At 41.2% G+C, this 288358-nt stretch overlaps 2 protein-coding genes, 2 long non-coding RNA genes and 1 pseudogene across 4 annotated transcripts; 2 read left to right on the top strand and 3 right to left on the bottom strand.

Moving 5' to 3' along the window:
• The first annotated feature begins 8866 nt into the window (after positions 1–8866).
• FJX1 (four-jointed box kinase 1) lies at positions 8867–11383 on the top strand. Its single transcript, XM_032283558.1, has one exon. It carries the CDS (start codon positions 9151–9153, stop codon positions 10459–10461), a length of 1311 nt encoding a protein of 436 aa, XP_032139449.1. The 5' UTR covers positions 8867–9150; the 3' UTR covers positions 10462–11383.
• A 46242-nt stretch (positions 11384–57625) lies between these two features.
• On the top strand, positions 57626–186365 carry TRIM44 (tripartite motif containing 44). The gene is made up of 5 exons (XM_032283557.1): positions 57626–58712; positions 80961–81038; positions 116954–117193; positions 126299–126318; positions 181697–186365. The coding sequence occupies exons 1-5, from the start codon at positions 58044–58046 to the stop codon at positions 181722–181724; spliced, it is 1035 nt and encodes a 344-aa protein (XP_032139448.1). The 5' UTR covers positions 57626–58043; the 3' UTR covers positions 181725–186365.
• On the bottom strand, positions 136494–137219 carry LOC116555119. Its single transcript, XR_004270385.1, has 2 exons — positions 137044–137219; positions 136494–136727 (listed from the first exon to the last, which is right to left on the bottom strand). It is a non-coding gene; the product is annotated as an uncharacterized LOC116555119 (long non-coding RNA).
• Positions 186366–224403: 38038 nt separating the features above from the next.
• On the bottom strand, positions 224404–232246 carry LOC116555120. Its single transcript, XR_004270386.1, has 3 exons — positions 232046–232246; positions 226976–226980; positions 224404–225011 (listed from the first exon to the last, which is right to left on the bottom strand). It is a non-coding gene; the product is annotated as an uncharacterized LOC116555120 (long non-coding RNA).
• A 2760-nt stretch (positions 232247–235006) lies between these two features.
• Positions 235007–237969, bottom strand: LOC116555118 (annotated as a pseudogene).
• Positions 237970–288358: the final 50389 nt, after the last annotated feature.

The following is a 288358-nucleotide window of genomic DNA, read 5'->3' as shown; positions in this document are numbered from 1 at the left end:
TACTTAACTGCTGGCCATCATTTCAATGTAAATGGGTTTTAAAAAGCAGCAAAGGAATATATTTTCATTTGGAGTTAAAGCATCCATTTTTTATTTGAGTGTGAACCTGGTCTAGGGGAGATGGCAGAAGAATGGCTCCAAGGCTAATATGGTTAATGATTATGATGGAAATCCCAAGAGCAGCCGATATTTCACTTGCAGCCATCTCGATCCGGGCTTTGCTGCTTGCAGTACTTTTTTTCTTACTTCCATTAACACCCACCGCCTATGATGGAACCATTATGATAATATCTCTGCTTTCGGCAGCCTCGATTGGTCTTGACACATTATCACCCTAAGAGCTTAGCCACGTCGCACTGAGTCCTATTTATAATAACCCTTGGCAGGAGCCAGCAAAATAAAACCTGGTACTTATGAGCCACCTTTCATCTGAGGAAATCAGAAAGCTTTACAAGCTTAATTAAGCTTCAGCATCTATCTGACTGATGAGATATGTGGGGCCTTGGAAAGCTGAGGAGGCCCAGAATCACTAATTGTGCACTGGATAAAGCTCTGGGCAGCAATGAAGAACAGAAATCAACAAAGAAGAATGAGAGTCACCTCTTTTAGTGGGAGTGTTTGTTGAGTGAATTTTTTTCAGAGTGGGTTGAGACCAACAATCATAGGTTATTGATGAAGAGGCCATTGAGGGTCTCTAATGAGGTACCTCTCAATCTAGGGAAGGGGTCTGAGATTTACTTCTTTTGCCAAAAGAGGATTAAGTTAATTCAACACACTCAATTCTTTCTTCCTTCCTTCCTTTCTTTCTTTCCTTTTTTTTTTTTTTTTTTTTTTGAGATGGAGTCTTGCTCTGTTGCCCAGGCTGGAGTACAATGGCATGATCTCAGCTCACTGCAACCTCTGCCTCCTGGGTTCAAGCAACTTTCCTGCCTCAGCCTCCTAAGTAGCTGGGACTACAGGCATGTGCCATGCCTGGCTAATTTTTAGTACAGATGGGGTTTCACTGTGTTAACCAGGATGGTCTTGAACTCCTGACCTCATGATCCATCTGCCTTAGTCTCCCAAAGTGCTGGGATTATAGGTGTGACCACCGCACCTGGCCTTGGTGCTTTCAAGGATGAAGAAGTTGAGGAGCTCCTGAAAGATGTGGTAAGCTACCTGTGGGCACATGGCTGCTGAGTTCACATACCGTTCCCTCTACTTGGCTGAATGTCCCACCCCACCTGTAAACCTCCATTTGCCCAACCAGACTGATCTTGATGAAGCCTTCCTGGACTTCCCAGCAGAATCAGTAACTCCCTATTCTATGCTCCTACATGTGCTTTCTATTTCCATAATAGCTACAGCAATTGATATTTACTGAGTCCTTATTAAGTGCTTAAGATACATCTCATCCATACAATCATGAGGCAGGTACAGTTACCATCTTCATTTAACAGATGAGTTCAGTGGTCCAGAGAGGCTATGTAATTTTTCCAACACAGCACAGCTCACAGGGGCAATACTCAGCCTGGCTGCAGAGCACATGCTCCAAAAAATTAACCCACACTACTTTCCCAGTAGCCCAGTTGTGATGGAACAGATCTGTTTGTTTATAAGTCAGCCACCTTTAGTTCCTAAGCTCTGATGTGAAAGGGTATATCGTTCAGGAAATTTATGGCTGCAAACAACAAAAACCCCAACTCAGAGTAGCTTAAACCACAGGAAGTCTAGAGGAAGGACATTTTCAGAGCTGATTAACTTCCATCTTTCTACTCTGCCTTCCTGATTCTGTGAACTTAGTGCCCCTCATATTAACATGACTTCCCCAGTTCCAGGCCTCCCATTCAGCTTTGAACCATGCAGAAAAGGTGCCATACCTTTCTTGTGTCTCTGCAGGAGTACCGACATCTTTCCCAGAAACCTTCCACTGGGCGTCCCCGGAACGTTCACTAGCCAGAATGGTCTCACGTGCCTGTGTCTTAACCAGTCACTGCAAGGAACTGAAATCACCATGACTGGTTTCGCCCAATCAGGATTCAGCAGCCCTTTAAGGTCAAAGGCACAGAGGAGGAAGGTAGAGACCTGCCAAGAAAGAGGAAAAGACGGTGGAGGAGGAAAAGGAGACAACAGACGTTCCCTGATGCAGGTGTGAAGGAAGATCTGATGCCCAATCACTTATTACTCAGTCCTTTGGCCTTTACCATGTGGGCAATAAATGTCTGTCAAACTAAATTATAGTAGAGAAATTCACACCTCCAAATGCCCAGTCCAGAATTCTTACCATGATACTCTGTAACCAGGACTGAAATATGTGTTGGCAGCTGATCTAAAATTTACAACATTGATTCACCAGTGCTCCAACCTTTAGATTCAATCTTTAACACTAGCGTCTGCAGGAACCTTTTCAAAGCAGGTCCAAAACACAGCTAGTTGGAATAAAGAGAATCATAAAAATGTTAGTCTCATCATAATTTACAAGGTTCATGTCAACCTCGACTTTCTTTCCAGAAACACGATGTGTTCTTAAAAGTGGGACTTGTTCAAGCAGATAGGTTAATTGCATTCAAAGACTACCCTATTTCCTGACCTCCTTCTACATCTCCAGTAGGTTTATCTGGAACTAGGCAATATACCTGCCCTGACAGCCAGGGATGTGAGAATGAGATCAGTTAAGCAATTTTTGGAAGACCAGGATCATAGTGAAATAGAGATACCAAGTAAAGGAAACTGATCCCCAAGCAGTTTCATCTTGAGTTAAGGTACATCTCATCCACACAGTAAAGAGGCAGATACAGTTACCATCTTCATTTAACAGATGAGTTAAATGTACCCTGGGGTAGAAAAAATGGGAAGGAGGGAGTGTCTTAGTTCAAGCTACTATAACAGAGCACCATTGGCTGGGGTGGTTTAAACAGCTAACATTTGGCTGGCCGCAGAGACTCACACTTGTAATCCCAGTACCCTGCGAGGTCAAGGCGGCTGGATCACTTGAAGCCAGGAGTTTGAGACCAGCTTGTCCAACATGGAGAAACCCCATCTCTACCAAAAATACAAAGAAGAAAAAGCCAGATATAATGGTGGTGGCACATGCCTATAATCCCAGCTACTCAAGGGGCTGAGGTAAGAAAACTGGTCTAGCTCCACAAGGAAGAAATATTGCAAAACTATCAGGAAAGATACCATTTCAGGCTTAAAGCAGGTGCATTGATCTGGAACACCACCTGTGTTAGGTCTCTCAAGACCAAGTGAGGCTTGGTGGAGGACAGCAACAATAGAAGGAAGACATCCCCATCTGGGCAATGAAACAGTGAAATAGAAAGGAAAAAGAACAACAACAGCTATCATAGGTTGCAGTGAGCCAAGATTGCGCCACTGCACTCCAGCCTCGGAGTTAGAGTAAGACTCTTTCTCAAGTATATATATATATATATTTGAGGAGGTTGGGGGGGTCCATGATGAAGGTGTCAGAAGACAAGGTGTCTAGTGAGGATACTCTTCCTGGCTCATAGGCAGCAGTATTCTTGCTGTCCTCACATGACAAAAAAAAAGAGCTGGAGATCTTACAAGGGTCTCTTTTATAAGGGCACTAATCTCATTTATGAGGGCTCCACCCTCATGATTTAATCATTTCCCAAAGGCCCTACCCCCTAATGCCACCACATTGGAAGTTAGGATCTCAACATATGGATTTGTGGAGGGGAGAGGAACACAAACATTCAGTCCATAACAGAGACATAAACAATAAAACTCTAGCCCAGAGGTTTAGAAAACTCCCCAGGGTCAAACAGTAGTGGCCAATGTAGGAGTCGTACCAGTTTCAAGGAATATTACGCTCATCTCTGACATCTTTTTTCCTCTCTCTTCCTTTTTGTAGAAGCATGTGGAAGGGTACATTTGGAGGCTTCTGTCTTTTCCAGGGGCTTATAACTCAGGAGATCCAAAAGAGGTCAGGATTGAAGGAGGCAGCGTAGTAAGAGGAAGCCAGAAACTGTCTGCCCGAGGCTAGCTGGGAGGCTCTGGGCTTTTAACAAGCGTTACACTGGGAATCTCGGTAGAAGCCAGGTGGTCTAGCTCCACAGGGAAGAAATATTGCAAAACTATCAGAAAAGATACCATTTCAGGCTTAAAGCAGGTGCATTGATCTGGAACACCACCTGTGTTAGGTCTCTCAAGACCAAGTGAGGCTTGGTGGAGGACAGCAACAATAGAAGGAAGACATCCCCATCTGGGCAATGAAACAGTGAAATAGAAAGGAAAAAGAACAACAGCTATCATATAGTGAACACTTAGATGGTCTTTTAAGCACTTTAAATATAAGCACTAACTTAATTGTCCCAATCATCTATAAGATTTGTTTGGCCAGGCACGATGGCTCATGCCTGTAATCCCAGCACTCTGGGAGGCCGAGGCGGGCAGATCACAGGTCAGGAGATCAAGACCGTCCTGGCCAACATGGTGAAACCCCATCTCTACTAAAAATACAAAACATTAGCTGGGTGTGGTGGTGCACGCCTGTAGTCCCAGCTCTTAGCGAGGCTGAGGCAGGAGAATTTCTTGAACCCAGGAGTTGGAGATTGCAGTGAGCTGAGATCACGCCACTGCACTACAGCCTGAGCAACAGTGCAAGACTTGGTCTCAAAAAAAAGAAAAAGATCTGTTCCTACTCATTAATTATTAGTAATCATTAGACGTTGTACATTGTTATGATTTTTATTAGTAATACTAGTAATAGTATTCTTACTGCATTTTACACATATATACACTGAAGCACAGAGGGGTTAAGTAACTTAGCCAAGGTCACACACCAGGTAAGTGGCAGGACTCGGTTTTAAACCAGACAATCTGGCTTGACAGTTGACACTCTTAACCATTTCACTTGGCAGTAACCCCAGAGAACATATGAAACCAAAAGTTCATCTGAGTTGAATCTATTTTGATTTAACGTAATAATTTCTGCCCCTGACATTTCCCTAGCAGCTTATAATTTACCAAGGGTTTGGTCTCTATCATTTTGGAATCTCAGCCCTGCCACTTTCCTGCTGCACGACTTCATTCCAGTGACTGGCGAAGCTTCCGCTTCCCCATCTGTAAAGTGGGGATAATAACACTTGTTGGGACGGTTTCATGAGATAAAGCACATGCAGGGTTTAGAGCCCCACATCAAGCCCATAATAAGAGCTCAGTAAGTGTTTGCTGCCACTGTTGCTGTGGTTATTATTAATATTTCACTTGAGCTGTATGACAACTCTGTAAGTTAGGTAGGATTTATTAACTCATTTCTCAGGTTCTGAAACTGAAACCTATAGAAAAAGTAAATAACTAGCCCAAGGATCAAGCCAGAAAGTGCTAATGCCAGCTTGGAAAATACTCCAACTCCAAGCTTCCTCCCCTACTTCCAACCCTCAACTCCACCTCCTCTCTTTTCCCCAGGAGGCACAGTTACATGAACCAGATAATTCTTCAAACAGGACTGTGGGAAAGTTTGAGGATATTGGAAGTCCAGGCTCAGGGATAAATTCTAAGGGGTATTAAGAAAGCCATAAAGGTGCAAATAGATTTCTTATCCCCAAGCAACAGCCTGAGGGCAGAAGGGACTGAGGTGATTAACTATGGGGACATAAGCTATGGAGACATTAGCTATAGGGACATGGCGATTAGCTCTGCTACCCCATAGAGCCAAAGCGGTTTGGCCACAAGTGGCAGGAGAGTGACCTCAGACCAGGAAATAAAGGAGAATGGGAGTATTTTCATCTAATAGCTAAACAGAAGCATGTTTTTAAACCCTGTCTCAAATAATCAAATACCATTCAAAAATTGCATTCCACTTTGAGGAAGGGGAGTGTTTGGTTTTCCGTATTTCTGCATTTCACTTAATTTGTTAAAGTATCGATGAATGTATCCTGTTCTCGTACATGATGCATTTGGTCGTATGGGTATAGGAAAAGGGCTGTTCAATGATAAAGTTAGTTCATCTTATGAGGTATATGATCTTAGTCAATTTCTTTAAGCCTAGGTTTTTTCATCAGTAACAGTAATATAATGGGAGATTCCAGGATTTCTAGTCTTTGGGTTTGAAGCCAGCCCTCCCAGAATTAAAATCATGTACTTCCCCTCACATCTATTATGCAGAACTCTCGCCAGTATTTTTTCTTGTTGAAATTAATGTAAGTTATTATTTTGTGTCCTTTAATCAGCTGAACAATAACCCACAACCCTTGGACCAAATTATTTTGTATTCTTTAGTAGTAAAGTGTTTAATAAAAATAAAAATTAAAAAAAAAACTTGATATATGCTACTTGCAGAGCTTCATCTCATTAGCATTCTAACGATGTATTCAACATATTGTTGTTGAACACACACTAAGTGCCAGGCATTGTGCCCAGGCACCCATAAAACAATGGACAAGACAGACTTCCCAGGAAGTTTACAATGGTAATTACTTACAACTTTTGTTAGCAACCAGAAAGACAGAGACCCCAACTACTTTGGATTTCTCCATGCCCCCTAGGACATAGCTTGGGACATAGTAGACATTTAATAGTCTACAAATTTAACCTGAACAATTAATCATCCAGTTAAAAATGTATACTTTTCTCCAATTAGATGATATTCTACTTATGCCCACAAGGTGGCAATCTTGCTTATAGTTTGCCCTGGCTGAAAGAGGCTGCTTTTCAAATAAATATATACATATTCCAGTATAAGTTAAACCAAAAGAAAAAAAACTAAATTTATTGAGTGCTTATTTAGTGTAATAGTAAAGTTGGCCGGGCACGGTGGCTCACGCCTGTAATCCCGGCACTTTGGGAGGCTGAGGCAGGCGGATCACGAGGTCAAAAGATCAGGACCATCCTGGCCAACATGGTGAAGCCCCGTCTCTACTAAAAAAATACAAAAATTAGCTGGGCGTGGTGGCGCGCGTCTGTAGTCCCAGGTACTCGGGAGGCTGAGGCAGGAGAATTGCTTGAACCTGGCAGGCGGAGGTTGCGGTAAGCCGAGATCTCGCCACTGCACTCCAGCCTGGCGCCTGGCAACAGAGCAAGACTCTGTCTCAAAAAAAAAAAAAAAGAAAAGAAAAAGTTGATAAGACATAGTTCCTGCCTGCTAGGGAAAGACGGGAAGGAGCTCGCATAGAGCAGAAAGATAACACCTTTTAATGAATTAATATATTTTGATGTAACCATATGGGAGTCATAGTAATCTCATTATCAGATAAGAGTAATAAAATGGCATGATATGGCCACCATGTGGTTGGGAACAGATTCAACAAAGATCCCACAGTTCAGCCAATATGTACTTAACCACACCAGTGAAAACACTTGACCGTATCCTGGGTCAGTGCTGGAATACTCCAGATGTGGTTTTTTGATGCCTCTGCTCAGCCACAAACATTAGAGTGTCTGCTCTATAACCCTACAATGCTTTTTCTTTGGCGAATAAAACATAATCAGTGCCAGCTAATGAGGTAGTCCAGTTGAAAGCCCCGACGTGTACCTGATGGGAGATGAAAGGAGAGAACAGACACACCATGTAAGGAAATAGATTTCAAACTGTGGCCTTCGGGAGGTGGATTCCACCACGCCCAGATCTTGTGTCTACCCGGGGTATCTCAGTGTGGATCTGGGACTCACTCTGATGCAGAGAGGTAAGGGAGAGGGCCGACTAGCATCCAAGAGTTTTCCTAGTAAATTTAACCCAGAGGTGGCTGGAAGATGTGTTGGGGTGGAGAGATTTATTTTTTGTTTGCTCCTTCACCACCACCTCCTGGCCCCGCACCATTTCTTTTTCCCTTAAACCATAAAAGCAGTAAATCAAATGTAGTATGAGATTGAGGGTTTTTTTCCCCCTTTCATACGGAAAATCCTTTTAATTGAAAAATCATATTTGGGGAACAAAGTGATTGGTTAAATGACAGTGAAACTTGAGAATGCTGACTTGATTTTAAAAATATGGATCTTTCTTGATGGAGGAAGAATCAAGTGCATGCGCCTAGGAGACCTCAGTTTGACTTTTAGCTTCACCACTTGCTAACTGTGCAATCCTGAGCAACCCGCATCCCTTCTCCGTGCCTCACTTTCCTCATGGACAAAACAATATCATTTCTTTCTGAAAGTCGTCCCTGACTCCCCTCTCACCAAGAAGAGGTTGGATGGCTATAATCTCTCCTAGCAACCTGAGAGTCCCACTGGAATGTAAACTCCAGCAGCACTGGGACCCGGATCTGTGGATTTTGCTGCTCCTGAGCAGAACCAGAACCAAGGGCAGTCGCCGTGTTGAATGGATACACGAATGAATGGGAGCTGGCCTAGGTGTTCAAGGGGCACGTGCTCGGCGAGGTTTCAATCCCTGTGAGTCCCTTGGGAAAGGCAGAGCGGACAACAGTGATTGGTGCTAGTGTGCGTGCTCGGAAAAGGGGGTGTCGGTTCAAAGCTGTTAGCTACAGACGGTTCCTCTTTCCGCTGGAATCACATCCTCTGTGGCTCAGAGACGTTCCCAAGGATTTACATAAAGCAGCCTGAATCACCCGGGCAGAAACTAAGAAAGCAAAGGGACCCTCCCTGATCGTACCCTGGCGCAGCCCGGAGCGCAGTGGAAATCTGTCTGAAGTTTGCAGGTGGCCCGGTGCTGCCTAGGCGAAGGGACCCAGCAGCCACTACACCTCCGCGAGGGCCCAGGGTGCGTCCCTCCCGCCAGGCCCCAGACTCCAGCTCTCCGCCGCCCCCTCCTACTCCCTGGAGCGGGCGCCGCCAGTCCGGCTTCCTCCAGGCCCCTAAGTCCCGGACCAAGTGCTGGGCCGCCTCTCCCGCTCGGAAGGAGCCATCGCCGCTTTAAGGGAAAGAGGAGGGGAAGGGGGCGGAGGAGCGGGGGGCGGGGATCGGCGGCGGAGGAGGGGGAGGGGGGATCCCCCTCGCTCCCACGTGGTCCGGGCGCCTGTGAATCGCGCCCACCGGAGGGTCTCACAGCGAAATACAAAAGCAGCTGGGAAGCGGCGGCGACGCGAGTTCCCAGCGCCCGGCGGAGCGCGGGACACAGCCCCGCAGCCGCGATGGAGCCGAAGCGCCCGAAGCCCCGGGACCCCGGAGCTGCCGGGCCCGCCTCGCCGCCGGGCCCCGGGTGCCTGGGCTCGGCTTGAAGCGGCGGCGGCGCACCGGCACAGCCGCGAGAGCATGGGCAGGAGGATGCGGGGCGCCGCCGCCACCGCGGGGCTATGGCTGCTGGCGCTGGGCTCGCTGCTGGCGCTGTGGGGAGGGCTCCTGCCGCCGCGGACCAGGTTCGTCTCCAGTCCGCCTGAAGACCGACTGCCACGGCACCCCGGCCGGAGCAGCGGCTCCGCGCCCGCGCTTCGCTTCCCTCTGCCCCCGCCCCTGGCGTGGGACGCCCGCGGCGGCTCCCTGAAAACTTTCCGGGCGCTGCTCACCCTGGCGGCTGGCGCGGACAGCCCGCCCCGGCAGTCCCCGGGCGAGCGCAGGTGGCACGTGCCAGCCGGGCAGCCCCGGCCTGAGGAGAGCGCCGCGGTGCACGGGGGCGTCTTCTGGAGCCGCGGCCTGGAGGAGCAGGTGCCCCGGGGCTTTTCGGAAGCCCAGGCGGCGGAGTGGCTGGAGGTGGTCCGCGGCGCTCGGGTGGTGGCCCTGGAGCGCGGGGGTTGCGGGCGCAGCTCCAACCGACTGGCCCGCTTTGCCGACGGCACCCGCGCCTGCGTGCGCTACGGCATCAACCCGGAGCAGATTCAGGGCGAGGCCCTGTCCTACTACCTGGCGCGCCTGCTGGGCCTCCAGCGCCACGTGCCGCCGCTGGCACTGGCCCGGGTGGAGGCGCGGGGCGCGCAGTGGGCGCAGGTGCAGGAGGAGCTGCGTGCTGCTCACTGGACGGAGGGCAGCGTGGTGAGCCTGACGCGCTGGCTGCCCAACCTCACGGACGTGGTGGTGCCGGCGCCCTGGCGCTCGGAGGATGGCCGTCTGCGGCCCCTCCGCGACACTGGGGGCGAGCTGACCAACCTCAGCCTGGCGGAGCTGGTGGACCTAGTACAATGGACCGACTTAATCCTCTTCGACTACCTGACGGCCAACTTCGACCGGCTTGTAAGCAACCTCTTCAGCCTGCAGTGGGACCCGCGCGTCATGCAGCGTGCCACGAGCAACCTGCACCGCGGTCCCGGCGGGGCGCTGGTCTTTCTGGACAACGAGGCGGGCTTGGTGCACGGCTACCGGGTGGCAGGCATGTGGGACAAGTATAATGAGCCGCTGTTGCAGTCAGTGTGCGTGTTCCGCGAGCGGACCGCGCGGCGCGTCCTGGAACTGCACCGCGGACAGGACGCGGCGGCCCGGCTGCTGCGCCTCTACCGGCGCCACGAGCCTCGCTTCCCCGAGCTTGCCGCGCTGGCCGACCCCCACGCTCAGCTGCTACAGCGCCGCCTCGATTTCCTTGCCAAGCACATTTTGCACTGTAAGGCCAAGTACGGCAGCCGGTCTGAGACTTAGTGTCACCCGGAGGAAAAGAGAGAGACCTAGGACTCTGGTATGGATGATGGGGGGAAGGGCCGTCGCTTCTGCCACTGTGGGAGACCAGCCAGCCAACGCCCACCCGCAAAGGTGTCTAAAAACTTCAGCTCTTCACCCACCTGCCCCTTTCTTTCAATCCCACTCTGTTTCCTTTCAAAGTTCTGGGAGGACGAACTCACCGAGGCGAGAAGTCTAACATTCCCTCCACCCAGCTTATAAAATGATTCTTTCCCGTGCCAGCACGGAGATTGGATCCGCAGAAACTGGCTACTGGGATTTGGCCTCGGAGTGGCCGTCCCTGTGGGAGACGCACCCCATTCTTGGGGTCCCCCCATTCCCTTTCCGAAAAAGGAAAACTTCCGTTTGAGCCGTTGGGCTAATTCTGCAATTTTCTGCCAAACACAGTGCTGGTGGCCCCGGAGCAGGGCTGTGACATTGGCTGGTGGAGCCCCCTTCCTGTGTTCTCCCTTTGTTCCAGCGCCGCGATGGTGAGATCACTGTTCCAAGCAGGGGGACGGCTCCCGATTGGACAAAGAGCAGGACCTCCAGACTCTGGGGAGCCCTGGAGACCTTGACAATTTGCCTGACTCATTCCTGACCTCTTGTCATTTTGGCCTGAAGGCTGCGAATTCAGGGCCAGCTGTATGCACTAAGTCAAATAATGAATTTTTTCTTCCTCCCTCTCCCAGCCGACCAAAATTTTGACAATGATGATGTTCACCAGAAGGAAAAAAAAAATCAGTTTTATGCACTTTATTTTGTTTCTATTTTAATTTTTTATTAAGAAAAACTTTTTTATTTGACAGAGTTTGCCTTCTCTATATATGTGCATAAAGTGTGGTGTAAATATACTAAACAAACTTATATTTCAATAAAAGGGAGTTTAAAATTTAGAATTTAATTCCTGTGGTTTTAACTTGTTTGATGTTTCTGGTGCCCCATCTGCTTTCAGAATAAGATTTAGGTTTTCTTTCTTGTGGATGTGCTTTTAAAACAAAGGATGCATATCCAAGCCAGTTGTGACTACAGAACTTATAGAATTGAACAAAGACAAGAGCAGACTCCCTGTCTTCACTCAGATGAACCCTGGTGCTGGCAATTTGAGTTTAGCTTAGAATGTGGGGGGAGATGGAAAGACAGATGGGAGGAAAGTGTTCTATTTCCTGGTAAATAAAACTTTGATATGAAAGGATTTCACTGTAATATATTCCTATATTAATCATTTGGCAAATATGATAGAACCAGATGTGGGGACTAAAATATGACAAATGCCCCCTTTTAAAACTTAACTACAGTGATCACATGTGGCAAACTATTTTCAGCATCATAATTACCGTGCATCGCAATGTGTACAGATAATAAGCTGAGGCCACATTGGGAACAGGTAGAGAAAGTCATAAATTAATTCTTATCTTTAATCTCCTGGCATAAATTCCAATGGATTCAGGAGGTCATATTATCCAACATCTGGACTCATCTAGTTCTCTAAAGAGGTTGTACTGTTTTCCGGGTACTAACTGCATGGTCCCCTCAGAGCAGCCAGCGTGAGACCAAAAAAGCGTGCAGTTCTTTGACATTTGGACCCTTTTTAGGACTTCAAACAAAATACTTTTGGATTTTTGACTCAAGAGGAAGAGGTTGATTTTTATTTTACAGGCTTTTATGTTATATTTTGGCATTTTCTTTGGTATCTGGGCTCAAGTGATCTTGCCTGTTACTTTCTTTTTATTTAATGACCTTCAACTCAAATCGGCTTTTGGTTGCAATTTTAATAGTTTTTTATTTGACTTCCGTTTGTAAACCTAGGGTTTTATAGAGTCAGGAAGCTATTAAATCTATGTGGGCTCCCCCCTCTCACTCTACATTACAATGTAGTGTGTAATTTAACTATTTAATGTCATCCTTATGTTTTCAGTGCCTTTTGCTAAGCCAAATCTTAGCCTTAAAAAAAAAAAAATAGTCCATAAGCTATGTGTGGTGTAAGTAAAATGTATTCACAGTACAGCCATAGAATGTACTGATAATGGCAAATTTATCTTTTTTCGAGACATTGTTAATGTAATACCTCTCATAATTACACCTTTCAGAAAGAAACATTTTGCATTTCTGGGGATAATTTCACTATTAGATTTGCTGTTTAAGTTAATGGAGGCTGTTTGAAGAACAGGACAAGTATTTGGCAACCTGCATTTTTACCCAATGTATTCATGGAGGAAAAGAATAGCAGTAATAAGTTAGAAGTTTCACAGATTGCACAGGAAATACATCCTGGCCCCCATGAAGATTTAGCACTGGTGAGTTGTGGGCCAGCAGCATTCTCTACATTCTTTCTAAATTTCAGTTCCAAGCCCAGACTTGATCGTGGTTAACCCAGAGCAAAACACTGAGCATAATTTAAATGGCTCTTCTCAGATTCTTTAGTGAACCATATCTGCCTATTCGAGAAGTAAGTTTAATTACGTGGTGGAGTTGTTAATGGAACCAAGACTTAATTACAGAATGGGTTTTAACTGTTGCTCTTCCGCATAGATAATAAGTAGGCTACGGCATGGAAAGATCAATTAAAACCTCGCCATGGTCAGTGAATCCTGCTAGGGTGAAATCATTTCTTAAATGAACAACAACAACAAAACAACTTCAGACCACAGCATGATTCGGCAAGAGTAATGGGTTCTGCAGGCAGATAATATTCTGAATTCTGTTCCCTGCCTGCTTACCTTCAGCAAGTCATTTAACTTAGTTCCCTGATCTGTGAAATGGAGATTCAATCAGAATATTGTGGATTTAAATGTTAACATATAAAACATACAAGCACATACAGGTGCTTCCAAAAAACAAAAAAACTCACTTTTTATTCCTCTTTAAAAAAAAAAAAAACTCTTCCTTCTTACACTTCAGTAATTTTCATTATCAAAGCCAAATCTGGCTGTTTCCAAGGTCTATATCAGTTTTAAACATGTGGTAGTAAATTAATTCAACAAATTGCTTACTAAGGACCCTCTTCCAGCACTATGCAAGGTACTGGTTCATAAGGCCAAGGGCACAGGTTTGATCTCCACATGGGTTTGAGTGGGTGGTTTCAGGGCCCAAGCAGACTTCGGCATCAAGGCAGCTATACTACAAATATATGAGGGTGGCTTAGATTTAAAAAAAAAAAAAAAAAGCAGATGGCTTATTGCAAATCCATCACCACTTCTGGAAAGCTTCAAGAAGTGATGAATCTTTGCAAGAACAACCCTCTTCCCTATTCCTTCTGCCAAGAGAAAGCGAGCAATTGACCTTCTCTCCCTGGATTTGACTGTTGATTAATTCGCTTTGTCAATGACATAGTTCTAGACTCTATTAAGTGTACTCACCCTCCTGTCTACAAATCAGAAAGAAAAATTATTTTAACACATCTCAATGCTTCTCAACCTTCTGCCTACAACTGCAGCTAGGAGAGTTCTTTAAGACCTTAAGGTTGATTATGTGGATTAAATGAGTAAATATTTATAATATTGTCAGAATAATGCCAGGCACACAGCAAATGCAATATAAGTGTTTGTTAATTGGTGAGGTGGAACATTTCTCTTCTAACTCAAAGACAGAGGCACCTTAAGTTCCAGACATGATCCTCTTTCATAATCCTGTTGTATCTCTGCAGTTACGGAACACTACATGCTTCATTTTGAACCCAGGAAAACCAGCTAGAGTGCTTGAGTCTGGCAGGAATTACCCAGAACCCACAGCTGTCAGCTAGCTATCTTGTGTCTGAGGATGCCCTCCAAGTGAGTGGTCATATGTACTTTCCTCTTTTTCACAAGGAGGCTGTAATGCTATTCCTGATGTGGCTCATCAGCTCCAGGAAGCAGTGAGCTGTGGAACTCCAAATCTTCTGAGCTACCGTGAGCTATCCATGAGTCATGGATCATCCAAGCCTAAGCGCTGATATTTGCCCCTGTGCACACCAGCCCACATCACACAAAATCACTGATCCCAAGTGGTAGAAGGGCCGTGGGAGTGCTAGAGATGGAGAAAAGGGAATTCAGAGCATAGGAAATGTTCCAGAAGAGAATAGAATGTCAGCCGCCAAGGAGGTATGGAAATCAAAGGACAAGGGTTGACATCACCTTCAAACGTATTTTAGGCATGAAAGTCTAATGGAAAGATACTGGAAGACAGGAGACCTGGGCTACTTCTGACACACTGTGTGACTGGAGAAAGTCATTTTCCCTGTTTGGCTCCAGTTACCTTGCCTGCAATGGGAAGCTATTTGGTTAGGTTGATAATTTCCAATTTTTTGGACCAGAACTCTCAGTAAGACACGCATATTTTATATTGTGACCTCGGTTAGGCAGAGAGACACACACTCATACCACTGAAACAAAAATTTCACAAAGCAGTATGTATAATGTACTTTTCCTTTTTCATCCAATGCTGTTCTACTCCTTCTCCTCCTCTATTTCCTAACGCTAACTGTGACCCTCTAAATTGATTTCATAACTCACTGGTGGGGCACAGGCTGCACTATGCAAAACGCTGGATTAGATCATCAGTAAGCTCCCTTTCAGCTCTAAGATTCTAGGGAAATTCCATTTATAACCAGATTACTACCTACTACAATATTTCCCCAAAGGCAATACAAACAGACTTCAATTTTGAGCACTCTTTAAAAACAAAAGAATGTAGTGCTTTATTTCAGAATGTAATTGGGATAACTGTTCAAAATCTTACATAGGGTCTTTCTATAAATACTTGAAACATTCCCTAAATATGGGAAGTAACTTTCAGTCTGTTCCAACCATGTGTGAGCAAACAGTGCTTTGAAGCAAAAATAATAATAATAATCTTTTGCATCTCTGCTTCAACATGGCCCAAGGACGACTCACGAGGACAGTTCCTCTTCTGTGTATTCATAAAGATCAGATGTAGGAGTCATAATTTTTTAATGTGACTGTTTTACCAGTTTCTCTTTCTGTGTCCTGCTGTGGGGGAAACTGCATTAATAAACTATGTCTTAATGCTGCCTAGCTAGAATTTTTTTCTCTGCAGGACTCCACTAAATATAGCTAAAGGAATGCTCATTTTATTTATCTTTCCAACTTTCTTTCCATTTTGGATATGTCTTCTTGACACTTTGGAAATTTTTCTCCTAATGGCACCTTAGTTTAGTTTAGTTTCTTTTTTTTTCTTTTTTTTTTTTTTTTAGGAGAATAGAGAACTAATTGTTCATTGAGTAACAGCAACAAAAAAAGAACTTTTTTCTCCTTCATCTGTGCCATATGGTGTCTTTTACGGTTTTATCAGTTATTTTACACCCTATGCAGAAAAATTATGTAGAACTGGCATTTTTCCAGTACCAACTCACAGATTCTACTTTGCTGAGAAATTGTGGGTTAAAAAATAGAGAGGTGTCACTTTTAATTAGATACACCATGCATTTGTCTTTGCCACTTTACACGTTCCTCACAATGATTCTTTTTCCTTTCTAATGTTCACTAAAGACTTTGTCCTCACCTCACAACTGGCCTGGAGAGGCAAAGTGGTTGGGGAACGATTAGTAATGAACTCTTTTCTTCATTGTGGTAAAATAATGCATAACATAATATTTTTCTTTTTTGTTGTTTTGTTTTGAGATGGAGTCTCACTCTGTCATCAGGCTGGAGTACAGTGGCACAATCTCAGCTTACTCCAACCTCCCCCTCCCTGGTTCAAATGATCTTCCTGCCTCGGCCTCCTGAGTAGCCGGGATTACAGGTGTGCACCACCATGCCAGGCTAACTTTTGTAATTTTTTGTGGAGACTGAGTTTCACCATGTTGGCCAGGCTGGTCTCAAACTCTTGGCTTCAAGTGATCTGCCCACCTCGGCCTCCCAAAATGCTGGGATTACAGGTGTAAGCCACTGTGCCCAGCCCCATTTTGATCATTTTTAAGTGCACTGTTTAGTGTCATTACATATACTCACAACTTTGTGCAACAACACCATTGTCTATTTCTGAAACTTTTTCATCAATCCCCTGACCCCATGCCAAAACACCTCTGTAACCATTAAGCAGTAACTCCTCATTCCTCCCTTCCTCTAGCCTCCAATAGCCTCTAATCTACTTTCTGTGTCTATATTATATCATTGCCTATTCTAGATATTTCATATAAGTAGAATCATACACTATTTGTCCTTTTGTACCTGGCTTCCACACACAGCCAAGGTCATGGAGGTAACGTGATAAAAGTGAAGCAATATTGTTTGGGAACTGGCAGAATTGCATTTGAGCCTGATATTTACTATTTAGTAGCCCTGGACCGTAAGACAAATTGGTGAACTCCTTATTTTCCTCATCTGGAAAAGCAATAGAAAGACTACGTAGTCTCTGGAGTCCATTTCAACTCCAGAAAAATGCCATGTTTTTATGTACAACAACTATGCAAATGAATTTCATTCCTGACTTCCAGTTTCTTTTCCCTACCTGCAGATTTGAAAACTTTTTAGCTACCTCCTAAAAAGCCCCAGGCTGCATACTAGACATTGTGGATTCAATGGTGAGCAAGATAGGTAAGAACCTGCCTCCATGAAGCTTAGAGTCTACCAGCGAAAGACAGATAATTATCTAGCAGATGCTAAATATGAACAATGCAATCTATAGTAGGGAAAAGTGCCATGGGACCATATGACTGGACTCTGGATGCTCATCTGGAGGGAGGTCAAGGAAGGCTTACAAGTTGGCCTGTGTTTATCTCTAAATTTCGGGAAAGGTTTGAAGAAAAGGAGGGTACAAAGAGAAATTTTCATAATGGTTTTCTGAACAACCTAAAGATATTCTGCTGCCTGTGGTGAGGCACGACCTCTATAGCTTCCCTTGGAGGGTTCAGGGAGCCCGGTAGTAGTGGGTTAAACTTTTCCAGCAGGGGTGCTATGTACTTTCTGCAATAAGGCATCCATTTAAATAGTAATCACCCCAAGATTGGCTGCATAGGGAGAGTACAGTAGGAATTAATATCACAGGGAAATTAGTTCCGTCAATAACATCAATACCTACTTTTTACTGAATACATACTAACAAACCAGGCTTTGGGTTAGGCATTTTTCAAGATTATTAGGATAAGTAATGATATCTATACACCAAATATTTCTGTTACAGACACCGACGCTAAGGCTCAAAGGGATTAAGTAAACTGCCCACATGGCTGGAAGACTTGGTTGGGGCTCTGGCTTGAAGATAGATCTATCTAGTGCCAAAGAGTGAGCTGTACTTTTTCCTCCTCATCTTTTTCTTTTTTGTCCTCTTTCTAAATACATCTTTTCTAATTCTTTTAAAGTTTTTTGCTTTGTCTTTGGTGTCCTATAATTTCATTATAATGTATTTATATATGGTTGGGGATTTGTTTATTGTTTGTTTTGTAGAGAAAACATCTTGTTATGTTACCCAAGCTGGTCTTAAACTCCTGGGTTCAAGCGATCCTCCCGCCTCAACCTCCCAAAATGCTGAGATTACAAGAATGAGACACCATGCTGGGTCTTCACTGGGATTTTGTTAGTGTTGTTTTTCTGATAGAAACATGCTCTTTCTTAAATCTAAGAATTTCCTTTTATTTTCCGGTCTAGAAAAATTCTCACTCATCATCTCTTATTTTCTCTTTCTTATTCTTTCTCTTCCCTCCTTAGAGAACTGTTATTGGGCATATGTTATCTTTCTATCCTTCATGGCCCAATCTCTCTCACATATTTTTTATCTTTCTGTGTTGCTCTCTGCGTATTCAGATCTGTCTTTTATTTGATTAGCTTTCTCTCTGATAGTGTCTACATTGCTGCTTAACCATCCCTAAAGATTTGTTTTTTCTGTCTGTTTGAATTCAATGACTATTTTCTTATTCCCAAAAGTCCTATTTTGTTCTTTTTCAAGAATTGCCAAACATTTAAAAAATATTTTCTCTTCTTTTCTCGTGTATTCAAGACTTTCTTTAATGTATTCGATCATTTAAAAGTATACATCTGATTACTCTATCTGAAGTTCTGGGGTGCTCTAATCCTGTACCCCAGACTTTTGTGTGTCTCCTGACTTTTGCACGTTTAGGGCTGCCACATAAAATATGTGAAACCCAGTCAGCTTTAAATTTCATATATGCAGTGAACAATTTTTTTGTATATATGTATTGCAAGTAGTATTTGGAATATACTTATATTAAAAATTATGTATTATTTATTTGAAACTTGAAGTTAACTAGGTGTCCTGTTAAGTTTTGTTTTGTTTGCCCAAATCAGCAACTTGACACATGGAGGCTTTTTATTTTGTAATTTTAGATTGTAAACTCATGTTCCGGCAGGATTTTATCTGTGAGACTCTCATTTTGTTTGGTGAACGTATGTCTTTCCCAAGATGTTTTCATTTCCTTGTAGCAGACAACCCAGGGTTAAAGCCAGACTGGGTCACTTTTATGTTAATCATTTTAAAGTGTAAATTTAAATAACAAACATATGACAACAGGAGGAATCTTCCCAGAGACTTTCATTTTTTTCCCAACCAGAGTTCAAGCTAAGACAAGCAATCTCCTCTCACATCTTCCTTTGCTAGAAGGATAAAGTTTTCCTTTGACAGTCCTGGCTTTATGGAGGGTCTCTGAAAGATCCAACTTTCCCTCCCACTGGGGCACATTAAACCCAATCTGATTACAAAGACCAGACACACACATGCACAAAACCAGGGCAGCTCCAGTTTCAGCTCACACCTATCATTCTGCTTTTGGTTGTCTCTTTGTTTTAGGTCCCTGGGGATTTTCCTTACATTTTTATGAGCTCAGCTATGCATTTAAAAAGATGTTTGTTATATTTTACAAAACATGCATAGGTGTTTTACAGAGGGAAGGTTTTTAGGTCATGTAGTTTGCCTTATTGCTAGAAACAAAGTCCACCTGAGCTCCTTCTAAAGCCTGTTATCAAATCCTGCTTGCAATAAGCTGGCCCTTACTTGAGGATTAGATGCCCTATTTGGTTATTCAGAGAGATTTCTCCACAATGGAAACATTTACTTTAATAGGATTTGACCTGAAATGATCCATAAAACAAGTGACCCAAGAGTCAGTAACAAATTCTGTTCTGTTTGCCACCAGCAAGTTTGAGATATATGCCAGGAAAATGATTAAAAGGAAAGACGAAAGGAAAAGATTGGAAACAAGGGGAAAGGGGAAGGATTGTTAAAAAGAATCACATGTGGTAGAGTGGCAACGAAGCAGCCTTTGCCTCTGGTACAGATAGCCCTCACACTGACCTTCAATCAGCATCGGAGACAGCAAAATGATGCCACATTGCAGGAGAAAGAGCTAGTGCCTCTGCAGGTTACATTTAGGATTAAAATAAAGGTCAAGTTACTCCAGGGAAAATTACTTTTCATTTGCAGTCGGCGTCCTACCTCTGCCACAGCTCCCAACCATGTAAAGTCCAGCCATCACCACTTGATCTTTGGCCTCTCGACACTGAAGAGCACATTCTGCCAACCTTTCAAAAACGAAAGGCTTTGCCATCACACATGAATCTCAACCTTGCACTCCCAGAGGCAGCACATTCAATTTCATTATTTAGTGAGCCTATCTCTAGTGACCTATTAGCAAAATCAAAAATGCTAATGAAAAAAAAGGTTAAGCATCTTTGACTTATCAAGGCATTGAGCTAATAAAAGATGCCCAGAAAACATTGCTGTGTGGCTCCCTTCTCCTCCACCTGTTTATGGTTGGGACCCATCCAAAGCCTCCCTGCAATGTAACATTCATGACCCAACTCCACATAGTGTCTGTCTTTTCTGATACTACGATCCTGGATGCATGACTCATGTCATAAAAATTATTGTAATGACTCTAGACTTAGCAATTCAGAAGTTGGTGCTCCATGTGAAATCCCTCCTGGGCTGTTTTCAAGTGATTACTCATGGCCCAGGTATGTGCTGCATGTAACAGTATAGTTATGTTGGTTATTAGACTATTGAAATACTTCCAGCTCAATTGATAAATGTCTACTCTGAGGCCCCAGAGTGACTCTTCCATGTTTCTGAACAATACCCCCTCACTGTCCCATGGTCCCGCAACTAACAGGTTAACATCTGGAGTAGCAGAGAGTTTCCTGAACTAGTGATCCAGCACTAAGACCAACAGTAAGTTCTGATTGCCCCTTATGTAAGTTGAATAGCATTTCCTGGATATAAGATGTAAAGGTTCAAATCCATGGAACAACAGAGATGTCATCCTAAGCCCTATCTTTAGTTCCCCTGCTTTATTCAAAGCCTTCATTTTGAATAAAGCCTTCACTTGGCAAACAGGCATTAAGCACCTCTCATTGCATTAATGTTTCCTGGCTGCTAACTGACAGCCTGGCTTCCTCTGACACAGTGGGTCAGACGCTGTGTTAGGTGGTAGGACAGGTCAGTTAACTGGAGAGATATGGTTTCTGATCCTCTGTAGTGTAGAGTCTGGTAGAGGAGACAGACATTAAGCAAATTATTACTGTAATAAATGGGATGACAGGAAAATACATGGCCCTATGAGAGTGTTAATAGGGGACAACCTCACAATGGAGGTTGAAGGATGTGGCATTTAAACAGAGACCAGAGCAATGTGCAGAAGTCAGTCAGCATAGAGGGGGAAAGAAGGAATGGAGAGCATTTCAATCAGAAGGAATTGCATGTTTGAGAGCCTGAGAGAAGGAGCTTGCTGTACGGAAATGAAAGCCTGGTGTGATTGAAGAGTACAACCCTAGAAGGGGAATGCAAAATTTGAGGCTGTAGAGGTAAGTAGGCACCTACCTACTAAGTGCCAGGCACAGAGGGTAGGAGATGGATATCATAATCCTCACCCCTTAGGGAGGCCCTATGGCATAGTGGTAAGGGCCGAATTACAGAGGGAGACTCTATAGGTTTGAACCCTGGCTCTTCCATTTTCTGGCTCTGAGAGTTTAGGCAGTTTACTTATGCTCTCTGACCCTCAGTTTCCTCATCTGAATATAGGAAGAATAATATGACCAACCTATTTATGAATTAACACATGCAAAGTACTTACAGCAATGCCCAACACATAGCAAAGACTCAGTAAATATTAGACATTGACTACCGGGACACAAGAAAGAAGTGGAAACACAGATTAAATGGCTTATTTTCTACCAATTTCCACCCAGTTCAAAAGTGGTTATGTGGTGATATGGTTTGGCTCTTTGTCCCCACCCAAAACTCACGCTGAATTGTGATCCTGAGTGTTGGAGGTAGGGCCTGTTGGGAGATGATTGGGTCATGGGGTGGTTTCTAGTGAGTTAGCACCATCCCCCTAGTGCTGCCTGGTGACAGAGTTCTCATGAGATCTGGTGGTTTAAAAGTGTGCAGCACTTCGCCCTTCGTTCTCTCCTGCTTTTTCATGATAAGATATGCTTGCTTCCCCTTCGCCTTCTGCCATGATTGTAAGTTTCCTGGGGCTTCTCACAATGCTTCCTGTATAGCCTGTGGAACTGTGAGCCAATTAAACCCCTTTTCTTTATAAATTGCCCAGTCTCAGGCAGTTCTTTATAGCAGTATGAGTATGAACTAATATATGTAGTAAAACATTCTGTGCTTAATAATCCCACTTAAAGGCACCAACATTGTCTGTGCTATACAGTTCATGAGATGCTTATGTAATGACTCTCCCTCCCATGACCCATTCTATCAAAAGGAGTTTCCAGCCAGGCATGGTGGCTCACATCTGTAATCCTAGCACTTTGGAAGGCCGAGGTAGACAGATCACTTGAGCCCAGCAGTTTGAGACAAGCCTGGACAACACAGCAAAACCCTGTTTCTACTTAAAATAAAATACAAAAAAATTAGCTGGGGATGGTGGCACTCATCTGTAGTCCTAGCTACTCAGGAGGCTGAGCTAGGAGGACCACCTGAGCTTGGAAAGCTGAGGCTGCAGTGAACCAAGATCACACCACTGCACTTTAGCCTGGGTGAAGGGAGTGATATCCTGGCTTAAAAAAACAAAAAAGCCGTTGCCATATGACTACTGTAGGGATTCGCTACTGATTCTTTTCCAAATCATTTTCTTCACAGATTCCTCAAAAGCAAAGCCACAGAACCCTGCTGTGGCAGGGAGATCGTCAAGATAGTGCCGAAGAAACACAGCCATCATCAACAGAGTTGCTATAAACAACAAAAAAAGAAAAAAGAGGATAAACCACCTTTCTTAAATGTATCACAATACAGGACAGAAGGAAAAGGAAATCCAAATAAGAAAAGGCACAGTAAGGCCCCCACAATATTTCTGACAGGTTTACAGAAGACTTTCCTGGGTGCTTAGCTGGTACCTAAAGAAACGTATAGGAGCCTGGAAGCAAACAAATCACCCTATGATGTCATCCCAAGATTATAGATCCCTTGGGATTCTGCAGAGCTGTCATCAAAGCCATCATCACATTAATCACCCAGGGCAGGAATGGGAGAAACTGGAGGTGAAAAGGGCAGATTAAGTTCTTAAGTCGTTCCCCAGAGAATGCCACATGAAGATCACCCTGTGAAGTGCACTCTCGTGAACTCAGTAAACTTTGGGATTACTCAAGCTAAAGGCAGGCAGCTTTTCCTTTGAGGTCATTGTTTTCTGCAGTCCGATGGGCTTTGGGTTGTTGTTTCTTTTGTTTTTGTTTTCTGTTTGTTTTTTGTTTTCGTGGATCTATGCTGCCCTCACATTCTGTGAAAGACCGTGGACATGAGAGTTAGTTGCCATGACCATCTCCTTTGCAGAAATGGACTACAAAACATTTCCCACTGAGGGCACTAAGAAGGCAGAATGAACATTTGTTGTGGTTATGGTCACTCAGCATCTATTTCTTCAAGAACATCTGGTTTGCTTTGGAAACTTATCCAGTTGCGGTTACTGTTATTGAATCCTAAATCTAGTTCTCCCATACATGGTTCTCCCATACACACTCATCATGCCAAAGAGTGGGCATGTTATCTAAACTCAGTCAGTTGAATTCTCCCTTTTAAGAAGTTGCTTCTTGGTCAGCCATGGTGGCTCACACCTGTAATTCCAGTACTTTGGGAGCCCAAGGCAGGCAGATCACAAGGTCAGGAATTTGAGACCAGCCTGGCCAATACGGTGAAACCACATTTCTACTAAAAAATACAAAATTTAGCCAGAAGTGGTGGTGCATACCTATAGTCCCAGCTACTCAGGAGGCTGAGGCAGGAGAATCACTTGAATCCGGGAGGCGGAGTTTCCAGTGAGCCGAGATTGTGCCACTGCACTCCAGCCTGGGTGAGGGAATGAGACTCCGTCTCAAAAAAAAAAAATGAAGTTGCTTCTGAACTATTTTTTCCAGATGGGGAGACAGCTGGGGAGGTCCTGCAACCAGAAGTTCTGCGGCCGCCTGGGACCTGTCTATTCCAAGCTACGGACTTCAAACTTCCTTTCAAATCCTCATTTCTTGCCATTAAATTCCCATTTTGCTTATGTTTCCCAGATGTGTATTTCTGTTGCTTACAGTTAAAGACCCCTGATTAAAGAAAGCATTCAAAAAGTAGGAGGGGTGGAAATGATGTCTGGAATGATTGTCCCATGACAACAGATATTTCACCTACTGCATTGTACAGGGGTGAAGACTACATGGTCAGGAGAGGAGGGGTATCCACCTCTTTTCATCTGTTTAACTGGATAGTAGCCTTTTGACCTGGCCGGGACCCCTGTCTTCACCCTGCGTTGAAGCTGTGGAAAAGGAGGCTCAGTGGCGCAGTGTGTTCTCTTGCACTCAGCAGTGTCTTGGTGAATGTTTAACAATTGGCTTTGGGTAGGGGATGCGGACAGGGGTTGATCTGTAATGTTTGCCAATTTCTATGGTGTAAACATTCCCACTGTGGTCAGTTTCAAGCTACAGATGTGATGTCATTGAATGCAAAGTTGGAAAGAGAGCCACACATCAACTCCCCTGAGGCAGTATGAGTGACTCCAGCATGCCACTGCCTCTCTGCCTCTGACTGTGGCAGTTGCACAGGAAAGCTTCTGGGTAATAATAATGGCTAAGACTTATTTTACACTTTGCCTTGTGCTACATACCATTCTGGGCATTTTGCTACATGCTTTATCGCATGAATTTAATCATGACTTTGACAGATGCAATTCTTGCCTCTATTTTACAGATAAGAAACCTGAAGTACAAAGAAAATTAGGAATTGTTCCAAATCCTAAGACTTGGAAGTTGAGGTGCCATGATTTTCATCCCTGGTCATTGTTTCCAGGGGCATCTTGCTTAACCACAACATTGTGCTGAGAGAACAAATCAGATTATGAAAGACTTCTGCTTTCTATAATGCAAGGTGAGAATTGGCATCAGGCTCAAACAACCTGGCAGAAATAACAATGAAAATGTCCACGGAACACTCAACACAGATGTTTCCTATTCGAGTCTAAACCTTATTTTCTGTGTGTACATTCTAATTATTCATACCTCATCTACCACCAAAAGGGTAAAAGGTAGCTCGATATAGTAATATCTAACAATTATTGAGTACCTACTATGTAGTATTTACATATTACCTCATCTTCGCAACAATCCTTTAGAGGGAGGAATTGTTCTGCCCATTTTGCAGATAAAGAAACTAAAGCTGACTAAAAGTTGATCTACCTCAGCCCACATAGCTAATAAATGACCAAAGAAAGGCAGATTTTTAAAAATCCTCTTTAGTTCATTGATGGGGAAACAGGCACAGAGTGGTTAAGTAACTTGCCCCATGTGACATAGTTAATTAGTACTGATGCAAACCCTGGTCTATCTGCTGCTGAGGCCCATGATCGTCACACCATATCCAGTGACTTCTCCCTTTAAGCAGATCCCCTCATGAGGCAGCCAGAATTGCTTTTCCTACAAAGCCCCATCTGGGACACTCAGGAAAATGACTCTGCCAAGTGACCATTGAAGAACCAGCTGTAATTCCGTAGCTCAGAGGGCTGTCTCAGAACTTCCTGCCACTTACTCATCATCCACAAAGTCAAACACTTTTCTCTCTGAAAAGCTGACCTCTCTGCGAAGATCAGCAACAGGTTAGATGCAACATCAAAAGAATGAGTTTATTTTCCCAATAGTGGTTACCTGTGATCTTCTCTTGTGACATCCCTATGGAGACTGGGCTGGATGGGGGAGGTACTGCACCAGAGTGCATGATTCTTCTTGTGTGTGATGCTGAGTGGCTTTTGCCGGATGCATACACAACCCAAACTGACTGTCTTGACAGGTGGGATATGAATGAGATGCCCCCGTTATTGGTGATAATGAGACTTTTCAGTGTCTGTCAGTTACAGAACAATTAATGTCATCCAGTGAATGGCAGCTTCTCTTCTAACTTGAGACAGGGCTGCTGAAACATGGAACACTTTAAGGAAGTCATTGATGCTGGTTCTGGAAGGGTTAACACACCCCAATGTTCCTGCCTTCCCTCTTCCAGCAGAAAGAGGAGGGGGTGGACTGGGAGTGGGATGTGTCACATTCAGACACATATCCATAGCAAAACAGTAGAGAAACAGTTTTAAACCATAACGCTCCCTATTCTGGCTTGCATACTGATGTCTTTGGAATTACTTTTCCCTGCTCTGGCAATCTGTCACCTGTAACTGGGGAAGAAAGGTAGGCATCAGAGAGCCTAAGTGATTAAGTAATGTAGTCTTGTTTTTAAGGAGCTGCCTTGCAGGTCCTTGACCTCATTAGAGCACTGACGGTGGGACAGTCCTGCAGGAACACTTGAGAATCCCTGAAGGTACCTCTCAACACCCCTTCTGCTGCAAATAATATACACATAGGACATCCAGCCTCAAAAAATTAAACCTACAATTATCATAGGACCAGCAATCTCATTACTGGGTATACACTCAAAAGAATTGAAAGCAGGGAATTAAACAGATATTTGCACACCAGTGCTCATAGCAGCATTATTCACAATAGCCAAAAGGTGGAAATAACCAATTGTCCACCAATGGATGAATGGATAAACCAAATGTGGTATATACATACAACCTTAAAATAACTTAGCCTTGAAAACAAATGAGTTTCTGACATATGCTACAATGTGGGTGAATCTTGACGACCTTATGCTAAGTGAAATAAGCCAGACACAAAAAGACAGTTACGGTGTGATTCCACTTAGATGAGGTACATAGAATAGTCAAATTCATAAAGACACAAAGGAAGATGGTGGTTGCCAGGGGACCAGGGAAGAGAAGAATGGGGCGTAATTTTTTAATGGGTACAGAGTTTGGGATAATAAAACATATCTACAGATGGATGTTGGTGAGGGTTGTATAAAAGTGTGAATGCACTTAATGCCACTGAACAATACACTTAAAAATGGTTAACATGAGGCAGCGTGGTGGCTCACGCCTGTAATCCCATCACTTTGGGAGGCTGAGGCAGGAAGATCACCTGAGGTCGGAAGTTCAAGACCAGCCTAACCAACAGGTAATAATACAAAATCAGCTGGGCATGACGGCACATGCCTATAATCCCAGTTACTTAGGAGGCTGAGGCAGGAGAATTGCTTGAACGTGGGAGGTGGAGGTTACAGTGAGCCGAGATCATGCCATTGCACTCCAGCCTGGGCAACAAGAGCAAAACTCTGTCTAAAAAAAAAAAAGATTAACATGGTAAATTTTATGTTATGTACATTTTACTACAATTCAAAAAAAGATACCTAGCATAGTGCATGTAGTCAGAATACTTACAAATCACAAGCCAAATGAAAGAGAGCTGGGGTATTCATTGCCATAGTCTATAAAGTGTCCTACAAATGTTAGCTAAATGTGTACACTTGCCTTTAGCTTACTTATTCTTCAGGGAAGTATCATCAGCTTCTTTTGACAGAGGGGAAATAGAAGTCAGAGAAGTAAAGTAAGTTGCTCAGATTCCATGGCAGTGTTAGAGGGAAGACGTAAACCTTGATCTGTCTATCATCAAATGCAATGCAATTTACATATTGCAAAATGCCCAAAAGTATACCCCTTTTCAGGGTATTCACATGCCAGACAGTCAGATGAAGCCAAATTCTCCTGTTCTATGAAACATGGGAGACTTACCCTCATAAATACTTCAGAATTTGTCAATGTAGAAGAAGTCAACTTTTGATTTATAGAACTAAAGTGTATATCTGCTCTGATCATAGCTAAATAGAGAGAGACCTGGAGAATTTCCTTGATAAAGATGCAGCATCTATTATGTGTGGCTTTGGCTGGCTGTTTCTTTAGCAAGAAACAGAGTCAGAAAATTCAAAGCATTCCATTATAACCAAGAGCACCATGCCTCCACTGCACTGGTAATAACCACACCCCACTGGTAATCACCACACACCGCTGGTTATTTTTCTAACCCTAGTTGGAATAACTTACTTATCCCTGGTCGGATGTCTCTCTTAGTTTGAAAAAGGTAACGATGTGTTATTCTCACTCTATTTTTCTTAAAGGTTTGAAGATATTGGGGCTGTGTACTTTTCCCAGGTATTCGTCCCATTCTCAATGTTTATGTTAGCATATACATTTAGTCTAAGCCAGGCTTGGACAAGTTCAGCATAGTGGTTCTGACCATGGGCTCTAGGGTCTTACTGCCTGAACACAAATCCTGGCTCTACCACCTACTGGTTATATGACCCTGGGCAAGTTACTTCATTTTCCAGTGACTCAGTTTCTGCATCTGTGATATGAGGACAATAATAGCACATACTTCATTGGATTATTGTGAAATTTACCTGCTCTAATAAAACTACCCACCAGGGTGCCCGGTTTAAAATAAACATACAAAGTATATTAGCCATTATTATTAGTTTCTTTGAGCACATGGATGCATCTTACTTCCCAAATTCTAGTGATTCAGAAAAGATCTAAGATCACTTATTTTCAGAAGTGCACCCACTACTATTTGAGGAGAGGGAAAGAAAAGGTGGCTTTGAACCAAGTATAAGAATCACACATTCTCCTCTGGTACCAATTACTGTGATAAATTAAAGGTGACAAGTTATTTTATGACATAAATGCAAATCAGCATTCACTTCACTGTTATTTTCCAATGCCCTGGCACTTTAATGGTCCCCATAAGTTTGCTTCACTTGCAGCAAGTATCAGTATGTTCACAGTCAGCCAGAGAATTTATTTTTAGGTGGGGAGTGCAATGAACTGAGCCCACCAGCTGACTTAGAAAAATGATCACATTTCCGTCCACAAATTATTCGCAAAGCTAGTTAGCATTTGAGCCTGTGTTGGTGAAACAACGCAATAAACAGAGATGTGTCAGAAGGGCTCATTTCCACCTGCCAGACTTGACTCTCTAAATATTAGGCATTCATGCATGTGTGGGTGCATGTGTGTTTATTAGGAAAACAAAAACGTATCCCAAAAGGTAAAATTCCCTGCAATGGATAGGAGTAGAGGCCTTTTACTCCTCAGAAAACACTGTGGAGGGAAGAGCATGGCTTCCTGTCTGTTGAGTCAGTAAAACTGCTGTATACCTGAAACTAATGGCAGCGACTTCAACATGAGAGGAGACAAAAACAAGGAAAAAACCATTTGTTTGCTTTTCAGCACTGAACTTGACTTCTCGTTCTGCCAGTTCTACCAGCCTGTCATTCCTTCTTTATTGATGTTGATGAGGGGAGGAGGGGGGAGAAACCAAAAAATTAAAAAAAAAAACACAAACAAAACCAAAGAGACTGGCAGCAATTGTCACTGTAAACAGGCTCTAGCTCTCCACCTGTCATTGTACCATTAACAGACAGTGGAAGCTGTTAAATACACTACCCAATTAATTTAAAATACAACTTCAGACAGACAACCCCTAATTGTTAAAAGCTTTTTATTAGGACATAAAGATAATCACAGAATTAAGCCATTAAGAGTCATAATAGGGAAACTGGTGCTCAAAATGAAACCCCATCCCCAATGTCACCCTTCCTCCGTCAAGGAGTTAGTGGCTGCATTCATTCATTTACTTATTAACTAAATATTTAGTGAGTGCCTACCACTCAACCCTTGCCAGTGAGGCATCAAAAAGAAAGTCTTACATTCTTTTTTTTTTTTTTGTTAAAAAGACGGGGTTTCACCATGTCGGTCAGGCTGGTTTTGAACTCCTGACCTCAGGTGATCCGCCCGCCTTGGCCTCCAAAGTGCTTGGATTACAGGCGTGAGCCACCATGCCTGGCTGAAAGTCTTACATTCTAAAGACAGGTGGCATTTTCCCCTCCTTCAATTGCTGTTTGTGTGTGTGAGAGTGTGTGCGCATGTGTGTATGGTTTGCATTCTGAGATGCAATCCACATGCAAGAGCAGGGAAGGCCCAGGGAACCGGGCAGTGAGAAACACTTTTAAGCACACCACAGAATGAGGAGGCTTTCTATCAACACCTTTCCTTAGGTGCATTGCATTAAGCATTCCCTCTTACAAGTTGCCACTTAGAGACACAATCTTACCCCTTCCCCATCCTCCAACTTGAAACCTGACATTGCTTCACATCAAATGTTTAATTTCCCATTGTTTGAAATGAAATGGTATGTAAGGCATGCGTTGCCATGGATGCAAGATCCCACGACTCATATAGAGTTTTCTGAAGCCAGCAACTTTGGATCTGCCCAGGTAACCACGTGCTGAATAAGGCAAAGGGAGAACTGACCCTCCCAAAAGAACTTCCAGTGCAAATTTCCTCCATTGCAACCAAGCAATAGAAAATTTCTCAGTAACGAACTCTTTCTTCTGCCTTTAGAAAATGTGCCTGCTTCAGTTTTTCCTCATCTGCAGTCAAAGTCATTTTCTTGGCCAGGTACAGTGGCTCATGCCTGTAATCCCAGCACTTTAGGTGGCCAAGCCCAGTGGATCGCAAGGTCAGGAGTTCAAGACCAGCCTGGCCAACATGGTGAAACCTCATCTCTACTAAAAATACAAAAATTAGCCTGGCATGGTGGCATGCACCTCTAGTCCCAGCTACTCAGGAGGCTGAGGCAGGAGAATTGCTTGAACCCAGGAAATGGAGGTTGCAGTGAGCCGAGATCGCACCACTGCACTCCAGCCTGGGTGACAGAGCAAAAAAAAAAAAAAAAAAAGAAGTCATTTTCTTTTTCATGGAATGTTTCTAGGTTTAAGACCTTATCTGGAAGCTCCTCTGATGAAGAAGTCCCAGAATGACACTGCTGTGATCCCTGAGACATGAAGCTTCTTTTGTATACAACACTTAAGGTGAGGCAATAGCTACTGGCCACCGATACACATTCAATTCCACTCCGAGGTATGTACCCAATAGAAACGTGTTTGTATTTTCAAAAAAGACACATTAATTAGCATGTTTGCAAAAGCTCCGTTCTTAACAGCCCTAAACTGGAAGATGAAAATCCGCTTCTCTGTGCTGCCAGGCCAGATGGTCAGATGCTGCTGCTTTGACTTTTGCTCCTCTAGCTACCCTCCTCAACCCCAGTTGTTGTTGTTTTTGTTTTGTTTTGTTTGTTTGAGACAGGGTTTCACTCTGTTGCCCAGGTTGGAGTACAGTGGTGCATACACAGCTTATTACAGCCTCCTGGGCTCAAGCCATCCTTCCACCTCAGCCTCCCGTGTAGCTAGGACTACAGACATGTGCCACCACACCCGGCTATTTTTTAAATTCTTTTGTAGAATTTAAAGGGTCTTACCAAGTTGCCCAGGCTGGTGTCCAACTCCTGGGCTCAAGGGATCCTCCTGTCTTGGTCTCTTAAAGTGCTGGGATTATAGACATGAGCCACCATGCCCAGCAAACCCAGTTTTGTTAAATTCAAATTCCCTGTGTTGTAAGCCTTCAATCTTGTAACACACTGAGTGGCCTTTGTATTCCTGACGGAGCCCTGACAAAGCAGAATGAAAGAAAGGCACACACACAAAGAAGATCTACCATTCTGGGGCCTAATGCCTAGAATTTTAACAGAGCTGTGAGGCTGCTGCCAAGCCCTGAGCCTTACCTGAGGAGCTGGCTTCCAGAACAGCTGCAAGACCTCCATAATCCCACCTCTGGCTCTTTCTCTAACTGCACCTAATACCAATCATTCCTCACTCTCTCAGCACCAGCCAAACAAGCCATCTGTGCTTTGGGTGCTTTGACCTGCCTTATTCTACACTGACTCAGAGGCTTCACACCAGCACTTGCCTTTATTTGAGACCCTCCTTGTCCCTTCAGTCATCTAGCACACATCCTGAAGGCGTTAACTAACCAGTCACTTCCTTGGGAAGTCATTTTCGATACCCCAGAGCACATACTCCCATTACATTCTCTGTGGCTCCTTTCTTACTTATTGTTTTCAATGCCCAACTCCTACCAGTAAGTCTGTCAACGCTATGTGGGCAGAAACCAGACCCAAAGAACACACCACTGTATCTCTAGCATCTAGCATCCTCCTGGGACTTGGAGAGTGCACAATGAATATTTGTTGAATGATTGGTATTCAAAGCCTCCTCTTCATGGGCAAATAACGTATTTCTCTCAGAACAGATGGGACCCAGTTTTATAGCAGGTGGAATTGAGCAAAAGGAAGAATTAACATATATTGGGCACTTTCTTTACATTGTACATTGTGTCAAGCACTTTGCCTACATTATCATCATTTAATCCTTGCAAAGACTAAGAGGTAGGTGCTATTCATATCTCCACTTTACAAATGAAGGAACTGAGGCTTAGAGAGGTCAAGAAACTTGGCCAAGGTCATACAGTTGCCCCAAGCCTCAATTCCTCATCCCCTGTTTCATCGGTAATTGTTCATGATGTCATATGGCCTTCACACAGCTGGCAAAAATGTCTCAGAAATAGCAACAGTTAATTTCCATAATTATGTGAGGTTGTTTTGAATGTGTCCTGATATTCTATTTTGCCACTTTAGCAATGACAGGCTTGCATTTCTACATCGTTTAGCTACGGTGGCTTAGTCCTGACCTCTAACCTCCCCCAACTCTTTGAAATTGCTTCATTTCTCTCCCTTCAAAGGGAGCCAACACTGTTTCAGTTAAGGGGCTCCACAACAATTTCCTTCTAAATCCCCCGTTTCTCAGGATGGATTGAGGTTGGTGGTTCTCTGAGAGGCTCCCCCACCCCAACCCCACCCTTCACTAGTAGCCATGGTGCATGGCCTGCTGGCAAATGCAGGTGGGTGTTTAGCAGTATCATAGCCAAATGCGTGGGCTTTGGAGTCAAATTACCCACTCGAATCCTGGCTTCACTGTTTATAGCATGTTACACTCCCCACCTCAGTTTCCTCATCTGTAAAATGCAAATAATAATAATATCTCTTGCATGGGATCGTTCAGGGGAGTCAATGACATAGAAATGGACCATGCTTCTGGCAGCACCTGGTCCATTGTAAATGATTGACAAATGTGAGCGTTTGTCATTATCTGTGCTGTGTAAGCACTTGAGACAGAATGTAAGCAAGTGTTATCCTGCCTCGAAATTGCAACCAGGGCCCTGGTTTTTGCTTTGTTTTGTTTTCCTTCTCCAAATAGACTTGAAGCTAAGTATCCCTTGGCTGTTTGGCAGTGAATTCAAGAAAGCTTCGCTCCAAGGGCAAAGAAGAATAGACCCTAATGGGGTAAGCCACTGGCGTCCATGCTTTTGTTGTTGAGGAGTTTCCTCCCTTCAAGAGGGAGAAAAGAGAGAAAACTCTTCTCCTCTTCTCTCATCTCTCACCAGTGCTCTGTGGCAGAAAAATTTATTCCCGTTTCTAACTGAATCACAGCTTTAATAAAGCTATTGTATTTGACCACAGGCTTAGAAAACGGTAATATAACATGATAAGAGAAGATCATTAAAGTTCTATAAAGCGAGCATTCAGCTCCTTAATTTCCAGTGTCCCCAAGCCTTAGATAAGGGATAAACATTTTTTAATAAAAATCAAAATAACAGTAAATCTCACTTTTCGTTTTATTTCGACTATTTTTCCAGTTAAGTATGTGGTGTTTTCTAATTTCCTGTGTAGATCAGATGGGCTATAAAAGGTTTTTTTTTTTTTTTTTTTAATTTTAAGTTTTCAGGGCACTTTTCTGACTGCAATTCCAGCACATGTCTCTGGTTAGGTTGTCAGAGAAGTGAGCCAAGAATGATTAAAATTCTGGAAACTGATTTGTAAGGGAGTAACAACAGATAAGTACCGAGAGGTAAACAAACGTACTGTAGGTTAACTGGGAAAGTAGCTCAGAAAGACTGAGAAAGACAGAAGTAACTACAATATTCAAAAGGGTAGAGTTGCTGAGTCAGGAAAATTGTTTTAAAGGTAAACAGAAACTTTTTATCCCCCTGCTTTTGCTTGAAACAGCAAAGGCCACAAGCACTGAGGTCCCAGGCAGAGACTCAAGTCTTATTTATCTCTACCATTTGCTGGCTGGTTAGTCTTGGAAGTAACTAAACTTCTAAACCTTGATTGTATTGTCTGTAAATGGCACTAAGAAAAACCTAATTATGCACGAGAAGGCCAGGAGAAATCAAGAGGAATATTTAATGCAGTTAGCACAGTGTCCAACACGTAATCAGTTTCAAAATAACAACATTATTGATGTTTTGTGGTGATATTTCTGAACAGTATCATATTTTGAATAATTGTTCAAAGAAAACTTACTTAAGACTTTTTTTTTCCCAATATGGAGTCTCACTCTGTCGCCCAGGCTGGAGTGCAGCAGCGTGATCTCGGCTCACTGCAACCTCCACCTCCTGGGTTCAAGCGATTCTCCTGCCTCAGCCTCTTGAAAAGCTGGGACTACAGGCACACACAGTCACATCCAGCTAATTTGTGTATATTTTTAGTAGAGACCGGGCCATGTTGGCCAGGCTGTTCTCGAACTCCTGGCCTCAGGTAGTCCGCCCACCTTGGCCTCTCAAAGTGCTTGGCATTAAGACATTTTTAAATGATCTGGGCTGAGCCTGGCATGGTGGCTTATGCCTCAAATCTCAGCACTCTGGGAAGCCAAAGCAGGAGGATCCCTTGAGGCCAGAAGTCCATAGTGAGCCTGGGCAACATAGTGACCCATCCCTAAGGTGAGAAGATTGCTCAAGCCCATAAGTTGAAGGCTGCAGTAAGACTTTATCATGCCACTGCACTCCAGCCTGGGTGACAGCATGAAACCCTGTCTTAAAAAAAAAAAAAAAAAAAAAGTCTGGGCTGAAGTATAAGAAATCTAAATCATAGGTAAGCCTGGAAACAGACCAGCAAACTGGGATTTGACACTTCATCAACACCATCATTAAAAAAAATTTGTAACTTTATTTTATGGACTGTAAGATGCATATTTTTCCACATTTTCCAATCAGGAAGTCTTACGATCCCTAACTTTTTTTTTCTTAGTGCTATATGGAATGATAGTATATATTCCAATGAATGGCATCTAAGATTTGATGAAGTATAGGATTAAGCATTAAGCTTACTGGTGCACTGTTTTGAGTAAATCAGCCCAAACGATTTTGGCTCTTAAGGAATTTGTAACGTGAGGCAGACAATGTAAAAAGAACATTGAAACAACTAAGTCAATTCTGCATGGAGAGAGGGAAGATGTGGTTCTTTGTGGGCAAAAATTTTTTAAAGAAATTTAATTCTTTAATTAAAAATTCTATTTCACCATTTACTTATTGTGTAAACATGTTTAAGTTACTTAATTTCTACATGTGTTCATTTCATCCTCTATGAAAGGGGCCTAATAACATCTCTTAAAAGATTGTGGTGAGGATGGAAGGCATCACTATGTTAAAAGGAAAAGCCGATATTGGCCCTTAGCTTGTCACATGGGAGGCATGGCTTTCATACTACCAAAGCAGATGTCTCTTTCCTCCCTGAGCACTCCTCAGTATGGATGACGTTTAGTCCATCCAGCCTGCTATGACAAATTAGGCCAACCTCAGGACTCTCATTGTAGATGGTGGTTTAGTCTTTTGGGGCTGCTTTGCACAATTACCAAAGACTGAGTGGCTTAAATGACAAGAGATTAATTTCTCACAGCTTTGGAGGCTGTGAAGTCCAAGATCAAGTCACCACCAGACTGATGTCTGCTCAGGGTACTCTTGTGGTTTACAGGTGGCAGTCTTTTCACTGTGTCCACACATGCCAGAGAGTAGAGAGAGGCAGCAAGCTCTTGTACCTCTCTTTTTATAAGGGCATTAATCCTCTTCATGAGGACTCTACCTTCATGACCTAATTATCTCCCAAAGCTTCCACCTAATACCATCGCATTGAGAGTTAGGATTTTAATGTATGAATTTTGAAGAGACACAAACATTCAGTTTGCAGCAGGAGGAACTGCAAGTATCTACTGTCTCAGCTCTTGTTCCAATTTGCAACCCCTATTCCATTGATACTTTCCCTTTTAATGGGTTTCTGTCTTACATCTCTCCTGCGTAGCCATCATGATTTATATCTCCTGATTCTCCTTGGTAAAATCTATCCATTACCAAGTAGGTTATCATAAAGTCCTAGTTGCTACAGAATGCAAGCCTCATGAGCTACGTGAGGGTAGGGCCATGCCTGTCTCATTCACTGCAGGGTCGATGGTAGCAACGAGAGTGAAATGGGAAGGTGATCAGTAGCAGTTCTCACCAGACTAAAGTCAAGGTTTAGAGCTTGCATTCCTTTGTAGAGACTCTAGGAGAGAATTTGCTTTCTTGTATTTTCTGTCTTCTAGAGGCTGCCTACATTCCTTGGCTCGTGTCCCCTTTCCTCCATTTTCTTTTTTTTTTCCCATTTATTTATTTTATTGCATTTTAGGTTTTGGGGTACATGTGAAGAACATGCAAAATTGTTGCATAGGAACACACGTGGCAGTGTGATTTGCTGCCTTCCTCCCCATCACCTACATCTGGCATTTCTCCCCTTGCTATCTCTCCCCAGCTTCCCACCCACCGTCCCTCCCCTATTTCCCCCCAACTGACCCCAGTGTGTAGTGCTCCCCTCCCTGTGTCCATGTGTTCTCATTGTTTAACACCCGCCTATGAGTGAGAACATGCGGTGTTTGATCTTCTGCTCTTCTGTCAGTTTGCTGAGAATGATGGTTTCCAGGTTCATCCATGTCCCTACAAAGGACCCAAACTCATCGTTTTTGATGGCTGCATAATATTCCATGGTGTATATGTGCCACATTTTCCCTATCCAGTCTATCGTCGATGGGCATTTGGGTTGGTTCCAGGTCTTTGCTATTGTAAACAGTGCTGCAATGAACATTCGTGTACATGTGTCCTTATAGTAGAACGATTTGTAATCCTTTGGATATATACCCAGTAATGGGATTGCTGGGTCAAATGGAATTTCTATTTCTAGGTCCTTGAGGAATCGCCACACTGTCTTCCACAATGGTTGCACTAATTTACACTCCCACCAACAGTGCAAAAGTGTTCCTATTTCTCCACATCCTCTCCAGCATCTGTTGTCTCCAGATTTTTTAATGTTCGCCATTCTTACCGGCGTGAGATGGTATCTCAATGTAGTTTTGATTTGCATTTCTCTGATGACCAGTGATGATGAGCATTTTTTCATATGTTTGTTGGCCTCACGTATGTCTTCTTTTGTAAAGTGTCTGTTCATATCCTTTGCCCACTTTTAAATGGGCTTGTTAGTTTTTTTCTTGTAAATCTGCTTTAGTTCTTTGTAAATTCTGGATATCAGCCCTTTGTCAGATGGGTAAACTGCAAAAATTTTTTCCCAATCAGTTGGTTGCCGATTCACTCTAATGATTGTTTCTTTTGCTGTGCAGAAGCTGTGGAGTTTGGTCAGGTCCCATTTGTCTATTTTGGCTTTTGTCGTCTATGCTTTTGGTGTTTTGGTCATGAAGTCCTTGCCTACACCTACGTCCTGAATGGTTTTGCCTAGATTTTCTTCTAGGGTTTTTATGGTGTTAGGTCTTATATTTAAGTCTTTAATCCATCTGCAGTTAATTTTAGTGTAAGGTGTCAGGAAGGGGTCCAGGTTCTGCTTTCTGCACATGGCTAGCCAGCTTTCCCAACACCATTTATTGAACAGGGAATCCTTTCCCCATTGCTTGTTTTTGTCTGGTTTGTCAAAGATCAGATGGTTGTAGATATGTTGTGTTGCCTCCGAGACCTCTGTTCTATTCCATTGGTCTATATCTCTGTTTTGGTACCAGTACCATGCTGTTTTGATTACTGTAGCCTTGTAGTATAGTTTGAAGTCTGGTAGTGTGATGCCCCCCGCTTTGTTCTTTTTGCTTAGAATTGACTTGGCTATGCGGGCTCTCTTTTGGTTCCATATGAAGTTTAAGGTGGTTTTTTCCAGTTCTGCGAAGAAGGTCATTGGTAGCTTGATGGGGATAGCATTGAATGTGTAAATTACTTTGGGCAGTATGGCCATTTTCACGATATTGATTCTTCCTAACCATGAACATGGAATGTTTCTCCATCTGTTTGTGTCCTCTCTTATTTCGTTGAGCGGTGGCTTGTAGTTCTCCTTGAAGAGGTCCTTTACATTCCTTGTTAGTTGTATTCCTAGGTATTTTATTCTCTTTGTGGCAATTGTGAATGGAAGTTTGTTCTTGATTTGGCTCTCTTTAAGTCTGTTGTTGGTGTATAGGAATGCATGTGATTTTTGCACATTGATTTTGTATCCTGAGACTTTGCTGAACTTGCTTATCAGTTTCAGGAGATTTGGGGCTGAGACGATGGGGTCTTATAGATATACAATCATGTCGTCTCCAAATAGAGACAATTTGACTTCCTCCTTTCCTATTTGAATGCCCTTTATTTCTTTTTCTTGCCTGATTGCTCTGGCTATAACTTGTAATACTATATTGAATAGCAGTGGTGAGAGAGGGCATCCTTGCCTGGTGCCACATTTCAAGGGGAATGCTTCCAGTTTTTGCCCATTCAGTATGATATTGGCTGTTGGTTTGTCATAAATAGCTTTTATTATTTTGAGATATGTTCCATTGATACCTAGCTTATTGAGTGTTTTTAGCATAAAGGGCTGTTGAATTTTGTCAAAGGCCTTCTCTGCATCAATTGAGATAATCATGTGGTTTTTGTCTTTGGTTCTGTTTATGTGGTGAATTACGTTTATAGACTTGCGTATGTTGAACCAGCCTTGCATCCCCGGGATGAAGCCTACTTGATCATGGTGGATAAGCTTTTTGATGTGCTGTTGCAATCGGCTTGTCAGTATTTTATTGAAGATTTTTGCATCTATGTTCATCATGGATATTGGCCTATAGTTTTCTTTTCTTGTTGAGTCTCTGCCGGGTTTTGGAATCAGGATGACGTTGGTGTCATAAAATGATTTGGGAAGAATTCCCTCTTTTTGTATTGTTTGGAATAGTTTCAGAAGAAATGGTACCAGCTCCTCTTTGTATGTCTGGTAGAATTCAGCTGTGAACCCATCTGGACCTGGGCTTTTTTTGGGTGGTAAGCTCTTAATTGCTGCCTCAACTTCAGACCTTGTTATGGGTCTGTTCAGGGTTTCGGCTTCTTCCTGGTTTAGGCTTGGCAGGAGGCAAGTGTCCAGGAATTTATCCATTTCTTCCAGGTTTATTAGTTTGTGTGCATAGAGTTGTTTGTAATAATCTCTGATGATGGTTTGAATTTCTGTGGAATCTGTGGTGATATCCCCTTGATCATTTTTTATTGCATCAATTTGGTTATTCTCTCTTTTCTTTTTTATTAATCTGGCTAGTGGTCTGTCTATTTTGTTGATCTTTTCAAAAAACCAGCTCCTGGATTTATTGATTTTTTGAAGGGTTTTTTGTGTCTCTATCTCCTTCAGTTCGGCCCTGATCTTAGCTATTTCTTGTCTTCTGCTAGACTTTGAGTTTTTTTGATCTTGCTCCTCTAACTCTTTCAGTTTTGATGATAGGGTGTCAATTTTTGATCTCTCCTTGCTTCTCATGTGGGCACTTATTGCTATATATTTTCCTCTAGAGACTGCTTTAAATGTGTCCCAGAGATTCTGGTATGTTGTGTCTTCATTCTCGTTGGTTTCGAAGAACATCTTTATTTCTGCCTTCATTTCATTGTTTATCCAGTCAACATTCAAGAGCAAGTTGTTCAGTTTCCATGAAGCTGTGCGGTTCTGAGTTAGTTTTTGAATTCTGAGTTCTAACTTGATTGCACTGTGGTCTGAGAGACTGTTTGTTACGATTTCCGTTCTTTTGCATTTGCTAAGGAGTGATTTACTCCCAATTATGTGGTCAATTTTAGAGTAGGTGTGATGTGGTGCTGAGAAGAATGTATATTCTGTGGCTTTGGGGTGGAGAGTTCTGTAAATGTCTATTAGGTTTGCTTGGTCCAGGTCTGAGTTCAAGTCCTGGATATCCTTGTTAATTTTCTGTCTGGTTGATCTGTCTAATGTTGATAATGGGGTGTTAAAGTCTCCCACTATTATTGTGTGGGAGTCTATGTCTCTTTGTAAGTCATTAAGAACTTGCCTTATGTATCTGGGTGCTCCTGTATTGGGTGCATATATATTTAGGATCGTTAGCTCTTCTTGTTGCATTGATCCTTTTACCATTATGTAATGTCCCTCTTTGTCTCTTATGATCTTTGTTGCTTTAAAGTCTAATTTATCAGATATGAGAATTGCAACTCCTGCTTTTTTTTGCTCTCCATTTGCTTGGTAAATCTTCCTCCATCCCTTTATTTTGAGTCTTTGTGTATCCTTGCATGTGAGATGGGTTTCCTGGATACAGCACACCGATGGATTTTGGCTTTTTATCCAATTTGCCAGTCTGTGCCTTTTGATTGGGGCATTTAGTCCATTTACATTTAGGGTTAGTATTGTTATGTGTGAATTTGATACTGCCATTTTGGTGCTAGCTGGCTGTTTTGCCCTTTAGTTGAGCTGGTACTTGTTGTTCCTTTATATGTGTAGAGCCTCTTTCAGGAGCTCTTGTAGAGCTGGCCTGGTGGTGACGAAATCTCTGAGTACTTGCATGTTCCCAAAGAATTTTATTTTTCCTTCACTTATGAAGCTTAGTTTGGCTGGATAGGAGATTCTGGGTTGAAAGTTCTTTTCTTTAAGGATGTTGAATATTGGCCCCCATTCTCTTCTGGCTTGTAGGGTTTCTGCTGAGAGATCTGCTGTGAGTCTGATGGGCTTCCCTTTATGGGTAACCCGACCTTTCTCTCTGGCTGCCCTTAGTATTTTCTCCTTCATTTCAACCCTGGTGAATCTGACGATTATGTGCCTTGGGGTTGCTCTTCTTGATGAATATCTTTGTGGTGTTCTCTGTATTTCCTGGACTTGAATGTTTGCCTGCCTTGCTAGGTTGGGGAAGTTTTCCTGGATAATATCCTGAAGAGTATTTTCCAGCTTGGATTCATTCTCTTCGTTGCATTCGGGTACACCTATCAAACGTAGATTAGGTCTTTTCACATAGTCCCACATTTCTTGGAGACTTTGTTCATTCCTTTTTACCCTTTTTTCTCCAGTCTTGCCTTCCCGTTTTATTTCATTGAGTTGATCTTCAACCTCTGATATCCTTTCTTCTGCTTGGTCCATTCGGCTGTTGATACTTGTGCATGCTTCACGAAGTTCTCGTGTTGCGATTTTCAGCTCCATCAATTCACTTATATTCCTTTCTATTTTGTCCATTCTTGTTAGCATTTCGTCAAATCTTTTTTCAAGGTTCTTAGTTTCTTGGCATTTGGTTAGAACATGTTCTTTAAGTTCACAGAAGTTTCTTACTACCCACCTTCTGAAGTCTGATTCTGTCATTTCATCACATCGTTCTCCATCCAACCTTGTTCCCTTGCTGGTGAGGAGTTGTGATCCCTTTTAGGAGGAGAGGTGTTCTGGTTTCGGGTGTTTTCATCCTTTTTGCACTGGTTTCTTCCCATCTTTAAGGATTTATCCACCTGTCGACTTTGTAGTTGCTGGCTTTCAGATTGGGACTCAAATCTTTCAGATTGACGTTTTGTTTGTTGATGATGAGGTTATTTCTGTTTCTTGGTTTCCTTCTGACAGTCTGGCCCCTCTGCTGTAGGTCTGCTGAGGTTCACTCCAGGCCCTGCTTGCCTGGGGTTCACCTGCAGCAGCTGCTGAACAGCAAGGGTTGTTACCAGTTTTCTTCTTCTGCTATCTTTGTCCCAGACGGATACCCGCCTAGTGTCAATCTGATCTCTCTTTTATGAGGTGTCTTTTTGGATATATAGGGGTCAGGGAGCTGCTTGAGGAGACGGTCTCTTCTTTATAGGAGCTCAAATGGTGAGCTGCGAGCTCTGTTGTTGTTCATTCAGAGCTGCTAGGCAGGTACTTTTAGGTCTACTGCAGCAGAACTCATAAACTGCTTTTTGTTCCCAGGTGCTCTGTTCCAGGGATTTAGGGCTTTATTTATGAGTTTCCGTTATGCTGCCGCCTTCAAGGAGGCAGCCTAGTCACTGTTGCCCTATAGCAACTTTGCTGAGCTGCTGTGGGCTCCGCCCAGCTGCCGAGTGAACTTCCCTGCAGTCCTGTTTATATGGGTGTAGTTAGAACTGCTTTGGCGATGGTGGCCCGCCTCTGTTGGGGCGGAGTCTCTGCTGTGGCGGGTTGCCTTGGCAACGGCGGGCTGCCTCAGTAATGGCGGGTTGCCTTGGCAACGGCGGGCTCCCTGGTAATGGCGGACGCCCCTCCCCCACAGAGCTGGACCGTCCCGGGTTCACCTGTGCTTGCTGTGAAACTCTCAATCCAGAGTTTCTGGTTGCTGTTCTTTTGTGTGGGTGGGGCCAGCCGAGCCTGATCGTCTGGCTCCCTGCCTCAGAGCCTTTTTTAAGTTTGTGTTCCAGTCGCCTGTTGAAGAGGCGCCGGGGTCTGTTTGTTTTCCCCTGCGGCCACTCACTGCGCTGGCTTAAACAGCGGCACTGAGGTTTGTGGCGCCTTTTTTTCTTTTTTTTGCCCTGGAATCTACTGTCCTGGTTCTCTGCTCAGTCCCCTTTTTGAACCAGCGTATGGGCGACTTCCCGTGACTCCAATCGCCAGCCTAAAGGGCCCCCGGACCAGTGTATTTTGTACGGAGAACCGCGGCTCCGGGGCGCCGACAAAGCAGCCGCGCGGGGCAAAGCAGCGGCACTGGCCGGCGCCGGCCGGCACAGCCGCGCTGGCCGAAACAGCCGCGCTGGCGACCGTGGAGCACCTCTGCCCGGTAATTTACTAGTCTGTGGGCAATAAAAACGCGGCGTCCACTCACCCTCTGCGCTTTCACTGGGAGCTGCAATCCTGAGCTGTTCCTAAACGGCCATCTTGGATCGTCCACCTCCTCCATTTTCAAAGCTAGAAATAGCAGATTGAGTTCTTCTTATAATATTGCATCACTCTGCTTGCCTTCTCTTCCATTTTTAAGAACTCCTGTGATTACATTCGACCCACTGGATAATCCAGGATAATCTTTCTATTAAAAGGTCAGCTGGTTAGTAACCTTAATTTCATCTGCAATCATAAATCCCCTTTGCCATGTAACATGATATAGTCACAGGTTCTGAAGATTGGGACATAGATTTTTGTGGGTCCACTACTCTGTCTACCATACTAAGTTAGTTTTTATTAATAATAACAAACATTTGTGAGAGCTTAGTATGTGCCAGGTACTGTACTGGCTAAGCACTTTGTATGCATTCACTCATTTTATCTTCACAATAACCCTGTGAGACAGAAACAATTATAGCCCTAGTTTTAAACATGCTGTAGCTAAAGAACCCAGAGGTTTAAAAGACCTGTGCAAGGCCACAGATCTAATCAGTGCAGAGCCAGGATTTGAACCTAGGAGCAGGCCTAGTCACAAGGCATTAGCCTTAAGAGCTAGACCATTTAATTGCAGGTGGCAAGTATATCTATAGGAATGAATGAACTTGGACAAGGAACAAAGTTTCCAAATAAAAGTCCAAGGGAGTACTATAAAATTAAAGTGCCAGCTTGGTGAATGGCTTCAAAATGAATATCCACACTTCCTTAGCTGGGATTCCGTTCTTTGTAAGTGACAGAAAGTCTTACCAGGAAAGTCTATTCCCAAAAAGTGGTGGGTCAAGTAAACTGAAAAATACAGAATTTGGGCTTCAGACATGATTGGATTTAAGACTCAGTTATCTTATCAAAAATCAGTTTTCTGAATTTATAATTTTTTTTAAGTTTTTTTTTTTTTTTTTTTTAGAAAAAAGGAATTGGTGTTCTTTTTTTTCTTTTGTGTTTACCTTCCATGGAGTTGGCTCTTCAAGTCAGCAAGATGTAGGGAAATCCAGCACCTCCAGCCGCTATTCCTCTCTGCTTCTAGTTCCAGCAGGAAAAAAAAGAAAATAAATTTTCTCCTTCTCAGAAGGCCCAAGGAAAATCACACTGCCTCTCATTGGCTCTGCCAGAGTCCTGGCTCATCTTTGAAATAACCACTGTGATCAGGCGAATGCAGATACTAATTGCTTAGTTTTGGGTTGTGAGTGCCTTCCTAGAGTCACCCATGGAGTCAGCGTCTCTAGAACCAAAAAGATTCAGAGGAGTGGAAAAGGAATGCTTTTAACAGCAGATAACAGATTTGTTTGTTTATATGAGTGTATTATCTCATATAACAAGAAGTCCAGAGGTAAGCAGATCTGGGTTGGTGTCTTAGTTCATCTGTGTTGTTATAAAGAAATAACAGACTGGATAATTTACAAAGAGAAGGGATTTATTTGGCTCATGGTTCACAGGCTGTACAAGAAGCATGGTGCCAGCATCTGCATCTGGTGAAAGCCTCAAGCTGCTTCTCCTTATGGTGGAAGATGAAGGGGGCCCTGCCACAGAGCAAAAGTGGGGGGGGAGGGAGAGAGGGAGAGGGGGAGAGAGAGAGAGAGAGAGAGAGAGACAGAAGGAGAAAGTGAAGGAGGAGGAAGGAGAAGGTAACAGGCTCTTTTCCACAATCGGTTCTGGTGGTGCAGGGCAGGGGGTCGGGGGAGACAAAGTGAGAATTAACTTACTCCCTTTCGAATCCCATCAAGCCCTCCATGAGGGATCCATCCCTATAATCCAAACATCTCCCACCAGGCCCCGCCTCCAATACTGGGGATCAAATTTCAACATGAGACTTGGCAGGACCAAACAAACCATACCAAATCATAGCACTGGGTGACATAGCAGTTGGATAAATCCAAAACTTAATAATGTCATGGGTCTAGGTGTTTCTCTGTGGTCCCTTACCCTAATGATTATAAGAGGACTTCCACAGCTTGTTCATCACAAGATCCTAAAGCAGGAAGGAAGGGACAGGGCTTTCCTCTTGCAAGTCTCTTTCTTCTGTTTAGAAAAGGAAATCTTTTCCAGAAGCATCCCGATAAGACTTGCCTTGATGTCTCATTAGCCAGAGCTTGGTCACATGTACACCTCAAAACAAATTACTGTCAAAAGAGGTTGGGATTCTCATGCTTGGCTTAGCTCTATAATGGTTCATGCCCTGGGGCTGAGGATGTTAATATCTAAATATCTGGACAGATGAGGGTTCTGTGAGTAAGGAAGCTGGGCTGTAACCAGTTATGTGTACACCAGGTCCCTGGAGGGAAACTAGGGAGCTTGGTTACCAGAAGAAGGCTGAAGGGACACTAGGTAGAAAAAACAATGAATGTCTACTAGAGCTAAACTGAGAGCAAAATGGGTTCAAGATTTGGAACATACTAGGCACTCAGTAGGGAATTCACAGAGTTCAAAAACCAAATTGTGAAGAACGGGAATTGCCTCAGAGCTTTAGGTTTAAATATGGAGTGGCAGAGCCAACAAGGACCACACAGATTATGGTAATTGCTTTGAAAAATGCTCAGAACAATCCCTCCCACCCTACCTGCCCTTTCATAATGTAACTCTGAAAGTCTTCAGGAGCTGGAGCCTTTCTCCTTCTCCTAGAATCTTAGTTGGCCGCTGACTTGTTTTGACAAATATTTCACAGTGAAAGTAATACTGAATGACATCTGGAGTAGGCCTTAAGAAACTTTCAAGCTTCTGTTTTGAGCCTCTTGGAAGCCAGCTTCCATGTAAGGAAGTTCAGGTTATCCAGCTGGAGGGACTGTGTAGACAGAGAATGGCCCTAGAGGATAAGAGTTCCTCTTCCTAGGGAAGAATTGAGGCTGACAAACGCAGCTGCCAAACAAGTGGGTAACACTATGTTGGATGTTGCAGCTCCAGCTGAGCACCCCACTGAAAGCAGCTGCATGAGTGATCCCAGCCAATAAAGCAGAAGAACCACCCAGCTAAGCCAGACAATCCATACCATTCTGAGAAATAATGAATTATTATTGGTTTTTTTAGCATCTAAGCTTTGGAGTGGTGTGTGACATACCATTAGGTAACTGAAACAGGAATACTCTACTCCAGCTCACTCATTTCACAGAGGAGACTGAAAACCCAGTGAAGTTGAAGGACTTGCTCAGAGCCACATAGCTCATTAGTGGCAAAGGCATGGCAAGAACTTGGATTTCTGCGTTCTCAATCCACTGCTCTGATCATTAAACCTGACATAATGGTCAGGAACAGTGGCTCACACCTATAATCCCAGTACTTTGGGAGACCAGGGTGGGAGGATGGCTTGAGGCCAGGAGTTCAAGACCAGCCCCAGCAACATAGTGAGACCCTGGGTCTACAAAAATAATAATAATAATAATTTTAAAATTAGCCAGGTGTGGTGCCACATGCCTGTAGTCCTAGCTGCTCAAGGAGGCTGAGGCAGGGAATTGTTTGAGCCCCAAATTTTGAGGGTATAATGAGCTTGCACCATTGTAGTCCAGCCTGGCTAACAGAGCAAGACCCTGTCCAAAAAAAACAACCCCTGGTATAAATATTTGCATCTAAAAACAGGTATCCTTGTAACTTTTGCTAATGTGCATATAAAGCAATAGTTTGCCCTGAATGATTGTTTATTATTGCTTGGGCTGTTTAGTTATCTCATTTAAACCTCACAATGAAGTGGGTCTGATTTGACCACCCCCTCCCCATTTTACATGTATAATAATTGAAGTTAAAGAGGCTAAATAATGTGCTCAGAGTTGCCCAACTAAGTAGGTGGTAGAGCCAGGATTCAAATTCAGAATTGTCAGGTTCTGAAACGCTTACTCTTTAGCTGTCATGATACATAGCTTCCAATGACTCACGAGGGCATTTTTCACTGCAGATCAAGTTTTCCTTTCTTGCATGATGCAGCGATTCCTTTCAGTTCAACTCTGAATTTTGTCAGTTCTCAAATGTGCCTTAGGGTGTATATGGATTTCAGGATATAGACAGAGTAAACATGTTTGAATTATTCTAAGAGGTTTTCTTTGCTGAGCATTTTCTCTGAGTCACTAGGACTGTTTCTAAGGAAGGAAATTAAAAGATCTTGAGTTTTTAATCCCTCAGAAGAGCTGCATTCAAGACACTTCCCACCGTACCCCACCCACTGTACACTCTGCATTGAGCCTTATGGACTCCTATCATCCTGAAATTACCTGCGAAATAAGGATGAGAATTGTAGGGTTGTATTTTGGCAAGATTGGACAGTCTTGCTGAGCAAGAAGAAAGAAAAAAAGAAGGGAAGAGGAACAGGAAAGAAGGAAGGGACTTGGATCCATGAAAGAGAAACTATTGATCTAGGAGGATTATTGGGGGACTAGCAATCTAAGGCTGCCCCCCTTGGTTACCTTAGTAAGACAAGTGTTCATCACACTATTTATAGGACAGTCCTGGTCTCTTCCTAGTGTCCTGGCATGATTGTCAGTAGTGCTCCATTTCATTCTCAAGGTATCCCAGTTGGGACAATAAGTCATGTAGTGATCCTTTCAATCATGTTTCCCTCTCAACCCACCATTTCAAGTTTCAAGGGAGAAAACTAGGTACTAGATGCTATCCTGAGTGCTGAGCACACCAGAGTCAACAGATACAGCCCATTCCCTCACAGAATTCACTGCACCGTAGGAGAGACACATGGCTGCTTTATGATTTATGAAGCACAAGAACAGAGGCACTGCTGGGCACAGGGGTAGGCAGCGGTTGGGAGAGGAGAGGAGGTGGACATTACAGGAGAGGGAACAGCAAGTGCAAAGCCATGGAGGCATGGCAAAGCATGGCATGGCTTAGGGAACCATTGATACTAACCACTCCTAACTGCCAAATGCAATGCAAGATGCTGGCCCCAAATTATCTTTCAGAAAAGGGCCATCTTATACTTAATTTCTTCCAAAGTCTCTCATTTTATGAGGTGATTTCTGTGTTACTTTATTTTAAATAAAATAAATGACCATTTAGGGAAGTAGATGAAATTAGTTGAGAGTGTGTGTGTGTGTGTGTGTGTGTGCACGCGTGCATGTGCACTCATTCCTCAGGTTCCGAAGAACACTTCCCAGAATAGCTGGGACTAAAAGAAGGAGCTTGCTCACAACAGAGTCTCTCTCCATCCAGTGTTCTTTGCCCCTCTGCCCTGCACAGCCTGAGAGCAGGGTTTGCTAAAAGGGAGAGAGGCAAAGAGAGGAAAGCAGGCACACAGAGCCCAGAGCCCAAAGGACAGAGATAGAGAGAGAGAGAGAGAGAGAGAGATTTAAAGACAGTATTATCCCTTGCCTGGGGTATGTCCTCAAAATGCTTAGTGGTGCATGTCATTGTAAAGTAGCTTTTTAAAGTCCGCTATTAAAAAGCAACAACATAGCACATGGCTACATTGTGGAGAATATATATATTCTCACCTATAAGGGACTTTTTTTTTTTTTTTGAGACAGAGCTTCGTTTATTTGCCCAGGCTGGAGTGCAGTGGTGTGATCCGAGCTGATTGCAACCACCGTCTCCCAGGTTCAAGCGATTCTCTCGTCTCAACCTCCCGAGTAGCTGGGCTTACAAGCACCCACCATCATGCCTGGCTAATTTTTGTATTTTAGTTGAGACGGGGTTTTACCATGTTGGCCAGGCTGGTCTTCAACTCCTGACCTCAGGTGATCCACCCTTCCACCTCCGCCTCCCAAAGTGTTAGGATTACAGGCGTGCATGAGCCACCACGCCCAGCCTATGAGAGACTTTTTAAAAATGTCCTGTTGTTATATAAAGGCATATGCGTGACTTGTGATACAAATTCCAGTGGCCGCATCATTTCATTTCAAAAAGTCCTATGTTACGGTGTAGAAAGCTGTGAAGATGGAATGCTTTGAAACGCTGTGTTCTGTGACTCAATACATGGCTGTAGTGGTGATGAAGACAAACGTTGTCAGAACGGCCTATGAAGAGCTGGAATAAACTTATTCATGAAATTTGAGAGATGAAAAGAACCATCGTTTCTAAATTAATATTGTGTATGTTTATTTAAAATATATGTAACTAAATTAATACATGAAATATTACAAGGAAACACTGGAAATTTTCAGCTATATCCCCAAACATTTATGCATTCAAGTTGGCTATACAAGTTTTGTTATATGGTCGTTTCATAAGAAAATGGGGGAATTGCCTTATTTGGGGGTCACTAGATGTTTCGCATATATGAAATATCCTCCTTGGTCTATGGGGAACCAAGGTGTAGAGTAGCTGGGGGAGGAGCAAGAGATGAAGTTGGAGAGGTAAACAGGTGGTCAAATCAGGGAGGACCTTGCATACCATGCCGAGTTTGCAGTAGGCAATGGAAATCTAAAGAATATTCAGAAGATAAGTATATCTTAATTAAATTTGCATTCTGAAGGAATGATTCTGGTGGTAATGTGGAGAAATAGAACGATACATTAACATAGAAGAAATAGAAGAATGTTAACATATGCTAGAAGTATAAATGCGCTGGCAGCGCTCATGGCTTTGTTTTGCAGCTGCATCTTCAGAGCCTAGGAGAGGGACTGGCTGTGGAAAGTTACCAACACTTATTAAATGAATAAGTTAATGACTGAAGGAATGACCCACTCTGAAACAACCTGTTCTCACTTGCCATCCCTCCCCATCAGAAGAGGCTGCCTCAGCGTTTTCAGGATGGCTCTTCCTCATTTTGACTGTCAATGGGCCCTCTGCCTTATTTGCGTTACTTGAACCGAGGCCTCCTCCATTCTCAACTCCACTCCTCTAATGTCTTGTCATCATAGTCTAAATAACTACTATGGCTATATGTTATTTTAAAATTTTTTGAAAAGGTGCCACTTTTAGAGAGCATACATAGGGGAAATAAGTCACCTGTTAGCTGTCCCTCACTCTCTACTCTTATCTACATCATTATGGTACCTCCTACAATACAAATTTCTTTATTCACAGATAAGATTATAAATTGATCAAGATATTAAGAAAACTGCCTCACTCTATGAAAAAAAAAAAAAAACAGGTTAAGTTAGACCACTATCTCAAACCATATACTAAAGTAACTTCTAGATGGAACTTAATGTGAAAGGTAAAACCATAAAGATAAAGAAGATATTGTAGTGTATATGTCTAATCTTGGAGTACAGATAAACTTTTAAAACAGAATGGATTTGACTACATCAGAACATAAAATCTATATTCAAAATGGATACCATTAGACAATGTTGATGGACAGGTGACAGACTGGGAGAAGATATTTACAATGTCTAAAACTGACCAGGATTAATTACCCAGAAGAAACAAGAAAATTCTATGAAAACAATAATGAAATGTCAGAGAATTCAATCAAAAGTAAGCAAAAGCTATGAACACACTGCTCCTATAACAAGAATATAAAGAGCCATTCATCTTTGTAAGTAAACCAGGACATGCAAAAATAATACAAGTTATCCCTTTATACCCACTGACAAAAATTAAAAAGTCAGATAACACCAAATGTTATCAAGGAGTGGATATGCAAGAGTTTAACAATCTCAGCATTGTATTAAAAATAAAAGAAAGAAACAGAAAGCATTCCTTAGTGCCATATTTATGTAAGGACTAACACGTGCATAAACAAAATAATACAACATTTTTTAAAGATAGATATATATACATATACTCAAGTATATTTATCAAACACATTACAGTGAGTTTCTTTAGGAAGAAGTTGGGGGAATGAGAATGGGAGTTTGTAGATAAAAGAAAAATTAAAATTACATAAAATAAGGAAGATGACTTGTATAAACTAAAGACAGGTTATGATCTGAGTAGTATGATTAACTGGTGTATCTGCACCTGAGTTCCAAAATAATTAAATAAATGGAGAGAACAAGCCTTGGGGAGATTTTCCCTCATAATCCCTGATTTACAAGGGCAGTGCACCAACCACGGAAATACAAAGACTTTAATTACTTCCAGTCCAGAGGTGACTGCTTTTCCAACTGGAGTAATGGAAGGCAAATTTAGGGATTTTTCTCACTCCCAAAGAGGGCTGATGTCACAGATGATTAAGTGTCTGCTTCCATTCCCTGAAGCCCACTCAGGTAAAAGCGGAGACCACCCCTAAGAAAGCATTTTTCAAGAAGAGGAGTTTGGAAAACATCATTTTGCCAAAAAGAATTAGCACCACCCAGGGGTTAGGGAGCTGGTTTGGGGACCAGGAAGGAAGTCAGAGATTAACTCACAATGGACTGGATGTTCTTTTAAATCTCTCTCTTGGCCTTTTGTTCTCACACTGGTGAAATGAAGGCCTTCACTAGCAGAGACTATAAAAAGTGTCTGAAGAAAATTGAAACAACAATCAATGAAATCTTGTGAATTCTTACAGTGAATAAAATAATGAATATAAAAATAGGACATGTTAGTATTGCTATTATCAGGCCTCCAAGTCAAGTCTGGCTATTTTAGCCTTGGTGACCTGCACATATACCGCTGGCTGGTCCCAGAAGCCAGAAAGTCTGAAGCATCCACAAGTAACCAGGTGGCCATAGAAAGAAGTGAAACAACTTGTTCCTGCCTCAGCTAATTGCTCTCCTGCTGCAACCTGCAACCATTGTTCCTGCTCAGCCTTGTGAAAATTTCCCCCTGGACACTGGGTTTCTCAAAACCCCCACCCCTGTTACTATGTAACTTACTGCACCCTTCCCTCTGCTTGCAACCAATAGCCCCCCACCCTTATGATTATGCTTGTTGGTAATAGATAACCCCTACCTTTGTGACCGTGCATCCTGTGATGCCCTTCCCCTCCCTAAAATAGATTACCACCTTTAACTGACCACTTGCCCCAAACTATAAAACCAACTCCTATCCCACCGCCCTCCGCTGACTCTTTTCGGACTCAGTCTGCCTGCACCCGGGTGAATAAACAGCCATGTTGCTCACACAAAGCCTGCCTGGTGGTCTCTTTATGTGAGCGACACACGGAACACTTATAGTTACAGGAACTATTTAGCAAGTATCATACTAATTGCATGTAATGAAAATGTCTTGATCGGGGCTTCTCTAAAGTTATCTTTACAGCTGCTTATTTTTTAAGGGTTTGGGGTGTTTAGATCATTGTAATTTTTTTTTCTGTTTTGGGGTTTTTTTGTTGTTCTTTTTTTTGAGACAGAGTTTTGCTGTTGCTGCCCAGGCTGGAGTGCAATGCCACGATCTGGCCTCATTGCAACCTCAGCCTCTCGGGTTCAACTGATTCTCCCGCCTCAGCCTCCCGAGTAGCTGGGATTACAAGTATTCGCCACCGCACTTGGCTAATTTTGAATTTTTAGTAGAGACGAGGTTTCTACATGTTGGTCAGGCTGGTCTCGAACTCCTGACCTCAGGTGATCTGCCTGCCTCGGCCTCTGAAAGTGATGGGATTATGGGCATCAGCCACCTCGCCTGGCCAGAGCATTGTAATGTTACCAAGAAGTGAAGCACTTGCTTGTAAGCACTAGATGAAATGAAAATAGTTAGAAGGGAATTGGGCCTTGGAATTATTTTGTATATCTCTCACCAATAGGCTTCTGAGGAACAGTCAGGCTCAGCCATAAAGGCTTCATTCTTTATATTTTGTCAGGGCTGGGATGGGCTGGGAGATACTATATTTCACTGCACTGACTTTAATAGGATAAGATGTTAGCTAATATGATAACAGCATGAGATGAGATTTAGGTGATCTCAGGGGCTTGTTGGGGAAAATGAAATTAGTCACTGAAGTGGCAGTCTAATTACATAACAATGGGATCAGCTGAAGGGGTGCATTACTTTCCCTAAAGCAGTGGACTTTGAAATTCCACCCTGTTCTCTTTTCAATTTCTAAAGGTTTTTCTGAAATTAAATGTACTATGTAATGCATCTTACTAAACTCGATTCTTCTGTTTGGCATAGGTGAAGGCGATATAAATAGATTTCACAGCTCAAAGGAAAAGACAGGTAAAGTTACTTAGAATCAGGCAATTAGGGGGGATATTACCTACTATATCCACAGATGAACATGGTAATATCCAATTTAAGAGATCTGAATTTGAATCCCAACTCAGCTAGCTTCTGGCTGTGTAAACCTCAACAAGTTTCTTCACCTCTCTGAATCTAGGCTTTCTCATCTGTGCAGAGTTCAAATGTTAAAAGGCTTAAGGGCTATCAGCCATATAACAGCTGACACCTGTTTATTTAGGACTACACTATTTCTGGAGGTCTCACATGCACTCAGAAAACAGCTGCAGCTGCTAACTGCCCCGTTCTCCACATCTGCTGGCTCTAAGGATCTCGGAGCTGCCTTAGAGCGATTGCTAACTACAATGGGAAGACAACGGCAATGCCAAGTGTGATGACCAGCCCCCAAGATGACTCAAAGTTTTGGGGTAATTTGTTATTGTTGGGGCTTAGAAAATGATACCCCAAAATGAAGGTGTCTGAAGCATGTTTCTCTCTGACCTCCCACTTTCCTGTCTCTGGCCCCTCATTCTCCCCCAAGGCTCGCCATAGAAACTAGAATCCTTCTTTCTCAAGGTGGGTCATAGACACGAGAGCTTCTTTTCTCCAAAGCCAGTCATAAAACTTAAAAGTATTACTCTAACTTTCCCCCAGATTTCTGTGTAAAAACTGGCCAAAAAGAAATTATCTGACTTACCTTGCTTGACTGTAGGTCATAAGACCCCCATTCCAGAGAAAGTCCTGCCCTGTTCCTAGAAGAAAGGAACGTTGCACAGAAAGGCCAAGAAGAATCTAGAGAGGCAGGCCCTGCTGTCTCCCCGCTCAGTCTGTTAGTGTTATCAGAAAGAGAGGGCTCTTGGATCTCGCGATATTAAGAATTCAGGGCGAGTCCCTGAAGTGAAAGCAAGTTTATTAAGAAAGTAAAGGAAAAAAAGAATGGCTACTCCATAGACAGGGCAGCCCTGAGGGCTGTGGGTTGCCCATTTTTATGATTATTTCTTGATTATATGCTAAACAAGGGGTGGATTATTCATGGCTCCCCTTTTTCGATCATATAGGGTAATTTCCTGACGATGCCATAGCATTTCTTTTTTTTTTTTTTGAGAGAGAGAGTTTTGCTCTTGTTGCCTGGGCTGGAGTGCAAGTGCATGATCTTGGCTCGATTGACTGCAACTTCTGCCTCCCTGGTTCAAGCGATTCTCCTCCCTCAGCCTCCCGAGTAGCAGGGTTACAGACATGTGCCACCATGCTTGGCTAATTCTGTAGCCATGGCATTTATAAGCTGTCATGGTGCTGGTGGGAGTTTAGCAATGAGGACTACCAGAGGTCACTCTCATTGCCATCTTGGTTTTGGTGGGTTTTAGCTGGTTTCTTTACTGCAATCTGTTTTGCCAGTAAGATCTTTATGACCTGTATCTTGTGCTGACCTCCTATCTAATCCTGTGACTTAGAATGTCTAACATCTAGGAACGCAGCGCAGTAGGTCTCAGTCTTATTTTACCTGGCCCCTATTCAGGATGGAGTTGCTCTGGTTCAAACGCCTCTGAAATTAGCATTAGATCATAGGCTTTTTTCTTCAATCATATTTCTACATAGTTGTTCATACTTCATTGAACCTAAGTATAAAAATAGTCTCCGTTGTATCTTTGGGTCTTCATTTTGAAGACTCTGGGTAATGTAAAACTTGTATTAAATAAATTTATATGTCTTTTCTCCTATTAATCTGCCTTTGTTCAGGTGATTTTTCAGGAAACCTGCTGAGGGTGAAGTTTCCCCTCTGTTCCCACATTTTGTAGCAATAGATAATGAACACGAATTTTATTAAAAAGAATAAAGTTTTATCATAACAAAAACCTAAAATGTTGGAGTGGTTTTGGAACCGAGGAGTAGGTAGAAGCTGGAAAGACTTCGAGGACAATGTTAGTGAAAGACTAGAGTCTTTGACTAGAGTCTTTGTTGGGCATGGTGGCTCACGCCTATAATCCCACCACTTTGAGGGACAGAGGCAGGCAGATAGCCTGAAGACAGGACCAACATCTTATAAATTTCTTGAAAGACCCTAAGTCAGAACCACTTAGCAAAGTCACTCCCAGAGTCCTGGCTCACAGAAACTATGTGAGATAATAAATGCTTATTGTTTTAAGCTGGTACATTTTGAGGTCATTTTCTGTTTTTTTTTGGTTTTGGTTTTGGTTTTTTCTTGAGATGAAGTTTCACTCTTGTTGCCCAGGCTGGAGTGCAATGGCACAATCTTGGCTTACCGCAACCTCCACCTCCTGAGTTCAAGCGATTCTCCTGCCTCAGCCTCCCGAGTAGCTGCGATTACAGGCATGTGCTACTATGCCTGGCTAATTATGTATTTTTAGTAGAGACGGAGTTTCTCCATGTTGGTCAGGCTGGTCTTGAACTCCCAACATTGTGAGGTCATTTTCTATGTAGTGAAGATTAATATAATAAGGGAGCTATTTGTGGACACTGCCAAATATACGAATTCTTGGGGAATCAGATGGTTTGGATTTCTGTGCAGAGGGTTACAGAGATCTGCCTCATTGAGTTTGCCACACCTTGTCACCAGAAATTTTTGAAGTCCCTTTTTAATAGTTTAAACTGGCCAGGTGTTGTGGTTCACACCTGTAATCCCAGCACTTTGGGAGAATGAGGCAGGTGGATTGCTTGAGTCCAAGAGTTCGAGACCAGCCTGGGCACCATGGCAAAACCCCATCTCTACTAAAAATACAAAAATTAGCCAGGCATGGTGTCACACACCTGTAATCCCAGCTACTTGGGAGGCTGAGGCAGGAGAATTGCTTGAACCTGGGAGGTGGAGGTTGCACTGAGCCAGGATCGTGCATTCCAGCCTGGGCAAAAGAGCAAGAAAGAAGTTTAATCTCTCTGCCTTTAAGACCCTCTTTCCACAGAGTGCTCAAAGAAGGATTGTAAAGTGTCAGATACTGAACTTCACAGTGTTATATTTTAACTTTCTGTCAGGTAACATTAAGAAGGAACAGTAATAACGATAATGATAACATGACTCCCCTTGCCCCCACCAGAGACCCTGAATACAAAATGTCCTTTTAAGATATTAAAAAGGCCAGGCCATGGCTCACACCTATAATCCCAGCACTTTGGGAGCCTGAGGTGGGATTGCTTGAGTCCAGGAGTTCAAGACCAGCATGGGCAACATAGTGAGACCCATGTCTCTACAAAAAAACACCAAAAAATGTAGTGGAGCTTGGTGGCTCATGCCTGTGGTCCCAGCTACTTGGGAGAATTGCTTGAGCAGAGCAGGTAGAGGTTGCAGTAAGCTGTGATCACGCCACTGCACTCCTGCATGGGCAACAAAGAGAGACCCTGTCTCAAAAAAAAAAAAAAAAAAAAAAAGGGACATTAAAAAATATTTTCATTGAAAAAAGACTTTCTAAATGTGAGAACATTATGTTTGTAAAGGCAAAGTTGTTTCCTTTAAAGCCTGGGGGGGAGGTCGGGAGTGAAGTAACCAAGCTAGGCACACTTCTCACTAGATACATTAATGTTGATGTTTGAGTTGACATTCGTTGAATTTTTTTTTCAGAATAGTACATCAATTCATGTTACAAAAGCAGACACAGAAATAATTTCCAGAGAGATGGGCCAGGGGAATACAGAAATGTGTATGGTATTGGAACAAAATAAACCTGATTTTTTTTTCAACATTCTATAGAATTGTTCTGAGGTTAGAAAGAAAGGTTTCTAAAAAATAAATATCTAACAAAAGCTGCACAATGATTAGGTATACATTATCCATGAGGACATTAAAAACTATTTTAAATGCTTTTTACCCCACCTCATCCTCTAGTATGTTTGAGGAAAGCATCTGGAAATTCTAGCTCAAAGTCATCTAAGGGAATCAGTGTAAAACAGACACCATTCCAATCCTCTTCATTCTTCTTGACCACACCTCAGCCTCTCCCTTGGCTAGATAAAAACATTCTTTTCCCTCTCTCAAATACAGTGCAAAACAAACTCTTCTGTGAATGAAGAGACATGGATATGGGGTAGAGATGGGGTCTTGCCAGGTGAAAATGCCCTATGTGAGTAAAATATGTTCCTTCAAAGGTGCACTGTGAGCACTAAATATACTTTGTGCCAAAAATAATGAAAGCTTAGTGAATACAGTACAGGAATCTTTACATTTAATACACAAAAACTACCCCCTGAGGCAGATGTTTACCATTCTTTTAACTTTACATATTTTTTAAAAAGTGGAAAACAGAATGATGAATTAACTTGTCCATGGTCACAAAAACTGATAGGTAGTGGCACCAGGATTTGGGGACCATCGGGCAGTGGATCTTCCAAAACTGGCTTTTAAAGAGCCACAACAAGATGTAGCCGGGTTCTTGGCACTATAGTATTGCTTTATAATCTACAGTTCCCTTCCTTTCTCTTAGAGCCCAAGAGGATCTAGAGGGACATCTTACATAAAGGAAAATGACTGCAATCTGGACCTTTCACTTGACAAATGATGCCTCTCCCCACTTCACTTCACCTGACAGCTCTGCCCAACCCAAGGCAGGCTCTCAGAAAATCGTACAGAGGTTACCACCCCAGAAGTTCTGAGATCCTAGGAGGCAGGAATGCAAACAGACAAAGCACAGTATTGCTTTGGATCGAAAATGTTTGTTTGCTCATTCTGACTCCGATTCCCCGAGCCTAGAACAAACACAGCCCTTCCGCACTCAGGAAATCCCAAGAGGCCAGGTTCAGTCTGGTAAACAACACTGTCCTGGCACATTGCAGAACGCTGGGGACTGTGACGGGCGGCGACAAATTGTCACAAGAACGACTGAAATGCACAGGGACACCAGCCTAGTGGCCTTGAAAAAGCAGGCCGACGCCTCCAGGAAGGGAATGGGGGAGGCGGAGCCCGATTCTCGCCCCGGGAAAGAGCAAGAGACTTCCCCTATTCTCCCTCTCCCCCCACCCTCCTCCAAGGCACGGTGAGATTTGGAGCGGCGGAGCTGAGCCCCGCGTGAAAAGCGGAAAAGGGTCATTGCCACTTTAAATGACTCAGGAAGTGAAAGCAGGCCGCCTGACGGGGAAAGGGAAAGTGGAACCGGGGCGGCGCGGGGGCCGGCAGCGGCCGCGATCTCGCCCGGGTAGCGGGAGGCCGAGCGGGCGGCGCGACGCGGGGGCCGACGGGGGCGCTGGGCCGCCGCGCCGGAAGTGGCCGGCGCGGCTGAGGAAGCGCAGGGACCCTGCGGAGCAGGCAGAGCCGGTGGGAAGGCTCTTTGCTGCTTCGCCCGGGCAGGGGCTGCAGCGGCCCCAGGTCCCGCTCCGAGACGCGACGCGGTCCAGGCGGGCGGCAACTTCCGAGGAAAGGAGCAGGGGCGGGAGGAGGAAGTGAGGAGGCCGCGCGGAGGGAAGGCGGCGAGCCCCGAGGCCCTGAGGCCTTGGCAGCGTCACTGCACCCACATGGCCTCCGGAGTGGGCGCGGCCATCGAGGAGCTGCCTCACGACGGCACGTGTGACGAGTGCGAGCCCGACGAGGCTCCGGGGGCCGAGGAAGTGTGCCGAGAATGCGGCTTCTGCTACTGCCGCCGCCACGCCGAGGCGCACAGGCAGAAGTTCCTCAGTCACCACCTGGCCGAATACATCCACGGCGCCGAGGCCTGGACCCCGCGGGCTGACAGGGAGGGGGCGGGGAAGGAAGAGGCGGAGGTCAAGGTGGAGCAGGAGAGGGAGCTAGAAAGCGAAGCAGGGGAAGGGAGCGGGTCGGAGGAAGGGAGCGAGTCGGAGGAAGAGAGCGAGTCAGAGGAAGAGAGTGAGGATGAGAGCGAGGAGGAGAGTGAAGAAGACAGCGAGGAAGAAATGGAGGATGAGCAAGAAAGCGAGGCTGAAGAAGACAACCAGGAAGAAGGGGAATCTGAAGCAGAGGGAGAAACTGAGGCAGAAAGTGAATTTGACCCAGAAATAGAAATGGAAGCAGAGAGAGTGGCCAAGAGGAAGTGTCCGGACCATGGGCTCGATTTGAGCACCTATTGCCAGGCAGACAGGCAGCTCATCTGTGTCCTGTGTCCAGTCATTGGAGCTCACCAGGGCCACCAACTTTCCACCCTAGACGAAGCCTTTGAAGAACTAAGAGTAAGTATTGGGCCTTCAGAGCATAAGCGTAGGGGTCAGGACACCTGGGTTTCAATTCAGGTGGCCTGGCTGTGACCACATTCGTTTTCATTATGTCCCCAAGAAGCTAGTCTTTCCATCTTTTTGGGAGTAGTTTTATTCACCCTTTTTGGTTGAACCCCTTTGAGAATCTGATGAAAGTTCTGGACTCTGATCTGAGAAAAAACATGCACATACAAAATCTGGTATACAGTTTCTAGAAAATTGCAAGTTTCTGGTCTGTGGATCCCAGGTAAAACATTTCTTGGGAGTTTTGGCCCCACTTAGGCCAATTTCCATAGCACCGCTATTGTTGAAACTGGTGCTTTGTGCTACGGCTCTTGATAAGGCAATCTTTTTGCCTACTTGAAAACATGGGAAATTTGATTTTGCCACATGAATCCAATCAGGTGATACTTCTGCATTGAAAAGAGTAACAAAATAGTTTTAGTAGTAACAATATGTGCCTGAGTCATTTTAGATTCTTCATGTTTGAAACTTCATAGGAAAGGAGGGTAAAAAGAGGAAGTCCAAATTGGGGTGGGAGTGGAAGTTCCCATGTCCTTTGTCTGGGTCTTTATCTGTCTTGGACCTTACTAGTCCCTCCTAAATATTTGGACACTTAGGAAATATTTGTTGAATGAATTTGCAGACGATGCGCCTTTTATTTATATTGCGGGTGTTTACTATCAGTGAGAGAAACTACTGGTGTTAATCGGGGAGGGGGGGAATTTTGAGTGGAGTGATCAATTCATTAAGAAATCTGTATTAGTGAACATGGTCATATTATGATGATTTTTGCTTCCCTGAGCGACCTTACGTAGCTGGCATTGGGATAACAAATACTTCAACAATGAAGCTCCTCTGTGTTAAGTTTTCCTTTTTTTAGTACCTATTCATAGTTGTAAAATGCACATTCAGAAAGTATGTAAAAACTTATGCACAATCTAACAAATAATTATAAAACAAGTATTGAGGTAGTCTCCTTCCAGATTAAGAAATAGAACAATTGAATTGAAGCAATACTGAAGCCTTTCCCCCATACCTTTTCCAATTATAACCATCTCTCTTCTGCATAAGTAAGAATAATCTTGACTTTTGTGACCCTTTCCTTGCTTACCTTTATGCTTTTACCTCATATGTATGCATTCCTAAACTTATTTGAACTTTACATCGTAGGTATCGTATTTTTATCATGCATTTTTCTGGGTTTTGCTTCATTTTCTCAACATTGTGTTTGTGAGAGTCATCCAGTGAGTGGCTGTAGTTTGTTCATTTTCATTACTATATTGAATTCCATGTTATGAATATACCGCAAATTACCTATTCTGTCATAGATGGACATTTGGTTTGTTCCCAGGTTTGGAAGCATCAGGTTATTACAAACAATGTCGGTGTAAATATTCTTGGTCAAGTCTCTTGGTGTACATTTACATACATTTCAGTGGAATATAAATGCAGGAGTGAAATTGCTGTGTCAGAGGCTATGCATATGTTCAGTAGTACTACATGTTGCCCACTACTTTCCAGAGTGGTTGTACCAGTTTGAATCACTATGAAGAGTATATGAGAGTTCCTGTTGCTTGGTATCTTCAACGCATGCTGTTACAGTGTTTTTAATTGTTGTCAGTCTTGTGGATATGTAATGGTATTTTATTTTGGTTTTAATTTTAAGTTACTCTTGACTTTGAGGATCTTTTGTATTTCCTCTGAAGTACCTAGTCAGGTCTTTTGCTCATTTTTCTACTGAGTTGTCCTTTTCTTATTACTTTATGTGAGTGTGTGTATACACACACACACACAAACTCTGTCACCCAGGCTGGAGTGCAGTGGCATGATCTCAGCTCACTATAACATCTGCCTTCCAGATTCAAATGATTCTCCTGCCTCAGACTTCTGAGTAGCTGGGATGACATGCACTTGCCACCATGCCCAGCTAATTTTTTTTTTTTGTGTGTGTATGTGTGTATGTATGTGTGTGTGTGTATATATATATATATATATATATATATATATATTTTTTTTTTTTTAGTAGAGACAGGGTTTTGCCATGTTGACTAGGCTGCTCTTGAACTCTTGACCTCAGTAGTACTACATGTTGCCAATTATTTTCCAGAGTGGTTGTACCAGTTTGTACAGTGTGATCCACACACCTCAGCCTCCCAAAGTGTTGGGATTACAGGCATTAGCCACCACACTCGGCTATATATTTGTCTGTGGTTTTGTTGTTGTTGTTGTTCTTTTTATATGGGTTGCAGATATATTCTATGTGGTTTTTCTTTTTAAAAAAGTTCTGCCTTGAATAGAATTTTAATGTGGTAAAATTCATTAATACTTTTCCTTGTGGTTAGTGCTTTTTGTGTTTTGTTCTTCTTAGTATTGATTTTTGTGTAGTAGAAGTAGGGGCTCAATTTAATTTTTTCCGCATACAGATAGCCAATTGCTACTGCTGTATTTATTGAAAAGCCCTCCCCTTTGTGCACTGATCTGTTGTGCCACCTGTCATATATCAAGTGCCCATAATGTGTATGAATGTGTTTCTTGGCTTTTCTGTTCTCTACCGTTGATCTGTTAGTATACCCCTGTATGAACAGCATGTTTTCTGAGTTACCATCCCCTTATAACATGTCTTAATATCTGGTAAAGCAGGCCCTTCCATCTTGTCCTACAAGAGTGTGTTGGCCACTTTTGACCCTTTAGATTTCTTAGACTCATGCCATTAAAAAGCCTGAATGAGTCTTTTTGGATATTGTATTAAATTTATAAGCAATATAGGGAGAATTAATATTATTACAACATGAAGTCTTCTGATCCATTTATTTAGGTCTTTTTTATTGCTTTGCAGTAAAAGTTTAATCTTTTTTTCCTGAAAGATTTTGCAGATCATTGTAAAATTTATTCCTAGATACTTCATAATTTTATAGCATTGTAGAAAATATGAGCCAGGCACCATGGTTCACACCTGTCCGCTATATGTAAGGCTGAGGTGGGAGGATTGCTTGAGTCTAGGAGTTTGAGGCTGCAGTGAGTTAATGATTCTTCCACTTCACTCCAGCCTGGTTGACAGAGCAAGACCCTGTCTCTAAAATACAAATAAATGATTTTAAGTCTTGTTTTCTAATTGTACATAGGAATATGATTAACTTTTATATATTGACTTTTTTGTAATCTATCAGCTAAATTTTCTTATATATCCTAATACTTTATCTGTAGATTTCTTCTACATACATGATTGTATTATGTGTGAAGAGAGATAGTTTTTGTTTGTTTCTTTTCAATCCTTATACCTATTATTTGTTTTTTCTTGCCTTACTGCATTGGATAGTACCCTGAGTTTTATGTTGAATGGATGTGATTGATGGGTATTCTGGCCTTGTTCCTAATCTAGCAATAACTGATAACATTGCACACATAAGTGACATGTTCTATGGTTTTTGAAAATAGATGTGTTTTATCAGTTTAAGAAAATTCTAGCTGGGTGTGGTGGCTCACGCCTGTAATCCCAGCACTTTGAGAAGCCAAGGCGGGTGGAATATGAGGTCAGGAGATTGAGACCATCCTGGCCAACATGGTGAAACCTCGTCTCCACTAAACATACAAAAATTAGCCAGGTATTGTGGCGCATGCCTGTAATCCCAGCTACTCGAGAAGCTGAGGCAGGAGAATCATTTGAACCAGGGAGTGGGAGATTGCAGTGATAGCACCACTGTGCTCCAGCCTGGTGACAGAGGGAGAGTCCATCTCAAAAAAAAAAAAAAAAAAAAAAAAGAAAAGAAAATTCTAGGCCTGATTTGCTATGTTTTTCTGATTTTTGATTGGTTACTTAATATCCAATGCATTTTTTGCATCTTTTGGGATGATCATATGATTTTCTCTTTTATTGTGTTATGATGATGAATTATATTAGTTGATTTACTTTTTAAAGTTAAATTTAAAAATCAGCGATATGTTCACATATCTCAAAAGCCTTTGCCCTTTTCACCTGATTCTTCCACCAGCTGTTGGCAACTACTTGTTTTTTTCTTAGAAACAGGCTCTTACTCTGTTGCCCAGGCTGGGATGCAGTGGTAGGAGCATAGCTCACTCTAATCTCAAATTCCTGGTTTTATGCGATCCTCCCACCTGAGCCTCCTCAGTAGCTAGGACTGCAGGTATGCACCGCCATGGCTGGCTAACTTTTTTTATTTTTTATTTTGTAGAGATTGGTGTCTTGCTATGTTGCCCAGGTTGGTCTTGAACTCCTAGCTTCAAGCAGTCCCTCCACCCTTGCCTCCTAAAGCTGTGGGATTACAAGTGTGAGCCACTGCACCTGGCCAGTAACCACTTTTATTAGTTTTTTGGTTACCTTTCAAGTGTTCCTTTTTACAAATATAGGTGTGTGCATATATATGGTCTTATTTTTATATCTTCGTATTGTTGTATTTTATAATTAAAGCAGAAAGGAAAGTATTTCTGAGATATCCTTAACCCAACTTGGTCATAATGGAGTAGACATGTTTTTGGATTTGACTTATTAATAATTTATGTAGCATTTTTCCCCATTTATATTTATAGGCTTCATAGTCTGAGGCAGAGTGTAGTGTTTCTTATATATTCTTTCTCTCTTTTAATGCTCTGGAACTATTTGTGAAAGATTGAAGTATTTCTTCTTGGAGTGATTGGTAGAACTGACTATGGAAGCCATCTATTCCTGGAGAGGGTGAAGGGGGAAGGGAGAGTTGGTTTATTATTGGTGTTTTGTTTTGCATTTTTGCTTGTTTTTGTTTTACATTTTTTAATTGGTAACCAACATTTTATTATTTTTAGTTTCCAACTTGTAAATTCAGGGTTACATGTGCAGGATGTGCAGGTTTGTTACACAGATAAATGAGTACCGTGCTGGTTTGCTGCACAGATCATCCCATCATTTAGGAATTAAGCCCAGCATCCATTAGCAATTCTTTCTGAGGCTCCCCCTCCTCCCACTCACTATCCACTGACAGTCCCCAATGTATGTTTTCCCTACCACATGTCCATGTGTTCCCATCGTTCAGCTCCTACTTTTAAGTGAGAACATGCAGCATTTGGTTTTCTGTTCCTGCATTAGTTTGCTGAGGATAATGGCTTCCAGCTCCATCCATGTCCCTGCAAAGGACGTGATTTCAATTCCTTTTTGTGGCTGCATAGTATTCCATGGCAAATGTACCACATTTTCTTTATCCAGTCTATTATTGTTGGGCATTTAGGTTGATTCCATGTCTTTGCTATTGTGAATAGTGCCACCGTGAACATACATGTACATGTATCTTTATAATAGAATGATCTATATTCCTTTGGGTATATACCCAGTAATGGGATTGCTGGGTATTATTGTTTTATGTAGTGTTTTTGACTGTGGACTCAATTTCTTTAATGGTCATAGGTATGCTTAGGTTGTCTACTTTTTCTTAGGTCAGTTTTGATAAGTTACTTTTTCTTAGGTCAGTTTTGATAAGTTACATTTTCTCAGACATTTGTCCATTTTGTCTAAATTTTCAAATGTGCCAGTATAAATTTGTGAATCATATTCTTTTATTTTTTCATTCTATAGCTGTCTTATCTATTCCTTTAAGAACTGTAGGCATATTGATTGATAATCTTCTCTGATAATTCTAGTATGTGAAGACTTTGTGGACTTCTTTCTGCTGCTGTTTTTATTTTATTTTTTCATGTTTCATGTTTTTATTTCTTTTTGTGATTGTTTCTGTGTAACTGTGAGCTTCTCATTGCCTTTAAAAATGTTTATGGGACTTTCCCAAATCTTGCATGAAGCTGCATCCTTCAAGAGGGAAATTGAGTTTGATTCTGCTAAGGCCTGAGAGTACAACTTGTTTAGAATCCCCTAAATTAATTAAATTAATTTAATGATAATAACTAAATTAATTTCTTGAAGTTTCTTGGACCAAACTTTCAGGAGGACCTTGCGCAAATCTTAGAGATTTTCTTTCTTATTTTACCCCCGCTCTGTTTTGTTTACCTCTCTACTGTCCCCTTTGGATGTTTGGATAGAGGCAAGCTTAGTTTGCCTTTACTCTGTGATTTTACTCCTTAGCAGGATGGAAAGGTGAGAGTGTCTCCAGGTTATATGGAAAGCATCCCCTTTATTAATTTAGTTAATTAGTTAGAGACGAAGTTTCACTCTTGTCTCCCAAGCTGGAGTGCAATGGCTCGATCTCGGCTCACTGCAAACTCCACCTCCCAGATTCAAGAAATTCTCCTGCCTCAGCCTCCTGAGAAACTGGGACTACAGGTGCCCACCACAATTCCCAGCTAATTTTTTGTATATTTAATAGAGATGGGGTTTCACCATGTTGGTCAGATTGGTCCTGAACTCCTGACTTCAGGTGATCCACCCGCCTCGGCCTCCCAATGTGCTGAGATTACAGGCATGAGCCACTGTGCCTGGCTGTAAAGGATTTCCTTTAAATGTTTGTTTTTTGGGGGGGGTTGTTTTTGAGATTTAATTTTATTCTTTTCTCCAGGCTGGAGTGCAGTGGCGCAATCTCGGCTCACTGCAACCTCCGCCTCCTGAGTTTAAGCAATTCTCCTGCCTCAGCCTCCCAAGTAGCAGGGACTACTGGCATATGCCACCGCACCCAGCTCATTTTTTGTAGTTTTAGCAGAGATGGGGTTTCACCATGTTGGCCAGGCTGGTCTCCAACCCTGACCTCAGATGATCTGCCTGCCTTGGCCTCCCAAAGTGCTGGGATTACAGGTGTGAGCCACCACACTTGGCTGTCCTTTAAATGTTTTACTTTGAGCATGCCATAGGCTTTGCTTTCTGTTATCCCATACTCCCCTCACACCTCACTTTCTACTAACCAAATGCACAGCCTAGTTTCTTGGGCTCAGTATATGTTCTCAGATCAAGAGCTGCTTCATGTACTCTGCTTATCCTAATGTTAGACCATTACTAACTGAACTATAGACTTTACTGAATGTCAGTAGTTTTTCCTCTGATGACTTCTGTACCACGATTCTATCTAGGACCTCACATTACATTTCCTTGTTTTGGATGATCTTGATAGTGTTGATTAGTGCTAGTCAAGTATTTTGTAGAATGTTCCTCAATTTGGATTTGTCTGGTTTTTTTTCTCATGATGAAACTGAGTTTTAAAGTTTTTGGAGAATATGATATTATTTTATGCTTTGTTTTTTACACTTAGTATGTCCTGGAAATCACTCCATAGATTTGCTTCATTCTTCATGTATAGCAGCTGGAAATACTCCATTGTGTGTCATTAAATTCTTACTTTAAGATACTGTGTTTTTCAACTCCAGGATGTCAATTTGGTTATTTTTTTAGAGATCTGTTTCTCTGGATCTTTTTGGGAATCATCCTTGATTGTATATTATATCATTCTGATTGTTGTCATGCATCACAGTTTTTCATTTAATGCCAGATGTTGTGTTTGAAGGAATTGTAGAGTCTGGAGTAATATTTTCTTTATTCTCCTCAGAAAGAGCTTGACATTTGCTCTGTTAGGCAGCTAGGGTGAGAAGCTGTTCATTTTGATTCAATAAAGATGTGAGCTTGATGGCACCTCTAGTTTCAGTTTTCTGGTTTCAAATGTTTTGAGTGAAATGTACATTTACTTATTGGCAAGAGAATATCTTGGAATAACTTGGAACAGTAAGAGTGGCTCAGTGGGATGATGGGCAAAAGAAGAGAATTGCTGTACTGCATTCATTCATTCAGCAAGTTTTTATTGAGCATCAGCTGAGCATATAGCAGTGAACAAAATGAAAGTCTGTACTTCTGTAAGAGCTTACATTCTATTGGAGGGAAGTAGAAAAGGACAAGTAAGCAAATAAACATGTAATAAGTGTTATATATGAAAAATGAAACATACGGGATTAGAGAGGGACAGGAATATCCTAGCTTTACCACTTTTTGACCTTATGCAAGTTATATTATAGTTTGGCCTTGTTTCCGTATTTCTAAAATGGGCATAATGTTAAGAAATAAAATCGAGCTTTCGTGAGAATGAAATGACTTTGTGGGTGATTAAGAGACTTTAACACGGCTTGACACTTTGTTGGTGCTCAATAAATGTTAGCTGTTCTATTTATTTATTTACTTATTGAGATGGCCTCTCATCCTGCCACCCAGGCTTGAGTGTAGTGGTGCAATCTTGGCGCACTGCAACCTCCGCCTCCCAGGTTCAAGTGATTTTCCTGCGTCAGCCTCCCAAGTAGCTGGGACTAAAGGTATGTGCCATCATGCCCGGCTAATTTTTGTATTTTTAGTAGACACAGCATTTCATCATATTGGCCAGGCTGGTCTTGAACTCCCAACCTTGTGATCCACCCTCCTTGGCCTCCCAAAGTGCTGGGATTACAGTCATGAGCCACCACGCCTGGTCTCTTTTTATTATTACTATAAAGAGGCTAATTATACAAGTTTAGAATGAGAGGAATTTGTACAGTTTATATTTTGATACCTCAGTGTTTAACCAGGCTGTGAATGGCTGGTATTGGCAGTAGAAGGCCAAGTTGTTGCCATGTCTGCTGACATTTAGAGGAAAAGCAAACTTCAGAGTAGGCCAGAATGAGCAGAAAAGCAGGGTGATCCTAAAGCGAGAGGGGTTTAGGCGTGGAGACAACCTGCTAGACCAAATGGACTTCAAGATTAAGGGGCAAGATCAGCACTTAGTCACTTGAAGGACTGTTCTTTCTTTTCTCCTGGACATTGCTGTTCTACAGTTTTGGTCTGCAGCGTTTGGTCTCCAGGGGATTTTATGGGTCCAAGTTTGAATTGAGCCTAGTCTTTAGCTTTATCATAGAAAAATAGTTATGCAGCCCAATTTATGACCTCTTACCTGAGTCATGACTTCTCATCTCAGATATGTGGGATTCTCTTACTCTGACCATAATTTCTGGTTAGGAAAATGGGTTATTGGATCTGACAAAGGAGCTTAATCTGGCTTATGGATTTATTCATATGAAAATTCTTACACTGTCAAGGGAATTTGCATTCAGAGCGACATTTAATGAATTTTTATGTTGAACAGTAAAAGTGCTTTAGATATACTCAGTAGTCTAGTAATTTTTAAAATTATTTTGAACACAACCTACAGCAGAGGAAATATATTTTATACTGTGACCTCCATTATACACACAGCCACCTACTACACATACCCCTTTAACTCAAATGGAACACCATTTACCTTACTACATATATGTTCTATTTCTCTTCTATTCTGTTTTTTAAAAAAAATTCTGGAGGCTCCCGCTAAAGTGATTTCATGGCACTCTAATGTGTCATGCCCTGTGGTTTGAAAACCACTTGTCTAGTTTACCCCAAGATCACCTGAAGAAAAGGTAGAGTCTTACAAAGTGGCAAAGGGAGAAGTGGTTGGCAGAATTCAGTAAGTATATAGCATCTGTGGAGTTCTTAACATGGCTTTTTAAAGACAGATCCTAAGGTTTTGAAGCCACACCCTTTGCTTTTAAGATGGGTATTTGCGGAGAATGTTTGGTTAAGTGATAAGAGGAACAACTGCATGGGGAGTCACTGAAGATGCATAGGTATCTGGGTGGATGGAAGGGTGTAGGTATATGCTCAGAAGAGCTGTAATTCCCGAGGGACTGCAGGTACGCCATAGTGTATCCTGTAGTGATCAGTGAATCTGGCTTTTCATTCAGCTCATAGAAGAAGCTCTTGTAGGGAGACAGAAGGTTGAAGGCTTGCTGTAATGTATCTATTTATATTTTTATATTTTTTATTCTCGCTGAAGAAATATAGGTCACCTTCTAATTAGAGTTTGTAGCACTGACACACATAGTAGTTCAACCAGTGTCTTATTTATTTGTACAGAATAAAACAAAAGCTAAGACCAAGGTAAAGTGTATGGTATGCTGTCATTAGTTGGAACCACCCCCTACATAATTCTGTAGAAAGTTTGTGTGAGGCCTGCAGTTCTGGGATTTCCAATCAAAATATACTTCCTTAACCTGTAAAAAGTCTTGGAAGTATACAGTGAACTAGACAGATAGGGCCCTAGCTTTTTGTAGTTTACTCTCTACAGTGGGAGAGAAATAGTAGAGTAGTTTTGGGTGGTGTTATGTGCTATGAAAACAATAAAGAATGAGTTATTGTGGCAGGATAGGTTACTTTTTGATAAGATATATTATGGAAGGCATCTCTGAGCCTATGATATTGGGTGGAGACCTGAATCCTGCAAGGATCTAGAGAAACTCACCTATTGTGTTACTATTTGATATTACTGTATAGAGTCCAGTGATTTTATTCATAGCGTAGACAGTTGGTTTGGTTTATACGAACAACTCCTCACAGAAGGGTTAGTTGGCTCTGTAATTGAGAGAATGACGAATGTGTTGTTAGCACAGATGAAAATACTACTCTATGGAGGGGATATGAGATTATGGGAGTCCCTTTTATGTTAGTTAGATTTTTCAGGGGATTTGACATTGGCAGTGATGGAGCTTCATTAAAGAACTAGAGTGCTTAGCCAGGGGTCTGAACAATCCACTCTTGAGAGAAAAGGTCCAGGCTTTCTCTGTCCTTTCTCCTCAAAGTCTAGTGCCCTCCTTTTCTCTTTCCCAACCTTTCAATCAAGATGAGTTCATAGGCATTTTATGCTATTAGGCCATTGATTTTTGGGGTAAGGTTTCTGATGCAGTAGGCTTATTCTTAGGCTCCACTGGAGATAATGGACTCTTGAGCCTCCATCACCATTGTCTTGACCACAGCCCTCAACATGGAGGTTGCCCTGCCTGCCTGTTCTTGACATACCCACCTTTTCCCTCACCTTTCATCTAACCCAAGTCTGAGAAGCCAGAGATTTCATCTGGTATCAGTGCCTAGTATGTATTCTGCTTGAGCTTATAATTCAGTCTGGGATAACCAGCTCAGTTTCATGCTTATATTCTTGTTTTAATATTCACAACTGGGGCTAAACTTGTTAGGTGGAAGGAAGGAACACCAGTACTCATGGACCTTTCAGAATAGGAGACATATTATAGACAATGGATGGAACAAAAGCTCTAGTCTTGATAGGGAGAGTAGAGATGAGAATCAGGTAAGAAACGCAGAAGGCTGGCTCTGGAAGAGTTGAATCCTGTGTGTGTATGGTTGGAGAGAGAGAATTTGTGTGTGTGTGTGTGTGTGTGTGTGTGTGTGTGTGTGTGTATGCATGCATGCATGTGTGCATATGTATGTATATTACTATGATAGCATCAAGCCAACATTGCATCAGGTTAAAAATCAGTATTGGTGGCTGGGCACGATGGCTCACGCCTATAATCCCAGCATTTTGTGAGGCCAAGGCAAATGGATCACAAGGTCAGGAGTTCCAGACCAGACTGACCAATATGAGGAAACCCTGTCTCTACTAAAATTAAAAAAAAAAAAATTTAAAAAAAGAAGAAAGAAAATAAAAATCAGTTTTGATGCTCTTTTTAGATGTCAGAAAACTGATCAAGAATGAAAAAACAAATCCAACCAATGAAACAAAATCTCCCAAATATACCGAAGGCTCAATCCACAATTTACAGCAAATAACCATATGGGCATTGACTTTGATGTATACTATAATGTGCTTGATTATTTTTGTTGAACATTTATTTATGTATTAAACCCACTTCAGATGGGTTTAGCTAGTTTTCAGCAAGGCAATAATTGGTTTTTAACGTCAATAAGGAGATTAGCAAATATATTCATTATAATATGCCCAAACTATAACATATAGCTAGCTTTCATTTTAGAGGCTGATATTTTATTTTTTTAAACTAATTTTATTCATCTGAATAATTTTGGAGCACTTATTATGGGGAGCTGTATGGTGGATACTGAGAAGAATAAGGAAAGTTTCCAACTTCGGGAAGCTTACGTCCTAATAGGAAAGATAGTCTTTTCACATACTTATTTGTATGTATTAGAGAAAAGGTACAAACAGTATGCTATGAAAGTGGAGAGAAAAGAGAAATTGATATCACTGGAGGGCATGGAGCCATGAGTAGATTCTTAGAGGAAGGAGTCTTTGAGGTAGGTCTTGAAAGATGGGTAGGGTGTTAATAGGTAGTTACGGGCTTTGAGGTATCCTCTGTGTTTCCGTAATAACAGCCTGTGAACATTTATTATAGCACTAAATACTGTGTACTGTATCATGTTATTTCTTTCCATGTCTTTCCCTGGTGAAATAACATTATTTAGAAGAGGCTGGAACTATATGTGATTCATCTTTGTATTCCCAGCACCTAGCACAGTGCCTGCTGGATAGTAGATGAACATGAAATATGTGGTAAATATGTGATAGGAAGTATAATCTTGTCTAGTTCCAAGGCATTAATGAAGAACTGAGAGAATATTACATAATTGTTAAGTATTTACATTGGGATTAAATTTGACTGCATCTAAAATAATGAAATAATTTGGAAACATCCAAAATAACCCCTCCCACATGATGTTTATTTCTCTGTCACATGAAAGAACGTTAGGTGTAGGCAGTCGTTGGTGTGGAGGAACCATGAAGTTACCAGAAATCTAGGCTTTTTTCAGCTCCCTTCTGACGTCCTTACTGTGTCATGGACCAAGATGACTGCTGGAGGTCCAGGTAGTATTTCCTAGTTCCAGAATGACAGACAAAGAAAAATGAAGGGCACACCCCTCTATTTTAAGGGAACCCTCAAGAAGTTGTACACATTGCTGCTTAGGTTTCATTGGCCAGAACTCAATTCCTTGGCCTTATCTAGTTGCAAGGAAGGCTGGGAAACAGTCATTTCTCTGGGCTTCTCTTACTAAGGAAAAATGGGAGAAAAATATTGAAGGACCAAACAGTGTTTGACCCAGTTGGCTTTGCAATCTGTTTTTGAGTCTTAGCTCTTCCATTTACTAGCTGTATAATGTTGGGTAATTCATTCAGCCTCTCTGAGTCTTGGTTTCTTCTTCTATAACATAAGCTAAGTATTGTTTCTCCTTATTGAGTTATCATGAGGAACAAACAAGATCATAGATGTAAGGAGTTTAGCACAGTGCCTGGAATATAATAAGCCCTCAGCAATTGGTTGCTATTATTACTGTTATAAAGTCATCTAAGGTTCTATTCTGAGTTCCATTCCAGACAAGTTAGTCTGGCAGCAGTAGAAGTTCTGGACACCAAGTTTCTTGGGTGCAAACTGTTCATCCCCCTCTTCATCTGTTCCTTCTGCCTGCTCTAATCTGGTGGGTAGATAGGCTGGAGAAAAACTTGTCTTTAGAGAAGAGGCTTCTGTATATTTCAGTGTCCTGCTGGTGCCTTATGCACTAGCTAACCAAAACACAGCTGGTAGGTCTAATTTTAGGTTCACAAGTCTTGCTGGTTGTCCTCTTTATATTCTGTTTTACATTCTGAACTATGGGAAGTTTTTATAGAAGCAGAGGGGAGGTGGGGACGATATACTCTTTTCTTTCTGGTTAGAAAATAGCCTTCATTTTCTTTCTAGTAGGCAGTCATGGGGAGAGATGTAAGGTTAAGTTTATATAGGCACCCCTACTATTTTCCTCTCTGAATTTTTGAGTGTGTGCAAATCCTGGCAGGCTATAACCTGTGTTGATTGGTAGACTCTGACTTCATGTTTATAAATAATGAGAGTGCTAATCTTTGGCTGAGGTTATAAAACCAAGAGAGTCTAGAAGCTTTTGTCTGTTGAATTTTGAGACTGTTTCCTGAGATGAAAAAAATAACAAATAGCTATCATTTATTGAGTGGTTTGTGGCCAGGTGCTTTTCATGTATTGTTTCATTTGATCCTCAGTAAAATTCTACAATAAGCTGTGTTGTTATGTTTCCCATTTTATATATGAGGAAACTCAAAAGGAGTTTGGTTTTGCTGAAGGTTACTTAGCTAGCAAGTGTAAGGACTAGGATTTGAATCCAGGCCTGACAAAGTACATATTCTTTCCATCCTTCCATTTTTGCTTCTACCAATTTGATTACTTCCTCTCATATTTAAGCTAAGTTGTACTCACACATTATCCTTATGTTTATTTTCTGTATGATGGTATTTAATAGATGAATACTTTCCATATATCCTAAAACTATTTTTCCCTTCTCTTTGGCTTTCTTTCTATATATTGTATATAATTTTCATTAGTAACAGATTGTTTTTTATTTTGTTCAATTCAGCACTTCTCTAGATCAATACCTGATACTTAGTAGTCACTCAGTCTATTGTTATTTAATTAATAACAATACCAGAAATGATAACATTTATTGAGAACTTAGCTTGTACTGCTTTTTTACTATAAACTTTGTGCATATTTTTTAATATTTACCACAATTATTTGAGGTAAATAATTGTGGTATAGTATTTATTAAGATACGTTTATATGTTATTCAAAGTTAGTGGCATGATTTTTTTTCTTTTGGTCTATTTATTAATTCAATATATATTTATTGAGGCTTAAAATTTGCCAGTTGGAGTATTTTGGGCAGTAGGGAACCTAACAAGGAACAACTCTAAGTCATGGAATTTAGAATCTATGAGCAAAACAGACAGTAAGCAAGTTAAATAATAAGTAATATTTTAAATAATAAGTGCTATGAATAAACAAACTGGAGAAGCAGATAGGGAGTGACTGGGATGTGGGAATGAGAGGGAAGCTTTTTAAGGATCTGAGAAGGACTTTTTGAAATAGTAACCTGGGTGTAGTTAGAGCCAGTGATGAGAAGATCTAGGGGCATAGTGGTTCAGCTGGAGGGAATAGCAAGTGTAAAGGCTCTGAGATGGAACAAGTTTATTGAGGGGATTAAATGAATGGCTGGAGTGTAGTCAGTAGGGGTGAGGTGGGGGTTGAGAAGTAGATGAGGTCAGTTTACCAGGTAGCCTGTGCTAAAGATTTTGAGTTTTATTCTAAGTTGTCATAGACTGTTTAAGCAAGGGAGAAAATGATCTGATTTTTGTTCTTTTTTTTGAAATGGAGTCTTGTTCTGCCGCCCAGGTTGGAGTGCAGTGGTGCGACCTCCGCTCACTGCAACCTCCGCCTCCCGGGTTCAGGCGATTCTCCTGGTTCAGCCTCCTGAGTAGCTGGAACTACAGGCACACACCACCATCCTCAGCTAATTTTTGTAGTTTTAGTAGAGATGGGGTTTCACCTTATTGGCCAGGCTGGTCTCAAACTCCTGACCTCCTGATCTACCTGTCTTGGCCTCCCAAAGTGCCAGGGTTACAGGTGTGAGCCACTGTGCCTAGCCTGATTTATGTTTTTAAAACTTCTCTTTCATTTCTATGTGGAGAATGTGCTGTAGGGTAGCAAGAGTGGGAGCAGTATTGCTGCTTGTACTAGGTTGCGAATAGTGGACATGGTGAAGAATACATGCCAACTGGATATGGCATATATTTTAGAGTTAGGCCTAATAAGACTTGCTGATGGATTTTTTTTTCAGAGCCAAGAATGACTTTGTGTCTGAACAACTAAAAGGGATGGCTTAGCATAGGAGTGGGTTTGGAGTTAGAAAAAGAAGTAATGTTAAAGGAGATGGTAAAAATTTTCGTATGTGGGATGGTGATACTAAAATTTAATTTCATTTCTTTTTGACAAAACTTTGCTTTCTGATTTGATTGCTTAGGAGGACTTCTCTCCTCTCCTCTCTCCTCTCTTTTCCTCTCTCCTCTCCCCTCTCCCCTCTCCCTTAGACAGAGTCTTACTTGGTTGCTCAGGGTAGAGCAACCTCCTGGGTTCAGGTGATTCTCACGTCTCAGCCACCCAGGTAGCTGGGAATACAGGCATGCAGCACCACACCCAGCTTATTTTTGTATTTTTAGTAGAGATGGGGTTTCTCCATGTTGGCCAGGCTGGTCTTGAACTCCTGGCCTCAAATGATCTAACCGCTTTGGCCTCCCAAAGTTCTGGGATTACTGGTATGAGCCACCGTGCCTGGCCAAGGAGGACTTCTGTATTCCATCTTCTGATCCTTTTCCACTATTTCTCCCTGGCAAGACCTTCTGGTAAAAATGACCAAGTTGGTTTGATTTTTATTATTTTTTTTTAGAAGAATGATACCAACAAAAGCCAATGGAATGTGGGGGCAAACACCCCAAAACAGCCAGTATTCTTTCTGAATTTAGTGTCTTCTGATTGATTCTTTGTATTAATAAAATTCAATATTCAGGAGCCAGTGTAGGATATCTTTGTGGCTTATATTTACATTTTTGCTGGCATGTGACTTTTCTTTTGAGTGCCTAGCTGGTTATTGGCATTAGACTAGACTGATTTCCATGAAAGTACAGAGACCACTTGTCAAGGAATACTTCTTCCTATTCTTATGCCACTTTTACCTGCCGTATTCTACTTTTGCTTCTACCCTTTGCCCATTGTTAAGGCATGTGTACATTAGAGTGAAATGCTATTTCTATGTTTAGGGGTAAATGGATATGAATCTATCAGGTAATATGTGCTCCTTTGAAGAAAGGCACCCCGAAACACATGGGTTTTCATGGTGTTCAAACACAAGGAACCTTAGAGTTAGAAAACTTTTATTAGAGTTGCTTCCAGGGATAGCAACTTCAAATATCTACCAGAAAGGTGCTGTAAACAAGAGAAGCAAGCCAAGATAACTGGCAAACTTGAGAGAGCTTACTTTGCCTAAAGTGAGTAGTTGCTGTTCAGCTTCGGCCAATTTCTGCTGTGTGGGAATGGGAGCCCATTACAATCATACCCTTAGGATTTACAAAAGAAGCTAGAAATATTTATTGTTATGTTGTATCTCCTTATTTTTAAATGCTAGCAACTAACTTAAAATTCTTAGTAGATTGTGTGGGACAGCACTCTAAAAGCCAAAGAAAATAGTTCTGTAGGCTGCAGGCTGTGGATGTATAGCTTTTGATCTGGTCCATCTTTCTCATTTACAAATGGAAAAACAGAAACCTAGCGACATAAAATGACTTTCCCAAGCTCACACAGCAGTTACTGGCAGTACTAGTAGTAAAACCTGCGTTTCCTTTCTCTTCGTGCAATGCTCTTTGCGTTTGGAATGTTGTTTTTGAGGTTGTGAGAAAAGCTAATGTGATATACAGCCCAAATTTTAAATTGTTTTGAGGAGTTCAGAGCCCCTGAAATCCATACATGAATATTAAGTAAAGAATCTTCTCTTGGCCCTGCTGGTTCATATGTTTGCAGTGTCAAAGGAAAAGGCCCCAGTATTTACACTTAGGCAAACTCATGGGAAGAAGCGCTGGGAGCAGGAGACCTTGGCCCTCTTGGTTAACTTCTACTTCTCTCCTTCCCTGCCTGCCTTTTTTTTTTTTTTTTTTTTTTTTTGTATGCTAAATCTTAATTATGCAATTAATAGGAATGTATTTAACTCTAAAATTCTTCTATCCCAAGTATTAGTTTCTGACGTACATTAACAAATTTAATTTAAAAGCAATAATTGATTTTCTAATACTTTACATATTTTCTATATCACTCATAGAAAATAATCGTTTTTTAAAATGTATTTGTTACATGTACCATTTTGCAAGGTTTTTCTTTTTTAATTCAACATTATGTCATGCCTTGTAGCCAGGTACATACAGACTACCTTATTCTTTTTATTTGCTATGTCATATTCCACAGCATGTTAATTCCATGGCTTGCTTAGTAACCCACTATTGATGAATCCAAGGGGTGTTTACAGATTTTTTGTATTACAAACAATGCTACAATAAATACTTCTGTACGTATCCATGACTCAGATTTGAGTCTTTCTCAGAGGAAAGGAGAAGTAGATTGGTAGGCATGTGATTTCAGAGTGGCAGTAATTTTACATATCCAACAACATGTGGAAGTCTCCAATTTCCCCAGGGCCTAACACTTGCTGTTACGAGATTGACATTTTTTTCAGGCTGATGGGTAAGAAATGATCTTTTAATTATGAGTGAGTTTGAGCATCTTTTGCATGTCCTGATGTGTTTGCATTTCACATTTCTAGTATGTTTATTTGAGACAGGGTCTCGTTTATCTGTTCATGTTTTGGGGGGGATTTATTTCGGGTTTATTTGGCTTTTTCTTACTGATCCATAGAAATTCCTTATGTGTTTTTTGTATATTCTTGATACCAGTGTCTTCGATTATATATGTTATAAGTCTTTTTCATTTAGATCTTTCTGATCCTGGTTTTGTCATTGACCATCTCTCATTTTGGGGCCATTGTTTGTCTTCCACAGTGCCATTTTTGTCTATTGTGAAGTGAGAATACACTACCTTTCAGTTATTGTGTTATTGTGAAATGCCAGTGAAAGAGTATAAGCTCTCTGATTTTTTGATTCATTTGATTTTCACCAGCCATTTTTCTCAGCTGTAAAGTGAGAATACACTGCTTTTTAGGGTTATTGTGAAATGCCAATGAAAGAGCATAAGAAAGTGCTTTGGAGACTAAAGAATACCTTCACATGTACACCGTTGTGTCCTTTCTTTGGTTTTATTATGATTCATTCCTAGAAACTGGCTTTTGTGAAGCATCCTAGGCTTCTACAGATTAATCAAATTCTGAGTGGTGGGTGTCACAATGTAGCACTTGTCTCTTTTTATTCTACACCTTCTTAGGGGAGGAACAAGGTATGTAAACAAGATATGCTCCCATTGAACTCCTGTGTTCTTGGAATGCATTGGGTGGGATGGAGGTAGAGAAGTACGGATAGCAGGAGAATCCTGCTAATTTGCTAGTCATGGTGTGCGCCACAAGGATTGATAATCATTTTTACTATGGAACCGAATGTCTGTAAGGTTAGAATTGGCTGGCCTTTTGTTATTGTCCTGGTTCATTTCTCAATTAGAACTCAGAATTCAGAGGCAGCTCTTCTGTTCCACTAGCTGTTCTGTTCACTAGTTCCCTAACAAGGGAACATATGAGGGTATAATCTTTTGTCTGGCTATCTTTTGACTATTGGCTGTCCTCAACAACCAACCAAAACATGGTACTATTCTATGGTTTGGGGATACTCAGACTCAGATACCACCACCCTTAAACGCAAACAACCCCATGCACTAGACCTGTCTCCCATCCTTTTTTTTTTTTTTTTTTTGAGATGGAGTCTTGCTCTGTCACCCAGTCTGGAGGGCAGCAGCACGTTCTTGGCTCACTGCAGCCTCTGCCTCCTGGGCTCAAGTGATTCTCCTGCCTCAGTAATTGGGCTATGTCCCATGCTTTTGAAGACGCCTCCTGTAACCATGACTGTGCACGTCCATACCACTCTTCAAGTACCTAGCTACCTAAGAATTACCTGGTAAAATGGCCTGAGCTTGCTTGCAGGGCGGGCAGAGCCTCTTCCTGAGCCCATCTGCCTGAAGATGGACCAGCCTCTGACACGTGTATCCCTAGGTCCCACATATGTATCAGGGGTGACCAAGAGGGGTACTCTCAGCTTGGACATGCTAGCTTGAACACCTGTGCATAAGGCTCCATGGGGTGCAGGAAGGGACTGGAATGTGGGGAAAGTGGTGGGAGTGGATTGGGGCCAGAGTCCTTCATTTGGACTCTTGCCCCAGCTCCGCAGCTGTCAGGGTCAGGTCTGCCCAGAGGAGCCTCTTCCTTCTGACCAGCTGCTTATTTTATGGTTTTTAAAAAAGCCTTTGGGAAAGGTTTTCTTCACCACTCATTTAGAGACTGAGTATGGCAGGCTCACCGTAGAGCCCAGTTAATCTTTGTGAATAATTCACAGAGAGTGAGTTGGGGAGATGGAACAGGTGAGTTTCCTTAAGGGAGGCTCTTTTAGGGTTGCTCTCCTCTGTCTTTTCCCTGGTTAGGCGATGCTGCTGGTGCTTTGTAAAAAGGAGGAAGGAATCTGTTGACACACTGAATTTTTATGAAAGGAGACTAGGGTTCCCTTATGCGTTTACACGAGGCACATCTGCCTGCAGACAGGCTGTCTGCTGCTTAGGCATTCCTTCGTTGTCGTTTTATTCTTTTCTGAAGGTTTTAAGGCACAATTTGTGCATTCCTTTCTGTTCTCTAGAGCCGGGGTAAAGTCATAATATATCAGGGCTCTTGCCGAAGAGCTTAAAATGGGCGCTGGCAGCTGGGATGTGGGGAAAGAGAGCTTTCCAGGGACAAGTGACCTGCTTGTTCAGCCAATGAGAAGCAGGTTAGAGGAATGATATCACCAGACAGCCTTTATTGTCTGATCATCTTGTAAAAGCAGGATTGTGTCTGGCAACTTAACCCTTTTTTAGGCACTTCAGGTCTCATCCGCTCCGTGGTATGTGACTTCTAGGTTCCTTTCCTAAACTGTCTGCTGTGAGACTACAGAGATTAAAGACTAAAATTAGTGGAGGAATTAGGCAAGTTGTAAACCATCATTTTAAAAAATAGAACTTATTAAAATTTAGAACCACTGCTAAAATGGAAATGTGATCTAAGCTGTGTTTGGAGAGCACATTTAAAGTAGATATTGGTCATAGGCATGTTATGTCTGAGTTTTCTTTTAATATCTTATAATTTATATAATGGAATCTTATTTGGTATTTCCTATTTCGGAGGAATTGAAATTAGTTCTGTAAATTTGGAAGGTTATCACTGATCCAGAGGCCAATTTTGAGAAAGAGCTATTTGCAGTATCTGTTTATTCTTGTGCTTCTTTATTGTCCCTTCCCCTATACAAATGATAGTGATTTTACCTCTTCTTGCATCCTTTCCCTCATTGGTAACATGAATGGTCCTGCCTATCTCATAGAGTAGTTGAGATAAGAAAATAAATGAATTTCTGTGATTTTAGATTGTCCTATATACAGTGTAATGTATTATTATTAGGGCATTCATGTCTTAAGGTTATATGTTCATTCATTGATTTGTTCAGACTTTTTATAACTTCTAGATGCTGGGCATAAGAGATACAGAGATATAAAACATATGCTTCTTACCCTTAAGGAACTGAAAACATCATGAGGGAGGCAATAATAAAACTGTTTCATACTTCCTTTTGTATCTACCATGTTCTAGGCTTTGTTCTGAGCACCTTGGCATACCTTAACTAATTTAATTTTACTATAGTCCTGTGAAATAGATACTGTTATTAGTTCCATTTTACAGATAAAGAAATTGAGTCATCAAGAGGCTAAGTAATTTGCCTAAGGTCACACAGTTAGTGTGTGACTAATGACACTAGGGCCATTAGTACTCAGAACCGATACTGACCAATATAGTAGTCACTAGTCACATGTGGCTTTGGAGCACTTGTAATGTGGCTGGTTTAAGTTGATTGGGCTGTAATTGTGAAATATTAGATTCAGTGACCTAGCATGAAAAAAAAATCTCATGTTGAAATTACATGTTGTAATGATATTTTGAATATACTAAGTAAAATATGTCAAAATCAATTTTACTTTTTAATTGTGGCTACTATAAAATTATATACATATGCTTGCATTTGGGGCTCACATTAGTCTTTTACTTTACTGCACTACTCTAAATCATTATACTGTAAGAATAGTAATAGCATGTGAGATTTTTGAGCACTCACTGTGTGCCACATACTGTGCTAATACCTTTTATAACATTGTTTTAATTAGGCCCAAAATAGCCTAGTTTATTATCCCTATTTTATAGAAGGAAGAGAAGGTTTTGAGAAATTTAGTAATTTGCCTGAGATTAATTAACTAGTTAATGGCAAATCCAAAATTGGAACTATATATGTCTGACTCAAAAACCTGTCAGTTTTGTGGGATTTTGGTCTTGAACTCCTGGCCTCAAGCAGTGTTCCTGCCTCAACCTGCTGAGTAGCTGAAATTACAGGTGCAAGCTAGAATACCCAGTTAAAAAACCTGTGTTCTTAATTACTGCACTGCAGTTCCATTCATAATTAAATTTCAGTCTGTTTTTTTGTTTTAATTTTTATGAGTATATTTAATATTGCATACGTCTATAGTCTGATGCATAAAGGTTCAAAATAAAAATTACTAATCTATACAATAGACATCTTGTATGGAACTGTTTGACGGAGCCTCAGTGAACACTGGCACAGTTGAGCCTGAGATGAAGCAGTGAGTCAACATATACAAATTGTATTTAATTTTTATGCCATATAGTTCTTCCAGTCACTGGGCAATTTGTGTCCTGACTCTCTTTGTCCATAGAGAAGGGGAAGAGGGGAAATGCACCTCTCCTTAGTTGTTTAGCTCTCTTGGCTGACAAGAAAAAAATTGCTTTCTATTTCATTGTCCTCTGAAATGCTGTTTGTGTTTGAGAGAGTAACAAAATACTGTCTGGTGACCCCTCACTTTTCTTTCTTCTAGAGCAAAGACTCAGGTGGACTGAAGGCAGCTATGATCGAATTGGTGGAAAGGTTGAAGTTCAAGAGCTCAGACCCTAAAGTAAGTATTGTTTTGGAATTGATTGGGTGTTGACACCCCAAGCATTTTATTCTCCCTGAGCTAAATTTGTGGGGCATTAATGATCATCTTTCTGAACACTGCATTAAGATTTAATTAAGCCTGTCCATCAGAAACAGTGTCCTAATATGCCTAAAGATAAGTTATCTATTTTTCCCCTTCTTTATTTTATGACTTATGACACATAATCATTAATTGTTTTCCCTGAACTGCAGACAAGTGCATTTTTAATCTTCCTTTACCAGGGTTCTTTGAGACTTTGGTCCTCTGTGTCCATTAAATGCAGCCAAAGGCATCTGAGAGAAATACTGATCATCTTAATGCCAGGGACTGGAATAGGATCCGGACTTATCTAGTTGGGTTCAGCACTAGCGTCTTATCTCTCCACTGCTTCCAGGAGCCAGCTGCCACTCAGAATACTTTTTTCCTCATGATCTGGAGTCTGGTTTGGGAACTGGTTTCAGTGTACCAGCCATTTTTTTTTTTTTTTTTTTTTAATATGTTAGGGTCTAGAAGGTTGATATTCTGGGAGACACGATAACGGGGTGGAAGTAAACTGGGAACTGAACATGCTGGAGGGACTGTGACTAACACAGACTCCCTTCTCCTTCCTACCCAGACACTTATTGTGGCACTACCTCGTATTGGGGCCAGCAGGCTTTGCCTTAGAATCAGAGTTTTTCACAAATAGGGAAAGGAGCATGATTTTATTTTATTTTACTGTAGGTCCTTTATTTTTTCTTTTCTTTTTTTTAAGAGGAATGGGACTAGCATTTCTTGAGTATCTACTGAGATCCAGGCACTTTGCTAGGACTCTTACGTAATTGTACTAAAATATATATAAAAAATTACAGTTCAATGGCATTGAGTACATTCACTTTGGCTTTTTTGTTTGTTTGTTTTTTGTTTTTTTGAGACAGAGTCTCACTCTTTTGCCTAGGCTGGAGTGCAGTGGCATGATCTCAGCTCACTGCATCCTCCACCTCCCATGTTCAAGCCATTCTCCTGCCGTAGCCTCCTGAGTGGCTGGGATTCCAGGCACATACACCACACCCGGCTGTTTTTGTATTTTTAGTAGAGACAGGGTTTCGCTATGTTGGCCAGGCTAGTCTTGTACTCTTGACCTCAAGTGATCTGCCTGCTTCAGTCTTCCAAAGAGCTGGGATTATGAGCATGAGCCACCGTGGCTGGCCACACTTTGTTGTACAACCATCACCACTGTCCACCTCCAGAACTTTTTATTATCCTTAACTGAAATTCTGTACCCATTAAATGCCAAATTCTCATTCCCGCTCTCCCCTTAAATACCTTAATTATTTTGACAACACTGTAAAGTAGCATTTATTCCTAATTTATTGATAAGAACCCTGAGACTTAGAGAGGTAGACTCATCTGCCCAATACTAATATAATATAGAGGTGAAATTCAAACTCTGACTCCAGTGCCTGTACTCTTTATTTTATGTCGTGCTGCAAACCAAGCACTGGAGTTTATCTCCTTTTTGCCACAGAATCACATTGTGCTGCAGTTTTCTAAACTGAAACACAATGCGTGGCAGGGCCACAGACAGTGGTAAAGTCTTCAAAAGCTAGCTGCAGCCACAAAAATAAATTTCATATGGTGATGAAAATATTGGGGACATGAGTAAGATCTCTTGTCTTCTGGTGTAGTTAGGGTTCCAGAAGTAGAGTGTATCTTGGTAGATAGAAAAAATTGGGGTAACCTTTATCATCTTTCATAGCTCAAAGTAGGAGGACCCTTGATAAAAGTATTTCCTTTAGTTAGAATGAACCACTTATTAAAAGTTACTGAAAGCTTTTCTTACCAAGTTTCTCTGGTTTCTGGGGCAACTCCTGTTCTGCGGGAGACAACCGTATTCTGTTTCTGCCAAATTTATAATTAGCAGGGTAGTGAAGAGGGAGAGGATGCATACAAATCACACTGCGTGTTCTCTGTGTATGCCAATAATACAGGTAAAGTATTTTGGGAGCCTTTATGAATGCATATAGTGCTTCTGATGGAAAGCTTGCCAGAAGTGAAAGGATTGAGTAGTTGTATGAGAGGAATCCCTGGAAATGTCAGGGTTTTCCCTTGATGCATCATAAGGTAAAGGATATTTGTAAGGACCTGACTTGATCTTGGGTATATGTGTATACCTGCATCTCTCTTTCACCTATTCTTTCTTTTGCCGTGGGTCATTTACTACCAACCTATTTTATTTTCAAGCCTCTTCTTAGTCTACCACAAACATATGCTATATATACTTGGAGCCAGTTTGAAGAAGGATGAACCTAATTGTAGAATGACTGCCCTGTCAGCAATGGGGGTAAAAAATTGGTCACTTAAATATATAATTTCTGCAACAAAGAAGATTTTCCTAGAAATAAATTGGCATCTTCCAAGACAGCCAAAGTTTTCTGGCTTTTCTGTTTTCCCACAGAGCCCTACCATGCCCTTTTTGAGTTGGCCTATTTAACAAGGGCAAAAATCTCTTAGGCTTTGTGACATTTGTCATTTCCTGGTGCAGAGGCTTTACATAGAAGCACTGATTGAGTCATGGAGGACTGAGCACTATCTCTGCCTCACTTCCTCTAGAATTCTCTAAAGTATCACGAAGCTTGATTAGTCCAGACACTGAAGCCTACTGGGGAATGAGTTAATTTTTACCTCTGAGTTTTGCTAGGGATCAGTAGAAGATGCCTGGATTAATCATTTTTTTAAAATTATAAAATAATACATGTTTATAGATTTAAAAATATAGATATTCATAAAGAAAAAGTAGAATAAATCTCCCCCAAGTTAGCCACTGTTAACAATTTAGTATGTAACCTTCTAGACATTTTTCCTTGTAGAAATACATTTTCAAAATTTTTTTACAGAATTATACCTGTGGGTTTACAATTGCTTTTTCCTTTATGTAGAATATCCTAGATATTCTTCTCTGTCAATAATATAGACTTGATTCTTTTTAATGAGATGCCTCATTTTATCCAAAGCATTTGTCAGACATCTTTTCTTTCAGACCCAGAGGTCCTTAAACTTTAATGTACATGAAAATTGCCCAGAATATGTATTAAAATACAGAGTGCTGGGCTACCTCCAGAGTTTTTGATTCAGTTGGCCTGGGGTAACTAGAGAATTTTCATTTCTATCAAATTATCAAGTGATGCTGATGTTGCTAGTTCAGGTACCACGCTTTGAGAACCTCTGTACTATACCTTAGCTATTTTCCTCCGTGCTTGTTAATGATTTTTTTTTTCTCCTTTGAACAAATAGAAGAGCCCCTAGAAATAAGTCCAGGTGATTTCAACTTTGAAAAAAAAAAGTAGACAAAAATCTAGGCTTGTGAAACAAACAAGTTGAGCAGAGGTAGCAAAGGAATAGGGAGGGAAAAAAGAGGTGGTTTGGGAAGTCAGCTGAGGCTAAAAGGACAGGACTGCTTACACTGTCACTTCCAACAATAGCAAAGCCAAAAGGAGGGAAATGGGTTTTGATCAGGATTTAGGAGGATGGTCAAAGCTCCCTGCCATTGTTGAGGTGTAAGCTGAGTTCTAAAACCAGAGGAAAATCAGGAACAACCAGCCATTGTGAGTGAGCCTGAGAAGAATCAGAGCTAGTGATGGTTCAGAAATAGGGCACAGGACCAAACAGTTTTTGCGCATGGATGTTGCTGCGTCGAACCCTGTTTTAAAGAATGCATACTTCTTGGCACCTAGAACCGTTTATATCATGGAAGAAGATTACTTTTAATAACAAATAATCTTCAGTTTGTCAAAAGGATTAATAGGAAGTGGTTTTTTACATAAGTTGTCCTAATGTGTTTGACTTGATTCAGTTTGCAAACATTTTTTTTCTCCAGCCATACTTTGCTGAAACACCTATTGCACAAACAGGATTTTTATCTGTAAATTGCTTACATTTATGCTAGGCTTTAGGGAGATTTTAAAATGTAATCAGTCAGGTGTGTGTGTATATATATGTGTCTATACTTGGATTTTTAAGAAATTTAAAGCTTTCTTAGTTCTTTTTCTTCACAACTTTCCTTTGTAGTGACTATTCAGCTATCTTTCATAGTTTACTCAGAGGTAACCTAGGCTTAGAAAACACATTGATTCCCTTTCCTTCCGTCCCCTGCCCAGTCCTCAGAAAGCACTGAACCAAAAGTACAACATGCTAAGCCCAATCAAACTAACCTCTTATTATACAGTTAATAACAGCCACTTTCTCTCTATTGTGTATTGATTGCTTTTCTTTCCCTGTGATATGCACTGTTCATTGTTTCCTATAACTGGTGTGCTTGAAGTAAACAGTTAACAACACAGTTGTGTGTCTTGATTTCATACTAATCTTATATTCTCAAAAAGGAAGCATCTTAAAACTTGGGCCAAGTGGCTCACATTATTCTGTGACTGGAATGGGATTAAACATAGGATCTGATCATACCCAAGACTTCCTAAAACAGCAGGGTTTTTTTTCCTTTTGTTTCCTCTATCCTCTAGAGGTATTCTTACTGAAGTGTGAAACCAAAAAATTATCTAACAACATGAAATTAGTTAAATAAATCCAAGAATGGTTTTCTTTTTTTATTTCAGCATTTATGTAGCATTTTATAATTGCAAAATAACTTTGCAATCATTTTTCATAGCTGATATAATTGGCATGAAACACAGCCCAGTTCTTCACTCTTCCATGATAATCAGATTCTTGTCAAAAAATATAAATTTCAAATATACAGGTAGTGATGAATATAAGCAAAACCTAATTTGAAATTCTTGTTATTGTGTCCTATTATTCACAAAGATCAAGCCAGGCATCATCTTAATCCTTGCCCCATGCCAAAAAAGAAGTATTCCCTGGGGCACTGTTTATCCAACCAGCCAAAGCAGAGGATTGAGATGCCTCAGCTATCAAGTTGTTACATACAGGAGTGTTCCTTTGGTTGATGAGTTATTAGAATTATTGACCTATTTCTGTACTTGTAATTTAAAAAGTTGTAAGTAGGGAATTTTGGAGGTCCTGAGTTATATTTATTTTATCTCTGGATCTTCAGCGCTTATTAGCATGGAGCCTGGCACATAGTAATTGATATGTATTATCTATTAGAGCAACCCTATAAAAATAAGTATTTGTCTTGTTTTGTGGATGAATATTTTGAGACTTAGTTGGGTTAAATAGCTTGCTAGTTAGTGATGGGACCAGGGCTTAACTTGAGGTTTGTCTTATTTCATGTTCTTCATCCATACTGTATTATTGAATATATGGGTAAATAAATGTATATATTCCCTGGCATCCCTAGCAATATGACCCTTAACTGATTATTTTTCCCTCACACTCTTCTTTTACCTCCCTTTACTGGGATCCTACAGCCACAGCACAGTGCTCTACAATTCCAGAGAACTAGGACTGGAGAATGGCCTTTTCCAACAGAAAATGTGGGGAGATGGCAAAAAAAAAAAAAAAAAAAAGCCATAATGCTCAGAGCATTTAGCCCTAGCTAAATAAAGAACTGAGGCAAGTATTTCCACAGTTTGACCTGATTAGTGGAGGACACCAATTAGGAAAAATACCTGTGCTCTCTCACTCCTGCTCTAAGCTCTGAGGCATGGAAACCACCCAGAAGTAAATGTGGCCCCTTTTTATCCTCTGTAGACACTTGGGCAAGAGAAAAAGGAGAAGCAAGCTCTTTCTCTCCTTCACCATTCCCCTGGCTTTATCAAAACAAAACAGCTTATGCCTCTCACCCTCCCCTACCCAATTATAAAAGAAATTCAGATGCTCCTTGACTTACAATGGGATTACATCCCAATAAACCCATCATAAGTTGAAAATATTATGTCAAAAATGCATTTAATACATCCAGCCTACTAAGCATCATAGCTTAGCCTACCTTAAACGTGCGCAGAACACTTACATTAGTCTATAGTTGGGCAAAATCATCTAACACAAAGCCTATTTCATAATAAAGTGTTGAATGGGCTCGTGTAATTCATTGAATACCATACTTTTAAAGTAAAAAACAGAATAGTTGTATAGATACTTGAAGTACAGTTTCTATTGAATGTGTAGCATGTTTGCACCATCATAAAGCAGAAAAATCATAAGTCAAACCATCATATGGGGACTATCTGTACTTGTTTTCTGTAGAAAAATGTAGAAGACACCGACAAGTATAAAGAAGAAAGAAATAAAACCCACTATTTTTATCCCTGCAGTGGTTTGTAAACTTTGGGTACTCACTTTTTTTCTTTTTTTAAAAAAGCAGATTCTTGAGCCTCACCAAAGCGTCTAATTTTGTGGTTCTGAGATATGCTTTTTAAATATGCAACCAGGATGATTCTCATGCACATGATCATATGCATTCTTTGAGACCATGCTTTGAGGTGAGAGACACCTATGGGAAAAAAAAATGGATAATATTATGGTTCTTTGCCTTTTGTGAAGAAAATGGTATTATAAATTGAGTATCCCTTATCTGAAATGTTTAGAACCAGAAGTTTTTGAATTTTGGATTTTGGAATATTTGTATTATACTACTTGAGCATCCCTAGTCTGAAAATCTGCAATCTGAAATGCCTCAGTGAACATTTCCTTTGAGCATCATGTCAGTGCTCAAAGAGTTTTGGAGTTTGGAGCATTTCACATTTTTGAGTTTTGGATTTGGAATGGTTAACCTGTATTATATAATATTAAAAGAAAAACTTCAGCTGATTTAAATTTAAAGGAGTTTAATTGAGCAATAAATGATTCGCAAATTGGGCAGCCCCCAGAATCACAACAGATTCAGGGAGACTCCGGGGGTGCCTCATGGTCAGAACAAATTGGTAGACAAAAAAGTAAAGTGACATGCAGACATCAAAAGTGAGGTACAGAAATAGCTGGATTGGTTACAGATTGGCATTTGCCTTATTTGAACAGTTTGAACACTTAGTACTGTATGACTTGTTGAAGTATGGGCTGGAATTGGCCAAGACTCAGTGATTGTAACAGGCACATACTTCTAAGTTAGGTTTTCATTCTTGTCTACCTATTAAGTTAGGTTGTAGTCCATCCACAAAGACTCAAATACAGAAGTACAGAGTCCCTCTCAGGCAGTATTTAGTTTGCTTTAACAATTCCCCACTTTTGGTCATTTTCTTAATTTTGCGAGATTGACTAAAACTTTGTCATTGATGTCAGTATTACCATCATAAATGTACTTCATTTGGTCTTGAAACCCACTGGTAAACAGTAGAACAGTGAGTCTTGCAAAGATAGGCACAAGGACTGAGTAGCAGGTACCTCTTTATCCTGGAATGTCCTGTTTACAGGAGAAAAACAAAACCTGTTTTTTTCTGGTGTAAGATCTATGTTTCTTTAAAGCCTTAGTTTGATTATGTCACATTTAGCATGAGCGACTCCATTTTTGTTTGGTCTGTTGGGGCCTAGTGCATGAGCTCAGTCTAAAACAATGGCATCCCATAATTTTGATTTAAAAAACTCCCCCTTTTTAGCCAGGTTCTAACTTAGGTGAGCATGACCAAAACTTATGACCTTAGTGCCACTCTCAGTTACCATCATTTTGGGTTTCCAGTCTCACCATGTCATTCATAGGTTATGGTGCCCTGTAATATTTCCTTCAGCTCTTGTCATTCCAGTTGAAGAGAGACCATTTGGCATTCTAGAGATGGCTGTATGCAAACATTTAAAACCTTTGAAAGAATAGAGTGCACCAGAAAGACTATTATTATGACTATTGAAAGGATAATAACAAGAGTTTGGAGTATGCTCCTAACCCAGGGTCCCCGTAAAGCAAACCACCTAAAATCAAATATAACAAACAAAGCTAAAGAGTCTACTCACTTAACTAAGCAGTTTCTTCATTAATTCCCTACAACTAAATCTCTATAATACCAGATCTTTTCTCTATAGGCCAACAGCTGCGCATACACAGATACTTTTCTGTTTAGCCAATTCTATTATTTACTATAACTTTCACAAGAGAATTTAAAGTCTGTTGTGTAACCATAGCCTTTACAGTAGAATCTGCTATAGAGCCGATTATGTGGGATTCATTCTAATCATTGCCTTTTTTATTCCAAACCATGGGCAAAGGACCTAGCAAATGATGCCCTTCTTGAAGAGTGAAAGCTTCCTGGCAGTGTTTTTTTTGTTGTTGCTTTTGTTTTTTGAGACAGAGTTTCACTCTTGTTGCTCAGGTTGGAGTACAATGCTGCGATCTCAGCTTACTGCAACCCCCGCCTCCTGGGTTCAAGCAGTTCTCCTGCCTCAGCCTCCTGAGTAGCTGGGATTACAGACATGCACCACCATGCCCAGCTAATTTTGTATTTTTAGTAGAAATGGGGTTTCTCCATGTTGGTCAGGCTGGTCTTGAACTCCCAACCTTAGGTGATCCACCTGCCTCAGCCTCCCAAAGTGCTGAGATTACAGGCATGAGCCACCGCGCCCAGCCGCAGTGTTCTTTTTAATTCATGATGTAGGTTAAGAGGAGTGAATTAATGTTCTGTTTCTGACTGATAATGAGGCAACATATGTACCATTAAAATGTCTCCCCTACATTGGGCCTTCATCTTTTGCCTTATGAAATATAAGGTTATCCATGTGTAAGCCTGGCTGCAAAATCCTGCACAAATAAAAGTATACTCTATAAGTGCACACAACAGACCCACTTTCATTTCTGTTGTTCGTAGAAGCATAAGTAAGAAAAAATATTCATAGTTAGGAGTCTCATGATAGTAGAAGTCTTGATCTGTGATCATGGAAAAAGCTGTTCACATCAAGGATGCCATCTTCTGGGGAGAGATTACCTGGGTAGATTTACTCTAAGAGTTCTAATGGGTGTACATGTCTAAGAGTGTAGAAGGACCCTTCTCAGTTGTGAGACTATGAACCGAAAATTCAAGGTTCCAAAGTTTTGCTGCAATGTGGATGGCAAGAACAGTCTTTCTCTGATGTTCTTAGAGGATCCAGTCTTCAGGCTCTAGATTGTGAAGGGGTTGACTATCCTCAGTGAACCATAAAAAGCTTTCTTTACCTGGGGAATATACACTGTGGGATAATAACTTAGTATTATAACATTAGCCCTCTCACATGGGAGAGCTTTTATACAGCCAGAAAACATGGATTGAAAATAACAGTTGAATGAAATTTTTTTTAAAAAAATGTTTAAATGGCCCATGAGGTGATGAAATGTACCTGAAGCTTTGATTTTTTTTCACAGGAATATAGAGCCAAACATTGTTTATAAGCTATTTTAGCAATTTGTAAGTCACCACACCAATATATTCAATTTGGATCATTTTTTCCTTTTCCATGACAAGTCATGGAATACAGAACTTTTAATAACAAAAGCTTTCAAGACTCAGGAAGGACAAGGTGGCCATCCTGGTTCTCCGTGAGTCCACGCTTAATTAACATTAGATTTATGTCCTCCTGAGTACCAGTTGTTTCTTCAAACTAATTGCGTAGCACTCATAACTGATGGGTTATCATGGGTAATTTGACTTAGACCATAGAGTTCATTCAAATTGTGAATCTAAACAATTTTGGTATTAGCTGATTTTGCATTAAAATCTGGCAAAATCTTTTCTTTTCTTTTCCTTTTTTTTTTGAGATTGAGTTTCGCACTTGTTACTCAGGCTGGAGTGCAATGGTGCCATCTCGGCTCACCGCAACTTCTGCCTTCTGGGTTCAAGCAATTCTCCTGCCTCAGCCTCCCAAGTAGCTGGGACTACAGGCGTGCGCCACCATGCCCAGCTAATTTTTGTATTTTCAGTAGAGATGGGGTTTCACCATGTTGACCAGGATGTCCTCGATCTCTTGACCTCGTGATCCACCTGCCTCGGCCTCCCAAAGTGCTGGGATTATAGGCGTGAGCCACCGCACCCAGCCCAAAGTATTTTCTTGGTATTTAATTAATTTTTGTTTTGCTTGGGTTAGCAGTTTTATAACCCAGTCAGTCTTTTCATTAAAGTTCCAGGAATCCTTACTCAGTTCAAATGATATGATTCTAAAGTTATTAGACACCTGTATTTAGGAGTGCTTTTTAGGGTCATTTTCATCCTTTGATGAACCTCCTAAAAGACACCATATTCTAGGATTTTGTGTGCTCGTGAAGTTTTCAGAAACTACATCAGCATTAAGCAATTAACTGTGGAAATGACTTTAAATAGTTATAGATAAAAACACAATTGAGAAGGAAATTTGGTTATTTCTGTGTTCTACAATAACAACATAAAATAGTAGTATTTTGAATGATAGCACATACTCAGACATATTAGAATTTTAGAGCTCCCATACAGTTTTGGAACATATGTTAATATCATTCACTAAAATACAATCTGAAGAAGATTAAACTTTTTATTTTTTATTTTTTGATAATGCTTCCCATGTAACATGTCAAATCTGTTTACCTCTCTTTTGGATGCTTTAGGGGCCCTCTGTAGCATTTCAGTGTTAGAGGAAAGAAAAGACAGTTTTGAAGCTGAAATTTGATTTTGGTACCCTGTCAAATATGTTAAAGGTTTAAAACACTTGACATTATGAAATAGAATTCCAGGTTGCCATAAGTCATTCATTTAGCCAAAATGATGAGTCAAAAATTTTTTAAAAGCTAAAAACATTTACTCATTGATAGAGTGAAGACTTAACTTTCCAATCTCTCTCTTTCTCCTCACCCCTTTTTGGTAGCTTATTTAAAAGGCAAACAAAAATCTTTCATTATCTTTTAATATTACATGAAAATCTTGTTCAAAAGAGAAAGCCAAATTTCACTCTTGCATTACTGTAGTATTAATTTTTAGTAAAACCTTATAGACAAATCAACTCCAATTTTTAATAAAATCTTATAGACATATCTTTCCAATCTTAATCAGTTTGTCCATAAGGTGAGATTCTCATAAACCTTTTATAGCCCTTTACAAATTTTTGTTAAAGAGCAGATCAATGCTTTACAAAACCTTGTTTTTGCTTTTATTTCTGTATTCAATTTATGAAAAAACTGGAAAATACTGTTTTAAATTTAGTCAGTGTGTTCATACACAGAATTTTTTTACAAGATTAATTTTTACAAACCTTTTACAACTTGTTCAAACCTTTAGTTTATTCTTATCTAATTTAAAACAATCCTTTAACCCTCTAAACTAGGCAGAAATTTACATTCCCATGCCTTATAATCTCACTAAATACACATTTCGTTCTACTCACACACCTTGCATGTAAAACTATTTTTTCAGTAGTCTCAATCACATGTTATAATGGTAACTCTTAGCAACTTTTGCTTTTGGTGCATAAATGTCCTTTCGTGAATTCTTTGATTATGTAACACAGCCATCTACATCATGCGTGGATTTTCTGACTTATCCTAAACATCCCTCTTTTTAAACAACAAGTTATTTTACTTTAGGACAAGAATTACCCATACAAAATCCTTTCTTATATAAAATCTCATTTCTTTATAACCTTCTTTGCATAGCTAGGGGGCATGGCTAATTCCACATGTCTCCAGACCTTATCTACAATCTAATGCTCCAAAGTAGGTAAACTGAACAATTTTCAAAAGTGTAGGAAGCAGTTTTTGTTTCCCAAAGATCACTAAAGTTATATGAACTAAAACATTACAGTTTTTACTTTTCTAACAAAATATTTAGGCACTTATTCTTCTTAAAGCTTATTAATTAGAGCTGTTTCATATAAACATTACATATACAATACATATATACTACAAAGAGGATCCAGTAGTTGTAAGATTTTTCATTTGCCAGTTTTTAAATTTTCTTGAATTGCATTACTGGCTTTAGGGTAGAGTCCTTAGAACAGGGCCAGGACAGCATGTAGTTTCTAGGGTCCAATGTAATAAGCAGGCACAGCTGGAAGGCAAAACAGGTCTCCAGAAATTAAGGGTCCCATTTTTATACCAGCTCCTGGATCCCAAAGAGAACAGAGCCTTAGATTTTGGGTGGATCTATCCATTTCCAATTCCTGGGGTTCCATGAGGAAAATAGGTTTTGTTTTTTTTCCCCCCAAAACGGGGTCTCTGGCACCCCCTGTTTTTTCCAAGGAGTCCCAGGCTGTTAGAGCTTGAATATCTGCTTTTAATTAAGCTGACGTTTAACCATAGCACTGTTTTTTAAAAAGTCATTTTAAATCTTTGATTACCCAACTTTGGCTAGGCCAAATGGCCAATTTCTGTGCTCAGAAAAAGAAAATTTAAGACGGTTCATGGAAGGAAAGAGAATCAATGGTTAAGGTCACGCAGATCTCAAACCAGAAAATACTCATTCCATAAGCCAGGAAGTGAGCCCTGAACCTGGGCTGCCATTTTGAAAAGAGAAAGCACATCACGTGGTTACAAGGTCGAGCTCCAAGGACATAACTGACCAGTTTTCTGGGCCATCTTGAACAGCAGACTTATGGGGTCCTAGGCACACATTTTAGCCTAAGGTACCCCTCTTTATGACAGAACAATACAGAAAGACGCAAAGCCCACCAGATTCACTACAGCTTAAGACCAGCCTCGGATGTCTTTTTTTGTATTAATCCAAACTTTATAGAGGAGATAAACAGTAACTTTTACAATTCATTTAACGAGTTAGCATGGAAAGAGAAAGGTCAGAGTCTGACTGGTAAGAAATTGTTACCCTTTTGCCGGCAGGCCAGACTTCTGGGTTCCTTTTCCCAGAGAGGCCCTAGTGACCCTGCTTGCCACACTATAACCCTGGGGGCCAAGCCGCATCATAAAGGAAAATCATATTTTTTGTTCCTTAGGCAAAAGCCTCTCAGTTTTACAGGTTGCCACCTAAGGGGTTACATGGCATAACCCAATTAACATTTTTCATTCTGGACAGAGCAAAATATGTGTGACTAAACCTAGACATTAGCCACTCTGCCTGGCACCCAATATTGAACTGGGAAGGCTCAAACTTACCCCTGGTTGGACCCTGTCACCTTTAATCCATTTTCAACCAAGAAGTACTTTACTGAGGGAAGGAACTCTACCGCAATCCCATCTTTTACTCAGTTAAAATGTACCCCATTACTTATCCAAAGTGAGCCAATTGGTGCTGCAGTCTGTTTCCTTTGGATCAGGATAGTAACTAAGCTGAAAGAGTCGCAGATATAATTTTGGGGGGCTCTCATTTGTAAATGCAGTTCAGTGCATTGTTGTTTATTTAGAACGTTCTACTGTAAGTTACCTTTACTAAGATTTCGCCATTTTCTGTAAGACTTTGCTGCCTCCTGTGCCTAATGTATAAGCCAGAAGGAACTCAGTTTTTCAGAAATTAAGGATCCCATCTTTACATAAAACATTGGCTTTTCTCTCAGATTCCTTTGATTAACTTAGCCAATGATTTTTCCTGCCTAAGTGGGCAAGAAAAATGAAACAAAGGGGTTGAAAAAAAAATCCTTGCAAATCTTTAAGAGCCAAATTTTATACCCCTAAAATATTACCATTTGCTGTCAGTTTCTTTCTGACCCAGTCAGATGTAAGAGGCCTCTAACTGGATCCCAGCCAGTTAATTACCGGATCAAATCCATTTCTGGACCCAGCCCAGTTTCTGTCATGACTTCCAAACCTAGTTTGGATCAGAAATTTGCTCTCAAAGAAACTCGGAGAGCTCAAAACGCAAATCCGTGGAGTTCTGAAATCCAAGAAAATACTTAATGCTCCCCAGCCCCTCTGAGAGATTAAAGGACACAGGTGGGTCCTGCAGGCACCTTACTTGTTCATTCAGCACTCCTGGGGGTCGTTAGAAGCTGTACTTTAGACTCCACTTCTGAACACCATTTGTTTAAACAAAAACTTCAGCTGAATCAAATTTAAAGGAGTCTAATTGAACAATGAATGATTTGTGAATCCGGCAGCCCCCAGAATCACAGTAGATTCAAACACTCCAGGGATGCCTTATGGTCAGAACAAATTTATAGACCAAAAAAAAAAGTTAAGTGATATACAGAAATCAGACGTGAGGTACAGAAACAGCTGGATTGGTACAACATTTGCCTTATTTGAACACAGCTTGAACCCTCAGTAGTGTATGACTGGTTGAAGTATGGCTGCTGGGATTGGCCAAGACTCAGCGATTGTTATAGGTGCATGCTCCTAAGTTTTCAATCTTGTCTACCTATTAAGTTAGGTTACAGTTCATCCATAAGGACTCAAATATAGAAGTACAGAGTCCTTCTTGGGCTATATTTAGTTTATTTTAACTATATATATAGAGAGAGTTTTGTATTCTACTTTTTTCACTTAATGTTATCTCTTATAAATGGATATAATTTTATCATTTGAATCCAGTTCCATCTTTGAACCCAAATTTAGAAAACTGGGATCCTGAAAAATAATTTTCCTCTCTACCCTTGGGAGTTCTTAGTTGAGACAGACCCTTTTAACAAAGACAGATTATCAAGAGAGTAACAGAAGTTTATTAACATATATACCTCATATGTGCATGGGATACCTAAGGGAATATAAGTAAATCCCAAAGAAGTGGCTTTGAGTTCAGGTATAAATAGCATGGAAGGGAAGGCTAGTTATGGGGAGAGACCCAGGAAAAGCATAGTAAACAAAGGTAAAGTTTGTTATGCAGATTTAAGTTGGTGCCTTCTCCATTTATAACATAAAAGAGCTTCTAATGATTGAGAGTCATCCTTCTCTTCCTGCTATAGAGAGGGAGACACCCCTACAAATGGAGATTTCCTTTACAGATGTAAATTTATTTTACAAAAGGGTAACTTCTCTTGTTTTCAGTGTTTCTCCTGTATTTGCAGTTTCTCCAAATAATCAACTCGAAACAATTCTAATGCTAAAGATGCATATTTTGGGGTGGCATATTCTGCCTCCTATAGTCATATTTCGGGGTAGCCTATCTTGAACCCCATCAGTAGTCACTGAAAGAAGTTATTCACAAAAGACCAAATATATGATTCTATCTATATGAAAGTTTAGAATAGGCAAATATATAGACATAGAAAGTAGAGTCAATACTGTATGAGACTGAGGGAGATGGAGGAATGGGGGGTGATGGCTAATAGCAATGGGGTTTCTTTTGAGGATAATGAAAATATTTTAAAACCAATGGTGGTGATGGTTGCACAACTCTGAATATACTACAAACCACAAAATTGTGTACTTTAAATGGGTGAATTATAAAATACATGAATTATATCTCTATAAAACTGTTGAGAATGAGATTACTGCCTGAATCACTTTTTTCAACCTTTCGCTTGAAGTGTCAGCAGTGAATATTAATTTTCTTTTTCCTTTTCCTGACAGGGATGAGAGTTGGAAACCTGATGTTAGCCTCTGGCAGGAGGAGGTAGTATACTATAATTATTAAAAGTTCAGGCTGGGGAATTGCCCCATCAGCTCCAGCATTGATAGGTATCTGACCTTGGGCAAATCCTGTGCTTAATCTCTTCATTTCTGAGATATTTTTTTTTTCAGTACCAAAATAGGGAATAATAGTACATATTTCATAGGTTGTTGGGAAAACTAAGTGGGATGGAAGCAGGAAAGGCCGCAAAACAAACCTCTCGAACACCAAACTGGGAAGGAAGTGATGATTTATTCTGCCAGGACTATGGAGGCATAGATGCCTAACAGCCGAGCTCCCCTAACACAGAAAATCCCTGCCTTTTTAAAGTCTTACAACTCTAGAAATTACATATGAAAGGGTCTTGGGCTTACAACTTTAGAAATTACATGTTAAAAGGTATATCCATTAAATAGGTGTGGGGCATGTGACTTAGGTGGGGGTGTGATCATGTTTGAGTAAAAACAACACCTTCCAGAAAGATTCCTCCATACCATGCTTGCGATCTATAGGAGTGCGAATAAGGGTGGAGCCCAGGTCTTCAGGCCTTTATTTCTCCTATTGAAATGCATTGTAGAAGTCTGGGGGAAGGGCTCTTAGAAGCTTAAGAGGATTAAGGGTCTCCTTCCTCACTCCCAACTTTGAGAATCTCACCTATAACATTAGTGAGAGTTCTCATTCTTACTCTCATTCTCATTTTCCTGATCCTGTATTTTAGCTATTAACTTAGTAGGGCTGTTCCATTGCCCTGTTAGGAGTTTAATTTCAAAAGTTGTATGCATAGGGGTTCTGATGGATCGTAGCAGACATCAGGTTGTCCATCCCCTGGGCTACACACCTTTTACTGAGTACCATTATATAAACAGGTTCCTTTTTGTGTCCCTGCACATTGATAATAACTGTAGAACAAAAGGACAGCAACTTTCCTTCCTACCTCAGTAACCTGGTACACACACTGAGAACATTCTCCGAAATCAGTTAATATCCCTACTATGTAAGTCCAAATTTTTAAGGAGAATAAGTCCCATAATGAATTTCCTTATGCTTTGGCCATGCGTGGACCAGCCAGCCTCCAGGATGTGGCTGGAGCAAGGATGGTTGTCCTCCTTAAGGTGATTCTGCAGTTGTTGTCTGGGTCTAGGTCTACCTTCCCAAGTTGCTGCAGGTTTTGCACGGCTGTGGTGGATCCAGGCTGGGATTCCCTTCACCTTTATGGCAGTGAGAGTGGTCAGGATCATGGTCTGGGGTCCTTTCCACCGTGGCTTCAGAGGGACTACATTCCAGTCTTTTATCCACATGTGATCACCTGTTGAGAAAGGGTGAACCAGGGAGAATAAGCTTACAGGGCCTCTTTCATTTACCCAGGTTGAAATGTCCTGAGTGATTTTTCCTACAGCTTGTAGCTGTCATCCTAGCTCCATTTCTCCCCACTCCCGAGGAGTTCCTGGGAGTGCCCGCAGTATAGGAGGGGGCCTATGATATAAGACTTCATAGGGGGAATATCCTGTCTTCTTAGAAAGAGTACATCTGATTTTGAATTACACTGAGGGAAGTGCCTGCACCCACTTTAATCTTGTTTCCTGACACATGTTCCCTAAGCTATTCTTAATGGTCCGGTTCATCCACTCCACCTTTCCGGGACTCTGTGGTTGGTAAAGCGTGTAGCTTCCAAGTAGTACCCACTGCCATCACTGTTTTCCGGACCAAATCTGCCACAAATGCTGGTCCGTTGTCTGATCCAGTGCACAGTGGCAGTCCAAACTTAGGGATGAGATCTCGAAGAAGCACACGGGTTACTTCATGGGCCTTTTCAGTCCTAGTCCAGAAGGCCTCTACCCACCCAGAGTCTGTGCGCACCAGGACAAACAAATACTTATGCCCCCCACACTTGGGCATTTCAGTGAAATCTACCTGGAGATCTTCAAATGGAGCTGCACCATAGCTTGGATGCCAGGGGCAATAGTTGGACCTTGCCTCACGTTGTGGTGCCGACATGTAATGCATTGCTGCGCCACAGTTTTGGTCAGGGCTGTAAGCGTGCGATGTAAAAATACCGGCCTATCAACTTCTCAAGTGACTCTTGACCTAATTGAGTGGTTTTGTGTACGGCCTGTACAACTGCAGCCCCCAATAGCTGTGGCACTGCTACTGTTCCATCCGGCAGCTGGATCTGTCCCTCTTTATTTGTCCCCACTCAGTGACTTCATAAAGGGGTTTGGCTAGTACCTCGAAGTTTGGAATCCACAGTTTACAGAAACCCATGGCTCCAGGAACTCTCTCACCTGCCTTCTAATTTCGGGTCCTGGCAGGTTACAAATGACTTGTTTCCTCTCTGCTCCTAGGCTGTGCTCTCCCTGCTGGATGGTGAACCCCAGATATCAAACTTGCTGTCAGCAAATCTGGGCTTTCTTTTTAGACACTTTATACCGACAGTCCTCCAGGTGCCAAAGTAAGGCATTTGTTCCTTTAGCATACCCAACTGCCATGGAGTGTCCCAGTAAAAGGCCATTAGCATATTGGAGCAGCACGCAGCCTAAGCCCTTAGCAGGAAACTTCTGGAGGTCATGGGCTAATGCCTTCCCAATGATGGTGAGAGAGTTCTTGAACCACTGGGGGTAGTAGCCAGGTCCAGGTGTACTAAGTGGTTACACCTGTTTCTGGATTTTTCCATTGAAAAGCAAATAGTTTTTGACCCTCTGAGGCCAGTCCAATGATAAAGAAAGCATCCTTTAAGTCCAAGCAGGTGAACCAACTATTCTCTGCTGGTAATAATCCCAACAGTGTGTATGGCTTAGGTACAGTTGGGTGCAAAGTCACTGTGGCCTGATTAACCAAACACAAGTCCTGCACTGGCCTATAGTCTTTGGTCCTTGGTTTAGGAACAGGCAAGTCGGGGGTGTTCCATGGAGACTGGCAAGGAACTATAATTTCATAGTCCTTTAAGTGTTTTAGGTGGACCTGCATGCCTTCTAGGGCCTCCCAGGGAACTGGATCTTGCTTTTGCCTAACCTGCTGAACCGCAGGCTTGACTTCAATGAGCACCGGGGCCTGGCTGATTGCCAGTCCTGGTGGATTGTCTTCTGCCAAGACCTTAGGCCATCGTTTTGCTAATGTGGGTTCTGTCTCCTGGTCTGGTTTGGTTAAGAAGAGCCTCCATACTTCTTCATGAGGCACCTTGAAGGCCATTATGACTCCAGTTTTAGGCAATGCCAGCCATAAAGAGCCACTCTTGGTGAAGGTGATGGCTGCCCGTAGCTTACTGCGCAGATCCCTTCCTAGCAGGGGCAAAGGGCAATAGGGCATGTGTAAGAACTGGTGAATCATCTCGTGCCCCTCCACCTCACAAGTCCGAGGCAAACAGAAAGACTGTTTCTCTGACACTCCAGTAGCTCCAACAATATTGGTTGTTTCCTTTGATAGGGGGGGTTACAGGACTGTCATCTTGACCATGGGCTATTTGGGGGCAGTTGAGCCTGGCCCCCTTCAGTCCAGTGGCCTTTCCATTAGATTGAACAGAGCTCCTTCACTTTTATCTAAAGCCTCATGCTCAAGATCTCCCTGTTTTCCTGTCAACTGGGGGAACTTGTCCTTCCAGTGTCCCACTCCCCTACAGTACGCATACTGGTTATGCTGCAGGTGCAGGCGATTAGACTGGGCAGCCCTCCAGGAGCCCCCCTTTCCCCGCCCTTCTGGGGGCGCTCCTCTAATAGTGGCAGCTATCAAGTCAGTGCTGCATCGAGTTTGATGCTCGTTTTCTCTACAGCTTTCCCTACGGCTTACCGCATCTCTGTTCACAAACACCTGGTTAGTTATTTCCTAGAATGGTGAAGTATTCACGCCTGCAAATCCTGCCTGCTTCTGTACCTTTCGCCTAATGTCTTCTACACACTAACTGAATAATGCCATATTTTCCATATGCATTGGTTTTCGGGGCTCTCAGGATCGAAAGGAGTATACATGCGATGTGCTTCATACAGCCTCTCATAGAGCTATGCTGGGCTTTTCTCTTTCCCTTGAATAACCTCAGAGACTTTATTGATGTTTGTAGCTTTCTGGGCCCCGTTTTCAGTCCTTCTAGTGAGGCTTCTCTGTGCCAGATTAGCCTTTGCATGTCCTCTTGGGTGTTTGGATCCCACTGGGGGTCAGTGTGTGGTGACTGGACCCTGACATACTCTTGGGGCTCTGGTAATCTGCTGGAACATACTCCGCCACAACCATTTGGAAGCAGCTTGGAGTACTCTCCACCTTTCATCCATGTTAAAAAGATACATAAGTAGCTGGTGGCAGTCAGCCCAAGTGGGGTTATGAGTTTGGATGATAGTTTGCAATAGGTCAATGAGAGTTTGTGGCTTCTTGTTGTAAGATGGGGTGTTATTTTTCCAGTTGATAAGATTAGCTGAGGTGAACGGCAGGTATGTAAAAACACGCCTTTCCACCATGTGGCCATCCTCATCCATTCCCATATACCTCTGCCCTCTTAAAGTCATCTGTACCCCTGCCTTGGGTCACAGGCAGGCTATTGTAGGAGGACTTCCTCCCAGGAAGTGGGCGGCTGTGGGAGGAGTCCCCCCACATTCTCTCTTGTCTACCCTGGGCTGTTTAGGGGCGTGCAATTCTGGCAAGGGTGCTGAGGTTTCAGGCCCAGGGGTGAGGAGTTCTTTCTCTAGACCAGGGGGAGGGGTTATCATCGGCAAAGACTCCTCTGCAGCTGGATCTGCCAGGACATTAGGAGTCTGTGTCCCTTGGCGGGCGGAGCAGGGTATTTCCCTAGCTGCCTGTCCCTTTGCTATCAGTACAGTTGCCGCCTGTCCTCTCAGCCACTGTGAGGGGTTTAGAACAAGCTGCAGACATGAATATATGTACGGAAATTGATCAGGGTATCCTGGCTTGCTGCGTATAACCTTATGCCATACTTTGGAGACGAGAGACCTGTCTAGGCTCTCCTCTGAGGGCCAACCCACCCCAAATGCTGGCCAGTCTACCTCACATGAGGTCCTCAGCTTTCCTGGCGTCATAGTTACTCCCTAATTCCCACTAAATCTCTTCTTGAAATTTTTCAGCACAGTCCTTACAGGAGTAGGCTTGCTATGAGTGTGATCCATGTTTTTGCACAGAAAAACAGTCCTCACAGACAGTTAAGAGAATTTTACTCCACCCTCAGTTTCTCCTGCCCAGCATGGCATGACAAACTCTTTTTCACTTTTGCTCCAGGCCAGTAGGATTGTCTCCCTCTCGGGAGTGTTTCAGACGCTGCTTAGCATTGGAAAGTTTATTACTCCCCTCACAATACCTAGATTGCAAGGGCACCTCTTTCTGGCCGTATGCACATCGCCCCTAATCCCAACTGGTCCCACAAGTCACTTGGAGCTTAAGGACCTCGCAAAAGGACCTGCTGCTCCCGCATTTCACAGCTGGTGCGTCCAGTTGAACCTCTCCAATCACTCATACAATCACACTCCTCCCCCAGTTTCCCCCACCCAGTGCGACCTGACACACTCTGTTTTACTTTCACTTCAGGCCAGTAGAATCATCTCCCTCTTGGGAATGTTTCAGATGCCACTTGGCATTGGAGAGCTCGTTACTCCCCTCACAATGTCTAGATTATGAGGGCACCTCCATCTAGCCATATGCAATTACCCCTAATCCCAACCTATCCCACAATTCGCTCGGAGCTTTGGGCCCTCTCTAACGGGCCTGCAGCCCCCACATTTCACGGGTGGCAAGTCCAGTTGGACCCCTCCAATCACTCACACAATCGTACTCCTCCCTCCACCTAAATTGAAATCAAAAGCAAAACTTCCAAGGTTAGTTATAGAAAGAGAGAGAGTGAGAGCTGAGTTCAGGAGTGCCAAATCCAGCACATGTGGGTGATCAGGCCACGCTTCCACCTAAAGGAGGTGGGCACGTTTCCTAGGATCAATCCTACCATGTTTCTGTCATCCAGACACTCCAGGCACCCATTCCTTCTTGTTGTTCAGCCACTGGGTGGATCCACACTGTGAGAACTCTACTGCTCTGCTCTGGCGAGGCTTTCCAGTGGCCCCAATACCTGCCCGGTAGTACTCTCAGGAATTGCGTTGCCTAAGTGGGTTACAGTCCCCCACAGGGATGCTTCACAGGGCAAGGCAAAACCGCCTGAAAGGCTGTGTCAGCTGGCCACCAACCGAAACTCACTTCTCGGTCAGGGAACCAAATAATGAAGCAGGAAAGGGCATGAAACAAACCTCTTGGACACCAAACTGGGAAGGAAGTGATGTTTTATTTGTCTGGGAGCTGCAGCAGCATAGATACCTAACGGCTGAGCTCCCCTAACACAGAAAATACCTGCCCTTTTAAAGGCTTACAACTCTAGATTTACATGTGAAAGGGTCTTGGGCTTACAACTCTAGAAACTACATGTGAAAGCGTCTTGATCCATTAAGTAGGCATGGGGTACATGACTTAGGTGGGGGTGTGATCGTGTTTATGTAAAAACAGTGCCTTCCAGAAAGATTCCTCCATACCATGCCTGCGATCTATAGGAGTGCGATTAAGGGTGTCACCCAGGCCTGCGAGCCTTTATTTCTCCTATTGAAATGCAATGTAGAAGTCTAGGGGAAAGCACTCTTAGAAGCTTGAGGATTATCTCCTTCCTCAAGATAATCCATTTAAAGTGCCAAGTACAGAAGGAGACCCCCATCTCTACTAAAAATTAAAAAAATTAGCCAGACATGGAGGGACACGCCTATAGACCCAGCTACTTGGGAGTCTGAGGTGGGAATATCTCTTGACTGTACTACAGTGCACTCCAGCCTGGGCAACGTAGTGAGATCCTGTCACAAAAAAGGTGCAGAATACAGCATCCTATAAATGGTGGCTGCTGTTAGCCTGCAGTCCAGAGAATAACCACTACTCCCAGCAGAAGGGCAAGGGTATGTTAGGTCACCTTCCTCCCCACAAAGTTCAGGAAACCTTCCAAGCCTTGCAGAGAAAAATAAGCCACCTGTATGCTTTGGTCATAACACTTCCTAGGAATAGTGACACCAATTGCATGTTTTAAAGGGCCATTGATACCTGTTTGAATGATAATGACTTACAAATAAATTGAGTTCAGTCTCCACTTTTGGGATCCCTTGGTGTGGCTTGTTGGCTCACTCCCTCTGTGGGTCTTTCCTGGCAGCAGAGTAACTGGCAGTAGTTCAGCATAGGTCTGTTACCTGTTCAAGTCAAGGCAAATTTATCTGCCTTGGGAGTATGTAGTTGTGTATCCATGTATCGCCAAAAGAAGGAAGAAATCAATGCATAGAAGCAAGAATGTTTATTGTTATGAAGCAGACTCCTTAGTTAGCAGAACTGCTTGGTGCCAAACTATAAGAAAAATAAAGAAGTTATGTCAAATTTAAGAAGCACATTAGGAAACATATTCCCACTTTAAAGTAAATGCTGCTGAGATTCTTCACTCCCTTCCTACCTCCTCTTCTCTCTTCTCCTGCAGCTTTATCTTATCCTTCTCTTGCTTACTGGAGTGCCAGAGTTCCTTAACACCAATAGGTTATAGTTATTTTAAAACTAAGGTGGCCATGGTTTCCAAGCTGCCTGGTGGACTGGAGCATTGCTACAAAGCCAAGGGATTGAGCTTTAAATGGCTTAATAAAATTAACACTTTGTGATGTCTTCTTCCCCCTGCTCCAGCTCCTGTCTGCATTGACAGGATACTTGATAATATACTCTCTGTCACAGGCTTGAAGGGCTGATTACACGGCAAACGTGGAGAGGGGAGTGAAGCTGTCAGAACTCCCCCATAGCAGCCACGCTTCAGGTTTCCAGTGCAGGATTGTATTTGACAGTTAATTTAGGAGCCGGGATACCTAGATATAAAACTTTACTGTGATAATAGTGATAAAACCACCCAGAATTTTATTTAAGGGCCTGCTGCTCTCCTGTCCCCCTCCTTCCTCTTTCCCTGTTAGTTCAAGCTCTCATTCAGTTAAGGAAATAAAATCAGATTTGCTCAGGAAAAAAAGGTGTTTTCTTTGATATTTTTAGACTAAACCTGCAGAGTGCAACTCTCAATCTACTTCAGATCTATATGTAGATGCTTATACATATATAAATATAAAATTTGAGAACAGTGCCTCTCTCCTGATTGACTGTATTTAGCTGAAGGGGAGAATTTATTAGGTCTCCTACTAAGAGATGTTTCATTCAACCCAGTAATCCAGCTGATGTCCATCCCCTTGTTTAATGGCTTTTGTTTACTTCTACAGCAGGTGAAATAGATTCTACCATGTCTCCCTACTTGCTAACTCAACCTATTTATTTATTTATTTATTTTTGAGACAGAGTCTCGCTCTATCCCCCATGTTGGCTCACTGCAACCTCTGCATCCCGGTTCAAGCAGTTCTCCTGCCTCCTCCTCCCTAGTAGCTGGAACTACAGGTGTGCGCCACCATGCCCAGCTAATTTTTGTATTTTAGTAGAGATGGGTTTCACTATGTTAGCCAAGATGGTCTTGGTCTCTTGACCTCTTAATCCACCCACCTCAGCCTCCCAAAGTGCTGGGATTGCAGGAATGAGCCACTGTGCCCAGCCTCAACCCATTTATTTAGACATTATGTTCCCCTTTTACAAATGAAGAAACAAGATTTAAGAGATTAGGTGACTTGTTCAAGGTCACAGGGCTAGTAAGTTGCCTTTCTTTGACTTCTATATAGAAATTATTAACTTTTACCTATAGAAGATGTATTGAGCATGGTATTCCAATGTAGAATTTGTTCAGACTTTTCAGGGTAAAAGTTTACATTGAATATGACTTGCTTTTCTTTTTTTTTTTTTTTTGTGGTGAAAGAGCACAAATATTGGAGTCAGATGACATGAGTTCATATACTTAAGTTTTATCTATAAAGGAGGACTAATCATATTATATTTTTATTAATGAAGATCCTGAAAATGAAAACTTGTGAGGAGGAGATAAGAAACAGTGGAAGAATATTTTGGGGACTTAAAGGTATGTTAGCAATCGTAGTTAGTTAATGAGCATTGTGGTTCTTGTGTAAACAGGTTGTTAGCTCCTTAAGAGAGTAAGTAGGGTTTCAGTCTACAAAGGAGAGAAAATACCGTAAGAGGCAAGTTGTGAGATTGAGGAGACAACTAATCCCATAGACTGACTTTGTATAGGTACAGAGGAGCAGAACATGACCCATCCTTCCTGTGCTTTCCGTACTTTGCTTCTGTATCATTGAAGTAGACTGACTCTGAGATGTTGCACAGTCAGATCTTATCAAAGTAGGAAGGCAGCCATTGCTCCTTGACAGTCTGTGGCCATTTAATTCAAACTGAGGCAAGGAGCCTCAGTATTGACATCTTTGCTCTTCAGTGCCAAGGATGTGTAAGAAAGTCCTTTATATGTTCACTTGGGAAATTAGATATAAACTCCCAGGGGCATAGGCTCCCTCTTTTTTTTTTTTTTTGGAAAACTCATTGGGGGCTCTTTGTCTGTGAGAGCTCATTAGGCACCATATGGGAGACACACAATAAAAGTTCACAGTTGCTATTATCTCTAATGAGCACAACGGTTCTGCTGATGGTCCTGTGTGCCCAGAAAGCACTAAGTGCTTTCCATGTATTTTGTGTTAAGTTTAGAAAAATATCTATTAGGATGTTATTACTACCCTCATTTTACAAAGAAACTTTCTATGGAAAAACTTTCACCTTTCTGAGCTTCAGAAGCATGGAGTTAGCAGAACCAGTCCTCAAACCCCTTTGTCTACTACATCAAACTCTATATGCTGTACTGTTGTGACCCTCTGTAGGAAAGAAGACTCAGCAAACATGAGAGCTGTGTCTCAGTGCCCTTTCCTGTGTATGTGTGTTGGCATGCAGTTGTTTTGCTGTTGTGGTTTTAATAAAATACAAATAACTGTGACTTTATAGGGAAATTGCTTGAGGATAGAACTGGAGTGGAGGTTGAGTCTTATTTTAAAAGTGCTTTAATCTTCAGCAGATAAGAGACTTTCTTTGTATATTCAAGTCTAACTTATTTTAAGTCAATTCTTAAAAATAGTATAAATTCTGTATAGTTGCCCATCAAACTTTCAGTGTCATTTCCCACCTCCTACTTCCTACATGAGAATTCCCAAAGCAGAAGTTGTTTTTCTAGCTTATGCATAGGTTAAGGTGTTAAGAAAGCAGGAAAACAAGATAAAATAGAAGCTCTCACCCTTATTTTTGGTTGTTACAAGTCCTGGGTGTCTCTGGGGACACATTCTTCTAGTTTCACATTCCTATAGCAGGGGCCACCCAGAATTTTTTTCTGTTTGCTCTAGAAAAGTGGTGCTCAGAAGTTTGTGATGACTTTCTTTATTGCCACCCTGGGGTCAAACAAAGAGAGAAGCATCTTAAGAGCAAGCATTAGTACTGAGTCAAAGTGAACCCAGCATCCCCAGTGAACTGCTTTCTGTTGCATCCAGTTCAGTGCCATGTCACTGGGTTACACATCAAGTTGTCATGGCAATAAAGTCATAGCAGCTGACAGCATGAACAAGCAGTCCTGGGAGGAGAGGATGGTTGGCGGCGATGCCACAGTTATAGTGGTTAGACATCAATCTCTCACATTAAGGGGTACTTGTCAGTCAGTTGTGACTGTGTCTACTTCACAGCTGATTAACAGATTCAATTGAAGTGTTTATTAGGCCCTTTAAAGCCTCTAAGAAATGTGGTCCTGAGCCTCTGTTACTGTGTGTGTGTGTGTGTGTGTGTGTGTGTGTGTGTGTGTGTGTGTGTGAAAGAGAGAGAGACAGACAAAGAGAGAGTGTGTGTGTACACAGGACATGTATATTTATTACTGTATATGAAGGAGGGAGAACCATGAAGGGAAGGCGATTTGGAAGAAGCATAGGGTCATATTCATGAAGCTGTTAAGGAACAATACAGAATTTGGACTTAAGTACCAAAATTTTAGTCTTAGGAAGAAGTATTCTGGTCACAAGTAGAGGAAGGATAGAGTAGTCAGACTGAGATAGGGGGTGTATTAGTCCATTCTTGCATTGCTATAAAGAACTACCTGAGACTGGGTGATTTATAAAGAAAAGAGGTTTAATTAGCTCACAGTTCTGCAGGCTGTACAGGAAGAATAGTGGCTTCTGGAGAGGCCTCAGGAAACTTTCAGTCATCGTGGAAGGTAAAGGGGAAGCAGGCATGTCATACGTGACTGGATGAGGAGGAGGAAGAGAGAGGAAGAAAGTGCCACACAATTTTAAACAACCAGATCTTGTGAGAGCTCCCTCATTATACTACAGTACCAAGAAGGATGGTGCTAAGTCACTCATGAGAACTCCACCCTTATAATCCAGTCATGTCACACCAGGCCCCACCTCCAACACTGGGGATTACAATTGAATGTGAGATTTGGGTGGGGACACAGATCCAAACCGTATCCAAAAGTTTTTGTTTCTGGCAGTCAATGCTACAAGCCAAGACAAAGACTATATAAGAGAAAGCTGAGTTCCAAGCACCAGCAGAGGGAGTGAAGGGCACATTTAATCAGGGCCAAAGATGGAATTTGAGGTCAAGATTAGAAAGCCAAGAATTCAGGGCCAAGTGGAGATGAGAAGGGAGGGAAAGCTGGCCAAGAACAAGTTGGAGGTAGAAGCAAGACACTAATCAGTGTCCTCACATCACTCTAGAGTTCTTTGTGACTTTGAATTTTGTTTCAGCAAGATAGTGGTGCAGGGGGCAGTGGGACTAGGTTAAAAGGCCTAGTTGGGGTGAGCAGGGGGTGCTAAAGTGGAGCCTTGAAGAAAAGAAGGGGATTTTCATGTAAATGGGGCAACATCTCCACTGCCAGATTGGTGGAGGGACATATGTGGGATGACCTCTGACATTCAGTCAGCATGTATTGCCCACCATTTTGTACATGGCCCTTAGTTAAGGTGTCATAATTTCTCCTTGAAGTAGTAGTAAGTAAGTAAAGAGACCTATTGTCTGGTGGAGAAAATAAAACTTGACTCGAGTTTGGAGCCTGCTAACTGCCTAAATCATGGTATCATTAAGAGGAATAGAGGAAGCAAGTCAACATTTGAAGGGAGGATGGAGAATAATGTTGTGGTCAGAAGGCAGATTGTATTGTCAAACTATTTGGGTTCAAAATCTGCTACATACTGTATGTCTGAATTTGGGTAGCTTTCTTACCCCCCTACTTAAATTTCTTCATCTGTAAATGAGTATAATAATACTATGAACCTCATGGCATCATCATGATGATTAATTGCAATAATATACATAAAGTGCTTAGAATAGCGTCTAATAGTGAGGCAGTGAATAAAGGTAGCAGTGATAATGATGAGGAAGGGGAGGACTCAGTTTGAGGCTTGATGGCTTCTATAATAGAAATGTATCCAGGTAGAGATGTGCATCAGCCAAGAGCAACTGAGACTGGTTTCCCGTAGAGAAAATCTGGGCATAGGCGCCATCTCCATGGAGGTGGTAGTTGAATTTCTAAAGATGGAATGAAATTGTTAAGGAAGAGTGTAGAGTACTGCTTCTCAGTGGAAAGTGATTAGAGGGCAGTGTTTAAAGACTAAGGGGTGTCAGTAGTGCTGAATACCACAGACAGATCGGTAGTGAAGTTAAATAGAGTTGGTGACTCGTAGACACCTTTGTAGTGGGGTAGCACTACAAAAAGGGTAGCAAGTGTTATGTTACTTTTTTTAAAAGCCTGATGTGAAAGGTAGAAGACAGCTCCCTATGATTTCATCTCCAGCCTGACCAATCAGGACTCCTGACTCCCTGGCCCCCATCTGCCAAATTATCCTTAAAAAGCCCCAGTCCTCAAATTTTGAGGGAGACTGATTTGCGTAATAATAAAACTCTGGTTTCCTGTTCAGCCACCTCTGTGTGAATTAAACTCGTTCTCTATTGTAATTTCCCTGTCTTGATTAATTGGCTCTATCTGGGCAGTAGGCAAAGTGAACCCATTGGGCAGTTACAAAACTGTGCCTCTGAGAACCAAGATTAGACCACTGGTAAGCAATCCAGAACTGAGGAAAGCACCAAGATAAAAGCAGAGGCCCCAAATGTCCAACCAGCTGTGTGGTTTTGGGCAGGTAATTGAATTTTTCAGAGCCTCATTTTTTTTTTTTTAATTATAAAAAATGAAAAGCCAAACTCAGTTTCCTTTTATCTCTAAAGTAATAGAACTACATAGATTTTAGACTCTTGAAGGAGTAATTCACCAATCCAGATTTGTCTCTAATCACATTTGTTGCCAAAACAAGAGTGGAGATTCAGGGCACTAGGAATCTAACTCAGTAGTTGTTAGGATGACATAGCCAAAATAAGAAGTGAAGAAGATAATAGAATAATCTTGTCTTTTGACAATGCTCCTTGGCTGTTTTGGATGCCATTATTTTCATGGGCTTAAATTGAAATGGGCTTTTAAAAACTTGGATTTATTCTAGAAGGGAGTCATATGGGAAGGAAGGGTCTAATATTAAATGGAAAGGCAGAGAATGAAAATGTTGACAAATCTGGGTATAAGGTTTAAGCAGAACTATCTTTCCTGATCTATTTGATGCTCACCCCATCCCCAGATCTTCTCTAGGCTTCTCAGTGGCTACTTAGTTTTCTGTTTTAATTTTATTAGATGGTGCAAAAAAGTAATTGCGGCTTTTGCCAGTGAAATGAACCAAATTAATATTAACGTTTTAAAAATAGATTTTATTTAGATTGGTTTTAGGTTCACAGAAAAATCGAATGGAAATGTAGAGGGTTTCCATGTACTCTCTCACCCCATATGCACAGCCTCCCCAACTATTATCATCCTGTACCAGTTAAGTACATTTGTTATAATTGGTGAAGCTGTACTAACATATCATTATCACCCAAAGTTTATAGTTTGCATTAGGGTTTACTGTCAGTGTTGTATGTTCTATGGGTTGATAAATGTATACACCATTAAAATATCATACAGAATAGTTTCACTGCCCTAAAAATCCTCTGTGCTCTGCCTTTTTATTTTCTCTTCCTCCAAACCGCTGGCAACTGATCTTTTTACTATCGCCATAGTTTTTTTTACCTTTCCTATAATGTCATGTAGTTGAAATCACACACTGATTCCAAGCTTTTTAGATTGGCTTCTTTCACATAGTAATATACACTTAAGATTCTTTCATGTCTTTATGACTTGATAGCTGTTTTCTTTCTTTTTTTGTGGGGAGAAGGGGCGGGGATTGATTAACATTCTGTTGTCTCGATGTACCACAGTTGATTTATTATTTTACCTACTGAAGGACATCTTGGCTGCTTCCAAGTTTTAGCACTTATGAATAAAAGTTGCAATAAACATCTGTGTGCAGGTTTTTATGTAGATGTAAGTTTTCAACTCATTTGGGTAAATACCAAGGAGCATAACTGCTGGGTTCTGTGGTAAGAGTATATTTAGTTTTGTAAGAACTGCCAAACTGTCTTCCAAGTGGCTTTGCCATTTTTCATTCCTACCGCAATGAATGAGATTTTCTGTTGTTCTACATGTTTGCCAGCACTTGGTCTTGTTAATGTTTTGATTTGGACCCTTCTCATAGATGTGTATGGAACCTTATTGTTGTTTTAATTTTTAATTTCCTAATGACACGATGTTGAGCATCTTGTCATATGCTTATTTGCCATCTGTATCTTTTTGGTGAGGAGTCTGTTCATTTTTTAATCAGGTTGTTCATTTTCTTATTTTGAGTTTTTATAGATCTTAGTATATTTTAGATATTAGTCCGTTATTAGATATGTCTTTTATAAGTATTTTTCCCAGTCTGTGGTTCCACTTCTCATTTCACTTGACAGTGTCTTTAACAAAGCAGAAATTTTTCATTTTAATGAAGTTCAGCTTATCAATTGTTTTGTTCATGGGTACTAACATTGGTGTTACATTTAAAAAGTTATCACTAACTCAAGGTCTTCTGGCTTTTTAAAGGTGTTATTTTCTAAGAGTTTTATAGTTTTGCATTTTACATTGAGGTCCATGATCCATCTTGAATAAATTTTGGTGGAAAGTATAAGGTCTCTGTCTAGATTATTATTTTTTCATGTGGATGTCTAGTTTTTCAGCACCGTTGGTTCAAAAGACTGTCTTTTCTCTCTTGTATTGCCTTTGGTCCTTTGTCAAAAATCAGTTCACATATGTATGTAGGTCTATTTCTAGGCTCTTCATCATGTTTCACTGATCTATTTGTCTACTCTTTTGCCAGTATTACACTGTCTTGATTATTCCAGTTTTATAGTAAGACTTGAATTGAGTAGTGGCAGTTCTTCAGTTTCGTTCTTCTTCAATATTGGGTTGACTATTCTAGGTCTTTTGCTTCTCCAAGTAAACTTTAGAATCAGTTTGTTGATATCCACAAAATAACTTGGCTAGGATTTTGATTGAGATTGTATTAATCTATAGATCAAGTTGGCAAGAACGGACATCTTGACAGTATTGAGCCTTTTCTCAAATTAACATGGAATGACTATTTATTTCTTCTTTGAATTCTTTTATTAGAGTTTTATAGTTTTCCTAATATAGATCTTGTACATATTTTTTAGAATTATACTTATGTCATTTTTGGAGGTTTTAATGTAAATGGTATTATCTTTTTAACTTAAAATCCCACTTGTTCACTGCTGGTATATAGGAAGGCGATGTGACTGACTTCTATATATCAGTCTTCTATCCTGTAGTCTTGCTATAGTTGCTTATTGGTTCTAGGAGGTTTTTTTTCTTTTCTTTTTTCAATTTTTGTGAACTCTTTCAGATTTTCTACATAGACAATCTTATCTGCAAAGATAGTTTTATTTCTTCATTACTAATCTGTATACCTTTTATTTCAGATATATTAGCTAATTTCTCAAATGTTGAACCAGGCTTGAATACTTAATATATATCCCTCATTTTTGTCATTTGGCCTATAATTCTTTTTATATACATGGTCAGATTATATGGATAGATTTGACTTGCTAGTATTTTGTTGAGGATTTTTTTCTTTAAACCACATTTCTTTTTAAAAATAGTTTTTAAAAAGTGTTACATGTTATTTTAGGAAATTTGGACTGAGAAGTAAAAAAGAGAAAAGTACTTGTAATTCCACCATTCACAGATAATCACTCTCCAACATTTTGGTATTTATTCTGATCTTTTATAATGAAAATCATAACGATAACAACCGCAATAGTAAATATCATTATATTGTTTCATTAAGTAGATAGAGATCCAATGGTGCCCTGTTAACAAAGTGGAGGTGATGAAAGGAAGTGAAGATACAAATGACTGCTTTTGACTGGAGGCTTCTGAAAAAGATAAGAAAGATAGCTTAATGAAGAGTTTAAATGTTCACTTCAGTAAACTTTTTTTCTTTCACTCTCAACACCCCATTGTAAAATCTGCTCAAGTCAGGCTTCTCATTCGGTCACTGAGGATGACATCACTGGGAATGTTGGTAGTGGAATGCTGTTCAGAGTTTATGTCCATCATGTTTCTATGCTGCTGAATAATTTTCTAAGCCTCGTGGGTTGGCAGTTGTTTTACTCACAAATAGTGGCTATTCCACCCATACACAAGACATAAGAAATGGGAGATCTTACTGTCCATTGAAAAAGCCTTGATCTCCTTGTTGATGAAGTTTTCCCTTGCCTGCCCTCACTGGAGCCTGGCCTAAGCTTGGAAGGAGCTCTCTTGGAGTACAATGTAGGAATAAATGCTGGAGGCTAAACAGAAGCCTTAGCTATGAACTTCCCAACTTGAAGTTTCCATAGACACTGGCAAGAGGGGAGGATGCTGCACTGTGGGAGTATGGACAGCTCATACCATCTGAAAAAATTCCGTTTCCTGCTTTCTCTTTTTTCTGTTTTAGAATAATAGTCTTTCAAATGAGGAAGAGGGAAGTGAAAATACTTTCTGGGGAGGTATTTAGAGTCTTCAAACTCTGTTTTATGCAGTCTACAGTTTTTAAAGTTAGTTTTGGAGTAGTCTCCTTAACATCTTGCAGAAATTTGACTTATAGGCCTGTTACTGGAAAGGGGTCTCAATCCACACCCCAGAGAAGGTTCTTGGATCTTGCTCATGAAATAATTCAGGGCGAGTCCACAGAGTAAAATGAAAGCAAGTTTATTAAGAAAGTCAAGGAATGAAAGAATGGCTACTCCATAGGCAGAGCAGCCCCAAGTGTTGCTGGTTGCCTATTTTTATGGTTATTTCTTGATCATATGCTAAGCAAGGGGTGGATTATTCATGCCTCTCTTTTTTCAGACCGCATAGGGTAACTTCCTGACATTGCCATAGTGATGGTGGGACTGTAATGGTGAGGACCACCAGAGGTCACTCTCATCGTCATTTTGGTTTTAGTGGGATTTGGCCACCTTCTTGACTGCAACCTGCTTTATCGGCAAGGTCTTTATGACCTGCTTGTGCTGACCTCTTATCTCATCCTGTGACTTAGAATGCCTAACCTGCTGGGAATTCAGCCCAGTAGGTCTCAGCCTTATTTTACCCAGCCCCTATTCAAAATGGAGTGGCTTTGGTTTAGACACCTGTGACAGAACAAGTGTTTCTGAAATCTTCAGTGTAGATTTGGATGCTTCTTATTTGAGTAGGTTCTTGTTCCTAACCCTGACTATTATTCTTAGTTCATCTCAGCAATACCTTTCTAAAACAATTTTTTTAATCTCTCTCTCCTCTCTTTCTCTATCTCCTTCTGTCCTTCCTTACCTTCCTCTCTTTCTCCCTTCCTCTTCCCCTTCTCACTCTCCCTCCCTTTTCTTCTCTCTCTCTCTCTCTCCCTTTCTCTCTCTCTCCCTCCCTTTCTCTCTCTCTCCCCCTCGCTCCCCTTCTCTTTTTCTTCCAACAGGGTCTCATTTATAACTCATTGGAAATCATGAGTTATAAAAGTACATTGGACTGGACCAGAGGAAACTTTCTAAACCTAACTTTCTTATTGTATTTCTCTGTGGCTTTTTTCCCCCTTCACCTACATTGGACCGGACCAGAGGAAACTTTCTAAACCTAACTTTCTTATTGTACTTCTCTGTGGCTTTTTTTCCCCTTCACCTTAAAATTAGAAGGTTGGATTCAGGTGTTCACTAGATAGTTCTGACCATACAGTGGTCAAATTTTTCAAATTGCAGTGCTATGTTATAATTTCAATAAAATGCTATGTTTAACCATATTGCGCTTTACCCTAATGCAACTGTAACAAAGATGTATCAGCTTGATTAAACTTACATGCTAAAGGTTTTGATATCTTAGATTGGAAAATGCTTATTTGTTAATTAGAGAATGAGAGTGGGAAGAAGGCATAAAGGTTTTAAATAGATTCTTTTTTCTTCAGTTTTCATTTGTGACCTGATCTATATAAAATACAGGGTCATCTTGAAAACCCTATGTAATAAAGCCATGGGAAATAGAAAATTTTTAAATCCATGACTTTCTCACCTGCTGTTGTCTGGCCCACACCTTTGCTAAGTGAGATGTCAGCTTCGTAACTCACATGTGTATGTGAGGTCAAGTAAAATAGGTTGCGAGTCAGTTTTTATTATGATATTCATTTTTAGTTACTTGAAACCATTAAGAGAATTTCTCAGGCATTCAGAAAAGTTCATCCCTTAGTGAAAAGGTTTGGTTTCTGAGAGAAGGTCCTAGTCATTTAAGACCCAATTTATTTCAGGAGTAGAGATCCATTGATCAGTGATCACTGTAAAGCATACTAGCCCTAAAATATATACACTAAAAATAAAAAGGAATTACATAAACACAAATCACAGTTCTCAATCGGATACAGAATTTACAGGGACATTAATAACATTTAACACTCCTTCCCATTTTCTCCACCACCAGGGAGAGTACCTGTGGAGAATGTATGAGGGCCTGTGTCACTTAGTCACTTGATGTGTGAGCAGGTACAAGTCATACAGGCCTTATTTTGCACTGATGTCCTTAGCAGTGTTATAAAAGCTGCTTAAGGTATCAAGCTCCTTTCAGTTTTTAAGACGCTAATTAAAAATGGCCTAATCTGCTACCCCCTCCTTTAGGCTTTCTCTTTCTCAGTCTCCTTTCTTAAGTTTTCCCAGTTTGACTTTTCTTCTGACAGACTTTTATACTGAACAGAGAACCAGACTGAGAACAAGATTGGAGTCTTTCCCTCTTCTATGGGTCTGCAACTGTGTCCGTTTCCTGATGTGTAAAAAGAAGGGGTTCATTTAGATGACAACTACTTTCTCTTCCAGTTCTAAAATCCTCTGTTGGCCTTTCTTCTGCCTTTCTCCTTTTGTCTACAGTTTCCTTCTTCCCTGCTGCCTATCTCAGCTGCTCATAATGTGTGTAGTTGTTTTAAAATCCTCATAAAATAAACATGGTTGTGAAGAAACATCAATAAATGCAGTTCCTGGTAAAATTTGGAGCTTAGAAGTTCTCATTTTGAAATTTCTCACTTTGTTAGCCTTTCTTACGCCCTAAGCATAAATATAGCTAGCAGTTGTATTTTCTTTGGTTTGCAGTTGTTATAAAATAAAATAATAATATGTGTTTATCCATTATAGTAAAAATTTAAAAGCTTGATATTATCCAGTATTGGCAAGGGTGTAGGAAAGTACTTACGTTCATACATTGTTGTAGGAATGTAATGAATACATCTTTTCCAGAAGGCACCTTGGCAGTGTGAACTAATATTTTTAGAGTATATGTCTGTTGACTAAGTGGCTCTAAACATCTTTAAAGAAACTAATATGCAAATATTAAGAGAGAGAGCCAAGGATGTTTATAGCTATGTTGTTTATAATAACAAAAATTTGGAAATATCCTGTATTTCCATTAAGAGAGGAATGATTGGATAGGAGATAGACACACACACACACACTCTCTCTCTCTCTCTCTCTCACCCTCCATCTCCGTATCATACAGATAGTAAAAATAATAGAATGAAGTTGATCTGTGTGCACAAACATATTCTAAGTAGAAAAGCAAGACGACAACCATATTTTCACTATGATCCATTTATATAAAACTACTTAGTTGTCTATATACAGAGACTTGCTCTGTCATCTAGGTTATAGTGCAGTGGTGCAATCTTGGCTTACTGCAACCTCTGCCTTCTGGATTCAAGCAATTCTCCTGCCTCAACCTTCCAAGTAGCTGGGAACACAGGTACCTGCCACCATGCCCGGCTAATATTTTGTATTTTTAGTTGAGACGGGTTTTCACCATGTTGGCCAGGTTGGTTTCAAACTCCTGACCTCGAGTGATCCACCCACTTCGGCCTCCCAAAGTGCTAGGATTACAAGTGTGAGCCACTGCACCCTGCCTCATTTTTTACCATATGTACTCATTGTATATATTACTGGCATAAAAGTGAACAAAACCAAAAGGAAAAAAGGATAAGAAAATACTCCCTGAAGAATGAAAAAAGCAAAAAGATTAGCAGGAAATGCATCAAAGATATTAGGGGAACATTGTTTTTAGGATATTCCCAAAACTTCAGGGTCAGATAGGATCCATGATGTGTATTTTGGCCAGGGCTGTGTAGTACTGACTCTGCCCTTTTGTTTCTTTGTATGTTCAACTTATTCTTTTTATTTGTGTCTGTTCTATAGGTGACTCGGGACCAAATGAAGATGTTTATACAGCAGGAATTTAAGAAAGTTCAGAAAGTGATTGCCGATGAGGAGCAGAAGGCCCTTCATCTAGTGGACATCCAGGAGGCAATGGCCACAGCTCATGTGACTGAGATACTGGCAGACATCCAATCCCACATGGATAGGTTGATGACTCAGATGGCCCAAGCCAAGGAACAACTTGATACCTCTAATGAATCAGCTGAGCCAAAGGCAGAGGTAAAGGAAAAGCCCATAATTACTAGTAGCAAGAGAAATAGGAGGAAACTGATGCCGTATTTGTTAGACCCCATGTGGTCCCTGAACATGAATGAATTGAAAGCTAGGTAGGGTATAAGTGTTTTACATGATGTGTAAACTAGTATGGAAGTATTGGCCACTGGTGCATTCAGTGGCTGGGCCTAGCAAATTATTTATCCATCATTACTTTAAGGAGCATAGTCAGTGGGAGCAGATACTAATCACAATTAAGGAAGTAAGCCAAAAATCACAGCCAGAGAAGAGGACAAGCGATAGACCCTAAGTTGTGAAATGAACGACTTGGGCTGAGTAAGAACAAATCATGAAGTAGAGCATAAAGCAGGCCAGAATGAAAAATGTTGGACTTACTTTGCATGTAGTGAAAGAGTGTCTCAAGCTGGTTGTTACATGCAGCCAGCTGAATAAATTGGGGGCATAACTGCTGGATTAAGAGCGGCATGTCCACTAGGGCATTGTAAGATTAAAAAAAAAAGAGTGAAAGATACAAGGTAAATGCTGAATCACTATACAAATGTTAGTTGTCATATTCATTGTTATTTTGTAACAGAAATAAAAGGGTCTTAGGCATTTTACTAAACAACATACTTAGGCATTTTGAATGTACTTTGAAAAAATTATTTAAGATAACCATTTAAAAAAAAAGCTGGGCTTAGTGGCTAATGCCTGTAATCCCAACACTTTGGTAGGCTGGAGTGGAAGGATTGCTTGAGCCCAGGAGTTTGAGACCAGCCTGGGCAATATAGTGAGACTGTGTCTACAAAATAAAATTAAAATTAAAAATTAGCCAGCATGATGTCACCTGCCTGTAGTCCCAGTTACTCAGGAGGCTGAGGTAGGAAGATTACTTGAGCTTCGGAGGTTGAGGCCACAGTGAGCTGTGATTGTGCTGTTGTACTCCAGCCTGTGTGACAGAACGAGATTCTGTCTTAAAAAAACCAAAAAAACAAAAAACTTAAATTTCAGCCATGAGAGAGAGGCTACTGTTCTTCAGATTTCATAGCATTATGTTGACAATTCTAGTCAAGTAATGCCAGATAGGTTTAAGGTAGGTCCTTCTAGAAGAAATCCTAGGAGAGTCCTGTGGACTTTCTAGGGTTGTTGCTGACTCAGCAAGTGCAGGCTTAACTGAAGTCCTGCCTTGGCTTGAGAGAGCCTGGCCACAGAATAAACTGGCCGGTAGAAGAGCCAAAGTAATCCAGGAGGCAGGTATTTCCTAGCTATTCTGACAGGAAATGTAAGAAACCATTGAAAGGTATCTGCTGTACCCAGCTAAGGCTTTTGATTAATTTTCATCAATGTATGAAAAGAGTAACTTTTCATTTTGTTCTCTCCATAATTGAGAAATTATGTGCCTAAATAAGTTTCTAGATAGGCGAGAGAGCATTTTATATTCATCATTTCATTTAATCCTTATGTCAGCATTCATTAACTCCATTTTACAAATGGGATATTTAAGATGCAGAGAACTGCAGAGATACTGACCCAGTGTCATTTAGTTAGTGGAAAATAGAGCCAGGGTTTAGATTGAAGTCTGTCCTATTCCAGTGCCTGTGCTTTCCCCCTTACTCTATGACATATGCTAAGCATCCCATCTGTATGTGTGGGAAAAATGAGAAGAATCCATGTTCTAGACAGCTTTGCATACCTTTACAATGCAGTTTGTGTCTTAATAAACAAAAGGATCAACCAGAGTTAATTCAAGGGATCAACAGCATAACTTTGTCCACAATTCCCATTCAGTTTGACCCCTTCATTTATTCTGTATATTGATTAGGTTGTTTCTTGAAAAATAAAAGTTTAATTTTGGCTGAGCATGGTGGCTTATGCATGTAATCCCAGCACTTTGGGAGGCCAACGTGGGTGGATCACCGGAGGTCAGGAGTTTGAGACTGCCCTGGCCAACGTGGTGAAACCCTGTCTGTACTAAAAATACAAAAATTAGCTGGGTGTGGTGGCAAGCACCTGTAGTCCCAGCTACTCGGAAGGTTGAGGCAGGAGAATCGCTTGAACCCAGGAGGCGGAGGTTGCAGTGAGCCAAGATTGTAGCCACTGCACCCCAGCCTGGGTAACAGAGTGACACTCCATCTCAAAAAAAAAAAAAAAAAAAAAAGTTTAATTTTGAGGTTTATTTTTCTCTTTTATTTTCATTTTAATCTATGAATTTAGTCCTTCTCCAATATGAACTGTTCTTTAAGCACCTCAACTGTACTATGCTTGTTAACTGTGTTGGAATTACTCTTAGAAGGATGCAAGAGCTGACAAGGATTAAGGATCAGGCTGCAGACAAAATAAGCTATTACAAACAGAGGGTAGCGTTCAGCCACTAGAGTGTTTATAGAGAGCTGTTATCATTTAATAGCCTCTTGTTCTGTTAATCTGGTAACTTATTGGTGAGAGCAAATATCCAGTACCTGTCGTTCACTCAGCAGAGGAATTCTGTTCTTTGCATGGTATAGAATTTATCAAAAATCACCTGCATTTTGAATTCAGCTAAAAGACCACCCCCAACATTTTATTATAAAAAAATTTTAAACATACAGCAAAGTTGAAAGGATTTTACAGATTATACCTATGTACCTACCACCTAGATTCTCCTATTAACACTTTGCCATACTTGTTTCATTATTTAACTAGCCACCTTTCCAGTAAATCCATTTTATTTTTGGCATATTTAAAGCAAATTGCAACTTCTGGTTCTGAGCAAGATGGAGTAAACATACTCAGTTTTACTCCTTTCACTTATTACAGTAGAACCTCTAGGCAAAAATACTGAAATCATCTACCAAAAGACTCTTGAAGGTGCAGGAAAAAATGGCATACTGATCCAGGACGTTGGGATTTGAGGGAATACAAGGCAGTGGATTCCCTGCTGTTTTCTTTACTTCCTATATATCCTAACCTGGATGTTTACAAACTGGAAACACTAATACACACAGACAAAAAAGAAAAAAAAAGAAAAGCCTGCTTCTAGAGGCAAACATCATGAAAAAAAGTGGCACTGCTCCTCAAGCTCAATTGGCACTGCAGTAGTGGAGCCAGTGAGTGAAACTCACTTATTTTATATACTTCCTGTGGTAATGAGGTGTATTTCTCTATGGAGCTTGTGGGTGAAACTCTGACTTCTACCTTTGGCCCTGATTCTCTCAGTAATGAGTGGTACTCATCTCTCGTGCATCTGTAGGTAGAACTCTGACTTCTGCCCTACTTTGCAGTAATAGTACAGAGGAAGTTGTACCTCTTCGTTTTGGAGACTGTAGATAGGGCTCTAACTCCTCCCTCTCACCCCTGCATTAACTAGGCTATTGACTTGCCCAGCTGAGTCAGTTATTGGAATTTTATATTTTTCTCCTGCCCTGTAGTAATGAGTTGGTTCCCCTCTTCCTCCGCAACTAGCTCTGTGGAGAATGTAGAATGGAGTCCTGTCATCTGAGTGGGGCAGACAAGAATAGCACTGTAGAGGCTTTATAAACTTAAGGTGACATGTGAACCATAGTTCAAAAAAGTGATCCAGGACATGCCTTTTGAATCTAAACAGGTTGACTGCTATAAAATAGAAGATTTAAATGGGAACTAGATTTTTATAATATAACTCAACATGTCCAGGATATAGACCAAAGAACCAATAAAAACCTCAATTCTGGAAGGCCAAGGCAAGAGGATCGTTTTAACCCAGGAGGTCGAGGCTGCAGCAATCTGTGTTCACACCACTGTACTCCAGTATGGGTTACAGAGCAAGATCCTGTCTCAAAAAATAAAATAAATGAAAATCTCTCAATTCTAAGAAGAAAAGAGAATTGATATATGCCAACTCTAAGTTGGTATAGATGTTGGAATTATCAAAGATTTTAAACCTGCTATTATAAGAATGTTTCGGTGAGCAATTATAAGTACTCTGGAAATAAATGAAAATCTCAATAAAGAAATAAAGATATTAAAAAGTACCAAATGAAAATTTTAGAACCGAAAGATACCCTTACCAGCACCAAAAATTCACTGGATGAGCTCAATGGCAAATTGAAGGAAATATTTGGTGAATTTGAAGATAGACTGATACTGATCCAATCTAAACAACAATTAAAAAAACACATGGAAAAATAATCGAACTGAGCTTTAGGGACTTTTAGGACAATGATGAAAGCTACAGGTCACCAGTGTCTAATAAGGTGGAAAAGAATGTGGAGCTGAAAAAAAAGTTTGAAGTAATAGTGTCTTAAAATGTCTAAAATTTGGCTGAAAGACAAACCTACAGATTTAAGAAGCAGAATGAACCCAAACAAGTTAAAGAAATCCATACCCAGACGCATCAGAGTCAAACTTCTGAAAACTTATGGTAAAGAAAAGAAATCTTGAAAGCAGAGAAGCTAAAGAGAAATGACACATTAGGCATGAATGAACATGTGTCTCCATTTATAAGTCTGTTTTTACATACTCTCAGAAATGGTTCATGGTTTCCATTTAAAGGTCTTAATGGCTTTTGTTAAATTTTTTCCAGTTATTTAATAATATTTTCAAAACTATTGAAAATAGAATTGTTTTTAAATTTATTTTTCATTTTATGTTAATATATAAAAATATAATTGGTTTTAAATATTAACCTTATATCTTGTAACCTTGTCAGATTCACCTATTAGTTATAATAGTGGCTTTATAGATTTTTTAGGATTTTCTATATCAGCAATTATGCCATCTACAAATAGAGACAGCTTTACTTCTTTGTTTCTAATCTTTATGCTTTTCATTTCTTTGTCTTGTCTTATTGCAGTGGCTAGAACCTCCAGCGCAATGTCTAACATAAACGGTAAAAGTGGACATCCTTGCCTTGTTCCTAATCTTAGAAGGAAGGCATTCAATATATTACTATTAAGTATGATGTTTTTTTGTAGATGCCTTTTATCAGGTTGAGGAAGCGCCTTTCTGTTCCTAATGTGCTGAGGGCTTTTATACAAATTGATGTTGACTTTTGTGAGATATTTCTTCTGCATCTCTTTAAATGATCATAAGCATTTTTTTTTCATTATTCTGTTGTAATGGTTAATCATGTTGATTCATTTTACAATATTAAACGAACCTTGCGTTTCTGAGATAAACCCCCATTTGGCCATGATGTATTATCTGGGTTCAGTTTGCTTATATTTTGTTCAGGAGTTTTGTGTCTTTGTTCATGAGGAATATTGGTCTGTATATTTTTATAATGCCATTGTCAGGTTTGAGTATTAGGGTTTCTCATGAAACAAAATGAGAAGTATTCCCTTCTCCTTTATTTTTTTTTCTTACTCTTTTTTGCCGAATTTAGTTACATCATTTTATAAAACTTTAAAGCTAACTATTTAAAAATAGTGTGTAGTGAGCATTTTTGTCTTTTGTTCAGTTTGGAAAGGAGAATACTGAATTGCAATGATATAATATTGGAAAAAATATGTTCAGATGGATAAACCATTAAAAATGATACATGCATATGATGACCATTTATTTTAAACTTAAAACATATATTTGTACTTTTTTTTTTATTCAGAGGCAAGGTCTTTGAAAGTATGGGTTTGCTAATTAGAGTTAAATGTCATGTTTCTGGCATAAACCACACCCAAATTTGCACCATTTATAAAGTCCAATTGCAGACTCTCTGTAGTGAGGGTGATACCATTCAAAGCAAGCTGAATGCACAATCTTAGTTCTTATAACTTATTTTTCTAGTATTTTGCGTGTGTTTCACTTATGTCAAAATTGACAGCAATTTTTAAGTAATTCATCTTTATTAAATACTGTGGATGCATTCAACTTGGTTTTTATGTGAACAAGTTATCTCTCTTGCACTCACTTTTTGTTATTTAGTTAAATGTGTCATCATTACAAGTTCATATAAACAGCCCTGTTTGATTCTTAGTGGACAACATTTCCACTGGTGGAGGTAGAAATGGGAAGTTGCACAAGAGTGCAGTCTGCCAACCAAGAGCATTCATAATATCTTTATTAAGGATTTGGGAGCACTGCTTAATCTAACAAGTCATTTAAATGGAAGTTGGTATTTAATAGACTGTTTCTTCTGATATTCTCTGAAACCAGAATTCACTTGTAATAGGAGTAGAAGTTAATCTTAAACCCTATGTATATCTTGAGTAATTATTTACTGTGAAATAATTACTTGTGCTCTGTTAAGTGCAGTAAATACAGAAATGAACGAAGCACAAGTTTCTGTTCTTAAGAAGTTGAAATCCAAAGAGGGACGCATTGTGTGATGTTGTCATTGTCAGTTTTCTTCTTTAAGTACTAGTGTAGAGTGGCAAACCCTTCAGATGTGGGGGAAAGGAGGAGCATTAACTTACCCAAGATGTTAGTGAAGAAGTTTCTGAGTAAGGCTTGATCTTAAAGGATAGATAGTAATTAGCTAGATTTTTGGAATAGGGATGTGCATTTCAGGTAACAGGAACAGCACATGCACATCTTGTACTAGCAAGATTAGCCCTCCTCTCTGGGCCAACTTATAATTCATATGTGTGTGTGTTTTCTTGCTTTGTAACAGTGACCATTGTTTCTGAAAAGAAGCATACATGTATAAGCAATAGAATTGGACGAACATAGAGCAAAACCTTGTGTCCCATCTTTTCTGTCCTTCCCTGCTCTCCCCTAGAAATGTTACTAACAATTCAAGGAAAGTAAAATAATGGCTGCCATTATTGAACGAATACAAGGTACTAGTCATTTGCTTAGTGTTTTACACAGATTTTCTCATTTATTTTAATCCATATGGTGACCCTTTGAGGTAAAAACTAGGATCTTCATGTGCAGATGGAGAAACTGAACCTTGGAAAAGTAAATTGCCAAAAGCTTCACTGTTGGGATTAATGAACCAGAATCTGAGACCATGTTTGTATATTATAACTCAGAAACCCCCTGTCTATTAATCATTACACGAAAGTATGTGATTTTGAGGAGGACTTGCTCTAAATAATGGGAGAAAGTTTAGGTATTTTTTCCATAAATTTCTCTTAGGCAATTAGGCTTAAACATCCAAAAATAATTGAAAAATTTGTGTTGAGATTTAATTGTGTCATTCATAGTTATGTAACTCATATTAACCTTAAATTATATAACTTTTTTCTTGGTATATTATAGTTCCCATGAGTCATGCCATATGATAAAAATGCAAAGAAAGCTTCCATCATCCGTATATCGTCCCTCTGCCACTCACCCTACTTCCCTCTAGTTGGAATGTGGATAATTAGCGCCCTTCCCACTATTGCAGATCCTTAACAGTCTGCTAAAAATGCCCTTCTTATTCAGCCTTAAATGGCTAGTCTGATTTAAATCACCTTTCTGACTGTAGCTGTACTTGACAGGCTTGTACCCTGGCAGTCTCCCTTTACCTCAGTCATGCTCAACCCCACTTTCCCTCAGTTCCAACGCTATACCACCTTCTGTGCCCTGCCCAAAACATCCATGTGCACATCCCCATTCTCTAGTTTCACAGAAACTAGAGTTTCTCTAGTTCACAGAACTCAAAGTTCCTTGAACAAGACATTTTTGAACACTTGCCTTTGCTCTTACTAGTTCCGTGCTCTTCCCACTTTTCTCTGTTGTCAGTCTGGGAAAATACTATTTATCCCTAAAAGTGGCAATATCAATGTTACCTTCTCTGTGTGAAGCTTTTCCCACGTTCTCCAGGAGAGACAGCATTTATAACTTCCCTGCTGATTATCATATTATTCTGTTTATGTCTTTGGTATTATCCTTAATACATTTAGTAATAGTTCGTTTTCTTTCTGCCTGTTTCTTGTGCTCCTGACTGGAAGATCCTAGAAGGTTAGATCATTACAGGTGATTTTTTTTCCCTTAGTTAGCATATATATAGTAGCTTCTTAATGAATTATATGAATTGTTACTGATACTGATAAATAACCTTTGTTAAATGCATCCTGTGTCACGGGCACTGTGTTTGATGGTTATAAGCATAATTTCATTTAATCCTCATACTTATCCTGTGATACAGAGACAATTATTACCCCATTTTACAAATTAGGAAATTGAAGTTAACAAAGGCAAAATACTATGAGTAGGCTAATACATCAGTAAAGGGATGGGGTCAAGACTTGAACCCAGAACACCTGACTTGAGAGCTCATTCTGCCTTATACCAGTAGGAACCGTTCATTGATTCATTCATTCATTCTCTAAGGAGTACAACCAGAATGTACATTCTCTATTAGGACTATCCCTGAATGGCCAAAAAGAAGGATATAAAAGATATGCTGACACCAAAAGGTGAGTGAGGTCCCTTGGGAAAGGCTTGAAAGTTATTTGAAAAATCTCATTTGATCACAGAAGGAAGCTCAAAGGAATCTGCTGTGTTCACTTCTGATAAAGTTAGGTTGAGAGAATGCTATACCTGGAAAAACAATGTTCACACACTGTTTTTGAAAAGTGGACAAGAAAAAGAAGAGCCATTGTTTGGCTGAAGAATGATGTGGATCATCAAATGTCAGAACTACCCTCTTACAGAGGAGAAGACCAAAATCCAGATTAATTAATGTTGCCCAAGGATACATAACTAATAAGTAACAGAAGTTAGACGGGAACCCCAATTTCCTGAGTCCCAGTTCAGTGCCCTTTACACCACAGTGTTCTTTACTTTAGAGTTGCTGTGTTCATATTTGACGAAAAATGCTAGAACAAGGCAGAAATGAGTCTTTGAAGGAAACAGCTTGACACTTTTCGGACTGGCTAGCTTTTGCCTAAGACCTACCTCTATTTTGGGGTTCTCAGTTTGCTGAGAACTAAATACTGCCAGCCATACAAATCAAAAGGCAAGGCTTTTATTTAGGCCTCCTAGGTCTGTGCATTCACTTCTCTGCTCTGCTTCCTGGGGCAAATTATCAGTTCATCTCCACTGAGCAGTTTGAACACAGGATTATATTAGCTCTTGTCTTAGCCCTTAGATGTCTGTTGGTTTGTCTCTGTTACAATAAATATATAGTCTGTGCATTCAAGTTGGGAGAGGAGAGGGAAAAGAAAGAAATGTAACTGTACCAACAAAGATTTCTAATACTGTTTCTTTCTGTTTGTCTTTCAGGGCGATGAGGAAGGACCCAGGTAAGATCACATTATTGTTGCTTGTCTTTTCTTATAATTGAAGTAGAGTGACGTTTGTGGCCTTTTAGTACTCCATGAAATATGGACAATCAAGGAACAGCACAGAAAAGGGATCTCTATCTTAAGCCCGGGATTTGAAGATCTATCTTATTTTGTAAGACTCCCATCTCCCTCTCATCTATGTCGTTTCCTGCCTGTAACCTTAAGATAAAGGTAGACTTTAGCATATATAATGACAGTAACTTTGCTGTATTCTTTTGTACATTCAGAATACCTTGTTAAGAAGAATAGGTACTACATTTAAATGGTAATGTAGTATCATTATGATAATGGTAATGGTATCAGGTAAACTGACTAGATAAATTTTTGTATTGTTCTTTCTTGATTGGAATTGGATTGATTTTTTTAAATGGGCTCTAGGTCTAGTATTCTTTATTTCTGATCTATAATATCTTTGTATCTGACCCAAGACACCTTATAATGAATCCTAGGATACAGGTATACAAATAGGAAAAAAAATGTTCCTTTGTGCTTCTGTATTGCCACAGTAGAATACAGTTTAAAGGTGCATTTTATTATGGTCTCAGCCTGGCAGTTAACCTGGACTGTGGTTTACCCACCCTTCCTGTCATTCTCCTCAAGCAGTGAAAACAGACTTTGGGAAAAGCTACAGCAGTGTCATCAACACAATTGAGGAATATTTGTACAAAGTAAAAGGCAATGTCCAGATGGGTCCCATCTGTCACATAGAATAAAGGTTGTTAAGGCTGGGAAGTATCAGAATGGTCATCCAGGCCACTGCTATTCAAACTTTATTTTTAGCAGAAGCACCCTTTTTTTCAAGTGGACTTTAAGCAGGACCTCAATGTGTAAAAAGCAATTTTCCTCTGGCTAAAGTTGGGGCAGCATTCATTGGTGAACCTTCCATCTTCATCACAGTAGACCCTAAGGAGCTTTTGCAGAGACCTAGCGTTCCTCATTTTGAAAATCACTATCAAGTCCCTCATTAAAAGAAGCTAAATGAATTGTCAAAGGTTACCTTACTGGAAGCAGGATTTGATTTGTTTTGTTTGTGTGTTTGCTTTTTACAAACCAACAAAAACAGTTTCCTCTCTTTTTTCCTTTTTCTTCCTGTATCCTGAGCCTCTTTCTTAGTGTCAAATGTTGTCCCATATCTGCATCTCCTGGTTTGTTCTTCCCTTGGAAGCTATAGTTTTTAACATCTGCTCGGGCACCAGAAGATCTTATCCAGCCCCTTGTCTACTATGGCTAAAGCCACAGGCACCCAACTTTAAAAGGTGTAGGTACCTTGCATCAAACCCACAGGGTTTTAGGGAACCACTTCAGAATCCATCTTCCAACCATTCTCAGGAACAGGCTTCTTCTGTGTTGTGGTTCTTTTCCTTCCTTCCTCATTCTTCACTCCCTTCCTTTTGTTCATTTAACATATATTTGTGACCTACTATGTGTGTGGCACTGTGCTACATCCGGGATATACGATGGTGACTAAAGCAGACATAGTTCCTACTCTTGTAGATCCTAAGTCTAGTGGGAGGGGTAAACACTGGGTAATTATGCAGTTGGGAATGTGTTCTGATAAGCTTAGGCTACTTTAGGAAGGGCTCCTAAGTTAGTCTTGGAGGATAAGGGGAGGCTTACCAGAAAAGGTTATATATAAACAGAGGTCTGAAAAGGGGAGAAGGCAGATGAAGGAGGAGCAGGGGTTGGTTGTTCTAGGCAGAGTAAACAAATTGTATACAAGCTCCAGACAAAAGAAGAGGGGAAGAAAGACAGCAGAGCCCAGATCCTTTAGGGCCTTATAGACTTCTTAAGGCATTTGAGCACTACACTGAAGGCAGTGGGAAGCTATTAAAGAATTTTAAACAGGAATTAACCTGAATAGGTTTGCATTTTAGAAGTGTCTCCTGTGTAGGAAATGCATTGGAAAATGCATTGGAGGTAGATCAAGAGCCTGGGAGACTTCCATGCACAGTGACGTGCGCCTATAATTCCAGCTACTCAGAAGGCTGAGGTGGGAAGATTACTTGAACCCAGGAGTTTAAGAGCAGCCTGAACAATGTTATAAGACTCAGTCTCTAAAACTAAGTAAATAAAAAATAAATTTTAATGACTGAAAAATAAGGAAGAGCCTGGGAGACTACTTAGACTAGGTTAGCAATGATGGGAGCCTAAATCAGTATCTTCTAGTTATTGGTCAGGTTTTCATCATTTTGCACAGACCTTTGGTTTAGATGTACTTTAAACTCTCCTTGGCCCTCCACCGTTTCTCTCAAGATTAGTTCTAGCTCCCTAAAATCCAGTCCAGTCAGAGCCCTAGACTTTCTTTCCCACAAAAAGAGTTCAAACAAGACCATGTTAAAGAAAATACCTTGGCAGAAGTAATGTGTAGGCTCCACAGGATAGCAGTGACATTTCTGTCTTGGGAGAGCCGGATTAGGATGAACACACTCATCTTTATAGCCACATGCGAGAGTCACACTGATGAGAAGAACACAAGGACCATATGAAGACATAAACTCCCTTAAAGATGATATTCAGTGTGAGATACTGGCTTTGGAGTTTAATTGCAGATATCTTTGTATCATTTTGACAAGATAATTGAGAGGCATAGAGTTTCCTTCCTTGCAACCAAGATGTCAGGCTGTCTCCCTCAAGCCAGGCTGCTATGGAGGTCAGCAGGGAGTCCATTGGACTAGGACTTGACAGAACCCTTTTTGGTACAGTAAGTACTTGAAGTGTGTGTTCTGATTTGTCGGAGGAGTCGTCAAATTTTCTTTTTTAACCTTTAAATTCCTACTTGTTGGTTCCATTCACTTTATTTGTTTTGAACTACCATTTGGCTTAATTTATTCTGATTAGCCCTTTAGGGAAAATTGCCTTTGATCTGAAATTTTTCTCATTTATGATATATACTTTACCATTTCAACAAGCCAAATAGAATTGTGTTCCAAATACTTCTGTATTGATGGCAGTACTAAATGAGAATTCGATGTATAAGGAAGGCAGAAAGGAAGTGTGGGAGTCCCTACACAAGGCATGGATGAGAAACGAAGCTGGAGACACTGAGCTCCAGCTCTTCTTGGATCATTATGCCTATGTCTCCATTGCTAGCATTCTTTTTGCACAGCCACCTCTCCACTGTATACATAGAAGTCCAGAGAGTATTAGATTCCATCCAGTCTCCGTGGTGGAAGGAAAAAAGAAAAATTCCTGTCCTATGGAAACATATTTGTCTATAATGAATCTTCCTCCTTTTCTACTAGCTGGAGTGTCTTGCCTTGTTTCCTCTTTTCTGTTTTGATTTCCCAAGCTGTTTGATATGAGGGGACCAGATGTTGTGCTTTTAGTCATGTCTGTTCCTTGCCTGAATTTCATTGTGAAGTTATTCTGCTAATTTACAATAATAATTATAGCTACCATTTATTGACAGTTCATTATGTCCAAAGTGCTTTATATGTATTCTAATATAAGCTGCATACAAACCCCATGATGTAGTTATTATCCCACTTATCAAATGAAGAAGTTAATGCTTGGAGAGATTAACTTGCCTTAGATCACATGGCTAGTAAGTGGCAGAGCATGACTTGAATCTAATGTGGCTTCAGAGCTTAACCACCAAGTGCTCTCAGCCACCATTTGGACTATCTCCAAAATGCCAGCATGCTTCTCTCTGTGACCCTATACAAAAGCCAAGAGGATTCACACACAGCCCTCAAAACGTCACTTTGGTCTTGTTCCTCTAACCTGGGAGTTCTTTAATTGCTTTGACATTGAATTGCTGTGACCTCTGTTTTCTGCAAGTTGCTTCCCCTCTCAGACTCTGTCATTATAAAGGGAATGTCTTTGTCTCATTCTCATGCAGTATCCTCTGAGGGTTAGCAGAAAAAGGGGTGCTCCCTGGGGAGCAGCTGACCGAGCTTTCTTTTGACTCCGCAGAATAGCTACCTGTTGCCTCTCAGTCTGGCAGATTACTCCTCGAGTCCATGATACACAGTCATACAGCTGGCAAGAATGCTTGGAGGGCATGGAGAAGCAAAAGTCCTAATATGTAGGACATGTGTATTAACTACTGTGGAGTTTAAGAGGGTATCTTTGACTTTGGGAGGCCGAGGCAGGAAGATCATGAGGTCAGGAGATCAAGTCCATCCTGGCCAACATGGTGAAACCCTGTCTCTACTAAAAATACAAAAATTAGCTTGGCGTGGTGGCACTTGCCTGTAATTTCAGCTACTCAAGAGGCTGAGGCAGGAGAATTGCTTGAACCAGGGAGTGGGAGGTTGCAGTGAACTCCACTGCACTCCAGCTTGGCAACAGAGTGAGACTCCGTTTAAAAAAAAAAGAGGGTGTCTTTGAAGTCCAGAATATTTTTTTTTTCTAAGCAAAAAAGCAATTTACACTTTTGGCAGCAATTTTATGTCTTCTCTGTGCTATTATGGGAGATCTTGTGTTCACTCCCTCACAGATTGACTCCTTGTCTACTCCTGCTGGAGCCTGCTGAGAAGTAATATATATTTGAGGAGAGGGGGTGGCAATAGGATCTGTTGGTGGAGAAGCTATTGTGTAGTGGGAGGAAGTCAGAGAGGGAAAAGACCCTTAAACTCTTGTGCTTAGAGAAGAAGGAGCAAGATCAGGATTAGATTTTGATTTGCTATTGAGGTTTTCTGTAATTTTTTTTTAACCTAAGAGGAAAATGGCTTTTTTTAATAGTCAGCCATACTTGGAACTTTTGTAGAATTTTTCATCTTCAAAGCTGACTGTTATTCAGGCAAAAATCTTCTGCTGAGATCAGTGTGAATCTGACCCATACTGATTCCGTGATCAAACAGGAAGCATGTTCTGGAGTAGGAGCTGAAGGAGAGTCAGCAGACCTAGCTTCTATTTTTGATTCTGTCCGTAACTGACTGTGTGACCTTGGGCAAGTCATTTAACCTCCTTGTACTCTATTTTTATTTCCCTGTAAATACTAGCCTCACCCCTCTCCACTCTTTCCTCCTCCTAGTTATGGGAATATCCCTGTGAGGAGGAGTACAAGTCTTTTATCAAATATGGAGTGGAAACAACCTGCTTATAGATTCCATAATTTGGTAGATTTTTTTTTCTCAATTTTGTTTCTTTAAAAATTATCCTGGGTCTGTATGCTGGTTACTCTTTTTCCCCCTCTAAATGAATAACCATATGTTCTTAGATGTGGCATTTCTCTTTCTATTTAGGCTTTAGAGGACTAAGTTACTGATACACTTGGGTTTCTTCTGTCTTTTGATTGCAAATTTGTGGTTTGGTGTTGCATTGTCTTACTTGCAGGAAGTCTATCTGGAAGCTGAAGAAAATGGCTGTGATACTTGTGACATGGAATGGAATTGTCAGGGCTGTTTATTATGCAGAGTGGGGTGCCAGCATCTAAGTTGGCCTTCAGCATATAGTGTCTTTTAACTGTCATGTTTCCCTATTATGCAACTTGAGCGGATTTTATTTTTCCATGTTGATAAGGATGTTTATCCCCCACTTAAGCCAGGTGAAAGTTGAAGCCACACTATGCATTGTGCTGCCTGTCTATACCCATAACATACCTCCTTGCTAAAATAATTGATTTTCAGAAATTTGCCTGTAAGAGTCACAGCTTTATTTTGTGCATGTTAGTATATTAACCAGAAAATCCATTCACAGCTGGAAACTTCAGCTGAACTTCCTCTAGCTTATTGCATCTGCCTCCAACTGGAAATGTTGATTAGAAGCAGCCTATATTTTTAACATACATCTACCTACTTCATACTGCTAAGAGAAAAGGGCCCAAGAGGAGGGGGCATAGATATCACTTTGCATTCTGTGGTTTTACTCTAATCAACTTGTTTGCCATCCAGTACAGTAGTTATGATGGTTGGCAGGCTAACCTTGTTTATATATTTGGCCTCAGAATTTATCAGGATAACATTTACTACTAGGAGCTTTATTCCCTAACCTCTAGATGAGAAAGATTGCAGAGGAATTCTTTCTTTCAACAAAATCTTAGAGTGCCTAATGCCAGGCCCTCTGCTAGGCTTTGGGAATATGAAGATGACTAAGACTTTGTTCCTGCATTTAAAGATCTCAAAATCTAGTTTGAAAGAGAGCTAAATAAACCATTGATTGATTGATTGATTGCCAGAAACTTGCTCTGTTGCCCAGGCTAGAGTGTAATGGTATGATCACAGCTCACTGCAGCCTCAATCTTCCTGGCCTAAGCAATCCTCCCAAGTCAGACTCCCACCCCTATTGGTGAGTAGCTGGGACAATAGGTGCATGTCACCATGCCTGGCTAATTTTTTTATTTTTTGTAGAGATGAGGTCTCACTTTGTTGCCCAGGCTGGTTTTGAACTCCTGGGGTCAAGCAATCCTCCTGATTTGACTTCCCAGAGTGCTGAGAATACAGGCATGAGCCACCACATCTAGCCAACAATTTAAATTTTATATTTAAGTGTAATATAATAATTATTATCATGACAAATTATCATAGAGAAGCATTGCATGCCAACTATATGTGAGGAAGTATTTTAAACATTTATATATATTATCTGCTTCTCACAACAGTCCTAATAAGTGGTTAATATATTATTTTTATTTCTCATTTGAATGAAAAAACTAAGTTGCAGAGAGATTATACACTCATGAGGTCACACAGCTAAAAAGTGGTAGAGCCAACATTCCGACTCAAGTTGTCTAACTCCAGACTGCAAGTTCTTAACTACTACAATATAATGATTCTCTGAAAAGCATGTTGGAAATAGCATAGGCTCCACCTAACTCAGAATAAAGAATCAGAAAAGATAGCATTTCTTCTGGACCTTGACAAATGGATAGGTTTAGGCTTCTTCAGATAGAAAAAATAGGAAAGCTGTAAGCAAAAAAACCATTAAGTATAAAGGTTCAAGCGGTGAAAACACATGTCCTGCGAGGGGAATGGTGAATAACTGCATGACTGGCCTGGGACAGGAGACAAGACTAGAAGGTGGGTTGAGTCCAGCCTGTAAAGGCATGTTGAGACACCAAAAGTTGTTACCGTTTTCTATTACACTTTACCTCTTGACTACAGCATTACTCCCTTATAGAAGAAATGAACAGACTTCTGAATCTTACAGGTTTCTTCCTCTAATCACATCTCACGAATTTTTATGGGTAAATTTCTTTCTTTACATTTTTGTTTCCCTGTCAAAGTCTCACATCTTCTTATACTTAAAGGACAAATATGCTTTGAAGCATTTAAAGTATTCCCCTTTTGGGGTTTGCTCTTTTAGATGGAAAACTAAGCAACTGAGGTAAAGTAGTTGTAAAAGGGAGTTATCTATTTGATTTGTGTCTATTTTGATAACTCCTGCCTTCCTCTAATTTATTCTTTTCTTTTTCGACAACAGCACGTTTATTACATAAAAGACATGCTGATATTCTATTCTGTTTCATCATTATGATCACTAATGTTGTTTGTGACCCACTAAAATGATTTCCCAGCCCATCAATGGGTTACAATCCATGGTTTGAAAAGCCCGGCAGTACATTTTATGCTAATCTGCCATGGATACAGGGTTACCACTGTCCGTGGTACCTTGGTGTGAACTAGAAAAAAGTGCCCTTTCCTAAAGATGCTTAATTCCATCTGCCAAAAAATTGTCATAATGTGCTGACTTTGTAAAAGTAAGACACTACTGTCATACGCCAGAGAATGGTTAAAAATAAATAAGTAAAACTTGATGTCAACATTATGAATGGTGTCCCTATTAAATAATGATGTTGTAAGCACTGACACAAAACTAGATGACAAAATAGGTTGGAGGTGCTTGTTCAATGGATAAATTATCTCAGAGTAGCTGTATACCAGGGATTTGTGGCAGCTGTTTTGCCTTCTTAGGTCCTTTCTACTCATTTCCCTATTAGAGTAGCCAGATAAAATACAGAACATCCATTTTAACTGGAATTTCAAATAAACAACAAAAAAATTTAATATAAATATGTGCTACACAATATTTGGAATATACTCATGCTAAAAATATTCATTATGTATTTCAAAATTGCTAAATGACTACATCTTAAATGTTCTTACAAAAAATAAGTATGTGAAGTCATGGATATATTAATTAGCTTAACATAATTGTTCCACAATATTTACACATATCAAAATATCACATTGTATATATCTGTAAATATATACAATTATTATTTGTCAATAACATTTAAAATTAAGAAATAGTTAAAAAAACACTGGCTGTTATCGGAAATTTAAACTTAACTGGGCACCCTGTATTTTTATTTTTTTAAATTTCTTCTTCAATATTTATTTTAAGTTCAAGGCACATGTGCAGAATGTGCAGGTTTGTTACATAAGTAAACGTGTGCCATGCTGGTTTGCTGCACAGATCATCCCATCCCTTATTAAGCCCAGCATCCATTAGCTATTCTTCTTCATGCTCTTCTTCCTCCCACCCCCAACCCTCTGACAGGCACCAGTGTGTGTTGTTCCCCACATGGGTCCATGTGTTCTCATCGTTCAGCTCCCACTTGTAAGTTCCTATGTTAGTTTGCTGAGGATAATGGCTTCTAACTTCATCCATGTCCATGAAAAGGACATGATTTCATTCCTTTCTATGGCTGCATAGTATTCCATGGTGTATGTATACCATATTTTGTTTATCCAGTCTATTATTGATGGGCATTTGGGTTGATTCCATGTCTTTGCTATTACAAATATTGCTGCAGTGAATATATGCATGCATGTATCTTTTTATAATGGAATGATTTATATTCCTGTGGGTGTATACCCAGTAATGGGATTCCTGGGTCAAATGGTATGGTATTTCTGGTTCTAGGTCTTTGAGGAATCGCCGCACTGTCTTCCACAATGGTTGAAGTAATTTACACTCCCACCAACCAGTTTTTCTCTGCAACCTCGATGCAATCTGTTATTCTGACTGGCATGAGATGGTATCTCATTGTGGTTCTCATTTGTTTCTAATGCTCAGTGATGTTGAGCATTTTCATGTTTGTTGGCTACATGTATATCTTCTTTGGATAAGTGTGTGTTCATGCCTACTTTTTAATGGGTCTGTTTGTTTTTTTCTTGTAAATGTAAACTCCATGTAGACTGTAAAAATTAGACTTTTGTCAGATGGATGGATTGGAAAAATTTTCTCCTACCTTTCTCTAATTTGAAGTCAAATTTGGAAAACACAGCAAGTCCTCACTTAACATCATTCATAGGTTCTTGGAAACATCAGCGTTAAGTGAAATGATGTATAATGAAACCAACTACCATAGACTAGTTGATATAAGCAAGAAAGATTAATAAAACAAGATAATTATTTATTCAGTTATTCCAGTTCAGAGTCATGTGTGGCTGGAACAGTTCAGGGCACAAGGTGGGAACCTCCCCTGGCCAGGTTTCGTTGCCGGGCACTCACACCCACACTCACACCCACACTCACTCAGACTATGACAATTTAGACACACCAGTTTACCTAAGGTGCACATCTTTGAGATGTGGGAGGAAACCAGAGTACAGTACTTGGAGGAAACCCACATAGACATGAAAGAAAGTGCAAACACCACACACAGTAGCCAGGGCTGGGAATTCCCCCCCACCTTTTTTTTTCCTAATCAACATTATAAAAAAAACAATGCTAAATGAAATTACTCTATTCAAGGACCTGCTGTAGTTTAGTTCCTTCTAAATTAATGGAGAAAAGCAATATTAAAGTATCGTCTTCCAAATAGATTTAAGGACATAGAGGTTTTACTTAAAAGGTAATCAAACAATTAAGTTGATGTGAAGGAATGCCACATTGGTCACTGAGTTAGATCCAATGCTGAGGAGTCTAGCTGCAGCCTAATTCTCTTCTTCCTTATTTGTCTTCATAGCTATTTTGGTCTAGCACTAAGCAGAATGGATTTTAGGAGGTCATACAACTTTAGTCTGTGTTTTAAGAATAACTAAATTTGATGTCCTTGGTTATGCCCCTCCTCCCCAACCTGTGGACAGCCACAGCAAAATTGTTGGTGGTGGTATCTTTTTCATTTTAGGAGAAACCTGCTTGTCTTAAGTATCTTGTCACATTTATTCCCAGTGAGAGGCAGGCAAGAGGTCAGTAATTCCATTTTCCCAACAACTTTCATGGCTTCTTCCCTTTTTTTCTTTCTTTGTAGCTCTATGTCACTGAACTGCAGTCACCTCTTTATCCAGAAACTGAAACAGTAGGCATCTGTAACTCATGCTGACAGCACATACTCACCGAGTTTTTTGTTTGTTTTTTTTTCTTTTCAAGATGATGTGAAGTTTAGAGTCAATGAGTGCAGATTTTCTTAAAATTAGAACCGTAGGGAGGTGGCTTCAAAACTTTAAGAAAGGTAGCCAAAGACTGAGTTAAAACTGGGGTACCGGGCGCGGTGGCTCACGCCTGTAATCCCAGCACTTTGGGAGGCCGAGGCGGGTGGATCATGAGGTCAAGAGATCAAGACCATCCTGGTCAACATGGTGAAACCCCATCTCTACTAAAACTACAAAAAATTAGCTGGGCATGGTGGTGCGTGCCTGTAGTCCCAGCTACTCAGGAGGCTGAGGCAGGAGAATTGCCCGAACCCAGGAGGTGGAGGTTGCGGTGAGCTGAGATTGTGCCATTGCACTCCAGCCTGGGTAACAAGAGCAAAACTCCGTCTCAAAAAAAAAAAAAAAAAAAAAAAAACACCTGGGGTACCCTAAATAGTGAGATTTTACCATGAGGCAAATTCATGTGCCTATACTTGTTTAGACCCAGGACCTAAACGTGAGTAGTTGCAAGTTCATAAAATAAATGATTTCTCGTCTATAAGCTGGGGTTTCAGTGAAGAAAAACATTTTCTTATATAAGTGCCTTACTGCTTCTTAGCACCACTACCAGTTGTTCCTTGTAGGTTTGCAGTGTGGTTGTAAAATGAAAACGTATTTTGTTTTCTTGGTGAGTACATGTCTTACCCTCTGTTTTCATCATTTCTATTTAGAGGGAAGTGAGATTGAGTATGAGAAAAACAGTGCAGAGAGGGAGGAGCTGACAGAGTTGCAGCAAAAGCAGGGAGAGAGGCATTTCTCAGCTGCCCCTGGCTGCTAGATATGTCTTGGTCTAGATTCTGTGGGACAGCTGCTATCTTTTCCCACCTGTACAGGTATTATTATCTCTCATACAAGGACTAGTTAAAACTGACTAAGCTGCCAACTTTTCCCTAACTTTCAGGATTGTCCAGGGTTAACAGTTAACCAGCAGTAATACCTGACTATGTATTGAGCATTAACTATGAGCTAGATCTACATATATAATTTCAAAGTTTTAAAACAACTCTGTGATGACAGTTATTCTAACCCCATTTTTGTTTGTGTATATTAAGACATTGATACTACAAGAAATTAAGTGACAAAGCTATCATCACACAGTTAGAAAGTGACTCAACCAGGATTAAGAACCCAGATCTATCAGGATTAAAATTCTATGCTTCCAACAATTATGCTACACTGCCTTTGCCAGAAGATGGAAGATTCCTATCTTCCAACCTTTTGGCCAGGAATAAGTGAAACTGATGGATGTAATTCTGACAAGCCAACAGGGATTTGGTACTTTTATGAGAAAATTTTTTCATTATCTTTGTTGAATGTCAATAAGAAGTTTGTCTGAGAAGAAAGTTTAGGTGGGGGCTGCCAGGAAAGTGTCTAAGGTGGAATGAACTTCTCTCCCCAGACAGGTAAACATTACTTTACTCACTGGCTTTTATGGAGCCAGCAACTGCCATTGCTTCTTCTGAAAGAGCCACTGTTCACCAAGTGGCAGGTGCAGGGCAACTGTTACCATGGCAACGGCAGGAGAGGCAAGCAGTTTAATTCTAGAACTGATAATTAACTGAGGGGTATGGTGTGGGGTGGGGAGAAAATAGGGGGATAATTGTTGCAGGAGGGAAAACTTAGCAATTACTGGCAAGCAGCATAGATGAAAAGGCCAGGCACAGATGCTCCAGCCCAGCATGCCCCTAGCTTTTGGCACTCATCCCCTCGGGTTAGGAATTTTTGATACACTAAAATGAAGGGTTGAATCCCTAACCAACCAAGTCTCTTTAAGGAATCACCTGAGGAAAGAAGATTGTCACATAGGCTGTGAAAAGAAATACAAGGGGCCATATGAATGACTACCCTAAATTATACCACTCACCCAGAAGCAACCCAGAAATGCTATCTAAACTCTGCAGGAAGGATTCATATTGGTGATAAAATAGGACCCATAAAGCATACTTGTTGTGGGTGTCTACTTCTTTGGATTGAATGGGGGAAATTGGCTTGCTAGAAAATAAAAAGAAGACTCCAGGAGGTGATGAACGTATTTAGGTACTTAATCATCATAGCTATTAGTCCATCAACCTTTCAGAGACTGTATTAATGAAAATAGCTAGCATTCACATGGATGATTATCTATCTAATTTAATCTTCAAAACAATTTGGGAAGAAGATGCTATTAATATTCTCATAACAGACTCAGCCATGTTCAGTACTTTGACCAAGGTCATAGAGCTAGCAGGTTAATGTACTGAATCTTATCCTATTGAGTTGTATTTTAAAATAGAAAATATAGAGAAATCATGGCCCCAGTCTAGAATAAAACAGACTTAAGCAGATATAAACAATTTATAATAAAAAGGAAAATATTTTCTAGTAAAATAAGGTTAGCTGCAAAATAAAATATCCTGAATGAGCAATATTGGAGAATATCCTTTTCTTTTGAGATCTGTCAGGCCCATAGCTCAAGATTAGCTCTAGGTCCCAAGCCCTGATCAGGTGAATAATGTGAGTCATGATTCTTTCCTGACTTGGTTCTGTGGCTCAGGTGGGTTAAAGCTCAGAAGAAGAGGTAACTTGTTGAATGAGGCTGTCCAGAGCTCATCTAATGATCTGTTAGAACCTAACTTCCATGATGTATGTATTTCTCATGTGAAAAAGCCATAATGTACAGCAAGACTTCCTTGTATTCCTCAGTGTGTGTATGTGTATGTTAGAGGGTGAGGGAGAGAGAGAGACAGAAACAGAGATTTTACTTTGAAACAGTGAGTCTCAGTGGGAGCAGAAACATGGCATTCATTCAGCAGAGTTTATAGAGCACCTGCTTCATTCTAGCATTGTCTTTGGTGCTAGGGATACAACTTTAGAGAAAACATTCAAAGTCTTGGCCTTCGAAGAACATATGCTCTAGAATCTTAAGAAAAGGTAGAGGAAGACAATTGATGTGTAATTTAAAAACACATTTTAAGGAGACCCGTTAGTCCTTCTTTCAAAATCTATTATAGAAAATAAAACTTAGTCCTTCTGGCTTGTAGGAAAATAAAATATACAAAAGATAGAATAAGAGAGCAGTAAAGGCCAGGCACTATGGCTCACTCATGTAATCCCAGCACTTTGGGAGGCCTAGATGGGTGAATTGTTTGAGGCCAGGAGTTCCAGACCAGGCTGGCCAACATAACAAAACCCTGTCTCTACTAAAAATACAAAAATTAGTGAGGCATGTTGGCACACTAATTCCAGCTACTCAGGAGGCTGAGGCACCATAATTGCTTGAACCCAGGAGGTGGATGTTGCAGTGAGCAAGATTGCACCACTGCACTCTAGCCTGGGTGGCAGAACAAGACTCTGTCTCAAAACAAACAAATAAAGATAGTAGAGGTTGATAATCACTATTTAAAACTATGAGCTTACCCTTGATTTTCCAAAGGTTTGACAAATTAATAAGTTGATACTGCCTTTGCAAGGGAAAAAATTAATACCAAAATTTGGGAGCTTGACTGACACAGTAATTATGCTGGAAAATGTAATTTTGCTTCCATAATAGAGATGGGATTATTTCAAGAAGATCTCATTAATGTGCTGTTCATCAACAAAAAACAGTGTAACCTTGCTTTATTAGATTTATGCAGGGTTGTGATGCAAAGGCTGTTGGAATATTTCTCAGTTCTTTGTTCTAAGAAAATAAGTTAAGTACTGTCTTAAAGTCTAGATATGGAAATTAAAATAATTGAAAACAGAAAAACAGTGTGACCACTCATTCCAAAATCTCCATGAGCCTTCTGTCATTTCTATAAAATTCATTCCTTTATCCATTTATGAAACAAATTTTGTCAAGTGTCTACTATGTGCTAGGTAGTGCTAGATGTTGGAGATATAGTAGAAAGCAAAACCAAATGCAGTCCGTGCTTTCATGGTACTTACTACATGGTGAATGGTCTCTCCTCCACATTTCAGGGGCATATATTCTATGTCTGCTCAACTCACATTAAAGAATCAGCAGCCTACTAAAAGATGCATATCACTCGGAACTGTAAATGGAAATCTGCCAATGCAGGGCTTTCTAGATATATTAGACTAAACACTATTTTAGTTGTCAGTTTGCCCTTCAAAACTAGGGTTCCATGGTCCACTAACTTTGGCAAAGCCTACCCTCTTGGAGTTCCACAAGTATGATGACTTTGAGCAGCCTTGTGATAATGAAATACGTTTACTTTGTTTAACCTGACATTCCCAAATGTATTGACCATAAGACTCTTTTAACCCCTATCACATAAATATTCTTTATAAACTGTGTTCCTCAAGATATACTATGATGAATACTGCTTTTTCTCCACTAGATGTGGGACTTATTGCTAATGACTGACATGCAGAAAGACGGTATAAAAAATGTAGAGTTATTTCCTTAGTTGAAATCATCTCGTCACCATACTTTGGGACTTCTAGAATATTTCCCTGTATTAATGTAATTTATCTGTACCACAATTAAAAGTATACCTATTAGGGATATAGAAAATGAAGCTAATACACATTCCTGGGAAATAGAGCTGCTCAGATATTTTTAAAAATTGCCATAAAAAACTTGGATGTACATAATTCCATTTAAAAAAATCACCATAAATAAGTTTTGTGTTCTTTTCATCTTAATAATGTGATTTTTCCCCTATTTTTAATAACAAAGCAGTGGTACCACTATATAACAAGCACCCAGCACGTTGTCTAGCACAGAGTAGACACTCAAATCTTGGTTAAATGAATGAATGAATCAGATGGTGGCAAGGATCATTACTAAATATAAAGCAATGCAGAACAATCACATTTTTCCAGTTTTAAGTCATTGCATAAAGTGAGCCAATCCTTTTATGTCTTGATAGTGCCTCACATCTAAAAGCTAATACATGTTTACCACATGTTGGAGGAAACCAAGAAAATATTTTGCAAACCTTAAGTACTGCATCTAAGGAATAGTAATTTTCTTGTCATCAATGATCATGGAATTGCTTTAACATTCTATATGTGAGAAATTTCTCTAATATGGCCAGGACTTGATGCCAAATGAATTACACAGTAGGATCACAGTATCCTGAGTAAAGGCCAAGAGAGAAAGGCAGAGAGACCAGGATATTAGGCCTTCGTTAGAACCTCATTGTCTCAATTTTTTCATCAGCCATATAGGAGCAATAGTACCTACTCTGTATTAAGAATCAAGTAGTGATAGTATATAAGAAATACAAGTAAGAAGTGTAACTTGTGTCTTTCAAAAGTGTAAAGTGCTAAACAAGTGAAATAAGATTGGATGAAGTAAAGGTAAGTTTTTTATAATGGTATCTGTTAAGACATAATTGTATTTACAGTCTGAGGCTTAAATATGAATCATTTAAACATTTACCAGAAATAACAAAGGAGACAAGAAAATTGAACTTGATTCAGAAGCTTTACAATTTACAGGATGTACAGAGAATCTCATTTACTTATTTGTCAATCCTGAGAGGTGGTTTTGCTATTTCCATATTACATAGATGAGGAAATTGAATGAGTGTAAGTGACTTGTCCAAGTTTGCCCAGCTAGAACTAAAAGTGGCAAGAGTCAGGACTTAGAGTAAGACCTTCCTGCCTTACATCCTATGGCCTAGCTTCCCTGGCTACTTTTGTTCAAAACATAACTCTTTGTTTTCTCCTCTGTCCTCCAAATTCTTCTACCTTTTACCTTCTTAGTAAATGACATTATTCTGTCTCAGGCCAGTAGCCTAGGAATTATCCCCAATATCTTTCTTTTTTCTTTGCATTCCATATACAGTTAATCAGCAAATCCTGTCAGATTTATCCTAAGTATATATCAAATATAGAGACTTCTTACCACCTCCACCCCAGTGTCCTAGTCTACACCATATACTTCCCTCCAAGAATCCTACTGCCTTCTTCTTGTTGCCACTCTTACTCATTCTTCCCCCTGACAGACCTCCCATTCCATTCTTCACATAGAAGCTAGCATGAACTTTTAGGATACAAAGAAGATCATATAATTCTCTCCATCAGAACACTGCAGTATGAATTATATTGTGTCTGGAATTTGTGTCAGAATAACCTGGGGATAAGGGAGCCTATAAAGTCTCACAAAACAAGGCTCCCACCTACCTCTCTCCATCCTCATGCCCCATTGCTCACCTTAGCCACATTATTTTCTTCCTCTTCTTCAGAGGTGAAGTGATTTCCTATGGCAGGGCCTTTGTGCTTATGTTCCCTTCTGCAGGAATGCTCATACCCAGATCTCCACATGGCTCTTTCTCTCGCTTCACCCAGGCCTCTGATGAAATATTACTTCTTTAGTATAATAGTCCTGACTGTGCTTTGGTTTTCTGCATAAACTTGCCACTTGCATGAAAGTGTGTTATATATTCAACTTATTTTCTTTCTGTTCCACTAGAACATAAATGTAGTAAGGATAAAAAATTGTGTCCATTTCACAACTGTATTCTCTAGAATATAACAGGCATTATTTTTGAATAAGCAAATTGCTTTGTAAACCTTTTCTTCTAAGTGAAGAAAACCCTGGTTTGGAATAGGAAAGCCTTAGATTCACTGGATTACATTCCCAGTCTGTCACCTTGTGCAGGTCATTTGCCTTTAGCAGTTATTTGTGATTCTGCTTTTGTTATTTACACAACGGGGATAAGAAGGTGATATAATTGGGGGGAAATTAAATGAGCAAATGTATATGAGTGCTTTGAAAATAGTAAGGTGTTATAGACATGGAAGAGAAAGCCTGTATGTGGGCCTCAGAGCCTAATTCTCCTCTAAGACAGCACTTGTAGGGAATTTATGCAGACCTATTTCTTCAGTGTTTCTCTGTAGCTCTATACCCTCATAGCTTGGCAGAGATTCTACTCTTCCAATGTTAGAATCCCAAGCTTAGGACCTGCATTCATTTTCAGACTGTAGCCTAAAGAATACTTGTCCAAGCTGTATGGTTACCAAATGGCTTTGGGAAATAATGCTTATGGATCATAATTTTTGCTAGGAACCAATATTAAACCATGTAGGGGCAGCTCTCTTACGCAGGACTACCTTAATGACAGGCAAGTATTCTCTTGTTTCTTTTCAATCTTGTTTGGTTTCTAGAACATGCAGATTGTGCTTAAGTAAATGAGTAGCAATATTATTACTGAAACCACATCCATCCTAATGCTGTTTGGAATGAGAATGTAGTTGCCAAATTGATTTTTTTTTTTTTTTTTTGAGATGGAGTCTTGCCGTGTCACTCAGCAGGTTGGAGTGCAATGGCACAATCTAGGCTGGCTATAACCTCTGCCCCCCAGGTTCTAGCGATTTCCCTGCCTCAGCCTCCCAAGTAACTGGCACTACAGGCATGTGCCACCACACCTGGCCAATTTTTGTATTTTTAGTGGAGACAGGGTTTTACCATGTTGGCCAGGCTGGTCTCGAACTTCTGATCGTGAACCCGGGAGGCCGAGGTTGCAGTGAGCCGAAATCACCCACTGCACTCCAGGCTAGGTAACTGAGCAAGACTCTATCTCAAAATAAAAAAAAAGAAAAAAATAAATTTATTGAATACTTCCTAAGTGACTAGTAAGTGCTAAGCATTTTACATGTGAGTATTATCTTGGGCCTTGAGACTGTGTTCGAGATAATCTTTTCTTTCTTTAGTAATCTTTACTAATCTTGTAGTGGTTGTACAAAAGAGAGACATGCTAGTGTTATTGTAGTTTAAGGGAAATTATTGGCGAAATCCTTAGGTAAGTAAACAGAGAATCATGTGAGATTCCTTGCAGTATGCCGGGAAACATTCCAGATATAGTACAAAACAGATACCCAGTGTCCATGCTGCCTGCTGTTAACTCTAGTGCCTGGCTATTGTGGAGACTCACTGCCTATCCCCTCTTTACCTGTACACCTCCTGCCTTTCTCTCAGAGTCCCATTTAGTTGCCTCTTTTTCCATCAGTCCATCTTTGATCCTTCAGTCTTTGTAGCTTATTCTTGTATTTTTTTAATTAATTTTTTAGATTGATAGATAAAATTGTGTATTTATATAGTACAACATGGTGTTTTGAAGTACATATACATTGCTGAATGGTTAAATCCAGTTAATTAACATGCATTACATCACATTGTTATCATTTTTTGTAGTGAGAGCACTTAATATCTACTCTTTCAGCATTTTTCAAAAATACAGTATTTTGTCATTATCTATAGGCAACATGGTGTAGTCACCATGCAATCAATCTATTGAACATATTCCTTCTACCTAGCTGTAATTTTGTATCCTTTGACCAACATCTCTCTAACCCCTCCCTCAAACTGCTCCAGCCTCTGGTAACTACCATTCTCCTCTCTACTTCTGTAAGATGAACCTTTTTAGATTCTACATATTAGTAAGGTTGTACAGTATTTGTCTTTCCATGCCTGGCTTATTTCACTTAATATAATATCCTTCAGGTTCATCTGTGTTGTTGCAGATGACAGGATTTCCTTTTTTTTTTTTTTTATGGCCAACTAGTATTTCATTGTATATATATATATATATATACTATATTTTATTTATTCATTTATCCATTGATTGTCACTTTAAGTTGATTCCACATCTTGGCTACTGTGAGTGTAATTTATCTTTGGACTTAACACTTTCTTATTTTATAATTTTTTATCTGCTGTATTATACCAACAGTCTTTGAGCTACCAAATGGCAATGTCTGTACACAAGTTTTCTTTATCTCTATAACTGGTCTGTTGTAGCAGGTCTGTTGTACTATTTGCTTATTATATAGATGTGAGTGATACTTTGCCGTGTTCTAGACTTGGAAAATGATTGACCAGAACTCATGAACCCATGGCCATTCCTTAGATAATAATGATCATGGCCATAATAGCTAATACTGATTGAGGGCCTACTGTATGACAGACACTGTTAGGAATGTTGCCTGTCATAATTCCATTTAATCCTTATAATAACCCGATAGGAGTAGAGTAGGTACTATTATCATCCCCATTTTCCAGATGAGGAAAATTAAACACAGAAAGATAAAATACTTTGTCCAAGGTCACACAGCTAGCAAATGGTAGACTAGTATTTGAACCAAAGCTTTCTGGCTGCAGAGTCAAATCACTATTGTAGGCTTGCACTGAAAGAAATAAAACTTCTCCTATGCATGTCTACTCTTAAAGATGGCTTTAAATCTAACTCCTCAAGGCTGTTATTGGTTATTTTTGCTTAAAGCGACTTACCTTCTCGGTTTGCTCTTTGAGCCTTTTCAGAAAGGCAAGGATGCAGCGGGGAGAGCTTTGGAAAGAGTAAACTGTATTCTCAGGAATATATGGGTAGAAGAGCACCTGGAGAGATTTGGGCAGTGCTCTTTTCTCTTTCTTTGGGAAGTGATAGGCTAAGAAGGTGCTTTCATGGCAGTGGCTGCCCATTCAACTTCAGGCTTGTATGCAGTGGTCTTAGTCAATGACTGTGCAGGCTGCTCTCTGGAAAAGTAGGGTGTGAACACAAATTTATTGTCCTGGGACATTCCGCAAAATAAACAGACTTTTATTTTTTGTGCTGGCTCCTGCTTTTCCAATTGAGGCCTATTTTCTCTTTCTTTTTTTCAAATAATCTTTTTAGATGGCATTTCTTTTCCTTCCTGTCTTTGAGGGATAGGGCTCACATCTAGGAAGGAAATGATCTTTTCTTCAAACGTTCTATCTCTGTCAGACTTAAAGTTGTTTAAAATTAAGTCTTTGCCTCTGGAGCTCTGAGTCAAGGTGAAGAGTGCTCACTCCAGAGTTCTGATTCCTTGAGGACTGGAAGTAAGAGCGAACTCTTGCCCTGAGCCAGCTACAGTCAGTCAGGGAATAAGTCTTTATTGAGCCTTGACTAGGTGCTTATGCTTGTGGTAGGATGAAATCCTTGCCCTCAAGTTGTTTATAATCATGGAAAATGATATAGGAGAGTCAAGATCATAATATGTGAAATAACCAGACAACAATAGGAAAATACATAATTAAGAACCAAATACTTACATCAAACTCAAGTGGTTGTAAGCATTCTCAGAATCAGTATGATGCACTGGTTAAAGAATTTTGGCTTTGGGGTTAGAAGTTTGGGTTTGAATTCCAGCTTTACCACCTATTAGCTGTATAACCTTAGCCTTACTATTTAAACTCCTTAGGCCTTAGTTTTCTCATCTGCAAAATGGAGATGATAATAATGTCTAACGTACGGTTGCTGTTAGGCCTAAATAAGGTGATCCATTCTTTCAGTTAAAAAAAAAATCTGAATGCTTTCTTTGTGCAAGGCAGTGTTTTAAGTATATCTGTGGAATATACAGGTGACCCTGGAATCTCAGTGGCAATAACAACAAATGTTTATTTTTCTCACGTGCTGCATGTCCATTGTGGATCAGCTTTAGCTCTTCTTCCTTCTCCTCTATTCTAAGGCCAAGGCTAAAGGTGAGCCCCTATGTGAGACATGCTGGCAAAGGGAAAAGGGCAATAAGAAAACCATGCAATCCACCCAGGTAGAGGAGAAAATCACTGTTAGGGCAGATTCAGAAGTGATTTCAGATGGAGAGAAAGAGAGTCCTGAAGGCCCACTGAATTAGAACATTATTGTGGTGATTCAGATGAAAGATCTTGACATTCTAGACTTGGATAAGAATAGTAGCCAAGGAGAGAAGAGAATAGGTGGGGGGAACAAGGATACAGGGAAATGGAGAGGACTTAGTGACTGGCTATATTTAAGGAATAAAGGAGAAGGATGGAGCTAAACTAAGAGCACTAACTTCCAAAATGAGCTGTGCTACTAAGTTTACATAGTTGTATAAACTCAAGACAGGTCGTTGAACCTCTCTGGCCTTGAGTTTTGAACATTTATAAGATGAGAGTCCTGAGTTTGATGTGGCCCCTAAGGTTCCTTCTGGCTCTATTCTTTTATGGCTATAAAACTCCAAGGTCTTTGTTCTGGAAGACCACACAGTACTACTGGGATTGGTGCTTTTGGGAGGGAGAATTAATTTGGAGAGAAAGATGTTACAACAGCCTAATTTTGCATTTGTCTGCACCTGTTGGATTGTGTGCCTTTCTTTTTTGCCTTTGCTCATAGCCTTCACTTTCTCCTTGGCTTGATTGTGAATCCAGAAAGGAGATAGTCTTTCTTTTAACTTCTCTATCGGGTCACTTTTTCCCTGGGACTTAGATAACTTCTAATTTAGTTGAAAGGTGGCAAGAAACACCTATAGCCTCAGACCATGTAAGTTAGCACAGTACTTTATTAATTGGGTCTCCATCAGCAAAAGTAGTACCTTGATCACAGTTTAGCTGCTTAGTTTCTGCTCTTCCTGTTTGAAGTTGAAGAATCTGGTAAATAAGTGAAACCATGACCTTTGGCAGAACCCTTTCAGCATCACATCATAGTTGTTAATGGTTTCTTATCCCTCTTTCCCAGCTTTGCCAGTAGGAGAGTGCAATTATCAAAGAGGCAGACTCTTTGTACTTTGCATCATAGGAAGTAGTTTACAAAGCTGAGTGGCCATCAACCAATGTCTACTTGGCCCATAACTGTGCTTCGAGGAAACTCAATCCAGCTTTATATCCTGACATATTAACCATTTCAGATGGTCTTTTCAGTTAAATGATTGACTTTTCAGTATTACATTTATTGTACAGTGTGAGCTCTCTGAAGACGAATGTTGTACTTAATAGTTTGGAAATTTTTTTAAACCTCCTTCTTATCCCCATCTCTATTCCATATTCCATACAGTGTTTTGGAAGAAATCTTTTCAACTGGCAAGTACTTAATAAATTCTGATATGGTATCGAAAGACGTTGTTGTTTCCTGTTTGTTTCTAAAATGAGAGGCCAACTCATCTGAAATGGCTAAGCCATTTGTGTGCATAGTTTTAATCCCAGTTGATTTGTTACAGAAAAAATTTAAATCTTAATAATTATTTTCAGGACCTCTCTCATGAGACAGAGCTCATGGGCCTTGATTTTTTCCACACGCATGTATACCAGGTACTGTGTGAGGCACAACAGAGCTAAATAATAAGCCAGGGGCCCTGCTTTCAAGGCATCATAGTCCAGTTGAGAAACAAAATTCTTGGACAAAGAATTATAATCTACCAGTATGAGAACCCACATAGAGAAATGTGTTAAATGCTATGGGAGGCAGGGTACAATGTGACTAGTTCTTCCTAGGAATCAAGGAAGATTTCACAGATGTTTACTCATTCTGACCAGTGACTTAAAAAGAGCCGTACTGTTGAGCTCAGTCAACAGTAAGTTGAGTGATAATCGGTAGAGAATGGACGTCCTAAGAGTACACTCTGTTAATTACAAGGAGATTTTTGAACTATGGTTAAGGAGAAAGTGTATGTTGCCTTACTATTTAAGTCCTTTGTCAGCATCATGCTTTATTATGTAAGGGGAGGTTTTGTCAGCATTTATTCTTCTGATTCTAGGTAAAGCATTTACCCCAAAAAAGAAATAAACTTGGCATATTCTGAGGCAGTCATAATTTGGGGCCTTTTCAGTCTTGATGTTTCATTCATTCATCATTCATTCATTCATTCATTCATTTATCCATTCTCTCCTGCTCTTTCTGTGTAATCTGTTAGAATAAAATTTAGTTTCTTTTTAACTGTCCCCTGCTATTTCAATTCTTCTTTGGTATAATTATGTCTCCTGATTCTTACTGTGTTTGTGAGAGGCTAATCATAAGAAACCAAAATCCATCCAAACTAGTTCAGTCAACACGGTGGGGTAAGGAAAGGATATGGTACATTTCTTAAGACCCAATCAAAGCAAGTATTTCTGTGCCTGGTGGAGACAGGAGTAGTAATTGCTTACAACCAGAGATTACTCTCACAGTCTTCTTTCTTCTCTTTGTCTCTTTCTCCTTTTTGTGTCATTCTTTACCTTCCAGAACAGCCTCCTCTGTTTACTTGTGTCTCTCTTCTTCCCACGTAATTTCAGCTTGCACTGGCATCACTTTGGCCCATGCTCTGCAGTTCTCTGATGCACAGTTCACCCTTACCTGAACACTGTTTCAAAAGAAAACCCCAATTCATCTGTCTGTTAATTAGCTGCTCGAGTTAAGGGGGCATACCTAGTCCAGTCAGCTACAGTAAAAACATATGCATGTGTTGGGGGTCGGGAATTCATGTGGTTATATAGGGCTTCTCCTCTCCAAGGCGAGGGTAGAGGAGAAGGATAAATTGGGAAAGGCAGGCAAAATTGAATGATACTCTGCTTTGTTACCCTAGAGAGACAAATCAGCATGCAATCTAATATGACAATTGAGACTTTCGTAACAGAAGTTTTACCTAGTTGGACAACAGAGTGCCCCCACATGCCCACATTCAGTGTCCATTTCAGAACAAGTTACTTATTGCATGCCTAACATTTTGCAGATAAATAGAGTAGTGATCATTCAACCAGCACATAGTTCTTACCCCTGTTTCTCACTTGCTGTGGCCTCGGCAGGCTGGGGTATATGAGAAAAAACATGAATTTGGAGTCACTGGATTTATTAGCTCCGTCTCTTACTAATTCAGTTACCATGAATAAGCTTCAGCTTCTTAGAACCTCTCTTCCTGATTCAAAAAATGTGGTTGACTTGTGCCTCACCAGCCTCCCTAGATACTTATGAGGGGCACATGATACATGTGTGTTGAATGACTTTGTGAATAGTTAAAGCACTGTGCAAATGAGTACAATTATTAACAAAGTATGTTACAGATGGGAACAAAGGTTTATTTTTGGCTTGTCTGACATTTAGCATGAGGTACTAAGGAATAAATACTCTGATATCTGCTCATCCAAGTCAAGGCATGGTTTTAGGCAACATTCATAAACATACCACGTTTCTGGTTCTCTGGCTCTAACTCTCAGACTGTCACCAAGCATGTGAAGTTCCTTGAATGAAAGACGTAATGGAAACAAATAGGTGCATGCCCCTGCATCAGTATGTGTACCATTATGGCCCCCAGACATGATAGAGGACCTTTCATTTTTTAGCTGAAATTATTTTAATCATTATAATGGTATTAAATGGGCTGTTACCTGGGTGCTTATTTTAGTTAGATGGTGATGGTGAGAGAAAAACATGGATCACAAATGTGATTTAACTGAGGATCATCTTTACTTTGTGTGGGTAAGAACAAAGAAAAGACCTAACTTGTCAACATATAAGATCACCTTCCCTGGCCCTCCTCTGTCAGTCACAGACATGCAAAAGATAATCCTCAGTACCACTGCTCTGTTCCAGGATGGAGACTTAAGGAGAGGAGAGGTTTGAGGTGCTGCCAGCTCTTTTTCTTTGTCTTTTCTGTGGTTGTATTATGTCTCTATGCTGTGGTGGGATAATGAGGAAACATTTATGAGAATAATGGTCTTTCTCTGTGGGAAAAAAGATCATCCATATATATTTACCACCTCGGATGTATTATTTGAAGAGAGTTTAAGAGAGGCAACTTGATGTAATGGAAGGAACGTGGGCTTTGAAGTTATACACACATGGATTCAAAAATCCAATCCCACATTAACTATTTTTTAATGGATATGACCTTGAGAAATTATTTAATCTCTGTGAACTTTTCAGATGTTTCATCTGACAGTGCAGATAACAGTGCAGATACGGGATCCCCTAGGGCCAGGCCTGGCACATAGATGCTCACTAAATGGAGGCTATAGTGGTAACTGTGTATGCCTCTGATGGTCATTGGCTCTGAAGTTGTTCAACCAGGTGAAGGCTGACCATAGTGACAGCTGCAGTGGAAATTTTAGTCAGAAAGTCGGGGGGCTTCTTTCTAAAACCATAGTTAGTTCATAAGGCTGCTCACAGCCCTCTGCTGCAGTTGCAACATTCACTGAATTATACAGAGGAACCTTTGGAGAAAGAGAGCACTGCCTAGGGCATAGCAGACAAAAGGTCTAAAGGAAACTTAGACGGGGTGTGGGGATTGAAAACTGAGTGATTTGATTCGGTGGCCCAAAGAGACTGTTTAACTTGGATTCAAACTAGTATAGACTATAGAAGAGAGATTAAGAAAGTGTTATTATTTAATCCCCTGCCATGTGGCAGGCACCACGCGAAGTAGCTTGCATACTTAATTCAATTTACTGTTCATGGTAGCCATACAAGGTAGGTGGGATTATTCTCACTCTGAAAATAAGTAAAAGAAGCTAAATAATTTGTTGAAGGTCACACAGCTAGAAGGTTAGGGTTTGCACTCAACCCAGTTCTGATTCCAAGTCCCACATTTTACCTAGTATGCCTCACTGCTTTCAGATCTTAGAGCCCACTTACCTTAGTGCAGTAATTTCTAATTGTGGCCCTTGGATCCCAAGGGGATCCCTGAAGGTAGAAATGAATTCTATGTGCCATTTTCATTATTTCAAAAACTTTAATGGAAAATCTTACATTTAGTTGCAACAAGTTTATACTCAGTAACAAAAATGCATGTTTCTTTGCTTTGGGTAGAGTTAATGTTAACTGTTTTTCTCCCATGGTGACCTAATTTGCCAGTTATTGATTAATTAATAAAACTAATTAAAGACTCAAAAATGCTGTTAGACATTCTTTCAAATTCTGAAGCTCCTGGGGAGGGTAAATGGGGGTTCTTGATTGTAAAAAAATTTGTGAAATATAGTCAGATCTGAAGACTGCAAATTGATGGGTCATCAGCCAATTCTGGCCTAAAGATGCATTTTGTTTGGCTAATAAAGTGGTGTTGTTTTTCAATTTATAAATTACTGACAAGCATTTAAAAATTAGAAAATGTCACATCAAAAAGCAGATGTTTAAGCTTCTTGTCAAAATTCAAAAGTTCTGGCATTAATGGATGCACATATCTCCATGACAATAACCAGCTGGAACTGGATTGTCACTTAGATGTAGCATGTGCTTTTCCAGCTTCCCACAATCTCCACCTGACCCAGTTCATTGATGTATGTTACCCGTCAGGCCCTGTAAGCATGTGAGTCTGTGATGCCTGAGCTAGCTCAGACTCATCATCTTGTTTGGCTATAGAGTAAAACCCATTTTCTGGTTGTGATCACTCACATCTTTTGTGTTCTGTACAGCTTCATGTCTTGGGATTTTTTCCTACGTTGTTATGTCTTTCATGTAAATATATCTATTTGACAAGAGTCACGTTCTTATCAGTTCACAATTGGCATTGTTTTGGGGGGTGGGAATGCAGAGGAGTCATATGGTGCCCCCGCCCTGAAGGAGGTCACAGTCTAGCCTTGTTTCGTTTTAACTTACGAAGCATCCAGCATTCTGATGTGCATGTTCGGGGCTTACTAGAATATGGAGATTAACAGCATGGGATTTGGTATCAGAAAGGCCTAGGTTAGAGGACTAACATAGTTTATGTAAACTCTTCAGCCTCTGTTTTCTTGTCTTTAAAAGGGGGATATTTTTAGTACTTACGGGATGCAGTGAGGTTTGAATGACCCAATGATTACAAGGGGCTTAGTTCCAGTGCATAACATTTAATAACTGCCAAATACCTGGTAACTTTTATTACTAGGGCTGGACTTGCAGTTGGCACTCAATTGATGCTTGTCGAATTAACAAATAAATTGAACAAATTGAGTGTAAAGAATTAGATGTATTCAGACAAATAGCTACAATGGATGGTGTCACCAAAAGTGTCTCCAGTAGGCCTAAGGACTACGGATTTATTTATTTATAATTTCAACTTTTATCTTAGTTCAAGGGGTACATTTGCAGGTTTGTTACATGAATATATTGCATGATGCTGAGGTTTGGGGTACAACTGATCCTGTTACCCAGGTGATGAATGTAGTACCCAATAGTTTCTCAGCCCGTGCCCCACTGCCTCCCCCACCTAGTGGTGCATCTTTATGTCTGTGTGCACCCCATATTTAGCTCCCACTTACAAATGAGAACATGCAGCATTTGGGTTTTTGTTCCTGTGTTAATTCACTTAGGATAATGGCCTTCAGCTATATCCATATTGCTGCAAAGGACATTATTTTGTTCTTTTTATGTCTGCGTAGTATTCCGTGGTACATATGTGCCACATTTTCTTCATCCAATGTACTGCTGATGGGCACACAAGGTTGATTCCAAGTCTTTGCTATTGGGACTAGTGCTGTGATGAATGTAAGAGTACATATAACTTTTTGGTAGAATGGTTTATTTTCTTTTGGATATATACCCAGTAATGGGATTGCTGGGTTGAACTGTTTTAAGCTCTTTAATTGCTTTCCACAGTGGCTAAACTAATTTACATGCCATCAACCGTGTATAAACATTTCCTTTTCTCCATAGCCTCACCAGTATCTGTTGTTTTTTGACATTTTAGTAATAGTGATTCTGACTGGTTTGAGAAGGTATCTCACTGTGGTTTTGACTTGCAATTCTCTGGATTAGGATGTTGAACATTTTTCTATATGTTTGTTGGCCACTTGGATGTTGATATGGTTTGGCTCTGTGTGCCCACCCAAATCTCATCTTGAGTTGTACTCCCGTAATTCCCATGCATTGTGGGAGGGACCTAGTGGGAGATAATTTGAATCATGGGGATGGTTTCCCCCATACTGTTTTGTGGTAGCAAATAAGTCTCACGAGTTCTTGCATCTTCCTTATTTTCTTTTGCCACCACCATGTAAGAAGTACCTTTTGCCTCCTGCCATGATTCTGAGGCCTCCACAGCCATATGGAACTCTAAGCCCAATTAACCCTCTTTTTCTTCCCCTAGTCTCGGTTATGTGTTTATCAGCATCGTGAAATGGACTAATGCAGTACATTGGTACCAGTAGAGTGGAGCGTTGCTGAAAAGATACCTGAAAATGTGGAAGTGACTTTGGAACAAGCAGAGGCTGGGCTCACAAGAAGACAGGGAAATATGAGAAAGTTTGGAACTTCCTAGAGACTTGAATGGCTTTGACAAAAATGCTGGTAGTGATATGAACAATATGAATAATAAGGTCCAGGCTGAGGTGGTCTCTGATGGAGGTGAGGAACTTATTGGAAACTAAAGCAGAGGTGACCCTTGTTATGTTTTCGCAAAAAGGCTGGTGACATTTTGCTTCTGCCCTAGAAATTTGTGGAACTTTGAACTTGAGAGAGATGATTTAGGGTATCCGGTGGAAAAAATTTCGAAGCAGCAAAGCATTCAAGAGGTGACTTGGGTGCCGTTAAAAGCATTCAGTTTTGGATGGGCATGGTGGCTCATGCCTGTAATCCCAACACTTTGGGAGGCCAAGGCAGGCAGATCACAAGGTCAGGAGGTCGAGACCAGCCTGGCCAACGTAGCGAAACCCCGTCTCTAGTAAAGATACAAAAATTAGCCAGGTGTGGTGGCAGGCACCTGTAATCCCAGCTACCAAGGAGGCTGAAGCAGGAGAATCACTTGAACCTGGGAGGCGAAGGTTGCAGTGAGCTGAGCACCACTGTACTTCAGGGCAACAGAGCAAGATTCTGTCTTTAAAAAAAAAAAAAAAAAAAAAAGCATTTAGTTTTAAAAGGGAAACAGACAAAAAAGTTTGGAATATTTGCAGCCTCACAATGTGATAGAAAAGAACAACTCTTTTTTTTTTTTTTTTTGGAGGAGAAATTTGTGGCTGCAGAAATTTGCATAAGCAAGGAGAAGCCAAATGTTAATCCCCAAGACAATGGGGAAAATGTCTCCAATGCATGTCAGAGGTCTTCACAGCAGCCCCTCCCTGCACAGGCTAGGAGTTTTAGGAGAAAATGGTTTCCTTGGTCAGGCAAGGGTCCCCGTGCTGTGTGCAGCCTAGGCACTGGGAGCCCTGCATCCCAGCCACTCCAGCCTTGTCTTGGGCCTTGGCTTCAGAAGGTGGAAACCCTAAGCCTTGGCAGTTTCCACATGGTATTGAGCCTGTGTGTGCACAGAAGTCAAAAAATGAAGTTTGGGAATCTCTGCCTAGATTTCAGAAGATGTATTGAAATGCCTGGGTGCCCAGGCAGAAGTTTGCTGCAGGGGCGGGGTACTCATGGAGAACCCCTGCTAGGGCAGTCTGGAAGAAAAATGTGGGGTCAGAGCCCACGCACAAAGTCCCTACTGGGGCACTGCCTAGTGAAGCTGTGAGAAGAGGGCCACAGTCCTCCAGACCCCAGAATGGTAGATGCACTGACAGCTTGCACCATACACTTGGAAAAGCCATAGACACTCAATGCCAGCCATGAAGGCAGCTGGTACAGAGGCTATACCCTGCAAAGCCACAGAGGTGGAGCTGCCCAAGACCATGGGAGCCCACCTCTTGCATCAGCGTGACCCAGATTTGAGACATGGCATCAAAGGACATCATTTTGGAACTCTAAGATTTGACTGCCCTGCTGGATTTCAGACTTGCATGGGGCCAGCAGTCCCTTTGTTTTGGCCAATTTCCCACATTTGGAATGGCCGTATTTACCCATGTCTCACAGATAGAACTCAGTGCCTGTACCCCCAATGGATCTAGGAAGTAACTAAATTGCTTTTGATTTTACAGGGTCATAGATGGAAGGGACTTGCCTTGTCTCAGATAAGACTTTGGACTGTGAACTTTTGATTAAATGTGGAAATGAGTTAAGACTTTGGGGGACTATTGGGAAGTCATGATGGTTTTTGAAATGTGAGGACATGAGATTTAGAGGGACCAGGGGCAGAATGATATGGTTTGGCTGTGTATCCCCACCCAAATCTCATCTTGAATTATACTCCCATAATCCCATGTGTTATGGGAGGGACCTGGTGGGAGATAATTTGAATAATGGGGGCGGTTTCCCCCATGCTGCTCTTGTGGCAGTAAGTCTCATGAGATCTGATGGTTTTATCAGGGGTTTCCGCTCTTGCATCTTCCTCATTGCTGCCGCCATGTAAGAAGTGCCCTTCGCCTCCCGCCATGATTCTGAGGCCTCCCTAGGCATGTGGAACTGTAAGTCCAATTAAACCTCTTTTTCTTCAGTCTGTATTATGTCTTTATCAGCAACATTAAAATGGACTAATACAGATGTCTTTTTTAAAGAAGTATCTATTCATGTCTTTGGCCCACTTTTTAATGGAGTTACTTGTTCTTTGCTTGTTGAATTGTTTAAGTGTGTTATAGATTCCAGATATTAGACCTTTGTCACATGCATAGTTCACAAACATTTTCTCCCATTTTGCAGGTTGTCTATTACGCTGTTGGTAGTTTCTTTTGTTGTGCAGAAGCTCTTTAATTATTAATAGATCCCACTTCTCATTCTCGTTGCAATTGTTTTTGAGGACTTATTAATTCTTTGCCAAGACTGATGTCCAGGATGGTGTTTCCTAGGTGTTTTTCTAGGATTCTTGATGTGGGAAGAGATGGCCAGGGGCAGACCTGTGTTACTTATAGTTAAATGATTACAAGCTTGCTTTGCTTTTTATACACTGCGATTTGTGCCACAGATTATATCCAAATTATGGTGTAGTAAAATAAAAGCAGAGATCAAGCGGTAACAGGAGGCCTATGGTAAAGACCATCTGAGAGTGCCCTATAACTGCGGAACACTGCAGTGTGGTTGCAGAGCAGAAGAAAAGAAACTGCTTTGACTCCACAACTCTTCCCACCGTAGAGTTGTGTAAGGATCTTGTCAAGGGAGCTTATGCAAAAGACCCTGGGAAGGAAATGCAACCTCTGCTCATAAGACTAGGGTCTTCGCAGATGGATGCTGGTAAGGCCAGAAAGCCTTGCAGGGCAGAGACACCAGAACACCACAGGCTCTGCCTGTGTTCTCAGAATATGGAGCAATTCCAATTGTTATGTGTCCACAATGCTTGGGAGATAAAAGCCCCTTGATGCATTGTGTGTGGTCAGACCTTATGGCACCACTGCACCTCTCTTGCCAAAACACCTGGATAGACAATGGATGGCAAAATCTCAGTGTCCTTAGTTAGCATTTCTTAGAAGAACTGGGTTTGCTATTGAATGCTGCAGATACATGCTCTTCCTCAGGCTATCTTCCTCCTCAACCCCCCTCCCCACAGCCTGCAACATTAACAAGGTAATACACCTAATAAAAACACTTGGAACCCAGAGCTTAGTGCCAACAGGGATCACCCCTTGAGAGTGCATTGGACCCCTGGACCCATGCTTTACAATTATATTCTTGTGTCTTTGTCTTTATTTCTTTTCTCACTCCCTCATCACCCAGGAACAGGGCATCCACGCACAGGGTTAGGCTGGTTCCCAGCACTTATAGTTTGAGATCATCTGTTTAAATCTTTAATTTATCTTGAGTTATTTTTTGTATATTGTAAAAGGTAGGCAGCCAATTTCATTCTACTGCATATGGCTAGCAAGCCACCCCAAAACCATTTATTGAATAGTGAGACCTTTCCCCATTGCTAATTTTTTTTTTTTTTAACTTTGTCAAGGATCAGGTGGCTATAGGTGTGCAACTTTATTTCTGGGTTCTCTATTCTGGTCCATTGGTCTGTGTCTGTTTTGGTATCATTACCATGCTGTTTTGGTTACTGTAGCCTTATAATATAGTTTGAAATCAAGTAATATGATGCCTCCAGCTTTGTTCTTTTTGCTTAGGATTGCTTTAGCTATTTGGGCTCCTTTTTAGTTATATACAAATTTTAGAATAGTTTTTAAAAAATTCTGAGGACCACAAATTTTTGATGGTTTTGAATACCTTGCAGGATGAGACCAGAAGAAGCACATGTGGCAGAATCAGGACCCAGACTTATTTAAAATAGATTTATAAGCCTACCTCTGTGGGATAACATCATCCCCAGTTTAATATGAGTTGATACAAGGTTGAGAAGAGAGGAATAAATCTCTAATATCCTTGGAAGGTATCCATGCTCAGTGTTTTGAGAATGTACTCAGGACTTCAGAATTGGCTGTAGGCTAGACTCCCTGATAGAGCAGCTTGAGATTATCTCCCTGAAGAATTATAACAATTACTAAGTTGACTGCTAGATGCATTAGCCACTTTCCTAGGGATCCTGCATTGCTTTTTAGAGCCTTAAGGACAGGCAGAGAAGAACTAACTGGTACTCTGTGCTATCACTGTTGCATTTAATTGTTACACTGATCCTCTGAGAAAATTCACTAAATAGATGATAAACTAAATCTCAGAGAGATAAAGGAATATGTTCCAGTATTCATCCGTTTTATAAGTGGCAACCAGAACTCTTTCTACAATTCCTCATAACATCTCAAACCCAACCCCATCACCCCCCTACACATATTAAATACATAGTACCCATCAGCCCAAACCCACCCTCACTCTGAAAAGGAAACTTAAGGCAATCAAAATGGATTGACTCAGTGAACACACTCTGCTTTCTTTCTTTTTATTCATTGTCAACACATATTTATTAAGCACCTACGTTATGCCAGGCACAGCTCTTGGTACTGAGGATATAGGATTAGCAAATCAGATGAGATTCCTTTTCTGGTGGAATTTAATTCTACTGGGAAGAGCTAGACAAAAAAACTAATAAACCACTAACTGAACAAAATAATTTTTGATAGTCATGTTAGAAAGGAAGTGAAACCTGATTTGGTAGAAAGGGACTGGGGAGAAGACGCTACTATAGCTACAATGCGGAAGGTGTTCAAAGAAGGGCTAAGGAGGTCACTTTTGAGCTGAAACGTGACAGAACAAAGCCATCCAAACAAAAATGAACATGGAGAGTGTTACAGGCAGAGGAACAAGGAGTTCAGACCCGCATCAGACCCCTTCATATTTTAGCCTTTTGTTTAATGTAATGTGCATAACAGTGAAGCATGTTTCTGATTTATTATCTGAATGATATTGTATTATTCAGCATTATTATTTTTCTGGGTGTTTTGGCAGTGGGGCTAGTAATCTTATTTCAAGAAGGCTATGATCTGCACAAGTCCCAGAGACAAGCTGGCTTTACAGGAGGAGAGAAAACATGGGAGTTTACATCTGTTTTCTGAGAGAACCACACACCTTAGGCTCAGCCTGAGGAGCAACTCACTGTCGGGGAAAGTCGGGGCCCAGATATGCCAGGGTCAGCGGGAAGCCTCCAGATCCCTAGTCACACAGATGGAACTCAGGCACCTCAGAAGCAAGGTGCTGGATTATATGCACATTTATTTTAGTGCCAAATGGGACTGTTGCCAAGATGTCCTTGGTTATCATGAGGAGTAAATTCTAAAACAAGGAAGGAAATGAAATTATTTTTGTGTAGATAAGAATAGACTATGTGGCGTAAGATAATTGAGAGAGCCAGGAGTAGGGGAATGTTATAAACTCAAACAAGGATCAAGTGGAATAACTTTTAAAACGATAAAAATCACTGCCTAGACCTATGCTTTTCCAACCTAGAATCTCTGAAAGTAGTAACAGGAACTAAAAAGCTATTTGTGGTGTTTCAAAGATACAAGTGAATGATAAGGCTACATAGGCTATCCTTTACTTCATGCCCTTTCAGATCATTCTTTCATCGTTCAGTATTTCAACAAATCGTTAATGAGTTGTCTACTATGTGCCAGGTGCCATGCCAAGTGCCAGGAAATTTTAGAGATGGCTCAAGTAAGCATCCTTGCTGTTAATATATTTTAACCATCTAACGTGGCAAAGAGACAAGTAAATGGATAATTTTAAAACAATATTACATAAACTGATTGAAGGGTTTATGGGGTACTTTGCGAAGTCCAAAGGGTGGGGGAAATGCTAATCCAGCTAGGGTAGGGTCTTGCATAAACTTCCTAGAGGAGACATTGCTAAATCTCAGTCTTAAAATACATATATAAATTAGCCAGATGGATCCAAAGGAACGAAATTCTTGGCAGAGGAAAAATCATATACTTATGTATAGGACTTTTAATTCTCCAGAGTACTTATTCATTGTATCAGTTAGAATTGTGTTCAGTTTTGAGGAACAGAAAACTCTGGTATCAGTAGTATAAGCAAATAAAGGTATATCTGTTTCACAGAATAAATTTGGAGATAAGTGACATCTGGCTTTGGTTTAGTGGCTAATGATGTTAGGACTGCCATGTGTCTCTGAGATTCCTTGGACTTTTCCTTCATACTTGTTGCCTTATGATGGAAGAAGAGCTGCAGGTTTGTTCATGTTCAATCATGAGGGAGGGGTCAGAAAAGCACCATGTCTCTATTAATCAGGAAAATAAACACTTTCCCAAGGAGCACCCCACCACCACCACCACCAAACCAGAAGTCTTATCCTTCTGTGTCATATGCTCAAGCAAGGCTATGTGCCACCCCTAACTGCAGTGTAGGCTAGATACACAAATATTTAACTCTTCTACTCTCCAGAGTAGAAGTTAGCAAGTAGAGTGAGTTGGGAATGACTAGTCAGTCAGTCGTCAGTAGTATCTGTCAAATATATCATTTCATTTGCCTTCTTATAATAAGTTTGTGAGGTGGAAAGAGTGGGTCTTATTAGCTCCACTTTACAGAAGAAGGAACATTTGGAGAGCTTAAAATCATAAAGCTGAACATTTATTCACTGATAACAGAAACAAAAGCTAATATTGGTTGTATGTATGCTTATTATGCACCAGACTCTATGCTAAGCAGTTTATATATATGTTCTCTCATTTTCTTCCCATGCAGTCCTGTAAGGTAGGCTTTCCTCATTTTATAGATGTATCTGAGTAACACATCTGAGGTGTAAGGAGATATTGACATAAGTTGGCCAGGATCACAAAGCTGGTATATAGCAGAGCCCTCAGGATTCAAACTTCAGTTCCCCAGAATGTCAGCCTAATGCTTTTCTTGTCTCATCTCCCTTTGATTTAAATGATCAAAACTTTCTCCCTGTAGATCTAGCGAATGTACCACCTCACTGATGTTGCCCAGAGCCCTTGAAGCCACCCTATGCCCCTGTTACTTCTAATTTATGTGAGCCACTCCTGTTTCTTCATTATTGCTTTTATGGACTTAGAATCCAGCAACACATTATTTCAAATGTGCTGCCATTATGAATGCATTTTCTATCGTTGTAATAACACCAACCGTAATGAATACATTTTGTATCCATGCAGATGTCACTGGTGCTTTCAGTGCTTCATTCTAATTTATGCTGGAAAATGATACTTAAAAGTATTGCCCAGGCTCCCATTACTCCAGAGGAAATTAGGGATGCCTTGTGTGTGTGCATATGTTTTTGCATTCATGTAGCAGATGGAATGTTTTGGTCAGAATGAATTGTGTGTGTGAAATGAGAGTCTAGCCCTTTCCTGAAAGGGCACATTGGAGGTAATTCCCTATGCCTATCAGTGAACCTTTGCAAGCAGGTTTCTTTGTGAGTGGGTGTTTTAGGCACAAATTATAGTCAGATTTTGTAGAAGTAAAATCGGGAAAGCCCTTTGTATTAAGAGATACATGTTTTGGAGTGCCCCAATGTCTTCTGGCCTTCTTATACACAGCCAGCAAAGGTTCCAGATGTGCTTGGTGGTAGAACTCACGCCATCTATCAGCCTCACACTGACATAGTCTTCAGTGTTGAGGGAGAACAGTGAGGCAGAGGCCTACTGGGAATGTGCTGGGCTTGGGATTAATTATGTGAACTGACCTTTATGACAAGAGTTCGTTCATGATGTAGAGGATAATAGTCAAAGTTTCCGAAATTCTGGATTGTGGTAGGATGTAGCCCTATTATGGATAAGGGCAGGAGTACTCAGCAATCCAAGAAATGACCTCTCTTATGTTTGAAACAATATGTAGGTCATAATGCTCTGGATATTCAGCCTGTCTGTAGGAGATTCTTGAAATAGTATCTTTTTAGGTATATCTATGCCAAAAATATTGTTTCTGAGGCTTGGGATCTGAGCAGCTAAAGGGTACCTGGAAGATAACTTGTAAGATCCAGTATTACAAATCTTCATTCAAGGGTTCTATGTATTAAAAGAAGGAGAAGTGGTGGTTTACATAATATAAGAGTATTCTAAGTTTCTTTAAAATGCCACATTTTTATACCATACTTATTTAAATCTTTTAAATATTCAGGAGTTGCCTCTTAATAAAAAGTACCTACTTTGTTTAGGATTACTGACTCCATAATTGCAAGGCAAATCAAAGAAGGGATAGTGATTGCAAACTGAATTTAAAATGGCTGTGTATTCATATATGTGTGTGTATGTGTGTACACACACATATACAATATGTATATAGATTCAGGGGTTTGGAAATGTTTGTTTTGCCTCTAACACAAAAGGGCAATAACCATTCTAAAATTTGGCTTGGGGAGAAGCAAAATTTCTCTATATATCTTTAGGTGATCTTAAATTTCACCAGGTTTTTATTGCTGAAAATCTAAGAACAAAAAACTAAGTTGTAGAATTTCAATATCTTTCATTTTCTGTTTCATAATGGGTACTTTCCCCTTTTGGAGTCTCTCAAGCCTTAATTTTTACACAATACATCACCTGACTCTTATGTCAATATCTGAAAGGCAGATTTGCAAGAACTAGTTTTCTCAAATCTATCTAGAAATAGAGCCTAGATAAGACCAATGCAATAACCTGAAAGAAGGTATTGTTCTTTGCTTCTTTCACACCAGAAAGCTATGAATACTTGTCCTATACCGACTGAAGTATTTACTGTTTTACAGGAAATTCCATGGAACCAAGTATACTGTTTGAGGGGATTAGTTAAAACACAAATGAATTTAGCCCTGAATTGAATCTGAGTTCCATGTTCTCCATTTTTGCAGATTCAAACAGCAGTAATGCTTTCTGTATCCCCTAAAAGAAAACAGCAAGAGGCAAAAATCTTCAAAGCTCAAAAGACAGATGCCGTTTACCATCAGGGCAGCTTTGAGTCAGAATTGCAGGAGGCTAAAACCTGAGAGAAGAACCTCTGGGTCTTTACACCCCTGTTGGGGTAAGAGTTCAGTCTTTATGGTGGGGAGCAGGAGTGGCAACACAGTATCAGCCTGATTTGCCCTCAGTTTCCTACTTTCAGCTCAGTTAAGCTGGCAGGAAAGGCTGGGAACCAACCTGATTCCCCCCTAGGAGCTGCCCATCTTAAGAGAGTTCCTCTAGTAAATGTGCCTTCAGGGGCCTATATAACTGAAGCAATGCCATTTGCATTAATTCATCCTACGCATGTCTTTGCCTCCTAAAATTTTCAGGGTTCCCTGCCATATGTGTATACTGGATAGTAAAAGTTTCTAGTCAGCCCCAAAGAAAACGTGGCACTCTGTTTCCTTAACCTGAGTCATCTGTGCTTTCACTGCCATTCTTTTTTTGTGGTTGTTTTTAGTCATGAAACGAACTCAAGATTTTTTTTTTAATTTTTCAACCATAAATAGCACCTACTGAATGAGAATAAGTTAATACCAAACTTAGATATTTTCCAAAACTTTGAAATAAAACAAGTTACAGCTATTGTTTATAAAGTATTAACCTTGTACCCAGTATAATATTAAGAACTTTAAAAAGAATTTCTCTTTAGTAGCATTCACATCTGCTGTTACTGGATGCATTTTACACATGAGAAAACTAAAACTCAGAGAGGAAAGTGACTTTCCCAAGGTTACATTATCTACTTATCTCAGTTCCCAGTCCTTTCCTTTTAGATGGTTATTGACAACTAGAAGATTGAAGAAAGATTCCATCAAAGTCTTCATTAGCTCACTTAAGATAAATAGGTTGACTCTTCTTTTAATCAGGTGGACAGGATAAGCCACCATGCTCTGCACACCACCGACAGTAGGACCCAATTAACCCAGGAGTAACAGCTGCTGAGACCTCGCAAAACTCAGTCCCACCCAACCTTCTTTTTAGTAGGAAGAACATGAGTTTTGCAGCCAGTCACTGACCCCTCTGAGCCTCATTTTCCATATCTGTAAAACAGAATCATAATGCCTTCTTCACAGAGATGCAGTCCTAATTGGACAAGAGATTACATATGAATGCCTATTATAATACGTGTTCATTGAATATTTTTTTAAATATACACAATTGCTTAAAATGTCATTTTCTCTGTGTTAGCAAAAGGTTTCCCAGGCACAGAAGAGTGGTTGGAAGATACAATGTTCTTCAGTTTCCATTCTTCAGGTTCATTCCTTATAGCCAACTTTGCTTTTTATGTCATGTTTTTCCCTCCAAGGTAGGAGGTGGGCTGATGCTTTCCCTTCTGCCCTCCCCGTCCTTTAGCTTTCTGTACGTATTCTCTCGCCTCCCTTTTGTGATTTCCTTAAGTGCTTTTAATGGTTGCTTGACACTAGAAAGATATTCCCAGCAGGCACTCAATTTGTAATCGCTGCTTGTTGCTTGATGTGAACTTGTGACTGACCTCTGGGAAAGCTGTGTGGGCGGGCATGGGGATGAGAGGAGGAAGCAAGGCTGTGTTCCAGCAAAGCGAGATGATGTGTCCCTGAGAGGCTGGCTGGCACCTGGAGGGGTGGCTCTGAAGATTGCTGTCACACCTTCTGCCACCTTGGGTTGGCCAGCGTGCCTGGAAGTATAATCTGTAGTAGGTTATGGAATGGTTAAACAACCATATTCTTAACACCAGCCAAAGCACAAACAAAAGAAAAACAAGATGATAGAGAAGCTACAGTACATTTCCACAGTGTCTTTGTTGTTACCGCAAGGTGAATGGAATGCCCTGAGGAGCAGCCTGCATACAGCTAGAGCTAATCATCCATTATTCCACAGCCTGCAACCAGGGGGCCTAGAATGTCCCCACTTTTTTTTTTTAATCTTTCTGATTGTCTTCACCAAAGTAGGTGACTGAGGTATTGCAAATGAAAGAAAAATGCACAAATTCTTTATATCTTCGTTCTACAAATCTTACACGCCTGGCTGCTAATCAGGGCTGAAAGGGTTGAATCCGGACACTTGCCTTCAAGCAGCAGTTCCCTGTCTAGAGGAGGAAAAGCCAAGTGTCTGTACCGGGTTAGTGTTACCACAAGAGACACCTGTGGTAGTGGGTGTCAATGTCAGGGAAATGGATTTCATGTTAAATGCCTTGTCTCCCCAATCCTTTGTGACCCGCCTGAACGTTATGGGTTTATCCCCAAACCACACTATGAGCTAGGACTTCATAAAGAGGCATCCAGAGTCTACCACTGGTCACAGCCTCACTTCCTAGCCTTTGTAATGAATTACCCTGTTTATGACATGGCTTACTTTCCAGGCTGCCACTCTCCTCTTCCTCACCTGCTCTGTTGCCAGACTTACCCCTATGGCAGTTGTTCATGCTTATTCCCTTGATTAGGCCACTTCTAGCTCACCTGGTCTTACCAGCCCTTGGGATCCCACATTTCTACTGCTCCCCCATGAACAGTGGAGCCACTGTGTTCCCCCTTGGTCCTACAAGCAGGACCCCAGATTCTCTGAGCCTGAAGGTGGATGATGAGTAGTCTCTAGGCTGGAGTGGTCAGTTTAGACTTAATGGAAGACTTAGGCTTGTTATGATTTGAGTGGGGAAAGAGAGAGGATATGGCCATTCCACCCTGGAGCAAGAGAGATCTTTGTTATGACTTGTTAACAGACATTCAAACCATCATTGTGAAGGAAGAGTTTAGAACTGGAGCTGCCACAGAGATTCAAGGATTACCTGTGGATTTCAGTGTTGTACTGTTCTTTACCAAAGGGAGGGGGAAGGGAGAGAAGGGGTCATTGGAACAAAAGAAAGAAAATAAAGCCTCTAGTCTGGAATTATATCAGATTCATAGAGTCATTCTATTCTCTTCCTCGAGACAATTTTTATATTCCTGCGTTGGACCTAATTTGAGAGTCTGGTTTTGACCCCTAACAAGAATGTCCTTTGCAGCCATGTTGTGACCATTCATGCCAATTAAAATGAAAGTGATTATCTTGCCTTTCACACATACCAGTGGTTCTTAGCCTTGGTTGCTGGACCCCTAGTTAATGGCTCCATTTCCAAAGCCTGGTCTTTCCATACTCTTCAGCGGGCAAAAAGAGGCATATGATTAGTCATCAGAGGTCTTAGTCCCACTAGAGCCCAGAGCTTTATCAGAAATCAGAGAGAGATGGTTGGAGAAGCAGTCTGGGAAGGAAGTAATTTCTCTTTACTGAACATAAACTAAGTTGTTCCACAGGCTTTGCTTAAACTCTTACACACAGAATTGTGACTCTTCTTTTTAACTCCTTTTTTCTTTCTTGTTTATATTTCAGCCTGAGGCCCTAAAAACATTTTTTTATAGAGGAGGAGATTTATTGTCTCACAGCACATGTTTTTTAATTTAAAAACAACTTTCAAAAGAATTTTCTCATCTTTTCCCCAAAGTGGTTGACTGAAAAATACTTTGTTGTCATTCCCTCCCTCCCACCCATCTCTGCTGGGCTGAATGAAGACTGCAGTGGAATGTTTTCACTACTGAGTGGTTGATTGTGTAGGAAAGTAAAAGATTTATACACCTCTCATTAACTTCTCATTCTAGGGTAGAAGAGTCATCTGATATCGTTATTGTTCTATATTAAACTTGAGTCTGATTGAGACTGAGAATGAAAGAGCCTTAGAAATCATCTGATCCAAGGAGGAAGAAGGGGATACAGCAATATGTCATGAAAGTTTAGCATGGGTAGGGTACTGCTTGGTACAGTGTTTAATGAGAAAAGTGATCACTTAATAGTTTACCATGTGCTATGTGTTTTTATACTCATTAAGAACCTGGGAATCATTGATCGTCATTTACAAGTGAGGAAACTGGGACCCAGTGGAATAAGTTTTGCCCAGTGGGGACTCAGTTAATAAGTAAAAGGACTGGATTCAGCCTTAGTTTCTCTGACTGTACTTTCTGCCCCTCTTAGCCTGAAAGGCAAAGTTGAGAATTCTGACAGCAGGGAGCCCTGTCATCCAAGTTACTGACAGATGCCCCTCAATTAAGCAGTATTAAAGAGCAACTGGGTCTTACTCAGTTCTAAGAGGCATATTCCCCGTATTTACTGTTCCTTCTGCCTGGGCCCTCCACTTGGGCCAGTGATGAGCAATTGCTTTTCAGGTATCATAAATACATCTTATGACACTTGATTTTCATTGACAATAAGCCATAAACAGGTTCTTCTTCATGTAGATGAAACAGGTCTGAAGTTGTAGGATTATGTCATTTGGGTGTCACAGCAGAGCTGGCTTCAGGGAAGACTGGGAGGAGGGCAAAATGTGTCTTTAAAAATCTTATCTGCTTCTGTCAGCACCCTGTACTTATGCCCTAGTCCTGACTCTTTAAAGATTATCATTTCTCTTTCTCCCAGCAAAACTTAATCTCATCCTATCACCTCCTAAGATGACAGCTGGCTCATCCAGAAGCTCTTCTGCACTCAAGTGGTTTGTGGTTGTTGTCCCATGGCATACTCTTTTCTTGTAATACATACTGATATTTAGGGACGTAACTACAAGGAACCTTCTAAGTGCAGTACCTTAGACTAAAGGAACAATTTTAATAGAGACTTTAGGCTTAATGGCTTATGGGAGATCTTTTGAAGGTGGCAGAGGCCTTGCTGTTTTTCACATGCCCTCATGTTTGGTATCTGTTACTTCCTCCAGTACATAGAGCAGCAGTCCTTTGAGTTCAAAACACTGCGCCTTGTTCAGTCTTGAGATTGGGCAGTGACATATAAAGGATGGAAAGCTGCAGTCTTCAGTTCCTCTCTTCTCTGTGCTTCAGCTCTCCTATTTGGTGTTTTTGTGTGTTTTGGGTCATCTAGTGGTGACCAGACTAGTGCTGTCTCTCATATGAGAGCACTGAACTGCAGTACAAGGAGAGCCTCTAGTAAGATTGGCTGAAAGTAAATTGGATGTGATGTTCATCTCTTTGCTGTCTACATCAAGCTGCCCTCCTCCCAGGAGGGGCAGATTTCCTACAGTCCAGACCTGTTGACTGTATTATGAGCTTTTGAAATATTGAGGTTGGAGTGCAGGTGGGGATAGCTTTCTTACCTTCTTTTCCATTTCCTAGGGAAACTCATAACAAGAACACTTACTGAAAGGGGAATGGTAGAATTGGGTAGTAAACAGGGAAGGAACCAGGAAGTGGGATAACAGGGACCCTCTGTTCCCTTTCATAAACATCCACTTCTCAATTATACTCATCTGAGAAGACATGCTGCCAGAGGCTTGAGTTATTAACTAGGCATGAGACACCTCCTCATGGTTTCTTGTTTTCCCATTTCAGAGCCCTCTCACTGGCCCTGGAACAGGCTTTAAACTCCTGGATAAGTGAGTCTGGCTTTGGCAAAGGGGGAGCCCTGGCTTCTGCTTGGGAGCAAGTGTCCATTCACTCCAGTGCCCTAGCATCCTGACATTGGCACCTGTAATAATCTCCAAGCTGAGTCTCAGATCTGTGCTGATGATGTAATCCCATTTGAACAGCCTAATACCTGCTGGCCCCCATGTAGGCTTTATATGGAGTTACCACTGAGTGTTTTTCTTTTTTTTTTTCCTGAAACATCTGCTTGTGCTGTCTCAAGGAGTGTCACACAGAACACAGCCTGAATATTTTAAGCATAGCCCTTGTTCACATTTTGAAGTGCTGGCAGTGTGGTAGACGCCATATGGAGCCCTGACACCCTTCTCATCTCCTGTTCTTTCCCATTCACATCCCCCCATTTTCTTAGGAGACACTTCAGGCATGACCCATAAAGATAAGCATTAGGAGCTGCTGATGAGACACATTCTGTCAGTGGACCTCTCATACTTTATCTGTAGTCCTTCTGAACTTTTCATATCTCCTTGAACATGCCGAGCCATTTCACATCTCCAAGAATTTGTTCAAGCTATTTCCTCCACCTGGCATACCCCACTCCTCGCCCTGTTATCTTCCTGGAAAATACCAATCCATCTGTCAACACTCAGTGATAGAGTCTTCTCTGACTCTGTAAGTGGAATTTAGCACTTCTTTTCTCATGGCACATAGCTACATTCTTTGCCCTACTGTGAGCTCCTGAACAGTGGAGGTACCTAATACACCACTGTGTTCCATCGCTGTCATGTATTTGGGACTCAGTCACTGCAAGGTGAAAGAGTAGCCACTGACTTCAGGATGGGAGTGATACAAAAACAGTTGAATTTAGTTGAGTACTCGTTAGGCAGTAGGATGAACACATTATATTCATTATCTCATTTACTATTTATATCAACTCTAAGGGGTAGATCCTAATATTGCCCCTTCCTGAATCACCCCTGTGCGCACGTGTGTGCACGCACGCGCGCACACACACACACGTGTACGCACACACATGCATATGCACCCCACCCATCATTCTCTATTCCAGCATCCTGGTTTATTTTCTTCATATCCACTATCTGAAATTATTTACTTGTTTATTGTCAACTTACTGGAAGTTAAGCTCCGTGAAAACAGGGAACTTGTCAGTCTTTTTCAGTGTTATTTTACCTATTTGAGTGCCTTATATACTGTGGGTACTAAATAAATACTTGTTCACTGAAAGCACAAATGAAGGAATGACTCCCCATTTCACAGATGAGGAAACCAAGGTCTAGAGGATGTTAAATAGTTTTGCCAAAGTTATACAGCTCAGAGCTGAAGGGCTTGGATGGTAATCCTGGTCTCATTCCAAAGTGGATGATGCTAACATATTATTCTCCTTCCTTTAGGAGTTCTTCAAGTAGACAGATCTTAGTGCTCCTAGAGAAAGGTCTGCTTTCCTGCTGGATGCAGTTTTTTACCTTGAAGGTTTGCCTTCGTTGCCTTTTACCTCACCAGTGAAATCCCTTCTCCTAGGCCAAGGCAAGTTATGAGAGCCGCCATATGCCAGCTGCCAAATGTCTTCAGTGCCAGGCATGTTGCTAAACATGGGGTAATACGGTGAATGAGAAACACATGCAGCCTCCAAGGAGATCAAGTGGCAAAGACTGGCTTTTACAGTATAACCACCTGCATCACTGCTTCCCTGATGGCAGTTAGGGGACATCATCTTGACCTAATTTAGATTTCATCGTTTAGTAGGGTATAGTGAAAATCAGCTCAAACCTTGAAAGATATTTCTATGTAACCTAATCAAATGAGTGAGACCTTGGTGTCTCTCACTGTAGGACAGACAGAATTGAAAATGAAACTGATATCTGACTCAATGAGATTCTGTCCTAAGTTCAGGGGAACAGGTCTTGGTGACAGGCCCTTTTTCAGGACTGTTTGCTGGAGCCCTCAAGAACCAAGATGAGAATCTGAGGGAAATGGCCACTTTGCAGCCAGGTTACAACAGGAAAGTTATGACAGGCTGCAGTTGTAAAAACTGAAGAAGAAAAAAAAAATTTGCTGTGCTTTTTTTTTTTTTTTTTTTTTAAAGAGACTATTGGGGCTAGCCACAGTGGCTCACACCTCCAATCCCAGCACTTTTGGAGGCCAGGACAGGCAGGTCACCTGAGGTCAGGAGTTTGAGACCATCCTGGCTAACATGCTATAACCCCATCATTACTAAAAATACAAAAATTAGCCTGGCATGGTGGTGTGTGCCTAGGATCCCAGCTACTCAGGAGGCTGATATAGGAGAATCACTTGAACCCAAGAGGTGGAGGTTGCAGTGAGCCAAGATCACACCACCGCACTCTAGCCTGGGTGACAGAGTAAGACTCTGTCTCAAAAATAAATAAACAGACAAACAAAGAGACTGTTGGGATCCCCTGTAACAGGGAAAAAGTTTTCTAGTAATTGGTGCCCAACTGGATTTTGAGTCTGCCAAGGCCTTGGAACATCTTTAGCAACAAGGTACCAGTTACCTCCTCTGCTACTAGTAATGAGGCATTACAAATAACCCAGCTGAATAAACGCAGCCAGCTGATGTCACCAGTCCCTCATATGCTGCCTTCACTCATCATTGCCCAGGGTTAAAAACAAAAGCCAGGCCTTGATAGTTTCAGCTCTGCCTAGCTGGGACCTTGGATGTTACTTCATTTCTCTACTCTGCATGTTCTTCGTCTGTAAAATGGAGTGTTAATGCTGTTATACAGGGTTATTATGAAAGTTGATTGTAAAGATTTTGGTGAAGTGATTAGTTCCATGTCTAGTAAGTAAGTAATAACATCCATTTATTAATTGTAAGTGCTTATAATGTGTAATTATCCTCTTTTTACCGATACGGAAATTTTAAAGAGGCATCTCACCCAAGGTTGTACAGCTAATGCGTGCTGGAATGGGGTCTTAGAACTGAGTTGTGTGCTTTTTCCACAATCAGTCTCAATCACCACAATAACTAACCCAGCTCTCCCACTTCTGGATCCGTGCCTCAGCTGACATATTATCTGAGGGAAAGAGGGAAGCCATGAATTAAGCATCTCTTCGCCTCTATCTTGGCTCTGCTGACTTCATATCATCCTCATCTCTCTTGCTTCATAGACTGTTAGGGTAAAAGGTGGATAAAGTATTGGAATCCAAGCCTGCCTTGAGGACAGCTCACAGCGGGGCTGTGGAGAGTTAAAATTTGGCAAACGTGCAGCTGTTTTATAGAGAAGCCAGATGAGAACATTTCCTTATGGAGATGAATTTGTTCTTCCGGTTTATCTGTTTAGGGAGGGCCGGATACGAGCTTGTTCTCCTTTGTTCTTAGTGACAACAGCATTCCCTGTCCATGGACCGCACGGTCCTTTACTATACAGCTTTCAGTAAGGCTTACTTGTTTGTAAGAATAATCAGTTTATGATGCAGCATTTTCATTCAACCTAGAGCTCCAGTGTTTATGTATGCCTTGGTCATTGCAGAGACAATTAGAAAAGAAATGGAGCTTGGGTTTACCTGTCAAAGTAAGCTACTCATGAGATTCCTAGGCAGTGTCTCCATGACACATAAGCTGTGATTCAAACCCAGGTGTTTCTAACTCCTAGGTCCATATTCATAACCACTGCCGTATGAAAAGTAGCACTAGGTCTTTGTGGGTTGGTATACTTCCAGCTTCCTACAGCATCAGGACTTCAATTGAAGATTGTCATCATAGGACTCCCAAAGCTGCTGAAAACTATTCTCTCTCTCTCTCTCTCTCTCTCTCTCTCTCTGTCTCTCTCTCCCCCCCCCCGTCTCTGTGTGTGTTCGTGTGTATCTCTGCCTCTGTGTGTGTGTGTGTGTGTCTGCCTCTTGCTCTCTCTCACACACACACACATGTGCATGCACACACACACAGCCTACTATTCAGACAGATTAGAGATAAGGGTCAAGTATATTTATTTATTGATCTTTTCTCTTTTTCGCTTTGGTAGCTTGTGAGATATAGCAGCTGAGGCAACAGGAAATTTGAAGTCCAGCATTTTATTAAATCTTATGTTTGAGATTTCTATGGAAGGAAACTGCTTGAGAGAGATTTGGTTTTCATTATACACATGCCAACAGAAGATGAGGAAACTGGGTCAGGTGGATTCCCTGAAGATATGGGAACCACGGAAGGTAAACCCTTTGGCTAATTTCTGCTTCTAACTCTCCACCCCCTGAAATTGCCTAGGCCCTTATAGAGGGTATAGGAAAGGTTCCTTTCAGACCTCATCACAGGAGATCCCCAGTGACAGACAATCCAGCAGCACTCGGGGAGGAAAGGGAGGCCAATGTAAAGGCAAAGAAAAGGAAAAACCTAACTGCCCCAGAGCATTTTTCTCTTGAAGTTCAACAGGAAACTGAGTAACGTAGAAGTTATTTTAAAGAGACGGAACAGATAGACACATACATGCATATATATGCATACTATCCCATGCCAGGTCATCTCACTGCAGACACTTTGAAATTGCCCCATTATTGGCAAGGGCGTGGGGAAAATGGGCATTCCTGTGCTGATGTGAGTAATGATTGTAAATCAATATAAGATTTCTGGAGGGCAGTATCAAATGCCTTTAAAACCACATGTCCTTTGTTCTTTGGAGAATATCTGATTTTAGGTTTGGGGAGAAAATAGACAGCTAAGCCTGGAGGCTCTGTAGTGCTAGAAAGTAGGGGAGTGCTCAAACACCAAAAACAAACAGAAAACCCATGTGGATGGGGATATGTCAGTGGAACACAGCAGCCGGCTAATAGAGCTGTCGAAGGCCAAAGCTGAGCAGTTTGAGTAACAAAATGGTAATATTGGATTGTAACCTAAAGAATAAAATAAACGTCCATGAGCCCATACTGATATAAATGATCAAATAAATAAATGGAGAAGAGAGAAATCTCATATTTGAAAGTATTTCACATAATTAATGTAGATACTGCACCCTCCAGGAGAGGGAACGTAATTCCTAACCCTTTAAGTATAGGCAGCTCATAGTGACTTCCTTCCAAAGAATACACTGTGGGAATGGGGAAAAAAAAAGAGTAGCTATACCATAGAAAAATCTGACAAGCACTACCTCAACCAGGTGGTCAAGGTCACCTTCAGCAGTGCTGTCATATTGATAGATAAACCCTTGATATGATGTAATGATAATGGCACTTTACCTCTGTAATTTTCCTTCCAAAAGCCCATAACCATGGCCTAATTGTGAGGAAAACATCAGACAACTTCTGATTGAGGGACATTCTGCAAAATACCTGATCAGCACCCCTCAAAACTGTCATCACCGTCACAAACAAGAAGTCTGAGAAACTGTCACAGCCACGAGGAGCCTACAGAGACTTAATTATTAAATGTGGTATTCTGAGTGAAATCTGGAGCAGAAAAAGGACATTGGGGGAAAAACTAAGGAAATCTCAAAATAGAAACTTAGTATGAATGTGTCAGTATGGTTCTGTGAACCTCAAGTATCTGAGACAGGTCTTAGTCAATTTAGAAAGTTTATTTTGCCAAGGTTAAGGACACACCCTCAGGAGGTCCTGATGACATGTGCCCAAGGTGGTCAGGGCACAGCTTGGTTTTGTACATTTTAGAGAGACATGAGACATCAATCAATATATATAAGCTATACATTGGTTTGGTCCAGAAAGGCAAGAGAATTCGAAGTTGGGAGGGGCTTCCAGGTCATAAGTAGATAAAGGACAAATGGTTACATTTTTTTGAGTTTCTGATTAGCCTTCCACTGAATCAAAGGAAGCAATTGGATATGCATTTGTCTCACATGAGCAGAGGGATGACTTTGAGTGTTGTCTGTCCTTTGTGAGGGAGGTATGTAGCTTTTTTTTTTTTTTTGTAATCTTCGTAGCCACCTTATTTAAGAACAGAATGGGGGGAAGGTTTGCTGATTGCGGTTCCCAGCTTGACTTTTCCTCTTGGCTTAGTGATTTTGGGGTCCTGAGATTTATTTTCCTTTCACAGTTCGTTGGCAACGAAAGTAACATGCTAATGTAAGATGTTCATAATAGGAGAGACTAGGTATGGGAATCCTGTACTATCTTTGCAATTTTTGGTAAATCTAAAGCTGTTCTAAAAATTAAAGCTTATAAAACAAATGCAAACATGCCTTTGGACCCAGGAGGAAACTCCTGGGAATTTTACTTTAGAAATCACCAAGGATGATTCATCCACAATGATGTGTGTCACCGAGATGTGGGTAATGGTGAAAACGCAGAAATAATTTAAATGCCCAATATTAGATATGATAAATCCATAGAAATCTATCATGAATCATAATCTTATAGAAATATATTTCTTGATATGACATTCATGATTGATAACTGAGTGGAAAAAACAGACTATAAAGGAGCCTGTCAAGTAGGAGCTGATTTTTATAAAAGATGCTTACTTTTATATATGTACAGAAGGCGTATGGGCAAATATACTTCACTGTGTTAATGGTGATTATCCCTGGTGGTAATATAATGGAATTTTTTTCTTTTTTATGGAATGAATACTTGTTTGTTAGAGAAAGTAAAAAGCAATAAAAAAGAAAAAGTTACTCTTTGAATTTTTTTTTAAAAAGGCTGTAAATGATGCCATTCTAAATCCAGCAGCAGTGAAGGACTCAGTCCTAAAGAAGGAAGTTCTGAGAGCAGACGGGACACTGGCAGGCTACAAGCCTGCCTGTTACTTCCATTCAACCACCTCCCTCTTGCAGGGCACGGCCTTAGCAGGCCAGCTGGCTCCTTTTAATCCTCCATAGAAGTAGGCCATCCCCACACAAGCCCTGCCAAGTGCAAGAAAGGTAGCCAACTATAAAAACAGTAAATAGGCTACAAGGAACATGGAAATCAAACATGGCACTGTGGTCAGAGTATGGGCTTGAGGTCATGCTGGAGACCCAAGCCTCTCTCAGAGGTCCCTTAATAGGTCTGGAGAGACAGAGTCAGCTGTGAGGGCTGAGACAAACTCAGGGCTATATTTCTTCTTCTTCTATAGTAATCCTCTGGCATTTTTTCATCTCAAAAAAGCACTTGCTTGTATCTTCCATCTCTTGATGGGTAGGTATTAATATCCCATTTTTTCAGGTGAAAACATTCTGCTTCAGAAAACTTAGATGGCTGCTACTTACCAGCTAGATAACTAGGGGTCAGAAAAATACAGGCTCACCTCTTATGCAAGTTCAGTTCACTTCTGAGGGTTCTAGAGTCTGATTACTTAACCTAGGTCTATTATTTACAAGTTGTGTACCTTAAGCACTTCTTGTAGCCTCTCTGGGCCTCATTTTTCTCAGCTGTAGAATGGAGATAATACCAGAAGCTATTACTGAGTTAATGTTTATAGATTTCTTAGCACAGTTCGTGGAACATTAAGTCCTCTGTGAATAGTGGCCATTACTGAGAGAAGGCTTGTAGGATAAAGTAGAAGCAAACTAGAGAGAGAAAAGCCCTTGTGGTTTGAGAAGGAATTGCAGTGAGGCTAGAGCCAAGTCCAACTTTTTTTTAAGACTCATGATGAAATAAAGAATCATGAGGCTTTTGCTTATGGCAGAACTTACTCTTGGGTCTGCACTAGGTAATGATCAGGCAGTATCAGTCATCAACTCAGTATTTGGGCCCAGCCAGAAAAAGAGGTGAAAGGACTTGGAACATTTAGGCTCTCCTTCAGATTATGGTGACAGAGGAGAGGGGCACAGGAAGCTAAGAGAGACAGCTGTATAAATGAGAGCAAATTAATTAGCTCAGCAAGTCTGTATGTTGGAGTGGAGCTTTATTAGCTTTTGTCTGGTGTGGAGTTTTCCTAAATTTTGCTTAAAATGCAAGGCATCCTAATTTCTCATATAAGGATACTGAGTCCCAGAGTCACACAGCAGAACCAGGACTAAAACTGTAGTATTTTCATGTTTTTCTCAGTTAAGCTAAAATAGACTAAGGACATTTTGCTTTATTAAGTTCAGATCCCTTAAAGCACAGTAACCCCCTTATTTTCAGCCCAGGCTGTTGGGGGAGGTGAGTGTGGGACAGAGGGGACAAAGAAGGAACTCTGTTTGGTAGAGAAAGGTCCCTAGATCCAAGCGTTTAGTCCATCTCCCCAGCGGTGCTGATCGCACATTTACTGCCACTAGGCAACCACTTTCTCAGACATTTAGTGAGACTTCCCAATTAGCTCCTTGTACAGTGCCCAGGCAGCATAATTTTTGGAGAATATTAAATATTTGTTAATTTCAGCTGAATCTAGCCTTCCTCCCTTATCAATACCTCTTAATTTGTCCATCTTCCTGAGTTAAATAATCCTTTTACAGCAATAATTAATTAAATACCCAAGAGCTCAGCAGACATGAGTGAGGCCAAGTCACATTAAGTTATACTATATGCTTAGGAAAAGAAACTATTTTTTCTGCTGCCACATTTATTAACTTCCCCTTTATACTCCTACAGCACTGGGGACAGAAGCTGAAAAACTGAGCTGCATATCTATACAGCCTAACTACAAAACTGTCAGACAGTGAAACACTGTAAAATGATGATGATAAAATATAATCATTTTATCAGCGGGTATTTAGGGTCTGAATGTGGGGCTTAAGGCATGTCTCTGACATTTCAGTTCCACAGGCACCACATCAGACCATGCACCCAACTCAGAAGGGATACAGCTTTCTGCTGACTGAGATACCTTAGTCTCATTCTGTCACCCCAACCCCTACCCACAACCAAGAAAGTGTTAAATTTCACACCACCCTCCTAGTCATAATTTAGGAGCTCCCAGTTCCTTTAGCTAAATTTTTTGGTTTGACATCACCTAAAAGAAATAAAAAGTATGTGCCTTTTGCCCATTTTTAAATTAATTCTTGAAATTATATATCAAGTGTAAATAGTTGCTAATGGTGTGATTGCTGACATTATGTAGTTTATATGAGTTTTTGTATAGATTTTTGTCAAAACCTTGGTACTCTGAATTTAGCTTATTAAATTTACAGGCAAGATGTACTATATAATCTAACTGGCAAAGCCAGTTCTGATGGCCAAACCATCCAGCCAAATCAGACTTGCTTTCTGTCGGGATTAAGTCTGATTTCATTTTCTTTCAATTCAAATAAATACTAGTACACACCTCATGACAACTATCTATCTCACTTCTGAATTTGAAGTGTTAGATTGATGGATAGGTAGAGAAAACATACAGCCTTGCCAAGAGTTTCCTGCCTGGGTGAAAAAAGAGACTGTCTCTTATTATTTCTTGCCCTTCTCTCATAGGACTCCTCTAAGGGAGACATTCTAAAATTGTTACGTGCTAAGATTCAGAAGGGTGAGAGGTAGCATTTCTGCTGAAGTGTGGGAGTAAGGTTATCCGGAAAGTGGGAGTGGCTGAAACAAGAACCTTACAGAGCACAGGCATGTTTCTGAGAAAGTAAGTTTTACAAAACAGTGTATGTGGAAGTTAAGGATTTGGACATTTATTTTTCTTAAAGTTACTCAGGCCCAAATACTTCTTGGAAAGTAATTACATACCACAAGGGTATCCATACCTCAGTTTTAAGGCCACCATTTTTAGATACAGCAGTATCCTCAAGCTAGATCAGTGACTGAGCTAAGGCTGGTTAACTAAATTAAACTTCACTCAGCATTTGTTCTCACCAGTGTTTGGCAGGCATGACTTTTCTTGAGACCTGCCACCTAGAAGGGTCAGAGTGATAACTCAACCTTTCTACTTAGTACCTGTATTTCATTAGGTCTGGGGTTGTCATTAAAAAACTCTCCAAGTGAGCAAGGCAGGGTACTGTTGCTCTCCAGATATTCGAAGGGCATTTGGGGATAGAAACACACTTGTTCTCGAATGTAGCATTTCAGCTGCCAGAACTAGGAACATTGGGGGAAAGGTAGGAAGAGGCAGATTTTTATTCAGGATAAGAAGGAAGGTGGGTTGAAGAAGAGGAGCAACATTTTTTATCATTTGTATTGCATAAAACATATAAAGCTTCCACAGTAACCTTGGAAGATAGCATTTCAATGAGGAAATTGAGATTCAGGGAGGTTGGTGACTTACTTAAGTTCCCACAGTTTATTAGTTCATAAAAGGGATTTGAACCTAGTTCAGGCTGGTGACATGAAAGTAATTATGTAATATTGCCTCTCTCATTGGTAATTACCTGCTGTAGAATGGGTTGTCTGCCTAACACCTTTATTTTTTTTAATAAAACAGCCATTATTAACCTCTGACGTCCCACTCCAGTTATAAGTCTCAGTGTGACTGCTAGATGTTTCAGACGAGCACTATAAGTGGCTGAGGTGGAAGGCTATATTACTTCCCTTGCAGAAAGTGAAGACTTTTATAGACTATTTAAGATAAGATCTCATGAACAGCCGGGCATGGTGACTCATACCTGTAATCCCAGCACTTTGGGAGACTGGGGTGGGCAGATCACAAGGTCAGGAGTTCAAGGCCAACATGGTGAAACCCCATCTCTACTAAAAATACAAAAATTAGCTGGGTGTGATGGCATGTGCCTGTATCCCAGCTACTCGGGAGGCTGAGGCAGGGGAATTGCTTGAACCCAGGTGGTGGAGATTGCAGTGAGCCAAGATCGTACCACTGCACTCCAGCATGGGCGACAGAGCGACACTCTGTCTGAAAAATAAATAAGTAAATAAATAATCTCGTGAACATAGACTAACTTATATACAAAGTGAAGTAAGAACATTCAGGAGAGGAGAGGATGCCACACACTAATTATCTTGTTGAATACTTCAGGAGAGACCGCATACAAGCTGAGCAAAGCTCTATGTTACAGATTCAGTTATAACCTCTTTTCTTCTTTATTATTGTGAGAAGAGGGTTATTATAAAAATAAGATGCTTTCTTTGAAGATGCTGTTATGGAATATAAAAGGTTCTCCCTCCCTCCCCCAGCCTGTATCTCACCTACTAGGCTTTAAAGTCCTAGAGGGCAACTCCTGTGTCCATCTTATTCATTATTGCACCTAGCATCATGACTGACACATGGTTGACAGTCAATAAATATTTAGCAAATGACATAATCAGTAAATGATATGCCAGTATCCTAAGATCTCATGTTTTAAACTGTGAGATAAGTTTCAGGCCCAAGAACAGGTCTCTTTTAAGTTAATGAGAAGAGATTTTCTCGGTCAGGACTTCAGACCTTTTTCCCAAGCCACTCTCCAGATCTTACAATAAAGAACCTGGCAACAGGAAAGGAGTTTATTTATAATTTGATTATTTCCAATTTGGCAGGAGTTGTTGACTTCTTTGAGAAAATGATGAAAAGTATGGCGTCTCTCAAAGGAACACACAGATAAAATTCTGTATACAGTTTCATTAGGTTCGTGAACGTTTAAACGTTTAAACTATGTATCTCAAGTTAAGAAGGCTAAAAAGTGAACTGCAGTTTAGGGCAGAGTCACTATGCTGCCCTCATATTTGAAATAAAACTGACAAGAGAACAATGAGAGCTTGCTTTGGATATAATACCAAGGGGGAGACTATGGCGCCAGTTCCAGCTCTGCCTTGATTCTGGTGAGAAGCTTTCATAAAAGACGTTTTGTTCCCTTTGGGACAGATGCTATTAGATACTGCTCCTTAATGACAGCCCACTGTCCAGCTCTTGCTGGCATGCACCCTTCATCCCATGATTGTATAACCAGCAGGAAAAGGGAGTGGAAATAGGGTGCAATTCGAAATGTTGAAGATTATTGAGTTGGTTCTTTGGCTCCTAGCATACACTTACCTTAACTTGCAGAACCTGTTTCTTGAAATGTTTCTGCCTTTAGTGGAAGTTCTAGAAATCTGTTGCCTAAGATATTTTCCCTTAAAGTCTTTCCCAAATGGATGCAAAAGAGTGTAGGTTTTATATAGACATACTTTTGCCCTTCGGAGTATGCTCATTCCTGCTTTTTCAGGCTCTGCCTTCTTCTTGCCCCGATCCCTGTACCAACAGTGTTCTCTCCCAGGACCAAGCCAGAGGTGCTGTAACTCTGAGCAGCTGAGGTACTAGCCATGCCTCTGGGGCTTGACAACCCATTTTGGCCTCTGAAACGTCCGTAACATCTGGTATACCCTGGCCAGGGCAGTAATGACTGACCAGTCCCTTCAGTTGTGTCCATCCCTCCCTCCCTTTCTTCTTGTTTGTATTTCACTTCCTTTTTAAAAACAATTATTTATGCAGCACTTCTATATGCCCAGCTCAGTGCTAGTGCTAGATATACATTGTTAATAAATAGTAGTGCTATTCTTGTATGCTCTAGTCAGGGGTAAAGAGAAGAGTAAATCACAAACAAATAAATTATGTAATGTCATAAGACCTATGAAAGAAATAAGAGAGTCACCAGGGAGTCCTACTAAGTAGAGGCCTTCTCTGATGAGGTGGATATGTCCCTATGGCATGAGTTGAAATCTTGGATTTTTTTCCAAGTGCAAAGTGCCATTGAGAGTGTGGATGATAGTAGCTTTTCCTTGTTTTTTCTCTCCTAATAGATGGCTTAAGGCTTAGAGGAAATCATACATCTGACTTTTACCAGCTATTTACTTTTTTAGTTAAGTTTAACAGAATTAGGACTCTCACCTGCTCCTTTAAATAGCTCTCACTTAGTGTATACCAGGTACTGTGCATTTTATATGTATTCTTTTATTTAATCCTCTAGTAACTCAAAGTGTGTTTTATCATCATTCCCCCTGTGGCCAGATAAATCAATTTAAACAAACTAAGTAACTCTCCTTTGGCCATATTGCTCAATTGTGGTATTAAGACTTAAATTCAGGTATGTCTGACATAAAGCCTATGCCATCAACCAGTAAACTAGGCTGCCTCCCTTCTTGTGATATCTTAACTCACCTGGTTCTCCTTTTTTTCTTTTTTGCAGTGGTGCCAGTGAAGAAGAGGACACATGAAGGCTTACTACCCCCAGTGGAAAATCGTCCCCTCCCCTCGTGTGTATGTGACAGCGTGTATGTAACGGCTTCTGATTTCTGTGAAAGCTGCTCAGCAACAAACGTACTTCCACCGGATGTGTCCCCAGATCCACAGCAGGCACCTATCTCTCCAAGGGATGACCAGTTTTACGCTTACTGACTGTGTGCTTCTCATCCTCTATTTGTGGTAGGTCAAGGAAAAGAGCCCGTTTGATCCACCAGGAGCAATTAAGGGTCCTTCAGGTAATCCCTCAACGGCTGCTTTGAACTTACTCAGGAAAGCCAGCCCCTAAAATATTTTACAGCCAAACAGTACGCTTTGTTAGGAAGGATCTGGAATAATCTTGAAGGAAAGTCAGAGTTTTCTCCCTGGCTATTAACAAAAACCCAATTTTGTTCATATTGAAGCATGAAATAAATGCGGGCAAGGCAGGGCCAAACTGACTCATGTAGACAGCCCCTAAAAGTCCAGTTCTATGTTTGTGAAAATGTGCCATGAATTAAGATGGATGACCGGGAAAAGGTGTTGGAGAAAGAGTTCAAGGTTAGGAAGAGATATTTTTAGTATATGAAGTTATCCAGGACTTGAGATTCCTAATTCAGTGCTGTGGAAGTGAAAAAAAATGATTGAGGAGGTGGAAAGGAAATGACCCTAGGAGGGGAAAAAGGACCAAAGAAACCTGATTAACAGTTGAAATCAGTATTTCCGAATTCAAATTGCTTGAATTTCCAAAATAGTCACTAAAGGATCTAATAGAACCAGAATTATTTGGGTGAATTCTGCAGGTTTTATGGGCTTATCACAGTATTAAGGGCTGGAATGTATATTACCAAATGGGAATTTTCAGTGTAGGTTTTTGCTAGTCCCACCCCCATTTTAGCCTAGTTTGGCTTAAATGCAGTAGAGGGAGAATTATTGCCACTCCATGTGTTCTGAATTCAGCTCATCTCCCAGCAGATAAGATATATACCCTCCTTTAACTCTAACCAGAACCCTTCTTCCTGTGGCACCCCCCACCCACAGACCATCAAATCTCCCACACCCTGGATCTTGCTCTCCTCTTAGTAACAGAGACACACTCGAAGTTGGACTTCCTTACTTTTCTCTACACCCAAATCACAGTTTCTTACAACCAAGCTTTGTACTCCCAAGTAAGCAGGGATGTGCTAGGGGAATATAAAACTGCAAACTTAAAAACCTGCATCTTCTTGAAGCATCAGTTTTATTTACCAAATAGTTTGGAGTCAGGAGATGACTTTATTTTTATATAAAAGTTATATTATAGAATAAAATGTTCATTCACGTAGACTGTCAAGATAAAATAGGAATCTTGAAAGGTACTTCTTACTTGCAAATGGCTATGTGTTCACTCTTCTCTGTCTTTATGGTATTTTGGTGTTCACTTATGAGGAATACAACGGGAACCATATCCATGCAGACTCTGGGACCTAGACTTCTAGTGCGTCTAAGGCAAAACCAAAGCAGCCTGCACTAGGGGAAAATCCCTTTTCCCACCTGCCTGTCTGCATGTGACCTGTGTACCTATTACAAGCATTAGGGCCAGCTGATTTTTGTGCTTGCAGGATGGTTTTGAAACGGAAACAATACTTGTTTACTGTAGGAGTCCTATTTATTTTTCAGTCTTGTGAATGCTGTGAAATGATTTATTCCTTTGAGGCCAGGAAGCTCCCAGGCATATATGCGTCTGGGTTAGGATTGTCATAACTCACTAAAGATGTCAGGATATTGGGGCTAAATAGAGTCTGAAATGTTTAAAACAAAAAAAAAGTGTTTTTCTCTCAAACTTGTGGCGAAGAAATGGCTAAGACAATTTTGATGCTTTACCTATCTCTGCAAAGACTGGAGAATTTGGCATACCGTTAATTACAACCTCCAATCATATCCAACAAAACTACCCTAAAAGAAGGACCAGTGGTCACTCTCAAAGTTTAAATATCAGAAGATTAAAAAGATTTTAGGATTTAGAAGCATGTTGTCTTTCCCCAATAATCATTGTTTGATCTCCAAATAGTAGCCTTATATTAGCAATGGACAGATCATTGGCTGTCCATATCTGATCATATGTTATTACTTTGAATCAGTATTTGGGAAATTCAAGCCTTTATGCAGTGGATATAAATGGAAATATAAAAATATGTGCTAACCTGTCTCAGTAACTTATCATATCTCTGTAATCCTCAAGGAAAGCACTTTTGCTTTTTACTTAGAAAGAGTTTGAGATTTGCTTTATAGGCTCCTGCTGTCTTCAGCACCTGATAAAACTTTAACCAGGGAAGCATTAAACACAGTACAGCAGCTTTTGCTAAGGCTCCTAAGTTCCTGCCAGCAGCATTTATCAATGTAAGAACTAGGATGCTTCCTGCAGTGGCACCACCTTCCCCCAGAACTGGAGCATGCTGCTTGGCCTTAAGCCCCAGCATGATGAGGCTTCCCTCCTGCCAGGTTAGTAAAAGTTAGAGAGCTCAGAGTTGTGTCTTGCCTGGCTGCAGGTTGCAGGGTTTGCAGAAACCCCTAAGGAGATGTCACCAAGGGAGGCAGGTAATGAATGTCTCCAGAATCAATCAGATACTCAGCAATATCTAGCTACCTTTCAAATGCTGAATTTCTGGATGCTGAGGGGGGACTTTGGTTTGATATCATTAAATCCAGGACAGTCTCAAGAAGTGCTTGGAGTCTCAGCTTTGACAGCTCAAGAAAAGAAATAACTTATATTAAGGAACAACTGTGAGCCAGGCCCTAAACGACACCCTATTTCTTAGATAATAAAACAGACAGGGAGCATTAGAGTCACTTGCTTCAAGTTACACAGGTAGGAAATACTCAAGCCGGATCTTGAACCCAGTTCTCCCTAATTCTGTGGACAGGTACTTTGTACCATATACCCTGGTCCACCTAAAGACAGAAGGATAAAGAGGCTTCCAGTTTTCCCACTGCACTCTGACCATCCCAATTTATGAATCTTTTTCAAGGTGACATTTCACAGTTGTAGTTAGGGCTCAGAAATGGCATTGTGGTACCCTTATTTCTTTCCTTTAGCAGATACTTTAAGTACACCTTGCTGACCTGAGCCCACCCCCAGGAGCTGGGAGAACCTTTCCTTTTTTGTGCCGTCTTCCATAAAAAGGTGTTTCTTGACCTTCAAGGGTACAGAAGTTTGCAGCAGTAGTAAAAGTAAAGGGTGTTCTGCTCTCTACTCAACTTTATTTGAAAATGTTGGCAGCTTCTCTGCTGTAGAAAAGGAAATCTTCCTATTTCAGTAAAGCTAGCCGCCAGTGTGCTCTGTGAGGATGTAGCGATTCAAAGTCCAGTGAATCTGGACTCTTCTACTGATGCCTGTTTATGTGTGGTGGGGGGTTGGTGGTGGTTGTGTGTACCTATATATAAATGACTAAATGACAAGTGTGATATGTGTGTATATGTATATACATACATATATATCCACACACACCACATATGGAATACTTGAGAACTAAGGAAAACGCAAAGCAGCCCCTTCATTATCTTGCATACTACTTCAGAGGTTTCTGTCAGCCCTAATTACAAGTGCCGCCATATAGTTGGAGCTTAGGTACTTGCTTACAAGAAGAGCAATTCTCTAGCAAAGTTATTAGCTCCTAAAGCACTGAGTCAAAGTGATAGCCCTGAAGGAAATTGCACTCCAGCCCTCCTCCAAGATGTTTAATAACACAGGAAATTTGGATGCCCAGCCATTTTGGTGACCTGAGAGTCTAACTACTCAAGTTAGACCTGAGGGCACAAATGCAGAATTCATGATCATGTAGTAGTGGCAGGGTCTAGGAAGTCCTCTCTCCCCAAGTAGAAAATATTATCTTGCCATTCCTGAAATTCCACATTCATATAATGGCCGTTCAATACATGCTTCTCAATAAGAAAATGAATTGCATGTTTACTGTGTGCTGACAACATCAGATTTTTATGTTTAAAAAAATCTCATTATGGATTGAGTCCAGCCCAGCCCTAAGAGAAGAAGAAGGCCCATAGGGGAAACTTCAGATCTCATTATTATTGCCTTTATCCAGCAGTGCTTATGAAGCCCCCTAACCCTGTCCCATTCCAGAACCCGTAAGACTCAGGCAGTTCTTGCTTCTGGAGGCCTGCCTGGTAAGATAGTATCATTTGGAACTGAGAACATACCAGAAACAACAGAACAAGGCCCAGAGCAGAAAAATGAAAATAAGATATTTGTGGGTACATTGGTGCAAAAAAAGCCACGGAGCCCATACTGGGCTTGATATGACTTTGACGGGACTAATACTTAATGAGAGTTAAATCTGACCAGTCTTTCTACAGTGACAGGCCACACTGCATGAATGGGGAGAACCAATGAATTCATTGTCCTCTGCCTATTTTCCTGTGCATAGTCACATTCCCTTCCTAGTCATCTTCCCCTTCCACCCTTTACATTAAACAAGGGAACACTGAATCTTTCAAGGGAATTACGCATTTGAGTTAATGTTTCAGTATATCATTTTCATACTGTAAATTATTTTGTAAGAGAGATTTACTGCTATCCCAGGATGTTCGGACTCGGCGCCCCTGTGCATTTGGAAATCAATAAACTATTACTGGAAATGCCATTTGTTTCTCCGAGTTGTGCACAAAGGACCCTGCAAGGTGTAAATATTCATGACGATCTGCATACTTCACTGTGGTAATGCTAAAGATGCTGGTGTTTTGGTTACTAGATGTGGGAGTCTAATTTACTTCTGACTTTTCCAGAGTGCCTTAGGAGATCTCTGGGAAGTGGTAAAAGAACAGACTGAAGATCATTATTACTTAGTGATATGTTTTCTCCTCAAAACGATCGAGGCCGAGATTAAATTTTATGAGCAACTTAGATTGTAACCTAAAAAATACTTGGTGCTGAATTATGTTTTCAAATAACATTAAAGCTTTAGAATTTGGATGAACTACAAGGAAAGTCAAATTGTAATTTTTGACATATTTTCTAGAAAAAAAATATGTCATTATAGAGCAAATTACAGTTAGGCCAGCAAAATCTTTGTTTTGTGAAACTTTAGAAGTACATATTTGCATGTAGTTGATGAAGAAATAGAATTGAGTTGTAAATGAAGCAATTCCAATCTGGTTTGTAATCCATTGAAATCAGAAGTCATATACTCAGGGGCTTTCAGGAGCCAAATGTGAAGACTCAAGATGGTAGATATTGTGTGAATTAGAAAATACCAAGCCCTGTCTAAATGCATTAAAATTTAATGTTTAAAAATCCTAAAACCCACCAGCAAGTATGTCTGGAGGGGCAGTTTGTGGACTCTCCTCTAAATTTTCTTTTAACAAATATATCTTCATCAGACCCTTTAGATAACAAATATATCACCCATCAGACTGCGTGAGAACCTTGAGGAAATTGTCCATGTAGGGATATAAATTGCTCAAGGTTACCCAACAAGCCAGGCTGGTAAAGCCCAGGACAGCAGACTCTCTGTCTCCAGGAGCAATCATTAGGCCCTACTTCCCCTTCCTCAGCTGTGGAGGACACTACTGCCTGGTCGGGTGACACTGCCTGCCACTGTAGCACTTAAGAGTCTTCAGTGTTTTAACAAACCACAATGTGTTTGGAGGTTTTCTTCCTTGCTTCCTGGTGCCAGCATCTCAATACCACATCCATTGCCCCAGCCCTTTCTTGTTTTATCTTTCCCTCTGAAAGCTACAACTCTCTTACTTTGTTTTATTACTCTTTGTTTGGTCCAACTTATACATGGCCCCATTGCCTTTATACTCACAAAAAGGTAGAATTTTAGCTTGTCTGGAATATCTCCTGGCCTTCGCAAGGCACCAGAGTTAGAGACACCCAACAGAAAGTCATAATAAGAGAAGATGTCACAGAAATAAAAACAAAATCAAAAGACTGCTTGAAGTCAATAACAGGCTGCACTAAGTGTCTGTACTTGTTAAATATTGTAATCTCAAGGTTTAAAGCATTCATTTTTGTTCATAATAAGAGCTGTCACTTAGCTGTTTCTCTGGGCCAGGCACTCTCCTAGTTGTTTTTCACATTATCATAATTGTAACAGCACCAATACTATCATTCCCCACTTTATTGCTCAGGAATCAAATTTAGAGAATTAAGTACTGTGACCATGGTTACACCCTAATAAGCAGGAAGCCAGGACTTAAACCCAGGTCTAGCAGACTTCGCAGCTTCTTTCCTTAATCTCTTCTCTCCTAGCTGCACTGATTCCACCTTGTATTGGTGAATAACAACACTGATCCCCCTACACCTACCCCGACACATGTACAGTATGGCCGTGGGACAACGGAGTTTGCCCTTTGCAAAGAAGGTCTTGCTTTGTATAGCCTGGAAAATGTCATGTAAAATTGAGGGAAGGAAGTCTAAGGATAGCAGTGAAATTTTCTTATGGCCTGAAACTGCACTTTCGGAAGACAAGACTGTTAGACTTGCTTTATCTTCTTTATTCCAAGGCCATAAATAAGGAAATCAACAAGAGAGGCAAAACTATGTCTTCTTTTGCTAGGGCCTTAGATTCCTGAAAGTCAGCCAGCTCTGACACTGAGTCTGTGATTTAATTAAACATCTCGAAGGCTCTCCAACTGCTTGACATCAGGCCAGCTTCATATTCTTGGAAAGGGAAACAGCAAAAGGAGCTTATCTGTTTTAAAGTTCACTTATTGAGTTCAGCTGTCATGGCCACAGCATACCATTTGCCTTATAACATTTCAGGATTCATAGCAACTCATTTACCTAGGGCTTAGCCACCTGATAGCTTCACCTGTCCCTATTTCCTGAACACAAAATCTAAACTGGTGGTTTGACAATGAGTAATTGAGACAGAACTAGAAAAATCTAGAGCCTCTGCTCAACCCATCAAAAATGAGAATTAAGAAGTAAGCAAACAATGCTTCCAAGCAGTTGAAATAAATACCACAAAGCAAATGCATAAGACAAAGGCTCTACATCTACTCATGAAGCACCTACTCAGAACCTATTTGCTCTTACTTCACACATACTTCTTCTTCTTTTTTTTTTTTTTTCTGAGACAGTGTCTTGCTCTGTCACCCAGGCTGTAGTCCAGTGGCATGATGATGGCTCATGGCATCCTCCGCCACCCGGGTTCAAGTGATTCCCCTGCCTCAGCCTCCTGAATAGCTGGGTCTACAGGCGTGCACCACCACACCCAGCCAATATTTTTTTTTAATTTTAGTAGAAATGGGGTCTCACCATGTTGGCCAGGATGGTCTCAATCTCCTGACCTCATGATATGCCTGCCTCGGCCTCCCAAAGTGCTGGGATTACAGGTGTGAGCCACGGTGCCTGGCCACTTCACACATGTTTCCAAATATAAAGGAGAGAAACAGACTTCTAGAGGAAACAAGAAGGAAAAAGAAGGACAGCAATAGAGAAAACAGAAATTTTGAGTAGACTGAAAAGCTCCAAAAGCCCAGATATAGGGGTTTAGTGCCAAAAACAGCCTATACACATCTCAATCTTTAAGAGCCTTGCTGTATCATAGGACAATGTGATTATATTCAAAATGATGATCCTGTGCACTGTATATAAAATAACTATGCTCAGAAGGCAAAAATCGGTCTATCAAACATTTTAGAAATATTTACATCCCAGTGGTTAAAAAAAAAACTTTTAGGAATTAAATAAACCATTGACCATCCAGAATATTTAGCTAAATCAAACAATATATATCCCCCTAGCTGATGTTTTATTGTTTTATGAGCCTCTGGTGTTTAGAATTTTTTTTTCACAGTTTTGTAAGTGACTTTCATGCTACAGCGCTTTGCATATAATGGCATGAACAATGGAAATGCCAAGTTTCCAATGTGATGAATAAAACTAATAACTAGAATACAGGTCAAATTCTGTTAAAACAAATACTGCTACCATAAAAGTCACTTAAGCATCCCTGTTATTTCTAAGCCCCTGTCGATTGTCCATTTATTTTAGCCAATAGTCATTCAACAAAATTGGAGCATAATACAAAGAAACTGGACCCTCAGCACAGGTTGGGTGTAACACAATTTAACCTCTATAACAGATTCTCACTTGTATTTCTCCAGCTCTTTGCTATAAGAAGAATAAACGTTATATAGATATAATACCAGTGTGAAAAGCTTGTGGTTGGTTGGTTCTAAGAGAAGAAAGAATTTAAAAGCAAGGGACACATGAAGTCATGTGGCAATTCCTCACTAGGGAATTTGGTCTTCAGGGCCACTTTTGACCTTAATCCATGTTGGAGCTGTCAACCAAAGAGTTGCTTGCATATAATAATGGTATAATGCATATACTAAGCCTTGGAATGAAGACATGATTCATTTCTCATGAATCATTGAGCATTCTGGGGTAACCTGGCCCTGATCTGGTGATGCTAAAATGTAAAAACCCAGACGCATGTGACTAGAACTGTCTTTTCTCCCATCATGCACTGCTTTCAACACTGCATGAGTGTAAAAACATTTGCTATGTTGATTATAGAGAGAGATGGTCTAAGTTAATGAGCTGCATCCCATTTGGTATCCAGGCAAGGATTTTTCCATACCTATCCTTTTGCTGGTGGTAATGATGATGGTGGTATCCTTTTGTCACTTGCTATAACATTCTCTATCTATCCATCTTTTCTTTTACGTAAATATTTTTATGACTTCATTGCAACCAGAATTTTGTAATACTCTTAACAACAGAGGGGATTAAATCATGATTCACTTCTCAACAGTACAATCAGCAGTAAGAGGAGGAGGAGGAGGGAGGGAGAGGAAATTGTCCACCTTTTCTCAATACCTGGCTGAGACCCCAAATTCACATCATGCTTTAAGTTAATAAATCCTGGGCACTGCTCAGCTTGAGGAAGCAGGCATTGCTTCTTCATATTTCAGGGTGAGACAAGTGGTCTGTTGAAGCCTTGCCACTACAGGATACGTTCACCTCTGCTTGCTTTCCTTCCTAAGCCAGAGTGTAGTTAAACATTTATGCGTCCCAAGCCAGGAGATCAAATTAAGAAGAGGTTAGCTACTTTGCCTGGCTCTTAAGAACATTGAGTCCAAGTATGGTTTTCTGGCTTGAGGGTGGCCATTTGCTGCCTCACTGTTTTTCTCAGGACATCTGGAGATCAGAGGTGTTAATTGGAAGTAAATTTTCTGTATTTGGTTTCTCTCCACACATGATGAGACCTTTTAGACCCAGTTGGATGACTATATCCTAGCATGAAATTCAACTTCTAAGTAGGAAGAACAATGATAGAGGAATGAGACTCTCTTTGACTTGGTGGCAGTAGTGGCAATAGGGAGTGTCAGTAGGGTAGTTTCAGGTGGGAGGATGATAAACCACTGATAACAATAAAAATGGGTATTTCTCAACATTCAAGCCAATTTCCTATTTGATAACAGGTGGGTTCTGATCTATTTTCCTAAAATTAATATTTTCCCTGGAAGATTCTGACCTGTCTGATCAAATAAAGGGATTCCTTCTGAGAGTATACCTAGCTCACTTGTGGCCAAACTATACTTGCCTGTTATGTATTCAAACAAGCTTGCCTGTTAATCTCCTTCTCTTACCTCTATTCTGAGGACAACACGTGGAAGAAGAACTAGGGCACCTGGGGATCCACTGTTGCATATGTTTAAGTGGTATAAGGAAGTCAGGATTCCTAGAATTGTCTGTCTTTTACCATTTCTGGGACAAAGAGAAAATCCATCTGGAATGTTTATGCCCCTCTGAATAGCCAAGTCATGGGCTTGTTGGCTTTCAGTCACTGCCTTCAGAAAAAGACAATTTCACAATGACTTACTTTCTAATCACTGAAACAGCTTCATGAGGACATGCAAAACAGCTGTCTATCTTCAGGCTTGGCCCATTGTCAAATGTCAAACTTGCAGAGCAAATAAGAGACCTGGCCTAGTTCACAAGGCAGTCAGAAGTGATCCAGAGTTCAGGCTCCCCCTCCCTTTTATCCCTCCACCCTGCCTCCACTCCTCCGCCTCCCATTCTTCCGGCCTTTCCATCTGGAAACCATGACTCTCATGGATTCCAGGCACAAATTCTCAGATTTCAGATGTTTGGGAAATTTCTCAGCTTGGGTCATTCTTCAAGAGTAACAGATTCAATTTGGGAGAAAAAAACAGCTGAGACCCTTCCACAGAAGAGAAAATAAATAAGGTGTGGTGTGTATCCATCCTCTTTCCCACTCAGTTCCAAAACCACACACAATGTCTAACTTCAAACAGAGTATTTAGATCCCCCCTGGGAAGGAACAGAATGGAAAAACAATCTCCACTCATAAAGACACTTTTCTCCCTTCTACGATATAAACACAACTGGCATCAGATAATACAATGTAATTGATTTTGTGTGTGTAGTTGGGGAAGGGAAGAGTCTCTAGAGGGAAGACCTAAGAGTAATGGAATGAAAAGTAAAATTTAACGTAAATTGTTGGGAGGAAACTGTTAACATTATGAACCACTTGACCCTAGTGTTGCATCTTCAGAAAAAAGAACAATGTGCCGTCTTCTGTATTTGGAAAATGGAACAAGCTTGTTGTTGATATGAGGTTTCAGAAGCAGACAGACTTAGTTTTAGTACTGACTTTGTCCTTTACTAACTCTGAGTGATTAAATGAGCAGACGGCCTACAGGGCTCAGTACGGTGCCTGACACATAGTAAGCACTTAAAAATGGTAGCTATGACTATTGTGCTGGACTCCTGTTAGGAATTCAATAGGTGGAGACACCCTCATGTTGCCCTCACTGAGCTGCTCTGACCCCTAGATGCTCCCTACAGCTGTTTCACAGCCCTCTGTACCACATCCCCATGTTGCAATGTTTCATATCAACGGTAAGTACCTCAAAGTACTGTATGTGTTTACTTGTTCCTATGGTTGATATCTGTAACTCTTTGAAAGTTGTATTATTTGCTTGCGGCTATATTACTAATGATGACAAAGTTGCCTGGCAGAGTAGATGTTCAAAAAATATTTATGGACTTAAACTGAAGGACATCTTGATAGTGTCCGTATCCAGAGGTGCTACAGATATTATATCTTGATGCAGAAAACTGAAAGATGCTGTTAGCTACATCTGCCCTAGAATGAGTACCCAGAGCAAGTGGCACCACCAAAAGGCACCTTCTTTTCCCACGAGAAGGAGGAAGAGTTGAAAAGCCTCACTCCCATCCCTGCTCTGCCGCTAACAAGTTGTACAGCATTTGGCCAATCATGTTCTCTCTCTCCATGCTCCTAAAATGAGAGGTAAGGTCAGAGAATCAGAGAAAATCTCTTTTCTTTTCCATCTCTAACACTGTAAGATCTTAGCAAAGTAAAAAGGAACAATGGTAATGGGAAAATTGTTTAAGAGTCGCAAGTCATCTTTTTTCTCTCCATGTGTGTTAGCACACGTGTTTGTCTGTGGGTGTGTATGCATGTGTGTGGAGGCTACACCAGGAAAACTGGATCCATATGTAGACTTTGTAGAGAGCAGCACTGCTCCCAATGTGCACAAGCCATGTGATATGGTTTGCCTCTGTGTCCCCACCCAAATCTCATGTTGAAATGTCATCCCAATGCTGGAGGCAAGGCCTGGTGGGAGGTGGTTGGATCGTCGGGGAGGTTTCTCATGGCTTAGCAACATCCATCCTTTGTTGTTGTTGTCATGATAGTGAGTTCTTGTGAGATCTGATTGTTTAAAAGCGTGGGGCACCTCTCCCCGACCTTCCTCCTGCTCTGGCCATGTGATGTGCTCACTCTGCCTTTGCCTTCCACCATGATTGTATGTTTCCTGAAGCCTCCCCAGAACCCAAGCAGATGCCAGCATCATGCTTCTATGCAGCCTGAAGAACTGTGAGCCAATTAAACCTTTTCTTTATAAATTATGCAGCCTCAAGTGTTTCTTTATACCGGCAAGAGAGAAGACTGATATATCATGAAAAAAATGTACCACAGTCAAGCAAAACAGTGGGCCAAACAAAGTTAAATAGGTTTCTGTCCCATAGAATTTCTGGGGGCTTTTAATATGTTCACGTGCATTGTAGAGCTTCCATGTAACAACTATCTGGTTTTCTGGCAGTTCTGTGTAACAATTTTAGGAAACACTGATTTAGAGATGAGTTTAACGCTTCCTGAGTTAACTATTCAGAGAACGAAGGCCCAAAAAGATTAAAGGATTTGCTTAAGGTCACCTGGCTATTGGGAAACCTGAGTTCTTACTCACATTTGGCCACTGCATCCCAGAAGAGAATGTCTGTTTCTTGACTAAAGAGCCTACGTTAGAACATTCTAGGAGACACCTCAGGGTTTCTCCCTTGACTCTAAAGGGAAGCATTTGATAGGCTGCAGTTCTCTGTCTCAGGACTTGCACAGACATTAATGTTCAGCACCATGCAAGCTTCTTTGTCAGTGTGGTGCCATCTGTAACATGGGGTGCAGCTCTGACAAGCTGTGGTTCTCTCTCTCTCATTCTTCTTTCCTCCCTCCCTCCTGGTTCTCTTTTCCAAGTTACATTCCAGGCTCACTATTGTCATACTCTTGGAGTGATGGTAAAGAATAAAGACAGCACTGACCTGCTTGATTAAGATCTCTACCACAGGGGTATTCAAGTACTGAGTAAGCCTTGTGCATGGGAAGCCTCTTGACTCAAATGAATGGTGACTGGGAAACTGAGGTGGAAGGCCACTAAAGATGGCAGTTTGTCTCTGGCCTCTCATAGAGTTCACCATGAACCATTCTCAAATGCCTTCCCTGGCATGTTAGCCTGAGGCCTCAGAAGAACTGTCGGATGCCTTGTAGGGGTATTAGTGTGTGACAGGCAGCAACATGGGAGTGGGAGGGGTAACAGTAGGCATGTGTGTGTACAACATCACAGGGAAATATGGGCATATCAGAAAGAATAATGACTTGGCACCCCTCCAAACTGCTATTTTTTAGATATTAGGTCAATATTTATTTAGAGAGGATGGAGGCAGGTGTGGGGTAGGGAGCTGGAATCTGTGCCCCTACCTGCTTACCACCCTCACAGAAACAAAAGCCCAGGCCCTCTTTTTAGAAGACCATTTAGGGAACATCTGTTGTCATTCCAGCCTAACGTTTTTGGGGTCTCACCCCACCCACTTCCAAATGGCTTTCAGATTATTTCTTCCAATTCCATACAATTATACCCCTGAAAGGAGTTCTTGGAAGTTCAGTTTTGTCCATCTCATTATTAAGGTTTTTGCAGCACCACAACCCCCTCCCCCAGCAAACTGGTCGTATGGGGTGTGTGTGTGTGTGTGGGTGTGTGTGTGTGTGTGTGTGTGAGATCAGGCTAGTGATTTAGTGAGGAGCCCACTCCTCATCTAGAAAGTACGCATGACACCAAGATCACAGCACTCCCCATGTGGTCGCTGGCTGTCTCGTACAGAATTCATGACCTTTCAAGTAAGAAGAGACATGAGAGTGGTATTTTCTTAGGAGATTATTAGACCCACCAGAATGTAACAAGAGCATCTAGTGATGGTAAAGGATAAATATTCCCACGTACTGGGGCAGCTTTCTTTCCTCTATCTCCTCTTCATCCCTTTCCTCAGCTTCCTCCTAGTGTTAGCCCTAGTGTTGCATCTTCACAAAAAAGAACGATACTCCTTCTCTCCCAGGAATAGAGGAACTTCATCCAGAAAACTCATGGGAAACAAATATGCCTGGAAAAAGCTATTGCCTGATTGGCTCCCAATTCTCACTGTGACGTTGCACACCTTTCAAGTGACTTTGTTTTTAGGAATGCACAACCCAAGAATGGCCTTGAATTGGATCAACCCACCATCTCACTTCGTAATACTCAGCCTGACATGACAGAAAACCAAGACAACCAGTTAATATAACTGGGAAAAAAAAATCAGTTCAACTAGTTGTCTGGCAGAAGTTAGGTACAACTGTTGATCGAATTATGCATTTTAAAAAGAGGTTGCATAGGTACAGCAGAAATGAAATCCTTTTATGACTTTGAACTTGGGTCTTTATATTAACATAAAACTCAAAGATTGTTAATGAAGACAAGATTTCCAATAAAAACATTTCCAATAAAATGCTTCTAGTTAGTTTCCTTTCCCAGGTGAAGTGGCCAACTTCATTAAGCCCAGTGGCTGCCTTTTGCCCAAGCTCTCTCTCCTTGAAACAGAGGTAAGTTCTCTTTGAGCGAAATAATTGGAGCATGGACTTCTAGATCAGAATGCCTGGGCCTGGCATTTACAAAGTCACTTTAAACAAGTAACTTATATGCCCTGTACTTCCATTTCCTCATCTCTTACCACACTGGGTGGGTGAGAGGATCAAATAAGATAATGGATGAAAAGTGCTTAAAACAGTGCCTGGCACATAGTAAGCCATCAAGAAATAAAAGAGTTAGCAATATTAGCATCATTATAACTTGATTGGTGTAGTAATAAAACAAGTTTTTGGACGGGAAATTTGGTGGTATCCAACCCCATTTTTAGACGTCTCCCTGAAAGAAATATGATATAGGTACAAAGCTTTTTGCATAAAAATGATCATGTAGCATTGCTTTTAAGGGCAAAAATATGGTAATGACTTCAATATTCATTATCAGGGGATGGGCTAAGTGTCCAGGAATCCGTCCATGTAGAATAACACTGTCCAGAAAATCAAGGGTAGGTTTATCTCTGCTGACTCATCCCAGCCAACAGTGCTTCCGAAAATCATTTGAGGCCTCCAAGTTCAGATTGGCAATCACAGCTTTCCTTCCTGCAATCACGGAATATTCTCTGGGAGGCTAATCAGGATGATTTTGTTTTACTGGGAAGAGTGGATTTGTGTCACTCAAGCCAAACTCTGAAGAGGCACAAGCCCTAATGAGGAAGCGATCAAGAAACAAGGTTGAATGACACCCTGGTTCCCAGTATAACCCCATCTTGTTACTGTTACCTGCAAGTCATGGGGCCAGTAGGGTATGACAAATGAGTTAAAACCTTAAGTTTTGGACTTTGATAACTTTCTTAGAGGTTTCTACTGTTGAGAAGAAAAGGTCATCTGCTAGGCCACGTTCAAGCAGAGAAAAGTGGAATTTTTCCCATCCATCGTGACTCCCCAGTCCCAATTCTTTAGGGTATTTTTATTCATATTAACCAAAAACCCTAAGTTGGAAGTGGGACCAAGCCCCTTACCACTTTACCACTCCCTAACGTCATGCTATGTCGGATTTCTACCAAAGAGGAGCACTAATCAAGATCCCTTTCCCCAAAACAAAAGCTTTTCCCCCTTGAGGCTCTTGTTTTGTTTGGGTCCTTCTTGTTATCCTGACTTGCCCTGTGCTTCCTTTTCCTTGGGCCCCATTTCATTCCAATATCAGGAAAGAAGAAGAGAAAGTACAGACCACAAGAAAGAAAAGCAGTGTAATTTTGGGTGCTTTATACACCCACAGACGATGACGACTCCTATTGTAATATCCCGCATCATGTGTATCCTTGAGCACTCCATCGTGCCCTTGGCCCTTCCTAGTCCCCGTTCCTTGTCTTGCAGCGATAGAATGAAAAAGCTGAAGGCCGGGTATGGTGGCTCACACCTGTAATCCCAGCACTTTGGGAGGCCGAGGCAGGCGGATCACTTGAGGCGGGAGTTGGAGACCAGCCTGACCAACATGGTGAAACCCTGTCTCTACTAAAAATGCAAAAGTAGCTGAGCGTGGTGGCTTATGCCTGTAATGCCAGCTACTGGGTAGGCCGAAGCACGAGAATCGCTTGAAACCAGGAGGCGGAGATTGCACTGAGCCTAGCAGATCACGCCACTGCCCTCTAGCCTGGGCGACAGAGTGAGACTCTGTCTCCAAAAAAAAAAAAAAAAAAAAAAAAAAGGTGAGGCGAACGCCTCTGCGCCCCCTAGAGGTTGGAGAGTGCGACCAACAAGGAGTATGAACGCGTGGAAAAGCTCAGTGCTAGCCTGCAAACTGTTAGCAATGAAGAGTGAGCTTGTGGGACAGGCGGATCCAAGCTCCAACCGCCCTGAAGGGAGATTATAATTCCCAGTTCCTCCTCAAGAACTTCTCCATTGTAAATCAAATCCCACTTTTCCTCTTGCTCCCAGGCCTTTGCTTCTGTAAACCAAATTTCCTCATTAATAAGAATTGGAGATTGTGTTCCCCCATGCAGTGCCAGACCAGGCCAGCAGGGGTCTGACATTAGTTGCTTTTAACCTGCAATGTCTGGCTGTCCACCGTGGTGGCTGGGTGAGTGAACTTGAAGTGAGGAGCTAACAGCCACGGCTGGAGAAAGGTATAAATAGTGCATCCATTTTTGTAGTAAAACTATAAACAGCCCAGCCCACAGGCTATCGATTTTCTGTATCCACGATGAAGTGCTTGGTTTAATACACTTTTCATGCTTACTCTGAAAATGCAGTCCTAAAGAGAGCTACCTTAATCCAGGATCTTGTCTGAAACAATTCACTAACTGCTGTTTGCTCTCTAAAGAAGATGCCATGAGGACTAAAGGTGATATAATAAAAACGACCATGTCCCAGAAAGCAAATGTCTCCAACTTATAGAAGCCATAGTTTAAAAAACAAAAGAAAACATGAGTTTAGTATTTCTGGATCATTCTGAAGGTTGGTATTTCAAACTGTAAGCTCAAATATTTACATTGTCCTTGAATATATTTTTATTGTGGCTATTAATTACATCAATGATTAAATACTTAAGAAAACTATTGTGCTTTGCAGTTTTCAGTCTTTTTACATACATTACCTCGTGGTCCTTTAATACAAGAAAAAATTACTAGTTTCATTTTATAGCCAATGAAATTGAGGCTCACAGGGGTAAAGAATGTTGCCTGAGATCACACCACTAGTAGTAGCAGAGCTGGCAGTTTTCCACACCAAATGCAGCAATTAAAGTCCATGGGCATTAAAAGACATTTACATGTGCAAACATTTATATAATGCAACCTTATGATAAATGGTTTTTCAGCAACCTGATTTACTTGTTAATATCTATTTATATCTTGTTGCTATGATAGAATAATCATACTGTAATTTCTTTAAATTATGGAATGCGTGCTTTTGATGAAGTGCACATTCCTTCACTTCATATAGCCCTGTTCTATGTTTGGCTCTTTGATGAGATGGCAGGAAATGGCAAGAATCCAATCTACCCAGTTTCAAAAACTTCTTATCTTCAACAGGTCACTCTTTCAGAGGAAACGAAACTGTTTTAATCACACAACAACCTGAAGAGCTAGGTACTATTATTTTTCTAGATGAAAGAAGAGGCATAGAGAAGCTAACTTGCCCGAGTGCAACAACTATAAAGTGCGAGGGCTGATTTCTACCCAGCTAGACTGACCCCCTGCCAAGGCCACATCACTATGGTACCGAGGGCAAAGACCCTCCAGATGGCACAGAAGAGGTAACAGGACAGACTCTATAATTTCCCCCAGAAGAGTCTAACGTGGTTGTGAGAACTAAATGAAAAAGGCTATGTTGTCACACCTTGGAGAATAGGGAGAAGCGTTACAGGTTTTTAAAAAGTCAAATGCAATATGGATTTAAAGGGACTTTATAGACAACATTATGATTTTGATACCAATCACTCTGAGCTGCTCAGGTTGTCTCAGAATCTCCACTTTCTCCCCTCCCTTTTGTTTAGAGGTTTAATGACCTCAGATACTATTAAGGAAAGTCACCTTGAGCTTGCCTGTCTCTAGCCACCAGCACACCAGAGCCGGCTGTGGCAATCTGCCCAATCCCTACAGTGTAAGTTCCCTACTATGTGCAAGCATTTTACAGACTGCCTCAACAAGAGGCACTTCAGGCTGCCTAATGAGTGGGTGTCTACTCCCTCTTCTTGCAGTATTGGGTACAAGGATTCCCCCTCCTAGGGGCCTCCAGAAACTGGCTCTGCCTCCCAGCTCCAGGGGTCAACCTGATTGGTGTAAAGGAATTCCCACCCTCTTGGTCATGAGTGGTTCAGAAATGAGCATGTGACCTGCGGGGACTTCTGGGAAGTTTCCCCATGCCTACAAAAGCCTGCCGCAGGGCACTGCCTCTCTCCTTTACCCAGATGGTGCCTCCATTTGTTCCTGTGGTTTGAGGAAGAAGCTAACCTGGGGCTGCGGAGCAGAAAGTGAGCCAGCTTGAGACAGGCTCACTATGAATTACACCCAAAGCTCTAAGACCCTGTGGTCCTCACAGCACCCCCACTAAGGAAGCCTTGTTAAGGCCCTTTTGCAGATGAGGAAACTGAGGACAAGAGAGGTACAGAGTAAATAACCAAACTGGAATTCAACCAAACCCAGAGATGTCTGCCTCCAAAACCTGGGCTACCCTTCAGTTCACTGATCTGTCCACTTGTCCAGAGCAGGGAAAGTCAGAGCAGGACCCCTTTGATCTGGGGAACCAGTGGACTCCTCCGCCTCAGGCAGACCTTCTGCTTCCCACCTCACCTTTCTTAAGTCAATTCCCTCTGCTCACTGTCCCCTTTCACTGTCCCCTCCAATTCCTGACATCCTTTCCAACCTCCACAGCCCACCTCTGAATTGAATTCCACTTCTGTCCACGAAACACACTAGATCTGTAGCCTGTACCAGGCTTTCAGCCGAACTTCGGACCGCATCATTTGTGCCCTAGGTTTGGCAATTGCCAAGTTCGTGTCATTCCTGGGGGTTTTAATTTATCCACATTTAACTCTTGTTATTGACCATTAAGTCTTTTGGGGACCTATTTCTGGCTTGTACATCTGCATATCTTAAGGAATCAGGTCTGACACCAGGAGCCACTTCTTCCCTGCCGGGAGCCACAATCTGTGTTCCTTTGTTCTCCTTGTTCTCTTTGAGCCAAACTAGGCTCTTCCCATTGGTTTTACAAACTAGATTTTTGCTCAGGCCATTTTTTTCTGCCTGGAATGCTTGCCCATTCTTTATGTCCACCCAGAGTTATGTTCATTTTTGTGTGTGCCTTATCTCCTTGAATGACCTGGAGACTTCATGAGGGAAAGACCTTAGTTAATCTTATCCTGATATCCTCACAGCACTAACACAGTGCCTGGCCCATAGGAGACATTCCACAGATGTTTGTGGAATGACAGATGACTGAGTTTTCCTCTGATATGAGAAGACTGCAGCTAGTGAACTCTCAGGACCAAGGAAAAACTCTCTCTTGGAACTGGATCTCCTAACGAGGTAGTATTTTACAGTTGGTGGGATCTCACACTATTTTAAACTATTTAAATGACTATCAGTTTCTCTCATATATTTTAAATAAGACTTTAATTTTGGTGCATGTCCATAGGCAGTGTTGCAAAGCTGAGCATTTTATAATCAGTAACACTGATAAATGTGTGGCAACTCCATTCACCCCCACTGCACACACACAAAGTCTCAGACAAGGCTCAGGGAGCCTCCTGCTCCCTGTATCTTCTGGCCTAATTATAGCCACAGACTGGGTTGTGGGTGGAGGATTCTGGTAGATAATTGAAATCCACAGACACCTATATTGTACTTGACAGCTTTGACCTTCTCTCTTGATCAGGTTAATAAGTCAGAAATATAAGACACTGAAATTTGTCCCCCTCTCCTGGCCTTTACCCCAGCCAGCCAATAGTGCAAAGTCATGTACTGTGTACTCTCAAAAGACACAGAAAGGTGGAACAAAGCTCCCATCCACCCACCTCCACCCTTCTCAGCTCCTGGGTTATAATGATACTAATAATAATTTGAAATGATCCATATTTTAAGAAAACTCACCTGGGAAGACAGTGTTCCCTCATGGTTAAAAGCACAGGCACTAGAAGCAAGCAGACCTGAGGGTAAGTACAGATTCTACCACTTTCAGCTAGGAACACTTGAGGAGGTTCCTGAGCCTCTCAAAGCACTGGTTTCCTCGTCTATAAAACCCTGCCTTACAAGAGTTTGGACCACAGTTGTAAATGTACAGATGCTCCATAAACAGTAGCTCTTAGTATCTATATAGACTCTGGCCCTCTTCCTACTGGAATATCATTTTGCGAACAGGGCGGGTACAGAGACCACCCTCTCTACTCTTGCCTGTCCCATCCTAAGGCAGACAGAGAAACAACAGAGAAAATGTATCCCTACCTTTGGCTCTTTCTCTTTCCCCCTCCAGGGGTTCACTGCCTGTCACGCTGCACACCCGCTCAGTGGCGCTCATGGTCCTCACTCAAGGCACTCTAGAGGATCTTCTTAGCACATAGGCTTTGGAGACAGATTGCACGATTTTGAATTCCAGCTACATCTAGGACATTCATTTACCCCAGCTTGCCCTGAACTTCCTAATTTTAGCACCAAAAGCCCTTGGTCCTGGGCAGAGCAAGATATTTGGGCCTCCTCGCTCCATGCCATCATAGGCTGTAATCCTGGATAATTTGACCTCTTAATACCTTGGTGATTTGAGCAACTCTAAATCATCCTTGGTCACTGGAATGGAAGAAGCGAGCACTTGGGGAATCCTGTTCCAGAGACTCGGCCAACATTCAGATTCTACCCTGACCTACTATGTGCACCAAAGGACCTGTCCCTAGGACCCCTAAGCCCTCACTCTCAGCCTGGCCTGCCCTTGAGAAGCTATCAGCTGCCTAGTCTCAGGGTCATCTTTTCCCTTCGGGTGGGGGGGAACCTTGTCATGACCACAACTAAGGCAAGCTCTCAGCTGACACCCTCACCTGTGTTGGAGTCACCATTAAATCTTGACTCTCCCCAAGCCAGAATGAACCCAAAGACAAAGGAAACCAGTGGGGTTGAAGAAAATGGGAAATGTTCTCCCTAAGGGACCAAGTGTAGGCTGGAGGTGAGGGGAAGGTGAACAGAAATGGAGCAGCTGCTTCTCTTTAATGAGAGCAGGGCTGTTGTCTTTCCCAGGACTGCATCAACAGCACTAATGAACCTGAAAATCAATTCTTGTTGCTGTGCAGGGGGTTGAGCCAGGTCAGCTGGCAGCTCTGGTGTTACGACTCCACACCCTACAGGGAGCCTTCCTGCCACCCGTCCAGAGTGACATTGACATGAGAGGCAGCCACCATGTGCAGTGCCTACTGACCTCTCCCAGAGTGGCTTTCTGCTATTATTGCTGAGCACTTTACAGTTTGCTTGGTGTTTGGAATTTTGAAACAATCCTTCAAGGTAGACTGTATCAATATTTCCACTTTCCAAATGAAAACAAACAAAATCTAGGCCAGGAAGTCAAAGGGAATTTTCTTCTTTTGACTAATGGAAGAAATGTCTCACAGCTGGTGTAAAGATAGGCATTGAGGCCGGGCATGGTGGTTCATGCCTGGAATCACAGCATTTTGGGAGGTCAAGGTGGGTGGATCACTTGAGGTCAGGAGTTCGAGACCACCCTGTCCAATATGGCAAAATCCAGTCTCTACTAAAAATACAAAAATTAGCTGGGCGTGGTGGCACATGCCTGTAATCCCAGCTACTCAGTGGCTGAGGCAGGAGAATTACTTGAACCTGGGAGGCAGAGGCTGCAGTGAGCCTAGATCATACCACTGCACTCCAGCCTGGGCAAGAGTGAGACTTTGTCTCAAAAAATAAAAATAATAGTAAGTAAAGGTAGTGATTGAGAGTAATCTTCCATCTTGGAGTCCTGTCAGAAAAATGGTTCTGAGCAAATGCCTCCAATGTATATGCATAATTTATTTATAAATTGTAGCCATGACTATTGTATTAATATATTAAGTATGTTATGAAACATGCAAATAAATAATAAGGAATGAGACCATACATATAAATAGAAGGTCCAAAACTTGCTTCTTCTGCCCCAACAGACATCTTGGATGAAGCGGACTTTGGAGACAGTCCAAATGCCTGCTGGAGCCAAGCAGGCAACATATGTAAGTAAACTGGGCTGAGCGTAAAAGAACCAGCAGCCCAGGCAGGATGAGAAGTGGCAACTGATTCTCAGCCTCAGAACTTGAGACAATAAATAGTAGCAGGGACTGTGGCAGAAATGAGAACAAATACCCCATCTAAAGGGAGCTGCTATTATTTAGTTGCAGCCAATTACTGCCATATAAGAAGGTAGTCCAGGGTTTCTGACCTTCCATTTTTTTCAGTAAAAGTCAGATATCTATATGTTTTGGTGAAATTGTACAATTTTTATGGCGTTGGCCACTGACTTTACTTTTTTTAACAAAATTCCTGAGGTCCAAGTGGGTCAAAATCGGCTTGCAGGCTTCCAAAGGACAACCATTAGAGTAAAGGAAGGAGCTTGCTTGGCCTTTGTAGCTAGACAGTCTTGATTTTGCATCCTGTTTCTACCTTTCACAAGTATTTTAACCTCCCTGTGTTTCCGTTTTTAGGTCAATAAAATGGAAAGAATAGGCTTCTGGAGGGTTAGTGATGATGTACATGAAGCATTTAACACCGTTTCTGGCACATAGCGGAAGTTCAATAAATGATACCTATTGTTAGTGGGGCCCACCCACAACTCAGCCCTGCTGACTGCTGACCCAGTTCTCTTTCCATTATGAAGAGGCTTAAAAGAAAATCCACATCCCTGGCACTCAACTTCCAATTCTGCACTTTGCAGAATTCATTCTGCTACAGAAAGGCAGGTTTTTCCCACCCTGGTCTTATCATTCCCAAGAAGAATCCAGAAGCCAGAGGAATGAGGAGGCTATCACCCTAGGAGTCTGGTATGGCAGGTGGCATGGAACAAGGGGAGTCAGATGATCTGAGCTCTAGTCCAGGCTTTGCCACTAACAAGCTGTGTGAACTTGGACAAGTGACTGAATTACTCTGGGCCTCTGTTTGCCATTAAAAGTAAGCACAGTAATATTCACCTAAAGAGTAATCATGAGAAAGTCAAATTATACATTGTGCCGGATTTCCTCCATCTATGTTCCCACACCTGCCACTCTCCTGACTTGTATAGGAAAAAAGCAACTGTTTTTCTCCATGCTCACCCTTAACACAGAGCACTTCTGGGACCAAATACGGGAGTGACAGGGTTGTCTCACACCAAGTATTCATAATTCTCTACTTCTTGGTGGACACCAACTGGGTGCCCTAAAATTTAACTCAATTATGACACTATCTACCTGGAGATAACATCAAAATTCTACAGGTTAAGGGCTTGATCCCATGAGATTGCCCCATTTCAAACACCTATTGCAAGTTCAGGTTGTCATTCATGCTCCTGACTCGTTGACTATACATCAGAGGTTCCCATGACCCCTCAGTTTCAACCATTTAGTCTAGAATAGCTCACAGAACTTAGGAAAACAGTTCACTTATTCAATTACTAACTTATTATAAAAGGATAAGGATAAAACTCAGGTACGAATGGGAGACATGCATAGAGCAGTGTATGGGGAGTGGGAGGAGCTTCCATGCTATCTTCCAGGCGCTGCCCTCCCAGCACCTCCACGTGTCTGCCTTCCAGGGAGCTCTCCCAACCTCATCCTTTGCGATTTTTATGGAGCTTCATTACATAGGCATGATTGATGAAATCATTGGCCATTGGTGACCAAGTCAGTCTTCAGACCCTCTGTCCTCCCAGAGGAGATTGGGGTGGGGTCAGTGGAAGGCTTGAAATTTTAAAAGTCACCTCATTAACATAAACTCAGGTGTGGTTGAAAGGGGCTTATTATGAATAACACAAGATACTCCATTCACCTTTACTAATATCACCTAGGAGACTCCAAAAGTTTTATGAGCTCTGTGCTTGAGAATGAGGACCAAGACCAAATATATACATACATGTGTGTGTGTGTGTGTGTGTGTGTGTGTGTGTATTTATTTATTTATTATGAGTCACAATATCACACCACTCTTCTCCCCCTAGCTTTGTACCCTGGAGTTTGATCTCAATGGGCTGCATCAATAAGGCCCTTCCCCTCTGGCTTCCAGGAGTGTTCAGCACTGAGACACATCAGCAGGTGACCAGTGCATGGAAAGAAAGAGAGATGGCAGAATTTATTCCCCCAGCTTATGGCAGTGACCAGAGGCTGTGCCCCTCTCAGTCTCCTATCAAGCAGCCCATTCCTACAGCTTCAGTTCCAGATCTCCATTCAGTTGTAGCCATAGATCCAGATGCAGCTATCACTCTCTTTGAGGATCCACTTCCTCCCCAATCCTTTCAGCCCAAGCGTGGTAGCAGCTCCCCAGTCTGTGTAGCCCCAGGACTTCACCACCCTATATTGGTTTCCGTTAACCCTGCTACAGCTTTGTAATCAGTCTCTTACCAAACTCTCCCCCGTTACCCTGATTGTGCAATCTGTTTACTGCAGGGCCCTGACCCTGACACATAGAGCATGTGTTTGGTTTTTTTTACCTTGGAATCTGGGACCTGGAAACCACTCAAGCAGTGTTGTTGGAATTTGAGAGCATAAGCCTTTCTGCTTCATCCTCAGGCTGTCAGAGAATCCAGTTACCCCGAACCCTCATCTCCAGAGTGGCCCAGTCCAAACATGTTGATGAGGCACACATTCATTCACAAATGTTTGTCATGTACCTGTAAGATACCAGGTCCTGCACTAGGTCCTGAAAATCCAACTGAGATCAAGCAATGTTTGTGTCTTAGTGGAACTTATAGTCCTATGGGATGATGTGGAAAATGTTCCCAGAGAGACAATCTCTTTACAGGCCATCAGGAGGCCAGCTGACTGGCCAGAGTTCCCATGGCCATGAGGACCCAAGGATGCTCCCTGGGGACTATGTGTACTTATTGTTTGCAACCAACCCTGTAGATTGACTAACCTAACAACTGTCCAGAGCTCCTAGCCACCAGTTATGTAGCCATGAGGCACACTTCTAGCTGATGAGACATAAGCATAAATCTTCAGGTTGGGGCTTCCAGCAAAGCCCTTTCTTCCCTTATAAATTAGGATAGACTCTGCCGGCGTCAACCTTCATTTTCTTTTTGTCCTTTCCCTTTACCTGCTTAGAACAAAGATGTGATGCTTGGAGGTGCAGTGACTATGAGACAATAAGCCAATACTCTAAGCCTGGCAAGGCAGGAAAAGGAAATAGCTTGGGGCCATACAGAATCATTGAGCTGCCGCATTTGTATGAAATAAATAAACCCCTTCCTGTTTAAGCCACATGTGGGTAAGTAGCCTGTTATGTACGTTCAAGAGTATTCATATCTGGAGGGAACCTTTGGATTGTCTGTTCCAACTTATTGCCATGTATATCATGAAAACGAGGCAAAGAGAGGAAAAACTTGCCCCAAATCACACAGCCCAACTAGAGCTTCCATCTCCCAGCCATCCCTAGTCCTCACTCACAAGCTCCTACAACTCATGCAAAGACTGAGCTCGGTGTGTTTCAGCTGTTTGCCTAGTGAACAGGTCCTTTGGAAACACAGCTGATTTCACTTAGTCCTGCGTGGTCCCCTTAAAAAAAAAAAAAAGCCTAGTTGTTGCTTGCTCAAACATAACCCCGCTGAGCCTCTAGTAGGTCTAGCCTGGCTAACCCTGCACTGGGTGATTTCCAGAGCTGTGAAGAAGCACCTTGTGCCACCCAGAAGCATTTATGAGAACAAACTGAAAAAAATAGAGGCTCTCTGCCTCTTGACATGGACTTTTTGTGAATTGTACTTAACCCCATCTCTAAAGCTGTCTTTGGCAGTGCCACTCCAAAAGTACTTCCGATTGCAGGCAGAGATCTGGTTCTGTCCCTTACCCCGAGTAGTCCCCTCTCTCCTTCCCCACCTCCATCTACCACCATGCATATGCGCGTGCGCCCGCACGCGTGTGCACACACACACACACACACACACAACACATGCTGGAGATTTTACTGTAAGTCACTGCTTTATGAAGTACTTACTCTTCCTGAGAATGCTGAAAGAGGGAGGAAAGCCATAGAAAAAGAGTCTCTAGAATCTCAAAAATAGGCTCATCAGCTTTATCAGAAGCTGCAATGGACTGAATATTTATGTCTCTCTAAAATGTATATGTTGAAATTCTAATCCCCACCATCATGGTATGAGGAAGTGGGGCTTTGGGTATGTGATTAGCTCTTGAGGGTGGAGCCCTCATGAATGGGATTAGTGTGCTTACAAAGGAGGCCCTGGACAGCCCCCTTACCTCTTCTGGCAACTATCCATGGACCAGGAAGCAAGCCTTCGCCAGACATGGAATCTGCCAGTGCCTTGATCTAGTTCTTTCCAGCCTCCAGAACTTTGAGAATTAAATTTCTGTTGTTCTTAAGCCACCCAGTCCAGGGTACTTTGTTATAGTGGCCCAAATGGACTAAGACAGGGAATTCCTCCTGCATGCCAAGAGTACCACATGTTGCAACCTGCTGACTTTCCCCTAGGACATTCTGCATATTCATTGGGAAGCCTACAGTCACTGCTGTAAGATAAATTCAGAATTCTCAGCAGCTAACAACGCCCACCTCTCAGCTTTTTCCCTAGGTCCACCTTCTGCACTGCAGTCTGATGAGGGCTGCTGAGGGAAAACTGGAACCCACCACTCCGCACACTCATGGTTTTGAGCAGGAGTTAGCTGATTCTGGAGCTGGAAATGCTCAGCTCAAGAGATGCAGATAAAGAGAAATTTCTTGCTCTTCTGGCTGTTCTAGAGCCCTGCTCTTGGGATGATGGGGCTCAGGAGCCCTGTGGCATGGCTTTCTCCAGGGTACCAAACTGTCAACACCATCATCACTACCACTACTACCAATGATGATGGTACCTAACATGTGTAGACTGATACGAAAATGGCCCCAATTCCCCTTCCCTCCTTCATCCACACCATTTCCAATATGTCTCTGCAGTTCTTCTCATCCAGCATTTGGCTGTTTCCCCACACTGCATCTGGATGAACTTGTGACTTACTTTGGCCATTTGAACACATCAGAAGTGACATGGGGCCAGCTCTAAGCTTAGACCTCAAGAGGCCACACTCTCCCTTCAGACCCTGCCACCAACATGTGAGTAAACCCAGGTTAGCCTGTTGTATGAGGAGCGACACGTGACTCATTTACCCCCTTGTTCCAGCTGACAGCCTACCAGTCTCCAGACATGTGAGTGAGGCCATCCTAGACTAGAGAGCTCCCAGCCAACCTGCCCACTGACCGCTGACACAATAAAATCAGCCAAGCCTGGCCCAGGTCAGCAGAGCTTCCAGGCTGACATGTAGACTCATGAGCAATAATAATACATGATTCTTAAGCCATCAAGTTGGAGGGTTGGCCATTACATAGTCATTTTTTGACCATTAGCTATAGGCCAAGCTCTATGCCAAGAGCTTTTCACAGAGTGCTTCATTAAATTCGTACAACAGCTCCGCGAAATAGAAATTATCATCTTCCTTCTCTAGAAGAAACTGATATTTTAAAAAATTAAATAATTTGCCTTCAGTCACACAGTAAGAAGTGGATCTAGATTTGAAGCCAAGCATTCTGATTCTACAACTGTCTTAGAATCTCCTTTCTTCCAGGAGCTTTTTTTTTTTTTATTTTTAATTTCACAGACCTGTTTGGCTCCAAAATTTTAGAACTTTTTTAGATTATTGTCATAGTACCTACACAGAAGGGGTTTCCAATCCCCAGGCCGTAGACCAGTACTGGTCCATGGCAGGAGGTGAGTGGGGAGCAAGCATTGCCTCCTGAGCTCATCTCCTGTTAGATCAGTGGTGGCATTAAATTCTCATAGGAGTGTGAACCCTATTGTGAACTGTACATGCGAGGGACCTAGGTTGCATGCTCCTTATGAGAATCTAACTAATGCCTAATGATCTAAGGTGGAACAGTTTCATCCTGAGACTATCCCCCAACACCGCCCCATCTGTGGAAAAATTGTCTTCCATGAAAGCAGTCCCTGGTGCCAAAGAGGTTGGGGACCTCTGACCTATAGTCTCTTTGGGGTCAGGGCACGAGTGATTTGGGCCCATGCCTGAGTGCACATTCTGAATAAGTCTGACCATCACATCAGCTCTAATTCCTCTCTTTCCTACACGTAATCCATCAGCAAATCCTGTCAGCTCTGCCTTCAAAATCCATCTGAACTCTTGTCACTTCTCATCATCTTCGTTGCTACCAGTCTAGTCCAACCCACCATCCCCTTTGACCTGCTTGATTGAAGCAGGCTTCTAACTGATCTCCCTGACTCTATTCTTCCCCACAACAATCTTCTTCTCATATCAGCTAGAGTGATCATTTGAAAATTAAAGTTAGTTTATGGCAATCTACTGTGTAATTATAGATTGCCATAATCTGACTTTAATTTTAATTTTAACCCTTTAACGATTTCCCAGGACACTTAGAACAGAATCTCAAATCACTACCACATCTCTCAGGTTTCATGATCTGGGCCCTGGCTATTTCTACAACTTTATCACCCTCCACCTTCCTCCTTGCTTACTGCTGTCTGGTCATGCTGGTCTCCTGGATCCTCTTATCCAAAGCATGCTTCTGCATTTGGGCCTTTGCATTATTTCCTCTACCTAGAATGTTCTCTGCCCTCAAATATCTACAAAATCTTACTCTTACTTTGTCAATCCAAATACTGCCTCCGTAGTGTTCTCTCTCCCTGCCATGCTTTATTTGTATTTGGAACGCCTACTACTACCTACCATTGTGTCATTCATATTTTCTTATTGTTCAATTTCCTTTTTTTTGTTTTGGAGACAGAGTCTCACTCTGTCTCCCAGGCTGGAGTGCAGAGTGCAGTGGTGGTGCCATCTCAGCTCACTACAACCTCTGCCTCTCAGGTTCAATGCTTCCTGGGTTCAAGTGATAATTCTCCTGCCTTAGCCTCCTGAGTAGCTGAGACCACAGACACCTGCCATCATTCCTGGCTAATTTTTGTGTTTTTAGTAGAGACACGGTTTCACCATGTTGGCTAGGCTGGTCTCGAACTCCTGAGTTCAGGCAATCTCTCCCAAGTTGTCATCAACTGATCCCAAGTGCAAGAACCTAGAAACTTGCAAGCGTTTCTGCACATGTATCCGCTTTCTTATCTGCAACTGACAGCTTCAAGCAAGGATGCACCTCAGTACTTTAACAGTGAAATAAGTAAGAAACTAGTATGCAAATATATCCTTTTGTTGTGGGTAAATAAATTCAGATCATTTGAGTACAGAAAAATGGCTCATTGCCATCCTGAGTTGATCCACTTCTTTGGCCCTGGTGGCAGTTTCTGGAATTGCAGGCAAGGAAGAGGGAATGGGAAGTAAAGGGAAACATTTTGTTTATTCAACAATTATTTCCACCAGGCACCGTGGCTGATACCTGTAGTCCCAGCTTTTTGGGAGGCCGAGGTGGGCTGATCACTTGAGGTCAGGAGTTCAAGACCAGCCTGGCCAACATGGCAAAACCCTGTCTCTACTAAAAATACAAAATTAGCTGGGCATGGTGGGCAGGCATCTGTAATTTCAGCTACTCAAGAGGCTGAGGCAGGAGAATCACTTGAACCCGGGATGCAGAGGTTGCAGCGAGCCGAGATGGTGCCCACACCACTGCACCCGGGCTTGATGACAGAGTGGGACTACATCTCAAAAAAAAAAAAAAAAAAAAAAAAGCATTTATTTCACTAGACTGAAGACATGGCTGCCTCCCCTTTGGGAAATCAATCCCTGGTCTCTAGCAAAATAGGATCTAGCAGTACCACTGTCCAGGGGTGTTGCCGATACCTTCTCTGATCTGGTCTGTAGAATGCATTTGGCAAGGAGCATCTATTTGAATACTCACAACAGACAGGCTGGAGAGAAGTCTATCCCATTATTAACGAAGAAACCAGGATGTGAAGTATTCTTAGGGCTGAAATGGGAAAGAATTGGAACCTAGGTCAGGCTGATTCTCAACCCTGTGATCTTCCTTGCACTAACCAAAGGGGATAAACTTCGCAAATTCAACTCATTGTGTACCACATCGCACTTCCCAAGTCTCTGAAATTTGAACTTTCCTGCCAGTTATAATCTCATTAATTCAACAGCCTTTATTGATTGCCTCCTGCGTGCCAGGAACTGTGCTTTGCCTAGTGGCTTCCAGAGAATGACAAGTGAACAATGATAATGACATAATTTATGTGGCAAAAATGCAACTCCTAAGGAGTGCCTCTCTCAAATTGAGTTACTTTTCCACTATTGAATAAATTGTAATTTGAAAGGCTAGTAAAAGTGCCCTCTTTTGGTGAGCCAAGCCAATCAATATGTGCCATTTTAAATGCTTCATTATGCTTTTCTCCTATTCAGGCAGATTGGAGAAAAAGCAAGCATTTGAGGGCTGAGATTACTGGGTTAGGTTTCTTAAGAGAGTGAGGGTTTTTTTTTGTTGTTGTTGTTGTTGTTGTTTTTTTTGAGTGATTTGTTTCTGAAGAACAGACAGCCTAGGGCAGCAGGCTAAGCAGACGGCTTTTCTGTTTCCTAGATTCCCCACCCCCAACCCGGGCTTGCCTGTCCACAGTCATGGGGACAGGGTGAGGGGATAGGAAACAGCCTCTGCAGAAATCTCCTCGTAGATGCAGACACTTTGGCTGCGGGTGCGCATCCTGACAGCTGTCCTCAACGGTGGTCAGCCACAGAGCAGATTCTAGAACAGTAGGTACTTGTTATAGAATGTACATTGTCACGTACAAAACCTGGGAACTTTGGCTCTAAAATCTTAAAAGGGGTTATTCCTGCCTTGCAGGATTATGAGTGGGTGTTTTTTTCCTGTTGTATCTCTGCAATGCCTCATTTTTCTTCTATAGATCTGTATCACCTATAATCAACCGGTGTCATTGGGCTGCTTCACCCCACTTTCACTCTCCTACTACCCTTTCTAGCCCCTCCTATTCCCTTTTCAGAGTGTGTGTGTGTGTGTGTGTGTGTGTGTGTTTTAATTCTCTCCCCACCTTACAGAGATGAGGAAAATCTTCTCTCTGCCCTCCCACTTTCAACCTCTTCACAGCCTCACTAAGCATGCAGAAGGTCCAGGAACCTAAAAGCAATTTCTCCTGTCCTCTGCAGTATGCCTGTCAATCAGCTTCCCCCAGCTGTTTCCCTTGGAAAGCAACTGCCCATTGGCCCAAGCGAGGAGGATGGCAGAAGCAAGGATGGTACAGGATCAAAAGGCCACAGATCTGTCCAGCACAATTTCCTTTTCCTGAGCTCCAGGAAGGACCAGGCTAAGTCCAGTGACCTGGGCCACAGATCTATAGTGTGACCTTCGAGGCACAGAGATGTTTGAGGACTTGCCAGTTCCCTTGCTTGTCAAGTGGAAAGAATAATGCCTTCTGCCTCACAGGTGTGTAAGGAGAGTCAGAGGAAATTACAACTACAAACATGTTCCAAAGGTTGAAAGCCCTGCAAAATGAATCACCAAGACCCAGAAAGCCTTTCTCCTCAATTTCTTTCCCACCTGTCTTCTCCTCTCCACTCCCCCGATTCTCCCCCTTCGTGGCCTTCACACCCCTGCCTTGCACTCAGGGCCTCCCTGTCTTCTCTCTTTCCTCATCTCAGTCCCACCTCCACACTTAGGCCCAGTCATCTCTGTAAAAACTCACTACTCAGCAATACACATACCTCTACAAAACCTCCAGTGACAATCCTCTACCAAGACAAAAAGCAGAACCCTCGGCCACGTGGGGATGGGCAGAATTAGAAGTATGACCACATGACACGTATTCTTGTATATATAATATGCTTCCTTTTGAGTGTGGGTGGAACCTATTAATAGGTTGAGCTGTCACTTCCATAATTATGTTATACAGCAAAGGGGAGCTTCTCTAGGTGGGCCTAATTTAATCAAACAAGCCCTTTAAAAGTATAGAGTATTCTTCAGCTGGTGGCAGAAGAGGAATTCAGAAATCAGAAGCATGAGAAACATTCAACAACAGCTAGTAGGGAAACGGGAATCTACAAACCACAAGAAACTGAATTAGGCCAGCAACTGGGATGAGCTTGGAAGCCAATTTTCCCCCACAGAGCCTCCAGATAAGAGCCCAGTCTGGCAACATCTTAATTTTGACCTGTGAGACCCTAAAGAGAAATCCAAATGCTCCTGCCTGGACTTTTGACCTACAGAACTATGACATAATAAATGGGTGTTGTTTTAAGCTTCTAAATTTGTGGCAACAGAAAATGAATACACCCGCTATTTCAAAGCCTTAAGAATTCTTATCCAGTCGACTTCTTCAATCCTACTCTGAAATATAAGCTCTGGAGTCATTTTGGGGTTCACATCTGGCCTCTACCACTTGCTGGCAAATTATGTGACATCTATGTTTTTCCATTACTTCATCTATATATTTAGGATAATTCTAGAACGTTCCTCATGAGACTGTTCAGAGGATTAAATGAGATAATACAGCAAAGTCCTCTGTATAGTATCCAATATAAAACAAATGCTATATAAATCTTTTTTTCTTTGTAGAATTATATTATCTGCAGGTGTTCCCCTTAAGTTGAATGGGTTTATTTATAAACTCAGGAAAATACACTCTTGTGCTTGGCTCACTTCATGGCCACTGCCAGGCATGCCTTCTGCCTGGTACTGTGCCTCTCAAATGCCCATCTGCATTAGTCCATTTTCGCATTGCTATAAAGATACCACTTGAGACTAGGTAGTTTATAAAGAAAGAGGCTTGGGCCAGGCGTGGTGGCTCACGCCTGTAATCCCAGCACTTTGGGAGGCTGAGCGGGTGGATCTTGAGGTCAAGAAATCGAGACCATCCCGGCCAACATGGTATATCCCTGTCTCTACTAAAATACAAAAAAGTAGCGGGGCACAGTGGTGTGTGCCTGTAGTCCCATCTACTTGGGAGGCCGAGGCAAGGGAATCACTTGAACCCAGGAAGCGGAGGTTGCAGTGAGCCAAGATCACACCGGTGCACTCCAGCCTAGCAACAGAGCAAGACCCTGTCTCCGAAAAATAAATACATATATACATACACACATACATACATAAATGCATAAATAAAGAGGCTGAATTGACTCACAGCTCCATATGCCTGAGAAGGCCTCAGGAAACTTACACTCATAGTGGAAAGTGAAGAGGAAACAAGGCATGTCTTACGTGGCCTCAGAAGAGGCAGGGGAGGGGAACTGCCAAACACTTTTAAACCATCAGATCTTGTGAGAACTCACTATTATGAGAACAGCATGAGGAAAACCACCCCCATGATTCAATCATCTCCCACCAGGTTCCTTCCTCAATACATAGGGATTACCAATAAAGACGAGACATGGGTGGGGACACAGAGCCAGACCATATTACTATCCTTCCAGGCCTTGCTCAGATTGCTCTCTGCTTCATGAAACCTTCCCTGGCCTCTCCAGCTTATCGTGGTCTATCCCTTATACTAATTTCCACAGTACCAGAGAATGGCGTAAATACTGAGACTGTCTCATACCTCATCATGTAAAAGTATGCTTTTTCTTCCAAAGAAATGCCTGTTTGTTAGAGATAATTGGGAAAATCCACAAAAGTTCAAGGCAGGAAATGAGTTGGTATTTCCACCATTGTTAATGTTTTGGTGTATTTCCTTCCAGCCTTCTTGGTTTTGTTATTTGTGTAAATGTAAATATGTATGTAAACAATTGCCTTTCTGAGCATAAATCTTTCTGCCCAAGGCATTCATCTGCCTGAGAAGAGATTAGGATTTGTTCACAGAAAGAATTCAAAGAGAAAGAACAACATGATATTCAGGTCTAGTAATGCAAAACAGGATTATGCAGGAAACCAATGCATTAAGAGTTGGTTTAGCTGAGGTTCCTGTACTAGTTCTTATTGCAGCTGAAACAAATTACCATAAACATAGAAGCTTAAAATAACATAAATGTATCCTCCTATGGTTCTGGAGGTCAGAAGTCTAAAATGAGCCTTATGGGGCTCAAGGTTTTTTTTTTTTTTTTTTTTTAAGATTTCCTTCAGGAGACCCCAGGAGAGACCATTCCTTTCCTCTTCCAATTCCTAGAGGCTGCCCACATTCCTTGGCTCATGGCTGCACCACTCCAATCTCTGCTTCCATCATCACATTGTCTTCTAGCCTTGACCTTCTGTTTCCCTCTCACAGGGACTTGTGATTACGTTACTTGTAATTACAACCACCTCCCCTCCCCCATGTCAATATCATCATGGTTCCTCACTGCTTACTGTCACAGAATCAAACTAGCTCTGCAAATAGGAAAATTAAGAAGCAGTGCAGTGGAGTGGGAAGGAGCTCCTTAAGGGCTGCTGTGAGCAGCAATGGTGTTTGGAGGGCACCCAAGGACAGGAAGCTGCTAGGAAAGCCATTCTCAAAATTATTATAGAAATAGCTACCATTTGTTGAGTATCTATGTGCCAGGAACATGTAAAATAGTTGACAGGAAAAACAACATTGAAGTAGCCACAGAATCTGAGATAAAAATTGCCCACACTCAAGTCACCTAATTAAATCAATATTGTTATTTGTACACACATATACTTAGATTTTTCATATTCATTATAGTATTATAATATAACTTAGAATGTTAATTTCCACATTTCTACTTTAATTTTTACTGTAAACAATATTTCCATTTTCCTGTGTTTCTCTCCTGCCACACTGTAACTAGTATTAACAGCCTGAGAACATTTCTCTACATATTCATCTATGTTCACTGAAAACAATAATAACAGTAAACAAAAGGTTTTAATGCTTATAATACAGACCTGTTTTCACATATTACCTACTGTAGCTCATTTAGTCCTCCAGACAACCTTCTGAGAGAAGTATTATTGTTATCTGCCATTTACACATGAAGAAACTGGGACCCAACATACATAGAATATTCAAAAATGTAAACAAATCTGTAGACACAAATAAAGGAAGTTTTTTTGGTCATTTAAGAAATATAGAGAAAACCAGGCATGGTGGTATATGCCTACAGTCTCTGCTACTCAGGAAACTGAGGCAGGAGGATTTTTTGAGCTCAGGAATTCAAGGCTGCAGTGTGCTATAATCACACCTATGAATAGCCACTGCACTCAAGCCTGGGCAACATAGAAAGATCCTGTTTCTAAAAATATATATATAGAGAGAAAAAGAGGAACACAGTACATAGTTCACAGTGGTAGCTTCTGAAGTACAGTATATCTTACCATCTCTCCAGGGCAACAGATCCAGCTCTAGCTCATTTTTAAGGAGTAATAAAAAAAAATGCCCCATTGTATGAATGTACCATCATTTATTGCACCTATTGATAAGCATTTATGTTACTTCCTTTTTTTGCCACTACACATGATGCTGCAATAAATATCCCAGCATATACATTCTTAGGTCCTAGTCTTTTATTTTGATAAGGTAGCGCCTACAGACTTTGGTGCTGACTTCAGAAACTGCCATGTGAAATGACAAGCACAGCCGTGAGCTGAGCCAAAGCATGACTTCCTTGAAATATGTGGGCTCCACCCAGGTCAGGAAGAGAAGATATACCATTTATATGGCTAAAGGAGTGGCAGCCAAAGAAGACACACAGCTAAGGAGGCCTGAGCTGGCACAGGAGGAGGCCAGACAGGGCCCAGCCTCTGTACATAGCCTAATCAATTCTACAATTCCCTTGGGCATCGCCAGAGCAGACAGAGCTAGAGCTACAGCAAATATGCCGCCCCACTATGAAGGCATCCACCTTCTAGATGCCAAAGAATGGAGAAACAATGTATAAAATCACGCTTATTACCTTTCTGCTTCCCCTAGGAACCTTTTGTTGTGCACAGGGTATGGGGGGGCAGTAGGGGGAGGCATTAGACTGTGCCTCAGAATTTACTTTTATTTTTTAATTTAATTTTTTTTTTGAAGTGGAGTCTGGCTCTGTTGCCCAGAATGGAGTGCAGTGGCGCAATCTTGGCTCACTGCAACCTGCGACACCCGGGTTCAAGCGATTCTCCTGCCTCAGCCTCCTGAGTAGCCAGGATTACAGGCGTGCACCACCACACCCGGCTGATTTTTGTATTTTTAGTAGAGATGGGGTTTCACCATGTTGACCAAACTGGTCTCAAACTCCTGACCTTAGGTGATCCGCCCACCTGGGCCTCCCAAAGTGCTGGGATTACATGCTTGAGCCACCATACCCAGCCAAAAGCCTACTTTTTTAAACAGTTGAATCACTGGATAAGGATAACATCATGGTGGGAAAAAATGGAAGAAAATATAAGAGATAAATGAGAAGGAGAGAGGTGACAGGTAGAGATTAGAGAGAAAGAATAGATGTTTTTGATGTGCCTAGTGGAAGAGAAAAACCTCCAAATAAATATTTATAATAGCTTGATCTGTAAACAAACAGATGTATATCATGTAGGGAAGCATCAGGTAACAAAAACAAACAAAAAAACTGACCACCATCCATCTAAGGGCTCATTTTTCTTGCATAACAAGTAGTCTAGAGGTGGCCACTGCTGTTTCAGCAGCTCAGCATGTCAAGTCCAGGGTCTTTAGGAGGCTCCTGGGTCAAAGGAAAGATGCATTAGTAATTTTGCTAGATGTTCCCAAATTCCCCTGCACATGACATAGGACTGTGACATTTTGCATTATCTGAAATACAACTTCTAAACTAAGGATCAATATTCCCAATGGATAAAGAAGCTTCTAAAAATTGAGAAGAAAATCAGCAATGACCCTATGGAAAAATAAAGAAGATATAAACTGTTTGCAGGAAGGAAATGCAAATGGTTGTTAAATGTGTGGCGAGAAACTCAGCTTCCTCAGGATACAAAAAAGGCAAGTTAAAAGTACATGGAAATATCACTTCTCTCCTATCAGTCTGGCAAAAATCCAAAGTCTGACTACCTGCTCTTGATAAGGCTGTTGGAAAAGAGATTCTCTCATAAGCTGCTGGCAGAAATACAAAACAAAATCCCTGATGGAGGGAAATTGAGACTGTCTAGCAAAATTACAAATTTATCTAACCTTTGACACAGCAATACCACTTCTAGCAATCTACCTCAAAAATAAACTGGCAAAAATATGAAATGACATATATGCAAGGATATCCATTGCCAATAACTATAATAGTAAAAGAACAGAAATAGTCCAAATGTCTATCAGTACAGGACTGGTTGGAGTATTACACAGCTATAAAAATGAATAGGAAGGATTTCTATGTATACGTATATTTCCAGATACATTGTTAACTGGAAAGGCAAGGGACAGGAAAGTGTTTCTGGTATGCTCTTTTGTTGAAGAAAGTGGGGTATATAAATAAAAAGATATATTTGCTTATATTACCAAAAGATAATAATAGAAGGATAAAACAAAAACAGTTAAGATGGAGACGTATAAGGAAAGGAAAGGAACAGGGCAGAGAGACAGAGATGGACCCTAGACTTAACTGTAATGTAGTTTGTTGTATATTTTAACTTTGGACCAATGTAAATGTTTCAAATGAAAAACAAACGTAAATAAAGATAAAAAGGAGTGAGGGCGTCATAGCTCATATCTGTAATCCCAGCACCTAGGGAGGCCAAGGTGGGAGGATCGTTTGACACCAAGAGTTTGAGACCAGCCTGGACAACACAGGGAGATGCCCATCTCAAAAAAAAAAAAAAAAAAAAAAAGCTAGACATGGTAACACATGCCTGTAGTCCCAACTATGCAGGAGGCTGATGTGGGAGGATCACTTGAGTCCAGGAGGTCAAGGCTGCAGTGAGCCATGATTACACCATTGCACTCAGCCTGGGTAACAAAGTGAGACCCTACCTCAAAAAAAATAAAAATTAAAATTAAAAATAAAAGACAAGGCCGGGCATGGTGGCTCACGCCTGTAATACCAGCACTTTGGAAGGCTGAGGCAGGTGGATCACGAGGTCAGAAGTCCGAGACCAGCCTGGCCAACATGGTGAAACTCCATCTCTACTAAAAATACAAAAAATTAGCTGGGCGTGGTGGCCGGCACCTGTAAACCCAGCTACTCAGGAGGCTGAGGCAGGAAGATCACCGGAACCTGGGAGGTGGAGGTTGTAGGGAGTGAAGATCACGCCACCGCACTCCAGCCTCGGCAACAGTGCGAGACTTCATCTCAAAAATAAAATAAAAATAAAAAAAGAAAAAGAAATTAATAAAAGTTGGAAAATGGAAACAAGTAATAATGATTGTGTTATTAGGTTGGTGATTTAACCACATAAAGAAGAAGTATTGCAAATGACTCTAAAAATAATAGTATTTGACAGTATATCCTTACTGGGATATATATCCTAAGGACTAAAAAAAACCATGAAGAAGGCCGGGCGCGGTGGCTCAAGCCTGTAATCCCAGCACTTTGGGAGGCCGAGGCGGGTGGATCACGAGGTCAAGAGATCGAGACCATCCTGGTCAACATGGTGAAACCCTGTCTCTACTAAAAATACAAAAAAATTAGCTGGGCATAGTGGTGCATGCCTGTAATCCCAGCTACTCAGGAGGCTGAGGCAGGAGAATTGCCTGAACCCAGGAGGCGGAGGTTGCGGTGAGCCGAGATTGCGCCACTGCACTTCAGCCTGGGTAACAAGAGTGAAACTCCGTCTCAAAAAAAAAAAAAAAAAAAAAAAACCATGAAGAAATGTTAAACTGCATTCAATCCTCTATAAATCCAGATAGACTAGATGATGTTATTTTGTGGTAACAAATAAAGCCAAATCAAGGTGCCTTCCACAACAAAGCTTCTGTTCTTCCATTACATGTTTATGGCATGTTGGCTACAGCTCTGATCCACGTTGTCTTCTCTCCATGACTCAGGCTGGGGGAAAAGCACCTGCCTGGAATATTGTGATAGTCATCGAGACAGAGAAAAAAGATACTCAGGCTCTTAGACCTTCTTCCTGTAAATGACCAATGCCATTTACACTCTCATTTTATGGGCCAAAGAAAGACGCACAGCCTGAGTCCAAAAGTGCAGAGATGTATAACCCTCTACAGAGACTGGCACCAAACATGAGTGAGCAACGATACAGTCTCAGACAGAGGAAACTGTTGGTATTATCCTTATGAAACTATCCTCTGCATATTGCAGGATCAGCAAATGTGTGCTTTTACTCACATAATTATGAACCAAGATTTTTTAGCACAAAAGAAGAGAGACAAGTAAAAACTCAAAATGAATTAAGACTCTGTAATCTAAGGTTTTAACTGGAAATACAGATATGAACTCATAACTTATCTTTCCCCAGAGAGAACTGTTTGCCTTTTGCCAGGGTAATTTTGAACAAGGGGAAAGTCCATGAATCCACCCCTTGTTTATTTTTCTGGTTCTCAATTATAACTCTGGCTAGAATGCATAATTGGGATGAATATAGTTAACAGATAACAGACCCCTCACATTGGTTCCCTGGCTTACAAGTTAAAAGTCATCTGGGTAGGAGGGGCCATGCGGAACCTACCCCTTGTCCTGGCCAAGACAGTAACTCAGAAGCAATAGTTCATTTTAAGAGGAATTACAGAGATTACTGCTACTTTTGAGGACTTAAAGAATGCAGGAATAGTGGCTCCCATCACACTTGTATTCAATTCACTTTTTTAGCCTTTGCGAAAACCAGACACCTCATGGAGGATAGTGGTAGATTACTGTCAACCTTACCAGGACGTAGCCCTGTTGCAGCGCAGCTGCTCTGCCACTGGTGGTACTTCTGACACTTGATTTATGGCTGTTGATATGGTGAATTATTGCTTTTCCTTATCCCTAATAACAGGGGGGTTGAAAGCAGCTCTCCTTTATATGGCAAGGAAAGCAACAGGCCTTCTCTATTGTCCTCCTGTTGAGAGATGCGTTGGTGCAAAAGAGGTAGGTGCCATGGGAGTCTGGGCCACCCGTTCATGCCATTTGCTTGTACCTTCTGTATTTGGTCAGGCCACATCCTGACTGTGTCATTTTTATAGTACAGTGGATTACTGCTATATCCACCCAACTGCATGACTCATTGGATTCATAATACTCAGATCACAATGAACATCTGTGGTGCCGTGTAGTCATTTGGCATCCCATGGTCAGGCATGTAATCTCTGGCAGGGCTTGAGAACACACCAGACTCAATGCGTGGCCTTGCTGAAGAACCCTCGGGATCTCTGCTGCATCTCTCTTGCTGAAGTTTATTAACACTCCTGCAACATTATCACCTGCATGGATACCTCTAGTACTATTGGATCTGCTGGGTCATACCTCCTAAGTGGCAGAGAAACTTGTACTGCTGCTTGGACATCCTGGAGAGCACCACCTGAAACTGATATCCCTCTGAGCCACTCAATAGGGCTTGGTTATATTCATGATCTAGCATTAATACAAAGTTGACCCTAGCCAGAAATGGACTTTGCCATATGACAGCCCCACATAGAAATAGCGGTGGAGGGAAATCAGCCCTGTGGGCAGAGCTGCCAGCAGTAGGCTGCTTGCTGTGTGGAAATGTGGACTCCTTAGCTCTGCTTGTTGGTCAGGGGTCTGGAAGGAAAAAGACAACAGTCCCTGTACCACCTCCAGTGTCCCAACCCTGCAAGGTGTCCCTGAGCTGGCCTTTTACCTGAGACTTCCCCAGGTCATTCTGCCATCTTTTATCTTGCAAGTGGTCTCTGGGTGATGAAGTACGTGTAAGACTACTTTATCTTGTGGCTTTGAGCCCAATGTGTCATACCTGGTTTTCCCTACAGTGCTTCTACCAGCACTGCCATCTGAGGGTGAACAGAATGTCTCATCTGTTGACATGATACCCTACATTACATTGTCACAGACCAAAGAGTACATTCTACTACCAGGCAGGTATGACACAATGAGCTCAAAACCACAGGATATAATAGTCGGCCATGTACCTCACCCAGAGACAGCTAGCTATATATTAAAAAAAAAAAAAAAAAAAAAAAAAGGTGTGATGGGCTGATACCGTCTCAGCTGAAGGGCCAGCTTGGGACAAATGTAGGGTCACCACACTGAATATGCCACCCACGTTGAACCGGAACCGATGCAAGTGCTGAAAGCACAACTGACTTCTAACACTCCCAGTGAAGACGTTGCAGAATTTTAGCTGCTTCTTCCTGCCACCCTAGATTCTGTTGGATTAAAGGTCTTGGTACTTAGGTGGGAACATTTTCACCTGGGTACATAGTAAGGATTCCACTAAACTGGAAGTTGAACAAAATGAGCAGTGCAGAAGGGAGATGATAAACACAGATTTTGGCCACTGGACCAGCAGCAGCAGTGAGGACCGTGACTTTGTTTGCTAAACAGTTTTAGATCTCTTGAGGAGACTGCAACTGGCCATCGTCTGGAAGAACTAGGCTTGTACCTCCCCTCTAAGGAAAGAAGTATGGGTGATTTTTCCCACATGAGATCTGAATATCGCAAAAGGATGTGAGCAGGTCTAAAAACATGAGGCAGAAGGGGTGGATGTACCCAGTCAGGCACTCTCTGAGGTCCGCTTGGTCCCTATACCAATGGGTCTTGGCCATTTGCCTTGCTTCCTGGTCAATGCAGCCCTAACCATCACTCACACTGTTGTTTTGGTTGTAAAGCTGTGCCCAGAGCCACTACCACCAGCACATACTGAGGAGTCCCCACACACAACAGTGAGTGCCAAGGGAAACCACCTTGACAACACGCTGGCTGCACAGGCCACATGGAGATGCTGGCTTCCCCTGCAGCCGTGATGGGAGCACAGAAATACAACTCAGGGATGGAGAGGAGATAACAGAATGTGGGATGCTGCATGGCAGACCGTGCTGAGATGCAGTCTTTCCATGCCTTCTATGTCAAGAGGCTGTGAGCATCCAAGCAATTGGCTGCTTATTGGGAAGCTGTGGCCACCTGGGAACTCCTCCCTTTGTACTTCATCTTCCCCTCTGCCTCACTTCCCATTTCTTTTAAACCTCCCTGCTTTCCTGGGATTGCACTCTTCCCAGTAAACTGTTAGCACTTACACTTTTGGCTCAGCCTGTTTCCTAGGGAGCCAGGACCAAGACACAGGGCTGACGACAGCTCTGGAGAAAGACCTGCACAGAATGAGTTTGAGCCATTTTATTGCACCTGATAGCAAGGAAGTGATGAAATATTAATGGTGTCAAGTCAAAAGGACACAGGAGCCAATTTGAAGGGCTCCCACTGGCCAAAGATGGCACAATTTGACATCAAAAGAAACTGACTGCAATGGATTTAAACACCTCAAATATATTTTTAAATTGTGAGTTCTTAATAATATAAGAAAAAAATCATTGAATACTAGTTCACTGACTTAGTACTCTGAAAGATGATTAAGAAAAAGACATGGATATGTATTATGTCTTTTCTGTAATAATTATTTCAGAGTTACAAATAGTCAAGAGGGAAAATTCTTCTTTGTAGAAAAATTCTACCTAATAAATGCAGAAGGAATGATAGATTTGGAAGATCAGCGTTTTGCAAACCTGAATGAGATAATGGACCAAGCAATGATCATCAATAAACACTGACATCATTAGATAAAAGGTTCATAAAGAACTTGATAATGGCAAGAGGAAGCTAACATCTCTGAACCCACAGATCATTCTCAATGTTACAGAAAGTGGGAGAAGCAGATAGTCTGTTTCTGCAAAGTGATGCAAGAGAAGAAACCACCCATGAATGTAATCAAGTCAAAATCTAATTATCAGTTTGCAGGAAATTCGGGAGACAGAGGAACAAGTTCAACAACAACTCAGTGATGCCAACAGCCAAATTCAGAATGTGAGAAATTTCACAGGGGGACAAATGACTCCGTTTTGTCAACACATAAATGTGATACATGAACTTTGTTTAGCTCCTGATTATGAGACCAACTGTGAAAAGATATTTTTGAAGCAATGGGGACATTTGAGAATAGTATGACACATTTTTAAGGAATTTCTGTCAATTTTATTGGGTATGATAAAGGCATTATTGCCATTTTTAACAGTTCTTGTTTATTATAGATGTATACTAAACTATTTTTAGGTGAAACAATATGGTTTCTGGGACTTGCCTTAAAATACTCCAGAAAAAAATCAGAGAAAGATGAAACAAGAATGGAAAAATATTGGTAATTGTCGGAGTTGAGTGATGGGTACCCTTCTCCCTACCTTCCCGTGTATGCCCTGGTTCTTCCACTTTTGCCCCCAGGTCCATTCCCTGCCCTTCTGTGTCTTGCTCTGAGGCCTGGGAAGCCACCTTTATCGATGGAAACACGCAGACTACTTTGTTGGCTGGTTTCTGGTAGGTTGAGCCAATGGTGGTCACCAGAATTAGATCAGGAGTAGGAGAAGGAAGAGCCAGGGAACTTATCCCCCATATGCCCTCTCTGCCTTCCTGTGGTCTGACAGTAGCTTTGTTCCACTATAGCAGCTGTATTAGTTTGTTGGAGCTGCCATAACAAAGTAGCACAGTGTGGCTTAAACAACATAAATTTATTTCTCACAATTCTGGAGACTAGAAATCCAAATACAGGTGTGAGGAGGGTTGGTATCTTCTAAGGATTCTCTCATTGGTTTGCACATGGCCATCTTCTCCCTGCATCTTCACGTGGTCCTCCTTTTGTGCATGTCTGTGCCCTAATCTCTTCTTATTAGTACCCTAGTGGCCAGGCATGGTAGCTCATACCTGTAATCCTGGCACTTTGAGAGGCCGAGGCACGTGCATTGCTTGAGCCCAGGAGTTTGAGGCACCCCTGGGCAACACAGTGAAACCTCATCTCTACAAAAAAAATAAACAAAATTAGCCAGGCATGGTGGTGCGCACCTGTAGTCCTGGCTACCCAGGAGGCTAAGGTGGGAGGATTGCTTGAGCCTGGGAGGTCATGGCTGCAGTGAGATGAGATCACACCACTGCACTCTAGCCTGGGCAACAGAGCAAGACCTTGTCTCAAAAACCACAAAAACAAGAAAAACCACAAAACCGGACACCAGTAATATTCGATTAGGGCTCACCTTAATGACTTCATTTTAATTTAATTACCTCTTTAAAGACCCAATCTCCAATTACAGTCACATTCTGTGGTACTGGGGGTTAGGACTTCGATGTATGGATTTTGGGGGGTACACTGCCCATAACAGCAGTTATTAGCAAACTTTGTCTGGCAAAGCTTAAGACAGAAAACATTTTAGGCTTTGTGGGTAGTTATCAGTACTCAGGTTTGCCGTTATAGCACAAAGGAGCTATAGAGAATATATAAATGAATGGACATGGCTGTCTTCCAATAAAACTTTATCTGTAAAAACAGGTGGCAGACCCCTGGGCCATAGTTCCCCGGCCCCCTGCTTCTGTTGGTTAGCCCCTTTTCCATGTGTTCATTTCTCCATGGTCTCTGCCCCTTCAGCAGAGGTGGTAATAGCTTCCCACTACTGCTTATCCCTGGGTGTCACACTTTCCCTCTTGGTTCCGTTAACCCTGATGATGCCTTTTTTGGCCCCTTCATTCAGTTCTCCTTGGGTAAATACCTTTTGAGTGTATATTCTCTTTCTGGTTTGGACACTTACTGATATTTTATATCTGAACTTCTAAGCTTGAAAGGGCCAGGTATTGTGGCTCATGCCTGTAGCTCCAGCACTTTGGGAAGCCAAAGTGGGCAGATCATGAGGTCAGGAGTTCGAGACCAGCCTGACCAACATGGTGAAACCCTGTCTCTACTAAAAATACAAATATTAGCCGGGCATGGTGGCGCATGCCTGTAATCCCAGCTACTTAGGAGGCTGAGGCAGGAGGATCGCTTGAACCCAGGAGGCAGAGGTTGCAGTGAGCCAAGATCATGCCACTGCACTGCAGCCTGGGTGACAAGAGGGACTCGTCTCAAAAAAAAAAAAAAAAAGAGTCATACTGAGGCCAGGCATGGTGGCTCATGCCTGTAATCCTAGCATTTTGGGAGGCCTAGGCAGGCAGATCACTTGAGGCCAGGAGTTCGAGATCAGCCTGGCCAACATGGCAAAACCCTGTCTCTACTAAAATTACAAAAAATTAGCTGGATGTGGTGGCCGTGCCTGTAATCCCAGCTACTCAGGAGGCTGAGGCATGAGAATTGCTTGAACCCAGGAGACAGAGGTTGCAGTGAGCCAAGATCATGCCACTATACTCCAGCCTGAATGGCAGAGTGAGACCTTGTCTGTCTCCAAACAAAATAACAACAACAGTAATAATAATAATGAAAGAAAAGGACCAATTTAGAAGGTAAAACTGATATGGGTTGCCTCTTGTCTCTGAAGGGTGCCCCAGCCAGAGAGGGGCTAAGATGAAGAGGACAACAGGTGCTCACAGGTGAGAACCAACAGGGGGCCTGGGCAGGGAATGTGCTCAGGACCTGACCAAGCCAAAAGAGGGACAAGACCACCTGGGATGCAAGTCACAGGCTTCAGTGCCCCCACATCTGGGGGTCAGCTTGGACCACTCCACCTCAGCAGGCCCAGGGCAAGCAGCAGCCCAGGCCAGGGACTCTGCAGCTGTGGCCAGCAAGGACCCAAAGGCCACTGCCTCCCTCTGCCACCACACAGGTGAGCCACAGTCCTCCACACACCCAGGCACCATCTCATGGAGAGGCAGGAAGGAAAACATGAGGGACTGGGAAGTTTTTTTGTTTCACTTAAAGAGGCTAACCATGACTTCTAAAAACCTGCATCAAATTAGGTTTACAGGATTTGACTAAAAGTACTTTATCCAGCAGCCAGGACCTGTGTGGAAAATCAGAGGAATTATAAACAAATAAAGGCAAGACATTTTCTCGGCACCCCCAAGAGAAGTGTGGGGAATTTTGAGAGTGGCTATAGCTGGTTTAGCCTGGCAGCCCCACACTAGCTAGAAAAATGAGGCTGAGCTTCAAGGGCTGAAATAGGCTCTCAGGGATTTTAGATGCAAACGTGTTCTTTGGTAAAGCCGTGAGAACCACAAAAGCTAAGGCCAGTTTCATCAAAAGATAGAGAGGTGATTCTGCGACCCACCTAACCTCGGAGCCAGTCCTCAGTTCTCACCCACAACACTCACAGTCAGAGGGCCTGGGAACCTCGCTCAATCTCATTTCACTCCTTCTCTGCCGGCTGCTGGAGTCCCCAGGAAATGAAGCCAGCAGGCTGCCAGCCGGCCTCAGCCCTCCTCCTTCCTCTTCCTTCGCTCTCCTCCTGTGCTGCTCAGGAAGTTGCACACATTTCCCCTGCCTTTGGTGCTGGCCAGCAGTACAGATGTCTGCCCCCTTCACCTGCCACCTGAGGCCACCGGGTAGGAAATGAGGAGGGCAAGCTTATGGGAAGGGAAAGCAAACTCAGGGCAACAGCATGGCCACGGGGCACAGGGATGGAGAGCACCCATTTATTTAGATGAGATTGTGGGCCCTTGCCTTATTTAGGGATCCCAATCCCGGATATGCTTATAAATCTGTATCAAAAATGCCTTCACTCATCCAGAACAATCTGGAGGGGCAAGTGCTGTCCTGGCTGGACAGTAAGAAGGATGCAAAAGAAATTGTTAAAAAATAACAGACGTTGTTTCAATCATTCATTCAACCAGCAGTTATCAAGTGCCTGATTTGAGCAGTTGGGTGTTTTAGGCACTGGGGATAGGGTGATGAATAAGATAATAGTGTGGGAGGGAGGCAAGAAACTGACACCTACAGCATGCATGTATACACATGTGCATACTGTACACCTATGTGCATATGTCTACATACAAAGTACATGCCTGCTATACACAGATATGTGTACATACAACACATTATGTAGCATAAAGTAGAGGTGAGTGACATGAAGAAAAGCAAAGCCAGGTTAGAGGAGAGAGAGGGTCAGGGAGGCCCCCTGAGGAAGCCCCTCCTAGGGAGAAGGGCCAGCAAGTTTGGAAAAGGCCTTTCTGTTCTCCAGGGGCTCTCCTTGGGCCTTACCAAACCCTTTCCCTCAAGCCTCACATCAGTCCTACTGGCAAGTCAGGGAAACTCAGGACTAGAAATACTAGTCAGGATTTGAATCTTTATCTCTTAGCTGCCCCAACTCTTAACTACTATGAAGGCCAGGCACCGTGGCTCATGCCTGTAATCCCAGCACTTTGGGAGGCTGAGGTGGGTGGGTCATCTGAGGTCAGGAGTTTAAGACTAGCCTGGCCAACATGCCAAAACCCCATCTCCTAAAATACAAAAATTAGTTGGGCATGTTGGTGGGTGCCTGTAATCCCAGCTACTCAAGAGACTGAGACAAAAGAATTGCTTGAACCCAGGAGGTGGAGGTTGTAGCAAGCCAAGATCATCCTACTGCACTCCAGCCTGGGCGACAGAGAGAGACTCCATCTCAAAACAAACAAAAAAAACCTGTGAAGCCTGAAGCCCCAAGTCTTCCAGAAACTCCCATCTCATCAGAAAGCCCCCAAACAAGGAAGCAACATACTGAGGGGTTGAGAGCACAGCCGGGAGAGCAGATTCTCTGGGTTCCTGGGTCAGCCAGTGGGAGGCAGTAACAGAAGTAGAGGACCCGGAGTGTGAGGGCGGAACGGCCGGGGTATTCATCCCCTTGCCCCCTCTGCCTCCTGCCTTGGTAGTAGCTCGTTCTGCTGTAGCAGCCGCCAGGATGTTTTTTCTGTCAAGGGCCAGATGGTAAATATTTCAGGCTTTGTGGACCATATGGTCTCTGTTGCCACTGCTCCATCCTAACTATCCCACTCACTGGGGCTTTGGGGAAATTATTTGACCCTCCCACCAGGCCTCTATTTCCTCACTTATAAAAGGGAAATCGAAAGACTTCTGACTTCGGGGGTTGTTGAAAGTATTACATCACATAACATCTGTAAAATGCCTGGCACAAAATAAGCGCTAAACACTGCCGCTGCTGTCGTAGAGCAGGCCTTCCGCTTCTCCGGGTTCCACACCCACCAATCACAGATGGAAGATATTTGAAACACAAAGCACTAAATAACAATAATACAACAATAAAAAATCGTGCAAATAAAAAGCAATATAGTGTAACAACTATTTACATAGCATTTACATTGTATGAGACATGATAAATAATCTAGAGATGATTTAAGTATACAGAAGGAAGTGTATAGGTTATATGCACATACTACACCATTTTATAGAAGGGACTTGAGAATTCTTGGATTTTGGTATCTTATGGGAGACCAATCCCCTGTGAATACTGAGGGATGACTGTATTTACCCCACCCCTTGCAAGTCAGCAGGTGATTAAGGACTGGCAGATCACCTGTCCTACCCTCACGCCTGATCCCAGCTGTAAAGACGTCTCTCTCTGGCGTCTCTATCAGGAGAGGCCCAACCGAAGATTGACTGAGCTCAAACAGAAGCAGCCCCTTGGAGGAGAAGTCAGGCCGTTGCACAAACATTACCTTAATTTATCTTGTTGAATGTCTCACAGCAATTCTGTCCATTTGATAGAAAGGGAAACTTAGGGTATGGATGATAAGAATTGCTAGTTTATGACACCATCCTGTTCTGATGCACCATTTCCTCACAGATGGGGAGGTATTCAGCTGAGAAAGCACAGGCCAAATGAATGGTCTAGATGTGAAAGAAAAGGTATCCACTTCTCCTTGTTCATTCCTTCCCCAGACATCCTTCAAACTGTCCCCAAGTGCCCAAGGAGCATGCTTCCCTCCCATGTTCCTTCCCAGCAGGGTCTATGTAGACCTCCTGCTGGCTCCATCAGACTCCATCAAGACCTACCCTCCCTGTGTTCCATACTCTCTGGACCTCCTAATCTCACAAATACATTTGAATAATAATAAAAGCTGATTTGACAGTGGGATGAGCTCCCAGAGAGCACAGACATTTTAACAAAGCTTTAATTCCTTTGAGGGTGGGACTAGTCATAGTGGGGTTGTGAGGCACCTTGGCAGACCCTTTGAAGATATTTTCATTTGGTTGGGAAAGGAGACACGGAGGCTTTGTTCCATTTGACAGATGAAACAATTGAAGCTCAAAGAATGTATATATCTAGTAATGAATGCCCTCCTATTTAGATCATGCTTGGATATCTGCCATGGAAATCAGAAATATAAATGCTACCACATAGATCAAGAGCTTAGCACAGTAAATATTAGTTATCTGACCTTCTCCCTTTCCAATATTCTAACCTCAGGCTGGAGAAGATATTTAGGTAAAGCATTTAAATAAAGTAAGGAAGGACAATGGAAGCAGGATATTAAAGAGGAAGAGTTCCAATTGGATACAGAGAAGAAGAAATTGAAAAGGGGTTATTTACAGACACATATTGCACATTCATCCAACCACAGTTTAAAAATTGCCAAACCTAACCCATTTTCCATAAATCCATTTACTGACATCTAGAAACCCCACTGAGAAATCTATTTCTGATCTCCTTTTGAAGAGTTACTTAATTCCCAGGGAGCCTGGCCCAGTGGCAAGATATTTCCAAGAAAAGGGAGGGGAATCTAATCTCTATTTGGTTTAATTTTGTTCTGGAACACTTATGAAGGCTCGAATCCAAGGGGAGAAAAAATACACTTCTACTTTAGGCCGCACAGCAAGGACATAGAGAGAAAGCAAAAATTTCCCTTTAAAAAGAGGTAGGCACAACCTCACTCATGTTTGCACCACTTTACAAACATAATTTGCTTGAATTTGGAGGGAAACTGGACTTCCAAGACCAAGGGCAGGTGGAGAAGATGGAAACAAAAATGAATGTTTCCATCTTGTAAAGGTTTGAGAGGGAGTGTACTTTAACAGTGGAAGAGGAATGGATAGATGGATGGATATGGGGGTGGAAATATTAGTGGGGTGGATGTATGGCCGTGTGTGTGTATGGGTAGATAGATAGGAGGATGGATGGATGGATAGATGGGTAGATGGGTATATAAATGGGTGGGTGGATGGATGAAAAGTGGATATATGGATTGATGGATGAATGGATAGATAGGCAGGTGGATAGATTAGTGGGTGGATGTATGGTTATGTTTGTGGATGGGCGGATAGAAGGAGTGTGCATGGATGGATGGATGGATGTGTATATGAGTGAGTGAATGGATGGATGGATGGATGGATGGGTAGGTGATGAATGGGAAGATAGGTGAACTAGATGGCTAGCTAAATCCTGCTTATGCTTGAGTTTTGTTTGGCCTTCATGATGTTTTGAAAACATTTGAATTCGTTGCTTTCATTTAAAGCAGAGAAAATTTTACCTAAAACCTTGATTTCTGGCTTCTCTTGAAAAATCAAGGGACCTGGCAAAACTGAGACCACATTTTTTCATGGCAACAACTGACTAGAGCTGAGTAATGACTGTCCCTTTAAACAGGGCACACATGCTTCAGTCCCCCAGAGTCCCTGCTGGTGCACACTGGCTCTAACACCCGTCAACTTCACTCTGTCACAGTATCTGCCTGCCCAGGAGGCATTCGTTAATGCAATAAGGGACGTAGCAAATATAGCTCCCGTCCTAGTCCATTCAGACTGCTTTAACAAAATACATTAAACTAGGTAACTTATGAATCATAGAAATGTATTGCTCACAGTTCTGGAGGCTGGGAAGTCTATAAACCAGGCACTAGCAGATCTAGTATCTGGTGAAGCCTCACAGATGCTTCATAGATGGTGCCTCTTGCTGCATCCTCACATGGTAGAAGGGACCTGGGAACCTCCTTCAACCTCTTTAGCAAGGTCACTAATCTTATTCATGAAGGCTCTGTCGTCATGACTTAATCACCTCTTAAACGCTCCATCTCTTAATATTATCACATTGGTGATTAAGCTTCAACATATAAATTCTGGGGGGACATATTCAGACCTTTCAGCTAGCAGGCACACAGCAAGTGTATTATCCTCCATGTCCCTTTTTACTACTTCCACTGTCACAGTCCAAGCCTTACAGGATGGAGATGGAGGTTCCATGGGTTACCCAAAACCTCGGTTCTTGCCCCTCTGTATACTTCAGTATGGATATCTAACCTCTTAGCAAAACACTTAAAAGCCCTTCCGGATCCAAGTTCCTACATGCCTGTTAAAGTCTACATTCTATGCCACTGCAAACTCAAATATCTAAACGGGCTTTCCTGTTAGGCAGGACATGAACCAGCAGTTCTTTGCCTTTGTTTGTGTTATTTCCTCTTCCAGGAATGGACCCTCTCACCACTTTTGATCTGTCTGGTTAACTCTTCATCTTTTTTTTTTTTTTTTTTTTATAGAGTTGGTTCCTTTTTTTTTTCCTCGACCCAGGCTAGAGTGCAGTGGTGCAATCTCAGCTCACTGCAACCTCCCCCTGCCGGGTTCAAGCGATTCTCCTGTTCAGCCTCCTGAGTAGCTGGGACTACAGGTGCACACCACCATGCCCAGATAATTTTTGTATTTTTAGTAGAGATGGGGTTTCACCATGTTGGCCAGGATGGTCTCCACCTCTTGTCCTCATGATCTGCCAGCCTTGGCCTCTCAAAGTGCTGAGATTACAGACATGAGCCACCACACCCAGCCAACTCTTCCTCTTTGATCTTAGCTCAAGTATCACCTTCTTGCTGAAGTCTTCTCTGACCACTCTCTCCAGACAGAATGAAATATTCACTTCTCTCTGTCTCCACAACTTGGACAATTATATGAACACAGCCTTCTGTGACTGTCTCTCCCAGGAACCACAGAACCTTGCCTGATCCTCAGGCCTCAGTACTGCTCCTGGTTGGTTTTCAGACACATTTGTTGTTGAATGAGTCATTAGCTATGCTGTACCTATCTAGCCATTGAGATATCAAGGAAATGTTTTACTGCCATGGTCAGTCAGGTTGTGCACCATACCACTGCAGGAACCACCACTGATGTAGATTAAAATAGCAATGAGCCCCCAGATTGCACAGTACACAACAGTATAGGTGGAGGACCTGCCCATAGTCCATCCTGGCCTTGGATGATGTGGTCCTTCCTCATAATTATATCCAGTTACAGTTGCCTTCTACTGAGTGTCACCCAGTCCAGAGGCCCTCACTGAGTGAAAGGGACATCTATTATCCCACAATAAATCTATTCAGTACAGAGCCTCATCTTCTTCCTCATAATCTTTCTCTCCCTCTATTTTGGTTCTAGGCCTTAGTTCCTGACAGCCCCTCTGAAGGTATCTATAAGTTCTTTTCAACTCTGATTCCAAGGGTGGGGCTTACCAAACTATTTTCCATGCCACATGTCCCTCCTGCCTTCCTTCTTACCCAATCCTGAAGCTGAAAGCCATGCCCCTCCCATCCTCAGCATCCTCAGTTCAATGCTTCTTTCTAGGAGCTGGGCCAACACTTGGTGGTCTGCACTAATCAGGTTGTCCAGGTTTCCTGGGATTTTGTTTTTGGTTTTTTCCCTGAAGCCTGTATGCTTTGAAGTAGTTCCTTATACTCTACCCCGCAAGCTAGGTAAGACTATCCTGGCAGCCAAACTGCTATTGACCCAGAGTCACCTGACCTTTTCTGGCTACCTTCAGGTGAGGACAGTGATTGCTCTGCACGCCTTCATCTCTACTCAGCCCCACCTCCGTTTATTGAATTGTCATATGATCTACAGCCTAAGAATAGTCCCATGAGTTCCAGAGAAGTGGGCCTAACCTACCTTCCACAGGTTCTCCACGCTGCCCTGGGTGAAGCCCTTGTGAATCAGAGGGGCAGGGGTCTTGGCGCTTAGAAAAGGATCAGACAATACGAGGAAGTCCAGTTTTCCAGTGGAGAAAACTGGACTTACAAAAGTATAAAACTTACAAAATAAGTTTGCAACTCTCTGTGGAGTTTGTCATTTCTTCCAACATGGGGACAGTCTGTGTCTGTATTTCCTTTCCCATCGTGGCTGGAACACGGTGCATTACTAAATGTCAACGGCTGATGTGTAGGTCTAATATGGCCGTCACTGCTCTTAACCCCTCCCTCTGGTAGCGGTAACTGCTGCAATGAGTTACTCCTCCATTTCATTGGATTATGGGGGCTGCCTGCCTGACCACTGGTCTCGGCATGTGACCTAAGCCAGATAATCAAATAGCCCATCCCCCTAGCCATAGGAACTTGCCAGGAGAAGGAGGGCATGTGACCCACACAGACAAATTAGGGGTTTTCCCTGGAATTTTATACACAGGCTCCAGGAAAGAGAAACACCTTTCTTCCTCTGGAGTTTCCAACTAGCTTACATAGTTTGGGACCAGGCCTCCCTCCCACTCTTCCTCTCTTTTGCCTCTGGAACGTATGAGGTCATACACTGAGAGAAGCAGACTTGGAGGTGAGAAGAGAAAACGATGACAAAAAAGAATTGGAGAGAAAAGGAGAGGAAAAAACAGTGGAGGGAAGAGAGAAGCCCTCCAGGATCCAGCATATTTTTTAATATTTGAGACGGAGTCTCTCTCTGTCACCTAGTCTGGAGTACAGCGAGGCAGTTTCAGCTCACTGCAGCCTCAATCTCCCAGGCTCAAGCAATCCTCCTACCTCAGCCTCCTGAATAGCTGGGACTACAGGTTTGCGCCACTGTGCCTGACTATTTTATCTTATTTATTTTGACCTCTGAACTTTTTATTGGCCTCCTGCTCCCCCAAGAGCACCCTGCTTCTGCCTGCTTAGTGTCTCAGAACTTTGGTGTCGTTGGTTTCAGACACCACTTTGCCATCTACTATCCGGTGGGTGGTGGTCTTGTTTTATTTTTTTTTTTAAATATACATTTTATTGCATTTTAGGTTTTGGGGTACATGTGAAGAACATGCAAGATTGTTGCATAGGTACACACATAGCAATGTGGTTTGCTGCCTTCCTCCCCATCACCTATATCTGGCATTTCTCCCCATGTTATCTCTCTCCAACTCCCCATCCCCGGCTGTCCCTCCTCTAGTTCCCCACAACAGACCCCAGTGTCTGATGCTCCCCTCCCTGTGTCCATGTGTTCTCATTGTTCAACATCCACCTATGAGTGAGAACATGCATTGTTTGATTTTCTGTTCTTGTGTCAGTTTGCTGAGAATGATGGTTTCCAGGTTCATCCATGTCCCTACAAAGGACACAAACTCATCACTTTTTTATGGCTGCATAGTATTCCATGGTGTACATATGCCACATTTTCCCTGTCCAGTCTATCATCGATGGGCATTTGGGATGGTTCCAGGTCTTTGCTATTGTAAACAGTGCTGCAATGAACATTCGTGTGCATATGTCCTCATAATAGAACGCTTTATAATCGGCACCCTATCGTCAAAATGGAAAGAGCTAGAGTAGCAAGATTTAAAAAAAAAAACAAAACTCCAAACCTAGCAGAAGACAAGAAATAGCTAAGATCAGAGCAGAACTGAAGGAGATATAGACACACAAAACCTTTCAAAATATCAATAAATCCAGGAGCTGATTTTTTGAAAAGATCAATAAAATAGACAGACTGCTAGCCAGATTAATAAAAAAGAAAAGAGAGAAGAATCAAACAGATGCAATAAAAAATAAAGGGGATATCACCACAGATTCCACTGAAATACAAACCACCATCAGAGATTACTACAAACAACCCTATGCATGTAAACCAGTAAATCTGGAAGAAGTGGATAAATTCCTGGACACTTGCCTCCTCCCAAGCCTAAACCAGGAAGAAGTCGAAACCCTGAATAGACCAATAATAAGGGCTGAAGTTGAAGCAGCAATTAATAGCCTGCCAACCAAAAAAAGCCCAGGTCCAGATGGGTTCACAGCCGCATTCTTCCAGACATATGAAGAGGAGCTGGTACCATTCCTTCTGAAACTATTCCAAACAATACAAAAAGAGGGAATCCTTCCCAAATCATTTTATGAGACCAACATCATCCTGATTCCAAAACCCGGCAGAGATTCAATAAGAAAAGAAAACTTCAGGCCAATATCCACGGTGAGCATAGATGCGAAAATCTTCAATAAAATACTGGCAAACCTATTGCAACAGCACATCAAAAAGCTTATCCGTCACGATCAAGTAGGCTTCATCCATGGGATGCAAGGCTGATTCAACATACACAAGTCTATAAACGTAATTCACCACATAAACAGAACCAAAGACAAAAACCACATGATTATCTCAATAGATGCAGAGAAGGCCTTCAACAAAATTCAGCCCTTTATGCTAAAAACTCTCAATAAACAAGGTATTGACAGAACGTATCTCAAAATAATAAAAACTATTTATGACAAACCCACAACCAATATCATACTGAATAGGCAAAAACTGGAAGCATTCCCTTTGAAATCTGGCACTAGACAAGGATGTCCTCTCTCACCACTCCTATTCAATAAAGTATTGGAAGTTCTAGCCAGAGCAATCAGGCAAGAAAAAGAAATAAAGGGTATTCAATTAGGAAAGGAGGGAGTCAAATTGTCTGTATTTGCAGACAACATGATTGTATATTTAGAAGACCCCAGCGTCTCAGCCCCAAATCTCCTGAAACGATAAGCAACTTCAGCAAAGTCTCAGGTGGTGGCCTTTTGGATGGTTTGCATTGAGTTGCTGCTGTCCAGGGTGTGACTAAGATTGAAGTCCTCGCCATGTTCCAGCAGGTGGCGGTAGGTGGTAATCTCAGCCTCCAGCTTGACCTTGATGTTCAGCAGGGCCTCCTACTCCTCAGCCTGGCACTGCCCCTCTGCCCGGGTCTGTGCCAGCTCTGACTCCAGGTGCAGCAGAATCCCGTTGAGATACTCTATCTGCAGGGCAAAGCAGGCCTCCACCTCCCTCAGGCTGTTCTCCAAGCTGGTCTTCAGATTTCTCATGAAGTCCAGGTCGATCTGTAAGGATTGGACTGGATATCCCAACTCTGTGAGCATCATCTCAGCAGCTACAACCTCGGAAGACTGCAAGGTCACCACTGTGGTGCTCTCCTCACTCTGCTGAGATCATTACTTGTCCAGTTCCTATCAGTTCTTCCAAACCAGCTCGTCATATTGGGCCCAGACGTCTGCCATGATCTTGGTGAGGTCCTGAGATTTGGGGGCATCTACATCCACAGTCAATCCAGAGCTGGCAATCTGGGCTTGTAGGCCTTTTACTTTCTCTTCATGATTCTTCATGAAGAGCAGCTCCTCCTTGAGAGTCTCAATCTCTCTCTCCAAATGCAGCTGAGTGACACTGGTGTCATCCATGACCTTGTGGATCCTATAGATGTTGTTCTCCGCAGACTGGTGCATGGCCAGCTCTGTCTCATACTTGACTCTAAAGTCATCAGCAGCAAGACAGGCATTGTCAATCTGCAGGACGATGTGAGCATTGTCCACAGTATTTGCGAAGATCTGCGCCCTCAGGTCCTCGATGGTCTTGAAGTAGTGGCTCCAGTGTCTGACCTGGGGTCCCTTCTTCTCCAGGTGCTCCCGGATTTTGCTCTCTACCTGCTGGTTCTTGGTCTCCAGGCTCCCCACTCTGTTGAAGTAGGAGGCCAGGTGGTCGCTCAGGCTTTGCATGGTCTCCTTCGTGTTCTGGATGTCCCCCATTCCTGCCAGACCCCCTGGCCATCCCCACAGCCAGGCCCCTGGACCACATGCCGCCCTGGAATCTGGTGAAACAGGACATGGAGATCCGAGAACCAGAGCCCCAGTGACTACATAGACACTGGCTGCACTGCTGACCAGCCTGGCACCATCACTGGACACCTGGACAGAGCCCAGAGACTGGCAGTTTGTGGTGAAGGTGGGGTGAGTGGTGAATCTCATGCTGTCTAGGGAGGAGAGCAAGAGGAGAGGACTCAGGCTTTGCCCTTATTTTATTTTTTGTAGAGACAGGGTCTCCCTACGTTGCCCAGGCTGGTCTTGAACTCCTGGGCTGAAGTGATCCTCCTGCCTCGGCCTCCCAAAGTGCTGAGGTTGCAGGTGTGAGTTGCCAGACCCCTCCCCTGCATGTTCTTGTGACCAGTTAGCTGTTTACCTCTTCTCAGCCTTCAGCTACTGTCTCCACCTCTTTTTATGCCTTTAGCTTTAACTCCTGCCACCAAGCACATAAGTCCCCAGATTTTGGGGTCTGTGAGCGAATCTGAATGGCTCAGAGAGTCACCCTTGTCCCAGTTAGACCCAACTTTTGCCCAGCACCACCTCATGTGTTGGCGATCAATATATAGATTGGCTGTCCTTAGATGACAGACCAATTCCCTATGACCAGGGAGATGGGAGTCAAAAGGCACCATGGGTCAGCATAGGAGAAGAACCCCCAGAAAGGAGGCTGAGGCATAGCAGGCAACTGGCACTGTGCCCACCCAGGTCTACCAGCCATCCAGAATTGGATTCTTTAATATTTAATATTTATTAATAGGTAGAAAATACAGAGTTGATTGTTTGTAACTCACACAGAATCCCAAAAATTAAATAAAGGGAAAAGAGACATGGGAGGCAAAAAGCAATTTCCTCAAAAAATTCAATTTGTTTTGTTCTCTGTGTCTGATTTCCTTTGGGTTGGCCCTGCTTTCCTTAAGATCTCCAAAGCCCCAGACTCGGTTTGCGTCTGGAACCAAGGCAAGACAGGAGCCATTTCTCCAGCCCAGGCCCATGCCCAAGCCCTGCCAATAACAGAGAAGCTGGCCCAACAGTGGGGTCTCCCCAGGATACATTAACCACCACCATCAGTGTGAAAGATGATCAGCCGTGAGCTTAATTCCTCCTAAAATATCACTTAGGCCAGAGCAGGTTAGCTAAATATGTGGTCCTAAGAATTAAACAGAGCTTAACTTTTAGTTCCAACCAAGAGGGGAAAGGCAGGGCTGCAGGGGTATAATTTTGCAGGGGCCTTCAGGGCTGCTCCTGGGCTGGCTGCTAAGTCACTTGATGACAACATCATTGCAATGACAGGGTTAAAGTTTTCTCATCTCCCGCTGGTCCATCCCTCCCGCAACTAACCATGCACGTACGTTCCTTCAGTGCAGGTGGACATCAGTGGAAATCTAAAGGTTCTCTTCCTCCTTTCCTAGGGACAAAACCCAGCCTCCAATCTCTATAGGCTTTAGTGAAAGATGCCAGGAATGTAAAGTATGGTGAACATGCATTGTCAGAGGTCAAACATCAATGTATGTATGGCATTGGGAATGCACATTTTAATTTCATCACTAAAGGAAATACGATATTCACTACTTTCCCACATATGACCTCTGATCTAGCTATGCTGGTTTCCTCAACATTCTTTGAACACAGCTGACACCACTCCCACTCAGGACTTCTGAACTGACTGTTTCCTCTGCTTGGAATGCTTTTTTCCTAGGTAACTCTGTGGCATGCTCCCTTCCTTCCTTTGGGTCTTTATACAAATGCCACCTTTTCTGTGAAGCTCTCTCTGGTTGCTCCATCCAAAGCCACAGCCAGTCCAAATTGCTGCTCCTCTGCCTTGCTCTGCTTTTTCCTGTTAGCCTTGATTATTATTTACATTTGACATGTTTTACTATTTAACTTATTTGATCTATTTCCCCTTATATAATGTAAGCTTCATGAAGTCAGGGATTTTTTTCTTTATTTTTTTTTAACATTTAAGTTCAGAGGTACAAGTACAGGTTTGTCATATAAGTAAACTTATGTCATGGGGTTTGTACAGATTATTTCATCACTCAGGTATTAAGCCTAGTACCCAGTAGTTGTTTCTCTTGATCCTCTCCCTCCTCCTACCCGCTACCTCTAAAAGGCCCCAGTGTGTGTTGTTACCTCCATGTGTCCATGTGTTATCATTTAGCTTCTACTTATAAGTGAGAATATGTGGTATTTGGTTTTCTGTTCCAGTGTTAGTTTGCTGAGAATAATGGCTTCCAGCTCCATTCATGTCTCTGCAAAGAACATGAGCTCATTCTTTTTTATGGCTGCATAGTATTCCATGGTGTATATGTATCATATTTCTTTTATTTTTCTTTATCTAGTCTATCATTCATGGGTATTTAGGTTGATTCCATGTCTTTAATATTGTGAATAGTGCTGCAATGAACATATGCATACATGTGCCTTTATAATAGAATAATTTATATTCCTTTGGGTATATACCCACTAATAGGATTGATGGGTTGAATGGTAGTTCTGCTTTTAGCTCTTTGAGGAATCGCCACACTGTCTTCCACAATAGCTGAACTAATTTACACTCCCACCAACACTGTATAAGCATTCCTTTTCCCCCACAACCTCGCCAGCATGTTATTTTTTGACCTTTTAATAGCTATTCTGACTGGTGTGAGGTGGTATCTCATTGTGGTTATGATTTGCATTTCTCTAATGATCATTGATGCTGAGCTTTTATTCACATGCTTGTTGGCTACATGTATGAAGTCAGAGATCTGCATCTATTTCATTCACTGCCTCATTTCCAGCAATTAGAACAGTGTGTGACCTATAATAGATGCTCAATAAACATTTGTTGCATTAGTGAATGTGTCAGAATGAGCCCATATTTGGGATTAGATATGGGTTCAGATGTGTCCGTAGCCAATTATGAACAGTAAGACCCAGGGACATGACTTCACCTCTCAGTCTCATAGTCTCAATTTTCTTACCTGAAAGTTGGGTATGACATCTATTTCATAAGGTCCTGGGAAATGTCAACAAGGTAATGCATATAAAGGGTTGAACACATTGTCTGGCTAGGAAATAAGTACCCGACAAGTTATTTTACTATTGCAAGAAGAGTAAATGGTTGCTACTTCTGAGGTGCCTGAGAACATTTTAACAGAAACACAAAGAAAAATAAAAAACATCCAAATCTGCCTGGATTGGGAATGGGGGCAAATGTATCTCATGCACAAGGAGAACTTGATATGTAAACATCTGTGGATGTGTGTGTGCGTGCACACGTGCACAGGTCAGGCACCTCCCATTCATACAGAAGTCAGACTTCATGGTTTTTCATTCCCATGGCAGTTTTTCCAAGTTTTATATTTGTATTTCTGTACATCCACAAGTGTTGTGAACACTACACACTTGCACAAGCATGCACATGCATGAATACACATGCGCACACACACGTGTGCATACATGAGCACATGTGCACACATGTTCCTCGACCCCAACCTCTACCCCTAGGGTGATGCTCTCTGGTAGGACAGCTACTTCATTATTCCTGGCTTGCAGGATTTATGCCCCTACAGCCATGTTGCACTGGAGTTCCTTGCTAGACACTGCACCTGCTCCAAGCATGGCCTTCTGTTCCTCTTCCCCAACCCTCTTGCTGGCTCAGACTGCACCTTCTAAGTCCTTTTATGAAAAGACTCCTCCCTTCAGACCCAGAAACCTCTAGTTGTCTGACTGCAAAGGAGAGTGAGGGCACTGGGTAAACAAATACCACTCCCGGCCCCAGGTGTCTCTGAGAGAAGCCACAACACTGAGCCAGAGTTTAAAATGGAAATGGCCTTCTGGAAGACTTTCCTATGTGGCAAGGCATGCTGAGGTCTAGACCAGGAGGCAGCTTCCAGGGTAGAACCAGCACCTGCTGAAAACAGTGTAGTTAGGTAGCTCCCAGCTGCTCCATACTATCCCGTCTTCCCTCCCTGCCATGGTGAAAGTAGAGTCCTGGTAAGAGCACCAACTTTAGAATCAGGTGGTTTGCAGATTAGAATCCCAGCTCCAATACTTGATAGCTATAAGAAGTTCAGCTAATTTCTTATTCTCTCTGAACCATCGTTTCATCATCTGTTGAATTATCTGAACTCCTTAGAATTGCTGGAAGGATTCAAGGCAGACTCGCCATGTATTGCTGCTCAGGTTGTGCCCTGCTCAGTTCCAGGTAGCCATCACTGATATGGGCTACAAAATCAATGACAGCCCTTGGATTGCGCAGGACCCAACCTGTACCAACTTATGTGATAATACAGGTATGAAATAACACGTTAAAAGCACCTGGCACAAGGCCTGGCACCTAGTAGGTGCTAAATAAATGGTGGTCAAAAAATAGTTTTATTAATCATGACTTTAATTCACAGAAGGGCACCCATTGGCTTGGTGTGGTGACTCATGCATGTGATCCCAGCATTTTGGGAGGCTGAGGCAAGTGATCACTTGAAGCCAGGAGTTTGAGACCAGCCTGGCCAAAGTGGCAAAACCCCATATCTACTAAAGATACTATATATATACACATATATATATGTGTATATATATATGTATGTATATATGTGTATATATACACACATATATATGTATGTATATGTGTATATATACACATATGTATTATGTATATTACATATATACATACATAATATATATGTATATATACATACATATATTTATATGTATGCATGTGTGTATATATACATATATATACATGTGTGTGTATATACACACACACACACACACACACACACACACACACATATAGGCATGGTGGCGCACACCTATAATCCCAGCTACTCAGGAGGCTGAGGCATGAGACTCACTTGAACGCAGGAAGTGGAGCTTGCAGTGAGCCGAGATTGCGCCACTGCACTGCATCATGGGCACTGGGCAACACAGCAAGATTCTGTATCAAAAAAAAAAAAAAAAAGAAAGGCACCCATGTAGCCTTCACTGCCTGCTGACATAATGGCTGAGGGTAGGCAGTTGTAGCCATGGTAATATATAAAGCAACTTCAGTGGTGATGGGATATGATGTCCTTGGTACATCCATTTTTGTTATTCTTTAGATACCAGACTTCAAGAGGTTGCTCATGGCTTTCGCCCACTGGAAATTTTCTTGGTGAACAATCAGATATCCCGCAGTGCTAGGATGTGTGTGCTCTTGGAATCGTTTGATCTTAATGAGGTGGGATTTCCTTTAAGTGGAATATAATTGCTCTTCCCCATTAAAATATTTTCTTTTAAATCAAAATACTATGTACAATGTCCTTTTAAACACTGCTGACCTTTAAAAAGGAGAATCTAGATGCTTAGACCTCCAAACTCAATCCTTATGGTATGGTAACTACCCCTTCTATACCCAGGCAGAAATGGGAGATTTACTTTCTGGTGAGGTCAACTTGTAGACAAGGGATATACCCCAGAGAGGTAGCAAATGCCTATTACACACAGGATTTACATTCTGCAAAGTTGGGCCCTCAAATGTGCTGCCCCTACCTGGGTCCCATAAAACTACAGCCAAACCTAACCCACACCACCCCAGGCAGGAGGTTGGAGGGTTCCAATCAGCCCAGAAAATTGGCTTAAAATATGAATAAGGAGTCCCGAGTGAAACAGCCAGGTCCCACTCAGTCAACCTATAGTGAGATTCACCAGCTGCGAAGTCACATTAACAAGCAAAGAACTTTCAATCTGCAGTTTAGAGCCTCTCTCCTAAATGCCCATCAGATATTGAGGGACTGATTTTAACATGGAAGATAGAGACTAAAAATAACAATCAGAAAGAACAAAAGAAAGAGATGAGAGAAGGAAGGAAGAAAGGAGGGAGGGAGGGAGGAAAGACGAAAATAACTCTGACACAATTAATACAAAGCAGGGGAAAAATAATACTGGCCAACATAGTGAAACCCCGTCTCTACCAAAAATAAAAAAATTAACCAGGTGTGGTGGCACGCACCTGTAGTCCCAGCTATTTGGGAGGCTGAGGCAGGAGAATCACTTGAGCCTGGGAGGCAGAGGTTGTAGTGAGCCGAGATCACCCCACTGCACTCCAGCCTGGGCAACAGAGTGAGACTTCATCTCAAAAAATATATATGTGATTAGTAGTCATGATGAGAGAAGATACTGCAACTATAAAATAAGAATGAAGCTCATAAAAAGAGAAGAACAAGAAAGAATTCATAGAAATAAAAAATGGAGAGCAGAAATAAAAAGGCAACAGATGGATGAGAAGATACAGTTGAGGACATTCCCCAGAAACTCTACATTACAACAGAAATGGAAAATGAGAGAAAGTGAGAAGATCTGTCTAGAGATCCAAAGTCTAAATAACTAAAAGAGACAATAGAGGAGGGGAAACAGCAAAGAAAGAAATAGAAGAACTTTAATGAATGGAGGAATGAATGAAGTTTCTGGATTAAGGAGCCCTTCACAGAGCCTAGCATAATGAAGGAATTCTCAAATCAAAGTCTATCATTCCAAAACTTTAGGTCACCAGAAATTAATAAAAGCTCTCAGGGAGAAATAGAGATCAAAATATCATCAAATTAGAATATGACAGAACAGTGCTTTTAAAATTCAGAAGGAAAATTATTTCTAACTTTGAATTCTTTAGCCTGCCAAACTATCAGTCAGAAATGAATATAGAATCAAGACATTTTTAGAAAATGCATGGTCTTAAAAAAATCACCTCCCATATGCCTTTTGAAAAGAGTTACTGAAGGATGTGCTCCATCAAAATGGAGGAGTAAGCTGAGGAAAAGGAGTGGAATCAACAGGTAATCTGGCAAAGGAGAGAAGAGACAAAGAATTTTCAGGAGGATGAAAAAGAGAAGGCCAGGAAAACAGTTGTACAGCAATTCAAGAGAAAAACTAATCCAGAGTAGAGCAGAAGAAGATAGACATCCAGGCAAGTGTCTCTGGGGATAAAAATAAAAGTAGTAGATTATCTGACATGTTTTGCTATGTAGAGAGGCATTCTATAGCTGTACAAATATTTCACCAGAAATTTGACAAACCCCAAACTTTTTTTAAAAAGCAATTAAATACAAGAAAAATAAAATGTTCTATAATTACCTCATAAAAGGACTGTTAAAATTTTCTCTCCATAGTATCTCTTGAAAAATTATTTCACTTTTCAGACAACTGTTATCTTTTATTTTTGTTTGGGGGATAACAAATTTTTACCCAGAAGCACACATATAATTATATGTGCTATAAGACATGATAATTTGACATTATCATTTTAGGCAATGACATATCTACCAATTAATTCAACATTTCTAATCATAGACTAGCATACTGGGCACACTTGAGTTACTTGCCATGTGTGGATGAGTCCCAAATGCTTTGTTATGCAAGAAATGCCAAATAAGAAAGACCTATTAAACATTTAGTCTTGTGCGCATGCATACTGCTTCCAAGTTTTGAGGTACTCTCATATTTAGTTTTTGTTTAAACCTAAAGGTCTAGTTCCATACTCTGTTTTTAAGTGCAGCTTGAGCAAATAATAACCATGACCCCAAAAAGTTGATGAATACAATGGTGCAACAAGAACATACCTTCCAGAGAATGACTCCCTCTTCCATCACACACTTAAGCCTACTCCTCTTCCTTTGATGAATAAAATAAGTCTTTATTATATCAACTCATTGTGTAGTATTTATTTAAGCTTGTTTTTACTGTTCAATTGCTATTTGTTCCTATCTGTGAAAGTTGGGCATCTTGGGTTGGGATGCATTAATACTTTCCCCTGTTAATATTCATGAGTTTTTTTTGTTTTGTTTTGTTTTTCATTTAACAGATCTTCACTTAGTGGAAGGGTTTTCAGGGTCAAATTAAAGTCCTTAAGAGAAATATGTTTCAGAAAAGGAAATGTAATTACACGACTTGGATCAGCAGTGAATAATACATGGTCCAAGTCATAAAAACAACAAATATGAATTGAATAAAAATATGAATTTGGCCAGGCACAGTATGAAAGGAGTGACTTAAGCTATGTCAGGAAAATGAATAAAGAATTGTATTCAAAGGGTGCTCTAACATAATTGTCTTTGTACTCCTTATTAGAAAGTCAATATGTAATATGTAAATTTGAAATATCAAGAATAGCAATATAAACATGTTATTTAGAAAAATGGAAGTAAATACTAAAAAAAATCCAAAGCATTGAATGTGCTTGCCTCTGGAAATGAGCACTGGGGTGAAGAGAGAGGCAGAATACTGCTTTTCATTATGTTTTATAGGACTGTTTGACTTTCTAAAGTAATAACTAATAAAAATTAAAATTACATTTAAAAAGGCAATAAGTATTCATTGGAGAAAACTTGAAAAATACAAAAAAATGGAAAGAGAATAAAATAAAAGTCATTTATAACATATCTCTACCCAGGAAAGCTGCTGAAGAAACAACTGCAGGTTAGTTTTGAGTTTTTCTACTATACATACATACATCCACATTTTTTAAATAAAAGTGGGATAGTTCTGTAAATATTGTTTTGCAACCTGCATTTTTTTCCTTATGGTAATTATGGCAAATTTTCCTATATTAATATTCATTGACTACATCATTTTAATGGCTATATATTCCCCATTATGTAAATATACTATAATTTATTTAATTCAATCTAACATTAACATTAATTATTCAACCAGCATAATTCTTCCAGCAAACAAATGCAACGTTTAATTCTTTCGAAAAGATAGCGGAAAGGAATTTTCTCTACCCTTTGTTCAGTTGTTGTCAATAGTTTGTATTTTGCTTTACTAGCAAAGCTGAGATGCTTCACTTGCTCTGAGATTTTCCTCTGACAATTCACACCCTTTTTAAAATTCTCTCTTCCTTTAAAATTGTAAAAGGAATGTGTATGTGGCAAATAGATGCTCTTGCCTGATAGGGACCATTTTTCTCATCTTTAGGGAATAGCACCTCGATTTTTCTTCCTGGAATCCCTTCTCCCTCACAGGGAACGCTCAGCCCTTGTGGTTTGGGTGAAACTGACTCCACCTCTGGTCCAGGGCAACCATGTGATCTCACCTGGTCCCTCAGCCTAGTTCATCTTTCCAGGCTCCATGAACAGTTCAGAGATGGATATATGGTCAGAAAGGATTCAACAGAGTCAACACCACGGCTTTCAGTGGAAACTTTAGGGAAGGAATTTTCTCTTTCTTTTCATTGGGATGGCTGAGCAGACAAAAGTTTCAGTGTGAGGTGGCTGGTGGCCATTTGCCACTGCAAAGGGAAAGCCTTCCTGAGGATTCAGCCAAAGTGTAATAAAGATGACCAAGAGATTTTAAAAGGCAGAATCCTGATGACACCTTTTGAGCACCTGAATCCAGCACTCCTGGTCGGTTACATGAACTAATACATTTATTTTTTCCTTAATCTCTTTTGAGTTGGAGTGCTGTCATCTGCAAGTGAGTATATATGTTAATAATATACACTCACAGTCAAATAACTCAAACAGTACTGGTAAAAAGTTAAAATTAAAACTTCCTCTTTTCTTCCCCAAATTCTCAGTCCAAACTCCCCAGAGACAATTAGTTCTCACAGTTTCTTAACTATGCTTCTGAAATATGTCTGTGCATTTACAAATACCAATTTCTAATTTTTGAAATATAAACAGGATTATACTATCTATAGCATCCTGTAACTTGTGTTTTCTACCTAACCATGAGGAAAGAAGATATCTTGCCTTGTCCAAATCTATATATTTACTTCATTTTCACTAAGACTTTTTTTTTTTTCTTGAGACGAAGTCTCGCTCTGTTGCCCACGCTGGAATGCACTGGCATGATCTCAGCTCACTGCAGCTTCCACCTCCTGGGTTCAAGTGATTCTTCTGCCTCAGCTTCCCAAGTGGCTGGGATTACAGGCACGCGCCACCATGCCTTTTTAATAGAGACAGAATTTTACCATTTTGGCCAGGCTGGTCTTGAACTCCCGACCTCAAGTGATCTGCCTGCCTTAGCCTCCCAAGGTGCTGGGATTACAGGCGGGAGCCACTGTGTCCGGCCATTTTTCCTAAGACATTTACTTACATTTTTTTTATTTTGCAAAGGCGTGTTAGTGTATTGAACAGACATCCCGTGTTCTAACCAGTCCTGTACTGATGGCCGTTTAGGTTTACTCAGTTTTTCATCATTAAAAACAGGTTGTGATGAGTGTCATTCTTTTATCGTTTTGTGCAGCAAATCCACAAAGCCAGAGAAGTTTGTGCTTCTGGCACCTCCAAGCCCAGGCCCCTTCCAGGGAGCTTACATTTGGGTCAAGATCCAAAGTTGCAGGACCCTAGGTCATGTATCAGTAAAAACGTGTCTGAGGACAATAGGTACAGAATTACATGGAAGTCAAAGAGACCTGGTTTGAAATGTACAAGGAGCTATTCTGGGGAAAGTTCTAATTGTCAGAGGCATGAAAAGGGCTTTGATTCTCACAAAAGTCTACTAGAAACAACAATTCAGCACACACAACAAAGAATGTACCATATGTTTTTTTCTTTTTTGACAAGAATAAGGGAGAATAAAATTTATGAAGATTTCTGTCTTTGTAGGGTCAAATCTGCAGCAATACCACAAGCAGCAAGTGTATGTCTATACAAAGTGGCATGTTTTCTCATCACGACTGTAAATAATAAAGAACAAATTTCAATTTACTGTGCCACAGGAAAGACTGAACTATCTTCCTATTCTCTTTAAGAAAAGTGATATTTCAAAATTGTTGTCATATGAATCGGAAGCAATCAAAGAATATGCGGCCAAAAATACAGGAGAAAAGGCATTGTAAAAGCACATGAGGCAGTAAAGTAATAAAAATATTATGTTATTTTTCTGAATTTTGTGATCATGGTATCTGATAGCTTTTTAAAATGCGTGACTTCTGTAGTTTATTTTCTCTTTGCAAATAAATATTCATTGTGTGCCTAACTTGTATGTGTAATTTTGTGTATTTTTCAGAGGCGCTCTAAAATTGTGTGAAACTCAGGCTTTGCAAAAGTTGCTTCTTTACTTGCACAGAGGCTGAACACACACGATCTGCAGCCAGACCTCCCAGCTTCAGATCTCAGCGGGGCCATCTGCCAGCTTTATGGTGCTGGGCAGTTTACTTTGCCTTTCTGTGCCTCAGTTTTCTCATCTATGAAGTGGGGGATAATAACCTCAGAAGGTTTTTTGTGAGGGTTAAATGAGTTAATATGTATAAATAACCCAGAAGCTGGCCATCAGTAATCAATAATAACTTGTTTCTTTTTTTTTTTTTTTTTTTTTTTGAGATGGAGTCTCACTCTGTTGCCCAGGCTGGAGTACAGTGGCACACTCTCAGTTTACTGCAACCTCTACCTCCCAGTTTCAAGCGATTCTCCTGCCTCAGCCTCCTGAGTATCTGGGATCACAGGCGCCCACCCTCCTGCCCGGCTAATTTTTGTATTTTTAGTAGAGGCAGGGTTTCACCATGTTGGCCAGCTTGGTCTTGGACTCCTGACCTTGGGTGATCTGCCCACCTTGGCCTCCCAAAGTGCTGGGATTGCCGGCCACAGCTATATCATTTCTAATGCATGAGTACAGGTATTTGAGCAGTATGTTTCCTAGAAGTATAACCCCTGGGACAAGGGTACATGTTTGATGAATTTTAATAGAGAATGCCAAATGTCCTTCAGAAAGCTGGGCCAACTTACTCCCTCTTCCCCCACTGTATACATAGTGACATATATCAGAACCGTGGAGTTAGGAAGTCCATCCTGGGTGAGTCTAAGTCTTGGGTTCTTATTTCATTCCACACTAGCCCAGTTCCCTGAACATGTCCAGGTCAAATTGGTTTGGTGGCTACTGGGAATTGCAGGCCCTGCCCCCAACTGACACTCCTGTGAATTTTGGCAGCACCTTACATTTACAACATTACCTTTTATTGAGCACAGTGGCCCTGTAGGTTAGGCAGGGCAGGACAGTGATTAATAATTTATGGAAGACAAAATTATGTCTCACATCAGCAAGAGACCTATGCAAGGTTACTACAGCTGGTAAGTATTAGTTGGGGCAAAATAAATTGTGGTTTTTGCCATCAAAAGAAATTTCCCATTACTTTTGATGGCAAAAACTGCAATTACTTTTACCCCAACCTAACAGAAGCAAGAGAAGCAAGAACCCAGGGCTTCTGAAAACCTAGTGTGTTTCCTTGTGGTACCTCGCTGCCTCTCAAAAATCCTTCTATTAAAATGAAATATACTCTTTAAAATGACACGTATTCACAATGAAATATACCCTTTTCTCCAAGTTAGCAGTGAAAAGCAGGCATTAAGGCTATATGATTTACTAAAAAGGCACCTCTTAGAAAAATAAATTTAATTGAGGTCTCGATTCAAATGAAATTCACTCTGTTTTAAACTTTCAATTATAGTAAGATAAAGCTGCAGAGAATGTGCTTTCCATCCTAATTTGAGACTTCAGATGGCAGCTCCTTTTGTACTTCTATCTTTAAAAAACTGCCTCCCCCCAACCCCCAATCTTGTTATCTTCTCTTTGACTTGCCAAACAAATGTAGTCCAAAAAATAGAACTGATTAAATGCCTAAGGGAAGGAAGTGAAGATCTTAAAATTGGTGGAGTCTGCTCCCACATGTTCAGGCTAATTTAACTTTGCTCACATGACAAATTAGAAAGGAAGAGGAAAATTTGCATACAAGGACAATTAAGAATAAACTAAAGGTATCCTTTGTCCTAAATTAGGACAGGATCTCATAATTTGTTTTTCCACCGAAAGAGTAGTTTCTGGCAAGCAGGGACTACTGGGTGGATTGTTTTCTTCTCTGATGTCACGAGCAAGTGGGAGCTTCATCACAAAGTGAGGCTCAGCCCACAGTGCACTGTGCCCCAGGCCTCCTCTTCAGCAAGCCAGACTAACAACCATGGTAGTGTTTCCATGCTTATGTAAAATGTGAACATGCCTAGGGTCTGTGAAAGTGCATCCAGGTCTGGTGGTAGATAGGCAACAGGTAGACAGATGGTTGACGGACAGATTCATATATAGATTCATCCATAGATAGACAGCAGGGGGATTTGTTTCATATAACATGGTGAGTCTAGCCTGCCTACCCTGGTAATTTCCACACACTACGTCTGTCCTCAAAGCTCTATGAATACTCAAAAGACCTACTCTGTAAGTATAATAATGGGGATAAATTTTTCATATGCAGGACATAGTATTCAGTCGCCACTTTGTTATTCCAGCTGCCATAGGAAGTTTCTCTTTCTCCTTAGCAAATAAAAGATGCAGGCACACAGCAATGCCCAGCTATTGACAGTCTTGAATTATCCAGATTTACCTCTTAAGATGAGCTTTACAGCTGGGTGTGGTGGCTCACACCTGTAAGCCCAGCGCTTGGGGAGACCGAGGCAGGTAGATCATGAAGTCAAGAGATTAAGACCATCTGGCTAACACGATGAATCCCCGTCTCTACTAAAAATACAACAACAACAACAACAAAATTAGCCGGACCTGGTGGCACATGTCTGTAGTCCCAGCTACTCAGAAGGCTGAGGCAGGAGAATCGCTTGAACCTGGGAGGCAGAGGTTGCAAAAAAAAAAAAACCACACACACACACACACACAAGAGCTCAAAGGCCAACTAACCCCAAATCCCAAAATAGGAGCTGTGGGAAGCTCCTCACCGGTGGAAGGAAAGGTATAGAATGGGCTCTGAAGTTGTTGAGCATCTGGTTGTGGTATCAGTGATTGAATTTTTTATTTGTTTGCTTACTTTCTTAATAAGTAACAGAAATGAGCTCTGGTTAATTTAATAAAAACAAAGTGCAAGAATTTATCAAAAGGCTATATGATTGCATGGCAAATTCTAGGAAAGGCTAAGCCAACAGTAGGCGCCCCAGTAGCTCTGAGAATCTGAGTCAATTACAGCAAAGAACTACCTTCGAGAAAAGTCTGTTCAAATGATTTTCCTACCAGGTTGCTCTGCTTGATTCTATTACTGGGTGAGAGCATCTGATTAGCTCAATGTTAAGCCAAAGCAGGGGATATGTGACACAGGGAGAGAGCCTGTATCCCTGATTCATGCTACTGGGTGAGGACATCTGGTTAGCCGAGACAGAACCGTGTATAGAGTGGTAAAGGAGTGATTCCCCAAAGACCAGCTGCTATCATATATATATATATATATATTTAAAAGGCCAAAGGGATGTGAGCAAGCAAAAGCAACAGATATCCATCACAGTCTCACTTGGAGTTGGGCCCTTCCAAAGGTTTCCAGCCCCAAACATGAAATACCCAGTACTCTATTTCAGGAAACTAAAGATTGTACTCAGGAACAAAATTTCCCCATCTTCATCTGGCATATCAAGAACAAGCTCACATAAACCTTCAAAAGAGATAAGAGGTCCTGGGTATAGACAAGTGAACATTCAAACACAAAGCAGGGTAGCAAGAGCTATGATAGGGAGGGGCAGAGTCCCATGGGAACACACAGCAGGACACCTGGCCTGACCAAGACTCAGGAAGAGTCAAGGAGGAGTTGAGGGTAAGTGAGAAGCTGCCAATCTACAAAAAAGTGTCAGATGTCTGAAGGTGGGAAGAAGAGCAAGTGACACTCTGGAGGAGGTGAACATGGTCAGTCAGTCAGGAGCACACGGAGGTGGCGGTAGATTGAGCTATTGACTTTAGTTCTTCACAGCGCGCCCCCTCCGCCCCCCACCAACAGCCTCAACTTTGCTGTGGCCAGGATGAGAACAGCCTCTCTCCCAGTGATTTCAGCTTGGCCATGAGACGTGGTAGGTGTGTCTCTATGTCAATCCTAAGGGGCACTTTCAGAGCTTAGATCTTAGGCATTGAGAGTTCCATGTGGCTCTATGAGCTGCTGCCATGAGAAGAATGTGGCCCCAGCTAGCTTGATGGGCCAAGGAGGATGAGACACACATGGAGAAGGGCCACAGAAATGCAACTAGAAGAGGAGCCAGACCCAGTCTAGGTTACCCAAACCCCAATCATGAAGGGCCTTGTATACCTGTTAAGTTGAACTTGACTCTAAGGGCAATGACCTCTATTGAGGTGTTTGGGAAGTGACACTACAGATGTGCTTTTTAAAAAGCTCACTGTGGGATGTGGTGGCTTATGCCTGTAATCCCAGCACTTTGAGAGGCTGAGGTGGGCAGACCACCTGAGGTCAGGAGTTCGAGACCAGCCTGGCCAACATGGAGAGATCCCATCTCTAAATTAAAAAAAAAAAACAAACAACAACAACAACAACAACAACAACAACAACAACTCACTATGAATGGTCCCTTAGGGGGAAAGGGAAACAGATTCCCTGAAGTTTCCAACCTTACTTTGTCAATGTTTTTGGCTTATAAACATATCTAAAAATATAAGAGCATGCTTTTATTAATGAAAGAACTCAACATTGTATATTCACTATCAACTCATCTATATGCATAGAAAAAAGAGAACATATGTAAATGGAAAAAACATATGCCTAAAGTTCACAGTTATTATCTCTGGATAAGATTATGGTTGATTATCATTTTCTTCTCTATAATTGTATGATTTTCTACAATGTCACATGTCTTTTAATTATTATAAAATAGGCTGAGTGCAGTGGCACGTGACTGTAATCCTAGCACTTAAAAGTTAAACCTTACATAACTGGGATACACTCTATTTATTTGATAATGATGAATTATCTCTTTCTAAAATATTCAACTTTTCTGGTATTAAGAAATGTTGTATCTAGGCCAGAAGGGATATTGGTCTATAATTCTTTTCTTGTAATATCCTTAGTATTAATTAGGGTTACACACACCTCATAAGTCAGAAAGTGTTCCCTTCTCCACTATTTTCTGAAAAAGTTTGTGTAATATTGGCATTCTTTTTTCTTTAAATGTTTAATAGAACTTATCAGTGAAGTCATGTGGCCCTGAATTTTTCCTGTGGCAAGGCTTTTAATTATAAATTTAATTTCCTTAACAGATATGGAGTTATTGATATTTTGTGCTTGATATTTTGTGAGTTTTGTAATTTCCGTCTTTTAAAGAATTTATCAGTTTTATCTAAATGTTGTAATTTATTGATAGGAGACTGTTAGAAATAGTCTTTTGTCTTTTAACAACTATAGAAACCTGCAGTGGTCTCCCATCTTTCATTCTTGATATTTGTAATTTGTGATCTCTTTTTTTCTAGATCAGTGTAGCTAGAGGTCTATCAATTTTATTACTCCTTTCAAAGAATGAACTTTTGGTTTTGTTGATTTTCTAATCTACTTGTTATTTCACTGATTTACACTCTTTATTATTTCCTTGTGTGTACTAGAGGTATAATTTACTTTTCCTATTTTCTTAATATGAAGGCTTAGATCACTGATTTTAAGTCTTCTTTTTAAAATATCCCCCCCGTTCAAATAAGGCATAATTGATAAATAAAAATTGTGTATATTCATTGTGTACAATGTGATGCACCGATTCATGTACACATTGAGAAATGATTAAATCAAGATAATTAACAGCCATCGTCTTATATACTTAGTGTTTTTGTAGTAAGAACATTTAAGATCTATTCATTTAGCAATTTTCAAGTATATAGTACCTGATTATAAACTATGGCTACCATTCTAGAATAAGATCTCCAGAACTTATTCATCCTGTCTCACTGAAATTTTGTACCTTTTGACCAGCATTTTGGCCTTCCAAGCACCCCTCCTTCCAGCTCCTGGTAACCACCATTTCACTCTGCTATGTATTCATCTTTTTCAGGTATCACAAAGAAGCGAGATAATGGAGTAGCTGTCTTTCTGTGTCTGGCTTCTTTCACTTAGCATTATAGCCTCCAGATTTATCCATGTTGTCACAAATGACAGGAGTTTCTTTTTAAAAGCTGAATAGTATTCGATTGTGTATGCATATATACATAGACACCATATTTATTTTATCCATCAATAAACACTTTGGCTGTTTCCGTATCTTGGCTATTATGAATAATTCTTCAACGAGCTTGGGTGCAGATATCTTTTTATGTCACTCCATATCTCTATTCCTTTAGATATATACCCAAAAGTGAGATTGCTGGATCATTTGGCAGTTCTATATTGAATGTTTTGGGAAACCTCCATACTGTTTTTCTTAATGGCTGTGCTAATTTACATTCCCCCCAATAGTATGCAAGAATTCCTCCCTCTCCACATCCCTGCAAATACTTGTTATCTTTTTTTTTTTTTTTTTCTTTTTTTTTGAGACGGAGTCATGCTTTGTTGCCCAGGCTGGAGTGCAGTGGCATGATCTCAGCTCACTGCAACCTCCACCTCCTGGGTTCAAGTGATTCTCCTACCTCAGCCTCCCGAGTAGCTGGCATTACAGGCATCTGCCACCATGCCAGTCTAATTTTTATATTTTTAATAGAGATGAGGTTTCACCATGTTGGCCAGGCTGGTCTCAAACTCCTGATCTCAGGTGATACACCCTCCATGGCCTCCCAAAGTGCTGGGATTACAGGGGTGAGCCACCACACCCAGCCCTCTTTTATCTTTCTGATAGCCATTCTCACAGGTGTGAGGTGATAGCTCATTGTGGTTTTAATTTGCATTTCTCTGATGGTTAATGATGGTGAACATTTTTTCATGTACCTGTTGACCATTTGTATATCTTTTTTTGAAAAATATCTATTCAAGTCCTTTGCCCATTTTCTAATCTCATTATTTGTTTTCTTGTTATCGAGCTTTTTGAGTTCCTTTTGTATTTTGTGTATAAACCCCTTTATCAGCTGCATCGTTTGCAAAATGCTTCCTTGCATTCCACCAATTGTCTCTTTGCTTTGTCAATTGTTTCCGTAGTTTGATGTAATCTCATTTGTCCATTTTTGCTTTTGTTGCCTGTGCTTTTCAGGACATATCCAAAAAAAGTTTGCCTAGACCAATGTCAAGAAGCTTTTTCTGTTTTCTCCTAGGAGCTTTGCAATTTGGGGTCTTATGCTTAAGTCTTTAATCCATTTGTTTTAATTTTTGTCTATGGTGTAAGATAAGCATTCAATTTCATGCCTCTGTTTGTAGATGTCCAATTTCCCCAACATCATTTATTGAAGAGACTGTCGTTTCTCCATTGTGTGTTCTTGGCACCTTTGTTGGAAATCAGTTAACCATAAATGCATGGATTTACTTCTGTAAGTCGCCTTCTTCTCTGATATAAACATTTAAGGCTATAAATTTTACTCTAAATGCTTTGTTAACTGAATCTCACAAATTTGGATATGCTATGGTTTTATCAGGACAAAAGACTTTAAAACTTTTCCTATTCATGGGTTATTTCAAATGTGGTTTAATTTCAAAATATTTGGATTTGCCAAACATTTTTTTTTCTTGATTTTTATTTTAATTCTGTTGCTATTAAAGAATATATTTTTGGTCGGGTGGGGTGGCTCACACCTGTAATCCCAGCACTTTGGGAGGCCAAGGCAGGTGGATCACAAGGTCATGAGTTCAAGACCAGCCAGGCCAAGATGGTAAAACTCCATCTGTACTAAAAATACAAAACAAATTATCTGGATGTGGTGGTGGGCGCCTGTAATCCCAGCTACTGGAGAGGCTGAGGCAGAGAAGTGCTTGAACTCGGGAGGTGAAAGTTGCAGTGAGCCGACATCACACCACTGCACTCCAGCCTGAATGGCAAAGTGAAACTCCGTCTCAAAAAAAAAAAAAAAGAATAGATTATTTATAATTTCTGTCCTTTGAAATGTATTGAGACACATTTTATGGCCCAGTTTATGGTCTATTTTGGTGAATAAAGGACATAAACATAAAAAAATAAAGTACACAAACATAAATGTACATGTTCCACATACAATTGAACATAGTGTGTATTCTGTAATTGTTGAGTAATATTTGATGAAATGTCAATTAGGAGGCCAGGCGTGGTGGCTCATGCCTGTAATCCCAGCACTTTGGGAGGCCAAGGCAGGCAGATTACCTGAGCTCAGGAGTTCAAGACCAGCCTGAGCAACATAGCAAAACTCCATCTCTACTGAAAATACAAAAAAATTAGCCGGGCTTGTGGTGCATGCCTCTAGTCCCAGCTACTTTCGAGGCTGAGGCAGGATAATCACCTGAACCCAGGAGGTGGAGGCTGCAGTGAGCCTGAGATCTCGTGCCACTGCACTCCAGCCTGTGTGACAGAGTGAGACTCTGTCTCCAAAAAACAAAGAAAAGGCCAATTAGCTTATTTTTGTTTAGAGTTATTGGTGGGGCGTGGTGGCTCACGCCTATAATCCAAGCACTTTGGAGGGCAAGGCAGGCAGATCACCTGAGGTCGGGAGTTCAAGACCAGCCTGACCAAGATGGTGAAACCCCGTCTTTAAAAAAAAAAAAAAAAAATAGAGTTATTAAGATCCTCTATATGTTTTCTAATTTTTGTTTATATGTTTTATCAATTACTGAGAAAGGAAGGTAAACCTCTTCAACTCTTATTATGAATTTGTCTATTTCTCAATTCAGTTCTATCGGTTTGCATTCATATACATTGAAGTCTGTTAGTAACTGTATATATATATTCAGGAACTGTATGTCTTCTCAATGAATTGATTCTTTGGTCATTATGTAATGTCACTCTTCATCACAGTTAATTTTCCTTGTCTCTGGTAGTAATACAGCCACTCCTGTTTTTACAATTAATCAATACATGGTTTTTTTTTTTCTATTCTTTTGAAGTTGTATGTATCTTCATATTTAAAGTGTGTCTCTTATAAACTTCATATATTGAATCTCACTTTTTAAAATCTAGTCTAGCAGTCTTGCTCTTTTTATGAGAATGTTTAGTCAAGCTAGAACGTAATTAGTAATTTGATTGGGTTGGAGTCTCCCGTCTTGCTGTTTTCTTTGTCCCTTGTCCTTTATTTCGTTATTTTCCTCTTCCTGTCTTCTTTTGGATTAGTTGGGTATTTTCTAGTATTTCATTCTATATTCTCTATTAGCTTTTTAGCTATCCCTCTTTGTTTTAATTTTTAGTGGGTGCTTCAGAGATTAAAATAAACATATTTTATCACTGCCGACCTTGAAAGGACTTCATTCCACTTCACATAAATGTAAGAACCTTACAATATATGTTCATTTACCCCTCATCTTTTGTGCGATCGTCATACATTTTGCTTCTACACAGATTATACACCTCACAACACTTTGCTACTATTTTTGGTTTAAGCACTCAAATTTTTTTTAGAGAAACTAAGAAATAAGAAATGTCTTTTATATTTATGCCCCACATATTTTCCATTTCTGGTAGTCTTTTTAATGCAGATCTGATATCATACGGAATCGTTTGCTTCCTGCCTGGAGAGCTTCCTTTAACATTTCTTGAAATGCATGTATGTTAGTGATTCATCCAGCTTTTGCTTAGATGGAAATGGCTTTATTCTACTTTTGTTTTTAAGACTTCTTTTTTTGGATATAGATTTATAGGTTGACTGCGGTTTTTCTTATTATAGTTTTGTTTCGTTTTCATTTAGTCACTTCAAAGATGCTGCCCCATTATCTTCTGACTAGTTTTATGTTTGATAAAAAAAAAATAGAAGTATTTCTCATTAGTCCTTTGTGAGCAACCTTTTTTCCCTGGCTACTTTTTAAATGTTGCGTATCTTCAATTTTTAGCACTTTGATTATGATATGCCTAGGTGTGGCATTCTTTGTGCTTCTCTAAGTTTCATTGAATTTATTAGATTTGTATGTTGACATTTTTTCATCAAATTTTTGGGGAGGCCGGGCACAGTGGCTCACGCCTGTAATCCCAACACTTTGGGAGGCCAAGGTGGGCAGATCACGAGGTCAAGAGATCAAGACCATCCTGGCCAAAATGGTGAAACCGCGTCTCTACTAAAAAAAAAAAAAATACAAAAAATAGCCAGGCATGGTGGCACGTGCCTGTGGTCCCAGCTACTCGGGAGGCTGAGGCAGAAGAATCGCTTGAACCCAGGAGGCGGAGGTTGCAGTGAGCCGAGATTGCGCCACTGCACTCCAGCCTGGCGACAGAGCAAGACTCTGTCTCAAAAAACAACAACAACAACAAACAATTTTGGGGAAAGTGACCTTACTTCAACATTTTTTCCTGTCCAACTTTTTTCTTTCTTCTACTGGGACTCCACTTACACATATATTATACTGCTTGATGTTTTCCCACAGATCACTGAATCTTTTTTAATCCTTTTTTTCTCTGTGCTTCAGTTTAATTTCTGCTGACCTGTTTTCAAGCTCACTAATGTTTTCCCATGCATTGTTCAATCTAATGTTAAGTATTAGATACAGTGAATTTTTTTATTTTAAGTGTGCTTTTCAGTTCTATAACTTCGACTTGTCTCCATAAGGTTTCTCCATTGAGATTTCTATATCAGTGTGTCCATCTCTTCTTTGTAATTCTTGAACTTATTTCTACTGGATGTTTTAAAGTCTTTGTCTGCTACTGCCAGCATCTGTGTCTTCTCTAGTCCTATTTCTGCTGACTTTATTCTCCCGGTTGTGGGTCACGTTTTCTTAACACTTTGTACGTCTAGTAATTTTTTTTTATTGAATGCTGGAGCTTATGAATGCTACAATGTTGAGTTTGGATTATGTTGTTTTCCTTTAGGGGGTTGAGTATTGCTAAGGTGAGCATTTAATTTATTTGTGGCTCAGCTTGATCCTGTTAGGCTTGTTTCTAAGCTTTGTTAAGGTAGGTCAGGAATAGCCCATAGGCTAGGGCTAAAGTAGACCTATTTTTAAGGACTGGCCTTTCTGGGATCTCAACTGAATACTCAGAGTGTTCAGTGACATAGCTGAACTATGATTGGTCAGAAATCCAATATCTGCCATTGCTGGGTAACTTCAAGAATCTCCAGCCAGCCCACAGTCCCTCAGTAGGTACTCTCTGCTAGGCTGCGCAGTAGGTACTCTCTGCTAGGCTGTACAGTAGGTACTCTCTGCTAGGCTGCACATCCTGTTGCATGTGTGCAGCTTTCCATTTGGCCAAAGACTGAAGGGGACCCATAGGCAGATTTCTAGGGCATCTTCCCTGTTCAGATCTTTCTTCTTTGATACCCTGCCACAGAAATTCCAACCACTTCCACAGCCTGAAGTCTGAACTCTTGACTCCCCCCAGTGAAACTAGTGCTGCCTTGTGGGATTAACTTCCTTGTGCTGCCACTTGGAAAGTGTCCCTGGCAGAAAGCTAACTTGAATGTGGAGCTTAGCACATGTGTTTCCTTTGCTCAAGATTCCCTGGCCATGTTTTGGTATATCTTTAAAAGCACTGAGCAAAGCTCTTGGCAAATATTAGTAAGGTGCTTAGTAAGGTGTTTTTTTAAGGAGGAAGGTGTGATTAATTTAGTTCACTTCTGGAAATACCCACAAGGCTATTCAAATGGCCTGTTCAGAGAATCAATCTCCATTTCCCCCATGCACTCCCAGCTTCCCCTCAGGGGTAAGGAACTTTCTCTTCTTTTCGGAAGCTGACAAGCAGTTTTCTGTACATATGGGTTACTCAGTTTGTAAGGCTTTGAGCATTTAGATAATGATCAGAATTATATTCATCCACAGTTAAGATACACACTGTTCTCTGGGGAATTTGATATACTTTTTCCAAATCAGCTAAATGCTCCCTGGAAGAATTATTGGTGGGGAGGGGAGGCTGTAAACAACTTAGCATAAATTGTCATTCAGAATGTGTCCTTGAAGCCCTGCATATAGTTTCTGGTGTTACCAAGAAAAGAACTTCTGAGTCCATTTAAAGAAGGAAGCAGCAGCCAACTCCAATGTCCTCTTCAAGGAGAATGCTCCAGGTTTAGGAAGTTCTTGGGTGAAAGAAATCCCCCAAAAGGCCTGCTGGCTCCTTGCATTCACCTCAAACACCCAGCTCAGCCTTATCTTCCCAGGGCCCATTTTCTGGACCAGTGAACCAAATAAAAACTGGTCATTTTCTTTTGTTTGCATCTTGACTGGGAAGACCAGGTCTCCAAAGGAAGGATTATTTTGAGCTTGCTTTAGAGATTATGTTTAAATTTTTCACAGTTTATCCTTATCTACTGCCTGTCCCCCACCCCCTACCTCAATCACCTTGCAACAGAAACACACTATATAATTACACCATCTTCCCTGTGGCCCAATGACCCCATTCTTGCCTTGTAGACACCGGATGGGTGATTTGAGTTCAGAGTTGCTATAATTTGACCAGTAGATCTAACCCTTCAACTAATATTTCCTCTTTATCAACAAGCACTAACTTTCCCTGTGCCTTCGTTTTGATTCAAAGGCACAAGACAAACAAAGGATTGAAAAGATTAAACGTGTGAGAGTTTTAATTTTCCTCTGGGGGGAAAAGACAACAAGTTATGATTTTTTTCTAAGCAAACAAACCATTTTCCATATGCCTCTAAGAGAAAGCTGCTTTTCTATTCTGCACATTCCACAAATAAGTCCAGTGGGGAGGGGCGCGCCTAGGAAGCAGCACAGTTTCCTACTTGTAGAAAAAAATGTGTTTTCTGACTCACAGTCTCTAAGCTCTAGCATAATAATTCGAGGACAACTCTGCTTTTGAAAGGGAGCCAGGGAGCATGGAAGATCCAGGGCTTACTTTCTGCACGCTGTGAGGGCCTCTGGGTGGGGGCCTACCGAGACCTGACCTCCTGGCCTGAGACAGCTGGTACACCATGTATCTGCTTGGCCCCCACAGTAGAGCACTTGCCCCTCACCAAGTGATGGGGCTGGGAGGCTGTGCACCCTATAGAAAGATTGTCCAGAAACACCTTCTGCAGTGTTACCTTCCGGATTCTAGCTCCTGGGACACATAAAGCCCCCATTCTCAAACCTTGGAGGGGAACCTGGGGTAGCCCTTCGCATCCTTGCTAGAACTTCAAAGACTTTGGTACCTGACCTTATCATTCCCCTACTTCAGTCATCCCTAAATGATGGTTTCATGGAAGCCAATTTTTGGTACCAGGAACTGGTTTCAGGGAAGCCAATTTTTCTATGAATGGTGGGGGAAGGGTTTTGGGATGAAACTGTTCCACCTCAGATTATCAGGCATTAGATTCTCATAGGCAGCATGCAACCTAGATCCCTCACATGCACGATTCACAATAGGGTTCATGCTCATTTAAGAATCTAATACCACAGCTGATCTGACAGTAGGTGGAGCTCAGGCGCTAATACTCCCCTGCCACTCACCTCTTGCTGTACCAGTGCTGGTCCATGACCTTGGGGTTGGGGACCCCTGCCTTACTTCATTACCTTCAGTAGCTTCCCACTGTTTTTATGATGAAGTTCCCATTCCTCAGATTTTTCTCACAAGTTTTTGTTTTTTGTTTTGAGACAAGACTATGTCACTCAGCTGGAATACATTGGCAGAAACATGGCTCATGGCAGTCTTGACTCCTCGGCTCAAGCAATCTTCCTGTCTCACTACTCCTGGCTATTTTATTATTTATTTATTTTGAAGCACAGCCTCGCTCTGAGCCCAGGCTAGAGTTGTAGTGGTGCAATCTCGGCTCACTGCAACCTTCATCTCCCGGTTGGAGCGATTCTCCTGCCTCAGCCTCTAGAGTAGCTGGGACTACAGGTGTGCACCACCACACTCAGCTAATTTTTTGTATTTTTAGAAGAGATGGGGTTTCAACATGTTAGCCAGGACAGTCTCGATCTCCTGACCTCTTGATCCACCCACCTCGGCCTCCCAAAGTGCTAGGACTACATGCATGAGCCACCACACCCAGCCTATTTTTATTTTTTTTAGAGATGGTGTCTGGCTATGGTGGCCAGGCTGGTCTTGAAATCCTGGGCTCAAGTGTTTCTCCTGCCTCAGCCTCCCAAAGTGCTGGGATTACAGGGATGAGCCACTGTGCCCTGCTGGTAGGTTCTTAATAACCTGATCCTGCTGTACTTTCTCTTCTCTCTGCAATCCTCCCTCTACTCTCCTAACCCACCCTCCGGCAACCCCTGCCTCTCTCCTCCAGCCTATGGAAGTCTTTGCAGCCCCTTAGTTGCACTGGACTCTCTTTCACCTTGGAATGCTGTACCTGGAGGCTGGGAACAACGTGCCCATGTCCACCCTGCTAACTCCTGTTCGCACCTCAAATCTCAACACAGGGTTGCTTCCCCCGTGAAGGCTTCCTTCAAGGCTGAGTTGGGCACCCCTCCTACTTGCTGCTATAGTTCACTGTGCTTACCTTATCACAGTTATTCATTCATAAGTATTTACTGAGTATTTCCATATAGCAACCACTGGGCTAGGTCCTAGGAATGCAGTGGGAAGAAATAGTAATAAATAAGTAAAACAAATATCTGAGAAAATCCTATTTGTGATCATTTCTGGGAAAGAAAAGGATATAGACATGGAAAATAGGAGGTGAGGTAAAGACCACCTTATCCTATTTTAGTCTCACGTTTTATTACTGCCTCCACTAGACATCAGGCACCTCAAGAGCAGAGATTTGTGTTACTACTCTTCTCTTTCCTTCTAATGCCCAACGTAGATGCAGCATAATGAAGGGACTCAATAAGAGTTTGTGGTATGAGCTATAACCATTTTCTCTTCCTTCCATTTCTGTGCCTGTTTTCAACATTGTCGGAAACTGGAAATTTCAAATCTCTTTCCAGGAGGGGTCAACTGGGCAGAGAACAAAGGACACTGAACAAAGATACTCTGAATTAAATGGACAGAGAACAAAGACACTGGTTCAGGTGGGAATCAACCTCCTTCTCTCATCTGCCATGTATTTAACACCTTAACCATTATTGGTATTTTAAATATAAGGATATTTTAAATATGACCTCAAATTCTTGGACAATGCTTCCTCAAGAGATGTCACCTAATTTCCCTCCTCTCGAATCTCTCGAGTGTAGGCTGGTCCTAATGACTAGCTTCCAATGAGAAGAAATTGCAGAAATGATGTGTTAATTTTGAGGCTACATCATAAAAGACAAAGACATTGCAGCTTCCAGCTCAGTCCCTCTTGCATATTGCTGTGGGAAGCCGGCTGCCATTTTGTAAGAACATTCCAATAGCCTGTGAAGTGATGCCCATGGCTGGGAACCAAGACCTCCTGCCAAATGACAAATGAGTGACCATCTCAGGAACAGCTCGCTTAGCCCCACCAAGCCTTCGGAGGACTGCAGCTCTAGCCGAAACCTTAGTTGTGACGTCATGAGAGAGCCTGAGTCTGCCATTCAACTGACGTGTTCCCAGACTCCTGACCCACAGGAATCCACAGATAATAAAAGTTTGGTTTCCACCACTATGTTTTGGGATAATTTATTATGTAGCAGTAGATAATTAATATAATTTGTCTGCACACTTGAATTTACGTCATAAAAGAAGGGAGTTATCTGTGCCTCCTCTGCAAGAAAAGGCTCTTTCCATTCCAGAGAAAAAAGAACTTGTCTGAAAAATCAGAAGGGTAGTGGGATAGACTGAATGTTAGTGTCCCCCTAACATTCATAAATTAAAATCTAATCCCCAATGTGATGGTATTTGGAGGTGGGGCCTTTGGAGGTAATTAGGTCATAAGGGCGGAACCCTCCTGAATGGGATGAGTGCCCTTGTAAAGGGGACCCCTGAGAGCTTTCTTGCCCTGCCCTCTTTCTTCCATGTGGAGATACAAGGAGAAGTGGGCACTCTGAAACCAGGAAGATGGCCCTCACTAGAACTGACCACGCTGGAGCCCAGAGCTTGGACTTGCAGTCTCTGGAACTGCAAGAAATAAATGTATGTTGTTTATAAATGACCCAGTTTACAGCTGATGTTTGCATGTTTGTCCTTCCAAATCTCATGCTGAAATGTGACCTCCAATGTTGAAGGTGGGTCCGGGGAGGCATTTGAGTCACGGGGGTGGATCCCTCATGAATGGCTTGATGCCCTCCCCACCAAAATAAGTTTACGTGAGATCTCTCTGGTTGTTTAAAAGAGAGAGAGAGAGAGAGAGACTTAGACCTCCTCTCTCTATATTCCCTCTTTCGCCATGTGACACACGTGCTCCCTCTTTGCCTTTCATCATGATTGTAAGCTTTCTGAGGCCTTACCAGGAGCCAAGCAGATGTGGGTATCATGTTTGTATAGCCTGCAGAATCGTGATTATAAAGGAAATAAGCCTCTTTCCTTTATACATTATTCAGTCTCAGGTATTCCTCTATAGGAATGCAAAATGGACTAACACAATGGCACTCTGTGGCAGCAGCCTGAATCAAGACAGGTAGTTGCTTTTTTTTTTATCTGTAAAGATATTGGGCCTATCTTGGATTCTCAGATTTCCAGCCATCTCCACAACATCCCCTATGACCCCAAAGGAGTTGTGAATGTAAGTAGGCATATAATTAATAATTCATGCATCTTGAAAACTTTCAGTGTTGGCACTGTTCTAAAGAGCTTTGCATATATTAACTCGTTTAAGCCTCACAACCACCCCGTGAGATACTGTGATTGTCCCTGCTTTACAAATGAAGAAACTGAGGCACTGAGCAGAAGTAACTTGCCAAAGCAGGTTTTTAATATGGGAGAAAAGGCCCTAACATAAAGAAAGGCTTACTATATGACAATCATTTAACCAACACTTTCACAGTATTTCTCTTAATCCACAACATAAACCTGCAAGAAATAGGTCAAAGGCCCCTCTTTTAAAGATAAAAGGTAGGACCCTTGGACTTGCTCATGGTCATATGTAAAGTGGCAGGTGTGGGTTCAAAGTCTAAGTCTGTTGCTTCTAAAGCCTTCTTTCCTCAACACCCAGCTGCCTCCCTGCTCCCTTACCCTCTCTCTGCTCTCAGCTTCAGATGTGTGTTTTTCAGATCCAGAAAAACCCCTCAGGTGCTGGCCAGCTGCCTAAGTGAGGAATGAGGTGACAGCCTTGAATTTACACATTCCCAGGCACCTCCAGGTGGCTGTTACCTGCACCCAACTCTATGCTGATGTGCTTTACCACAAGCCTTGGGTCAGAGATGAGTGAGAAAAGTGGGCAGATAGATGAAAAGGAGCAGGATAAATGGGATGCAGAAAGCCCAGCTGTTTTGGCTTTGAGACAAGAGTTCAGTAAATCCACAAGCACCTGTGCCTGTGACATTCCTGAGGTCGAAGCTGCCTCTAGGCTTGGCTCTGCTTCCTGGGATGAGGCAAGAGTTCAGAGGAGATGGACAGAAAAATCTCTCCTGACTGTCAGGAGAAGGGAAGGGTCCCATCTTTGAAGTCAGACGGACCAGCCTAGGAGAAATTTGTACTGTGTATCCGTCCACCTGCCTGTGTCATCTGTGTGAGTGGAAAACCTGCTTCCTCACACAAACATGCACTCACTTGTCCATGTTAACTCCCTCGCCTCTCCACCCTCTCCTGTCCTCATCTCCAGGGTTTGAGGTACTCCTTGACTTAACATGGAAGTTAGGAGGCCATCCTCATGAGCTAGAAATTGTTAGCTTTCCTTGCATTTCTCTAAGGAAATGGTCTGAGACCTCTCTTGGGTAGTTGGGATAATTGCATTTTGCTATAATACAGGGGAAAGAAGACAGCTGTGAGTGTCAAACTTTGGGGGCTTAAAAAAATCATCTGGAGAGTGTGTTAGAAACACAGACTCCAGTTTAATTCCAGTGATTCTTTTTTTTTTTTTTTTTTTTTGAGACAGTCTTGCACCATTGCCTGGGCTGGAGTGCAGTGGTGTGATCTCAGCCTGCTGCGGCCTCTGCCTCCCAGGTTCAAGCAATTCTCCTGCCTCAGCCTCCTGAGTAGCTGGGATTACAGGCGACCGTCACCAAGTTTGGCTAATTTTTTGTATTTTTAGTAGAGAGGGGTTTCACTATGTTGGCCAGGCTGGTCTCAAACGCCTGACCTTATGATCCACCCGCCTTGGCCTCCCAAAGGGCTAGGATTACAGGCATGAGCCACTGTGCCCAGCCCATTCCAGTGATTCTTATTCATTGGGTGCCCCCATGAATGGGTATTTGTAAGGTACCAGCTGGCCACACTTAGAGAAGCTCTGGATTAAGAAGAGTTTCAGGCAATCAAGAAAAGCATTTCATATCCATCCCCCTTTGACAAATTATTAGATCCTGGTTACCTTTAATCAGTTGAACATAAAATTTCAGATTATGTCTTCATAAGAATTTCAAACAAATTTTTAAATTTCAGATTCTATTGCAAAGCTAATAAACATCTAAAAAGAGAAAAGGTAGGGCTTATCTCCAAAATCAAGAAGGCAGTTTCTTTTTTTTTTTTAATCTTTGGGGAGACTAGGCCTGTCTTTAGGGTTTTTCACTCCTTTCCAGAAGCCAGTTTTGTTTTTCCATGTTTCTATCGGTGGTAGACAGAATTTTGTCCCCCATTACCTTTGCCTCTGGCATTACTCACATGAACATGTTATGCTACCTAGGAAAAAGGACTTTGAAGCTGTAATTAAGGTAACTAATCAGTTGATCTTAAGATAGGAAGATTTACCTGGATTAGCTGCATGGGCTCAATGTAATCACATGAGCTATTACAGAAGAAGGCAGAAGAAAAGGAGATTTGAAGCATGAGAACGATTTGACACACCATTACTCACTGGCAAATGAAGGTGGCTATTCAAAAAGGAAGGTGAATGGCCTCAAGGAGCCGAAAGACTCCCAGCTGACAACCAGCCAACAGCAGGGGTCTCATTCATAGAACCTCAAGGAACTGAATTCTGCCAACACCCTGAATGAGTCTTCTTCAGAGCCTTCAGATTCAAGCCCAGCTGGCCAACACCTTGTTTTCAACCTTGGAATACACTGAGCAGAGACCAGAAGAGCCTGTCTGAATTCTTACCCTACAGTAGAGGAGTAAGTGAGTATTTTAAGCTGTGAAGTGTGTGATAATTTGTTACACAATACTAGAAAACTAATAAAATCTAAATATTTTCATTTAAAAAAATATATTTTGGGTCTGGGTGCAGTGGCTCATGCCTGTAATCCCAGCACTTTGGGAGGGTGAGGTGGGCGGACCGCTCGAGGCCAGGAGTTCAAGACCAGCCTGGCCAACATGGTGAAACCCCTTCTCTACTAAAAATACAAAAAATTAGCCATGCATGGTGGCATGTGCCTGTAGTCGCAGCTACTCTCAAGGCTGAGGCAGGATAATTGCTTGAACCTGGGAGGCGGAGGTTGCAGTGAGCTGAGATTGTGCCACTGCACTCCAGCCTGGGCAACAGAGTAAGACTCCATCGCGAAATATAAAATAAAATAAAATAAAAGTATTTTGGTCTGGAATTTTTTTTCTGTTTTGGTTTGGTTTTTGGTATTTTTAGACTTAAATTCATTGCTGGGTGTTTTTCTATGTACAAGTTCCCTGCCTCTCTTTGAAGATGACATCAGATGTCATTTCCTACAGGAAGCTTTTCCCAAGTCAGTCATTTTTTGTCACTAGCCTAATTAATGGTCTTTGCTGGAAAAGTCCTCATTTGTTGGTGAGTGAGAAGTTGGAGACGTGATACAGTTTGAATATGTGTCCCCACCCAAATCTCATGTTGAGTTGTAAGCCCCAGTGTTTGAGGTGGGGCACGGTGGAGGGTAATTGGTCATGTGAGGGGATTTCTTATGAATGGTTTAGCCCCATCCCTTGATGCTGTGCTTGTGATAGTGAGTTTTTCCAAATCTGGTTGTTTAAAAGTGTATGGCACTTCCCCTGCCTGTTGCCCCACTTTTGCTATATGACATAGCTGTACCCCCTTCCCCTTCTGCCATAATTGGAAGCTTCCTGAGGCCTCCCCAGAAGCAGATACCACTATGCTTCTGTACAGCCTGCAGAACCATGAGCCAATTAAACCTCTTTTCTTTATATATTACCCAGCCTCAGGTATTTCTTTATAGCAATGCAAGAATTGGCCTAATGCAGGGTGATAAAGGATTGACTGTATATATGAGGAGGGGGGATATTTGGGAGCCAGACAGAAAGATAAGTTCATTCATTCATTCAAGAATGAATGATCGAGTGTCTATTATGTTTCTTTTAGGTATATTTAAAAATACACTGGTGAATAAGACAGACAAAATTTCCCTCTGGTAAACTCTACATTGCACAGGAGGGAAGCAGATAATACAGAAGTCAACAAATAAATAAAATTCTCCAGACAGCAATAAGTCCTATGGGGGAAAACTTCCAGTCATGTGTGAGAAACAGAAAATGGACAGCAGCTGTTAAACCCTTCTCTAAGAATGTGATTGTTGAGACGAAACTTGGATGATGAGAAGGAAAATGTGCCCAAGAAGGGGAACAGCAATTGCAAAAGCACAGAGGCTGGAGGGTGCTTGACATGTTTTCTGAACAGGGGGAAAGAGGACTATTTGACAAAGAAGCAGTAAATGAGTGACAAAGTACAGCCAAGGTCAGATTAGCAGACAGAGGCCAAATCAGCTAACATCTTGTAGACCACAATGAGGGTGTAAGTTTTATTATCTGTGTATTGGACAGCTAGTGGATGTGGAATATTACTGCAACTTCTTCCAGACCAGACTCTTGCAGGAGTCAGATCTTGAAAGAGGGGTCATATGACAGAGACTGGAACTGTAGGAGGATGCAGCTGTAGTCAGAACCATGGCAGACTTGCAGGGATGATGGGGAAGGAGAGAATAAGTATTCCAACTGCTTTAATCCTGCAGTCTCTTGCCAATCCCTCCCACTAGTTACAAAACAGAAAGGGAGAGGGCAAAGCAACCTTGGTGATGCCGTTATCCAAGGCGTCAGCCTCACAGGAAAAGGAGAGAATGTGTTGGAGAGGGCAGAGGAGATCATCACACACAGACTTGCTGTTTTCAGTACCTAGAATGTCTTCTTAGCTGGCAGACTATTAGTTTATCTTCATAACCATCTTCCAAAACCCACCTGGATGGAGGGAGATAAGTGGAGCTAAAGTATTCTAAAGTTCTTGCATTTTCCATGAAGTAGTAAAAGTACTAATTTATACTAAGCTATTATAAATCAGGAAAGCATGGTGTAATTTCTAAGGTGATCACTCATAAAGGAGGTAAAAGAATATATACCTAATAGACCAGTAGAAGGGGGAAATGGGAATGATGGAAAAATACTTGACCAATTCAAAAGAATACAAAGGAGAGGAAAAATAACATAGAAGAAAAAATATCTATATCAGACAATAGATTTAAACCCAAATACGTTATTATTTCAGTATTTTATGAATGTAGATGGACTGTGCTACAATTAAAATTTTAAAAATTGTCTAATTGGATTTTTAAAAAATCCTCAACTATGTGCTGCTTACCATAAATATATCTTAAATATAAGGTTATAGAAAGGCTGTCTGTAAATAATCAGAAAAAATACATCGTACAATCCTTAGGATAAACAAGGATAATATAGTCGTGTATCAGAATAAGTACTTTTTTTTTTTTGAGATGAGGTCTCGCTCTGTTGCACAGGCTAGAGTACAGTGGCAAGACTGGCTCACTATAATGTGACTTCCTGGGCTCAAACCATCCTCCCACCCCAGCCTCCCAAGTAGCTGAGACTACAGATGCACACCACCATGCCTGGCTAATTTTTATTTTTTGTAGACATGAGGTCTCACTATATTGCCCAGGCTGGTCTCAAACTCCTGGCCTCAAGCTATTCTCTTGCTTTGGCTTCTCAAAGTACTAGAATTACAGGTGTCAGCTACCACATTTGTCCAGAAAAAGTAAACTTTAATGCAATAAGGATTACTAAAGATAAAGAAGGACATCTTATCATGAGAAAAGGAATAATACACTAAAAAGATATAACACTTCTAAATTTTTTTTTCTTTTTCTTTTATTTGTTGTTCTTGTTGTTGTTGTTACTGAAACAGAGTCTTGCTCTGTTGCCCAGGCTGGAACGCAGTGGCATGAATACAGCTCACTGCAGCCTGTCTCCTGGGCTCAAGCGATCATTCCACCTCAGTTTCCCAAGTAACTGGGACTACAGGTATATGCCACCATGCCTGAATATTTTTTGTATTTTTTTGTAGAGATGGGTTTCACATGTTGCCCAGGGTGGTCTTGAACTCTTAGGCTCAAATGATCTGCCTGCCTCAACCTTGCAAAGTGCTAGGATTACATGCATGAGCCACTGTGCCTGGCCTGTATTTTCCAACATGTAGTACATAGCCTCAAAATATAAAACAAAATTAGCATAAGTAAAGGGGGAAATACATAAATCTATTTCTCAGGAAATAATAGAAGAAGTATACAAAAAGAAGGATAGAGAATATTTGAACAGCATAATTAATAAACTATGCTTTTGTAGAACATTGCCCCAACAAATGAGGAATATAAATTTCATTCGAATGAATATGGAACTATACCAAAACTTGACAATATGAATGGACAAAGCAAATCTCAAAATATTTAAGATAAATAAAATCATACAGAGTATGTTATTAGCCTACAGTGCAGTTACACTAGAAATCAATAACAAAAAGATAACTAGAAAATCTCCACTACTGAGAAATAGGAACACTTTTACACTGTTGGTGGGAGTGTAAACCAGTTCAACCATTGTGGAAGACAGTGTGGTGCTTCCTCAAGGACTTAGAAATAGAAATTCCATTTGACCCAGCAATCCCATTTCTGGGTATATACCCAAAGGATTATAAGTCATTCTATTATAAAGACACAATCACACGTATGTTAATAGCGGCACTGTTTACAATAGAAAAGACCTGGAACCAACCCAAATGCCCATTGACGACAGACTGGACAAGGAAAATGTGGCACATATACACCATGGAATACTATGCAGCCATAAAAAATGATGATTTTGTGTCCTTTGTAGGGACATGGATGAACCTGGAAACCATAATTCTCAGCAAACTGACACAAGGACAGAAAATCAAACACCACATGTTATCATTCATAGGTGGGTGATGAACAATGAGAACACATGGACACAGGGAGGGGAGCATCACACACTGGGGTCTGTTGAGGGAGGGCAAGGGAAGGTCAGCAGAGGAGCGAGGAGGTAGGGGAGGGATAACACGGGGAGAAATGCCAGATGTAGGTGACGGGGGAATGGAGGCAGCAAACCACATTGCCATGTGTGTACCTATGCAACAATCCTGCATGATCTGTACATGTACCCCAGAACCTAAAGTACAATTAGAAAAAAAAAAAAAAAGAAAATTTCCACTACTGAGAAAAAAAGTTACAGAAAACCTAAATAAATAGAGGGATATACCATCTTCATGGATTGGAAAACACAATGTTATAAAGATGACAATGCCCCCAAATTGACATATGGATTCAATGCAAGCTAAAGTAAAAACCCAGTAGCTTTGTATGAGAATATCCATTTGGCTGGTGTTAACAGGCTGATTCTAAAGTGCATATGGAAATGTAAAGGATTAAACACAGTCAAAATAATCTTCAAGAACAGAGCTGTAAGACTGACACTATCAGGTATAATGCTTATTAGAATGCAAGATTTACAATTGTGGAATTATTACAAGAGTATACAACTAGACCAGAGACATAAAACTACGAGTCCAGAAACTGATAACACGTATACATGATCATTTAATTTATGATAAGATGGAAAAACATTTTTAAAAAATAACTTGCTCTGGAACAATTATAAATCTTAAGGGGAAAAAAATAAAATCTTGATCCCTACCTTTCCATCATACATAAAAAGCAGTTCTAATTATGTTGTACACAATACAACAGATAAAATTTTATCTGTCAATTAAAAATTTTTAAAATTATGTCATAAAATTGATGCTTTTACATGATTTTTCTAAGATATTTTAAATAATAAACAATTTCCTTAAATAAAAAAAAAGACAGCTCTAGAGGGCTGCAATGTAAACTTAAAGGTAAACCAAAATAGATCTTCTGAAAGTTAAAAATGTAGCCACCCAGCTAGCTCAGTCAGTAGAGCATGAGTCTCTTAAAAGTCATAAACAGGAGAACAACTTTGTGATCTTGAAGTAGTTAATTTTTAAAGGCATTAAAATTGATAAACATGATGGAAACCGTTATGAATTGGACTATATTAGAATTTAAAACTTTTTTCATTTACAGGCATAATTAAAAGAATGAAAAGGCAATTCAAAAAGTGGGACAAAGTATCTACAACACATAATTCAAAAATAAAATGACTCATTGGAAGGCATAAATAACTTTCATCATTCAGTAAGAAAATATACAATCCAGTCATGCAATAGAAAAATAGAAAAATGGAGCTGGGCATGGTAGCTCATGCCTGTAATCCTTGTACGTTGGGAGGCTGAGGTGGGTGGATCACTTGAGATCAGGAGTTTAAGACTGGCCTGGCCAACATGGTGAAACCCCATTTCTGCTGAAAATACAAAAAATTAGCTGGGCATGGTAGTGTGTGCCTATAGTCCCGCCTACTCAGGAGGCTGAGGGAGGAAAATCACTTGAACCCAGGACGCAGGTGTTGCAGTGAGGTGAGATCATGCCACTGCACTCCAGCCTGGGTGACAAAGCTAAGAAAAAAGAAAGAAAGAAAAGAAAAGGAAAGAAAGAAGGGAGGGAGGGAGGGAGGGAGGGAAAGGAAAGAAAGAAAAATAGAAAAATGAGCAAAATAATGGGCTTTACAAAGAAGCTAGCCTAATGGCCAATAACTGTATGGAAAAATGGTTAGTTTAATTAGACCTCAGAAAAATGCTAACTAAAACTACAATATAATGTCACATCTACAAAAATGGGTACAATTTAAAAGGTAGACAATTCTAAGTGTTGACTAGGATGTGGAACAACCTGGAACTTTTGTATATTGCTTATAGCATTGTAAACTATTTGAACAGATTTATGAAAGTTGAACATTTGCACACCCTATGATGCAGACAATTTTATTCCTAGGATACCCCCAAAAAATACATACATACATTCCCCAAAAGACGTTTAACAATATAGTGTCATACTAGCTTACATGTTCATACTGGAAGCCAAATTCTTGTCAATGTTGAAATTGAAAAGTAAATTTTTGTGTATTGATGCAATGGACTACTAAACAGCAATGACAATAAACTATAATTACATGCAATAACATGAATGTCACTAACAATGTTGCTCAAAAGAAGGCAGATACACAAAACATATATTATTCTATTTATATAAAGCATGTAACCATATTCTATTGCGTTAGAATTTGGATGATGGTTGCCATAAAGAGTAGGTTTGTGGTTGGAAGTAAGAAGGAGGGGCTTCTGAAGTGCTGGTTACACAAGGGTGTTGAATATGTGAAAATGTACCCAGTTGTACACTTAGGGTTTGTAATTTTAAAAAATCAATTCCTGGTGAATGGATAACTATGACTACATCAAAACTAACAACTTCTGGACTAACATAGTCACACTGAAAATGGTAGGGGTAGAAAAAAAACTAAATTTACTGTGAATTCTGGCACATATCACCTTAATCAAGTGATCAAAGTTAACCCAACCATAAACAATATCAGCATCCTATACCTTCTGATATGATGCACTGAGAAAAGCAAAATGTCAATGGTATTCTTGAAAAAAAAAAAAAAGCATAGCCTCAATCTAATCATGAGAAAAACTGACAATATCAAGTGCTATCAAAGATATGGAGCAACTAGAACTCCCATATAAGAATTCAAAATGGTACAGCCACTTTGAAAAACAGTTTGGTCGCCGGGCGTGGTGGCTCAAGCCTGTAATCCCAGCACTTTGGGAGGCCGAGGCGGGTGGATCACGAGGTCAAGAGATCGAGACCATCCTGGTCAACATGGCAAAACCCCGTCTCTACTAAAAATACAAAAAATTAGTTGGGCATGGTGGTGCGTGCCTGTAATCCCAGCTACTCAGGAGGCTGAGGCAGGAGAATTGCCTGAACCCAGGAGGCGGCGGTTGCGGTGAGCCGAGATCGCGCCATTGCACTCCAGCCTGGGTAACAAGAGCGAAACTCCGTCTCAAAAAAAAAAAGAAAAACAGTTTGGCAATTACTTATATATACAGTTAAACATATACTTAACCATATGATCCAACAATTCCATGCCCAAGTATTTACCCAAGATAAATGAAAGCTTGTGTCCACACAAAGACTTCTATACAAATTATATAATGGCTTTATTTGTATAGAAGTCAAACTTTGCCAAAAACTGGAAACAACTCAATGTCCACCAGTTGGTGAATGGATAAACCAGTTAGTGCCTGCGTATTCTTCACCCAGCTTTCTCCAATATTAACATAACCAGAGTACAATCACTGAAACAACAACAACAAAGAACCAAATTGTGGTACATCCATACAATGGACTACTACTAAGCAATGAAAAAGAACAGACTGATACAACCAAATGAATGTGTCTCAAATGCATCATTACAAGTAAAATAAGCTAGACTCTTAAGGCTCTGTACTGTATGACTCTACATATCAATTCTGGAAAAAACAAAACTATAGGGATTAAAAACAGATAGATCAGCAGTCACTAAACTTTTTGGCACCAGGAACCAGTTTCATGGGAGACAAATTTTCCACAGGATGGGGTGAGGGGGATGGTTTCAAGATGAAACTGTTTCATCTCAGATCATCAGGCATTAGATTCTCATAAGGAGCACAGAACCTAGATCCCTCATATATGCACTTCTCAATAGGGTTTGTGCTCCTGTGAGAATCTAATCACACTGCTGATCTGACAGGAGGCAGAGCTCACATAGTAATGCTCACTCACTTGCCACTCACAGCCTGCTGTGCAGCCAGGTGATAACAGGCCACAGACTGATACCATGGCCTAGGAGTTGTGGACCCCTGAAATAGGTGGTTTCCATGGGCTGGAGTAGGGGAAGAGGTTGACTAAAAAGGGGCATGAGGGAATTTTAAAGGGTTAATGGGACTGTTCTATATTTCATTTATGATAGTTGTTACATGAGTGGAAATATTTGTCAAAATTCAGAACTATACACCAACAAGTGTAAATTGTACTCTATGTAAATATAAATCATACTCAAAAACCTGACTTAAAAAAAGACAAAGTAAACAAAAACTTCTTAGATAGGCCATGTTTATAGTTACTAATTATTGGAATAGTGTTGTTGATTATGAGAAAACATTAGAGAATCCCAAATTGAGGAAAACTCTACAAAATACCTCTCCAAAAGTGTTGAGGTCATAAAAGACAAAGACTGGGGAATTGCCCCAGATTGCAAGAGACCAAGTACAGCTAATGCTTGACTTACGACCACAATTGGTTCCGACAGCCCGGTCGTAACACGATTTGGTCGTAAGTTGAGTAGGCTATATGCACACGGAGATGGTAGTGCTGCCAGAAGCTGGCCTGCACTGTCGTACGCCCAGCTGGGCAATGTTTGCGCTGCCAGATGCAGAGCACTCATGGCTAGCGATTGTGGTCGTAAAGTCGAATGGTCATAAGTTGCATAGGTGGTAAGTTGGTCAATACATGACAATTTTAGGCAATGTAGGAATCCTAGGCTGGATCCTGAACTGCAAAAAGAGCATTAGTGGACAGTTGACAAAATGGGGATTAAGGTCTGTAGATTCGTAAATTGTATTGTGGTAGTATTAATTTTTTGTACTCTGGTTAAGTAATATGTTACTATTAGGGAAGACTACATGAAAAGTATACAAGTACTCTATTATTTTTCTAAGTCTAAAATGATTTTATCATAAAAAGTTTTTAAAAAATTAACAACTTCTGTTTATTAAAAGATTTGGTGGGAATGTAAAAAGGCAATCCACAGAGTGGGAGACAGTATTTGCAATACATATATATGCAATACATATATACAAAGAACTCATTTCCATAATATATAAAGAAGTCTTAAATATTAATAAGAAATATATATAACACTCAACAGAAAAATTATGAAAATTGTTCTAAGCACTTCATAGAAGAGGATCTCCAAATGACAATAAACATAAAAGGTATGCAACCTTATTATTCATCTGGAATATGCAAAATAAGACCACAAGATGCTGCCACACACTTAACAGAATTGCTATCATCAAAAGGTCAATAATACCAAGTGCTGGCAAAATTAGAACTGATACAGGACTTTCAATACCTTCTTGGCAGAAATATAAATTGGGACAACCTACCAACAGTGAATATTTGCATACCCTATCCCCCATTAATTCTGCCTCTAGGTACATATAACTAAGAAAAACATGGACATATATTCACCAAAGACACATACAAAAATGTGTTAGCAGTACTATTTGTAAGAGTCCCAAATTTGCAAATCAAATGCCCTTCAACATAAATTGTAGTGTAGTCATCCAATGCAATAGTATGCAGCAGTAAAAATGAAGAAACTACCACGATCCATGGCAATACCATTGAATCATACACCTGCAATGTCAAGAAAGAGAGGAAAAATTTATGCTAATGATAGAAGTCAGAATAGTGGTTCCCTTGGGGGGGGGCAGGGAGGGAGGGGGGGGGGGGGGGGGACATGAGGGGACAATAGTTACAGAGCTGTGCTCACTTTGTGACAATACATTGAACTGTACACACATCTGCATACGTGATACTTACAAAAAGGTTTAGTTTTTAAAATCTTTTGGAAGGCAAAGAATAGGGAGAGAAATAGAAGTGTTTTCATGAAAATATTAAAAATTCCTTTTGTTTTGAAGAAAACATCATTCTGTGTAACACACTTCTCCATATAGGCAAAGAAAAGCATCCGGATAGCCCTCTTAACTTTGGGTATGATGTAATATTCAAGACTTCTGTATGCTAAAACAGTAGCAGCAACATAAGCAAATACCAAAAGGTAGCAGACAGAAAATTTAGAGAAGAAAGTAACCACACATCTGGAAAACTAAAAGCAAACAAACAAAAATTCAAAGAAATCAAATTGGAGAAGTGAAAATACAGTATATGTTTTATAAGATAATCAAACTGCCATGCCCATGGTGATTTCAGGAAGCTGCCTTCTCAGAGTGAAAGCCAGGGGTTACTCTGCGGGGTGAGGATAAAGAGCAAAAAGATACACTGCATAATGAAAGGGCGTCAGAATGAATAGAAGATAATTCCCTCGGACATGAAATGCAATCAAGTCAAGACCCATATTTTATCTCTGCTGGAGGCAGTCTTATTTGTTAGTAAAGTGCTGGGATAATAAACCATTGTTCTCCTTGCAAGGAATGTCAAAACAAATACAACCTCCTTTGCTCAATGCTAAAAATGTCTGAGCCTTTGGAGAACAGCTGGGCAGAAAGAAATCTTGTTCGATTTCAGCATATTTTCCCCCAAGTATTAGGCTGTCCAAACATAGCCCACATCAAAGCATCCCAGGCACCCAGTGCTGGGACAGACTTGTCATGAAAACACAGCCTCTCAAACTCGAGCAAGCGAAACGCACAATAAAACCACTTTAAACTTGTCCAACTCTCTGTCTAAAGGAGCAAAGGATTTTGAAGTATAAAAAAAGCTACTTTAAACAGATAATTCCTTTGAGGTGCTTTTTTTATAAATATAAAAAAATAATGTTGCTGTGCTTGCAAGATGCTGTATATTGATAAGCCTCTGGGAGCATTCGAAATGATTTATGATCTCTTGGCTACCAATACCAATGTTGCCTAAGGGACAGCTTCTCCTACGAATTTGCAGAATTGTTCTCCATGCTATCAAGTCAGCTCTCATTAAAGCATGTCTTATTTGTGGTTTGTGATTTGTATTAATTTGGAGGTATATCATTTAGCATGTTTGGGGATTCAAGTAACTAAAAATTAAAAATGAATTCAACTGGCTTAAACTATAAGAACACTTCTTTTATCAAATAACAAGAATCTCAGAAGTAAAGTAGTCCAAGGTGGGTTAATCCAGTGACTCAGTGATGTCATCAAGGACCCCAAGTTCTTTCGATCTTTCGGTTCTTCCATTCTCATGCTAGGTCCCCTCATGGGCATAAGATGGCTGCCACAGTTCCACGCATCCCAGCTAGATCTAAAAGTATCTAAAGGAGTGTTCCTATGAGTTTTTCATCACTGAGAATTAAAAAAAAAAAAAAAAAATCTTTGCAAAAGGCCTATCAGCAGACTGTCTATTGGGTTTTAGTGGCTAGAATTGTATCCCTTGCCTATGTCTAATCTAATCAGAAGACATCCAATAGGATCACAATCTATTAGACTGTGATCACAATCCATTAGATCACATTCTATTAGATCAATCTAATAGATTATAATCTATTAACCTATTAGGCTAATTTACATCTAAACACAGGGATGAAGGTTATCTTTCTACGACTGATAAGATGGTGGAGCAGACACCCAAATAAATGTGCAGTCCTGTCAACTTAGAAGGAAAGAGAATATAGGCTGTTAGGTAGGCAAGCATCTGTGTCTGCTACAATTGAGATGCAGGGTAAAATAAGTTTGGTCTAATTGAATTTTTTGGCTTAACTATGGTATGTATTTAAAAAATCTTTTTATTTACTTTCCTATTTTAAGAGGCAGAATGTTGTTCTGCTGCCCAGATTGGGGTTTAGTGGGGCAATAATAGCTCACTGCAACTTCCAACTCCTGGGCTCAGGAGATCCTCCTGCCTCAGCCTCCTGAGTAGCTGGGACTTCAGGCATGCACCACCATGCCTGGCTAATTTGTTTTTATTTTTATTTTTGTAGAGACGGGATCTCATTATGTTGCCCAGGCTGGTCTCAAACACCTGGGCTCAAGCGATTCTCCCACCTCGGCCTTCCAAAGTGTTGCAATTACAGGTAGGAGCCACTATGCTGAGTCAAAACCTTTTGGTTTTTGTGACTCCGGCTGCTGAAAATTATTCTAAAACACATTAGTTCATTTTCCCCCCTGCTATTTAAACTAGAGTGACACCTTTGGCATGTCATATCTAATGACACTTGCCTTTCCCCACCCTTTGAAACTCCTCCTTTATTTCCATCCTCAGGATCTTAGGAGTAAGCCTCCTCAGCGGTGTTTGTACAATGCTGTCTTTCTAGCCATAGATGATTGGAGCTGAGGTGTACAGCAGACCTTAGCTGAGCCAGTCAGCTTCTTTCTCTGAGAATTTCAAATGGGGACAGTTCCGGTTGCATCAGTCTCTTCATGTGCTTGGGTCTACAACATAACCTCTAGAATTGTGGGGCAGCAGTCTTTCTGTCATTTGGGACATGAAGCAAAAGCCAGTGTAAAAGAAAGTAAAAATGAAAAAGATACACAGTGAGAAGTTTCTGTAAGTTTTGGCTCCATAAGACACTTTGAAATACCCCTTCACCACACACAGGCACGTGGGCTTGTGTATGTGCGCGCACACACACCCCTCCAAATCCATATGCAAGCCAGCTTGAGGCAGCTTATGTTACTTGCAACCAAAGAGCCCTAACCGAAAAGGAACACAATGTCCCTTTGCAGAGATGATTGAGGACCTTGCAGAATGCAAGGGTCATCCTGAAGAACTGCCAGTTCTCATTTCCTTTGTGCATAGAAAACTGAAGACAATGAGTCATACCTGTCATAAATTCACCCCAGACTTTGCTACAGAGGTTGCCTTTGTTTGATTTAAATCTTTACTATTGGTTTGGTTTCTAATACTTGTTACTCTTTTTTCAAAAAGTATTCAACAAATCACTCAACGGTAGCAACAATAAATGACTGTGTATTATGTGATTGGGAGGTGTTGTGTTGTGTTATATCTTAGAGGGGCAGGGAATGGGACTAATATCTATTGAGTTCCAACAATTTGCTTTGCATATATTGTTTACTTTAACCCTTACCACACACTACCTACTAGTCATTACAAAACCAGGCTATGTACACTGGCTCACGCCTGAATCCCAGCACTTTGGGAGACTGAGGCGGGTGGATCGCTTGAGATCAAGAGTTCGAGACCAGCCTGGCCAATATGGTCAAATAAAAAATAATAAAAAAATAAAAAATTATCTGGGCATGGTGGTGGGGACCTTATCATCTCAGCTACTCAGGAGGCTGAGGCAGGAGAATCGCTTGAACTGAACCTGGGAGGTAGAGTTTGCAGTGAGCTGAGATCTTGCCCCTGCATTCCAGCCTGGGGAAAAGAGTGAGACTCCATCTCAAAAAAATGTATGAGTCTTCATGTTCTCACTCATAGGTGGGTGTTGAACAATGAGAATATGTGGACACAGGGAAGGGAGCATCACACACTGGGGGAGCTAGGGGAGGGATAGCAGGGGGTAGGGAGGGTGAAGAGGGATAATGTGAGGAAAAATGTCAGGTATAGGTGATGGGGGGATGGGGGCAGCAAACCACCTTGCCATGTATGTACCTATGCAACAATCCTACATGATCTGCACATATACCCCAGAACCTAAAGTACAATTTAAAAAAGTGTGTGTGTGTGTGTGTGTATGTGTGTGTGTGTGTGTGTATAACAGAACCATTTTACCAGTGAGAAAGCCGAGTCTCAGAGCAGCACATTGATATTGTTAAGGTCACACCCCTAGAAAGCCATAGAAGATTTTAAACCCAGGTCTCAGAAGAATCAAAGTTAATGATGTTTTCACTATTCCACATTGTGTAAACAGGAGAAAAACAGTGCCGTAACCATCCTGTCAGGTAGACTCTGGTTAAATGACATCTGACTCTGGCCATTTTTATTCTCACACTACAGGATATTCTCTATCATCAGGGAAAGACAGACAGGGAGAATGATCTTCTAGCACCAGATCTATTAAGGGTATTTATGCATTTTTAAAATTTCTAAATTAAGCATTTCTATCTCTAGTAAAAAACAGAGGATAACATTTTTTAACACTTTAGAGAAGAAACAAAAGCCAGGGAAAATTAAATGAGGGGCACAAGATACTTAGACACAGAAACACTTTGCAGTCAGCCCTTCTCACTGTCTCAGTAGGTGTACATTCTCAAGCTGCTGATTTTTCTTGACTAAAGATGGCTGAAGTTTTAGAGTTTGGTTTTATTTTTGTCTTTCTCCATCTTTCACATATTCCATCTCACACACTGTCTGCTGCTGCCAATTAGCAAGAATGTCAGAGAAGAGTTAGTCCTGGCTGTAACCAGGCTGGATACAAACCTGTCACAATGAGATTAGGGAGATTCAAGCAAAAGCATTTACCTTAATGTGTTTCATTCCTAGCAAAACAATCATGCAAATGTTTTAAGTCAAACTTTCCAAAACAGACACAGCCATGCGGAGCTGTCCATCTGAAACAGGCTGCAAGTCAAAACCACCATTTTTATCTTCTACTGCTGTTCTTTAGGACAGTTAACTCTTCTCTACCCATTGAATGTTTTCTATGTTTTTACATTAAACACACACACACACACACACACACACACACAGACACACACACACACACAGCCAGTTGAATTGTTATATTACAAAGAAATGTTACCCGTTTGTTTGTAATACATTCCAACATTATGGGAATGAAATGCAGAAAGGGAAATTTGGATCTGAGTGTTTCAAGCTGTCAGTAGCCCTTCCTGTAAACCTTGCCAATGTCAAGAATATCTTAAAGAATGCAGACTACAGGAAAACTCCAATTAGCCAAAATGCCCAGAGAATGGGAGATTCCAGGTTATCTCAGAGTTAAGTAGAAAATCCTTTTCACTTCAACCCTTGCCATTGAAGATCCCTGAAAGGCGTGAGTTGAGTTTCCTGCCTTAAAAAGCAGTTTACTTTTTAATGTTTACCTGATAGTTGAGGGTCAGGATAAATATTCTGGACCCCAATTCCCGTTGTCCAGAAAAAGCAAAACAAAAGGAAACAGGAGATTGGGTAGAATTCGCACTCGACCCTAGGACATGTTTTTTGAAATTCTTGAAGTGAGCCTTTTCCTTCTGGTATTTTGTTCCTTTCTACTTCTATAAAGAAAGAGGAAAAGAGTCTGCTAAACCAGGAGTTTTGCCTATACAAATTCCAATGAAATCAAGATGTTATGACATTGGAATTTTTTGTCTTTATGAAAGAGATGAGGAAGGTGTTGGCCATCAGGAGTTGGGAGCCAACATCTTCCACCTGGTCTCGGGTCTAGTACCGGGAGGCTTGGAAAAGTGAGTTCCCCTAGCCACATCCTACCTTCACTACCCCAGCCAGAGAGCAGAATGGCAGGGGTTGTACATTCGGTTATTTCTTTACAGGTCATGTCACTGTCTAGACCAAGGTTCCTCATCCTTGGTACTACTGACTAGGTTCTCTAGAGGGACAGAGCTAATAGCAAGGTGTATATACAAAGGGAGTTTATTAAGGGGTACTGACTTACACGATCACAAGATGAGGTCTCACAATAGGCCAGCTGTAAGCTGAGGAGCAAGGAAGCCAGTCTGACTTCCAAAACCTCAAAAGTAGGGAAGCTGAGAGTGCAGGCTTCAGCTGGTGGTCAAAGGTCCAATAGTCCCCAAGCTTGGAGTCTGATGTTCGAGGGAAGGAAGCATCCAGCACATGAGAAAGATGTAGGCTGGGAGACTCAGCTGGTGTAGTCTTTTCACATTCTTCTGCCTGCTTTTATTCTGGCCATGATGGCAGCTGATTAGATGGTGCCCACACAGATTGAGGGTGAGTCTGCCTTTCCCAGTCCACCAACTCAAATGTTAATCTCCTTTGTCAACACTCTCACAGACACACCCAGGAACAATACTTTGCATCCTTCAATCCAATCACAGTGAAGCTGGATGTTAACCACCACAGAGGCTGTTGTGCACACAGTAGAATGTTCCTGCTAGATGCCAGAAGCACTCCCCTCACTTCCTCAGTTGTGACAACCAACAAGGTCTCCAGACGTTGCCAAAGTTTCCTTGAAAGGCAAAATTGCCCCCGTTCAGAATTACTGGTCTAAATGGAGGCACAATTATTCTTCTTTCCCCCTCGTCAAGATTATGAGTTTTCTTGACCTTGGCAAGTAATTGCATACCGTATTTCCTGTGCAATTTCACGGAAGTACTTAAATAATTTGGATGTAAGTGGTATTTTGACAGGAATTGTATGAGGCAGACCTTATTAAAATACAACTGCAGGTTCTGCATTGTTTACTCTTCTACATTTCCTGAGGTCACTGTCATTATGGACATCGAGTCAAGCCTTAGCCACAGGCTCTTATGTTGTACTGTCATCTTCAATTTCATGTTTGCATCTATCTCAGAAATACTTTCACTACTGTTGCTGCTTCCCATGGCTTAATAGGTTTTTCACCCACTGGGTTCTTTTAAACCCATTATTCTTTCTCTCCAGTGGATTAGGTTTAAATTCTATGTTCTTAAAGAATATTTTGTATATTTTAAAAATTGCTAAATTAGTTGAATTCAGGCAGTTAGTTCTAGATCCCTGATTTTAAGGGTATAGTAGTATTTCAGTTATAGAAAAAGGAGAAGTTAAACTGTTGTGGAGAGCAGATTAGGAGAGTTACCTACATATGTTAATTATCAAATTTCAATTAAATTCTTATATTTATATTATAATGTGTATATATATGCACACAATTTTCCAGGTTCATCATATTTTTTGTGTATATTATTTTTACTTAGATGGTAAAGGACAGAACACGAAACAATAGGTATTCTCTGACTATATAAAAAATTTTCATGTCCTTAGGGAAAGCCTAAAATATAACAATGAAAACAGCTGTATAGATTATAGCTGATCCTTTTCTCTATTTAAAATTTTTCATAAATTCTTGTTTACATAAATTTAAAATAGCCTTGTTTTTCTGACATGAAAGTAACACCCTCACATGAAGTTCACTGGAAATACAAAAAGTGAAATGAAAAAGTACTTGTGATATTATCACGCAGAGATTGTCACTACTAACATTCAGAAAATGTTTCCTTGGGGACGCTGTGACTCACTCCTGTAATCCCAGCACTTTGGGAGTCTGAGGCCGGCAGATCACCTGAGGTTGGGAGTTCAAGACCAGCCTGACCAACATGGAGAAACCCTGTCTCTACTAAAAATACAAAAAATTAGCTGGGCATGGTGGCGCGTGCCTGTAGTCCCAGCTACTCAGGAGGCTGAGGCAGGAGAATTGCCTGAACCCAGTAGGCGGAGGTTGCAGTGAGCCGAGATCGCGCCATTGCACTCCAACCTGGGTAACAAGAGCGAAACTCCGTTTCAAAAAAAAAAAATACAAAATTAGCCAGGCGTGACGGAGCATGCCTGTAATCCCAGCGACTCAGGTGGCTGAGGCAGGAGAATCGCTTGAACCCGGGAGGCAGATGTTGCGGTGAGCTGAGATCATGCCACTGCACTCCAGTCTGAGCAACAAGACTGAAACTCTGTCTCATAAAAAAGAAAAAAAGGAAAATATTTCCTTTCAGTCTTTCTTTCCTTTTACAAAACTGAGACCACCCTAGAGTTCTTTATTCTGATTTTTAAAATCATAGTAAGCACAGATATAACTTGTGTATTTAAACTGCCCCACATTGTAGGACTTTAGGTGATTTCCAGTTCTTCACCATTGTATGTCTAGTGCTGCAATGAAAGTCTCTGTACATAAATCTTTGCACACATGCCTGAGCAGCAGCTAAAACTTGAAAAGACGAATACAGGGTCAAAAGGTATGAATTTCTAAGGCTCGATACATATTGCCAAATTACCTCGGGAAAGCTATGCCTATTTTCAGTCTTTATTGGCAATTTTCTCGAAGGGTTTCCATCTTGTTCTGTCAACCTCCAGGCCTATGAAGACATTTCCCATTGGACTTTCTTCAGATATGTCAATGTCAATGTAGTAAGAGCCATCTTAAGATATCTGTCAACAGCCTCCCTGGACCCATATCAAACCATCTGTCAATGGCAACTCTAATACATTTTGGGAAGATACTGATGCAGTTGCCAAAAAAAAAGTTTGCAATGAAATCAAATGATCCAATCACAAGTTGCGGAATTGAACTGTGTTAATGATATGTGACAATTTTGTCACAATATCCAGAGACTCCATGTTATGAACATGTGCTTGTAAATTTAAGGGCAGGCTACAGGAGGGGGAATAGAAATTACCTTTCATGTGGATTCCACAGAACTCACACAATCCTAGCCATGTCGCAAACTTGGCAGCAAGAATTGACTACCAAACCCTAGCTCCAATCAAGACTAGGGAGAAAACCACCACTTAGATACAGGACTATATGACTTAGAAAGGTGGACTGGTATAATCTGACTCTAACACATACAACTGTTACCTTGCTGTGGGTTTGAATTTCATGCCACCAAATGATCTCTAACCAAGTATGGTGCTCCCAGGAAATTGAAAGGATCAGCCTTCTTACACTATATGAAAATGTTCTGTAAATTAGAAAGCATTTACGCATGTATTTATAAGTACTTTTCTTCCTTTTTTTTTGCTTTTAGAGATGGGGTCTTCCTCTGTCTCACAGGCTGCAGTGCAGTGGCACCGTCTTGGGTCACTGAAGCCTCCGCCTTCAGGGATCTAGTGATTCTCACACTTCAGCCTCTTGAGTAGCTGAGAATACAGGCACATGCCACCACACCCAGCTAATATTTGTATTTATACTAGACATGGGGTTTCACCATGTTGGCCAGGCTGGCCTCAAATTCCTGACCTCCAGTGATCACCTGCCTCAGCCTCCAAAGTGCTTGGGATTACAGGTGTGAGCCACTACACCCAGCCCATAAGTGCTTTTCACTACTGCTTATTACTGTTGTCATTGTTGTATTATTGTTCTGAGCTGACTGAAATCCAGAATCTAAAATATTTGAGAATTTTTTTTTTTTTTGACGCACAAAATTGGTGTAACCGCCTGGTCTCATTCCCTTACCAGATCCTCCCTGGCCACTTGACCCTCATAAAGAATCATGGAGCTGGAATTAGCCTGTAACTAACTAACTTCCTGCCTTTCTTCCCTTACCAGAGTCTCACTCTGTTGCCCAGGCTGGAGTGTGCAGTGGTGCTGTCTCTGCACACTCACTGCAACTTCCACCTCCCAGGCTCAAGAGATTCTCCTGCCTCAGCCTCCTTAGTAGCTGGGATTACAGGCACATGCTGCCACATTCGGCTAATATTTTATATTTTTAGTAGAGATGGGATTTCTCCGTGTTGCCCAGGCTGGTGTTAAACTCCTGAGCTCAGAGTAATCCAGCTGCCTCGGCCTCCCAAAGTGCTGGGATTACAGGTGTGAGCTATTGCGCCTGGCCCCAGCCTTTACCTTTCAAGGGACTGGTGTATAGTCTAAGTGTTCAAGCGGACAGAGTGGTCTCTACTCTCAAATGGATGAAACGTTCATGGGCTCTCATTGCTCTGAACCACTGGCTAATTGAGTCACTTTCTGAACTGTCACAGTCTAAACTCCCCAGGCATTCAGGCTGTTCCTTAGCTCTCTGGAGCATGTTATCTCCTTGGCATCTAGTCTAAATGCAACACACCCCCAAAGTCAGAGCAGACAGAAACCACAAGTAACACATAACAGACAGAAGTCAGGGGCCTACTGCTTTGCCAATGAGGCAGACTGGAAAGGCAGGCCTGACCCAAATTGCTTCTCACTATAAATAGCTTTATTAAGAATGGGTTGTACTTAGTCACCCCTCAGATGAGATCAAAGCATCCTGAATGCATCTCCTGCATGTGGTCTGTTGGGTATGATAAGAATGACCCAAATTATTTATGTCTGTACACTGCAGCCAAAATTCACCCAAATGGCATTCTCCTGGAATGGAGGCCAGAATCTGGCTTATTCATCTGCATGTGTTCTATAAATTTATTCCCACCCTGAGTGCAGGAAAATAAAAGGGGATTAGAAACATTGACATTTTTTAAGCACTTTACCCATTTTATCATATGTAGTTGTCCTAATAATTTAGAAGCCAGGACTTTTATCTCTTTTAATGAAGAGGAAAATGAGGCTCAGAGGGCTAAGTATCTAACCCTTAGTCACATAGGAAAGGAATGGCAAAGCCAGGACATATCAAACTGCTCAATTCTTTTGTTTTTTTTTTTTTTTAGAAGGAGTCTCACTTTGGTGCCAGGCTGGAGTACAGTGGCACAATCTCAGCTCACTGCAACCTCTGCCTCCCTGGTTCAAGTGATTCTCCTGCCTCAGCCTCCCAAGTTGCTGGGAACACAGTTGCCCACCACTACGCCCAGCTAATTTTTGTATTTTTAGTAGAGATGGGGTTTCATCATGTTGGCCAGGATGGCCTTGATCTCTTGACCTCGTGATCCACCCACCTCGGCCTCCCAAATCACGCCTGCTGGGATTACAGGTGTGAACCACTATGCCCAGCCTCAAACTGCCAAATTTTAAGGCCTCTGTTATCTCCATCATCACATAGCAAGGGTCTCAAGTAGACAAATTTCTTACAGATTAACTTCTGAAATGGTCATGTCCCTACAGATGCATAATCTTCTATATTTGCCTCGGAGTTGCTGTTGAGCTGTTGCCGGGAAGGAAGTGGGGAGGAGGTGCATCTAGGAGAGTTAGTCAGAGTGAGGACTCCAGAGGTTATAACACTTTGATGAAAA

The sequence above is a fragment of the Sapajus apella genome, unplaced genomic scaffold, assembly GCF_009761245.1.
Source record: "Sapajus apella isolate SASKATOON/1434 unplaced genomic scaffold, GSC_monkey_1.0 scaffold14, whole genome shotgun sequence".
Classification (NCBI taxonomy): domain Eukaryota; kingdom Metazoa; phylum Chordata; class Mammalia; order Primates; family Cebidae; genus Sapajus; species Sapajus apella.
The sequence above is the reverse complement of the archived record's forward strand: the minus strand, read 5'-3'. Positions and strand labels throughout refer to the sequence as shown.

Bases quoted from the DNA above. Each gene is read 5' to 3' on its own strand.
- FJX1 (XM_032283558.1), top strand. From the start codon at position 9,151: ATGGGCAGGAGGATGCGGGGCGCCGCCGCCACCGCGGGGCTATGGCTG.
- TRIM44 (XM_032283557.1), top strand. From the start codon at position 58,044: ATGGCCTCCGGAGTGGGCGCGGCCATCGAGGAGCTGCCTCACGACGGC. The intron at 117,194-126,298 runs GTAAAGGAAAAG...TTTGTCTTTCAG, and splicing joins CAGCTGAGCCAAAGGCAGAG to GGCGATGAGGAAGGACCCAG. The intron at 126,319-181,696 runs GTAAGATCACAT...TCTTTTTTGCAG, and splicing joins GGCGATGAGGAAGGACCCAG to TGGTGCCAGTGAAGAAGAGG.